This window comes from Hyperolius riggenbachi, chromosome 4, assembly GCF_040937935.1.
Source record: "Hyperolius riggenbachi isolate aHypRig1 chromosome 4, aHypRig1.pri, whole genome shotgun sequence".
NCBI classification, from domain to species: Eukaryota; Metazoa; Chordata; class Amphibia; order Anura; family Hyperoliidae; genus Hyperolius; species Hyperolius riggenbachi.
The window spans coordinates 289,719,601-290,007,958 of NC_090649.1; the positions used below are offsets into that span (position 1 = coordinate 289,719,601).

Below are 288,358 nucleotides of genomic sequence, written 5' to 3' on the forward strand. Positions count from 1 at the left end.
ATGGTCAATGTATCTTACACACATCCAATGACAAGAGTAAATTCTTTTAACAGTTTATTTCACTGGTATAATTTGGATATTTAAATAAAATAAAAACAAAACAAAAACTAATAAAAGTACAACAAAAACATTAACAAAAGTCACAATGTAAATCAATGCTATTCACTATCATCATGAGGTTGACCATATGAAGTTGGAGCTATTTTCGGGATTTTGCTGGGGATTGGGGGAAGGGTCATAGTGAGCAGCAGCATCATAGTGTTGGGGGTATAGATAGGTCAGAGGATAAATCGGAGGATGTTGACTGTCGGAATATTGAGTGTATGGATGTGGAGGCATAGATATTTGTGATAATGGTGGCTGGAAAGGGATTATGAGTTGAGAATACATGGGTGGGTGGGATGTCATCAATGGTGTTTGTGAAGGCATTGGTGCTGGGTAAGTTGCCATGTGTGGCCTCTGTAAGATATTGTCGCCTCCCACACAACTCCTTGGTCTTTCCTCAAAAGTGGTGTGGTGTTGTGAGCTGACACTTGCCTGTGCCTGGGGCATGTTGTCCTGTGAGGTAGACCTAGGTTGTAGGGTGGGGTAAACAGAGTGGGTAGGTGCAGGGGTTTGATATCTGATGATGACATCCATGATGTCTTTGACCATGTTGGGACGCAGGTGTTGCGGGACTAATTCCATGAGGTGTACCAGACCATTAGCCAACTTCTGACAGTCGGTGAGCTGCGACTGGCTGTGCTGCCATCTCTCCATCAACTGCTTAAAAGCTGACATCATCCTAAGGTCAAATTTTTGACTTGATGTTGGTGCACAACTATATCTTTTGCGGACAGGTTGCTCAGCAGCCGCTTCAGAGGTGCCTGCCTCAGCATGAGGAGCCTCCTGGGTCATGTCGATGTTGGCCACGTTGTCAGCGGATGCAGAATCTGTAGTTGGACGTGAACTGTCCTCTGTCCTGTTGACAAATTATACATGCAGCTATTAAATTGCTCTTCCGAAAGTATTCATTAACACAGCATTATCAACAACATACTTACTGTCGTCCCTCAAAACATGGCCGTAAGAAATCCAGTATATCAAAATGAATATATTTTCCGCTAGATGATGATCCGGCCCCACTACGCTCCATGTCTTTTACTTTGTCCAGATGCCGTTTGTAGTTGTCCCGAAGGGAGCCCCAGCATTCACGGATATCCAAAACTACAATACAAAATCAAAGTACAAAACATGTAACTATACCAAACAAAACATAATTCACCGGCAAACGGTTGCATAGAGATACCCTTTTAGGTAGGCACACATCATCCAACTTGTCAGCCATTGGACTATCAACATTTAATATTATAATTGAGTGACATGAAAAATAATAGCACAAAAAGCATGGTACACCAACAATGCTAACAATTTGAAACCTAAATTTATGAATCATTGTCAATAGGATGTGGTGGAAGATGTTGGCTGACTTAATTGATGACGTGTGTGTGGGGGGGGGGGGGGGGGGGGGTATGTGTGCTATTTGTGCACGATTGGCCAATGCTTATAAACCAAAAAAATATGATATATATATATATATATATATATATATATATGTTACGGCCAAAACCAGAAATCGGCCAATTCTAGAATTGGCCGGCCGTTTCTAGAACTGGCCAATTTGACGTCGGCCAAAGTCCAAAATGCTGGGAATTTCTGACATTGGCCGGCCAGTTCTAGAAATGGCCAAAGTCAGTCGGCCAAAGTCCAAAATGCACAAATCCCAGAACATCCCGGGTCCTGTCCAGCACCATCAATGGCACTCGGAACTTCCTCTCTGCTCTGAAAGATACAGCATAATGTTTTTAAAGAAAAGCATTTCTTTTTCACCTGATACAAATCCTGCAATAAATCTGCAGTGTGGCTACTTCCTGCTTTCACGGAAGCAGGCATAGTGTTAACATCCTGTGCTTTCGAATTAGCTTATCTGACATGGCAGTCAGGTGACACAGGGAAGAGATCAAATTACAACTTTGATTAGTCACAGATGAGGAGGAATTAGACAGGCTAAACTCGCTAAATACATACAGGCTGAGGAGGAAGCCGGCAAGAAGAAGATGGAGAGAAGGAATGAAAGTGCTATTTTGTCGGCAAAACAGCAGCAGGAAAGGCATCCCTGGGTCCTGACTCCTGAGAAACAAGACAGAAGGCAGCGGGGAGCAGTGAGAAGGCGGAAGGCAGCGGGGAGCAGTGAGAAGGCGAAAGGCAGCGGGGAGCAGTGAGAAGGCCGAAGGTAGAATTGGACGAGCGGGGAATTGAAAAGCAGGGGACAGCGGCACAACTTGCAGTGAACGGAGAGCTGGGCATCGGCACAACATGCAGGCAGACGAACAGGGAACTGGACGGGCAGAAGGCGCAACATGCAGGCAGCCGCAGACGAACGGGGAACTGGACGGGCAGAAGCGCAACATGCAGGCAGCCGCAGACGAACGGGGAACTGGACGGGCAGAAGCGCAACATGCAGGCAGACGAACAGGGAACTGGACGGGCAGGCTGGATACGAACAGGGAGTTGAAAAGCGGGGGACAGAGGCACTACTTGCAGTGCACGGAGAGTGGGACAGCACTTCCTAAGAGGTGAGCTTCTGGACTTGGCCGGCCACATTTAGTCAGAACACATTCTGGCCGGCCAAAGTCAGAAATTCTGCAGCATTTCTAATATTGGCCGCATCAGGCGGCCACTTCGCGTTGTGACCGGCCAGAACCCGAAGTGGCCAGACTTCGGGTTCTGGCCGTAACATATACACACGCACACAAACATGCTGCCTTGACTTGTCCCTCTGCTACCTCCAAGTGCACTCCATTCTCCATACACAAAAGTACACACACACACACTTTCCAAAAAAGGGCGTGTGACGTCAGACGCCATACATGCAGCCACATTACTCATCAACCACATGTCAAACATGTTTGAACAACAGAGTGCACCAAGAGGTAGTGTAGAGGAAATGTACAAGAGGAGGCAACTGAAATGTAATGTATTATTTACAGTGGCCAGCACGGGGTACATTTCACATTAGGGGAAGAGCGTGCGACCAGTGAGCCCTTCCGATGCAGCATCTCAAGGCCTAAAACACATAGGTTACAAAATGCAAATCATCATGAATCCACATGTGTTGCATGGGCAGCTAACAGATCTAGATCTTATTTAAAGGGAGCAGTGTCAAATCTATGGAAAGATGCATACCATTTTGAAGTTCGTTTTCTCCTCTATTCAACAATATTGAAACCGCCGCACTACGCCTTTTAGTTTTTGCAATTTGGGCAAAAGCAATTGCGACCGCTGCGATATCCATAGTCAAAACATAGAAAACTAAAAGGCCTAGGGAGGCGGCTTATGTGTTAATGGAAAGAGGATCAATAGAGCTTCTAAATGGTATGCATCTTTCCATAGTTTCGACACTGCTTGGAGTCCCTTCGCAATGATGACAGATTGGTTATTCGTTTGTGTCAATCAGGACACACATAGTTGTTTATACTTTTGTGCAATAACAACACCCAAAAAAACATGTTGAGGGATGAACTCCATAACACATATAAAAGTGGTCATACACAATACTAATTCCATGGCATTGCAATCTTCCATTGTAATGCAAATGAAAAACCTCCATGTACTATAACACCACTTGTAGATTGATTATAGAGACCGATTGACTGAACATTGTATGGTGTGTGCCGACCTTAAAGCCTAATGTAGACAACACAAATCTTTGTACGATTCCATCACCATTCGATTTATGATCCAATTAAAAACAACATGTCAGATCACGTTTCGATTCCATTCAATTTGATCTACCATTACAAAACAATAGCACATAGAATTGAATCGAATCCTGATTGGACATGTCTAATTTAACTGGATCGCACATATAATGGTAATGGAATTGTAAAAGGAATTGTATCGCGTACATTGGCCTTTAGGAGGCCATAACCCCCTTCAATTTCACAACAGATTGAGTTTGACCTTGATACCTCTATGATACCATATGATCATAGACAGATCTAATTATTAGGATGCAGACCAGAGGCGCCAAAAGAGTAAAAGCACAATAGAACTTAAAAATGGGGGGAGACTTGTAATCACGACTCACCACCCATAAAAACCAAAAACCAGCATAAGACTCAATGTTCAGTAAGAACAAGAAAAATGTATTTCTTGTTCTTACTGAACATTGAGTCTTATGCTGGTTTTTGGTTTTTATGGGTGGTGAGTCGTGATTACAAGTCTGATTACAAGTCTCCCCCCATTTTTAAGTTCTATTGTGCTTTTACTCTTTTGGCGCCTCTGGTCTGCATCCTAATAACTAAGTGATCCACCTATGGTGGCAAGGATTCTTCCTATTTTCCTTCTACAGAGAGCGACATCTTATACCTGAGTGGGGTCAGGTTCTAATTCTCCCCACTGGCATATGGAGTGGTTGCCTAGGGGCAACCCGTGTTTGTGAGTATAACTATTTGATAATTTCTTATTTTAAATTGCATGAAGATACCGCACAATTTGGGCTCTCGGTCTTTTGCTTTTGTTTTTAAAGTGTATAGACAGATCTAATGGTTACCCACACAGTGCATTTTGATTTCCAAATAATGTATACATCAATTTAAATTTGATTGAAAGAGCACCACACATGTGCTTGCCACACTCCCACATGTTATCTGCCTCCCTGGGGCCATGCTGAGTGTTACATAGTCGACAGTCATGCTGCCATGATACCTGGCCTCATACTCTATCATGCACCTTCAAACAGCTGTACCATGTGACACCAGGCCATGTAGTGACATCAGTGCATGTGGTGGTGTTATGTGGTACAGGCGCTGTAGCAATCAATAACAATGCCAGCCACATAAAGAGACCACTAATAAAAAAAACATTACAAGTGAACATGCAACACTCAGCAAGGGCCCAGGGGGGTCAGATACACTTGTTGGAAGAGACGCCAGGAGTTACACACATGAATAATAAGCCCTTGGAAACAATAATGCACATACAATACCTCTCTCTCTCTCTCTTTCTCTCTCTCTCTCTCTCTCTCTCTCTCTCTCTCTCTCTCTCTCTCTCTCTCTCTCTCTCTCTCTCTCTCTCTCTCTCTCTCTCTCTCTCTCTCTCTCTCTCTCTCTATATATATATATATGTTTAAATACAAAAATAGAATAATTAAACACTATTTTACAAAAATATATAATAAAATTAATTTTAAACATTACATACATGACTGCTACTTACTTTTTTCTTGTTTATTTTCCACAGTTTCCCAGTCATCATAAAATGACGCCGTGATCTCCTCCCAGATGAGGGCACTTGCAGCTGTATCTTTATATTTGGGATGTTGTTGATCATAAAGCTGTGGCTTGGCTTGAACCCGAGCCACAAGATCTTCTACATCAAACAAAAATCTTTTCCGGCTGGCTGTGCCCGTGCCCTTTCCCTTGCCGCGACCACGTCCTCCTGACTTACCACGACCCACCATCTTGGAGTTGATGAGAGCAAATACCATTAGAAAAAAAGAAAATACTTATAGTGGTAATAATTAACCACTTCCCGACCGCCCACTGCACAGGGGCGGCCGGAAAGTGGATCCCGCAAGGACCGCCGCATGTACAGCTGGCGGCGGTCCTTGTACGGGCATGGGCGGAGCGATCGCGTCATTCGTGACGCGATCAGCCACCGGCGACTGGCTCCGCCTCCCTCACGTTGTAACCCGCCGGCCGTTCGGAAGCGCCGGCGGGTTACTAGCACGCGGATCGCCGCATACAAAGTGTATAATACACTTTGTAATGTATACAAAGTGTATTATACAGGCTGCCTCCTGCCCTGGTGGTCCCAGTGTCCGAGGGACCACCAGGGCAGGCTGCAGCCACCCTAGTCTGCACCCAAGTACACTGATTCCCCCCCCTGCCCCCTTTTTATGCCCTAAACTGCCCCCTGCTCCCTCCTGATCACCCCCACCCCTCAGGTTCTCCCCAGACCCCCCCCCCCTGTGCACTGTATGCATCTATCCCCCTGATCACCTGTCAATCACCCATCAATCACCCCCTGTCACTGCCACCCATCAATCAGCCCCTAACCTGCCCCTTGCGGGCAATCTGATCACCCACCTACACCAATAGATCGCCCGCAGATCCGACGTCAGATCACCTCCCAAGTGCAGTGTTTACATCTGTTTTCTACCCTAAACACCCACTAATTACCCATCAACTGCCCATCAATCACCCCCTGTCACTGTTACCCATCAGATCAGACCCTAATCTGCCCCTTGCGGGCACCCAATCACCCACCTACACGCTCAAATTGCCCTCAGACCCCCCCTTATCAATTCGCCAGTGCATTATTTACATCTGTTCTTCCCTGTAATAACCCACTGATCACCTGTCAATCACTTGTCAATCACCCATCAATCACCCCGTCACTGCCACCCATCAATCACCCCCTGTCACTGTTACCCATCAGATCAGACCCTAATCTGCCCCTTGCGGGCACCCAATCACCCACCTACACGCTCAAATTGCCCTCAGACCCCCCCTTATCAATTCGCCAGTGCATTATTTACATCTGTTCTTCCCTGTAATAACCCACTGATCACCTGTCAATCACCCCGTCACTGCCACCCATGAATCAGCCCCTAACCTGCCCCTTGCGGGCAATCTGATCACCCACCCACACCAATAAATCGCCCGCAGATCCGACGTCAGATCACCTCCCAAGTGCATTGTTTACATCTGTTCTCTACCCTAAACACCCACTAATTACCCATCAATCACCCCCTATCACTACCTGTCACTGTTACCCATCAGATCAGACCCTAATCTGCCCCTTTGCGGGCACCCAATCACCCGCCTACATGCTCAGATTGCCCTCAGACCCCCCCCCTTATCTATTCGCCAGTGCATTATTTACATCTGTTCTTCCCTGTAATAACCCACTGAACACCTGTCAATCACCCATCAATCACCCACTGTCACTGCCACTCATCAATCAGCCCCTAACCCTGCCCCTTGTGGGCAATCTGATCACCCACCCACACCAATAGATCGCCCGCAGATCCGACGTCAGATCACCTCCCAAGTGCATTGTTTACATCTGTTCTCTACCCTAAACACCCACTAATTACCCATCAATCACCCCCTGTCACTGCTACCCATCAGATTAGACCCCTATCTGCCCCTAGGGCACTCAATCACCTGCCCACACCCTCAGAATGCCCTCAGACCCTAGCCCTGATCACCTCGCCAGTGCATTGCTTGCATCTATTCCCCCCCTCTAATCACACCTTGAGACACCCATCAATCACCTCCTGTCACCCCCTAGCACACCTACCCATCAGATCAGGTCCTAATTTGCGCCGTGTGGGCTCCTGACCACTCGGCCAAACCCTCAGATCCCCCTCAGACCCACTTCCGATCACCTCCCCAGTGCATTGATTGCATCTATTTTCCCCTCTAACCACCCCCTGAGACACCCATCAATCACCTCCTGTCACCCCCCTAGCACTCCTATCCATCAGATCAGGCCCAATACAACCTGTCCACAAAATTCGCCCCCTCATAGACCACCTGTCATCAAAATTTGCAGATGCTTATACCCCTGAACAGTCATTTTGAGACATTTTGTTTCCAGACTACTCACGGTTTTGGGCCCGTAAAATGCTAGGGCGGTATAGGAACCCCACAAGTGACCCCATTTTAGAAAAAAGACACCCCAATGTATTCTGTTAGGTGTATGATGAGTTCATAGAAGATTTTATCTTTTGTCAAAAGTTAGCGGAAATTGATTTTTATTGTTTTTTTTTTTCACAAAGTGTCATTTTTCGCTAACTTGTGACAAAAAATAAAATCTTCTATGAACTCGCCATACACCTAACAGAATACATTGGGGTGTCTTCTTTCTAAAATGGGGTCACTTGTGGGGTTCCTATACTGCCCTGGCATTTTAGGGGCCCTAAACCGTGAGGAGTAGTCTAGAAAACAAATGCCTCAAAATGACCTGTGAATAGGACGTTGGGCCCCTTAGCGCACCTAGGCTGCAAAAAAGTGTCAAACATGTGGTATCGCCGTACTCAGGAGAAGTAGTATAATGTGTTTTGGGGTGTATTTTTACACAAACCCATGCTGGGTGGGAGAAATCTCTCTGTAAATGGACAATTGTGTGTAAAAAAAATCAAACAATTGTCATTTACAGAGATATTTCTCCCACCCAGCATGGGTATGTGTAAAAATACACCACAAAACACATTAAACTACTTCTCCTGAGTACGGCGGTACCACATGTGTGGCACTTTTTTACACCCTAAGTACGCTAAGGGGCCCAAAGTCCAATGAGCACCTTACAAATTAGCACCCCCCAAAATGCGAGGACAGTAAACACACCCCACAAATGACCCCATTTTGGAAAGTAGACACTTCAAGGTATTCAGAGAGGGGCATGGTGAGTCCGTGGCAGATTTCATTTTTTTTTTTTTGTCACAAGTTAGCAGAAATGGAAACTTTTTTTTTTTCTTGTCACAAACCGTCATTTTCCGCTACCTTATGACAAAAAATAATATCTTCGATGAACTCACTATGCCTCTGAGTGAATAATTTGGGATGTCTTCTTTCCAAAATGGGATCATTTGGGGGGGGGGGGGGGGGTATTTATACTATCCTGGAATTCTAGCCCCTCATGAAACATGACAGGTGGTCAGAAAAGTCAGAGATGCTTGAAAATGGGAAAATTCACTTTTTGCACCATAGTTTGTAAACGCTATAACTTTTGCCCAAACCAATAAATATAGGCTGAATGGGGTTTTTTTTAATCAAAAACATGTTTGTCCACATTTTTCGTGCTGCATGTATACCGAAATTTTACTTTATTTGAAAAATGTCAGCACAGAAAGTTAAAAAAATCATTTTTTTGACAAAATTCATGTCTTTTTGATGAATATAATAAGTAAAAATCGCAGCAGCAATCAAATAGCACCAAAAGAAAGCTTTATTAGTGACAAGAAAAGGAGCCAAAATTCATTTAGGTGGTAGGTTGTATGAGCGAGCAATAAACCGTGAAAGCTGCAGTGGTCTGAATGGAAAAAAAGGGTCTGGTCCTTAAGGGGGGTAAAGCCCGCGGTCCTCAAGTGGTTAATGATGTCTGACAGGTGCGACCTTATTAAGGCATTAATGGCTGCCAGGTGTGACCTTATTAAGGCATTCTTAATGATTTCTGACAGGTGCGACCTTATTAAGGCATTCATGTACGATCTTCATGACGCACTTTATCAATCATTTGAAATCGTTATCAAAATTACATAAAAATAATGTTTGAACCGATAATTTCATACATACATCACTTTGGACACAAAGAATAGGCATTATTATTTCGCACATGTATAACTAACTATACTACAGCATGGGCTGTAGTGAACGCAACAAAAACCACGTTCATTACATGCAATCAAAATGGTGCATGCGTCAGATATCCGCCAAACGGCGCATTGTCAGATAGAACGTTAACGGCGCATGCGTCAACTTTTTTTTTCCTTTTCGCACATTCCATTGTTGACAATACTGAGCATGTGCAACACCTTCAACGCAGCAGATTCATTGTTGAACGCACAGCATGCAGCACTTTTTCTCAACGCTCCACGCTAGACACTAACGCAACGCGTGCGATGTGAATGTCGCATAGACTTTCCATTACTATGCGTTGCTGTGCGTTTAAAACTTCTTCAACGTGCGACCTTAACGTCTTAGTGTGTAAGCAGCCTTCAAGTATTTTCCTGCTTGAAATCACTCAAGTTACAAACTTTAATTACAGCTCCTGAGGGGGCGGCTGAGGGAGGGTTAACTTACCCATGCTGCCATCTGCTTTAATGCGCTTCAATTGTGTCCCACATCACGTTCCAAGTCACGTCACTACCACGCTTCCTCCTTCAACCCAGAATGGGATGCAGTTGAAGCGCATAAAAGCAGACGACAGCATGTGTAAGTTAACCCTCCCTCAGCCGCCCCCTTAGGTGCTCTAATTAACTTTTTTAATCCGAGTGATGGGTGGTTTCTAAACCGAGTGAAATCTATCCGAAGCTCAACACTGCTTACCAGAACCTTTGAACCAAAACAGACAACTGTTTTTCACCATATCAAGAAACATGAGTAATATCAAATGCAACACAATCTCTTTACTGAATAGATTTAGTGGTTCTGTGCAGGAATGTTTTGACCAGCAGTGCATCTGCACTGGGTACTTGCACCTGCACCCAATGCACCCGTCTGCAGGTCTAAATTAACCTGGATGGAAGCTGGAGACTGGGGGGAGAGCATGTAGTAAAAATTCTAAACCTAAATCTAACTATATTTCTGTAAGTGCAATCTTAAAATAATTTTTTGCACGGTTTTTACAATGGTGCGTGTCGAAGATGTTTAATCTTTCTTTAAGGATACTACTGGAACTATCTTAAAGAGACACTGAAGCGGGAAAAAAATTATGATATTATGATTTGTATGTAGTACAGCTAAGAAATAAAACATTAAGATCAGATACATCAGTTTAATTGTTTCCAGTACAGGAAGAGTTGAGAAACTCCAGTTGTTATCTCTATGCAAACAAGCCATTAAGCTCTCCGACTAAGTTAGTCGTGGAGAGGGCTGTTATCTGACTTTTATTATCTCAACTGTAGGTGAACTGTTTACTTTTTCTCTGCTAGAGGAGAGGTCATTACTTCACAGACTGCTCTGAAAGACTCATTTTGAATGCTGAGTGTTGTGTAATCTGCACATATTATAGAATGATGAAATGTTAGAAAAAACACTATATACCTGAAAATAAAAGTATGAGAATATTTTCTTTGCTGCTAATCTTCTAGTAATTATTCATAGTACACAACCAATTCACTATATCATATTTTTTTTTTCGCTTCAGTGTCTCTTTAAATGATTTTGCAGAGATATAGTGGTAGCAGCTGAAACGGTGGACGATAATACAGCAAAGGTTGCATGTGAATTCCCCTCAATAGCTAAAGATGATTGTTGAACGTGGTCCACACAATTTGGTGAGTGGCTTTACATTGGGTGCTGTTAAAGGTGACAATATTCAGTTCAGCGCTGGTCAAAACTATTGAGTGAATGAATTGGCGTATAGATTGCAGTGCTGTTACATCATTATATTGGGACCTTTAATATTGAGCTGGGGTTGTTAACTATTTGACATTCCTGGACGTGAAACTCACATCCAGGAAGCCATGTGCGCTCCTGCGCGTTCCCGCGGCCGATCGCGCGTGCTCCCGGCCTGCGGTTTGTTAGCCAGCGAATTAGTGAATCGGGCAACGGTGCCCGATCACTGATTCCTCTTCCCCGCAGAAAAAGCGACAGCTTCTCTCGGAAGCTACGCTTTTTCTGCTTCCTACGTTCCCCTACGTCGCTCTAAGCGTACGTGTTACGCTTAGAGTGACGTCACTGTATACAAACTCATGGCTGCCATCTTGTGGCCAAAAAGTAAACTACATCTAAATGTTAAATAAAAATAGAAATACACATATATTTACAAAAAAAAATACAATTTCAATCCCACCCTCCCAAAAATACCCACATAAAATGTTTAATTAAAAAAAACAAAAAAAACATTACAATAAAAAAACAAAACACAAATATTACCTAAGGGTCTAAACTTTTTAAATATCTATGTAAAGATGAAATATTTCTATTTTTTTTTTTTATTATAAGCTTGTAAATAGTGATGAATGCAAAACGGAAAAAATGCACTTTTATTTCCAAATAAAATATTGTCGCCATACATTGTGATAGGGACATAATTTAAACGGTGTAATAACCGGGACAAATGGGCATATACAATACTTGGGTTTTAATTATGGATGCATGTATTATTTTAAAACTATAATTGCCGAAAAGTGAGAAATAATGATTTTTTTCAGTTTTTTTCTTATTTTTCCTTTTAAAATGCATTTACAGTAAAGTGGCTCTTAGTAAAATGTACCGTATATACTCGCATACAAGCCGAATTTTTTACCCCCAAAAAGGGGGGTCAAAAGTTGGGGGGTCGGCTTGTATGCGAGTCTTCCCTGGTGGTATAGTGGTGGGTGGTCCGCGCCCCGCTCCCCCCGCAGCCGCCGCTGCTATTACCTGCTTAGGCAGCGGCCGCTTCCTAATCCGCGTTCCCCTTCAGAAAGTTTCTCAGAGTGTATCACAGCAGCGCGCCCGGCGCTGTGACGATGCAGGGGGCAGGAAAGAGCGGTTCCCTTGGTAACGGCGATACAGATCGCCGCTATAGGGAGCCGCGCTCATTCCTGCCCCCTGTATCGTCACAGCAGCAGCGCCGGGCGCGCTGCTGTGATACACTCTGAGAAACTTTCTGAAGGGGAACGCGGATTAGGAAGCGGCCGCTGCCTAAGCAGGTAATATAGCAGCGGCGGCCGCGGGGAGCTGGGGGGGAGCACTACCTACCTATGCTGGGCACTATACTAGCTAAACTGGGCACTATACTGGCTAAACTGGGCACTATACTAGCTAAACTGGGCACTATATTGGCTAAACTGGGCACTTTACTAGCCATACTGGGGCACTATACTAGGTAAACTGGGCACTATACTAGCTAAACTGGGCACTATACTGGCTAAACTGGGCACTATACTGGCTAAACTGGGCACTTTACTGGCTAAACTGGGCACTATACTGGCTAAACTGGGCACTTTACTAGCCATACTGGGGCACTATACTAGCTAAACTGAGCACTATACTAGCTAAACTGGGCACTATACTGGCTAATCTGGGCACTATACTGGCTAAACTGGGCACTATACTGGCTAAACTGGGCACTTTACTAGCCATACTGGGGCACTATACTAGCTAAACTGGGCACTATACTGGCTAAACTGGGCACTATACTGGCTAAACTGGGCACTATACTAACTAAACTGGGCACTATACTGGCTAAACTGGGCACTTTACTAGCCATACTGGGGCACTATACTAGCTAAACTGAGGCACCACCTACCCATACTGGGCGCTCTACTGGGCACTATACTGGCTATACTGGGCACTATACTAGCTATACTGGACACTACCTACCTATACTGGGCACTATACTAGCTATACTGGGACACACTGGGGGGCTGCACCAATCCAGCATTTCCTACCCCCGGCTTATATGGGGGTCAATCATTTTTCCCTGTTTTTTCAGGGAAAAGTTGGGGGGTCGGCTTATATGCGGGTCGGCTTATATGCGAGTATATACGGTACCCCCCAAAGAAAGCTTAATTGGTGGCGGAAAAAACGAGATATAGATCAGTTCATTGTGATAAGTAGTAATCAAGTTATAGGCTAATGAATGGGAGGTGAACATAGCTCGGATGCATAAAGTGAAAAACGACTGAATGCAAACTGGTTAACTAGGCCACTCTGCTTTATAGTGACCAGTTACCTTGTGTGTATATAGATGTTGATGGTTTGTGCATATTGTCTTATACAGTTTTAACCTCCTTGGCGGTAAGGCCGAGCTACACTCTATGCAGAGTATAGCGTGCAGCGGGCGTGTTTACTCACCTCCTGGGGGATCCAGACATAGGTAGCTGTTCTCCTTCCTGTCCTCCGGGTCTCTGAATCACTCTGGTGAGATCGCCGTCAATTATCTCACTACAGAGTTACAGGGTCACCCGCTGGAGCCCAGGGAGGTGAGTGAGTACTGGGGCTGCTGCTGGTGTATTATGGTCCGAAAAATACGGTATTTTACATGAAGTGTAATGTGAATGAACAACTAATATCTAACTGTAATTTATAAACACAGCTAGCTGTGAAGCAAGACATGGTACTTATTAGTATGAGTATACAATCAATAAATTTTTCTTTTCTTTTTTTAAATTTCTACTTCAAACTGAAAATCTGTGAGATTTGAGCATGGGCTACTGTTTGAAGTGTTATCCATACTATTAACCCTGGACAGGGCAGGCGTTAATTCTGTCAACAAGGGTTCATACCTTGCCCTTTTACGTGGTGTATTATTTTTACTTAATTGGTGTTGGTCATTTGGAGATGGGGTGGACCTCCTGAAGGTTTGGGGAATTGGTGGACAAGCGTTATGGCTAACTTCAGGGGTGTAGTGAGGACCATAATATGGATATGGCATAGGGGGAAGGGGTAATTGTCTTGGCTTCTCATCTTTTCCTGGAATCACAAAATGGTTCTTTAGAGGGAATACATTTTTTAATTGATTGCATAACTGCCATCTTGGCATCGGACATTTTGTTTTGGGGACTTTCTCCATAGGGGGTAATACATTTACAAGTAACTGGTACGTTGGGCTCAGTTCAGTTTTTCTCTTCATCTTGCTGCTTCATAGATTCAATGGCTATGCGCATTGAATACAGTATTTCTGGATCTACAGATACTTTTGGACCTTGCAGTGTTTTTTGTTTTTTTTTAACTAGTATTGGTCTTTGACCAGTTTGTATAGTTTTTGAGGTACTACCTATTGCTACATTTCTTTCCAAGTTCGAATTTTGGTCAGCCCCATTGCCTTCATTTTTGACAGAAACATCTTCATTTTCGGTTGTTGTCATACTGCTTGCAGTATCCTGATCCCTTTCTGTAGTTGGTATACTGTCTTCTGTCCTGAAAAATAAATAATAAAGGATTTAACATAGATAGATTATTAGCAAATACTGGGGTACAAAATAGACAATAGTGTACACCTACAAACAAAAAGCACAATAGTTACAATGTACACATTTCGTAATTACAGTGAACAAAAAAAAAAACATGGTTAATAACATTTTTTTTAAAAATTCACATACACAAAAGGGTGAGAAAGCCCTGCCCCTATGAGGTTACAATGTAAATTAGTGAGTGCGGGGGGGAACAAGAGGTGGGGTAATATACAATAGTCATACTTAGAGGCAGTGTGTTATTACTGTGACAGCACTTGATGGATACATAGTAATAGCACTATGGTAAATTTGCCATTTGCTGGCCAGTATCCCAAATCCACACTCTTCTACTTTTCTAGCTAGACTGGGGTGGTAATTTATTACAGACACCTCTTTAGCATAGGTAGTGAGTGGTTTGCTCCTAGAAAAAATATGTTCTTTTTATACAGTGGGTTGCAAAAGTTAAAGTTTTCCACATTTTGTCATATTACTGCCACAAACATGAATCAATTTTATTGGAATTCCACATGAAAGACCAACACAAAGTGGTGTACATGTGAGAAGTGGAACGAAAATCATACAGGATTCCAAACATTTTTTACAAATCAATAACTGCAAAGTGGGGTGTGCGTAATTATTCAGCCCCCTTTAATATGAGTGCAGTCAGTTGCCCATAGACATTGCCTGATGAGTGCTAATGACTAAATAGAGTGCACCTGTGTGTAATCTAATGTCAGTACAAATACAGCTGCTCTGTGACAGCCTCAGAGATTGTCTAAGAGAATCTTGGGAGCAACAACACCATGAAGTCCAAAGAACACACCAGACAGGTCAGGGATAAAGTTATTGAGAAATTTAAAGCAGGCTTAGGCTACAAAAAGATTTCCAAAGCCTTGAACATCCCACGGAGGATTGTTCTAGCGATCATTCAGAATTGAAAGGAGTATGCAACAACTGTAAACCTACCAAGAAAAGGCCGTCCACCTAAACTGACAGGAAGAACAAGAGGAGCGCTGATCAGAATTGCAGTCAAGAGGCCCATGGTGACTCTGGACTATCTGCAGAGATCTACAGCTCAGGTGGGGGAATCTGTCCATAGGACAACTATTAGTCGTGCACTGCACAAAGTTGGCCTTTATGGAAGACTGGCAAGAAGAAAGCAATTGTGAACAGAAAAGCATAGGAAATCCCGTTTGCAGTTTGCAACAAGCCATGCTTCGTCAGTCCCTGGGGTGCCTCTTTTTTATCCTGCAGCCCGGGAGGGACTCTGCCTCTGCCTCTCTCCTCTTGCCCTGGCTCCTTCTCTTCTCTCTTTCCTCCTCAGTCTTTTTAGCTATTCCTTCTCTTTTCTCTCTTTCGCTGTCCACTTTTCTCTCTTTCGCTCCTTTCGCTGTCCACTTTTTCTCCAGGACTCACGGCGGGGCGTCTGGAGCTGCTGCGGAGCTGAGCGAGCGCCACCGGCAGATGGCCACCGGCTGCTCCCCTCACACAGCTCTCCAGACTTCCCCACGCGTCCGTCAGTATAGCTAGTGTGCTGTATATATAAGTGCTGTGTATATATGTATATGCTACTTGTACTACTGTACCTGACTGTATATGTTGGACTGCATGCACGTGTTTGTACCATCTCCGACCCTGTCTGTGCCAAAAATAATTCCGGGTACAACCCCCGTTGTACTTGGCGAAATAAACGTGATTCTGATGTGGGGGACACAGCAACCATGTGGAAGAAGGTGCTCTGGTCAGATGAGACCAAAATGGAACTTTTTGGCCAAAATGCAAAACGCTATGTGTGGCGGTAAACTAACACTGCACATCACTCATAACACACCATCCCCACTGTCAAATATGGTGGTGGCAGCTCTGGGGGTGCTTCTCTTCAGCAGGGACAGGGAAGCTGGTCAGAGTTGATGGGAAGATGTATGGAGCCAAATACAGGGCAATCTTGGAAGAAAACCTCTTGGAGTCTGCAAAAGACTTGAGACTGGGGCGGAGGTTCACCTTCCAGCAGGACAACGACCCTAAACATAAAGCCAGGGCAACAATGGAATGGTTTAAAACAAAACATATTCATGTGTTAGAATGGCCCAATCAAAGTCCAGATATAAATCCAATTGAGAATCTGTGGCAAGATCTGAAAACTGCCGTTCACAAACGCTGTCCATCTAATCTGACTGAGCTGGAGCTGTTTTGCAAAGAAGAATGGGCAAGGATTTCAGTCTCTAGATGTGCAAAGCTGGTAGACACATACCCTAAAAGACTGTCAGCTGTAATTGCAGCAAAAGGTGGTTCTACAAAGTATTGACTCAGGGGGCTGAATAATTACGCACACCCTACTTTGCAGTTATTGATTTGTAAAAAATGTTTGGAATGATGTATGATTTTCGATCCATTTCTCACGTGCACACTACTTTGTATTGGTCTTTCACGTGGAATTCCAATAAAATTGATGCATGTTTGTGGCAGTAATGTGACAAAATATGGAAAACTTCAAGGGGGCTGAATACTTTTGCAAGCCACTGTATATATATATATATATAGCTACCTTAAGCCTCTTTAATACATTTTTTTTCTAATATTGTAACGTTTATTTTTTCTATTAGCCTGCACAGCCAACATGTGAATGTTTAATTATTTCTTATTGCGGTCTCCACTGCTTCCTACTATAGCTGTTAGTCACTTAGCAACACGGGTGATTCAGCGCTGCTGCGTCTATGCATCATTATGTACGCATGACATGAGCGATGTGTAGGGGGCGTGGCCACGCCCCTTGAATCAACACTTGCGGCTGTTCTCCGAGAATGTATATAAGGCATCCCTGTTTTTATTGTTTTATTTCCAAGGAAGCACCCGAGAGGTTTGATACATGTGAGGTCGGGCCTGGCACGGGGATTCTTTGATGTTCCTTTGTGGTAAGCAGCGATCATTCAGTATTTTCTTTCAGCGCTCCTAATTTTCATTATGCAATATTTGGAGAAGCTTCATGCATGTAGGAGTGTCATATGCCAGTTGTGCAGCTTACCCCAGGAGAGCATTTTATATACATATGACTTGTTGACTTATGATATTTTGCCTCTGCAACCAGTGACAGGCTCTGTTTTTAATTGCATTGTGGATACGTCCTTTAATAAATATTGATTCTTTTTCACATTAGTAGTATGTGTTTGTGCATTTGATCAATCATGGAATTCTTTTTTTTTTGGTGTTTGATTTAAACTACTTTTTCATGACTATGGATTGCTTTAGGTTGCTCTACTTTGTATTCAGTTCAAATTGAAATCTCTTTGAATTCTCCAAGAGCATTACACTTGTTTATTATGGATCTTGATCTTCTGGGTTCATTGGAGGCTTGTTGGCAGATTAATCTGCATACTATATTTGTCAAAAACAAAGGTGTGATTTCCGTCAATGGTGTTTCAGACGAAATAAGACAACTTTGTTTGGAACTAAATGATGCACACATCAATTATATCAAGATGTGGTGGAATGTCAGGAGCTTAGAAAATTATGATTCAGAGAAGATTTACCCGAGAGGTCTACATGTCCAGATATTTCCGTCTTAGTATTTGAATGATGGAGGGAAGAAAACATGGGAAGAGGGTTTATCTAAATGTTCCCACATCATAGTAGATATGATCGGGAGATATTGAACCAGTATAAGAAAAAGATCAGCAACATTCAGGCACAGATCAGTCAGATGAGGCCCAGAGACAAGATTGAATCATTTATGACAGATCTGAAGAATGAATTAAATAAGGTTGAACAAGAGATAATTGTCATAAAAACTAAAAAATTATACAGAGATAGATTGGACTACAGTCTAAACAAAGCCGACCTGTGGCGCCATTCTGGCAATCCAAAAGGGAGAGGTGCATGGAACAGAAGACGAAAGATCAAGATCTGTTGGATCATGGGTTGGATGTTAATGACCAACAAGCACTAGATGACCTGTTGAGCCTTCTGAGAGAAAATAAGGATCAGGTGAGTGCTCCTTCATTTAGACCTCCCTCCAAGTTTTTACCACATTTCAGCCCAAAAATTAGAATATTCTTTGATTTGGTTTGTAATGACCTTCAGCAATTGGGACAGAAACAACATTTTTTTACTGATAAGCAATGTATGGTCAAATGGTTAGTTATTGGGATTTTGGCCCACAGCAGCCTCACCATGCACCAGGTATAGTGTGGGAATACCGTTACGCATACTTCAAAACACTGCTATACTGCTCAATGTTGTGCTATGCTCAGAGCTGCATTTACCATAAGGCACTCTAGGCACGTGCCTACAGGCGGCTGATTATAGAAAGGCGTGTCAACCCCTTCCCCAAGTGACTCCCTCCCTTTTTCCCTATGCACATTCCCAAATGGACCATAAATGAGAGGTTACTTACCAAACTGTTACCATTCCACTGACAAGACATCCATTAAGTCACACAAAGCATTGGCTAGCTAATACCTGGAGACACCTGTACCTACGTACTATTACTTTATTAGTTAGCCAGAGGCACACTCCATAGTTACATATACCCGTGCCTACCTAAGGCAGGGAGGAAGTACATGAGAACTGAGAGCTGGGACAGCAAGCACATTTGAGGTGCGGCTCTGTGATGTTTGGTAGGTTCCCCGAGGGCAAACAGTAGGGTCCCTAAACATATTTTCCTCTAGCCTCATGTTATGTAAATCCATCTCTCATTATGCTACTAGCAGTGTACTGTATATCAGGCCACCACTCACAGTACGTGGACAATACTTGCTGTACTCTGCATGCAGTTATGCTGCCGATCCTGGAAAGTAAGAGACGCATTAGAAGATTATACTTAATATAGACATCACATATATATTATACTTAATATAGACATCACATATATATCCATTACCTTACATCTCAAAAGTGTCATCTTTTTTCTCTATTCCCACTATCGAATCCTTGTCTATGTATGGCCTTAGGGCTTGTTCATAGTCCTTAAAATAAACACGTGCCCCACAGTTTCTGTTTTTTTGACTGTAAAATACAGGAAAACATCACAACATATAATTGTAAGTGCTGTCGAACAGCATTTTTCACATACTACTTTACAAATAGTGGTGCTGAATATACAAATCATCCTTTGTTGTCCCTGTAAGCTAAACACACCTCCAGAACCACTGGAATGCAATGATGTGTCAGCTTGTTAATTGTACAGAATATATAGTATAACATGGAAGCTCTGCATGTGCATGAAAACATTCTTTATTAACTGCAGAACCCCCCAAAAACCTCACAACAGCATAATTACCCTATTAAAACCAAGTTAAAACCAATGAAGGCAAAAAGATGGCGGGGCCAAGGAAGCAGTGAGCGTTCACGTGGTGACGGGCCACGCATCACTGCACTGATCACCGGAGACCTGAGGAAATGAGCAAGGAGAGCGGAGGGGCAGTAAGTGCAGCGCGCCACACTCAGTCGAGTGTGAGTTGCGCAATCCGACAACTCCGCCTCTGCAACCCGCTCGCAGTACCAGGGGAAGGCAAGGAGATTAATGAAGCCCAGCAGCAGCGACAGACATAAGAAGTCGTGAGTGTAATCAGCACACATGCACAATGGATCAGCAGGGTAGCAACATGCGCATGTTATACACCAGATACAATACCTAGATAACCACATACATAGCAGCATTGAAGGTGCATGGTGAGATGCAAGGTTGTTACAACAGGAAGAAGTATCACTTAAAGAGGAAGCGACAACCATGCTAACCTTCTGTGTGGGGGGGTTAAAAATAAAAACGGACACTTACCTGGGGCTTCTATCGGCCCCCTGCAGCTGTAATGTCCCACACCGTTCTCCAACAATGCTCCGTTCCCCGCTGCTGGTCCTGGTCTGATATTCATCTAAGACGTATAGTGCTCGCTCCCGTGCACGTCATTGGGAGCTTACTGCGTAGGCGCAGGTCAAAGTTTACTTGTACTGCGCATGCACAGTAAGCTCCCGATGACAAGTGCGGGAGCGAGCATGCGCGCGGCCGCGCAGCCTAATTATACGGTGGATTAGACCTGGACCGGCAGCGGGGAACGGAGCATCGTTGAAGGACGGCATGGGACATTACAGCTGCAGGGGGCCGATAGAAGCCCCAGGTAAGTGTCCGTTTTGATTTTCAAACCCTTCCCCTCCCCACAGAACTCCTTGAGGCTGCTTTCACAGTGGGACGTTACAGGCTGACGTTACAGCAGCCTGTAACGCAGCCCAACTCACAGTAATGAAAAATCAATGGGCTGTTCACAGTACCCACGTTGCGTTACAGAGTAACGCTGCACGTTGTATGAAAGTGCAGCATGCTGTGCGTTCTAAGCGGTTTTAGCCGCGTTAGACTGTTTGCACATGCTCAGTAATTTGTTTTTTTTTATTGTTTTGTGCAGGAGAGGAGGCAGCGAGAGTTCGCTATTGTGGCCAGCCACATAGCTAATTATTATTCACTGCACTGCAGTGTTTACTTCCTGGAGCGGCCGCTGATTGGCTGCAGGGCTGGTGTAAGCAACAATGGGGCCCCAGGGCAAAATAAACCTGGGGGGCCCCCCAACAGATACCCCGGAACAAAAACCGACATTAACCTTCCTGGCGGGGTAAGCCACGCAGGAGGTTTTCTCAGGCCTTGCTGGGCCGATTCGCGTATTTTTTTTTTTGCTGGACGCAGCTAGCACTTTGCTAGCTGCGTCAGCATACCGATCGCCGCCGCCCCGCGTTCGATCGCCGCTATCCGTCGCGCCGTGCCGCCCCCTCCCTTCAGACCCCGTGCGCTGCCTGGCCAATCAGTGCCAGGCAGCGCTGAGGGGTGGACGGGACTCCCAATGACGTCACGACGTCGCTGACGTCATCCCGCCCCGTCGCCATGGCGACGGGGGAAGCCCTCTAGGAAATCCCGTTCTTTGAACGGGATTTCCTGATCGGAGATCGCCGAAGGCCCTGGGCTCGCTACATGATATAAGAAAAAAAAAAAACTGCTGCGCTCCCTCCTGGCAGAATTTTTTATACCGCCAGGAGGGTTAAGGGACCTTTTTTGCAGCTGGAATAGTCAGGGTGTGAAGCCCCAATCGGTCGGAGCTCCGCATTCTGGCTACCCCAGCCTGCAGGACAAGGGGTTAAAAAGTTTCAGGAAGGGGGACCCCACATAATTTTTTTTTAAAAAATTCCTACACTCTAAACATAAAAAAAATGGGAAAATAGGAAAAAATGCCAGGGATCTTCATACAGCCATATTGCGGCTGTATAGCGATCCCTGGCCAAAGCGCTGCGGCTGCGTATGGACCTCCTGGAAACTCCATCAGGAAATGTATTGCTCTTTCTTTTGATGCATGTAAAATTACACTACCGTTAGGTTTGCTACTAAAAGTGACATTTACCGCATTTAAAAGTATACTTTTTTCCTTAAAAACTTTAAAATCGATTTTCTCAAAAACTATAAGGTCTTTTTGAAAAATTGTTTTTTCCTCTTATTCCCAATGATCTCCTTAACATATCCTGCAAATTTAGGGTTTGCTATTAACCATTAAATTCAGCGGGTTTTTAAATGTGTATTTTTTTTCCTTTGAAACTTTAAAATCGATTTTCTCAAAAACTATAAGGTCGATTTGGAAAAAAAATTATTTTATTGGTCGGATGCTTCCATCTGCTGAAAAGCTTTATGGAGATGAAGATTTCATTTTTCAGCACGACCTGGCACCTGCTCACAGTGCTAAAACCACTGGTAAATGGTTTACTGACCATGGTATTACTGTGCTCAATTGGCCTGCCAACTATCCTGACCTGAACCCCATAGGGAATCTGTGGGATATTGTGAAAAGAAAGTTGAGAGACGCAAGACCCAACACTCTGGATGAGCTTAAAGTGGAACTTCAGCCTAAACAAACATACTGTCATCAAGTTACATTAGTTATGTTAATTAGATTAGATAGGTAATATAATCTCTTACCCACCCAGTTTTAAAAGAACAGGCAAATGTTTGTGATTCAAGGGGGCTGCCATCTTTGTCATGGGGGCAGCCATCTTTTTGGTTGGAAGGAGGTGACAAGGAGCAGGAGACACAGTTCCAACTGTCCTGTGTCCTGATCACCCCTCCCAGCTGCACACACTAGGCTTCAAATGTCAAATTCAAAATGTAAAAAAAAAAATTTCACCAAAACAGCAGAACGAGAACAACAAAATCAGAAATCCCATCATGCTTTGCACAGCATCAGGGGAAAAAAGCCCGGGCAGTTTTCTTCTGTGCAGCTAAAAATGAGGCTTGTATAAGAGAAACAAAGTTCTGATGCTGTGAAACTGTTAAAGAAACACAAAGCCTTTTCAGTGCTGCTGAGTCGATTTTTAGTCCGGAGGTTCACTTTAAGGCCGCTATCGAAGCATCCTGGGCCTCCATAACACCTGAGCAGTGCCACAGGCTGATTACCTCCATGCCACGCCGCATTGAAAGGGAACCAGAGATGCCAGGAAAAAGATTTTATACATACCTGGGGCTTCCTCCAGCCCCATACGCACGGATCGCTCCCACGTCGCCGTCCTCCGCTTCCTGTATCAGCCAGTTCCGGGTCGCGTAGTTTTGGCCAGTCGGCGTCAGCACGCGGCCAATTGTCCGCATCACAGGGGCTCCCAGCATACCATTACGCTTGCGGGGCATACTGCGCAGCCGCACGCGTAAGGGTATGCTGGGAGCCCCTGTGATGCGGGCAATTGGCCGCGTCCGCCGGAAGTGACGGGACCCGGTACCGGCAGATCCAGGAAGCGGAGGATGGCGGCGTGGGAGCGATCCAGGCTTACGGGGCTGGAAGAAGCCCCAGGTATGTATGAAATCTTTTTTCTTTTTCTATGTCCGGTGTCTCTGGTTCCCTTGAAGCAGTCATTTCTGCAAAAGGATTCCCAACCAAGTATTGAGTGCATAACTGAACATCATTATTTGAAGGTTGACTTTTTTTGTTTTAAAAACACTTTTCCTCCATTGGTTGGAAGAAATATGCTAATTTTTTGAGATAGGAAATTTGGGTTTTCATGAGCTGTATGCCAAAATCATCAATATTAAAACAATAAAAGGCTTGAACTACTTCAGTTGTGTGTATTTGAATCCAAAATATATGAAAGTCTAATGTTTATCAGTACATTACAGAAAATAATGAACTTTATCACAATATGCTAATTTTTTTAGAAGATCCTGTGTGTGTGTGTATATATATATATATATATATATATATATATATATATATATATATATATATATATATATATATATATATATATATATATATATATATATGTGTACATACACACACACACACTCACCTAAACAATTATTAGGAACGCCTGTTCAATTTCTCATTAATGCAATTATCTAATCAACCAATCACATGGCAGTTGCTTCAGTGCATTTAGGGTTGTGGTCCTGGTCAAGACAATCTCCTGAACTCCAAACTGAATGTCAGAATGGGAAAGAAAGGTGATTTAAAGCAGATCCGAGATGAAAAACTAACTATAGCAAGTAACTTGTCTATATATCTTATCTAAAGTTTAGATAGTTTACACAGCAAATCTAGCTGCAAACAGCTTTAATAGAAAATGATTATTTCTTCCTGTGATACAATGACAGCAGCCATGTTGTTTGTAAACATTACACAGAGGCAGGCTTAACTGTATCTTGAGCACTCAGCCTGTGAAAAAAACTAATCCTCCCCTCTGCCTCTGAAATCAATGGTCTGTTCCTAGTGTGTGGCACACATCAGATAATTCCTGTCAGATTCAACTTGACAGGCATCTGACAGAAATCTATCTGTTGGTCAAATCTGCTGCAAATCTATCAGTGTGTGGCCACCTTTATGAGAAGAGTAGAGCCTAACTTGGCAAAGAAGATGGCTGAGGGTTTTTCGAGAGATGAGAGTTCTTTTGGCCAGAGTAAGTAACTTCATTATTGTAATGGACAGCGGGGATGCGGCAGGGTCCAGTGACATGACCGCCGCCGCCGCTATCCTCGTCGCACGGACCATCAGGACACCGCGTGCAGGTCTCTCTGCCACGCACAGGCTCAGAGCTACGTGCGCGCGCGCCCGGCGGCAGGACCTTTATCTGGCAAGGAGACAGGTCAGCTGATCTGGCAATCAGCTGACTCCAGCCAGCCAATCAAACCCTGACTTGAGTCCCAGCCTCCTGTGCGGGCTGGCCGGACGTCTTTTGTGCATTTAAGCACGGAGCTTCTCAGTAGCTCAGAGTCTGCTGTTGCTGATACTTTGCGGTTAAGCTCTTAGACCTTAGATAGTGCCGGTGTGCTTTGATCCGGGAGGAAACCGGGGATTTCACACATAGATAGGAATTGTTGATAGCTATAATTATAATTGATTATTATTGTCTTTATGTGCTTGCCTGTACTCTCGACTATCCTCTTGTCTGACGATTCTGTACTCTGCCTATCTGTCTCGGCCCGACCTCGACTCTGCTCTTGCCTTCTGATTTTGTACCTCCGCATATCTGATTGCTGCCGACCTTGGCTATCCTCTGACTACGCTTCTGTTTGCCAATTTTGTACCGCTACCTGACCGATCAGTTACCGACCCTGCCTGTACGACCTCTCCTACTCTAGTGGTAGTCCCCACAGCCAGGGGCTATCACCTGGGAGTGCTCCTGAGATACTGTGCACCTAAACACGTGTTATCACTTTTATTAAAGTACTGACATTGCTGTACTCTTTGTTGTTGCTATTTCTGCATTATTGGTGATTCTGCAGATCACCACATAATCAGATATAGTTTCTTAATTATTGGCGATACTGCAGATCACCCAATAATCAGAACTCTGTCACCTGCTGACACTAACCGTTACATAACAGCGACCAACATGTCTATGGACGCACTGTGTAGCCAAGTTGCGGCGTTGACCACGGCGGTGAACAATTTAACCGAAACTGTCAATTCTCAACAGGCCCAGATCACCCAGCTGTCTGAGGTGGTTCGGACCCTTCAGACTGCGGCCGCACCAGTGCAGTCCCCTCAAGTCATTGAGCCTAGAATGCCCATGCCAGAAAAATTCTCAGGGCATAAGTCAGATTTTCAAAATTTCAGGAACCGATGTCTTTCTTATTTTGAAATAGGACCTATCTCATCAGGTTCTGAGAGCCAGAGGGTGACCTTTATTAAAACGTTGTTAACAGGGGATTCACAGTCATGGGCTTACAGTCTTCCTAACGGTCATGAGGCCCTGTCCTCAGTACAGAAATGTTTTGAATCTATGGCGATAATCTACGATGATCCAGATATCGCAGTTACTGCTGAGAGGAAACTTAACACTAGAATTACCGAGTTTTCTATTTTCTGTTGCAAGGCTAGAGGTGTTATTCACCCCTGCTGAGATGTTCACAGGTCTTCAGGGTTGATTATCTTCAATCTATTGTTGTGCAAACCACCCATTACCTGTAAAGGTCCGTACACACGCCGGACTGGAGGCAACAACAGGTCCGTCATCACCTCCCGCTGGGTGGGCGTTCCAACGACAGTCCGGCGTGTGTACGCATTGTCGGCGGACTGATACGGCTGTTTCTGAGCGATCCGCCAGGCGCATCGCTCAGAAGCAGCCGTATCAGTCCGCCGACAGTGCGTACACACGCCGGACTGTTGTTGGAACGCCCACCCAGCGGGAGGTGACGACGGACCCATCGTTGCCTCCAGTCCGGCGTGTGTACGGACCTTAAGGCTTTGCACATTTGAATTTGTGTACAGAGTACTGTGTGAGACTTGGAAACCTTCAGAAGTGCCTGCCCTATCTATACAAAATATCCCCCACACTTATTGACCTGCAAATTCACAATATATGGAAACACAAGTCTTTTATAAAGAATTGTGTGAAAATAGAATGAAAAGTTGCTGATACAATGACATGAATACAATGAAAACTTGCAGATTTTATTGAAGTATTTATATAGCGCCAACATATTACGCAGCACTGTACAGAGTATATTGTCTCGTCACTAACTGTCCCTCAGAGGGGCTCACAATCTACTCCCTGTCATAATCATACAGTATGTCTATGTATGTATCATGTAGTGTATGTATTGTCATCTAGGGCCAATTTTATAGGGAAGCCAATTAACTTATCTGTATGTTTTTGGGATGTGGGAGGAAACCGGAGTGCCCAGAGGAAACCCACGTAGACACAAAACTCTGTTGCCGATTCATGCAGCTAAATGCAATCAGAGGGCAATTGGCACTTTTGGCAGTGTTCCATTGACATGATAAATGATGACAGACTGAGGCATTCCATTGCCATGGCATTGATGGCAGTATGGCAGATACTGTAATGCAATAAGGCTGGCTTTTCACAACATATGAATGCTGTAGAGGTGGCCAAAAGGTGTGATGCTGTCCATGGCATTCATTTCAATTCTGTTTGTAAGAGCAATCATGTGTCCTGTTGGTGCCATTGTGGATTGCTGGTCAGAAAACTTTCTGGTGCCAGTAATCAAAGAGACAATGCCCCGAAATAGATTCATTTCAATTATGCAACACCTTCGATTTGATGACAAGGACACGCGGGAAGCAGGAAGAACGGGTGAAAACAGCCAAATTTGCTGCAATCTCCGACATCTAGACACACTTCAAGAAGAACTGTGCTGAGAGTTTCACTCCAGGAGAACACATGACCATAGATGAACAACTGTTCCCTACCAAGGTTCGTTGTCCATTCACACAGTGTATCGCAACCAAGCCAGACAAATTTGGGATCAAGTTCTGGATGGCCACGGATTTGGAGACCAAATATGTCTGCAATGCATCTCCTTACTTGGGAAAGGACCCCAGTCGTCAGAAGGGAGAGAGGCTGGCAGAGAATGTGGTCATGAATCTGATGGAGCCATTTTTGGATGATGGGAGAAATGTCACGACGGACAATTTCTTTACTTCACTGTCACTGTTGCACAGAGTGCTGCAGCGCAAAACAACGCTATTGGCACGGTGAATAAAGTCCAGCGTGAACTTCCTCAGTTTGCAAAAGACACTGCACAGCGAGAGGTATTCTCCACTTCAGTGCTTAGAAGTGGCAGTGTCTCCTTGACAATTTATGCACCTAAAAAAAACAAGACTGTGTGTGTTCTAAGTTCCATGCACCAAGCTGTGATGATCGGTGACGGCAGAAAGAGGAAACCCAACACGATAACAGACTATAACCACATGAAGGTATGTGAATGTGTGTATAATTTTACACCAGTGCTCAGTGGCGTCGCTATCGCTATTTAGAGGGGCCAGTGCCCCCAACATTTTCTGGGGTGCCCCCAATCTATTTCCAGGGGTGCCCCGGCCCTGCTGCCCCCCACCCCCCCTGGCCACCGCAGCTGTCCCCGCTGCCAGACAGTCAGCAGCGTCAGACCTCGATCAGCCGGGGTGGAAAAATTGGTCAGTGATTGACCAATCAAAATTGTATGTGCGTATACATCTTTGATCTATGCCTATACTGATTGTAAATTATCTAAATAAAGGACAGGGGGCTCCATCCAATATTTCGATAGGCAGGCCCGTTATCTGTAGCTTACACCACTGCTGGCCACGCCCACTCACTGCATGACCACACCCAATTTTTGTTGCGACCGCACAGGTGCCCCCGATCTCCAAGGACCCAAGGAACGCCCCTGCCAGTGCTACAATGTTTTCTGATGTGTACTATACAGGCCTATAGAAAAAAAGCACATATACTCATGTCTCTCTCTCTCTCTCTGCTTTTACAGTGTGGTGTAGACGTGTTGGACCAAATGGCACGGATGTATTCCATAAGAGCAGCAACACGCAGGTGGCCAGTAGCAGTTTTTTACAATATGCTGGACCTGGCGGCGGTGAATGCCTACATTTTGTACAAGGCATGTACAGGGTGGACAGGCGATTGTTTCTTAGTCTTCTAGCTAAGGAACTCCGTTGCCGATTCATGCAGCACAAGGAAATATTGGCACAAAGGCGGGCTGCTGAAGCTGTTGCAGCTGCTGTGCCAGGGACTGTACAGACAACACAGTGCAAGGTGCAAGAGAGCTGCAACTGGAATCGCAGCAGGTTTACCTGTGCAACATGTCAGAAGTTCACCTGTGCCAAATGCAGGGACGATGGACACTGGGTCTGCAAACGCTGTAAACTCTGTAAAGTTTGAAACACTGAAAAATAAAACAGAATTTTTGCGTTTTGCGCGATCGTGAATTTTCACGTGAAACGATAACATTTTCGAGCACAAACGAGAATTTTTGCTTGAAACATATTATCTAAAAACGTTATCGATACACACCAAGCCGCTCACTCCGCTCCTCCAATGAACTTCGCCTGACCGTCCCCCGCATCACCCAGTCCCATGCACGCCTCCAGGACTTCTCAAGAGCCGCTCCAACACTATGGAACTCCCTACCTTCACCCATTATGCTGGATACACACGATGAGTTTCCACATCGGAAGCGTCACTCGATTCCCGTCGATTCGAATATTTCCGATTTTTAGGTCGATTGCCATGTAAATTATGGCAAATCGACCTAACGATCCATCGAAATGCGAATCGGACATGTCTGAAATAAACAAATCAACGGGAATCGAGCGGCGCATCGAGTGCAGGAACGCACCGTGTGTATCCATAGCTATGCACTTGAGTGAACCTAACTTGCCTAAATCTCCATGCTCCCATCCAGTGACTGACTATGCATTACCTTGTACTCATACTGTGCTCATACAAAGAACAAAATTATCTGGTTGTGGGGGGTGGGCAAATAGAGTAAAGGTAGCCATACACTGGTCGATTTGCCATCAGATTCGACCAACAGACAGATCCCTATCTGATCAAATCTGATCAGAGAGGGATCGTATGGCTACCTTTACTGCAAACAGATTGTGAACCGATTTCAGCCTGAAACCGATCACAATCTGTTGTGGTGGTGCTGCCACCGCTCCCCCTGCCCGCATACATTACCTGCTCCGCTGGTGCGACTGCCCCCGGTCACCGCTCTTCTTCTCCGTCTCCGCTCTGGTCCGCTCTGGTCTCCGGCATGCTTCCCTTCTTCCTGTCTGGGGGAAGTTTAAACAGTAGAGCGCCCTCTACTGTTTAAACTTCCTGCCGGGACAGGAAGAAGGGAAGCATGCCGGAGACCAGAGCGGACCAGAGCGGAGATGGAGAAGAGCGGAGACCCGGGAGTTGCGCCGGCGGAGCAGGTAATGTATGCGGCTCTATTGCGTCGGTCGTCGGGCACTCGAACGCCGCTAGCGATGCGCTCTTTACCCGCGGGCGATCGACGGTTATTTTCCACACGGCGCGATCGGACGGAATGGATCGAAATTCGGCGAGTAGCGTGAACGATTGGCAGCAGATTCGATCCCAGTGATCGAATCTGCTGTCGAAACGGGCGCAAATCGGGCCAGTGTATGGCCACCTTTACTCAGATCCAAGGTGATTTAGTTCAAGTAAACAAATGTAAATGTTTGTGTTTTCAGAACAAAAGAAAGAGAACAATGGAGTTGATAGCATGTTAAAAAACTCAGCAGGGGTGCTAGGAGTTGTGAGGTCAAGGGAATTTACGCAGATCTGCGCAGCCCTGGTAAATCTAGTGTTAAGATCCTCCGGCAGGGGCACAATACAGTGGAGACTTATGCCGTTGAATTCAGAAGGTGGGCAGTGTCAGCCAGGTGGGGGCAGTTTGCTTTGCTGGATTGTTTTTTAACCGGCTTATCGGATCCTGTGTCTGATATAATGCTCGGCCATCCAGAGCCTAAAACAGTGGATGAGGCTATAGCACTGGCGGTTAAAATAGATCGCCGCATCCGATACCAAAGGCAAACCCGGGGTAAACTTTCTGTTAAAACCGTTCCTTTCTCCTTTTCCCCACCTGCTCCTCCTCCGGATGAACCGATGCAGTCGGTCACTCCAGATTATCGGAGGTGGAGAAAACCTGGAGACGTAAAGAGGGCCTCTGTCTATACTGTGCAGAAAAGGGTCATTTACTTCTGAACTGTCCTAAGGATTTGGAAAACTCTGCCGCCTAGGTGCAGCTAGAGGTACTACCCTAGGCGAGCCTGTGTTACCTCTACCTGATAAACGCTTATTGCTCCCTTGTTCTATTACCTGGAAAGACCGAGTTTTGTCTACCCAGGCATTTATAGACTCGGGTTCCGAGGCCAATTTTATTGATGCAGATTTTGTTAAGAAATGGGGGATACCCTTGATTCCTCTAGACAGACAAATTTTTGTTACGGCAGTAGATGACTCGCCACTGCAGGGTAGACAAGCTCTCTCTCGGACTCTGGTTCTCTTGTGTCATGTGGGGGTGTTGCACAAAGAGAGGTTACCATTTTTTGTACTTAGTATGGCCACCTCTACTGTAATCCTTGGTATGCCGTGGTTAAAAAAACTCTCCTCAGATCGACTGGAGTTCTGGCCAGTTGTTAAGCTGGTCTCCCTTCTGTCATCAGAATTGTTTGGAGAAAGTGGCTATATGTGCCACCAAGGTTCAGATTGAAGGGGTACCCCCACAGTATGCTGTGTTTGCGGATGTATTCTATCCGAAATCAGCAGACAATCTGCCGCCTCACCGGAGTTTCGACTGCCCCATTGAATTAAGACCAGGTTGTATGCCCCCCAGAGGTCATCTGTATAATCTCTCTGTCCTGAGAAACTCGCCATGCAGGATTACATTAGGGAGAATTTGGCTAAGGGCTTTATTCGTCCTTCTAAGTCTCCGGCCGGAGCAGGTTTCTGTTTTGTTCAGAAGAAAGACGGTGGGCTACGCCCGTGTATCGATTACAGGGAGTTGAATAAAATAACCATAAAAATCGTTATCCACTTCCTTTAATTGACGATTTGTTTTCCCAAATCACTGATGCTGGTATCTTCTTTAAGCTAGATCTGAGAGGGGCATACAACCTGGTCCGCATCAGGGAGGGTGATGAGTGGAAGACGGCCTTTAACACGATGGGCACTACGAATACCTAGTCATGCCCTTCGGGCTGTGCAACGCCCCTGCCGTCTTTCAGGAGCTTGTTAATGAGGTATTTAGAGAAGTTCTGGGGTGCTTCGTTCTAGTTTACCTCAACGACATTTTAATTTACTCGCAGAATTTATCTGAACACAGGAAGTGTTTTGGAAAAGCTTAGGCAGAACTGTCTGTACGCGAAACTCGAAAAGTGTCTTTTCGAGGTGTCTGAGGTTCCTTTTCTGGAATATATTATCTTCACTTCCGGTCTCACCATGGACCCTAAAAAGGTGTCTGCCGTTCTGGAGTGGCTACAGCCCGCAGGGCTGAAGGCACTCCAGAGATTTCTGGGTTACGCCACGCCAATTATTATAGGAGATTTATTAAAGGATTCTCCTCGGTAGTGTCACCCCTCACTGACCTCACCAAAAAGGGCGCAGACACTTATAACTGGTCAGAAGAAGCGCATTCTGCCTTCTCTACTCTGAAGAGTTTGTTTTGCTCCGCCCCTATTCTACAACATGTGGATGTCACTTGTCACTTGTCCCTTTATTGTGGAGGTGGATGCATCGGAGATAGGGGTTGGGGCTGTACTGTCTCAGCACTCTGGCCAAGGTAGACTGCATCCCTGTGTTTTTTTTTCACGTAAATTCTCTCCGGCCGAGAGAAATTATGATATTGGGAATCGCGAATTACTGGCCATTAAACTTGCATTTGAGGAGTGGCGTCATTGGCTCGAAGGAGCAGAACATGTGATCACGGTCTATACCGACCACAAAAATTTGGAATAAATTGAGGGGGCAAAGAGGCTCAGTCCCCGACAGGCTCGTTGGTCGTTATTCTTTTCGAGATTCAGATTCAACAAAGATTGTTCACCATCATGGTTTAGGTGAAGGATACAGAAAGCTGTCTGTTTCCACAGTTAGGAACATATTGAGCAAATGGAAGACCATAGGCTCAGTTCAAGTTAAGGCTTGAGGTGGCAGACCAAGAAAAATCAACCCACAGACCAGCACCAAAGACCTACAACATCATCTCGCTGCAGATGGAGTCACTGTGCATTGTTCAACCATTCGGCGCACTTTACACAAGGAAATGCTGTATGCAGAGGAAGCCTTTTCTCCGCCTACAGCACAAACAGAGCCACTTGAGGTATGCTAAAGCACATTTGGACAAGCCAGCTTTATTTTGAAATAAGGTGCTGTGGACTAATTAATCTAAAATTGAGTTATTTGGGCATAACAAGGGCCGTTATGCATGGAGGAAAAACAACACAGCATTTCAACAAAAAAAACACCTGCTACCAACAGTAAAATATGGTGGTGATTGCGTCATGCTGTGGGGCTGTGTGGCCAGTGTAGGGACTCTTGCCAAAAGTTGAGGGACACATGGATTCCACTCCGTATCAACAGATTCTGGAGACCAATGTCCAGGAATCAGTGACAAAGCTGAAGCTGCGCCAGGGCTGGATCTTTCAACAAGACAACGACCCTAAACACTGCTCAAAATCCACTAAGGCATTCATGCAGAAGAACAAGTACAATGTTCTGGAATGGCCATTTTAGTCCCCAGACCTGAATATAATTGAAAATCTGTGGTGTGAGTTAAAGAGAGCTGTCCATGCTCGGAAGCCATCAAACCTGAATGAACTAGAGATGTTTTGTAAACAGGAATGGTCCAAAATACTTTCAACCAGAATCCAGACTCTCATTGGAACCTACAGGAAGCATTTAGAGGCTGTAATTTCTGAAGAAGGAGGATCTTCTATATATTGATTTCATTTCAATTTTTGTGGTGCCCAAATGTATGCACCTGCCTAATTGTGTTTAAACAATTGTTGCACACTTTCTGTAAATGCAATAAACTTAATTTCACTTCTCAAATATCACTGTGTGTGTCTCCTACATAATATATTTAACTGACATTTTTTTATCGCAACAACCAACGATCTATACAGGAAAATCATGACGATTAACAGCGTTGCCCAAACTTTCGTGCCCCACTGTATATATATATATATATATATATATATATATATATATATATATATATATACATACACACACACACACACAGTGGCTTGCAACAGTATTCGGCTCCCTTGAAGTTTTCCACATTTTGTCACATTACTGCCACAAACATGAATCATTTTTATTGGAATTTCACATGAAAGACCAATACAAAGTGCTGTACACCTGAGAAGTGGAATCATATATGATTCCAAACATTTTTTACAAATAAATAACTGTAAAGTGGGGTGTGCGTAATTATTCAGCCCCTTTTGGTCTGAGTGCAGTCAGTTGCCCATAGACATTGCCTGATGAGTGCTAATGACTAAATAGAGTGCACCTGTGTGTAATCTAATGTCAGTACAAATACAGCTGCTCTGTGACGGCCTCAGAGGTTGTCTAAGAGAATATTGGGAGCAACAACACCATGAAGTCCAAAGAACACACCAGACAGCTCAGGGATAAGGTTATTGAGAAATTTAAAGCAGGCTTAGGCTACAAAAAGATCTCCAAAGCCTTGAACATCCCACGGAGCATTGTTCAAGCGATCATTCATAAATGGAAGGAGTATGGCACAACTGTAAACCTACCAAGACAAGGCCGTCCACCTAAACTCACAGGCCGAACACAGAGAGCGCTGATCAGAAATGCAGTCAAGAGGCCCATGGTGACTCTGGACGAGCTTCAGAGATCTACAGCTCAGGTGGGGAAATCTGTCCATAGGACAACTATTAGTCGTGCACTGCACAAAGTTGGCCTTTATGGACGAGTGGCATGAAGAAAGCCATTGTTAACAGAAAAGCATAAGAAGTCCCGTTTGCAGTTTGCCACAAACCATGTGGGCGACACAGCAAACATTTGGAAGAAGGTGCTGGTCAGATGAGACCAAAATGGAACTTTTGGGCCAAAATGCAAAACACTAACACTGCACTCCACCTCTTGCAGACTCCAAGAGGTTTTCTTCCAAGATTGCCCTGTATTTGGCTCCATCCATCTTCCCATCAACTCTGACCAGCTTCCCTGTCCCTGCTGAAGAGAAGCACCCCCAGAGCATGATGCTGCCACCACCATATTTGACAGTGGGGATGGTGTGTTCAGAGTGACATCACGCTGCTCGGCTGTCCTGATTGGCCGCCCGGGATCCCTGAAAAAGCATGGAGGTAAGGTGATCCCGGCGGTTGTGGGGGAAAAGCCTGGCTCCCGCGTGGGACCCAGGAATACTGTGCACGCGGCGGTTTTGTTCAGCCCGAGCTTACCGCTTCCAGCAACTAAATCTCTGCCCGAGCTCAGCTCGGGAATACCGCCAGGGGGGTTAAAATGTGACTGTACCATAGAAGTAATGGTCAAATTCAAAAAAATCTGCATACACATCCAATGTACATAGTGAAAGTAATGTATACAGATTATAAAACATTTTTTGGTTTGGTAGTACATGGAGGTGGTCACATTGGCCAATTTTTCAGTATACATTGGATCAGTGTCAGACTGGGAGGTGGAAAAAATGAGGAAATCTACCTGCTGGCCAAGCAGCAGAAACCCTGCGTTATCACTCCCAATAGAAACCTGCAGCAAGTCGTTACTGTGAGCAGCAACACCTGATTACTGCTGCTTGGCCAGCAAGTGGATTTCCTCAACTCTTCCATCTCCCAGTCCGACACTGCATTGGATGTGTGTAAGCTGACCCTTTTTTAACAAGCAATATTTAAAACTTTTGTTCATCCACCCAAAAAAATAAAAATAAATTGTGCGTTTCGTAATGGTATTTTAACACATTCTATAAACAAAAAGACTGCACAATTTACAATGTAAACTTTTATTTAAAAAAAAAAAAAGTATTATTGGCCTAACTGGCCTATGGCCTCACGAAGTGGCCCAACAATTGCACCCATTTGGGCCATCAAGGCATCAACTCGAGCAAGTGCTGTAAAATAAAATTGAAAAAATGGATCAACCTGTTATCTAAATATGTTATGTTTTAAAAAAGGAAATATACAATTAGTGGTTAACATCCCAAAAAAATTCACACATTAAATTTGGTACTTACTTTCAGCCTGCGGCTGCTGACCCAAGTTGGGTGGCTGGGGGGGGGGGGGGGGGGGGCGCTACGTCTGCCTAGGGGCTCTGTCTGCCTGGGGGCTCCGTGTGGCTTGGGAGCTCCGTCTGTCTGGGGTGGCTTTGGCTGGGGGGCTCCATAACCTCAGGCTGCCAGGATTGCTGGTCCTGCAGCCTCCTCCTGATGGTCCAGCTGGCCTGGTTCCTCCTGGGGGTTAGGTGGGTCGTACAGATCCAGAAGAGGTGTCTGATCCAGGGATTCCTCAGATTTTGAGGACTCATGCCGCCTCCGTGCACAATGCCTTTTACCAGGCAATTCAGCATCTATGGAGAAATGTTGTTATTGTTAAATGAACCAAAAAATGGTTTTGTAAAGTAAAAAAAAAAATTCTAATACGATGATGGCAATAAACCTATTAAGGGAAGTTTTCCCTCCAAAATTTTAAAGGTCTGATGACACTGGTCCTTTGTCAATACTCTACAGACGGCTGGGGGTTGCGTGGTTGTCCTGATTGTTTGTAGAATTTGATATTAATATATATTCTACATGCTGCTGGACTAGTGCATTAGTTTACAATTAATTACAAATATTGAAAGATCCCCTGGCTGTGAATTCCCTTTACCTTAAAGGGAAGCAAAATTGACACTGATGTTGCCACATTTAAAAAGAAAAAAGTAGGATGGCTGGCCTGCTGATTATTTGAGTATAATACCTTTATACGTATCCCCTGAACAAGCATGCAGATTATTGCTGTGACTGAATTTTCACAAAAGATTATCTGTATACTTGTTTCTGTTGTTCACAAACTCAGTAGGAAATACAGGCAACTGGTATTGGATGAAAGGAATGAAATATGGAAGGCTGGCTTAAGATTACCTTTAAAGGGAATCCGACGTAAGAGGGATATTGAAGATGCCATATTTTTTACCTTGTAAACAATGCCATTTGACTGGCAGGTCTGTTCCTCTGGCATAAGTATTGCTCGAGTCTAAACCCTGGAACAAGCATATAGCTAATACAGTTAAATCTGCTTCAGTTGAGTACCTGATCTGCTGCATGCTTGTTCAGGGTCACTATATAAAAGTATTAGACGGCATCAGGAGGACTGCCAACAGTATTGTTTAAAAGTAAATAAATATGTCAGCCTCTATATCCCTCTCACCTCTGGATCCAGGTAAAGGTATTAGTGTAGGTCAATAAAACATATGTATGCAACTAAATTTGGGCATACGTCTCAATAAACAAACATTTTCATTAATGAATATTACTTACAAGGCACATATTGGTCCCTCACTCTTCCGAGGAATCTCTGGTCCCGACGTTTCATGTCAGACCACCTCCTCTGGATCTGACCACTGTGTGCCTCCTTCGGAACCTCTCCCAAATTGCTCTCACAGCATCTCCACAATTGCTCTCTTCTGGAAGAGATTCCGGACATTGGAATAGTTTGTCTCCAACATCCTCTACAAAAATAAATTAGATTGGAACAGATTTCTAAGTAAATACACTTAAAGCGGACCCAAGCCAAACTTTTTTTTAATTAAAAATATTTAGTTGCACCACTCTGACACATACAAAGATAAATAAACATTCCTTCAAGCCTATGAGTATTTCAGTGCATGCTTTTCACCCTTCTCTTTTCATAACTAGGATTATACTGGGGGCAGCCATTAGCAATTCCTCCATTGCTGGACACCACCTACTTCACCAGTTTGCCGGATTTTGTCCCGGCAATTTGAAAGGAAGGGAGGGGTTCCTCCAATAAATGTAAAATATTTTATATTTGTCATCATGCAGCTGAAAAAAGGCTGCTATTTATTATTACAATTTAGAAAATAGATTTTATATCTGAAATCTTTTATTTTTAATTTGGGTCCACTTTGATTAAAGATAAAAAAATGCACACGTATGCTATTGTTGGTCCACCCCCTTTAGTGCATTTGAAATCCAGTCACCCAATGTCACAATTTTGCATGTTTGAGGACATTAATAGTGTAAGAGAGTTTGAAATTGTAAATTTTCACTATAAAGACAAACTAGAAAATGTTGTTTGGCTGTAGAAGTCTCCACCCGCTTTTTCACTTTTAGAGCAAGGATTTTTTTCAGTTTCAAAGCACAACTGCAAAAACAATTGTGCAGTGTTGCAATTGCATAACCATCTATTTCCAGTAACCATCAGAAAAAGAAGCACTAGTGCATTTTTACATGTAAATGGTGGTGCTTTTTCAAATTTTAAAACCTGTTCTCACACAAAATGAAAGCTAGTGGAATAGGCAGGGAAGGGAAAAAAGGGGACTTCTCTATTGATAAAATAATAAATATGAGCAATTATGTTATATAATTTATAGTGAAAAAATGATATATACAAACTACAATAAATTTATATTTAGTGCAAAAACATGAACAATATATCTAGTCCAACAAGAGACTGCTATCTAATTATAATAATGTGAATCCATGTCAAACAGTGACTCCTCTCATGTGGAAGATGAAAAACATCAAAAGTGCCAATAGTGCTGAGGTAAGGATAATGTAAAAAAAAAAAAAAAAAAAAGGATAATGTAGATGAAATCAAGTAATAACTGCTCAGTTGACCTCAGGATCAGACTATTCAATAAAATATTGGGCTTTGACAATTCTTCTGTTTCATTCATTTTTGATATAAATTACAAGTTACATACAAGAATAAAAGTTTTCCCATTTCTGTGTCTTTTAAATCTCCATAGGATGAAATCCATTTGGTATCATACTTTCCCATTCTTCTTGTTCTATTTCATATTCAGAAGAATCATTCTCTGTAGTACAGTAGGTATGTATTCTGGGTCATCTACAGGGCAGCTTCTAGGCTAAATTGCACCCAGGGCGAGGGTGTAAAAATTGCGCCCCCCCACCCTTGTGGACTCGGGAACCCTTACTCTTTAGGAACAGAAACACAGCCAAAGGTCACAAGTAAATCTGTCTACTTTCTAGTGACCATCCGCTCATCCAGGAGGAAGCAAAAAAACACCCAGGCGAGGAGAGCCCGGAAAGCCGACTCCTCCATGGGCACAGTGTACTGACAGCCTGCAGTACCGCTACAGGACATCAGGTGTCATCACGGGGTGGTGACGTGATGATGACTTGAAGTCTGACGCAGGCAGCCTAGGAGGAGTCAAGGAGGGTGATCACACTGGTAATCTTCTTTCTTCTTCCATTTGGCTGTACTGATCGTCACCAGCTCCCTAGCGGTAATGTCCTTCTGCCTGAGCCCCCCTTTATCTACTTTCTGGTCTGCACCCAGTGCGGTCGCCCTGCCCGCACTGCCCAAAAAACTGCCCTGGTCATCTACTACTAAAGCATCATTGTCTTTGTCATTGATGTGTTCCATTTCAGTTTCCTCACATTTTTCACTGACCTTTCCTTTCTCAATATTTCTATATTCATTTGTTGTAATTTCTGCAGAGTAGAAGCTCTGTAAATTAACTGACATAGTGGTTTACGTAAAAATGCACTCTGGTTGATTTTCTGTAGAAACAATATCTTTGGTATTCCTTAGACTATTTACTGATGATAGTATGTTCAGTTTTTCTTTTTAATCCAGGGCTGCCCAATAGGTCGATCGCGATCTACCGGTAGATCGCGACCGCCTTCTTGGTAGATCGCGGCCTCTCGGCCGCGTCTCGTAAACTTTGTTGCGGCCAGCAGCTCGTGTTTAGCTGCTGGCCAATAAGGATGCATGCGAGGAGAGAGGGAGGAGAGAGGCTGCGCGGCCGCTACGTCATGGCTGGGGGTGGCGACGGGCAGCCTGCAACGTGCGTGCTTGTAACGTACCCGGCGCCGCCCCCAGCCATGACGTAGCGCTGCCGCTTCTACCCTGCATCCCATTGGCCTGCCAGAGTCTCTCCTCGCCGCCTCTTCTCCTCTGACTGCCTGCAGGTACATATACCTGGCTAGCCTACACTGGGGGCCCATACACCCGGCTAACTACACTGAGGGCCCATACACCCGGCTAACTACACTGAGGGCCCATACACCCGGCTAACTACACTGAGGGCCCATACACCCGGCTAACTACACTGAGGGCCCATACACCCGGCTAACTACACTGAGGGCCCATACACCCGGCTAACTACACTGGGGGCCCATACACCCGGCTAACCTACACTGGGGGCCCATACACCCGGCTAACCTACACTGGGGGCCCATACACCCGGCTAACCTACACTGGGGGCCCATATACCCGGCTAACCTACACTGGGGGCCCATATACCCGGCTAACCTACACTGGGGGCCCATATACCCGGCTAACCTACACTGGGGGCCCATATACCCGGCTAACCTACACTGGGGGCCCATATACCTGGCTAACCTACACTGAGGGCCAATATACCTGGCTAACCTACACTGGGAGCCCATATACCTGGCTAACCTACACTGAGGGCCCATATGCCTGGCTAACCTACACTGAGGGCCCATATGCCTGGCTAACCTACACTGAGAGCCCATATGCCTGGCTAACATACACTGAGAGCCCATATGCCTGGCTAACCTACACTGAGGGCCCATATACCTGGCTAACCTACACTGGGGGCCCATATACCTGGCTGGGGGTGGCGACGGGCAGCCTGCAACGTGCGTGCTTGTAACGTACCCGGCGCCGCCCCCAGCCATGACGTAGCGCTGCCGCTTCTACCCTGCATCCCATTGGCCTGCCAGAGTCTCTCCTCGCCGCCTCTTCTCCTCTGACTGCCTGCAGGTACATATACCTGGCTAGCCTACACTGGGGGCCCATACACCCGGCTAACTACACTGAGGGCCCATACACCCGGCTAACTACACTGAGGGCCCATACACCCGGCTAACTACACTGAGGGCCCATACACCCGGCTAACTACACTGAGGGCCCATACACCCGGCTAACTACACTGAGGGCCCATACACCCGGCTAACTACACTGGGGGCCCATACACCCGGCTAACCTACACTGGGGGCCCATACACCCGGCTAACCTACACTGGGGGCCCATACACCCGGCTAACCTACACTGGGGGCCCATATACCCGGCTAACCTACACTGGGGGCCCATATACCCGGCTAACCTACACTGGGGGCCCATATACCCGGCTAACCTACACTGGGGGCCCATATACCCGGCTAACCTACACTGGGGGCCCATATACCTGGCTAACCTACACTGAGGGCCAATATACCTGGCTAACCTACACTGGGAGCCCATATACCTGGCTAACCTACACTGAGGGCCCATATGCCTGGCTAACCTACACTGAGGGCCCATATGCCTGGCTAACCTACACTGAGAGCCCATATGCCTGGCTAACATACACTGAGAGCCCATATGCCTGGCTAACCTACACTGAGGGCCCATATACCTGGCTAACCTACACTGGGGGCCCATATACCTGGCTGGGGGTGGCGACGGGCAGCCTGCAACGTGCGTGCTTGTAACGTACCCGGCGCCGCCCCCAGCCATGACGTAGCGCTGCCGCTTCTACCCTGCATCCCATTGGCCTGCCAGAGTCTCTCCTCGCCGCCTCTTCTCCTCTGACTGCCTGCAGGTACATATACCTGGCTAGCCTACACTGGGGGCCCATACACCCGGCTAACTACACTGAGGGCCCATACACCCGGCTAACTACACTGAGGGCCCATACACCCGGCTAACTACACTGAGGGCCCATACACCCGGCTAACTACACTGAGGGCCCATACACCCGGCTAACTACACTGAGGGCCCATACATCCGGCTAACTACACTGGGGGCCCATACACCCGGCTAACCTACACTGGGGGCCCATATACCCGGCTAACCTACACTGGGGGCCCATATACCCGGCTAACCTACACTGGGGGCCCATATACCCGGCTAACCTACACTGGGGGCCCATATACCCGGCTAACCTACACTGGGGGCCCATATACCCGGCTAACCTACACTGGGGGCCCATATACCCGGCTAACCTACACTGGGGGCCCATATACCCGGCTAACCTACACTGGGGGCCCATATACCCGGCTAACCTACACTGAGGGCCCATATACCTGGCTAACCTACACTGAGGGCCAATATACCTGGCTAACCTACACTGGGAGCCCATATACCTGGCTAACCTACACTGAGGGCCCATATGCCTGGCTAACCTACACTGAGGGCCCATATGCCTGGCTAACATACACTGAGAGCCCATATGCCTGGCTAACCTACACTGAGGGCCCATATACCTGGCTAACCTACACTGGGGGCCCATATACCTGGCTAACCTATACTCAGGGCACGTAACCTATGCTGCAGGCACATATACCTGGCTAACTTACGCGGCGGGGGGGCGTGCCTAGACGTTGGTAGATCTCCTGGCCTCGGCAAATTTTAAAGTAGCTCGCGAGCCGAAAAAGTGTGGGCACCCCTGTTTTAATTTAATGTTTGTTTTTTTTAAACAACCTTAAAGTGGTCTGAAACTCTGACATAACATTCAAGGTCATTCTTTTATTGGTCGGATGAAATATGCTAATTTTTTGAGATAAGAAATTTGGGTTTTCATGAGCTGTATGCCAAAATCATCAATATTAAAACAATAAAAGGCTTGAACTACTTCAGTTGTGTGTATTTGAATCTAAAATATATGAAAGTCTAATGTTTATCAGTACATTACAGAAAATAATTAACTTTATCACAATATGCTAATTTTTTGAGAAGATCCTGTATATATACACACAGTGGGATGCGAAAGTGTGGGCAACGCTGTTAATCGTCATGATTTTCCTGTATAAATCGTTGGTTGTTGCGATAAAAAATGTCAGTTAACCCTCCTCTTATGTTAGGGTCAGAACCGACCCGTTTTCAGGTTTTGAATGTCTATAAGTATCACATAAATTTGTTTATTGCATCAATATTTTTTTACTTTGTCAGGAACCTCTATTTAAACAATGTCATAGAAAAAGAATCCTTTTCACTAAATTAGAAAATACTGTGGTGAAAATTATGACGTTTATGGTGTTAGGGTCAATTCTGACCCAGTTATGATATAGGATTATAGAACATTAATAAGTGCCAAAACAGAGATACTAGAGCAAAATCTGACAAGCTTGCTCCCATAAGGGATGTCTGGGAGAAATGGGTTCAGCTCCTTCCACTAATGTTTCACCCTGGGCCTCAGGTAACAGTAGATGAAGGTTTGATCCCTTTCCATGGAAATTGCCCCTTCCGGCAGTATATGCCCAGTAAGCCAGGCAAATACGGCATAAAAATCTGGGCAGCCTGTGATGCAAAAACAAGCTATGCATGGAACCTACAGATTTACACCGGCAAACCCGAAAGTGGCATCCCTGAGAAAAAACAAGGACAACGTGTAGTCCTTGATATAACTACTGGACTGCGGGGTCACAATATCACTTGTGACAATTTTTTTACCAGCTATGACCTTGGACAAGAACTTCTCAGGAGGAAACTTACCATGGTAGGCACAATAAAAAAAAATAAACCTGAGCTGCACACTGAAATTTTGCAAGTGAAGGACAGAGCTCCACTTTCTTCAAAATTTGCTTTTACAGACACCACCACTATTGTTTCATATTGTCCAAAAAAAATAAAAATGTGATACTTATGTCCACTTTTCACAAAGATGCAGCTGTGTCATCAAGAAGTGACAAAAAGCCCACAATTATCCTGGATTACAATAAAAACAAAGGGGGGGGGGGGGGGTGGACAACCTGGACAAGCTGACTGCTACCTATACTTGTCAGCGAATGACCAGGAGATGGCCGATGGTTGTGTTTTATAACATCCTAGATGTGTCTGCATACAATGCATTTGTGTTATGGACCCACATCCACCCAGGTTGGAACACAAAAAAGAATAACAAGCGGAGAATATTTCTCGAGGAGCTAGGAAGTTCCCTTATCAAGGCACACATTGAGCAAAGGAAACGGGTGTCTCGAGATCCAATCGCTGCAGCCATGATCAGACAGATGCAGAGTTCATCAAGCACTCCATCCACACCATCAACAACACAAAGAGAATCAGTGCCAGCATCCTCATCATCATCTAGCCTTGCCACAACATCAACCAGCACAGCCACAACTCCAGTGATGCCATCTGATTCTAAAAGAAAGAGGTGTCAGGTCTGCCCCAGCAATAAGGACAGAAAGACACACACATTATGCTTCCACTGTAAAAAAATATATCTGCAAAGAACATGCTAAAAGTGTCAGCTTTTGCCACACATGCATCTAAAAACACCCACCAAACACATGCAAGTTCTTGCACAAAGATGCTTTGAAACTAGTACTTGATTTCTATTGGTTTGCCTTGCTTGATTGTGTGTTGTTTGTTTGACCTTGCAAGTCTACATTTTGTATTCTTACTTGCTTTTCATTGTTTATGAATGTTTTATGTAAAAAAAAAAAAAAAAAAGACTTTTGGCTATATTCTTGAAGTAAATATATATGGGTCAAAATTAACCCTAACACCATCAATGTTATTATAGTTAATGTTATTAAAATAAAAATAACAATATAAAAAAATATTTAAGAGATGTGTTCAAATACTCCTCAGCAACATTCTGGTGACATAACAACCTTTTATTTACTTATAATATTCTATTTAGGTTTATTTTACCATTTTTTAAATTTGAAAACGAGAGGTATGCTATCAAAAGAAAGGTTAAAGGGGTCACACCAAAAATATTAAAACCAATCTTTTCAAGGATAAAGAAGCCTAACAAGGTAACCAAGAGGTAAGAAACAAATTGGATGATAAATATTTGTTCAGAGGGTATTTTATGGCTGATTTAAGACACGGGTCAAAACCGACCCGTTAACATCATGGATAGTAACAGAAAGCTAACATAAGAGGAGGGTTAAATATATTACATAGGAGACATACACACAGTCATATCTGAGAAGTGAAATGAAGTTTATTGGATTTACAGAAAGTGTGCAATAGTTGTTCAAACAAAATTAGGCAGGTGCATAAATTGTATTGATTCCAAAACCTTTAGAACTATTATTGGAACTCAAATTGGCTTGGTAAGCTCAGTGACCCCTGACCTACATACACAGGTAAATCCAATTACAAGAGAGCATTTATTAAGGGGGTCGATTGTAAGTTTCCCTCCTCTTTTAAATTTCTCTGAAGATTAGCGACATGCGGGTCTCAAAACAACCCTCAAATGACCTGGGCAGACGAACCATACTGTACAACAGTTATCACGTTTATACCAGTCTGCGGTTGAAATAGTATGCTAACTTCTGTAAGGAAATGCACACAAATGTGCTAGTCTAACAACATGCATGTCACCTACCAAAGCCGGGACAAGGTCCTCCAGCACCCAAGGCTGAGACACCAAAGTGCGCCCCTCCATCCCTGCCACCCGAGCCATCAAACACTGATTGCTATTAGACTAAGAGGCGCCACAGGGCCCACAACCTCCTTAACACCTTAATATCTAGTTATCTGGCTTGCAATCACTGCCATGTATCCCCTTTTCTTATTTATATTTATCTTATATTATAGGAATGAAAGTTGTATGAATTCTGCGTCCTTTCCTACACTGCGCCCTGAGGCTGGAGCCTCTCCAGCCTATGCCTCGGCCCGGCCCTGTCACCTACAATTGTACACTCACCATAACCACTGTAACATGGGATGTTTTCGATTGCACATGGTAGTTACATTTTTTGGTGGAACAACAGACTACATAACTATTGTGCATTGTATTCTTGACACACTACCTGCCCTTGTTAATGATTGTATAACAATGCTGTATTTCATTCAGTCTTGGCAGCTATGAAGACATAGAAATCTGCCTTCATTTCAGTCATGTGCATGATTGTGGTACAATCATTAACAGTATGGTGTTTGTGTATATGCCTTTACAATAGTGCAACAGCAAACAATGCACTTACATAAAGAAAGTCTATACTGAGTTATTTGGCCTCGATTCATAAAAATGTGTTCGGTAAAGTAAATCCGTGCGGGGAAACTCCGCGCTCGGTATTTCAGACTTCTGGGTGGTCATTCATAAAATGTTGCTAGTTGCGATAGCAGAGCGGAGATTTCCTGCTGTAGCCTTTCGGGAGCCTTGCGGAAACACAGGAGCTGGCTGCGTTCCTCAGTGCACTGCTCTCTCTGCTGCTGCTTGGGAGGTCTGTCCCATTGACTTACATGTACTCCGCACGCTTATCGCTACATCCGAGCAAGCGGCATTTCCCGTCCGCTTCCCGCTTGCTCTAATTTTTATGAATGGACATTTTGTTACATTTCCGCCTAGAATCGCCGCATAAGGCGGTGATTTATCGCTCTGCTCCGGAATGTCAGCTCCGCATGCGGAAACAGCCTTTATGAATACACATTTTGTTCAGTGTTCGGTAAAGTCGGCTGTTCTCAGCATTTCCGCATGCGGGAATGCTTTATGAATCGAGGCCTTAGTGTTAGAATTCTTTGGACCTTGCACATCACATCATTTAGAAGAAGGAAAACCACCTACACATATATAGCTCCAGAATGACGTTACAGAGGCAATTTCAATAATGTGTGCAATTGATGCTCAGGGAGGAAAAACATAACACATAAGGGGAGCTACTTGTAGGGACCAAAAATAAACCATTGCTACACGTGGCATACAGGAAGGGTGTGGTTTTCATTTAGCAGACATATTTTGGTACTGTGTGGTAAACAGTGCCTCCCAATAAGAAAAGTAACGTTCACAATTGTTGTTGTCACTCAATTTTGTATGGTCTGTGAATAAATGGTAAAGAACATTGTATAAGAATGCATATTAAAAATAAAGTTTTATTTTCTGCCATTTACTAGGCAAATAAAAATTATATTTTGCTCCATAACAGTTGTATTTCTGCTTAATTTCACTACAGAAAGTAAACATTCAATAGGGGAATGAAAGAAAATGTACTGGTACTAACATGCAAAATAATTTTGGATAACATGTGTGCGCACAATAGTAGAAGAAATTGGTTAGCACTCCAGCTTCTCAGTGAGCAGAATTTATTATCAAGTCATATGTCAACACTCAAGTTAACAATTGTTTCGGGGCCATCAAGGGTCCCCTTCTTCAGAACAGTGCAGTCTGCTTTATTCTGAAGAAGGGGACCCTTGATGGCCCCGAAACAATTGTTGACTTGAGTGTTGACATATGACTTGAGAATCAATTCTGCTCACTGAGAAGCTGGAGTGCTAACCAATTTCTTTTACTATTAGACTGGTTTCTGGATGTTAGTTGGCATCTATGGTTATGCACCCAAACACTATGGAAAGGTGTGCCTCGCCTTACCTCTTACCTTGAATGTGTGCGCACAAGGTTGCCTCTTTGTTCAGCTTCCACTGTTGTTATAGGATCATCAACAACTCCATCCCACAAATCTTCACATCCAGCTTTCCTTGCCATGTTGTGCAGAATGCAGCACGCTAAAACTATTTTGGACACTTTAGCTGGCGCATAATGCAAGAATCCTCCTGAATGTGATATAGCACAGAATCGTCCTTTCAGGACGCCAAAAGTCCTCTCCACTACAACTCTGGTCTTGCTATGCGCATTGTTGTAGGCTACTTCAGCTGCAGTAGAAGGTCTTAACACTGGAGTTAGGATCCACAGGGGTACCCCAAATCTCCTGTAAAAAGGTAACACAATATAAGTACTATGACCATGCCACACTTATGCCCTATCCCTTTAGTGCATGCAACTAACGTTATGCCTGAATGCTGCGTTGGAGTAGGGGACATTCCATGTGCACAGAGGATTGTAGTTTGGTCCTATTTATACGTGCCAATGCACCTACGCCAACGGTGCAGTACAGTTCACCTTAGTAAAAGTCACTCTTCAAAGTTTAAACAATAACACAACTAACATAAAACAGTGAGGTAGTAATGTGATACCGGCGGCAGCCTTGGCATAGGTGCCTTAGCATGTCAATGAAGGACAGATGTTTTATCCTGTATTGAAGTGCCAATGTTCCTACTGCAATGCTGCAGTAGGCCTCACCTTAGTACTTCAGAGTGTTGGATAACTTCAACACTTGGGACCTGTATATACACTGTGATGAAGTCACGGAGGCCTACAGCAGCTTTGCCCTAGGTGCTGTGCCATGTCCACACAGCAATGAAGTTTTCTCTTCTCTGCAACTGGTACTGTACCTACCGCAACGCTACTGTATGTGTTACATTGCAACATCAGAGTGTTGGAACTGACAGAAAGTAAGGCCATGTTACAACACAGTGGAGTAGTCAGATCTGGCCTATGTAAGTGTTCACGTCGGGACACTGCCATATTAATCCTCTATAAAAGTTGGGGCTGGTCAAGTGGCTATGCACCAACGCAAATGCTGCAATAGGCCAGAGCTTACCACTGAAATGTTATACATAGATACATGCTTACATTTCCACTTACACAATAGCCATCCAGAGGGCATATGACCAGCTGCAAAGGCCTCAAACATGCGACAGTTTCTGGATATATGGGCATCATGCACACAACCCGGAAACCCTGTCACAACATTGCGAATGATCATGTCGGCATCCACAACCACTTGAATATTTGTGGAGTGGTAACTTTTCCGGTTTCTGTAAATATGCTCCTTGTCTTTGGGTGGGAAAGGGGGCACGTGTGTGCAATCCACAGCCCCTAGGACATTGGGAATACCACCAATTCTGAAAAACGGTCTTTTAACATAAACCCACTCCATGCGGTCACGGGGCATGTTTATAAACTGTGAAGACAAGCCGCATATAGCTGTAATGACTTGTGTCAGCACTCTGAAGCAGGTGGCTTGTGAGATGCCCACCACTTCACCACACACTTGTTGAAACGATCCTTTCCCTAGGAAATGTAGTGCGGTGAGTAACTTCACCATTCCTGGGACTGGTCGGCCTCGCTGATCTGTCTTATGGAATCGATGCCCAATCAAATCATATAAATCATAAATTAATTGCGGTGACAGACAAAATCTAATTATCACTTCACCATCTGTAAAATTGTCCAGAATGGCATGGGGACGAAAGACTCTACTACACATCACTACCACCCTTCTGCGGTCCCTCCTCCTTCGCTGGATCCGCAGAAATTCCATCATGGTCAAGTCAAAGGGCTCCATGTCAATCAACTTCATCAGCCCTTCATGCAGCAAACTCGCAAGGTATTTATAGGCGGAAAATCGCATCATTTACTACTTAAAAATTTTTATGAATGAAGGTTTCACATCTTTTTGCATAAAATACCGATGCTATTTTCGCATTGTTACCGCTAACTTACCGCACCATTACCGCATGCGATAAAAACCTCTAAAATAATGTGGTATGTTTTTATGAATTACATCCGTCGGTAATTTCCGACTGTACCCTTTTTTTTTCTGCGGTAAACGTGCGGGAAAGATTTATGAATAGAGGCCTTTGTCATATTACTGCCACAAACATGAATCAATTTTATTGGATTTCCACGTGAAAGACCAATACAAAGTGATGTACACATGAGAAGTGGAATGAAAATCATACACGATTCCAAACATTTTTTTACAAATAAATAACTGCAAAGTGGGGTGTGCGTAATTATTCACCCCCCTTTGGTCTGAGTGCAGTCAGTTGCCCATAGACATTGCCTGATTAGTGCTAATGACTAAATAGAGTGCACATGTGTGTAATCTAATGTCAGTACAAATACAGCTGCTCTGTGATGACCTCAGAGGTTGTCTAAGAGAATATTGGGAGCAACAACACCATGAAGTCCAAAGAATACACCAGACAGGTCAGGAATAAAGTTATTGAGAAATTTAGGTTTCAATAATTTTTATTATGTTTTTTTTTAAAAAAAGGCATGTAGGTATCACAATAAAGTTTACATTTTTAATGAACATTAATAACATTAATGGCAGTTATCTATACCAACTATAAAGCTGGTCACAGTTACGTTGGTACAATAAGAAGGACTTTTTTAAGTATACATCAAAAGGAATAATAAATAAATATATATTTTGGACTTGACTATCATACCCTTGTAAGGGTATCTGTTGTTGTATGGAGCAGATCTTCCTGGGAATTGGGGGATTGAAACCACCCTGCTGAATTCCCAAGAGTCGCATCCATCTTTAAGCTTCTCAGTCAAGTGTTCCTTTGTATTCCTGAGAATCAATAGCATATGAGTCTGAGGTCCATATGCAATTCATTTTTTCACCTTAGTTATCTCCTAGGAGATAATTTTCTTCTTCTCTGTAAACTACATTTTCAGCATGTTACAATTGAAAAAGTACCCAAAAGTTGGTGGAAAAGCACTATCAAATTTATTTAGAGTATGTTCTTGCTTGCTGGTGACTTAACCTCCCCGGCGTTCTATTGAGATCGCCAGGGAGGCTGCGGGAGGGTTTTTTTTTAATTAAAAAAAAACTATTTCATGCAGCCAACTGAAAGTTGGCTGCATGAAAGCCCACTAGAGGGCGCTCCGGAGGCGTTCTTCCGATCGCCTCCGGCGCCCAGAATAAACAAGGAAGGCCGCAATGAGCGGCCTTCCTTGTTTTGCTTAGATCGTCGCCATAGCGACGAGCGGAGTGACGTCATGGACGTCAGCCGACGTCCTGACGTCAGCCGCCTCCGATCCAGCCCTTAGCGCTGGCCGGAACTTTTTGTTCCGGCTACGCTGGGCTCAGGCGGCTGGGGGGACCCTCTTTCGCCGCTGCTCGCGGCGGATCGCCGCAGAGCGGCGGCGATCAGGCAGCACACGCGGCTGGCAAAGTGCCGGCTGCGTGTGCTGCACTTTATTTGAAGCAAATCGGCCCAGCAGGGCCTGAGCGGCAGCCTCCGGCGGTGATGGACGAGCTGAGCTCGTCCATACCGCTCAGGAGGTTAAAGGACATTTAATGACAAGGTGTAAAAATATCACCTAAGCGAAAACTCAGGAGAAACCGTGAATTGCATATGGGCCTGAGTATCAGTCTAATACCCCAATAGTTTCCTTTTATACTATAACATAACAAACAAGACAACAGCTTATTGTTTATTAGTTACTGAGAATTATTTTAGCCATTACTTAAAGGTAACCTTAAGTCTGATAAAAAAAAAATGACATTTACTCACCTGGGGCTTCCCTCAGCCCCCTGCATCCGATCGGTGCCCTCGCCGTGTCTCGGAGATCCTCCCGTCCTCGCTGGGGACCACTTCCGGTTTCGCCGTCAGGACCCGACAGGCATGGGAACGCCAGTGATTCTTTGCGTTCCCAGCCACAATATCGCCCCCTATGCTGCTATTGCTACCAGGAGGCCGCAATAGCAGCATAAGGGGCAATGTTATGGCTGGGAACGCAAAGAATCACTCGCGTTCCCATGCCTGTCAGCCGGTGCCGGCCAAACCGGAAGTGGTCGCCGGCGAGGAAGTGAGGGAGGATCTCTGAGACACGGCGAGGGCACCGATCGGCTGCAGGGGGCTGAGGGAAGCCCCAGGTGAGTAAATGTCATTTTTTTTAATCAGACTGTAACCATCGGTGTAACACAGAGAGGGTCTGATTACCGGTGATCTGCAGTATCACCGAGAATACAGATATATACCCGATTATTGATGATCTGCAGTATCACCGATAATCAGATATATCTTCTAACCTCTGGACACCTGAGAGTGTTTGGTGCAACAGTAATACTTTGAGGAAAGCACCTGTGAGATAGGTGCTAGACAGTAAGAGATACTGCTCTGGATCAGATTCCTTCCACAGGTCTGATGCTCCCCAAGGGGCGGAGCCAGGCTGAGAGAGTGGGAAGGACAGAACGTGAGTGACACCAATGGGCAGTGTCACTAACAGTTCTGTGAACTCTCTTAACAGGAGAGATAGTTATCAAGGTCGGACAGGCCAGGTCGTAAACACACGGACAGATACAGTACAGAGACAGGAGACAGATGCAGATTCCTGGAACTAGCAGAGTTTGGCAACAAGGTATCAGAAAGACAAAGGTACAGAATCAGAGATCAGAAGAATTGTCAGGAAAGCAGAAGGTCATAACAGATAATCAACAATGCCTAGACTTGAGTGTGAGCTCCAAGATTCTCACACTCCAGGGACTGGACTAGATAATAACAACAATACAGATGGTACAGAATTCCTAGACTAAGGTGTGAGTTCCTTGGTCATCATCAACACCTTGGAAACTGGTCTAGATAAGAACATAGATAACAGAATTCCTAGGCTAAGGTGTGAGCTCCGTGATCATCAACACCTACGAAACTGTCTAATAACACAGATACTGACAAGGTCTGATTGCTACTACGTAGTGATCGCAACGCCAGACACCAGATGAATGACCAGCACCCAGTATATATACACTAGCACTCTCCAGCACCTCCCCTAAGTGCTGGACCAATGAATGTTGCTGCAATTGTCAGCTGACCGGCTTGGTCAGCTGACTCCCTTCTGACTGCCATAAAGGCCCTGCCTCTCTGCACGCGCGCGTCCTCCTAAACCAATGTGGACTATCAGTCCCAGCCACACCAGTCATGTGTTGTAATGTTTCCGCTGTGTTGGATGCGGAAACCACCGCACCGCTGTCCGTGCGTGCAGCGTTTTCTCCGCATTCCGCATTACTGAGAGGAGCAGGCCTGTGCGTGCAAATTGCCGCATTGGACGCGGAATCCGCCGCCCTGTTTGAGTATGAGGCGGTTTCTCCGCGCTCCGACTGAGCACCAGCTGCCATGTTAAACGCGGAGTCAGCCGCCTCACTCTGAGTATTAGTGGCGGCTTTTCCGCGTTTCCTCACACAGACTTAAGGTTCACTTTAAAGTTATTGAGAAATTTAAAGCAGGCTTAGGCTACAAAAAAGATTTCCAAAGCCTTGAACATCCCACGGAGCACTGTTCAAGTGATCATTCAGAAATGGAAGGAGTATGGCACAACTGTAAACCTACCAAGACAAGACTGTCCACCTAAACTCACAGGCCGAACAAGGAGAGCGCTGATCAGAAATGCAGTCAAGAGGCCCATGGTCACTCTGAACGAGCTGCAGAGATCTATAGCTCAGGTGGGGGAATCTGTCCATAGGACAACTATTAGTCGTGCACTGCACAAAGTTGGCCTTTATGAAAGAGTGGCAAGAAGAAAGGCATTGTTAACAGAAAAGCATAAGAATTCCCATTTGCAGTTTGCCACAAGCCATGTGGGGGACAAAGCAAACATGTGGGAGAAGGTTCTCTGATCAGATGAGACCAACATAGAACTTTTTGGCCAAAATGCAAAACGCTATGTGTGGCAGAAAACTAACACTGAACATCACTCTGAACACACCATCCCCACTGTCAAATATGGTTATCGCAGCATCATGCTCTGGGGGTGCTTTTCTTCAGCAGGGACAGTGAAGTTGGTCAGAGTTGATGGGAAGATGGATGGAGCCAAATACAAGGCAATCTTGGAAAAAAAACCTCTTGGAGTCTGCAAAAGACTTGAGACTGGGGCAGAGGTTCACCTTCCAGCAGGACAACGACCCTAAACATAAAGCCAGGGCAACAATGGAATGGTTTAAAACAAAACATATCCATGTGTTAGAATGGTCCAGTCAAAGTCCAGATCTAAATCCAATCGAGAAGCTGTAGCAAGATCTGAAAACTGCTGTTCACAAACGCTGTCCATCTAATCTGACTGAGCTGGAGCTGTTTTGCAAAGAATGGGCAAGGACTTTAGTCTCTAGATGTGCAAAGCTGGTAGAGACATACCCTAAAAGACTGGCAGCTGTAATTGCAGCAAAGGGTGGTTCTACAAAGTATTGACTCAAAGGGCTGAATAATCACGCACAACCCAGTTATTTTTTTTTTTTAATGTTTGGACTCATGTATGATTTTCGTTCCACTTCTCACGTGTACACCACTTTGTATTGGTCTTTTACGTGGAATTCCAGTAAAATTGATACATATTTGTGGCAGTAATAAGACAAAATGTGAAAAAACTTCAAGGGGGCCGAATACTTTTGCAAACCATTGTATGTCCTCCCCTTCATCACCATATATCCTCTGATTCAACTGGCCACTCTTGGCCTGTCTGTATTTCTTGCAGGAGAACTGGACAGTAGACAGCTGGTGGTTGTTGCAGAGAAAATCAGGACATCCAGCCCTGGAGAAGGTGTGGCTCTATATAAAATCGCACCACTACACAGAGCTCTGCATATGCCTGAAGAGTAACAGAGTGAGGATCCACCTGGCGGATTGTTTCAGCTGAGCGACAGCCAAGAGCTTTGTTCTCCCCACTCACCATACCCACTGTCACAAATGTTCTGCTCTGTTGGCCTTCTACCCACCCCCCCCCCACATAGCAACAGTACACATCGCTAGCCTGCAGGCTAGAGCTCTGGCTGGAGAGGGTCAGCCTACAGTATTGCCTGGGAAATAGGGTACTGATCCCTGTTGGGTGACAAACCTCTTGTAGAAGGTTTTAAAGTTAGGGCAGGGCTATCTGTTATGGGAAATAAGAGTTTTAAGAATACTGAGAAATCGGGATCAGGGTTAGGAATTTAAAGGGATACTGTAGGGGGGTCGGGGGAAAATGAGCTGAACTTACCCGGGGCTTCTAATGGTCCCCCGCAGACATCCTGTGCCCGTGCAGCCGCTCACCGATGCTCCGGCCCCGCCTCCGGTTCACTTCTGGAATTTCTGACTTTAAAGTCAGAAAACCACTGCGCCTGCGTTGCCGTGTCCTCGATCCCGCTGATGTCATCAAGAGCGCACAGCGCAGGCCCAGTATGGTCTGTGTCTGCGCAGAACACTCCAGGTGACATCAGCGGGAGTGAGGACACGGCAACGCAGGCGCAGTGGTTTTCTGACTTTAAAGTCAGAAATTCCAGAAGTGAACCATAGGCGGGGCCGGAGCATCGGTGAGTGGCTGCGCCAACACAGGATGTCTGCGAGGGACCATTAGAAGCCCTGGGTAAGTTCAGCTCATTTTCCCCCGACCCCCCTACAGTATCCCTTTAAGCGGGAAGGAGTTATAGTTAGGTCAAAGTATCTAATATGGAGGATCTTAGAGGAAATTATCACTTGAACAGTTTAGGGTTAGGATGGGAATAAGGATTATGGGAATAGGGATAAAATAAAGGGAAAGTATTATGGTGGCCATACATGCACAAATTTTTGCCACACGTGGCAAACAGATCAATCCCTCTCTGATCTTACTCTGATCAGAGACAGATCATACACTTCACACAGATTTCTAATAGATTTAACCGTGAAATCTATTAAACTGCAGCATTGCACTATTCGATACAGTGCAAAGCTAAGGGCTGTCAATCTACCCCCACTCCACCGCTGTGTCCAGTTGTCCGAAATTTACTGTGTCATAGTCAACGGATCGATCAAAATTAAGACCGATGTGTGGATGCTTGATAATCAGCAGATCCAATTATAGTAAAAGAATCTGTCGGTAAAAAAAGATGCATGTATGGCCAGCTTTATGTTAGGGTTATTAAACTGTGAGCATAAGATGGGGGAGGGGGGGAAAGTAGAGAGTGACAGAGGAGAGAAAAGGTTGAGAGACAGTGAAGAGGCAAGACAAAGAACATTTATATTGCGCTTTTCTTATGGCGGACTCAAAGCGCTTGAGCTGCAGCCACAAGGGTGCGCTCAGTAGGCAGCGGCAGTGTTAGGGAATCTAGCCCAAGGACTCCTTTGCTGGATAGGTACTGGCTTACTGAACAGGTAGAGACAAGATTTGAACCCAGGTCTCCTACGTCAGGGCTAGTGCACACCAAAATCACAACTGCTAGCGCTTAGCGATTTTCAGAATGATTTTTGAATGAATGAGCATTTTTGCACATTCAATCAAGCTGAATTGCTTAGAAAAATATGCTACATGCAGCACGTTTGTGATTTTTAAAAAATCACAACGTTGCTGTGGGAACATCCTCATAGGGTTAAAGTAGTCAAGTACTTTTCAAAGCACTCTTGCTGTGCACAAGCACACTGAGGCAGAGCCCTTAACAATGACATTGTCCAGAGAGAGGGGAGAAAAGCTGAAAGACCATAATTGCCTGACCAGGATTGCACTTGTATTTAGCTTTCCTGTATGACAAGAAGACACAGACATCAAGCACTAGGGGAAGGGGGACAAAGGTGAATGAGGGAGAGAATAATCTGAGATGGAGCAGAGAGCTTGTCTGTATTGCAGCCCCCACATCATACAGCGGCAGCTGTAATATAACTCCTGTCCCTGCCAATCTCTCACATAAGCTACAAGCAGCCCTCCTGAAGTCTAGGGACTGAGAAAAACTTTTCAACCTGTCTAGCTGTGCACATGCAGTCCTTACAACAATAGTGAGAGAGTTCTTTTCAACGGACTCTGCAGGAGGCAAGCCTCTCACTTCCTAGATCTGTTAGCAGAGGGGGGATGTTGCACTGCAGCATAGAACTGGCTAGATTACTAACGGCACACACTTTATGTTAGCATTGTTACTGGTCACTAGTAGCAGGAAAGGAATCCCATCATCCAAGCGTCTCTCCATCGCTCCAGTCCCCGCCCACCACGTCACTACACGTGAAGTTGTGTCTTCCGGTATGGGGATTGGGGAAGCTCCAGCCCCAGCCTGTATGTTATCATTGCGTCATGTCTGGGGGACGTCCTCTGGAGGGAGAAGAGGTGAGGACTGGAGAGACAGTGCACATGCGCCCTCTATCTCACTCATTCTGACTGAGGCCTGTGGAACTATACTGTGTATATACTGGATGTGCACTTTATGTGGACCTCTGGAACAATGAAGCAGAACTCTAACGTACCGGCCTTCTTGAGCAAACTGTGGACGCTGGTGGAGGATTCGGACACCAACGAGTTCATCACGTGGAGTCAGGTAACTGCTGCCTGTCCATGTTGGGTCGGCTTCTATGATGTAAAAGGGCCATGATGGCCGTAGGTATGATGCCAGTCGCCTGTGTGTGCCCGGCTGGCATGTGAGTATGGATTCCTATGAGCCTCCCTCCACCTTGGCCTGACACCAGCTCCTCTCTACAATCCATTCCTATTAATGATGATGTCTATAAAAGTGCTCAGCAGAACATGGAATGTCCTCAGGGTTGTTACTGTGCAGGACACCAGCTTCTTGCATGCTCCCTATAGAGGCACAAGGCCTGATCTGTGAGCAGAGCTGGCATTTCTCTGTTTCTGAATGAATTTATAGTCCTGCTACCACCAGCCTCACAAAACCATCTGCCTGTTCTGTACTTGAGTGTTTGGGCCTGCACTTTGCTATAAATGTCCTGAAATATTGTCCAGGATGTGTGTTTTGTGAAGTGTTTTTTCTTTTAAAGAAAAAAAAAATGTATGCTTGAAAGTGTGCAACTGTATTTGTGTTGTTTTCTTCTTTCTATCTAGTGTTGAAGGATCTGACGTGACAGAAAAAAAGTTATGCCTGGTACACACCATGCAATTCCTGTCAGATTGACAGGCCAAATCGATAATTTCCAACAGGTCCGATCAGGTTTCAGAACAATTTTATGATCATTCTGCATAAAATTGTTTTAAGAATTGATTGGTTCTGACAGAATTGTATTGATTTGACCCATCATTCTAATAGAGAATTACATGGTGTGTACCAGACATTAGATTGCTCACCTGTGAAGAGGGAAGGCCATGGATCCGATAGTCTTCCTGTTCCTTTCTCTGTGCCTTTCCACTGCTGTAGAACACACACCCCTCCCCCCTCTGTTGAGGTTATTCAACCAACTGAAATACGCCACCATGACTCTGAAGGCTTTAGAAGTACACAATGCCTCTAAAGATGAGGGACTTTGCTGCTCACCCACATGTCCGGGGACTTCAGAAGCGCTCATTGACGCGATTGCTTTCAAAGCCTTCTGTGAAGTCCCGAAGGCAGCACATTTCAACGGGACAGTAGTGGATCGATGGCACAGAGATGACTGAGAGGGCTCTATGGGATCCACAAACTTCCCTCTACATAGGTGTGTGTGCACCCCCTCCCCCTCCCCCAATCACTTCAGATTTGTGGTAGGCTATGTTCACAGTGGTGCATTGTAATGTGGCTTACCTCACCACAATGCACCAACTATGCGGCAGGTGCGTTGTGGTATAATGGGTTGCGGCATGGTAATGCAGAGTATTGCTGCTAAATGCAAGCATTAACAGTAGACATGAAACATACTTTTTTTTTGATTGACTGCATGCTTCAATGTTGCATGCAAGCTGTTACAGGAAATTAACATCCTCCTCCAGTGGTAGATTGGTCATGTGTATGCTCGGTGTGTATTATATCCCACAAGTGGTGCTTGCACTCTTTTGCAGGTAGGTACTTGCCTGTTTTTAAGTAGCGCTGTTCATTTCCTTGCTATGTACTAATTTATTTCGTTTTTGGTCAGCTGCTCCCACTTAACAGCCATGCTTTTTGTGTATTTGCAGAGCTTCTGTTTGGGTTCAAGGTGCGTTTGTAGTTTCTGGGGGGGCTCAGCGCACCTCTGATTGGAGGCCATTCGGAGGCGGCCTGGTGTTGCGCTGATCCACCTTTTGCGTAATTTTCAATTTTCGATTTTATTTGATTAGCCGCACCCAGGCTATGCATATACATAGGTTAGGATTTAGTTAGTGTTAGGCCCCTCCCATGGAGGATCGACTTCTTTGGAGTGGGAGGGACGAGTACTTAATAGGTTGCATGCAAGCTGTTACAGGAAACTAACATCCTCCTCCAGTGGTAGACAGGTCATGTGTATGCTCGGTGTGTATTATATCCCACAAGTGGGGCTTGCACTCTTTTGCAGGTAGGCACTTGCCTGTTTTTAAGTAGCGCTGTTCATTTCCTTGCTATGCTTCAATGTACCAACACTATAATGAGAGCATGATGTGCAGCACTACTGTTACAACCCCTGTGCTGTCACAGGGAACGCAACAGCCACTGTGAATGTGGCCTCAAAGGACAACTGAAGTGAGAGAGATATGATGGCTGCCATATATGTATTTTTAAACAGTGCAAATTGCCTGACTTTCCTGCTGCCCTCTGCTTCTAATGCTAGGTACACACGATGCAGTTTTCTGACAGATTTACTGTTAGAGCGATTTATTTCCAACAGGTCCAATCTGATTTTCAATCGATTTTTTTCCGCTGGTTTATGAAAAATCAATTGGAAATCGATCTGACTGTAAATCTGTGAGAAAATTGTATCGTGTGTACCTAGCATAAGGCATTTAGCCATAGCCCCTGAACAAGCAGGCAGAACAGATTTCTGACTGAAGTTTAGGCCAGTGCACACCAAAAACCCCTAGCGTAATCGCAAACTCTCAGCACTTTTTTTTAAAGAGACTCTGTAACTTTAAAAAGATCCCCTGGGGGGTACTCACCTCGGGTGGGGGAAGCCTCCGGATCCTAATGAGGCTTCCTTACGACGCCCTGCGTCCCACGGGGGTCTCGCTGCACCCCTCTGAACAGCCGGCGACAGGCCCGACTGTAATTTCAATATTTACCTTTGCTGGCTTCAGCGGGGGCGCTGTGGCTGCATTCGGCTCGGAAATAGACGGAAATACCCGATCTCCGTCGGGTCCGCTCTACTGCGCAGGCGCCGGAGACTTGCGCCTGCGCAGTAGAGCGGACCCGACGGCGATCGGGTATTTCCGCCTACTTCGGAGCCGACAGCCGTCAGAGCACCTGCGCAGGAGCCAGGAAGGTAAATATTACGTCACGGCTGTACGGAGGGCTGCAGCGAGACCCCCGAGGTACGCAGGACGGCGTGGGAAGCCTCATTAGGATCCGGAGGCTTCCCCCACCCGAGGTGAGTACCCCTCAGGGGACGTTTTGCCGTTACAGTTCCTCTTTAAGTGATTTTTCAAGGCAATATTAGGCATGTGCCCTAGTGATTTTTCTAATCATGCCTAATGATTTTTGGAGCATTTGGTGTAGCGTTTTTTTTTGTTTTTTTTTTTATTTTATTTTTTACTACAGTAAACCTGGAAATGAACAGCTTCTGTAACAAAAACGCTTGGGAAATCGCTCTGATCTAGCGATTTTCCACTTTTCTTTACTTAACATTGAAGCTGAATCTCCTCCGAAATCAGCAAAAAATGCTGCAGGACTTGCGCATGGGAAAAAAAACAATCACATTGCTCTGGTGTGATCCATCCCATTCTAATACATTAACCAAGCGCTTTTTAAGGGGCTAGCCTTTTTAAAAGTTCTCAGAAGCGCTCTTGGTGTGCACCAGCCCTTTGACTAGATTTGCTACATGCTTGTGTCAGTTGGGTGATTCAGACATTATTGATGTATGAAATATCAGCAGATTGTCAGGCAACTAGTATTGTTTAGAAGGAAATAAATGCCAGCCTCCATTTCCCCTCACTGCAGGTATCCTTTAAATTGATGAACAAAAGATACAGAATTGGCACTGTCTCCTCACAGGTGTTTGTTCCCATACAGGTGATGCCCAGACAAGCACGTGACCAAGTGCTGTGACAGCGCAAAACTGCTGTAGTGCCCGTCCCGCTTCTCCCAACTTTCCCCACCTGCGCACATGTGACAACACAAAGGTTTGATGGAAACTTCACAAGTGCATTGTTGTGCTAGCTGACCTATGGGGATAAACACCTGTGAAGATTAAAGTTGGGAGAAGCGGGACGGGCACTACTGCAGTTTTGCGCTGTCACAGCACTTGGTCAGGTGCTTGTCTGGGCGTCACCTGTATGGGAATAAACACCTGTGAGGAGACAGTGCCCGTTCTGTATCTTTTGTTCAGCAGTTTAGTATGCTTTTTCCTCATCTCTACTGTGCGCACGTCCCCTTGGTGTCCATGAGCCACGGACGCAGGTGGGCAAGAACTGTATGTGTTTGCTATTAGAGTGGAGTGTCCCGTACCCTGCAAGTGCCGAGCAGCTTTCTTGTGTACATCCTTTAAATTCAGTACTGCAAATGGTATGAATTTTGCAGTGCAGTGCCCACTGGAAACCCTCGGGGAGAACATGCAAACTCCGGGCATTTAGTGCTCTGGCTGTGATTTGATCTGGGGACTCAGAGCTGCAAGGCAGAAGTGCTACCCCTATACCGCTATACTGCCAAAAAGTACAAAACTAGATCTGTTAACAAGCTATATAAAATATAACTCAATAGTCGGGCGCCATCTGTAATTTTTAGGGAGTCTTGTCTATTTTGCTCTGGGGATTTGCAATGTACTAGCGACTTCACCCTGGGAACACCCCTTTAAAATATTTGTCCATGGCCCAGTTTTTGTGTGTTATGTTTATTTTATTTGTTGCCCCCCCCCCCCCTTTCATTCCCCTTTTTTTTGCTTCCAGCAATTAATCAATAACTGACTTGTCACTTGCAGTGTAATATATCTCACTCCATGATGGCTGCAATTGTAATAAGATAATCATTGTTATTCACGTTACTTGTCTGGTTTTATTTTTGTGACTGGCTGATGTGTGTACCTCATAATTTAGGCTAGTGAATGGTGACAATTTCATGAATATTAGAGAAGTACATACTTGCTCAGCTGAGATATGCAAGGCTCACAAGATCTTTTTCAGGTTTGCATACTGATTCAGCTGCCTTAATGTCCAGATTTTTGGCAATCTTTTTGTTTCAGAATGGGCAGAGTTTCTTGGTCCTCGATGAGCAACGGTTTGCAAAGGAGATCTTGCCAAAGTACTTCAAGCACAATAATATGGCCAGCTTTGTGAGGCAACTGAATATGTGTAAGTATACATAACCCAAATGCTGTATATAATTGGTTTAGCCACTTCCGGACCTTGATGAATTCAATTTATGCTTGGTTTTGATCCCCCTACTGCTGCCAGTGCGTAGATTTCAATCATCCCGCCGATTGTGTCTCTCTTTCTCTGCCGCAGATCACTTCCGTCTGTATGACGACAGAGCTGTGTGAGCCGGTCAGGAGCTGATTTCATTGGCTCCTAACCCTGTCATTACTGTAAGCCAATCCCATTGGCTTGCATTGTTGGACAGCGTCATAAGCCAATGAAAGCGGCTCCTGACCCTCTCACACAGCTCTACCAACATAGCGAAAGCAGAGAGAGGGGCCTGCGGGGAGGGAGGTCAGCCGGTATGTGTGGCAATTCCTCGGAAAGGCAACTTTTTTTTGGTACCAGCAGTCTCTGTTCCTTAACCTCCTTAGCGGTAACCCCGAGTCAGACTTGGGACGGAAATTCACTGTCAGAGCGGTAACCCTGAGTCCCTGTCGTGCATGCTACGCGCTATAATGCCGGCCGGCACTCACGCCGATGACGCAGGGGGACCTTGGGGCCTATGGTGGGCTGGAGGAAGCCCCAGGTAAGTGCAGATTGTGTTTTTATAACCTGCTCAGTATCCATTTAAGGACCAGAGACTGCTGAAGTAACCAGAAGTGGTTAAAATAAGTGTGTGTATGTTTGAAGATGTAATGTGTTAATGTTAAGGAGACTATTTGCTTGGAGTTTGTACGCTTTCCCAGTGTTTGTGTTAGTTTGCTCTGGACACCCCCCTCAAAAATATACTGATAACATAATATAAGGAAGGAGGGCTGTACCAGCTGGCCAAGAGAGCAGGAGGAAGTTAACTTCTTTGCCACAGACTGTGTGGAAGCGCAGGAGGAACGTGCTCACAAGCCTAGTCAGCGGGATACAGTTGTGAAGAGCTCTGCTGGGCACTTTTAAAAGTTATTGCAAATATACAGTCACATATTTAAAAACCAGCGGTACAACACATGTACACTCACAATTGGGTGTCTAGGGGCAGGTAGGTCTGACAGCCCATTTGCGTTGCACAAATCCCCTGAGCATTTGCTATCAATTATATTTTCAGACAGTAGTATCCAAAAGCAGTGGTAACCTGCAGTCACCCATTGCTTGCAATAGTCCGTATCCAATGTATATCCAAACAGCTTTTAAAGGCAAACTGAAGCAAGAGGGATATGGAGGCTGGCATATCGATTTCCTTTTAAGCAATACTAGTTGCCTGGCTATCCTGCTGTTCCTCTGCCATTTTAATGCTAGGTACACGCTATGAGATTTTATGGCAGATTTACTGTCAGATCAATTATTTACAACATGTCCAATCTGATTTCTGAGTGTTTTCCGTTCACTCCTATCAAAAATCAATTGGAAAACTATCAGAAATCAATCAGATATCAGATCGGACATGTTGGAAATGATCTGACTGTAAATCTTCCAGAAAATCGCAGTGTGTACTCTAGCATATTACTTTTGGCGATAGACCCTGAACAAGCCTATGCAGATCAGGTGTTTCTGACATTGTCAGATCTGGTAAGATTAGCTGTATGCTTGTTTCTGGTGTTATTCAGACACTACAGCAGCAGGGCTGCCAGGCAAATGGAATTGTTTATAAGGAAATAAACATGGCAGCCTCCCTATCCCTCTCACTTCAATTGACCTTTAGTGTAAAGTTCTTAAAACAGTCACCATGATGACGGTGTAATTCTGAAACTGGTCGGGATTGGAGACTGAATATCTACACTACACGATTAAGTGCTTTTTATGCGCTGTTATTTCTAAAGGTCCTTGTCATAGGGACTCCTGTGAGTATTGACTCAATGGTGACTGTTTTTACCAGGGCTGTGGAGTTGGAGTCGGGGCAATCTTTGGGTACCTGGAGTCAGGAGAAAATGCACCTAATGAATTTTAAACTGTAATTAAAATAGAAAATAAGATAAAATGTTCTAATTCTCAGATAATAGTAATCATAAATATTTTATATATACGGTAATAGCTGTGCTTAGTCCACAAAAATGAAATAAACCAATACAAAAATTACTTGTGCTGCTTCAATAAAGCAGTCCCCGTATTTTTATTCTATCTATATAATTTATCTCTCCTGATGTGTAGCTGTGTCATAAATAGAGATGGTCAATGAGATGGAAATAATTCTGCGTTGATGCTGCTTTATGCAAATGTATGCACTCCCATAGCTCATGAAATCAAATAATTTGATAAGTTGTTAACATTTGGTTTGGTGACTTCAAATGAAAGGGTGCCTGAGACGGATGAAAAGAAAAGTTTTATACATACCTGGGGCTTCCTCCAGCCTCCTTCAGGCTAATGCAGTCGCTGTCCTCCTCCACCACCCGGATCTTCTGCTATGAGCCCTGATAATTCAGTCAGTCAGCGCAGTCCAGCCGCGTAGCGCTCCCACGGCCAGGAACATTCAGCACCTGCGCAATAGTGCTGCGCATGTGTAGTATGCTCCTGGCAGCGGAGTGTGTGCATGTGCACTGCGCCCGACTGACTAAAGTATCTGGACCCATAGCAGAAGATCCAGGTGGTGGAGGAGGACAGAGAGGGACCGATTAGCCTGAAGGGGGCTGGAGGAAGCCACATGTATGTATAAAACTTTAATTTCATCTGTCTCAGGTTTACTTTGTTACACAGTAGTACTATACTCTACATATGCACTCCCCACAGAGCTGCAGGGAATCCACTGAGAATGTTATGCACATTGAACACAGAGGTGTTGTTTGTCACCCATAAACCTGGTTCAGATTGTGCATGAAGAATGTGTAATAGAGGAAGAATGGCCTCATTCTCCTGCAGAGTACCTGCACATCACTCTTACATGTACCCACAGTCACATTGCCTAGGGCCTGATAGATGTTCTTTTGTTCCTGTCTTCTACAAGTACTCTTACCAAGGACTAGTTTGTCTATGACTAAAAGTATTAGAGGCAGAAGATCAGCCAGTTAGCCAGGTAACTCGTATTGTTTAAAAGGGAATAAATATGGCAGCCTTCTTATCCTTCTCACTTCAGTTGTATTTTAAAATTCCAATTGGCAGTTGAGATGCATTTCATGTTACATACTTTCAATCAACAAAATTGTAATATGCAAATTAGGAGTCGGAGTCAGTGGAATCCTAACCTGAGGAGTCAGAGGATTCTTGTACCGACTCCACAGCCCTGGTTTTTAGAACTTTACATAAAAGTGGTTTGAACATACATTGGCTATGGACTATCCATATGGGTTGTTTTTGGTGACAGTCACTATTTTGCAGTATGTTATGAGCACTGCTGGTTACCACTGCTGCACTGGTTTTTTCCTCTGGGTGGGAAGGTAGCATGCTTTCCTCTGCAGTAAAAGGAGGAAATGGAGAGCACCAACTTGTGCTGTATACTTTGTCTCGTGAATGTGCTGAAGTTTATATTTTCATTGTTGGATGGCCAGCCAGATGGGTGACTGCTCCAAACAGCAAACAGCTTTATGGCAATGGAAGTATAGCCTGAAAGGGCAGAGATGCTGAGCTTTTAAATGTGTGCCAGCAGTAGACCTGACTACTGCCAGTATGTGACCATAGTGGGTGATAAGGTGCATGTGCACATAAGTAAGCTATGGCATGAGGTCTCTATGGAGATGCCAGAAGCGGCCAGTGCAAGCACTGAAGTGTTCTTTGGTGTTGCAACTTCCAGTTTGCTGTGAGCATGTAAACAGCACAGGTTTGGTGTCGATTTTTAACAATACAATTCCCTATAATGGTCTTGTATATGGTAAGTTGATTTGTATGTGAAACTTGTGGCTTTTTTTTTTTTTTTTTTTTATCATGTAGCATTTTATGAAATTTTGCTTTCAGATGGATTCAGAAAGGTGGTTCATGTTGACTCTGGAATTGTAAAGCAGGAGAGGGATGGACCGGTTGAGTTTCAGCATCCGTACTTCATTCAAGGGCAAGATGAGCTGCTAGAGAATATCAAAAGGAAGGTGAAGAGAATGTATTTTATACGCAAATATTATTTCCACACAACTATTTCCCTGATGAGTTTGGATTCTCATTTTTCATTCTTGCATGTGTTTTTGCCAGGTATCCTCTACAAGACCTGAAGACACTAAAGTGAGACAGGAAGACATCTCTAAAATTTTGAATAATGCTCAAAAGGTTCAGATGAAACAGGACACTATTGATTCACGACTGTTCAATTTAAAAAGGTAATTTATTGCTGTTTATTGTGCAGGCGGCACTGATTGCGTGAAAGCAAAAGGAAGGCGTCGCACCATGTGTTCCCCAGCTGGCCTTCTAACCCATACAGAGACATTGATTTTGTTGCATTTGTCTTCGGCTACATATAGGAATATATAAAATGTCCCAAAATTTAATTTTCTAATGCCATGGTGCCATTTGGCTCTTCACTCCCTGCTGCACAGCTGTAGAAGGGTTGGTTTATAGTCCATGCGTAAGGTAGAATTCATCAGTCAGTTTTACATTGGGGACCGCTCTGTAGCACAATGTTGTCTGCAGCCGTGTCAGTGCTAGTCAGGGATGACTACTCCCTAGCTAGGAAAATGGCTCAGCTGTATGCTTGCTGAAGGCATTTCTGCATCACAATGGTTAATTTGCATATATTCAGCAGTGGTGCTCTGGGAGACATCTCGAGCTCACTCCAACCTGAATTATCGCAAATTCTTTCTGTTTTAGGAAAGCAAATTTTTGTTTTTCTTAACATCTTAGTAAGGGGGCTTTTAGGACCATTCTTTCCCCCCCCCCCGTAGCCCACGAGGTCCCTTAGCATCCTGGCCCCGGTAATCTAGCAACTTCGTCAAGTCATTCATGTGCACCCCCGCCACACACGGCGCGCCTCATCACGCCAGACAGCATAATAGTCCTGCGCATGCGCGGTGCTCTAAGGCTAAACCGTGCATGTGCAGGACTCTTACGCCGGCCGGCATGAAGACACACAGCATACGGGACAGCGCGCAGGGGCGACTTCATTTAAAGTTGCCGGAGTACTAGGGACCTCGAGGGCTAAGGGGGTTGGAGAAAGCCCCGGGTAAGTCTAAATTTCATTTTTATGTTGCGCTCAGGGTCCATTTAAAAATTCAAAGAAAAAATGGCTTTTAAACTTGTATAAGCAGATACAGGGGGCAGAGGGGGACACTGGAGGCACAGGTGGGCACAGAGGATGTTCAGGAGACAGAGATGGCACAGTGTTCCGACTTAAGAACAGATTCAGGTTAAGAACAAACCTACAGTCCCTATCTTGTTTGTTAACCAGGGGACTACCTGTAGCTCTGGAATGACTGCATGGGATGTGAAAGCACTGGCTGTACTTGCTGTGAGCACTGTCTTACCATCTACATCAACATAATGCACTCCTGATGTCCAGCTCCATGCAAATCTAAACATCAGCCTGGTTTACAGAAATGGGTAGAATCCATTGTTCAGTTTCATTAAGAAAATGTAGACATTTTCTGTTCTTGAAATGGGAGCACCTTAAGTTCACTTTAAATATCCCATTAAGTTGTGTTAATGAAGAGTCTGGGCCATACCTTCTCATTGTTGTGACAGAAACTGATATGCTAACCTTACAGTTAGCCCCTTCCTCTGTTACTTGAATAGCTTGCTTAAAGGAAACCTAAACCGAAAAAAAAATGAGTTTCACTTACCTGGGGCTTCTAACAGCCCCCTGCAGCCATCCTGTGCCCTCGTAGTAACTCACTGCTGCTCCGGTCCCCCGCTACCAGCTAGTTTCGTTTTTGCCGACTCGGAGTCGGTGGGCCGCCACGCGTACATTTGCACGCATTCCCGCTGGTGCAGAAAGCTATTGCGGACATTAACATATATATTTTTACGCGTTGGTGGTGCAATGCGTAAAAAAATTACGCATTGCACCTCCAACGCGTAAAAATGTACCGTATTTTTCGGAATATAAGACGCTCCGACATATAAGACGCACCTAGTTTTAGATGGCAAAAATCAGGAAAAAAAAATTAACTAAACCTAGATGCGTCTTTGGTGCAGGGGCGTCTTACCAACCTACTCCCCTCTAAAATGTCTCCATCTAGGCTACACTGGCCAGCTACACTACACTTCACTAACTAACCCCTTCTGCCCCCCACCAACTACACCTCACTACACTTCACTAACTAACCTCTGCTGTCCCCACCAACTACACTACACTTCACTAACTAACCTATGCTGCCCCCACCAACTACACTTCACTTCACTAACTAACCCCTTCTGCCCCCCCACCAACGACACTACACTATGCTACACTTCACTAACTAACCTCTGCTGTATCTCACCTGATCCTGCCGCCGCGCTCCTGTCCTCCATCTGCGGTAATCCGAGGCTGCCCGATCATCCAGATTCATGTCGTCTGTATCATGAGGCTTCCCACTCATTAAGGATGCAGCTCTTTGGCGTCCCATCCGCCGCGTTCCTCATCGCTGCAGTCTCGGTATATAGACTGCAGCCTTCCGGGGTACTCGTTCCTCTGCCGATACTCTTCCTAGTTACCGCGTCATAGGCACTTCCTGGTTACAGCGCACGTGACGTCAGGCGCACATGTGCTGCGGGTCACACAGAAGAGGCACTGTAACCAGGAAGTGCCTATGACGCGGTAACTAGGAAGAGTATCGGGCAGAGGAATGCGTACACCGGAAGGCTGCAGTCTATATACCGAGACTGCAGCGATGAGGAACGCGGCGGATGGGACACCAAAGAGCTGCATCCTTAAGGAATGGGAAGCCTCATGATACAGAAGACATGAATCTGGATGATCGGGCAGCCTCGGATTACCGCAGATGGAGGACAGGAGCGCGGCGGCAGGATCAGGTGAGTATATTCTGGGACCCAAAACCGTACCTTTTGAATATAAGACGCACCCACTTTTCCCCCCCAGTTTTGGGGAAGAAAAAGTGCGTCTTATATCCCGAAAAATACGGTATGTGTTAATGTCCACGGTAGCCTTTGCAGTGTTCTCCCCAGGCTCTTTTAGCTGGGTGCTCCACCCGGCTAGTTTTGGTGAGCACCCGGCTGTCATCCGCTCATCACCTCCTATTCTGTAAGCAGAGTAGCACACAGAAGCACTGGCCCTGCATTCTCTCATCTCGCCCCACCCGGCTACTTTTACAAGCCACCTGACTATTTCATGCCACCCGGCTGGAAAACATTTCTAGGGAGAACACTGTTTCTGCACCTGCTGGAATGCGTGCAAATGTACGCGTGGCGGCCAGCCGACTCCGAGTCGGCAAAAATGAAACTAGCGGGGGACCGGAGCAGCAGTGAGTGACTACAAGGGCACAGGATGGCTGCAGGGGGCTGGTAGAAGCCCCAGGTAAGTGAAACTCATATTTTTTTTTTCGGTTTAGGTTTTCTTTAAGTGCTGCAGTACTATTATTCCAGAGCAGTCACACTGACTCACATAATTTTTTACTGAAAGGACTCTGTGAGAGGGTGGCTTTTTTGGAAGCGTTTCACAAAATCGAACAAATGCTACTGTTGCCTTTAACGCCTAACACATCTTTCACTATTATTGTAAAATGTGGCAGATTATGGAATTGATAAGTTTTATCATCTGTTACCCAGAGCTTTATTTGATTAACCAATGAGCGCCTCAGTGTTCACACTATGGAGCTTCTGTTGAAACAGTTGCAGGGCATGCTGGGTTGTCGTGTTTTTTTTTTTGTTTTTTTTTCTGCTTGCTTACTTCACCTCAGACTTCACTAATGCAGCCTGATTGGCTGAAGCCTCTTTCCCTCCTGTTTTCCCCTCCCACACCTCTGTTCCTCTCTGATTGGCCAAAATTTCTCAGGCTGAAACAATGCACTTTCTATAGTGAAGGGCGGGCAAATCAGGCAGAGACAACTAAGTGCGGATATTACATCACGACTGGCTTCAAAATAGCCACAGTAAATATGGAAACTGTCTACAATAGGATTCTCTACTTTTCCTTTATAAAATTCACAGGAATCATAACATGGACATTGCAATACATCTGTTATCTAAGTAGAGCAAGTATTTATCTACTTATATATTTATTTTTTTCCCCTGAGATAGTATGGCTGACAGCTCCTCTTTTTAAAGAGAATATGTTGTGTATTAAAAAAAAAAAAAAAAAAAAAAAAAAGCCCCCGGGGGGTACTTGCCTCCTATTGAGGCTTCCCCATTCCTCCTGTGCAGCACAGATCCAGCGCAGACGATATTTACCATAGCCAAACCCGATTGTGTCCCCTCTACTGCACAGGTGCTTTGTGCCTGCGCAGTAGAGCGGACCCGGTTAGGTTAAGCTATGTCCGCCGGAGCCCGATGGAGAAGATGGTACTGCGCTGGATCGGGGAGTTTAAAAAAAAAAAAAACCTCTAGAAATCGCTGTGTAAAATTGTTTACAACTGAGATCTATGGTGGGAATCAGTTTTAAGTGTGCAATGGTTCTACCCATTTTTTTTCTCCTTCCTTTTCTCCTTCTACCTCGAAAACATATATGTGTATGCAATTGCCACAAGCTGCAAAAGGTGCCCATTCATTGCTCGGTTTTCCTGTATGATCGACCATTTGATTTGACCATTTTATTGGATCAGGGGAGAATCGATTTATGTTCCATTCTGTCCGATCAATGGAAATTGCCCAATATCTAGTACTGATGATGTATAGCTTTTTGTACCCTTGTATTTCATACTATGTTTGCTTTGCAGGGAAAACGAAGCTCTTTGGAGAGAAATTTCTGAGCTCAGGACAAAACATTCTCAGCAGCAGCAAGTTATTCGGAAGGTAACTCTAATTTTGAGTACATTACATATTTAGAGTATGGCTTAATATTGTCCAGCTGTAAATGAGCACATCCATGTGTGGTCTGTGCATGTCCAGTAGAGGGAAACACTTTTGCACAGAGGAAAAACCCCATGCACAAGTGCTTTCTACTGCGGGCCATGTGCGGACCATACTCTTAACATGCCCAGGGTGGATGCACTCAACGGAAAAGCTTCTGGCTATAAGGTTAAGATGGCACCTAGTACTGGAATGGTGGCCTGGAGAATGATCTGGGAAGCCTCTGATTTTTAGTTAGAGGTTTCCCACTTCAGATTGCTTTAGGTCTGGGCCACATAACAGTTAAAAAAAAAAAACTGGTGTGTTCGCGGATGGGAAGGAAACGGATGCAAATGGATCCAATGTTAACCTATGGACCTGTTCAAACAGATCTGTTTTGCACGATCCGCTGAACGGACTGCAAGTTTCCTGCTGCACCAATTTTTCTGGACCAATGAGCCTAGGGGAACGGAAGCTGAAGCGCTGCATTGGGGGCAATGATAAAAATGAATGTTTCTTCACACTAGTGAAGAAACGGACTGTTCTAAATAGAAAAATACTCTTTGGGGATGTGGGGCAGCAGAACAGAAACGGAGTGAAAACTGATCCGATGGACCGAGGATCAGATCCGGTTTCACGGATCCGTTTGCCACTGTAACGCAAGTGTAAACCATTGGACAACGTGTGCCCCTGCTAAACCGCCGCTATAGCGCCGCTAAACGGGGGTCCCTTCACCCCCAAACCCCCCACTGCGACACTTGGTCGCAAACTTGGTCGCTCCTGGAGGCAGGGCTAACGGCTGCAGCCCTGCCTCCAGTCGCGTCTATCAGCGGTGCATCGCCGCCTCTCCCCCGCCCCTCTCAGTGAAGGAAGACTGGGAGGGGCGGGGGAGAGGCGGAGATGCGCGCGTGGGGCAGGGCTGCGGCGGTTAGCCCTGCCCCAACCAGGAAGCGCTCCCCCGCTGAAACGAGGGGATTTGGGGGTTCAGGAACCCCGGTTAAGCCACGGGATAGCGGCGGTTTAGCAGGGGCACACGTGCCCCTGCTATCTATGAGGTCTGAAGCGAGATTTATTCTCGCTTCAGACTCTCTTTAAAACAATACCAGTTGCCTGGCAGCCCTGCTGATTTTTGGCTGCGGTAGGGTCTGAATAACACCAGAAACAAGCATGCAGCTAATCTTGTCAGATCAATACAATAGTGTCAAACGCCTGATCTGCATATGCTTGTTCAGGGTCTATGGCTAAAGGTATGACTAATAGTTAAAGAGAACCCGAGGTGTGTTTAAAGAATGTTATCTGCATACAGAGGCTGGATCTGCCTGTACAGCCCAGCCTCTGTTGCTATCCCAAACCCCCCTAAGGTCCCCCTGCACTCTGCAATCCCTCATAAATCACAGCCGTGCTGTGAGGCTGTGTTTACATCTGTAGTGTCAGTCTTAGCTGCTCCCCCGCCTCCTGCATAGCTCCGGTCCCTGCCCCGGTCCCTTCCCTCCAATCAGCAGGGAGGTAAGGGATGCAGGCGGGGACCGGAGTTCTGCAGGAGGCGGGGAGAGCAGCAGACTGACACTATAGAGATAAACACAGCCAGCTCTGACAAGCTGTTTGTCAGCAGCGTGGCTGTGATTTACGAGGGATTGCAGAGTGCAGGGGGACCTTAGGGGGGTTTGGGATAGCAACAGAGGCTGGGCTGTATAGGCAGATCCAGCCTCTGTATGCAGATAATATTCTTCAAACCCACCTCAGGTTCTCTTTAATGGTTTTTGATGAGCAGAAACATTTAAGTGTGACAAACCTGCAAAAGAATAAGAAATCAGGAAGGGGGCAAATAGTTTTTCACATCACTGTACAGTGTTTTCTTTGGAAAGAATCAGACCGTTAAAGGGAAGGTCCAAGCAAAAAAAAAAAATGAGTTTCACTTACCTGGGGCTTCTACCAGCCCTATGCAGCCATCCTGTGCCCTCGTAGTCACTCACTGCTGCTCCAGTCCCCCGCTGGCAGCTTTCTGACCTCGGAGGTCAGGGCCGAATTGCGTACATTTTTACACATTCCCGCTAGTGCAGGAACATTAACACATACATTTTTACGCGTTAGTGGTGCAACGCGTACATTTTTGTTCCTGCACTAGCTAGAATGCGTAAAAATGTATGCAATGTGGCCCTGACCTCCGAGGTCAGAAAGCTGCCAGCGGGGGACTGGAGCAGCAGTGAGTGACTACGAGGGCACAGGATGGCTACATGGGGCTGGTAGAAGCCCCAAGTAAGTGAAACTCATTTTTTTTTTTTTTTTGCTTGGACCTTCCCTTTAAATATAGGCAGCCATAGAGTGACTCCCTGTTGTAGTTAGCCAGAGTGTGCCTACCATTGTGGTTGGCGAGAGTGCCTCCATCCCTAATATAGATAGCCAGATGGTGCTCGAAAGTACAGGTAGGCAGAGTGCCCTCCCTTTTTATAGGTAGCATTATGTAATTCAGTGTTCAGCAACTTGATTGGAAGCAATTTGGAAAATATTGTATTCTTTGCAATTTTTTTTTTCTTTACATATTCCTGTCACTTTAGGAGAAATTATGGAGAAGTGTGTGATTATATGCCAGATTAAGTCTGAGTTTTCATTATGTCTTTTCTGCTACCTGTATACAGTAAAAGAGGACATACCAGCCAATTGGACCTTTACAAATTATATAAGATTTCATGAGCCACCATTAGGTTTTTCCTACCCCCATAATTTCTTGTGTCCACTCCTTTGCTTATGATATGTCTTTTTATAACAGCAGTTTTCTGTAAACACACACACTCTAACTCACACACACTCTAACTCACACACACACACACACACACTCTAACTCACACACACACACACACTCTCACTCACACACACACTCTCACTCACACACACACTCTCACTCACACACACACTCTCACTCACACACACACTCTCACTCACACACACACTCTCACTCACACACACACTCTCACTCACACACACACTCTCACTCACTCACACACACACTCTCACTCACACACACACTCTCACTCACACACACACTCTCACTCACACACACACACTCTCACTCACACACACACACTCTCACTCACACACACACACTCTCTCACTCACACACACACACTCTCTCACTCACACACACTCTCACTCACTCACACACACACTCTCACTCACACACTCTCACTCACTCACACACACACTCTCACTCACTCACACACACACTCTCACTCACTCACACACACACTCTCACTCACTCACACACACACACTCTCTCTCTCTCACTCACTCACTCACTCACTCACTCACTCACTCACTCACTCACTCACTCACTCACTCACTCTCTCACTCTCTCTCACTCTCTCTCACTCTCTCTCACTCTCTCTCACTCACTCTCTCTCTCTCTCTCTCTCTCTCACTCTCTCTCACTCTCTCTCACTCTCTCTCTCACTCTCTCTCACTCTCTCTCTCACTCTCTCTCTCACTCTCTCTCACTCTCTCTCTCACTCTCTCTCACTCTCTCTCACTCTCTCACTCACACACACACACACACACACACCTGAACTCAGCCGTGGCGCATGACTACTGCCATGGCCAGGAGTCAGAAGTCATACACACTTCCCCCCCCCCCCCCCCCCCCCCTTTGCATGGCAACAGACATGTCACTAGCCAGGAGGCTGATGACATGTCTCTACAGTGTCGGCAGTACTCTGTTGCCTGACAGGTTCCACTCTGATATAGGATGATACAAATTTTTGTATGCAGATTGAAAATGGTCCAATCGAATTCCACCTCACCATGATTCGATTGCTTTGTTTTCAATCTGCACTAATTTGCATACAAAGTTGGCATAATTCCATATGAATGTGGAACTATTTGCAACTTAAAGAATAGGGGTGATCAGTGAGAGGCAAATATTTCAGAGTTCATGCAGGATGATGTAAATTTGTATGCCAATTTATGCAGCCTGAAAATTGACCAATTAATGTAAACATTGATGAGACTTGATTGATATTTGCATCTCATTGATCATCCCTATTAATGACCATCTATATCTCTAAATCCAGCTCTCTATTGTGTACTTTCAAGGCAGATTTGGTCTGACTGCTGGCTCAGTGGAAATAACTTCAGTATGTTAGTGGAACTTTACCAAAACATAGTAGTAGGGAAACATTGTGAAGTGAGAGGTTGAAAAATAGGAGACACATCAGGAAATTATTGCTACTGTCTGTGTAATTCGTTCATAATCTTTGAATTGCCATGAGCCTGCTGGGCTGTCTTATCAGCATAATAGGCTAACAGTTTGTGTGTATGTATATAAATCAGAACACACACCTTGCTTGGTAGTTGACACCAGCCATTATCTCCCACAATACAATGAGATTCACAGTCATAGCCATGACATCACACTCTGACAGGTGTTTTACCACAATATAAGCCACACAGACATCCCTAATGATCTATTCAAGAAAAGGCAAATATTTCTCTTGGGAAAGGGGTTATCAGCTACTGACTGGGACAAAGGTCAATCCTGGGTTGAAGTTCTTCTTTGTGTATGTGATGCATCATGTTACATTTACTGTATATAATATGTAAGTCTTTCACTTTATAGTCCAATGTTATCCATGTAAGGCTGCAATTATGAAATGAGTTAACAGGTTTTCAGAGTACCATGCAATTTAACTTTTCTATTCTGTGTGAACCCCAGATTGTACAGTTCATTGTGACTTTGGTGCAGAACAACAGATTAGTGAGTTTGAAGAGAAAAAAGTAAGCATTTTTCTTTTTTACCATGAGCCTGTATGAGCCGTATGTACAACAGATGTTTGTAGATTTTTTTTTTTTTTTGCTATTAATCCATTCTTTGTTTTGTTTTTATCGTAGACCATTACTGCTCAACACACAAAATTCTCCAAAAACAACAATTTTACAGTCGATTGTTAAAGAAACTGACGACAACTGCCACGTAAGCGTCTTCTCAACACTACAAAATGTCCAGATGGAATAATGGAGTTGTACATCTGTCATGCACTGAAGGCTATTTCAGCCATGCACCTGATAGGCTGCCCACAGCTTGCCTGCTCAGTCAGTGACAGCAGTGAGGTCCTGTATGTGAGCAGTGCTTAGCACTTCAGGAGGCACTGCAAGTCTTTTAGCAGCCATGGCACGGGCACAACGCACATCCAGGCAGAGCAGGGTGAAGTGGCAAGTGCCAGAGGATCATACCAAGTAAAGGGGTATGACATCATTTAAACCAGGAATCCCCAACCTCCACCCCCCAAGTACCGCTTTCCAGTCCAAACCTTTTTGAGGAGGGTCTTAAAGGGCCCTCTAGTGGGGGCTATCTAGCACAATTGCTCTCACCACCTCACACAAGCACATTTTAAGTGAGGCAGGGTCTTAAAGAGAACCAGAGACAACAAACATTATAGATTTATACATACCTGGGGCTCCTCCAGCCCCTTCAGCCTGGATCACTCCCATGCCGCCTTTCTCCGTTGCCTCTGTCCGCCGGTACCGGGTCCCGTCATTTTGGCCAGTCGACGCAAGCGCAGTGCGCTCCCTCTGTACTGCGCATGTGTACAGAGCCGGCGGGAGCCCCTGTGCATGCGGAAGACTGGCGGAAGTGATGGGACCCGGTACCGGCGATGGAGGCAGCGGAGGACGGTGGCGTGGGAGCGATCCAGGCTTATGGGGCTGGAGGACACCCCAGGTATGTATAACATCTTCTTTTCATTTTTAAGCTTCGTTCTTGTCTGGTTTCCTTTAAGTGTGTAGATTTCAATAATCCAGGTCTGAATGTGGTTAAATTATGTGCTGCAGTCCTGTTCATGCAGCTTCTTGTAAACTAAATCTTCAGTATGAGGATACATTTCTGAAATTGGTCATCTTGAAATACACTGCTGATCAAAATGGGCATTTGTAACATGGCACCTTCTCTCAATTAATATCGAGTGCCCCCCTCACAGAGTCCCCTCTGCAGCCATGCAGAACAGCGAGCAGCAAAACAGTTATACCTCATAACAGTGGTCCCAGGCCTGCCCTCTCTATTTTCATTCATGCAGAGCAGCATAAAGTAGAGTATAACCATGTGTGCTGTACTCTCCTTACAACTGTCAGCTGTGCTGCAGCATACTTCCTATAGCTCCTGATGCATATCAGCATAAGGCTCCGTACAGAGGATGAAGCGGCACAGCTAACAGCTGTAAGGAGCGATCTGTGCACCTAGTGACGCATTTGCTGCACTGCTCTGCATGAATGAAAATGAGAGGCCAGGTCTGTATACCGCCTCAAAACGGCCTGAGGACTGGAGTTTGGGAACCCCTGATTTCAATGGTAAAAATGCAGTATTTACTTACTTTATGGTCCCTATTCATTTGGACCAAATCTGGCCCCTTCAAACATCAATTTGTGATTGATTTGATTTTTAAGAGATTTAATTTTTTATTTTTGAACGCTTAATTTTATAAATAGAAGAGCACTGTTTTAAGAGGCATGTAGTATTACTAAATTACTAGTTCTTTGCTTGGTGGTGGTTGTTTTTTTTTCTGTTTGTTTTTTACTTTTGACCTGGGCATGCAATTTAATGTATTCCTGGCATCTAATAAGATCTCCATGTCGGCATTTTTATCTGCTCTTCTTTACTATGCAAGAAGTTTTCAATCAGGATGATACCATTTATTGGCTAACTAAAAAGCATAAGCAAGCTTTCGGCTTTGCAGCCTTTCGTCGGGCTTTTATTCTTATTCTTTTTAGTTAGCCAATAAATGGTATCATCCTGACTTCTTGCTTTTACTGATGGCTAACACGGTACAATACCCTACTTCTTTACTATGGTTAGTCAGGATTTTTTTATAGGCCATAAAAAGTGAATGCAATCAATTTAGCTTGTGTTGCAATATTAAATATTCAGTTAAATAGCTTTATTTTATTTTTTTTATGGCTTGTCCATTTGGGGTGGATGAATCCCTCATTTAGAGCACACTCCTGGAGCATGACATTTGGGTGGGTGCTAGGCCACAGTATTTTAGGCTGTTTCATAGTCTTATCAGGAGGTTGGTTCTGCACCAATCGAATGTTTAAAGGAGAACTTTAGTTTTACCTTTTGTACAGTCCAAGATTGTACACTTTGGAAGGTTCTGGTTGGCATCCATTGCTGCTGATTTTTGTATACTGTAATGTAATCTGAGTATGCAGACGGATAGAGTCCTATAGCAAGCTACAGATCACCTACAGTATTTGTTCTTAATAGTTTGCTGCTATTTTTGCAGGTCTCGCATAGAGGAGAAGGCTTGAACAGGGGGGAGGTTTTAGACGATATTGTAATTTATGATATAACGGACAACATGGAGGAAGAGCAAAGTGTTGGCACACCTGAAAATTCTGATCATTCTGAACCTCCGAAGTAAGTGACTATTAAACCTGCAATATTCTAAAAACATGGTCTACTTCTAGATTAGTATACATGTACTGTCATTTCATTCTAATTAAAGTGGACCTTTTTGTCAAGCTTGACACACTCTGCAATCAAGTACAGTGCCCATAGAGAGGAGTCGTGGTGTGCGTGTATGTTTAGGGTTGGGTTTTTGTATGTGGTCATTGATTTATGAAGTGTCCCATTGATTTATGACCTTAATTTACCGCCTGTCAGCTGCCCTTCTGAAGGAGGCCTAAAGCATCCTGGGACCATTGATTATGTAAGACGGGTTTGCCATCAGTTGAGATTTAGCCCAGAAGTTGACAGCATGCCAAGGCCATTTGCAGAGGTCTTTGGGAGGGAGGGGGGGCGCAACACTGCAAGTAATGACTCGGTCCAGGTCTAAGAGGCTGGTGTACAAGCTGTGGGCAGATGTTGTGGCTATGTCTATGGTCCTATTCATCCTGCTCAAGGGTGTGTTGTCAGTACAATTGAGAGCTTTTATTTCTACTCGCCCTCTATATTGTAAGATTTGGGAGTGACATGATACCTGACACAGTAGCAACTTTCTAAATCCCTGAAGAGAACCACCAATATCTGAACACCTCTACTCATACATGTTACCTGAAGTCTTCACAATAATACCTGGTTCTACCAGCTGACCAAAATCTAGAGTAGATAGAGTAGAATAGCTAGAATGTAGCTTTACTTTTCATTTAACATTCCGTGCAGAAGGTATCTGTTGGGATCCAGGCAATTGACAGTTTTTAAAACTTGGCTTTAGCAGTTTCTTCACTTCAGGTTTCCTTTAGGACCACTTTAGCAGTTAACATCCTTTTTTCTTTTTATTGCCTTTGTCTGTGGGTATTTCAACAGAGTTGAGCTCTTGGGTGTTCATTTTTACAATCTGTTTTATCATTGAACGAGACTAACCTTTGCTTTGCTTGCTCCTAGTGGACCTGTTTCACCTGAAATTGTAATAGTGGAAGATGATACAGAGGATGATGATATCCCAGCTGTACAAGAAGATAAAAATGTGGAGTCGATTGATCCACTGAGTCCTGTCTGTGAGAATGTGTCAAGCCCTCTAATGTCTGGTCCTTTACAGCTCAATAACCCATCCTCGCTTACCACAGAAGACCCGGTCACCATGATGGATTCCATTCTTAATGAAAGTGGCGTCATTTCTCAGAATATTAATCTCCTTGGAAAGTAAGATATTGGATCTGTGTGTGTTTCATGCTACGTTAATTATATCCGAATCATGTATGTTTAGGCTAAGCATGTAGATTGATTGTGGTTTTTATAGTGAGATATAAATGTTGACTTTTCACAAATGATGTCTGTCTAGCCCAGTAATAGGCAAACTTGGCTCTCCAGCTGTTAAGGAACTACAAGTCCCACAATGCATTGCAGGAGTATGAGAGCCACAGTCATGATTCATAAAGGCAAATGCATCGTGGGATTTAACAGCTGGAGAGCCAAGTTTGCCTTCCACTGGTCTAGCCAAGTAACTGTTCGTATGATCAGATAGAAGGACTTTTTGAAAGGATAACTGAACACATGATATTCAGTTAAAGATGAGCCATAATTACATGTAAGGCCATGATGTCATGCAGCTTTCTCCTCCAAAGCACCCTAGGAGATCATGTGGTGATCCTGCTCACTTCAGAGGGGAAAAAAATAAATTGCATATTGCCAACAGTAAAGATGCTGGCATCAGTGATACATTTTAAGAATGTGCAAATCAATGTGAGGTAGTAATTTTACAATAGGCAAGCATTTACTAAATGTATAAATATTGAAAATAAGCAATTTTATTAAAGCAAACTTAACCAAAAAAAAAAAAAAGTGCCCTCTGGGAGGGGGAAGCATCTCTGGGAGGGGGAAGCCTCTGGATCCTATGAAGGCTTTCCCCGTCCTCCTTCCCACAGTGGTCTCGCTGTGCCACTCCAAATAGCGAACATGTAAATATTTACCTTCCCCGGCTCCAGCGCAAAGGCAGTAGCGGCTCTCAGCTCATGATAGGGCGGAAACTCACCTGGGGCTTCTGCCAGTCCCCTGCAGCTGTTGCCAACTGATCCTCTGTTCCCTGTCACTTTTCTTCACGCCAACTTACAAGTCGACGTCCACTGCGCCTGTGCGGCCCTGGCCACGCGCATCCTCGTATGCTATCCCGTGGCCAGGAGCGTCCGCTGCAGTATGAGAAAATCTCTACTGCGCAATAAGCTCCTGGCGACGGGAATGAGGTCGTGCACTGCCAGGCCCGCACAGGCGCAGTGCACAGTGACGGGCAGAAGTAAAAGTGAGCCGCGGCGGGGGAACAGAGGATTGTTTGGTAACTTAGCAGGCACAGGTCGGCTGCAGAGGACTGGCAGAAGCCCCAGGTAAGTGAAACTGTGTTTTGTTTGTTTGTGTTTTTGTTTGTTAAATCTTCAGTTCTACCTGAAAGGGGTTCTGTGGTATTCTAAAAATCAGACAAGCTGATACTTACCTGGGGCTTCTATCGGCCCCCTGCAGCGGGAATGTCCCACGCCGTCCTCTTTCAATGCTCCATCTAAACAGACTAATAATGCTCGCTCCCGTGCGCGTCATCAGGAGCTTACTGCGCAGGCGCAGTGCAGGAAAACTTTGTACTGCGGTAGCGAGCATTATTCGTCTGTTTAGACTAATATTAAACTGGGAACGGCGGCGGGGAACAGGTGATCGGAGGACGGCATAGGACATTACTGCTACAGGGAGCCGATAGAAGCCCCAGGTAAGTGTCAACACACACCACCTAACACTAACCCCCCCCCCCCTCTGGTGCCAAATCGTCTGCTGTACTGCATCGGGCACCCAACTCACTGCTTGGGTGCTGGATTACCGATAATTGAATATAGGTGTCTATTAACCTGCTTCGTTTCCCCCTGGGGAAATTTGCAAAAACGCTAGCTCTTCTGTGGAGACCATCCACAATGATAAAGTTCTTTTGACTGAGTATTCTCCAACATGTGTATGAGTCTTTAGGGATGAGAACATTTAGCAGCAAAGCTAGGGGGTTGTTCTGTGAATTGTTGAATGCATACAGGTATTTGGGTTAAGCCTTAAAATACCGTACATTCCGGCGTATAAGACGTCTATTCCCCCCCACTCCCCAACTTTTCCAGTTAAAATATAGAGTTTGGGATATACTCGCCATATAAGACTACCCCTCTTCCAACACCCACCAAATAAACAAAAAAAATCATATACTGGTATGAACAGATACTGGTTCTGTACTACTATGTGGTACCCAGTATATAGGCGATTAACTTGTTGGATTAGTCAACTTTCCTTAAGAGGATTGGTCAGCTCTCCTTGTCTATCTGTTTATCAGAGAGGTGTGGAAGAATAGATCACGCTGTGCCCATAAAACACATCTTTCACCCTTCCGGCCCACCCTTGTATCCTATTTTCCTCCTTCTCTGCCTCTCAGATCTCGCAGCATGTGCCCCTGAACCACTTCACTACAGTCCTCAACAGCGAGAGAGACTGTAACAGGATAGGGTGTATTACCCAGCATCAATGACACCTGGTGTATAAGAGGACCCCTGACTTTTCAGAAGATTTTCAAGGGTTAACCTGCTGGGCGTTCTGAAAACCCACGGCCGCAGGTGTTTTTTTTTCGCCCAATTTTTTTTTTCCTCATGTAGCTAGCCTATCGCTAGCTACATGATGCCCCCCTCCCTGTGCTTTCCCACCCCTCCGATCGCCGCCGGTGCGCTTGCCCATAAGGAAATCCCGTTCTGAACGTGATTTCCTTTAGGGCTTCCCCCGTCGCCAGGGCGACGAACAGAATTACGTCATTGACGTCATAGGGAGTCCCGATCCACCCCTCAGCACTGCCTGGCACTGATTGGCCTGGCTGTGCACGGGGTCTGCGGGGGGGGGGGGGCCTCTTTCATGTCGGGTAGCGGCAGATCGGCGGCGAGCGGCAGCGATCGCAGCAAACGCGCATTTTGAAAAAAAATGATTCAAATCGGCCCAGCAGGACCTGAGCGGTGACCTCCGGCGTCTCTGGACGAGCACAGCTCGTCCAGAATGCTGGGGAGGTTAAAAAGTAGTCTTAAAGCAGTAGGATCAGCCATACTATGCCAGGGAAAAAAAACATATATATATATATATATATATATATATATATATATATATATATATATATATATATATATATATATATATATATATATATATATATATATATATATATATGTAGATAAATACTTGACCTACTTACATAACACATGTATTATACTGTCCACGTTTTCTTTCAGTGAATGTTATATAGTAAATTACGAGAATTCTGTTCCTGGTGGGGGGCCATGTCTTTTGCCCACAGTTAAGGCTAATTTGTGATGTCATTTCTGCCCTTTACTTTTTTTCTTGTCTCCTCCAATCGCTGAGTCGCCTCAGCCTTGCTTGTAAACAAAAGTGAGTAGGGGATTAGGTTTCAGATAAGAAGCTGGCAGGGAAATAAAGGGAAGAGGAGGACTAGATTATAGATAAAAAGAACCCCCAGCATGCAATTCTTTGGCACGACTACTAAAGGGCCAGTGTTCCTTAAGTATGTGATAACTCCAAATCATAACAGCAGAAAAAGTTTTGAAAGTTTTGAATGCAGGATTAGCATCTTTATCACTTAATACACTCCGACCAGTTGCTGTTGAAATTTTATTTTTATGGTGACTATACCGCTTTAAGCTCCATACACACACTTGTGAAACACCTAAAAATAAAATCTCTTGCTATTGTTCAAGCAGCTGATAAGACTGATAAGTCAATCCAAACTTTGAATTGACTTCTTATCAGCTGCTTGAACAATAGCAAGAGATTTTATTAGGTGTTCCACAAGAAAAGTCTTGAGAGCCTAATGAGTACACACTATGAGATTTTCTGGTCGATTTACTGTCAGATCGATTATTTCCACCATGTCCGATTTGCTTTTCCGATCGATTTCCGTGCACTTTAATAGGAAATCGATCGGAAAACGATCGGAAAGCAAATCAAACATGTTGGAAATAATCGATCTGACAGTAAATCGACCAGAAAATCTCAGTGTGTACCCAGCATAATGCTGGGGATACACGGTACGTTTCTGTACCGTGTATCGACCAGCTGATCCGGCGAGCTGATAATATTCAGCTGGCCCGATCATGCCGCTCGACCCGCGCCCCCCTCGATTCCCGCCGGTGGACAATGACAGGGAATCGAGCGGTGATAAGGAAGTGCCGGCGGGGACGAGCGGCAATCGATCCGCGTGCACGCGCGGACGAGCGGGGATGCGCCGGCATCGAGCCGCTGGCTCGATCCGGCGCATAAAACGAACAGTGTGTGCCCGGCATTAAGCCCAATCTACACGATACGATTCTTTGTACGATTCGATTAAATCCGACATGTCCGATTGGAATGCGATTTGATGCAATTCGTTTTGCCATTGGTTTGCAATTGCAAATCAAACTGAATCGAATCCCGATCGGACGTGTCGGATTTAATCGAATCGTAATCTAATCGTACAAAGAATCTTGTGTAGATTGGGCTTTAAGGTGCGTACACACGCACTACTTCCACCAACGACTCCCGTTGGGTGGACGTTCAGCCAATAGTAGCGCGTGTTTATGCGCTGTTGGCAGACTGATGAGGCTGTTTCTGAACGATCCGCTGAGCGCTGTCTGCAGACAGCGTGTACACATGTGCTACTGTCAGCTGAACGTCCACCCAGCGGGAGGATCTAATGGACCCGTCGTTCCCGGCGGTATGGTGTGTGTACGCACCTTTAAAAGAGCGCTGTTGTGTGTGTATGGGGCTTTATACACCACAATCTACAATAAGTTCAGTGGGTTAGCAAACTACAATTGCAGGATGTAATGAAGACTCTAGCACAGACCATTTAATTTCTGTAGGACCACACTGAAAGGAAGCTCTGCCATCCTGTTGATTAGACTGGAAATGCATTTTTAAAGGTGTGTTTTTTTTTTTTGTTTTTTTTTTAAGAGTTTAACATTATTTCATTCGTTTTGCAGAGTTGAACTGATGGATTATTTGGACAGTATTGACTGCACTCTGGAAGATTTCAAAGCGTTATTGTCAGGACGCCAGTTCAGCATAGATCGGGACCTGCTGGTGGATGTATGAAACCTATTTTATCTGCTTCCTTGTGTGTTCTGCAGAATAGAATATAGTATATAAGCCTGCAAATGTATTGAATCCCAGCATTTTTTACACAACTTTCTGCAGGTTTTTTTTTTTTTTTTTTTTTTTCTCCTGTAAATCCCTCTGTCATTGTCTCCGTGGAGTCTTTATTTTATTGGTTGTATTTGTTTCCAGGGCATTACCAGTGGATTTGAATAGCAATTCAGGCAAGGTTATTGGTGTGAAATGGAATGAGCTTTAGAAAAGAACCCAAACTCTAGCTTTTACTTTAGCACAAAGGTGAAAGTTGTGTCTACTGCTTGTTTCATTATCCGTGACCTTCTCCTGGAAAGGTGGGTCAAGGTTCAGATAGATGGTGGCTGTTTTCAGCTAAAAAGCCACTATAGGCTTTCCAAGTCAAAACATGACTACTGATTGAGTGAAAGCTTATCTGGCTGCCTATGGCAAACAGGTACTTTTATTTTTGTTCTGATCAGGGAGGTTGCTCTGCACAACATACTGTACATTTTTTGATAAACCATCTTGTTTATCAAGGGTATTAGGAAGACTGTACAATACTTTAATGGATTATCATTGTTCTGTATCGTTCAGGATGTTGCTGTGTGGTAACTTTTAATTTTGGTATTCAGATTTTAGCCTTGAATACTCATTGTTGCACTTTTTCTTTCCAGATTTTCTCCAGTAATGTTCAAATGAGTCCTTCTGACTTTCTAAATGGGCCAAAGGTATGTGTATCTATACAGATACATCCTCCGTTTCTTCACTGGGTGCAGAAATGGGCAGTGAAGTCAGAATGGACAGTTGACAATGTATCTAATTGTTCATTTAGTTCTGAGTACTTCTGCCCCTCTGTCTCTGGACTGCGTGTGCGCTCCTTTACACCATGATTAGCATGTGACACTTGATGTAATGGAGCGCACACGCGGGCTGCAGAGGGGCAGAGGAGACAGAGGGGCAGCGTGCTGAGCTGATCGCTATGCACCGGCCAGAAGTGAACAGGGGAGGACATACTGCGGACACAGGGCACAATATGTCTGGGTGGGGGGTCAAGAGAGTCGCCGGGCACCGGGAGGAATTTTAGACTAACGGCGGCAGACGGGAGGGGGGGGGCAGGAGGACGAGAGGTATGTAATTTTAACCCCCGACACACTGCAGCTATCATTTTTTTTTTTCGGTTGAGGTGTCCTTTAAAGACTTCTGTGTCACTGCATATTGTTGAAAATCATTGTTTGAAAGATCAAACTACTGTACACTTTCTCCAAACATTCTGCCTTATGTTGTAAACAAGTAGCTTGTTTCTAACGTAAAAGAAGCGACTACTACAGCCTTGACGTCTGCTCTGGTCCGTACTTAAAGAAAACCTGTACTGAAAATTAAAAGTCAAAATAAACATACACAAGTCATACTTACCTCCTGTATAGTCTACTGTTCAATCTATTTTTCCTCTCCTGCGTCCTGTTTGTCCACTGTGATCAATGGAATTCTCCGTCCTCCATTTTGAAAATAGCCATTACCTCATAACCGCTTCCTGGTCAGCACACAGTTAAACTGTAACATCGCCCACTTGAGCCATAGGGAAACATGGACACATAATTTCTCCTCTCAGCTGTAACTGACAGCAACTGATATATAACTGACAGCAACTGGTATATTTCAGTTCTGACAAAATGTTGTCAGAACTGGAAGGGATCATTGTCAGAAGAAAATGGTGAGCTTCTGAGAGGAACTGATGGCAAGGTAACTATGTAATATTTATTTGAAGTTACCTCGTGTTTATTTTAAATACTTTTACTCAGTACAGGTTCTCTTTAACCCTGGATTCCAACATGTCTTGGAGGTAGCTGTGGCTGTCTGGTTTCTAAAGACCACTCTCTCCACACTAAAACACAAAAGTGTAATTTATTTGTACATTTTATTTCCCATCACCTCTAATGCAAATACTATTTGCATCAATCAAGAGGTCGTTCTGTTGTGCCTAGAATCTTCAATCAACATATTTTCAAGTAGTATGCATTTGTTTTCTGCATTTCACTTCACCTTGAAGGTCTTGATTGTAATTATTGTTTTTGTTCTCTTCTGTAGTTGGAAACCAAGGGAATTGAAACATTAAAAAATGGTGAAATCCTTCAAGGACCACCAGGTTGTAATACAGATGGTCCAAAATCAGGTTTGTTTTAATCGTAGTTATACTGTTTTGAGTTTCTAAGGGTTCAAGGTGAGGTCACTGCTTAAAGTGTACCAGAGCTCAGATAAAAGGCAGAATCGATACTTACCCGGTACTTCCTCCAGCCCCATAAGCTGGAAGTCCACGACTGTTGCAACTGAGCCTGTTACAACAGCTGAAAGGCATACCGCGGGAGGACGGCAAGGACTGCCTTTTAATTGAGCTCTGGTTTTACTTTAAAGGAGAGCTCCAGCACACTACTGTTTGCATACCGCATATCTATATACCTATCTAACAGCCATTGCTGTATCTACTTAAACTGACGGTAATGTTTTTACCACACATCTGCCACACTACCAAATTCAAAGATTTCCTATAGGGGTTTATAGTGAATTGGATACATCTATTTATCTCTATGGAGACGATATTGCCGATATTATGACATATACATTGGCTTGCAAAAGTATTAGTATTACTGCCACAAACATGAATCAATTTTATTGGAATTCCACGTGAAAGACCAATACAAAGTGGTGTACACATGAGAAGTGGAACGAAAATCATACACGATTCCAAATTTTTTAAAAAAAAAAAAATCAATAACTGCAAAGTGAGGTGTGCGTAATTATTCAGCCCCCTTTGGTCTTAGTGCAGTCAGTTTCCCATAGACATTCCCAGTGCTAATGACTAAATACTGCCCCAGTGTGTAATCTAATGTCAGTACAAATACAGCTGCTCTGTGACGGCCTCAGAGGTTGTCTAAGAGAATATTGGGAGCAACAACACCATGAAGTCCAAAGAACACACCAGACAGGTCAGGGATAAAGTTATTGAGAAGTTTAAAGCAGGCTTGGGCTACAAAAAGATTTCCAAAGCCTTGAACATCCCACAGAGCACTGTTCAAGCGAACATTCAGAAATGGAAGGAGTATGGCACAATTGTAAACCTACCAAGACAAGGCCTTCCACCTAAACTCACAAGCCGAACAAGGAGAGCGCTGATCAGAAATGCAGTCAAGAGGCCCATGGTGACTCTGGACGAGCTGCAGAGATCTACAGCTCAGGTGGGGGAACCTGTCCATTTGACAACTATTAAGCCCAATCTACACAATACGATTCTTTGTACGATTCTATTTACGATCAGATTTAAATCCGACATGTTCGATCAAGATTCGATTCAATTTGACTTGCCATTGTTTTGCAATGGCAAATAGAATTGAATCTAATCCCGATCGGACATGTCTGATTTAATCGGATCGTAATTGAATCGTACAAAGAATTGTATCGTGTAGATTGGGCTTTAATCGTACACTACACAAAGTTGGCCTTTATGGAAGAGTGGCAAGAAGAAAGCCATTGTTAACAGAAAAGCATAAGAAGTCCCGTTTGCCACAAGCCGTGTGGGGGACACAGCAACCATGTGGAAGAAGGTGCTCTGGTCGGATGAGACCAAAATTGAACTTTTTGGCCAAAATGCAAAACGCTATGTGTGGCGGAAAACTAACACTGCACATCACTCTGAACACACCATCCCCAGTCAAATATGGTGGTGGCAGCATTATGCTCTGGGGGTGCTTCTCTTCAGCAGGGACAGGGAAGCTGGTCAGAGTTGATGGGAAGATGGATGGAGCCAAATCCAGGGCAATCTTGGAAGAAAACCTCTTGGAGTCTGCAAAAGACTTGAGACTGGGGTGGAGGTTCACCTTCCAGCAGGACAACGACCCTAAACATAAAGCCAGGGCAACAATGGAATGGTTAAAAACCAAACATATCCATGTGTTAGAATGGCCCAGTCAAAGTCCAGATCTAAATCCAATCGAGAATCTGTGGCAAGATCTAAAAAACTGCTGTTCACAAACACTATCCATCTAATCTGACTGAGCTGGAGCTGTTTTGGAAAGAATGGGCAAGGATTTCAGTCTTTAGATGTGCAAAGCTGGTAGAGACATACCCTAAAAGACTGGCAGCTGTAATTGCAGCAAAAGGTGGTTCTACAAAGCATTGACTCGGGGCTGAATAATTATGCACACCCCACTTTGCAGTTATCTATTTTTAAAAAATGTTTGGAATCCTGTATGATGTTCGCTCCACTTCTCACGTGTCTGTATATATATGTCTATCTATCTATCTATCTATATATATATATATATATATATATATATATATATATATATATATATATATATATATATATATATATATATATATATATATAAATATCTGCTCCTCTGGCCCCCGGTCTGTACGGAATGCACCGTTGTCTCCCTGGACTGGCTGCATCTGTTGAATTTTGTAGTTCCCGCCAAAGTCTCACATGCGCTGCAATGCATGCTGAGAGATGTAGTTCATGGATGTGAGTATGAGATCTTATCTCACTTTTTACTGTTTAGCTCATATCTACTTTTCAGGAACCCAGTCTGAATTCCCAAGCTGTTGACAAGCTCTTTTGCATAGATAACTCTTGCTGTACTGGAAAACAGAAAGGGACTTCAGACAATTTCTTACTTGGGCTAGTATTATGTGTACCTATGTTAATCAAGTCACTTCAGGTACTCTTAAAAGGGGCACTACAGCGAAAAATTATAAAATTTAAAATATGTGCAAACATACACAAATAAGTACATTTTTTCCAGAGTAAAATGAGCCATAAATTACTTTTGTCCTATGTTGCTGTCACTTACAGTAGATAGTAGAAATCTGACAGAAGTGACAGGTTTTGGACTAGCCCATCTCTTTATAGGGGATTCTCAGGGATTTATTTATTTTCAAAAGCACTTAGTGAATGGCAGTTGCTCTGTCCAACTGCCAAAAAACTGTGTAGGGAGCAGGGAGGCTGGGCAGCATCCTTGTTTAAATCCTTTTTAGGGAATATCTTTATAAAGAATAAAAGCCTTGCTGAGAATCCCCTATGAAGAGATGGACTAGGCTAAAACCTGTCACTTCTGTCAGATTTCTACTGCCTACTGTAAGTGACAGCAACATAGGAGAAAAGTCATTTATGGCTCATTTTACTCGGAAAAAGTGTACTTCTTATTTGTATATGTGGCCCCACATGTCCTGAAGAGGCGTGAAACTCACGTGAAACAGCTGTAGACAGAAGGGGCATCTGTTGTATCTGTTGCTGTGTGGCTTTAATAAACAGAAGTTATCCTATGGAGTGCCGGAGTCTGTGAATTTTTCTTCCTTGACTATTTGTATATGTTTGCACATATTATACATTTTTGCTGTAGTGCCCCTTTAAATAAGATTCTCATTTTGTTTGTTGGAGGAGATGAATGTGACTAGAAGTTTGAGACTAGAAATGGTCAATAAGATACAAATAATTCTAGCTTCCATGCAAATTGTATCCAGATTACAACTGGGCCCTTCAGAATCAGCAGAAGGTGAATTTTATCAACCCTGTTCCAAACTGTATGCATGCCAGAGTTATAGGTTTGACCACCTCTAGTTGACACCAGTCACTTTAAAGCCCACCTCCAAAACGCAGACCTAAAATACAATCTTCTATCTTTGTAGTCGAGAGCTCAGATGTTACCTTCTTGTATGAAATTAGGCTTCAGAAGATAAAAAGAAGCTTAAGTACTTGCCATAAAATCCTATAAACCAGTGTCCCAAGCCTTCAGACCCCAAGCTGAAACTAGAATTCCGTGCCTGCCTAAAGTAGGAGAGAGATATTGTAGGGTGTAGCTTTCTTCTTAGCGTTCAGTCTCCTATGGACAGGACTGTATCCCCAGTTGAAAGTTCCCCCCAGGGAACACTAGCGAGATCATGTCTTGAAATTTTGATCACATGACCAGAAGAACTGAAATACAAGTGCTTTGTTATGGCTTTATGGCTTTTTTTTTTTTAATGCCTAAGTTGCATCATCCCCACCGTTCTGCTCAAGAAAAAAAAGTTAAGGAAAGGGAGGTGCTGAAGGGGGTGCGGCCAGAAAATTAACAAAATTCAGTAACCCTTCGCACACTCGTAAACAAATGTTCAAACAAATGCAGATTCACTCATCCAGGCACCTGTTCTCCCTACAGCTAAGTTAAAAGCCGGGGTCTTAGTTCACAGAAGAATGCATTCTTATGCTTAGTCACCTACACTGCGCAGAAGTACCCAGGTAAACGTAGGTGTCCTAACTCTGGCCCTGTAACATGCATAGTGCAGACATGCAAACATTCATTGCATCAAACCTATCAAGGGATTAGGAGCACACATCCTATCCTGGGACAGATAGTGCAACTTACCAATCGCACAAGGGAGCTAACATAATGTATCCATGCGCACCATGCGCATACACCAGCATAAGCTGTGTGCATGCTGACAAAAAACACAAACAGGACTGTTCTGCTCAGGCTGAACCCATAGTGCAGGAAAAGGCCATTGCCTAGGCTCATGAGCAGGTACTATAACGGGTGCTTTATTCCACAACTGCTTCGGCACATAAAAACAAGCATCTATGAAAAACATTTGTTGCAATTTGATAATCTTGCATGTGACCCTGAAGCTGTGAATAGCATTAACCTGTAGCTTTTTATTTGCAGACAAACAGCTTGTACAGTACACGTCCTATCCCCTTATGGCTTTTCTGGATGGAGATACTGGAGGATTCATGTCAGAGGTTCCGAATGCCAAAGCAAATGATATGGACAATCTGCTGGAATCTAGCTTGGATTCAGAGCCCACACAGAGCAAGCTGGTGCGCCTAGAGCCACTGACTGAAGCAGAAGCCAGCGAAGCTACTTTATTCTATTTATGTGAACTTGCTCCAGTGCCTCTAGACAGTGACATGGCTCTACTGGACAACTAAGTCCTGAGATACTGTACACCTGTATATATTCATCAAAATGATGAACTATTTATTTAAAGTATCGTTTTGATACAATTTTTTTTCTTCCCAATGTTTTTGCAATTTTTAGACACTGGGGTTTCACTTTTTTTACGCACACAAGTTATCTTACGTGTTTTTTGTTGTTTTGTTTTTCCTCTGACATTTTAGGACAAACTCCTTTTTTTTTTAAACAAGTTTTTTTGTTTTTGTTTTTTTTAGTCCAGGTTTGCTTTCAGTCATGTCTACCTTAGTTATAGGCTATCACCTAAGCTCCAAAAAAACTGCACCATCTTTCAGGCCAGATGCATTAGCTAGTATCTTGTTCTACATACTTTGGCTGCCATGACTTTAAAATGTGCAGTGTGCCTTGGTGTACATCAGCAGTAGCAGATGGAGCATGTGTGGACCTGAGCAGTATGTTGCAATTTATATGTGCAGAGAAGATTGAACTAGAAACAAAAGTGCCTGTCTTTTCTAGTGTTTTTTTGTTTTTGAGGGACCAAATGAACATTTCTGTTGTTACAAGTGGGTCTTTGATGTAAACCCATTCATGCACTAATATCTGACAGTTGCTTTAATATGGCAGTGACATGTTTTACTTCAATAAAAAAAAAAAAAAAAAGTCTGTCCATATTCCCTTACTGTTCAAGTGACTGACAAAGTGTTTCCTTTTTTTCCCACTTGGAGTACCCCCAAAACTGGGAAAATATTGTTATGCGAGCGCCTTCACCTCAGACATCTTCTTGGGTCCTCATAGCAACATCCATTATTTATTTTTATTTCTTTTTAATGGATGTAAAAAGACCATTGGAAGTTGACTAATTGTTTTGGGCAGTAAAAATGTTTGACAGAAAACTGACCTTTGTATTTTACAGATCATACAGTACATGGTACCATGGAAAATAATTAAAAAAAATGTAATTTTAAAAGGGTTGTGGTTCCTTATACCGTAGTAGAAAGTAGAAATAAATATTATCTATTAAGCTTATGTATGTGTAGATGGTATAATGACAAGGATTCCTTAAACATTTTTTTTTTTCCCTTTGTAATATCCTATTTGTTAAAGGGAACCCAAAAAGTTATTTACCCAAGAGGAAGCTTTTCAGGATTCTATTGAGGCTTCCCTCTGTGCTTCAATATCTCCACCTTAATCTGCTTGGGGCCGCTCTCCTGCCGTTAGGAGCGCGGCCGTGCAGTAGTAGCACATGCACAGCACAGAGCTGCTCTGGCTTAATGCACATGCATGGAAGAGGCGGCACAGGGCCCTCATGATTGGCGACAATGCCTTCATCGGGCTGCGCTCAGTAAGGGAGGCATCAGAGCACTGAGGGAAGCCTCCATAGGATTCTGAGGCTTCCCTGTCTTTAGGAAAATACTGCATTTGGACTATAAGAGAAGAGAAGAACGGAACTATGCGGGGAGGCTGCACAATCGCTGGAGCCAATCTGGGTAATGTATATAGCGGCTCTATCGGGGGAATAAGGGGGGGGAACAAGTTTGCTAACACTAGCCTAGTGTTAGCTAACTTTTAATACAACCAGTAAACCTATTAGATTCACTCTGGGGGAGCTCAGGCTAGCAAAACCTCCTGAGTGGCATACCACTCAGGAGGTTACAAGGACAACTGTAGTGAGAATATGGAGGCTGCCATATTATTTTCCTTTTAAACAATACAAGTTGCTTGGTTATCCTGCTGGTCTATTTGGCTGCAGTAGTGTCTGAATAACGCCAGAAACAGGCATGCAGCTAATCTAGTCAGATCTGACAATGTCAAACACCTGATCTGCTGCATGCTTGTTCAGGGTATTTGGCTAAAAGCATTAGACACTGAGGATCAGCAGGACTGCCAGGCAACTGGTATTGCTTAACCCCCTTGCCGTTCCAATTATTTCGGCGGCGGGGGGGCGGCGCAACACTTTTTTTTTTTTTTAATATTTATTTTGTTTTAATTCATATAGCTAGCCTAGCGCTAGCTACATTATAGCCACTGACAAGCAGTATCCCCCTACCTATCACGATCGCTGCCGGCGCTCTCTGCAAGCAGGAAATCCCGTTCAGAATGGGATGTCCTGCTCGGCTTCCCATGGCGACGGGGCGGGATGACGTCACGGACGTCAGAGGGAATCCCGATCTACCCCCTCAGTCCTGATTGGCCAGGCTGCGCAAGGGGTCTGGAGGGGGGGGGCGCAAGAGGTCTGGAGGGGGGGGCGCGGCGGGTAGCGGCGAATCGACGGCGATCGAGATATGCACACAGCTAGCAAAGTGCTAGCTGCGTACAATAAAAAAAATTGTGAAAACCGGCCCAGCGAGGCCTGAGAAATCCTCCTGCGCAGGTTACCCCGAGCTGAGCTCGGGATAACCGGCAAGGAGGTTAAAAGGAAATAAATATAGCAGCCTCCATATAATACACACTTCAGTTGTCCTTTTAAAGGACACCTGAAGTGAAAATAAACTAATGAAATAAACAATTGTATCTATCCTCCTCCTCCTAAAAATGTCTTTTTAAAATAGTCCACAGCTTTATATTTAAATCTTTTTACGTTTTTACTTTTTGTGCTCAATGACCCATTCATTGAAGTATGCCAGAGCTAAAATCTATGAACTATTGACCCTTTTTATCGCTTTCCTCCTCTCAGAAGCCATTTTCTGCTAGGAAAGTGTTTTATAGTTGTCATTTCTTATCAGTGAGGGTCACACTGTAGTCTGACCCAGTCCTGACTCAAACATCAGGTATGTAATTGGCAGTTCCTGTCTAACTTTTTGAGGCAGAGATAGAGGGGGGGAAAAAGGAACATAGGAGGAACATAGTTATTTCTGTGCTAGGTACTGTACTTGCACATCTATCTGATCATGTCACATGTCACCTTGGGTATCCTTTAAGGATAGAGAAGGGATGTGGACAGCTCCACAGACTGCTGTTTAATAAAGCACAATATCTAAGGGCTGGCTCATATTTGTGCACTTTTCAGCGTTTTGCTAATGTATCCCTATGGAGTCATGCTTACTGCAGCGTTGGCGATTTGCATAAATCACAAACGTGCTGCATGCAGTGCATTGGGGCAATTGCAATGTGATTTTCGTTCTATTGCAGGGGAATCACAATGCAAAATCGTGATTTGCGTTTGTAGTGTGAACTAGCCCGCATACTAACACAGGAGGTCAGCCTTGCAAAACCAGTAGGGAAATCAAAGAAAAAAAATGGAGGCTGTCATATTTATTTTTAACCCTCCTGGCGGTCTATTAGAAACCGCCAGGGGGCAAGACCACCAGGGGGCAGCGCAGCACTATTTTTTAAATGTTTTTTTTTTTTTTTTTTAAATCATGTAGCGAGCCCTAGTACAGCGGCATCCCCCCGCCCGATTCGATCGCCTCCGGCGATCTTTGATGAGGAAATCCCGTTCAAAGAACGGGATTTCCTGAAGGGCTTGACGTTCCTGAAGGGATGACGTCTAAGGAAGTCCCGATCCACCCCTCAGCGCTGCCTGGCACTTATTGGGCGGCGCGGCGATCTTGCGCGGAGCGGCGGCGATCGGAATGCACACGCAGCTAGCAGTGCTAGCTGCGTGTTGCAAAAAAAAAAAGAGAAATCCTCCTGCGCGGCATAGCCCGACCTCAGCTCGGGCTTACCACCAGGAAGGTTAAACAATACCAGTTGCCTGGCCATCCTGCTGATCCTCTGCTTCGAATACTTCTACCAGCCAATTTGTCCTAAATGCAAACATCTACTGCCAAGCAGTTTTTCGACATTTTGCACTCAGGTTTACTTCGGATTTTTGACAAAGAAAGCCTACATGAAATACAGTAGGGCATATATTTTGTTTTTCTGTAATGAATTGGGCTTGAACACAAACACAGTTTTATACTTTTTCTGTAGATATAACAATTTTTGAGTGAAATATGTATAAAAAAAAGTGGAATTTTTTTTTTCTAATGACATTTACTGACAAAAATATTACCGTTTTTATAAAGGCCCTGATTCTGCTGAATCCAACGATACCAGATATGTATTGGTATCCCACTTTTCCTGTCCTAGAATAGGTGCCACCAGTACAGGTAGCCAGAAATAGATGCTCCCAGTACAGGTAGCCAGGAATGGGTGCCCCGGTATAAGTGCAGCTAGTATAAGCAGCCAGATATAGGTGCTGCTGTGAGGAAGAGGCCAACATCATCATACCTCCACATGGGCCCCCCTGCAGAGCTGGAGCCAAGCTGTGCAGTGTGTAATTACTCACCCGATCAATCGCGCTATGCGGTGTCCCCTCCTGCAGCATATACACCTCTCCGGCCGCCCGATCTCTGTATGACGTGTATGTAATCATGTGTCGTACAGGAAACAGGAAGAAGAGTGGACAAGTGGCATGGAGTGAGTGATTGGGTAATTACACTATTACCGCTGCTCAAGCTCTCTAGACAGAGGACGGGTCCCCACTGCTTGCCGTAGCACAAATTGCCAAATAATGTACCTAGTACGTTGTTGGCAGTTGAAGCCCTTCCCTGCCAAAACATACCTAGTATGTACTTGGCAGGGAAAAGGTTAAACAATACCAGTAGCCTGGCAGTTCTGCTAATCTCTGGCTGCAGTAGTGCCTAAATCGCACACCTGAAACAAGCATGCAGCTAATCCAGGTCAGAAACACCCGAACGGCATGCTTATTCAGTGTCTATGGCTAAAAGTATTAGAAGCAGATGATAATCAATACAGCCAGTCTGCATTGTTCAACCACTTAAGGACCACAGGCTTAAATCCCCCTAGTGACCAGGCCATTTATTTACAAAATAGGCCACTGCATCTTTAAGGCCTTGCTGCAGGGCTTTACAACTCGGCACACAAGTGATTTCATCCCCCTCCCCCCTTCCTTTTCTGCCCATAACAGAGATTTCTGTTAGTGGGCTATGATCACTCCCAGGATGTTGTTTTTTTTTTTTTTTTTAATAAATATTTATTAAACTTCTTATTTTATTTATTTAATAATCCTGCCTCCCCCCCCTCCCGTCACCAGTATATATGACAGCGATCAGCTGGCATAGGCTTCAGCCAATGAGAGCTGGTTGCTCTCCTGTGTCCCAGGGGGATAGCCGTGTCACACGGCTGTCCCCAGTACAGCGTTGCCGTAGATCACAGCGCTGTACAGACTAAATAGACGGTGGTTTTGCCGTCTAACAGTCTCCTAGCGGTGATCGCCAATCAAAGCAGAGGCGTGCGCGATCTCCTGCAAATCCCTGCCTCAGGACTTTACGGTCTTTTTGTCGTTAGGCGGTCCTGGAGCTGCTGCCACGGTCATGCCCATCGGCATGATGCGGTCGGCTAGTAGTTAAAGTAAACCTGAGATGATTAAAGGGACTTAAAGCACCTCTCATGGGCATGCCTTTAAAGGACAACTGAAACAAGAGGGATATGGAGGCTGCCATATGTATTTCCTTTTAAACAATACCAGTTGCCTGTCTGTCCTGCTGATCCTCTGCCTCTAATACTTTTAGCCATAGATACTGAACAAGCATGCTGCAGATCAGGTGTTTCTGACATTATTGTCAGATCTGACAAATTTAGCTGCATGCTTGTTTCTGGTGTTATTCAGTCACTGCTGCAGACAAATAGACCAGCAGGGCTGCCAGGCAACTGGTATTGTTTAAAATTAATATGGCAGCCTCCATATTCTTCTCACTTCAGTTTTTCTTTAAAATGGAAAAAAATTATACATACCTGGTGCTTTCTCCAGCTCCCTTCAGGCTGCTCGGTCCCTCGCTGTCCTCCTGGATCCTCTGCAATTTGGCCTGGTAATTCCGCATACACGGCCTGTCACTGGGAGAGTTCTGCGGCTGCACAATACTACCGGCAGGCACAGAACGCTCCTGGCCATTCGAGCGGCTGATGGAATTCCCGGGCTGCCTAATGGAAGATAGCGAGGGACAGGTCAGCCTGAAGGGGGCTGGAGGAAGCCCCAGGTATGTATAACTTTATTTTGCCTGTCTCAAGTACACTTTATAAGGCTTACATAGCCTCCATATTCCTCTCACGTAGGGCTTGTTCACACTGAAAGCTCTTGAGCAATGTTTCTCAATGTGAGCATTTTCACATGAGTGATGAGCTTTCTTTCCAATTGCAAATGTGGATCCTGCACCATTTCCAGGGCATTTGCGCTTCAATACAGGGTGTAGAAGTCGCAAAGTTCTTGAAAAAGAATTGGAGAGCCCTTTTAAAAAATAAATACATTGGCCTCGATTCATAAAAAGCAGTGCGATAAAAAAAAAAAAATCTTTGTCGGGGAAAATACCACACTCGGTATTTTCCCGGTCTGTGTGCTAATTCATAAAGATGTCCCAAGCTGCTGTTGAAGGTCAGTAAATTACTGCAGCCCATTGAGCGGTAGAGTAGAGCAGTGTGGCAATATCTCTCTTTTGCCCTGCACAGATGACTCGCACAGACTTTCCCTGCCTGCACAGATGACTCGCAGACTTTCCCTGCTTGCACAGATGACTCGCACAGACTTTCCCTGCCTGCACAGATGACTCGCACAGACTTCGGCTCCTTGCACTTCACATTGTTAGCACCTCACCAGAGGTGTCGGTAACTATCGTCAGGCTTACCGATTGTTGAAGGCTTTATGAATTTACATTTGCTGACAATTTACTGACATGTGTTGGAGGTAACTACAGCCAAGTCGGTAATTTATCTCCCTGGTCGGTAATGTCAGCTTTTCATGCAGTAACGGCCTTTATGAATTGACACATTGCTAAGTGGTCGGGAAAGTCTGCTGTTTTCAGCATTACCGCATGCGGTAATGCTTAATGAATTGAGGCCAATGTGATTATTCAGTTCCAGGTCAAAGAGTTCACTTCCTGATTGTCATCAGGAAGAAAAAAAATATCCAAACAAAAGTGCTCAAAATGCACATCGCTCTGAAAGCGCAGGAAAACGCGCTTGCTAATGTGAACTAGGCCTAAGTGTGCTTTAAGAACTTATTTCTATTACAAGTGTAGCTATGTGGTATGCAAGGACAACAGAAGTACAATTGTGCTCATAAGTTTGGCAATACCTTGGCAGTATTTGAAACTTCTTTTCACTCATGGTTAGTGGTTGCCTGAAGCCATTTACTGTCAAACACCACAGCTGTGTTGACTCTTTTAAAATCATTATCACTGCAATAACTACCCAAGTGACACTGATCAAAAGTTTACATACCATGGTGGCTTGACCTGATAACATGCACACAGCTTGGCACAAACAGGTTTTAACCCTCCTGGCGATATGGAGTTTCGGTGGCTGCGTCCGCGGGAGGGATTTCTGTAATAAAACTTGTTGTAATAGTTGTAGCTAGCACTAGGCTAGCTACCAGTGTCCCCCAAGTCCCCCGCACCTCTATGATCCCCCGGCTTATATTTACCCAGCTGCGATCCCGCAAGAGCCACAGCCTCTGCAATCCGCTTCAGTCGTCGATATGGTGACGATCGGACACGACGTCATGAGCAGTCCCGATCCTCCCCATACCGAAGCCTGGAGCTGATTGGGAGGCTGCGCCATTGTGGAATCCCTGGGGGGGTATGTATTGCGGTGGCGATCAAGAGGGGACTGGAGGGACTTTGGGGACACAGGTAGCTAGCTACAACTATTACAAGTTTTATTACAAAAATCCCTCCCGGGGCCATGCGATCCTCCATGGCGGCTACCCCGAGTGTAGGTCGGGGTTACCGCCAGGAGGGTTAATGGCTGTTAAAAGGTAACCATTGTCCCGTGAACTTACTTGTAATTAGTGCATGTGTATATAAGTTGGACCCCCTGACAGACATATCGGCGCCGGTAGACTTGGGCGCTGGATATAGCCGGTATATGGCTGATCCTGCTTCTGCACAAGTCCGGCCCGTGTTAATTACTATTCCCCCTCCAGGCCACCATGGATAGTGGGGGAATGATATAATTCGGCTTCGGAGACCGAATTATGTTTTTTAAGCAACTTCGGCTCCGTCTTCTGAAAAGCACTGCTCCGCCTGACAGACCCATGCAACTTGCTACACTGATATTTTTTGGATTCTAAGGACCCGTTTCCACAAGCAGTTGATAGGCAGTGAAAAGCCTCTCACAACTGCTTGCTGCTGCCTGGTAAGGGCTAGTTCACACTGGGCGCTTTTCTAGCAATTTTGGCAGAGTTGCGGATCGCTGGCGATCAGGCAAATTGCTGGAAAAGCGCTACAGCAATGTATTTCAATGGAGCTGGTCTCATTTAAGCGATTTTAGGAATCGCAAATGCAGTGCATGCACCATTTTGAAGCGATAGTGCTTCCATTAAAGGTATAGAATCGCTTCAAAATCGCTTTTTATTTAAGTGCAACGATTTTTTAGCGCTATTCCCATCAAAAACTACTACTCAGCAATCACTGGCTGATTGCTACACTCTGAAATCACTCAAAAGTCGCTTTTGTACTGGATACAAAATCACCCGCAAAGCGCTAGAAAATCACTAGGTGATTGCCAGTGTGAACCAGCCCTAACTGCTTGCTGAGCACACAGTTCAGCTGGGCCCTTAGTCATGGGGAAAGTAGAAGAAATGTCAAAGGATCTTCTGGAAATTGTATTTAAACTCTATAAAACAGGAAAAAAATAAAAGAAAATATCTAAGGAAATGAGAATGCCAATCAGCAGCTTTCAAACTCTAAGGCCTGGGACTTGCTAGCAGCGTTTTTCTAAGCGTGTGTGATTCAAAAAGCTCTTGCTAACATAATGCTATGGGAAATTTTTAAAACCTCCTATCCCTCAAGTGGCATCACACCCATAGCATTATATAAGCGAGAGCTGCTAGTGGGTTCAAGGCCTAATTAAGAAGTTCTGTTGAAACTAAAACATGGTCTGGTAGACCAACTATGAATTCAGTCACAACAGCCAGAAAAATAGACCAACTATGAATTCAGTCACAACAGCCAGAAAAAAATCCTCAGTATGCAAGGAAAAACCCACAAATAATTTCAGAGGAATTACAGGACACTATAAAAAAAAAATATGGTGGGCAGTTTCAAGATGCACAGTAAGGAGGCACTTGAAGAAAGATGGGCTGTATGGGGCTTTCTTCTGGCAACTTGACCATGCAGCCCATCTATAGAAATGCAACAAAGTATCCCATTTGCAATATTTTATTATTATTTTAGTATTTATATAGCGCCGACATATTACGCAGCGCTGTACAATATATATATATCTTGTCACTCAGTCCCTCAGAGGAGCTCACAATCTAATCCCTACCATTGCCATATGTCTATATTATGTAGTGTAAGTACTGTAGTCTAGGGCCAATTTTTTTTATTTTTTTTTTTGATGGAGCCAATTAACTTATCTGTATGTTAATATGTCTAACAGCACAGAGACGAGCCTCAAATCTTCTGGCACAGTCATTTTAAGTAACGACTAAAATTTAACTTTTTGGCCACAACCATCAATGCTATATTTTGAGAACAGTCAACGAGGCCTATGATAGAGGTACACCATTCCTACTGTGAAACATGGTGGAGAATCACTGATGTTTTGAGGATGTGTGATCTACAAAGGTACTGGAATATAGGGCAAAATTGATGGCAATATGAATGCAGTAAGTTATCACAATTCTGCATCAGTGTTGTCTCATTTACTGTCACTGAAGGGGATAGGCACTGCACTAGAGAGCAACATAGGTTACATTTGTTGTTGTAGAAACCCACAGCCACATGCATTGTACAGTGGAAACAAGGTCTTAGTCACATCTTTTATTGTAATTAAAGGACCACTGTCGCAAAAATCTTACAATTGAACTACTTACTGCATCTTGTGCAGTATATTCACTGCCTGGCAAAGCTTCACTTGAAGTCTCAGGGCCGTGACTATAAATCTTCAGTGGTGGGCAGCCGCCACTCGCTCCTGTTGTAGCCCGTTAGCGGAGAGATGAATGAATGGAAACGCAGTTCCCATTAATTAATCTAAGTCCCCGATGTCTATGAGATGAGCAAACACTAGTGCACATGACAGGCCTGAGCCCTGCCACTACTCGGGCCCCCAAACCAGCATGTAACACAATAGGGGAGCGCAGGCGAGCCCTGGAACTCGCCCCCACCAGATGCCTGCATTCATTGTACATTCCTGGTGTTACAGTGCCACGCATTACTTCCGATTCACATACTTAAAGGGAACCTAAACTGAGAGGGATATGGATGTTTTCTTTTAAACAATACCAGTTGCCCGGCAATACCAGTTAGCTGCAATTGCTTGTTTCACACAACTGAAACAAGCATGCAGCTAATCCAGTGTGACTTTAGTCAGAGCACCTGATCTGCATGCTTATTGAGGGGCTGTGGCTAAAAGTATTAGAGACACAGGATCAGCAGGAGAGTCAGGCAACTGGTATTCTTTTAACCTCCTTAGCGGTATGCCCGATACCGTGTCGGGCATACCGCCCGCTGTCCCCAGGAGTCCCCCAATAAACTTTTGAGCGAGCGGATAGTTCTAATATCTTCAGCTAGCACTAGGCTAGCTAGCAGTGGTGGTCAGCATCCTTAGATTATGTTTGATTCCCCCCCCCCCCCCCCCCCGATCGCTGCTAAATACATTACCCCCCCTGGATCCAGAGATCGCGCAGCCTCCCGGCACATCTCTGGTCCTCTCTATGGGGAGGATCGGGTCTGCGCATGACATCATGTTCGATCCTCCCCATAGTGAAGAGCGCAGCTGTCCGGATAGGCTGCAGCGATCGCTGCATCCAGGGGGGGGGGGGGGGGTAATGCATTTATCGGCGATCGGGGGGATTAAACTTAATCTAAGGATGCCGACCACCGCTTCTAGCTAGCCTAGTGCTAGCTGAAGATATTGGAACTATCCGAGCACTCAAAATTATAATGAGGGACTCCTGGCTGCAAACCCACCGGCGTGCATAACGCCCAGGAGGTTAAAAGGAAAAATCCATGTCCTTCTCAGTTTAGGTTCCCTTTAAGTATGTGAATCAAAAATAATGACCGACGACATCTTGTGGCCAAATAGTTAATTACTCTAAAATCCACTTATTTAACCTATTTTGGTTCCTGGGCGTAGAAACTACGTCCAGGAACCATGCGCGCTCCCGCCGCCGATCGCGCACTTGCACTCCCGGCCCGCGGTTCGTTAGCCAGGCAATCAGTGAATCGGGCTATGGTGCCCGATCACTGATTCCTCTCCCCCGCTGAAAAAGCGACAGCTTCTCTCGAAAGCTGCGCCTTTTCTGGCTGTTACCTCCCCCATGCGTCGCTCTAAGCGTGTGTTACGCTTAGAGTGACGTTATGTAAACAAACTCATGGCCGCCATCTTGTGGCCAAAAAGTAATACTACAACCAAAAGTAAAAAAAAATTAAAAACACACATTTCCATTTTAAACCTATTGTTTACATCCCACCCTCCCAAAACTACCCAAATAAAATGTTTAATATATATATAAAAAAAAAAACATGTAAATATTTACCTAAGGGTCTAAACTTTTTAAATATCAATGTAAAGATATATTTCTATATTTTTTTTATTTTAAACTTGTAAATAGTGATAGATGCAAAACGGAAAAATTGCACCTTTATTTCCGAATAAAATATTGTCGCCATACATTGTGATAGGGACATAATTTTACCGGTGTAATAACCGGGACATATGGGCAAATACAATACGTGACTTAATTTTGGAGGCATGTATTATTTTAAAACTATAATGGCTGAAAACTGAGAAATGATTTTTTTTTCTTATTCTTCCTTTTAAAATGCATTTACAGTAAAGTGGCTCTTAGCAAAATGTACCCCCCAAAGAAAGCCTAATTGGTGGCGGAAAAAACAAGATATAGAGCCGTTCATTGTGATAAGTAGTGATAAAGTTATAGGCTAATGAATGGGAGGTGAACATTTCTCAAGTGAAAACGACGGAACGCGAATGGGTTAATAAAAATCCCAAAACTGAGACTTTTATAATTAACCATTTCCCTCCCACAGTACCCAAACTTTTTTTTTTATAGGAAAAAATAAATTACATACAAAAATACATAAGTAGGGACTGAACTTATTTAATATTTATGTCAAGAGGGTATATTACTGCTAATTTTTTTATGTATTGGCTTGTAATTAGTGATGGATGCAAAACTGAAAAAATGCACCTTTATTCCCAAATAAAATATTGGCAGCATACATTGTACTAGGGAAAATTTTGTAAACAATGCAATAATCGGGACAAATGGGCAAAAAAAGTGTGTTTTATCCACAGTAGAATGTTTTATTTTGGCCAAAAATTGAGAGAATTAATTTTTCTTATTATTCCAATTAAAATTTCTTAGCAGAATGTACCTCCCAAAGAAAGCCTAATTGGTGGTGAAAAAAAAACAAGATTATAGATCATTTTGTTGTGATTAGTAGTGATTAAATTATTGGGGAAAGAATGGGAGGAGCGCTGACAGGTGAAAATTGCTCTGGTCCTAATGGGGTAAAAAACCCTCAGTGGTCAAAATACATGTAAGCACATAGAAATAAGAAGCATGATTCTTCCAGAGTAAAATGAGCCATAAATTACTTTTCTCCTATGTTGCTGTCACGCACAGTAAGTAGTAGAAATCTGACATTAACAACAGGTTTTGGGTTAGTCCATCTCTCCATAGGGGATTCTCAGCATGGCCTTTATTCTTTATAAAGACCCTCCTTGAAAAAGATTTATAAAAAGATGCTGGCCAGCTTCCGTGCTCACTGCACACTTTTTTAGACAGAGAAACTGCCATTCACTAAGTGCTTTTGAAAAGAAAGGAAACCCCCCATGAGGAGATGGGCTAGTCCAAAACCTGTCGGTTCTGTCAGATTTCTACTACTTACTGTGAGTGACAGCAACACAGAAGATAAGTAATTTATGTCTCATTTTACTCTGGGAGAAATGCACTTATCTGTATATATGTTTACATATATTTAAAATACTAAGATTTTCGCAACAGTGGTCCTTTAAACTTGCGTGCCCCCCCCCCCCCCAAAAAAAAAAACCCGGCACCTGTAACTTATACAAGCTGCAGTAAAAACTGAACATATTGTAGTAAGGGATCCGCTAAATGCTGCAGTGTGAATCTGCCGCTGCATGTAGAAAATGACACAAAAGGCAATTTACTGCTTTATTTTGTAAGGTAACATGTTAATAGTTCCACACAGTTCAATAGGAAAAGAATGACCTACTCAATCACATTCAGCAAATACAATAACCTTGGTCTTGTATTACATGTGCAAATCAGATACAAATGGATTAATTCAAACAATGTACAAAAACACACACACACTTGTTGCATTACATACAGTACAAATGTAATACTGTACACTGACCATACTAATGCCAGCTTCACATAATGAAAAAGGTTCTGTTGCTCTACCATGTACCAATTACAGCACTGACCTAGACAGGTGATCACTATTTCAGCTGCTGCGTGAATCATCAGTGTACAGTTTTGTTACTATGTATGAACAATATAAAACAATGGGAAGATCCATACATAATGAGAGGGCTTCACTAGTTTAATGCAGACTGTACATACCATTCTGACAAGTACTCTGCAGGAGAAAGGAATAGTTTCCTTAAAGTTAATGTATATTATGGTAAGTTTGGGCTGCTTGACCTAACAGACTGCTGTAAAAGCAGTGCGATGTTTTCACCGATACAAAATGACAAATCATTGTCCGGCCATGTAAAAACTGCCAGTAATAGTTGATGCACATCCATTGCAGGCACCAGCATTGTTACTTTCAGTGCTAGTTCTGCTATCTGTGAGGAAGGTAAGGCTAGGTTTCCATTTGTGCGGCGGCATGCGTCTTGCGAGACGCGATGCCGGCACAGCTGTTGCCTCTCGCAGCCGAATCCCTCTAGCCGTGCTATGCGCGGCTATGGGATTCGGACAGTTACGCACAAAATTATGCTGCAGGGCCTCAGATTTTTCCTCGGCCACGAATTCGGATGGCTCTCATAGACTTCTATAGGCTGCTGAAATCCATCAGAATTTGTGGGCGGGGAATCGGCCTGGATTCGCAGCAGTGGAAACCCGGCCTCAATGGCAGTACTTAGCAAGAGTCCAGCTCATGTATGCAAGTCAGTTTTTGTGTGCCAATGTGAACTATTCACTAGACTGCAGAGGGCTACTGCTGCTTCCATATAAGACTTCTTTAACGTTTCAAGGCTTTGTTTACATTATAGGCGTTTTTGTAAAATTTTAAGCGCGGGCGATTTTCAAAATTGGAAGCGCTCTGCAAAAGCACTTACAAAAACGCCCACAAAAATGAACGAACGTACGTGAGCCAAACGTAATGTGAACAAGGCCGTACTGATCACTTGTTCCATAGCAGGGCATTGGGAAAAGCTTTCAGTTAAAATGCATATAATGTGAACTGACCCATAAGGAAACAGATACTGGACTGCATGTCAGTTGTCCGTTCAGTTATAACTAACAGAAACTGATTCAGTGTGAATGGACCCTTACATGTAATTAAGGTGGCATGAAATTTGGGTGCAGTTGAAAAATGGCTCACCATGCTCCTGCAAAAGCCCCAGTGGCGTTAATTACCATCCCCCCTCCAGGCCGCCGTAGACTGTGGAGTAAGACATAATTAGACTCCCAGCTATTGCTGACAGCTGAATTACGTTGTTTTTATCGTAATTTGGGCTCAGTCCCTGATGGCGCCCAAATTACTGACTGAGCGCCGCTGTAGCCATAGTTCCCGATAAAGGCCTATGGCGGTGCCTGGTGCTCCCAAATTTCCAGCGTTTTGCCTGACGCCCTTAGACACTTTATATGTGTACCTGTGGCTGCAGCATTCAGTCCCAATGAATATGCAGGTTTTACAGCCCACACTGTCAGGGCTCTTTCACACGACAATGCATGCATGTCACAGTGCATTATAGCATCAGCAGCACAGTAGAAACCAACGGGGAATAGTGTATGTTACATCACAACACATAGGAACGCACAGCTGTACTGTGAACGGTAACATGGAAGTCTATGGACTTCCACATTACCATGTGGATTATGCACTGCATCATGACTGACAGCGCACATAGTGTGAATGAGTCCTCATACAGGAGCCTGGATCCTGTACACAAGCATAAGTATTTCTAGAACTTATATATTCTGCAAGTCCTGCTTACTCCCATACAAAGCTATTAAGAGCATCAGTAAAACCAGTTAAGGGGGAAAAAGCCAACTCTCTAACAGTATCCTAAAAACAGCCTAGATGAAGATCCACACTAACAAATTTCGATGAGTGGTGTGTGATTGAAGGACATAACCACTTAATGTAATATCAAATGTTCACTGGGAAAAAAAAAAACTATTAAGTGAAAACATTTCTTCTGTTAAATACTAGATGAAGCATGACACACTACTGAAGCAATCTAATAGACTGCAATGATGAATATGATTACTAGAATGATACTACCTATCGAGCACTGCTTTGATTAGCTGGTCTGTACACAGAATGTAACATCATGCATGGGAACTGCAGAGAGAAGCATGCAAACTGGCTAACGTGTCTATATATAGTGTAGTGCTCCTGGCACATTTGGAGAGAGATTGCACACAGAAATCTTGCTTCATCTTCAACTAGTCAAAGTCACGATTGGTCAGCACCAGTGGAGCAACTAGTGTCCAAACGTAGAGCACGATGCACACCCAGCTGGAGGAGATTTTCACCCACACAGAAGGCCATTTGCTAGTCATAGTTTCATAAGTAGAGTCGGGGCTGAAAATAAATAAAAATATATTTCAATATTTAAAAGTGATAAAAAAATATATATATATACACCGACTGGTTTATTCACACACAAACATGATTCAGAGATTTCCCACATTCTCTCCAATATGCACTCCTGCAATGCTTTCATGGGTGCAGCCTTATTCCAAAATGGATTAAATTCATTTATTTTCCTAAGAATTCTACACACAACACCCCGTAATAATGTGAAAAAAGTTTACTTGAGGCTTTTTTAAAATTTATTAAAAATAAAAATCGAGAAAGCACATTCACAGCCTTTGCCATGCAGTTCAAAATTGAGCTCGATATTGACCCAATCATTCGTCAGCTAGAAAACAAGGGCACGATCTGGAACAGACTGCCGTTGTCCTTGATAGGAAGAATTAATCTGATAAAAATGATCTTCTTACCTAAATTTACCTATGCCTTTAGACAACTCCTATGTGGCTGCCACTAACGCTTTTCCGACGAATAGACAAAATCATTTCGAGCTTTATATGGGCAGGAAAACAGCCACGGTTAGCCATTGACATTCTGCAACTACCTAAAAACAGAGGGGGCCTTGCCTTACCAAACTTTCAAAAATACTACTGGGCATCTGTCCTTGTAACTATTAGGTGGTGGTTCTCTCAAGATGAAACAAATCCAGCAGTGAATCTGGAGGCAGCGATGTTGGGGTCATATGAACAACTCACCAACTTACCATATAGGGGCCCCACGCTAACCCCCCGTGTAACCCTGGCTATGAAAACACCCTGGAGGGCATGGAGGGCGGCTAGAGCCCCCCCCTGGTAAAACCCGGTAATATTTCTCCATTTACACCACTCTGGGGCAATCCACAACTACCTCATTTCTCCACAATCCCTGACTCGGTTATATGGGCGAAATACGGAATAAAGAATATAGCACATATACAGTATGATAACACTTGCTGTACATTTAATGACCTTAAGACCCAGTTTAACCTCCCTAACAAGTACCTCTTCCGCTACCTGCAGCTTCGTCATGCCCACAGGGCTCAATTCGGGTCACAACCCCCCGCGCTTAAAACAGATGATCTTGAACAATTAGTTTTGACTAAAGACCTTCCCAAACCTATGTCTGCTATTTATAACGAACTTTTTAACTTCAATAATACCAGACTTGACAAGTGCCTACAGAAATGGGTAAATGATATTCCTTCTTTAGACAGAGATGATTGGGATGTTCTACTAGAGGACTCCCCTACATCAGTCATCTCAGCCTCCGATCAGCTAATCCAAACCAAATTCCTACATAGGGTTTATCTAACTCCCGAAAGATTACATAGAATTAATAGTAGTAACTCAGACAGATGTTGGAGGTGCAGTATAGAATTGGGTAATTTCATCCATATATTTTGGACCTGCCCACGAATTATCACATTTTGGAGAGGTGTGCACACAACAATAAACACTTTATTGCAGGCCTCCTTACCCTTTGATACGGGTTTGCTATTACTCGGGAGATTTGGGGAGGACACTATCCCCAAGCACAAACAAACACTAATTAAAATTCTTTGCTTTCAGGCAAGTAAAGAAATCTTAAAATATTGGAAGAAAACGTCAATACCAACTATAGGTAGCTGGACTAAAGCCATTAACCTGACCCTCCCACTTTAAAAAACTACTTACCTTAACAGGCGCTGCCCTAAAAATATAATAGAGTGTGGGGAGTATGGGAGACCAGAATTCTAGATCCTACAAGTGAGAATTTCATCCCAATTATAGACTAAATTAATGGGTGTGGCCTGGGCGGTGATCGGACGGAAACCTTTCCTTTTCTCTCTCTTACAAGTCCTATCTATCTCTGGACTTGTTCTCTTCCTCTAACCTTCTTCTAGTACCATAGTGGGATTAAGACTCCCTAATGCTACTGAGTCTATACTTATGATTTATATTACACTTTGTCAAGCATAATGGAACGATACTGTAGCCACTGCAACTTGATGTACCATATGTGATTATATTACTATGATTCTAGACTTATTTGGTGAATGGACAACCCACTGTGTGCTATCTACTTCTATCTGTTGTTGTATCACAAAAAATCTAATAAAAATTTTAACTGTTAAAAAAAAAAATGCATCCTGTTTCCCCTGATCATTGAGATGTTTCTGCAGCTTAATTGGTGTCCATCTCTGGTATATTCTATTGATTGGACATGATTTGGAAATATCCAAAAGTACATTACAATAAAATACAGTACACAATACTGTAGAGAGGTTTTCAGTAACAATACATAATTGAAGAAACAAACTTGTGTTAAAGAGACTGTGAAGTGAGAATAATTCTCGCTTCAGAGCTCGTGCCCCTGCTAAACCGCCGCTATAGCGCCGCTAAACGGGGGTCCCTTCACCCCCAAACCCCCCACTGCGACACTTGGTCGCAGACTTGGTCGCTCCTGGAGGCAGGGCTAACGGCTGCAGCCCTGCCTCCAGTCGCGTCTATCAGCGGCGCATCGCCGCCTCTCCCCCGCCCCTCTCAGTGAAGGAAGACTGAAAGGGGCGGGGGAGAGGCGGAGATACGCGCGTGGGGCAGGGCTGCGGTGGTTAGCCCTGCCCCAACCAGGAAGCGCTCCCCCGCTGAAACGAGGGGATTTGGGGGATCAGGGACCCCCGTTAAGCCGCGGGATAGCAGCGGTTTAGCAGGGGCACGTGTGCCCCTGCTATCTATGAGGTCTGAAGCGAGATTTATTCTCGCTTCAGACTCTCTTTAAAAGAATACAAAAAAGTCCTGAACCAACAGCAATAACAGGAGATAGGTAACAAGACAACTGATGCATGCTGCAGCTGTAAGTACCAATATTGGTATACCTTAGATAGGCAATTGCTGTTTAATTAAAGATATATGTAAATAAAGTCAAACAATTGATGGGCATTCCAGACTTACAATAATATGGCAAATGTATATATGAATATATATTGGTGGCACATATAATTTATATTGGTAGAGCTTCCTTTTCTTTCTTATTAGGTTTTGAGATGCTTTGCTAAACAGATGGTGAATTTTTACAATAGAAGTTATGTTTGAAGATCATCCTATGAGTTTGTTCTACATGAAAGCCCTTTGCTGAATGCTTGATCAATAATGACTACTTTTGTGGAGGTGGCTTGCTTCTTGGGGGTGGGGTTGCAAGTTCATTTAATAGCTTACCTGTACCAGTTGGTAAGAGTCATCATAATGTAAAGTGAAGCCAGGAAAAGCATGAAGTGAAAGAAGGAGTAGCTGTAGGTAACTCCATCACGTTCATTGTCCACAGCACGGTTTGCATCATCAGGATCACCTAAAGAGCCATCGCTCCGGCTACCATCCTCTATAAGTGTAGACTCATCACTGGTCAGGGTAAGCTTGTTCACTTGGCTGTTATTTGAGGTCCTAATACTAAATACACAGTACAGATACTAAAGTGAGCAGATTTTGGAGCCGGCATACACATATTTGCTAAGCAAAAAAACAACAACAAAAAGTGCAACAATATACCTAGGTACAAAAAGACAGTAGAATAAAAATCAGATGAGGACTGATCACTGAACCCTGGCCATGAGGGTGGCTGGGGAAACACTAGACAACTTATACGTATGGGATTAATGAATAATTTAATATGTAGCATTTGCAAATCCGATGTACAGGGGTTGGACAAAATAATGGAAACACCTTGAAAATCAACAAAATATATTTTAATATGGTGTAGGTCCACCTTTTGCAGCAATTACAGCCTCAATTCTCCGAGGTATTGATTCATATAAATTGTGAATGGTTTCCAAAGGAATTTTAGCCCATTCTTCAGTTAAAACACCCGCCAGTTCTTTTAGAGACGATGGCGGCGGAAATCGACTTCTTACTTGAATTTCTAACGACCATAAATGCTCAATAATGTTGAGGTCTGGGGATTGTGGTGGCCAGATGAGATTCTCAACTTCATTAGAATGGTCCTCTTGCCATTCTTTAACAATTCTATCATCTTGAAAGATAGCATTCTTGTTTCTGGCATTATTCAGACACTACAGCAGCTAAACAGATCAGCAGGGCTTCCAGGCAACTAGTATTGTTTAAAAGGAAATAAATATAGCAGCCTCCATATCACTCTCACCTCAGGTTCACTTTGCATGCCTCAGCTTACTACTGCTTCCTGTATTGTGTGTAACACTGGTCATACACTGGTCATACACTGGTCACACACTGGTCAAAAGATAGATGTTTTTAAGTAATATAATCTGATCAAGACAGGCCCTGACTGTGCCTCTACACCAAGGGTGTCAAACTCAAATACAAAGTGGACCCAATTGAACATTGGGACCAAGTTGCGGACCAAACTCAATGTCTAGTTGCCACCTTCCTCCCTTTTATAAAAGTTACCTGGTGTTTAATGGTCCCACTCCCTCCCCTATCCAGTTTCTTTGTGTCTAGTGGCCCTCTTCCCCTACAAAGTTCTATGGTGTCTAGTGCTTCCCCCTCTCTTCAGCAGTGGCTGATTAGTCTACTTGTTAAGGGCTCTGCCTCTGACACAGGCGACCAGGGTTCAAATCTCAGCTTTCCTGATCAGTAAGCCAGTGCCTATTCAGTAGTAAATCTTGGGCAAGACTCCCTAACACTGCTACCGCCTATAGAGCGCGTCCTAGTGGCTGCAGCTCTAGCGCTTTGAGTCCACCAGAAGAAAAGCATGATGTGTCTGTCTCTCTCCCCCATATGGCTTCCCTGGTGATCTAGGGCTTTACCTACAGTACAGATTCCCTGGTGGTGTATAGTGGTCCAAACAACGCAAAGTGGGGAAACCACTTTGGGGCCAAATTTGATGACTCTGCAGAGCTGCACTGCAGAACAATGCTATGGGCCATCGATCTGCTGCCTCTCCCAATTCACCAATCAATATCTTCCTTGTAGTACAATCAATCTAATTCAGATGAAAAGCAATCTAATGATTGAACGGTCCAGCATGTTGGAGCATTGATTTCTTGCAGACTCGATTCAATATCAATGGGAAAAAAGTTGCTGTATATAGACAATTCCGCCGCTGTATACACTTGTCCTCCGTTGCTTCCGTCTTTCCAGGTTCACTGGTGCTCTCTAGCTGCACACTGCACACTTCTGCCAAAAGGTCAAGCATGATGTGCGCAGCTAGAGGGCATCAGTGAACCTGGAAATACGGAATCCATGGAGGACGAATGTATACAGCGGCGGCATCTTCTGAATACAGTGGCTGAGATAGAGGACTCTGAGCAGGTCCCTGGATCAGTAGAAGCATGCAGTTAACTGTGAGTGTAGTCAGAGCAGATGGCAGTGTAGTGAGAGTAGCTGGGAGAGTTAGCCAGTGTATCTGGCAATGTAGTCAGTGTAGATGGGCAGCAAAGCTAGGATAGAAACAGTTTGGGGGGGAAAAAAGTCTAAGATGCCCCAGCACCATAGACACACCGGGTTTAGTACTTTTCCTAATTCTGTGATTTTTGCCCTCTAAACCTAGGTGCGTCTTATTGTCCAAAAAATATGGTAATATTGAAAAAGACCTCATCAACAGCAGAGAGTAGTGTTCCACTATAAATTAGCCAAAGGCCAGCTCCTTTACCAATGGTCTAGCGCTAAAATTAGGAAATATGGTTTGTAAAGCCCTCTGTGCTTTCTATATCTCATGTTTTGCAGCGTTTGATATTCAGATACTGCTTTGGGCTGCCTGTGACTGCTGTCTCCTGTACAGTTGTAAGCTGCACACTTGCCAGACAGAAAAAAACATTCTATACAAAGGGAAAAAAAAAAAAAAAAAAATATTATATATATATATATATATATATATATATATATATATATATATATGCATAATAGATAGATACTAATCAAACAAACACAGCGCTTGCAAAAAATTCACAAACAGATGGGTATTCAGGTTAATCGCAGGAGTATATAATAAAAAGTCCACTCAGTATGAGTAATAATATTAGTAAAATAAAATTATATATTAAATTAATCAAAATTAAACAAATGGGCATGCGCTCTGCAAGAAATGAGTAATGCGTTTTCCCAAATTCAGTGCACAGTTGTAAGCAATAGTGCATCCTCTATAACAGGGGTGCCCACACTTTTTTGATTCGCGAGCTACTTTAAAAATTTCAGAGCCCAGGACACACACACACACACACACACACACACACACACACACACACACACACACACACACACACACACACACACACACACACACACACACACACACACACACACACACACACACACACACACACACACACACACACACACACACACACACACCTCCCCCATATCCCAGCATAGTTATGTTTTTCAGTAAGGGTGACCAGCTTATCACATCTCAGCTCAGAAGCATCCTTAGCTGCGCTGCTGTTGCATGCAGCTCCCTCACTGCTGACAGCTGTTCAGTCAGCAGTGGCTGAAAAATGCATGGTGTGCATTAGGCTGACCTAATACAGCTGAGCACCCTCCACAGCACATGGCTTCTATAATGACGAACTACCACAAACAAGCCTCAGTCATGGAATTCCCCCCCCCCCCCCCCCCCACCACCAAAATTTAAAATTTCCGCTATATATATATCTATCCGTGCACTTGCCTCTTCTCCTCACAAGATGTAGAAGTGTTAGCCTCTGAACACCCGCGGGACCTCGGGAAGGTGTGGCCACATGGTCTGCACGGCATCATGGAGGAGGAGGAGATGCTCACCATTCGCTCCTCTCCCCTTCAGCCACGCCTCTCTCCTTCAGCTGCTCGCTCAGTAGCTTTTTCTGACAGCCGCGGCTACACAAAATTTGACAGGCAGCACAGCGGCAGCTAAATTTAACAAGACGCGGCCAAGATCTACCAAATAGGTGGTCGCGATCTACTGGTAGATCGCGATTGACCTATTGGGCACCCCCGCTCTATAAGATTATGTACGTAACCAGGTATCCCTCCTAGTGTGTTCCTCTGCTGCTCCGGTTACGGATACAATACGGGAGGCACAACGTGGCTGTTAGCCCGAGAGACCACGCGGGGTGGAAACCCGCTGTTAACACTTCCAAACGCTGTTATACTCTAAAGCCAAAAGCAGGGCTGTGGAGTCGGTCCAAAAATCCACCGACTCCGACTCCTCGGTTTAGGATTCCACCGACTCCGACTCCGACTCCACGACTCCGACTCCTCTAATTTGCATATTACAATTTTGTTGATTAAAAGTATGTAACATGAAATTCGTCTCATAACTGCCAACGCTTAGGAATTTTACAAGACAACTGAAGTGAGAAGGATATGTAGACTACTATATTTATTCCCTTTAGACTAAAACTAGTCCTTGGTAAGAGTACTTGTAAAAGGTACAAACCGGAACAAAGAACATCTATCAGGCCCTAGGCAATGTAAGTGTGGGTACATGTAAGAATGATGTGCAGGTACTCTGCAGGGGAATGAGGAGATTGTAAACAGACAACACCTCTGTGTTCAATGTGCACAGCATTTTCAGTGGATTCCCTGCAGCTCTGTGGGGAGTGCATATGTAGAGTATAGTACTACTGTGTAACAAAGTAAACCTGAGACAGATGAAATTAAAGTTTTATACATACCTGGGGTAACCTCCAGCCCCCTTCAGGCTAATCAGTCCCTCGTTGTCCTCCTCCACCACCTGGATCTTCTGCTATGAGTCCAGGTACTTGAGCCAGTCAGGCGTAGTGCGCATGCACACACTCCGCCGCCAGGAGCATACTACACCTGTGCAGCACTATTGCGCAGGTGCAGAATGTTCCTGGCTGTGGGAGCCGCTGACTGACTGAATTACCGGGACTCATAGCAGAAGATCCGGGTGGTGGAGGACAGTGAGGGACTGATTAGCCTGAAGGGGGCTGGAGGAAGCCCCAGGTATGTATAAAACTTTACTTTTCATCCGTCTCAGTTACCCTTTAATTTGTAGTCACCAAACCAAATTTTAATAACATATCAAATTATTTTATTTCATCAGCAAAGGGAGTGCATACATTTGCATAAATCAGCATCAATGCAGAATTATTTCCATCTTGTTGACCATCTCTATTAGTGACATAGCTACACATCAGGCTTTATTCTTACAGCATAGATGTTATTTAGTATATATAAGAGATTCCTGTGTACACATCATATATACAGTCACAATCAGATATGTATATCTGACCTTAAAAATACGTGGACTGCTTTATTGAAGCAGCACAAGTAACTAATTTTGATTGGTTTATTTCATTTTTGTATACTAAGCACAGCTATTACTGTATATATACTGTATATATACACATTATTTTTAATGACTATTATCTGAGAAATAGAACATTTTATCATATTTTCTATTTTAATTACAGTTACAAATTCATTAGGAGTCGGAGTCGGTGCATTTTTTCCCGACTCCGACTCCAGGCACCCAAAATTGCCCGACTCCACGACTCCGACTCCACGACTCCGACTCCACAGCCCTGGCCAAAAGTGAGTGCAAATTTTTTATAAAATTTTAAATGTTTTTAAAATGATATTACACAATGAGAGGCTTTGCTTCATCTTTTGAGGGGACTTGTGAAAACAAGAGAGGCATTTAGCTGTGGATAAGCGGGGGATTTGCCAGAAAAGGCGAGGGGAGCCTGATTAATGCCCCGCAAGTCTGCTTTGCTACTGTGGTCGTAGTAACTCCAATCGGTGAGTCATATTCCACTGTGGGTGACATTGCAGCAATATTGGTGGAGGACATAATCTTATAGAGGAAGCGCTAATTCTTACAACTGTGCAATGATAAATAGATAGATAATAGTACTATAAACAATCAATCACTTTTACCTGGAATATAAGACACAGAGCAAAAACAGGATGAGTCCCACAATGCCTTGAGCATCCCACCACTGCACAACCCGAACTTGTCCTGGAGTTGTGGTGGTATTGTAACCAATTATGCCGAGGAGACTTGGATTACATTTGCGATCTAAGAGATGAGGGCGAAATATAGGAATATACTTTATGCTGTTACTTAAAGAGACTCTGTAACATCAGAAACATCCCCTGGGGGGTACTCACCTCGGGTGGGGGAAGCCTCCGGATCCTAATGAGGCATCCCACGCCGTCCTCTGTCCCACGGGGGTCTCGCTGCAGCCCTCTGAACAGCCGGCGACAGACCCGACTGTAAATTCAATATTTACCTTTGCTGGCTATAGCGGGGGCGCTGTGGCTGCTTTCGGCTCTGAAGTAGACGGAAATACCCGATCTCAGTCGGGTCCGCTCTACTGCGCAGGCACCGGAAACTTGCGCCTGCGCAGTAGAGCAGACCCGATGGCGATCGGGTATATCCGCCTACTTCGGAGCCGACAGCCGTCAGAGCGCCTGCGCAGGAGCCAGGAAGGTAAATATTGACGTCATTTTGCACGGAGGGCTGCAGCGAGACCCCTGAGGGACGGAGGACGGTGTGGGAAGCCTCATTAGGATCCGGAGGCTTCCCCCACCCGAGGTGAGTACCCCCCAGGGGACGTTTTGACGTTACAGATCCTCTTAAATAAAATTGTGATGTATCACATACATTGGTGAGGATCTTTTATTTTGTGGACTTAAATACCTGGCTCATTGGTCATGGCTGACCATGTCAGATACATTGTGTAAATAGTTATCACAGAAGACTGTAGAAGTCCAGATCTGGGCTGCGATTCCTAGAGGATAAGAAAAAAAAAAAGTTGAAAAATGTACTAAATGCTTTGGAGGTGTGTGTGTGTTTTCATTGAGGACTCCTTAAAAAAAAAAAAAAAAAAAAAAAAAAAAAAAACTTTAAAAACTCCACATTTCTGAAATGGTAGATCATATTACCCATCTTCGGCCTAGCATGCACAGAACATTAATTACTCCTAATATGGCACCGATCTAATCAAATGGTCAGATTGTCTATTAGTTGGAAGAAAAAAAAAAGTGTTCTGACAACTGTAAACATAAAACATTATGGAGGACAGCGGCTAGGGGGGCAAGGTGGCGTCACAAGGCAGATTCCCTAAAGATTTCATGGTGAAATCGATCGAGAATCAGCCTGTGGTTTATGGCAGTCAACCGTTCTCTTTCTGATCAGTCTCTTGGTCGATCGGCCACCAAAATCGCTAGATGTATGGCCACCTTTAGACTTTCATTAGACATGGGCTATCCATAAAGCATTACCGCATGCGATAATGCTGAAAACAGCTGACTTTACTGAGCACTTAGCAAAATGTCAATTCATAAAAGCTGTTACCGCATGAAAAGCTGAAATTCCTGAGCAGTGAGGTAAATGACCGCCTTGTGCGGTGATTATCTCAACACATGTCACTAAATGTCAATTCATAAAGATTAGAGCAGGCAGTATTGGGACGGAGAATACCGCTTGCTTTGAAGAGGTGATAAGGGTGTGGATAAGAGCAAAGTTAATGGAGACAGATCTCCCAGGCAGCAGCAGTGAGAGCAGAACAAAAAAGGCTTTCCAGAATACCCCAGGCTGTGTGTTTTAACCTCTTAGGTACCTGTTTTCATATGTTTTTTACATCAGAAATCCCGCATGTGTAACATTTCTAGAAGTTCTTCTAAGCTGTGGCAATTAAATAGACTGTTTAGAAAGACTAATAGACAGATTTAGCGCAGATTCAGGGCAAACAGAGGCAGTTAAAAAAGAATACACATCTAAAAGGGAATCTGGGGCTGCCTCTTTTATTGTAATGCTGTCACTGCAGTAGAAAATGTATCAACTCAGGCAGCTTCTCATGTTACCGCCACCCTAGTTTGGGAAATCACCAAACTTCTATTGCAACTGTAAACATTGTTATGAATTAGCACACCGAAGTCTAAAATACGGATTTTTTTTACCAAACACACTTTTATGAATGATAGCCCAGGTATCATGCATTACAAATAAATCTAAAAGGTTAGAAATATTGGTTTCCACAGTCTACAGTGTTAACAATGAATCGTATCATTCTTACATCACAGTATTTGCATTAACTGATTGCCAACACGGTATAATACTCCAGTACTGCATCTTCTGTATATGGTAGTTTTTGATTTTCTTTTCAATGCAGCAAAGTTCTGTACAGTATTCATGTAAGAGTTCCTCATCTAACCTTCTCCCTATTAGTCAGTGTCTTACTGGATGATACGGATGAGTGGGAAGAGAACTCCATAAACAACATTCAGAGAGTAATGTCTCTAGAAGAAGTCGGCACACCATCCACTTTCATGGGTGCTTGACAAAGTGGCATAGGCAGTGCCACACAAGTCAATACAAGTTGCAAGGATCGTCAGCACACCACTCTCTAAAGCACACACTTATTGTGCCAGTTTCCACAAGATAGTCCAACAATTGTTTTGGGGCCCACGCAGGGTCCCCCTTTATCAAGGCAGCCCCCGAAACAACTGTTGGACTATCTTGTGGAAACTGGCACAATAAAGTGTGTGCTTTAGAGAGTGGTGTGCTGACGATCCTTGCAACTTATGACATTCAGAGAGTATGTCCCAGCATCTATGCCTGCATTAGTTGTCAACAAGCATCATGTTTTCAGTGCAGCCAAATGACACCAAGACAATCCTTGTAAGGCAATGACAACTATGAATGAGTTTTGATCTCTCAGCCACACTTAAATTACTAAAGTGGGTGGTTACAAGGTTTACTTTGAGTTAAGAGATTCTTAACTGCTGTGGTTATACAACATACCTGGATTTTCGGTAGAACGGACATAATTGAGGCTCCGGCACATAGCAGCATATTGACACTGATAAAAGCTTTGTTTTCTGCACAGCCTTCAGGATGTGTATAGTAGACATAGAAGAGAACTATTGCAACCACTGACAGTGCATAATTAATGGCTGTGGCAGAGAGAAGAGCTATGGGGGAAGAAGGAAAAGGAGATAGGTCATCAGAAGCGAGTTTACTTATCAGAACAATTTTAAAATATGAATGGATTAACAAATAACGCAGTTATGACATCACTATCTAGATTTCCATTCACCAATATCTATATAAAATGTAGCAGTACATTACCTGCATACCAGCAGCGAGAGTTCCCCTCCTCCATCTTCTCAACCCAGGACTCATTCCAAGAGTGAGCAAAGTCAATCAGTAACACAAGCTGGATGAGGATGAAGCAAAAGGCACCACCCATGCCAACATAGAACCACACTGTAATCAAGAAGGAGAGGAACATTATCCCAATGCACTAAATACAAACACAGGAATACAATCTACATCCATATCAATGAATGAATTGCTGTAGGTCAGTCTTAAAGAGAACCCAAGGCAGTGGGACACAGAGGCATGTTCTCTGCCTCATGAACCTCATGACATCATGCCTCTGTGTCCCCACACCGCCGCTCTCTGCCCCAACCCAAAAAATAGTCACATTTATAAAAAGTGATTCAGATGAAAACACAGCCACTGATGATCATCTGCCTTTAATACTTTTAGCCATAGACCCTGAACAAGCATATGCAAATCAGATGCTTATACTTAAAGCGAGTCTGTAATAATATATATATATATATATATATATATATATATATATATATATATATATATATATATATATATATATATATATATATATATATATATATATATATATATATAGCCCTCTGTGGAATACTTACCTCAGGAGGGGGAAGCCTCTGGATCCTAATGAGGCTTTCCCCATCCTCCAGTGTCCCGGCAATCCAGCAATGTGTCAACCCCCCCCAAGTGCAGCAAGGTAAATACTTACCTACCGTGATCCTGCGCAGGATCCGATTAAATCCGACATGTCCGATCGTGATTCGATTTACCATTGTTTTGCAATGGCAAATCGAATTGAATCGAATCCCGTTCGGAAATGTCAGATTTAATCGGCTCTTAGTTCGGGTTACGGCGGAAACAGACCCGAGTCCTTTGCACCTGCGCAGTAGAGCGGATACGATTCTATTTACGATCCGATTAAATTTGACATTTCCGAACGGGATTCGATTCAATTCGATTTCCCATTGCAAAACAATGGCAAATCGAATCACGATCGGACATGTCGGATTTAATCGGATCGTAAATAGAATCGTAATCAAATCGCACAGAATCGTATCGTGTAGATGGGGCTATAGACCCTGAACTGTCAAACATATTTAATCTTTATTATCAGGTTGTCATTAGGTAAACTGAAATAGTGTAAGAACTATAATATAATAATATGCATATCTTATGGTATATGGCTATGGCTAATGTAACTGTTTGCATTATTATCTCATGGGCAGTGTGTGTTTAATAATCCTATTATATCTGGTGTGCTGTTAATTATAATAACCTTATGACTTTCAGTTAAACTGAATGGTCACCTTTAACCTACTAAGAAAGAACTGCTTGTGAACTGTGAAATACCCTTTCACCCAGAAAGAATAAACTGTTGGTGAACTCTGTAGAATAAGAACTTTCACCTAGTAAAAGTATGAACTCTGAACGACCTATCAACTGTGTATAAACCCTGGAGTCGTAAATTTCAAGTTGGCCAAGGCCAACTCCCCCTCACATGGATGGGACATGTCTAGACATGTCTGGCCTTTTGGTGACCCTGAGGGCCCTTTTCCACTAGCAGTAGCTAGCGTTCACGCTGAACGCTAGCGATTGCTGAATCGCAAAAGTACAAAAATTTGCGGCGATTTCCCGACGTTTGCGGTCGCGATTTTGCTATGCTATGCACTGCATAGCAAAATCGCGGCAATAATCGTTCCGCCGCGCGTTCGCGTTCCTGTAAAAAACGGTAGTGGAAATGACCTACCGCGATTCCTATGTTAAAAAGCAAACCGTAGCGATTACAAAATCGCTAGCGGTTTGCGACTTTCCGATTCAGCCAGCGCAAACGCGCTAGTGGAAAAGGGCCCTGAAGGAACAAATAGTATAAATATGGCCTTGAAAAGCTCAGTGGGGATCATCAGAGAAACCCTATATATCGTATGGCTTAGAATGGGACTCAAATCTCAGGGTCGTGGGTTCGGACACCCAGGAAGGAGAGTTTGGTAAAATATCTTTTTAATTCATGTACTTCAGATGACCACTTCAATATTTCTGATAACATTGTTCTATGTAATTTTGTACAACAAGAATACATTTTTATACAAAAGGATCTACGTCTAAAGATGGCCATACATGGTACAATTTTTCAATTAGATAATTTAGTTCGATTATTCCGTTAGATCGAATATAAAGATTTCCCGGATCGTCACTCGGACAGCACCCCTGGATGAGACTTGTCTCCCTCCCCACCGTGGACAGGAACTGCAAAAGAAATAATTTGCATAAGCAATAGGCAGCCAGGTATATAAGCTACTTACTTGCCACTATACTTCAGTATAGTTTCCTGTCCCGGACGGAGCGGAGGGAGAGGTCTCCAGGGGGCCATCCATGTCAGTTCGGCAGGGGCAGCGTGTGGCAGGACTCCCAATAGAGCTGAGCAGTGATCAGTGGGGAGTCCTGCAGCGTTTGGGAGGCTTCTCCGGAGAAGGCAGCAGTATTATGCGTGCAGGCGCGCGCATGAAGAGGTCGCTTCCGGTTTACCCGGAAGTAGTCACGCGCTGGCGTCCCGCGTGATCTGAGGTCTGCAGAGCGGCAGGGGCCGCGGCGGGGAATACTAAATCAACGAAACAGCTGATTACATTCGCATCACAATGACGCTGGACTAATTAAGCGGCAGGAGCCGCGGCGGTGTATGGTAATCAGCTTCAGCTGATGCATCAAGGTATGTGAGGCTGATTAATTATGCAGCAGGGCGGCGTTAGCTGTGGTCAGCTGGGTCTGTTTGAGGGTATATATGTGGAAGTAAGTCCATGATTCAGATGTGGCTGGTAATCATGGAGGACGCTTCAGGTTCAGCTCCTTTGCAATCTGCTAAGTCTGGACAAGACCCCTCTCTGGCAAGTAGATGTGGTACCTGTATACTCCTGCTTGTTATGGTTTTTTACTATGTAACCTTTAGTAACGATTGTCCCTTGTTTGTGTTTTTTTTATAGCCTAAAAAACATGACAAGTCGGACAAATCTGATAAAAGTGAAAAAACTGACAAGGCTGCTGTTCAGACCAGTCAGCATAGTTCAAGCAGGTCGGAGAGGAAATGCGCAATTTGTAACAGTCGTTTTTCTTCATCTTCTTCTAAGAGATTATGTCAGAGCTGTACAGAGAAAGTAGTCAAGGATGAATCTCCGGTCATACTTAAAGATTTAATGGGCTGGATGAGATCTGAGATGTCTTCAGCGATTAAAGAGATCAAAGATTCTGCCATTGCTTCCAATTCTATAGTTCCTTCTGATGTCCCAGGAACTACTGGAAATATGGACACAATACCTGCAGTTGCTATCCCTGCTTCCCCTGTTTTGGCTCAACCAGGGCCCTCGGGATCCAAACGTAGAAGAGAGAGTGAGGTGGAGGGTTCTGAGTTATCTGAGGGGGAGATATCGGAGCTAGATCAGCTATCAGATATGGAGGAAGAGGTCTCAAATGTGGACAGATCAAAATTTGCTTTTTCAACCGACTTAATGAAGGATTTATTAAGCGCTATGTGTGATACAATGGGTATCAAGACAGAAAGAAAATCTTTGACACCTTTGGATGAGATGTACAGGACTTTGGCGGACCCCCAGCCTCAGTTTATCCCAGTCCATTCCACCCTTAAGGGTATGATTAAGAAGGAATGGGATAACCATGAGAAGAGAGCTTTTTGGCCTAGATCCTTGTCTAATCGTTATCCTTTTTCTCCGGAAGATCAGGAGTTTTGGGGTACTCCGCCTAGGTTAGACCCGTCTTTTTCTAGGGTGTCAAAGAAAACAGATCTGTTATTTGAAGACTTTGGTTGTCTGAAGGACCCAATCGACAAAAAAAAATAGACAATCTCCTGCGGAGAGCATGGGAATCCTCTTCCTTAACATTCAAGCCTGCAGTAGCGTCCACGGCAGTGAGTCGATCATTAAAAACATGGTTATTAGAAATGCAGGATAAAATTGCTTCTGGGGTCCCGCGAGAAGAAATTCTTAATGATTTTCCGAAAGTTTTAAATGCCTCTAATTATATGGTAGATGCATCAGACGACACTGTTAAACTTACAGCCAGAACTACTGCTTTAGTTAACTCAGCTAGAAGAGGTATATGGGTTAAGACCTGGAATGGGGATAATTCCTCAAAATCTAAGTTATGTGGTATACCATGTGAAGGCAGGCTGCTTTTTGGATCCAATTTAGATGATACTTTAGATAGGTCATCAGATAGAAAGAAAAACTTTCCAGAAAAGAAAAGACCTTTCCAGTATAAGCGGCCATTTCGTCCCCCCATCAGGTCTGACCAAAACTCCAAGTCCTCCAAGGGTAAACGTTGGGTCCCATACAGATCACAGAAACCGAAACCCAATTTCAATCCTGCCAGGAGGCAGGATAAGCAATGACGCCAGGATTCCAGTGGGGGGGAGAATTGCAAACTTTTTAGAAGTATGGCAGCCTCAGTTCACAAGTCAGTGGTTACTAAAGATTGTATCAGAAGGGTACCGGATAGAGTTCAATCATCATCCTCCTCTGAGGTTTTGCATTACTCCCCAACCACAAGATCAAAGAAAGTGTCGTGCACTACAAAGCGAGGTCCTATCTCTATTAGAAAAGGGGGTGATAAGATATGTACCGAGTTGTCAGAAACAAGAGGGGTTCTATTCGCCAGTATTTCTCGTAAAAAAACCACAGGGATCTTACCGATTCATCTTAAACCTAAAGAAATTAAATCTAGATGTAAAATACAGAAGATTCAGGATGGACAATATAAAATCTGTGATTCATCTCTTGCAGAAAGACGATTTTCTTGTTTCTCTAGATCTCAAGGATGCATATCTTCACCTACCTATTCATCCGTCATCACAACAGTATCTAAGATTTGCAGTCCACATGGGGGAAGAGGTAAGACATTTTCAATTTATTGCTCTTCCTTTTGGACTTTCTTCTGCCCCTTGGCTGTTTACCAAAGTCATGTCTGAGGTTCTAGCAGAGCTTAGGATGATGGGAGTTAATATCCTTGGATATTTAGATGATTTTTTAATTTGGGGACCTACAGCGGAAAGGGTAAGATTGCAGATGCAGTCAACATTAGATTATCTGCAGCATTTAGGTTGGCTTATTAATTGGGAGAAGTCTTCACTAGTTCCTTCCCAGGTTCTTGAGTTTATCGGATTTAGCATTGATACTAGGAATGAAAGAATCTTCTTGCCTGATAGAAAGATTACTGCAATTCTAAATGCTATTTTTTCCTTTCAGAATGCAAGGACAGTATCACTGAGGAAAGCAATGGCAGTCCTCGGGCTCCTAACAGCCTCGTTTCCCGCAGTTCAGTGGGGGCAGTTCCACACAAGGATTCTGCAGTTATGGATCCTCAGATCATGGAACAGAAGCCTCACGGTATTAGACAAGAAGATCCCTATCCCTCACAGCATAAAAGTGTCCCTACTTTGGTGGCAAAACCAAGTTCATCTTTCATCAGGCCGTGTATGGAGTTATCCAGAGCAGAGGATAATTACAACAGATGCCAGTTTATGGGGTTGGGGAGCACATTTGGATGCTCTTCTGGCTCAGGGACAATGGTCAGTACAGATCAGCTCAAGATCATCCAACAGCAGGGAACTAGAAGCTGTATGGAGGGCACTGCTACACTTCAGGGATCAGATCAAGGGAACGCATGTGACGATAAGGACCGACAACAAGTCTGTGGTAGCATTCCTAAACAGACAAGGAGGCACGAAGAGCCAGATGTTATGGAAACAAACATCAAAAATTTTGTTCTGGTCAGAAAACAATATCATGTCATTACAAGCACGTCATCTAAAGGGGACATCAAACCAGTTGGCAGATTATCTAAGCAGGGAGAAGCTGGACCAGAACGAATGGTCACTCAATCCGAAAGTGTTTCAAACGATAACGTCACAGTGGGGATATCCAGAACTGGATCTATTCGCCAGGAAAAGGAACTCAAAATGCCGGAAGTTTTGTGCCCTGTTTCAGGAGGACTTACCTTGGGCAATGGATGCGTTCACAATCAGTTGGGGAGGCAGGATGATGTATGCCTTTCCGCCAATTCCATTACTTTCCAGAGTATTGAAGAAAATCATTCAGGACAGAGCGAGAATCATATTGATTGCTCCAATGTGGCCCAAACGTCCATGGTTCACATTACTACAGTCTCTAGCGATATCAGAACCAATAATCCTCCCACTGACTCAGGACTTGTTATCCCAGGGGCCAGTGTTACATCCAGATCCGAGTCTACTTCACCTATCAGCTTGGAACCTGAATGGGAAATACTGAAGTCTAAGGGTTTCTCAGATGATCTGTCAGAAACACTACTCAATAGTAGAAAGAAGGTAACTCGATTAATTTACCGGAAGGCTTGGAGAGTTTTTAATCACTGGTGTATAGATAGATCCTGCAACAATAGATCGCTTAGATCAGTTTTGGAATTCTTACAGTGTGGCTATAAGAAGGGTCTTAGTATTAGTACTTTGAAAGTTCAGGTGTCAGCCTTGAGTGTGTTCCTAGAAAGGAAATTAGCACAGGAGGATTATATAATCCGTTTCTTTCAGGCTCTAAGAAGACTAAAACCATCTATACGGTCAAGAGTTCCTTCTTGGGATCTTAATACAGTGTTACAGGGTTTATGTGAGTCTCCGTTTGAACCCTGATCTCAAGTTTCGGACAAATTCCTGACATTGAAAACCATATTCCTTCTAGCAATTACTACAGCAAGAAGAATAGGTGAGCTACAAGCACTATCGATTAAGGAGCCGTACTGTGTTGTTTCAGAGGATAGAATAACATTGCGTCCGGACGCAACATTTCTTCCGAAGGTGGTTTCTTCTTTCCACAGGAACCAAGAAATTTATATCCCGTCATTTTGTGAGAATCCGGCAAATGATAAGGAAGAGAGACTACATTTGTTGGACGTGAGGAGGTGTCTGTTACAGTATTTAGAAAGATCTAATGCCTGGAGAAAATCAGATGCAATTTTTGTCCTGTTTGCAGGAAAAACAAGAGGGAACAGAGCTTCTAAGACGACCTTAGCACGCTGGATCAAACAGACGATTGTATCAGCATACCAGATACGGGGAAAGACGTTAACCTCTTCGGTCAGGGCTCATTCTACAAGAGGCATTTCTACGTCATGGGCAGAGAGGGCAGGGGCCTCCATTGAGCAGATATGCAGGGCTGCAACATGGTCAAGTCATAACACTTTTGTGAAGCATTATCGACTTAATGTATCGGCAGCTACAGATTTATCCTTTGGAAGAAAGGTTCTGCAAGCAGTGGTCCCGCCCTAAGCCTGATCTTTAGTATATCGTCTCATCCAGGGGTGCTGTCCGAGTGACGATCCGGGAAAGACAACTTTACTTACGGTAACGTCTTTTCCGGTAGTCAGGAGGACAGCACCCCTACAACCCGCCCTTATTGGGTGGAATATCAGAGGTTTGTATAAGCATTATTAAGTGTCCGTATTATCTTTTATATTAACTGAAGTATAGTGGCAAGTAAGTAGCTTATATACCTGGCTGCCTATTGCTTATGCAAATTATTTCTTTTGCAGTTCCTGTCCACGGTGGGGAGGGAGACAAGTCTCATCCAGGGGTGCTGTCCTCCTGACTACCGGAAAAGACGTTACCGTAAGTAAAGTTGTCTTTTTCCAGCATGTCCGATCATTTTTCCCAAAAAAACGGGATAATCGTTCGAATTTCTTGATCGAAAAAAAAAAATATTTTCAACTTTCATTCAATTCGATCATTTAGATCGAATAAACGGGAAAATCGAACGTTTTTATTGTACCGTGTATGGCCACCATAAGACTATTATTTCAATGGAGATATCTGTGATACTACAAATACATATTGTTGGTATGACAGAAGCTATACAGCCCCATCTGACCCACTCCAGGAGAACTGACGCTTAATTGAGTTTAGTATTCTCCATAGTTGGTTCATCTATTTTATATAATAGTCCAACAGAACAAGCTTGCAGATCAGATGTCTGACACATCTGACAAGATTAGCCGCATGCTTGTTTCAGGTGTGTGATTAAGACCCTACTGACCTGAAAAATCAGAAGGACTGCCAGGCAACTGGTATAGTTCAAAAGGAAATAGATATGGCAGCTCCCATAGGTCTTACACCTTAGGTTCCTTTTACATAATACACTATCCAGCCGCATGGTGACCAAATTGGCCAATCAAAACTGGATCGGTGTCGCACCCTTAAATCTGACTAAATTAAGCTGCCTGGTTGTTTCCGGTGTGTGATTCAGACACTACTGCATCAGGCAACTAGTATTGTTTAAAGCAGACCTGAACTCAGAACTTCATTTCTGCTCTAAAAGATACGCAACAGCATAAAAACCTTTAAACAAAAAATTTTTTTGTAAGGGCTCGTTTCCACTATAGCGAATCCGCATGCGGGCACTGCACGCGGATTCGCATAGGCAATGTAAGTGGATGGGGCCGTTTCCACTTGTGCGGCTGCGGGAGCGTTTTTTGGTGCGGCAGAAATCTGCACGGCAGAGCCGTCAGATTTCGCGTGCAGAAGGAATGTGCGCGAATCGCCGCTAATGTATCTAATAGGGAAATCGCATGCGGGGTGACCATGCGTTTTTGCCGCGAAATCGCATGCGATTTCGCATAGGTATTAATGTTAATTTACACAGGCAGTGACATGGTTAAATTCGCATATACCTTACCTATGCGGAATCGCATGCGAAATGGCGGCAAAAACGCATGCGGAATCGCACCCGCATGCGATTTCGTCCGCGGTGGAATGCAGGCGATTCCGCACCGCACTAGTGGAAACGAGCCCTTAGAGCTGATACAAATCCTGCAATAAATCTGCAGTGTGCCTGCTTCCTGCTTTCATAGAAGCGGACATATTGTTAACATCTTGTGTTTCCAAATTAGTTGCTCTGCCATGGCAGATGAGATTCCTGAGCTGACAGTTGAGTGATCAAATTACAGTGGTGATTAGTCACAGATGAGGGGGAATTAGACAGGCTAAACTCCCCTAAGACATACAGGGTGCATTTCTCTAGGTTTTGCCCTGTGCAAGAGTTCAGGTCCACTTTAAAAGCAAATACACATGGCACCCCCTAATTCGTCTCACTTGAGGTTCCCGCTAAAGCAGAACTATGATTACAGCATACACGATGTCTAACATGCATAGCATTCCAAACGTTAGTTTTGGTCTAAAACTAAAAGGCCTTCATTTCAATTCCTCTGGGTGGAGGTCACATGATTAGGTCTACAAGAAACTGCCAACTGAGGCGCATGACGGGAGAGAAATCAACAGATGATCAAGTTCTCTCCCAGCTGCTTCATAGAGTCGTAATAATGTGATTACAGCCAAAGGAAAATAAAGCAAAGGTTATTTAGCCTCAAAAACAAAACGAAATTTAGCAGCATAATCCATTTTACAAAACAAGCAGCGCAAGGTGTTCATTTTAGAGACAGTAAATGTGGTGACTGCTTAACACTTCCCACTGTTTGTCCACCTGCAAGACACAGGCAGTGCCGTTTCCCAATTCTCTTTGCCTGATGCTTCTCATGAGTTGCAGAAATAAATTCCTCATAAAAACATCTCTGCACCTGTCCCCAGCTCTGTCTGCATTGCTAATTCATTGCATAAATCAGAGGAAATGCACTTCAAATCAGTAATCAGATGAGCAGAAACTCATATTTTATGTAGACTCACCTGCATTAGTGCATTAGTGTAGATGTATTGGAAAAAGTCCCCCAAGAAAAATAACAGCTAAATTAAAGACTTCCTGTGTAAAATAGAGAACCTGATGCTCTATGATTGCTGCAAGGATCGGTGGGCGGTAGAGTTACTTACTCACACTCTCGCCTGTAAATCATTAATGACAAGTCACTCCGCACCCCTCCATCTGCAGAACAGCCGCAGCCATGTTTCCCAAAAGCTCTGTGGCCACCCTCCCTTGCTTGCCACAGCCTGAACACAGCACACAGCTAGGTTGCCAAGCAGATGGGGATGGCCATACAGCTTAGCAAGACTTTGGCAGCCACGACGCCAAAGTCTGATGCCATGACAGCTTTGCAGATGAGGTGGCCAGAGTTTCAGTTGATGAATCACAGGCCAGCAGGTGATTCTTTTTTTTAACTACTTAATGCCAGACACAGAACATTTATATCACGCTTTTCTCCTGGCGGACTCAAAGCGCCAGAGCTGCAGCCACTAAGACGCCCTCTATAGGCAGTAGCAGTGTTAGGGAGACTTGCCTAAGGTCTCCAACTGAATAGGTGCTGGCTTACTGAACAGGCAGAGCCGAGATTCAAACCCAGGTCACCTGTGTCAGAGGCAGAGCCCTTAACCATTACACTATCCAGCCACTGCATGCCAGCCCATTGGTGACGTTAAGTGGCCGTGTATGCGTGTGCCCCCTCCCCCATCCGTGAGCAAATTCCAATCGGCTGTTAATGCAAAACGATAGTTATAAAACATCTGTTTGTGCAAAAACAGGACATTTGAAACCATCCATTTTGTATTAACCAATTAACCTTTCCCCACGCCTATCCTTCCAGCAATAATAGAGAGCCTTACATTGCCAGCTCTCCATTTTACACTGGAAGTACTCTTTGATTTTCAATGCATGCAGATAGATTTCTCTAATACAGTACATAGCGAACATCCAGCGTTTAGTTTATAGTAGTCCTACAAACAAAGAAGTAGTCCATTTTCACTGATCCCTTTGAAATGAGTGCGAGATAATTGCAGTGTGCTACTGTACATGGAATAATACACCTTAGCTACACATACGTCTCCATCAAAACAAAGAAAGGTGTAAGCTGTAAAGAAATCTTACCAGTAGTAAATGGTCCTTCTGGGATGAAAAATGCTCCAACAGTGATTGCAATGGCTGCAGCAAACTTAAAGAACCAGAACCTGAATATTGAAGAGAATTAATGCAAGATGGTCACGTTTTATGTAAATATTTTCTTTTTCTAAAACATTGGAACAAAGCAATGTATACTCCTAGAATAGTCTTCACCTGTAGTAACTGTTGATGATAGCTTCGCTGACTGTTTAAGAATGATTGCTGTATCAAAGGGCTGCTCAGCTTTCTGTCAACTAGCCTGTTTTATCAGAATCATTATTCGCCAAGTACAGGATAGCGTACAAGGAATTGTTTTTGTCACAGACAGCTTAGAGATGATTGTAAGTAGAGTACATAATAAGACACACCCTTATATGTTGGGGGGGGGGGGGGGGGTGCGGACATATTATACATGGTGGATTGCTGTTCAGGTGGGCAGGGGGGGAGGTGTCTGAGTTTAGGCCCAAAACAGCTTGGGGGAAGAACTAGTTCCTGTGCCTGGAGGTCCTGGTGGTGATGTCCCTGAAGTGGTGACCGGATTGCAGTAGTAGTGGCCATGGGTTTCTCAGCTCGGTCATTTGCTGGAAAGGAGGACGCAAACATCAAGAACACCTGTACATATGCTAGAGTTTGACCTAAAACAACCATGAACAATCATTTTTGGCAACAAAAATCTATGGACCACTTATCCCTTTATACAAAAACACAGACAAAATGTCTCTGCAGTGTAAGAGCAAGTACCTAGTATCTGAAAAGCGAAACAGTATCTAGAAAACAAAGATACCAGATCCCTAATGAAAAGAAAGCGAATGTGAAACCCTTTAAAGTAAACCTGTCACTTCCAACAAAACAAGGGTCTGCAAATTATGGCCAGTTCAAACTAGTAAAAAAAAAAAAGTACCCGCTAGACTTTTTTTAAGTTCTATGTAGCAGATCCTAATGTAAAAAATAGGATCTGCTGGGGGGGGCGTGTCCGCAGCTTGTGCATGGCGGACGCTTAAACAGTGAGCTCCGTGCATGAAGCTCAAAACAGCGACAACAAGCAGCCACCTGGGTCCCACCAGCGAGAGAAAGATGCCAGACACCCTGATGGAGACGGAGCAATCCAAAAAGAGGAAGAAAAGCCCACCTCAACCTCAGAAACCGCCTTAACTGTTCGCAGGCATGCAGGCACGGGCCGCACTCAAAGATGGCGCCGGCTTCCGCTCCAGCGCTACCGCCGGACCACCAAGCTTTTCTCCCACGCAGGCAACACAGGGAGGGAACGGAGAACAGACACGAGACTCTTCACCGGAAAACGGATCACCAGCATCCCGCAGCCCAGTAAAGTCTCGGCAGAAACTAAATGGAGACGAAGAGCAGGTAGGACAAAGCACGCTAGACACTGTACCCTCCCTCTCCCCAGCCAGCATTGAACAATTCCCGGCAACAGAGCAGATCATCACCCAGACATATCTAAAAGATCTAATGCTGGCCATGAAACAGTCCATCTCAGCTGATATGTTAAACATATCACACAGCCTCAAACACTCCATAGATCTTCTGGGGGACCGAGTTGATATAGTGGAGAGAGGAGTCTCGGCCCTCACCACAGAGCATAACAAAGCGGTGGACTGTATCGAACACAACAAAAATGATATTACCTGGCTAAAAAGCAAGCAAGCAGACTTAGAGGACAGGAACCGCCGATGTAATCTGAAATTCCGCGGGGTAGAAGAGGCGGTGGCCCAAGCCCAGCTACATGATTATGTCACTAAACTTGCAAGAACAGCTCTCCCACAACTGCCTGACATAGAACTGGCTATAGAGAGGGTACACAGACTCCCGAAGCCGACTAGCCTCCCAGACTCAGTGCCGAGAGACGTTATTTGCTGCTTCCAGTTTTTTACTACAAAAGAAGCTTTGCTACAAGTTACCCGCGCCAAAGGGGCGCTCCTGGACCCATTTAAACATATATCTTTGTATTCAGACCTTTCGCAGGCCACGCTGCTCAAAAGAAAAGAATTCCAACCCACCACCAAAGCTCTTAGAGAGAACGCTATACAATACAGATGGGGGTTCCCAGCAAAAATACTGCTCTCAAAAGAAGGGAGAAAAATAGTGATACAAAGGCCAGACGACGGGCTGAAACTACTTCACTCCTGGGGGATCCAACCAGCAGCACAACATGGAAACAAACACATAGCTTCTGGGGTCTCCAAGCTCACCCAGGAATGGCACTCTACATCCTAAGCTTCTGCACACCACTTTCCCCAACAGATTACTAATGGACCGTAGAGTTCACAAAGGAGATGTGACCTCTCGTTCCGGCTCCCACAATGGAGCACCCCTGTGTAGTTTATGTGAAAGGCTCATATTTACTACTCTCTATTTTGAGGTCCTCCTTACCTTTAAAACCCAAAGGAACCTAATCCCACCAAAGCGAATAACAAAGGAAGTCCTGCTCTCCAAATACCCCCTTCCCATCCCTCTTGCTCGTACAGCTAAAAAGATCAACACTCCTTTACTTTTGGTCACCAAAAATATGCCCAAATATCCAAAATGGCTCTTAAAGTTACCTCCTTAAATGCGAAAGGTCTTAACCTCCCAGTCAAGAGACACTCTCTTTGGAAAGATGCTTTGAGACTCAAATCGGACATAATGTTGGTGCAGGAGTCCCATTTCCAAGAAGGATCCGCACCCAAATGTTCGCACCCAGACTATCCTACTATAGTTTTCAGCAACTTTTCTAAAAAGAAGAGAGGAGTGTTTACTGCGTTCCACAAGGACCTTAACCTATCACTTATCACCACAGAAACAGATCCTTTAGGCCGATTCGTTCTTATTGTATGTTCCATAAATAATGCACTTATGACTCTTCTCAACATCTATGCACCCAATGAGGGACAGCAAAAATTCATCCGGAACTTGATCCGCAAAGCCAAAAAAATCCAACAAGGAGCCCTGATTATAGGAGGGGACTTTAATATCATAATTGATCACACTTTGGACACCTCCAACTCCAAGAAAAAACCCTATAAAACGCTTTCACCTCTACTACACAAAGAAGATCTCTATGATCCATGGAGGGCCCTGCATGGAGACGAAAGAGGATACTCCTTTTTTTCAGCGGTCCACTTATCGTACACTAGAATTGACTATTTCCTACTAGACAAATATCTATTGCAAAAGATTTCTAAAGCGGAAATTTATGAGCTAGCATGGTCTGATCACGCCCCAATCAGCATAGAAATCCTAATATCAGCTCCTCAAAAGAGTTCTCGTCCATGGAGATTAAACTCCTCACTACTACTAGACACAACCAATGCAAAAAAAATACAATCCTCTATTCAAGAATTCTTTGAATGGAATTCTTCACCGGAGGTTGGAGTGAGCACAGTATGGCAAGCCCATAAAGCTTATATCAGGGGTCTCCTTATCCAAATGGGCGCTACCCACAAAAAGGAAAAAACTGCTATATTAGAATCAGTCCTCTCTGAAATTAAGTTAGCAGAAGAACAAAATATGAGAAACCCATCACTAACCAAGACCAAAGAATTGTTTAACCTTAGGCAAAAACTTAAAATAATACTCACCTCAGATTATGAGTTCCACTTATCTAGACTTAAATATCGACATTATCACCAATCGAACAGAGCTAGTCCCTTTCTGGCACAACTAATTAAACACAGACAGGAAAAATCTAAAATTACTAAGCTTTTCCACCCCTTCTCTAAAAAACTATTAACTAACCCGCAGGATATAGTCAATGCGTTTAGTGACTATTACAGCGCCTTATATAATCTCAAAGATGACCCACAGACCTTTCAACCGTCTCCAGATAACATCAACAAATTCCTTAGCACAATCAAACTTCCTAGTGTTTCTCCACTACAATTAGACCAGATAAATAAGCCCTTCAACGTATCGGAAATATTAAATATTATGATGAAACTTAAACACCATAAATCCCCAGGCCCTGACGGCTTCTCAAATGAGTACTACTCCTCATTCGCCACCTTATTAGCGCCTAAACTAACTGAGCTATTCAATGATTTCGTAGCCCAAAAACAAGTCCCCCCTGAAATTACAAAAGCCATCATCACCGTCATCCCTAAACCAGGAAAAGACCATACTGCTCCCTCCAACTACCGCCCGATCTCCCTGTTAAATGGGGACCTAAAAATTTACACTAAAGCAATCGCCAACCGCTTGCTAGATGTCCTACCAGGTTTAATCAAAATTGATCAAGTCGGCTTTACCAAAGGCCGCCAAGCACCATACGGCACACGACGAGTAATCGATATGCTGTATACAGTGGGGTCCTGTCGAAGGCCTTCTCTGCTCCTAACCTTGGACGCGGAGAAGGCCTTCGACAGGGTACATGGGGGTTTTCTACAATCGGTTCTACTGAAATTTGGGCTGAAAGACTTTCTACTTAATGCCATTATGTCTGTCTATAAGAATCCCTCTGCTCAGGTATTGTCGTCAGCTTTCACATCCAAGCAGTTTTTAATATCCAATGGCACCCGGCAGGGATGCCCTTTATCTCCACTAATTTTTGTGATGGTAATGGAGACCCTGGCCGAGACTATGAGAAACAACCCAAATATAAAAGGAATCTCAGACGATCCTCAATCCTCAAAAATTAGTTTATTTGCGGACGATGTCCTGCTGACGTTATCCGACCCTGTCAAGTCCCTTAAATATGTCACCTCCTCATTGGAAGCCTTCTCCAAAACCTCATTATACAAAGTAAACGAGGCTAAATCGACCCTATTGGGTATCAACCTCCCAAAACATACCAAATCTGAAATATCGACTAAATTCCCATTTCCATGGGCCAAGTCCTCAATAACCTACTTAGGGGTTCAAATTCCAGCCCATATAAAAGACATCTACCCCTGCAACTTCCCCCCTCCTAGAAAGAATAGCAACAGACTTGACACATGTAGCCTCCTTTGAACTCTCAATCTCTGGCAAGATAGCAGCCTACAAAATGGCAATATTTCCTAAAATCCTATATCTCCTTAGAACTCTACCCATACCAATACACTATAAATTCTTTAAAAAACTGCGCACATTACTTCTAAAATTCTTATGGAACAAAAAGAAACATAGGATAGCCTACTCAATATTAACAGCTCACTCGTCCCAAGGTGGCTTCGGCCTACCGGACCCGAAACTATATTACTTCGCGTCCTTGCTGGAGATGTCGAAGAACTGGCTCTCTTGGGAGCAACAAAAAAGCTGGGTAGATCTAGAAAAAGCAACTTCGCCTCTCCCGCTTCATGATCTTATATATTTGACCTGGTTAAAAATTCCAATCCCAGCGACTCAACACCCATCTATTAAAGCAACAATAAACGCGTGGCAACATCTTAGATCAATAAAGTTCAAAGAGACCACATCGGCTGCCCCAAACATCCCTATCGAGACCTTAGCAACAGCTATACCCAACATTAACATTAACAACTGGATCACAGCAGGAATCAAATGGGTCCAAGACCTGCTACTAGACTCCACCCTAGCACCTTTTGCTCACCTCAAGTGGAAATTCAAACTATCAGAGAAGGATAGATATACATACATACAGATTAGCCACCTAAATACAAAACATACGATTAACCCAGCACCCATGCCCCATACAATAATCGCATATATATGGCCAAACAGTGGAACTAGAACCGCCCAAAAAGGCATATCTCTCTGGTACAGGCAAATTATAACAACTGGGCCTGACCCTCTAAGGAAATTTTTAACAACATGGAATAATGACATTCACTCCCAACTAGACACTACTAAAATACTAAAAGCACTCCATGAGACCAAGAAGCACTCTAAATGTATTTCCCACATAGAAACGGCAAAGAAAATAATATATAAATGGTACTTAACACCTAGAATAATGTCCGTATTCTCCCCGCAACACTCCTCCAAATGTTGGAGAGGATGTCTACATATAGGAACCCTCTATCATATTCTATGGGAATGCCCAATAATCACACCATGCTGGAACCTACTATCAACAATAATTTCGACACATATAAAGGCCCAATTCAGGGTAACTCCAGAACTTGGATTATTCCTGATTGGGCTCGAGGACACCCCACAAGAACACCGAACAGCAATAGTTCACTTAATCTGTGCTATGAGACAACTGATACTATCAAACTGGGGAACTACTGATACCCCTAACCTACCCCAACTCCGAGCCTATGTAGAATTTAATCTACAGATGGAAAAACTATTCCTAATAAGAGAACGCCCAGGCTCCCCGACTAATCATTTAAAAATTGACTGGGACAATATAACACAACATAACTAAACCGCTAGAGTAATACCTAAACTCAAACAACCCAGAGGAAAGAGTGTTGACCACCCACCTACATAATCATTCACTCTGGTCTAAAACCAGATTACGAGCTTACAATAAACCCGCTCTAAGTTATTCCTTCCCCCCCCCTTCCCCATCCCACTGATTGTGCAGGCTAGGAACATCACTACCCGCTCCACTCAGGGACGAAATTTGCCTCGAGGAGTGAGAACGGGCAGTGTCTCCAACAGTGGCGTAGCTACAAACCTCTGGGCCCCGATGCGGAATCTGGATGTGGGCCCCCCCACGGCAACAACAGCCCCCCCTCCCCCGGCAACACCCGACGCACACACATATCCGAATCCCTATAGCCAGCTATAGGTCCCCCCAGTATAGGTAGCCAGGCATAGGTACGCCAGTATAGTTGCCCCCGGTATAGGTTAGCCAGGTAGGTGCCTCCAGCATAGGTAGCCAGTATAGTTGCCCCCAGTATAGGTTAGATAGGCAGGCGCCGCCAGTACAGGTTAGCTAGGTGGGTGCCTCTAATATAGGTAGCCAGAATAGTTGCCCCCAGCATAGGTTAGATAGGTAGGTGCCCCCAGTATAGGTTAGTTAGGTAGGTGCCTCCAATATAGGTAGCCAGTATAGTTGCCACCTGTATAGGCTAGCTAGGTGCCCCGAATACAGGTTAGACAATTAAGTGCCCCCAGGTTAGATAGGTAGGTGCCCCCCAGTATAGGTTAGATTAGGTAGCTGCCCCCCAGTATAGGTTAGATGAGGTAGGTGCCCCCCAGGATAGGTTAGGTAGCTGCCCCCCAGGATAGATTAGGTAGCTTTCCCCCAGGATAGGTTAGAGTAGGTAGCTGCCCCCCCGGATAGGTTAGAGTAGGTAGCTGCCCCCCCGGATAGGTTAGGTAGGTAGCTGGCCCCCTAGGATAGGTTAGGTAGGTAGCTGGCCCCCCCAGGATAGGTTAGGTAGGTAGCTGGCCCCCCAGGATAGGTTAAGTAGGTAGCTGCCCCCCCAGGATAGGTTAAGTAGGTAGCTGCCCCCCCAGGATAGGTTAGGTAGCTGGCCCCCCAGGATAGGTTAGGTAGGTAGCTGGCCCCCCAGGATAGGTTAGGTAGGTAGCTGGCCCCCCAGGATAGGTTAGGTAGGTAGCTGGCCCCCCAGGATAGGTTAGGTAGGTAGCTGGCCCCCCAGGATAGGTTAGGTAGGTAGCTGGCCCCCCAGGATAGGTTAGGTAGGTAGCTGGCCCCCCAGGATAGGTTAGGTAGGTAGCTGGCCCCCCAGGGTAGGTTAGGTAGGTAGGTAGGTCGCTAGCTGCCCTCTCCCTCCCTTCCTCTCCCCCTCAGATGCAGAGTGCGCAGCGCACGGAAGCGCTGTAGGCGGAACTCACCTCCGTCCCTGCGCCGCTGGTCTCCTCCCGCTCTGTATAGATGTTGTTACACACTGCTTCCTGTTTAGCCGGAAGCAGTGTGTAACAGCATCTATGCAGAGCGGGAGGAGACCAGCGGCGCTTGGAACGCAGGCAGGTGAGTTCTGCCTACAGCGCTTCCGTGCGCCGCGCACTCTGCATCTGAGGGGGGGGGGGGGGCGGGGAGAGGTCGGGCTGCCCTCCCCACGGCTGCAGCTCCCCCCTCCCAATAATGCACGCAGGGATCTCCGAGTCCAAACGGACATGGGCCCCCCGGGCCCCTCCCCCGCCTCTTCAGGAGCCGGGCCCGGTCGCCGAGGCGACCGTTGCGACCACAGGCCCTACGCCCCTGGTCTCCAAATAGGTATCCATCAATGTATTGAGAGAAGAGGACCTCAAACTAAAGCTTAGACAAACCCTCTACAACCTTTCATATATGTACCGCCTCCTAATTTAGCAATAGGCATGAGATTGAAAGAAACTACACCTGCTCCACATAACCTAAACCTACAGTGTCCAACCTACTTCAACGAACAATTACAAGATGTGACACACCAGGACAATAAATAGGAGACAAAACATGTTTTATGTTGATTTATGTTGAACTACTAGTGTACATGTTTGTCTGTTTGTTAAGTTGTCAAACCAATGCCATGTTAATCTACAAGTATATCTATTACTGTACTTTAAAAATTTCAATAAAAAAAAACATTGAAAAGTAAAAATAGGATCTGCTTCCTGTGGTTAAAATAAAACAGATCCGTTTGCTACATTGCGCTAAGCAGGGCGCAGAGTCTGAACTTGGTACATTTTCCTGGGACAGCCAGGAAAACGTATGCAATTAAAGGGAAGGTTCAGGGACTCTGAAAAAAATAAAAATCCAAATCCACTTACCTGGGGCTTCCTCCAGCCCATGGCAGGCAGGAGGTGCCCTCGCCGCAGCTCCGCAGGCTCCCGGTCTCCTCCGGTGGCGCACCCGACCTGGCCAGGCCCGGCTGCCAGGTCGGGCTCTTCTGCGCTCCAATGTGCGTCTCACTTGTGCGCGCTGACGCCATCGGACGTCCTCTGGGCTGTACTGCGCAGGCGCAGAACTACTGAGCCGTACAGCCCGGAGGACGTCCGATGGCGTCAGCATGCACCAGTGAGACGCACATTGGAGCGCAGAAGAGCCCGACCAGGCAGCCGGCCTGGCCAGGTCGGGTGCGCCACCGGAGATGGGAAGTCCGGATCTTTTCAAGGATTCGGATGATTCGAATCGGATCATTGAAAAGATCCGGATCTTTGAACCGAATCTTTGAATCATTTTATGAGGGAAGCATTCGGGGGTGAAATGACTAGCAGGACAGGACTTTCCCTGCAGTGGACAGAGAAGGTGAGGGGGTGGACAGACAGAAAAGGGGAGATGGTGGACAGAGAAGGGTAGGGAGTGGACAGAGAGGAGGTGGAACGAAGTGGGGAGAGCAGAAATGTTTTTTTGCACACATTACCCACATGTTGCAATCATACACTTTAAATATATTTCACCTATATGTTCATCTGTATACTTTAAATGCAAATGTCTCACAGTGAAAGAAAGCATTCCCCAATGTGTCCTTTTCTCACCTGAACACTCATCATAAATTTAGGGTGAAGTCAAGTGCAGCTGTTTAGAGCAGAGTGCAGGAGGATCATATTGCACTGCAATCACAGTGCCTGCCCTTTCGTTCTAGCCCAGCACACTGTCTGCAAAGTTACTGAGCTATGCTTCTGAGCCAAAAGTTTCCCATTTGTTCACTATGCGGGGGGGCAAGCGGGTATCTTGCCCAAAGGGGCAGTTTGTTGAATTCTTAAAAAGGCGGCAAAATGAATGGCAGTTTAGGCGCCAAAGCCTGACCTTGCCCCAGGCGCAACTTGGTCTTGATCCGTCCCTGCCAGTACATGTGCTCTACACATATTTGGCAGTGGCACCCATGTCCTCTCTCTCATCTACCTGTCCTTGCAAGACTGGCTCCCCTCCAACTGAGCGATCCATCTCTGCTCTGCTTCCAGGACCCCCCTGCCCGCTGAGAGGGGGGGCATGCCGCTCCTGGCTCCACCCCCTTTGTGCACCGAATCGTTCATTTTGATGATCCGGATGATTCCACTCACAAAAGAGATTCGGATCAAAGATCCGAATCGTTTATTATCCGGACAACACTACACCGGAGGAGATCGGGAGCCTGCGAAGCCGCGGCGAGGGCACCTCCTGCCTGCCACGGGCTGGAGGAAGCCCCAGATAAGTGTAACGGGAAGGATTCTCAATTCATGGTGGACCAATGACAATTTTCCCTAATTACTATGGAAATTAAGTCTATTATCTCCTGCGGGAAGCCCCAAGCTCCTGCCGGCCTCCAGGCTGTGTACCGAGAAACCCAGTGGCGCCGGGACATGCAAGTCGCGATTGCGATCGAAGCGGACAGGCAGATGCGGAGCAGATTGCTGCAAGCAGATGCAAAATGAACGGCGCACATCTCAAGTGTGAATCGCCCCTTATTTACTACATACAATCAATACATTTTTATTGAATGTCAGCACCCAGATAACACCAGCTGCGCATGCACATTATTTCTGACTATGGCTCGCAAATTAGCTTCTGCTTTTTACAGTAAAGACCACCTCTTTCCCCTCTAACGTTTCCAGTAGCAACTCAGCTGCCCCAATCATGCAGGGAAAAGCAGTACATGATTGGCTTTGTTCTACTGGGTATGCGCAGACATAACTTGTGCATGCCCTTATGCAGAAGCTTATACGTGGCAGGAACGTGATGAAGAGAAACATATTCAACACGCCCTTGTCAAAAATGTTTAGAGATCCAGCTCTGGAACGATGGGGTGTAAGAGAATCTGAGAAGCCTCTGGACTATCCAGAAGCTTCCCACTACTAAAGTAAGTATCTATGTTTTTAATCCAATTTTTGCTTCCGGTACGCTTTAAGGTTCTTTATTACAATTCTGGAATAGGACTTTAAAGTAATTTCTTGCAATTATATTAACTGTATAGCTTACCCATTGTGCACGGCAGCTCGAGGATCCTGGCTACTCTTCACTTTAATCATAAGAAGAGAAAAAAGGAGAAAAAACATGGCCATTCCGAAGCAAACTCGATATACAGCTTTGTATCCAACCAGCACATCACAGTTAATGTGTGCGCTCACTCCAGGGATTGATGATCCCATTCCATCCTCACAGAAGCCAGGAATCTGCAACATAATACATAAGGAGTAGTGTCTGCATCAATCTCTTTTCACAGTAACACTCTGTATGCAAGTGTACATTTACTTATGTTTTAAGCTACTGATTTCATACCTTTTTGAGATGTTCCTCCATTCCTGGCATCAACATTACACAGGCAACTCCAACTCCAAGTAGTAGGAAGAATGCATAGATAAGCCGAGTGACTGTGGAATTGTTCCCACTTGGACAGCACCGGCACAGCAGGCATGGTGCGCTGCCACAGAGGCAGGGGATCTAAAGAGCAATGCACAGATTACACTCATAAACATAGTATAGGACATAAACGTATCACATAGCAATCAGCCTAGAATACAATCACCAATCCTCCCCCCATCAGCCAAGACACGGATATGACTGAGCAACTTATCTGCATCTGCCTCATCTACATGGTACAATTTTACGACAGTTTGACCGGTGATCTGATAAGAAATTGCATCGTGTGTAGATATCCAAATTCTTTCAGATCAATTGTGCGATAGATTTTGCATTGATAAGTACCCAAAATCTATTGTAATCCGATTGGACCGGTTGGAAATGATCTAATAGATCAGTCTAATAGAGCCGATCTGTCGGAAAATTGTACCGTGTAGATGAGGCTTAAGGTCAGCAAAGGTACCCACACATTACTGGGATTTTTTGCGGGCGGATCAGCCTATTAATCCGGTGATTGAGTGGGATTGGAGGAGAATCAATGCCTGAACATGGCTACCCAATTGACCTTTTGGTCGATTTCCTCCCAAGGGAGCATGCTGAAAAATCTCGGTCACAAGGGCTCAATCAGATGCGCCGCAGTAACAGCTTTCTTTCCTAATGACTGATATACCCCCCAGCCATTGGCGTAGCTAAGGAGCTGTGGGCCCCGATGCAAGTTTTACATTGGGGCCCCTTAATTTAACCACTTAATGACCGCCTAACGCCGATAGGCGGCGGCAGGTCGTAAGTGGTTTCCCATGGAAATGGCCGAGCGGCCTTTCCATGTCAGTTCACAGAGGGTATCTCCGTGAACAGCCTGCGAGCCTCCGATCGCGGCTCGCAGGCTAAATGTAAACACGCGGGGAAGAAATCCCTGCTGTTTACATCACACCACGCTGCTGCGCAGCAGCGCTGTAAAGCAGATCGGCGATCCCCGGCCTCTGATTGGCCGGGGATCGCCGGCATCTGATAGGCTGAAGCCTATCAGGAGGCGGCGCAGGACGCATCGCCATCCTGTGCCACCCAGGGGAAGGAGGGGAGGGAGGGAAAGGGAGTTGAGGCTGGGAATCAGAACACCCCCCCCCCCCGCTAACCACAAATAGCCGGCGGCGATCAGACCCCCCCCTCCCAGCAGGACATCCCTCTAGTGGGGAAAAAAAAAGAGGTAGGGGGGAGAAGTCTGGTCGCCCTGGCTGCCACACGATCTGTGCTGTGGGCTGGAGAGCCCACGCAGCACAGATGTGAAGAAACAAGCCCGGTCCTTTTAAGCACTCTATACATAACAATTGAGACGGAGCACCAAAACCTGCCAATGGCAACTACATTGTCAGAGGTGCAAGAAGGGGATGGGGAACAGTTTGTTAATGATTATCACTATTCAAAGTATCTATAGAAGTGATTATTATGAGCTCAAGACCAATAGAGAGCTAATACTGCAGTTGAGGGAGGGCCCCTCGGGGCCCCTTTGTCCCAAGGGCCCTGATGCAGTCGCAACCTTTGCACCCCCTATTGCTACGCCCCTGCCCCCCCCCCCCCACCAAGTATATGTGCCTGTCCCTCTTGCCTATGTGAAGTCTTATGCCGGGAATACACGGGTCGACCGGCGGCTCGATTAGCCGCCGGATCGACCCCAGCTGCGTCCCCGCGGATCGATTACCGCTCGCCCCCGCCGGCGCCTCCTTATCAGTGCTCGATTCCCTGCCATTGTCCGCAGGCGGGAATCGAGCAGGCGGGGGTCGAGTGGCTTGATTGGGCCAGCTGAATATTATCAGCTGGCCGGATCAGCTGGTCGATACACGGTACAGAAACATACCGTGTATCCCCAGCAATAAAGGCTTACATGTCGAGCCAGCGTGAATACTGAAGTCCTCCGGTGTTTGGTGTCACCGTGAGTGCCTGTTCCACATGACACAGCCTTCAACACTGCACACGGGAAAGTGGGAAGGGAGGCACATATACACTTGAGGGGACCACAGTGCTAGAATTATTTCCAATAGATTTCATGTTACAATCGTTTGGAAATCAGTGGGCAGTGTGTGGGCAGGCTATAGATCCCTCTGTGTTCAGATTAGATGAATGAAGGAGAGAAGAGGAGTGGAGAGAGACTGAGAATAACCTGAGATGGAACATAGAGGTTATCTGTATTGCAGTCCCACATCACTTAGGCGACTTGCCTGTTCCTGTCAGTCTCTCACACAAGTCTCTACAAGCAGCCCTCCTGCAGTCTACGGACTGTGCAAAACTTTTCATACTTTATCTAGATGCCCTAATGCAGTCCTTACAATAATGAGAGCAGAGTTTTGCTATGGACCTACAGGAGGCAAGCCTCTGTTCTGCATCATGCTGTGAGCATTTACCAGCTTGCCAGTGCTTACAGCACTTTATACAAAAATCAGAAAACACCAGGCACTGCACAGCCACCGGCCATACATCATTATATGAGGAGGCCTAAGGGAATTCTCCCCCTTCCCCGGACAGCCCTTGCCTACACAACAGTAAAGCACACGTGAGGGGTGGGGGCATGATGCTGCATCATGAAGGGAAGGAGGACACCCAGCCTCCGGCAGCACAGCATACATTAATCTACTACACCCAGCTCCCCCGCAATCCCCAGCAGTAATTACCCAGCTCGCAGCCGTGCACAGGCCGAGGACTCCCCCCATGGCTCTCTCACGATCGTCGCACAATAAAAATGGAGCCTTCCTACAATCTCCCTGTTTACAAAGCAGACGAGCAGCACTGGCTGAGTGGCTGTCACTTCCGTCTCTGGGGTCCGCCTCACTAGCCAAGCAAGAGAAACAAGGGAGACCTTTCCTTCATGTCGGCCATTTTTCAGAGGACAGAAGCTGTCCATATTCTATAGCCGGCCACAGAATCATGGCTTCCATACTGGAGACTGCTATCAGTAAAGAGACAGGGCTCTCTTGTGTATTGCAGAGGAAAAGTCACATGTTATTGTTTTGTTATGCAGTGACATCATGGCAGCAGACTTGTTAATGGCGTCAATAGATGTATCCAGTTTTACACTGTAATGCTATCGAATGGCTGTATGCTGATTATTATAATTTTTAATTTAGGAGTGTATAATATATAGTGTTCAGTTTCTATGCCTATCAGGCCAGGTCAAATCTTTTGGAAACCAGTGGGCAGTGTGTGGGCAGGCTATAGATCCCTCTCTGATCAGATTAGATGAATGAGGGAGAGAAGAGGAGTGGAGAGAGACTGAGAATAACCTGAGATGGAACAGAGAGCTTATCTGTATTACAGTCCCACATTTTATTATTATTTAGTATTTATATAGCGCTGACATCTTATGCAGCGCTGTACAGAGAATATAGTCTTGTCACTAACTGTCCCTCACAGGGGCTCACAATCTAATCCCTACCATAATCGTATGTCTATGTATGTATCGTGTAGTGCATGTCTTATAGTATAGGGCCAATTTTAGGGGGAAGCCAATTAACCTAACTGTATGTTTTGGGGATGTGGGAGGAAACCGGAGTGCCCGGAGGAAATCCACACAGACATGGGGAGAACCTACAAACTCCTTGCAGATGCCTTGACCTGGCTCAGATTCGAACCAGGGACCCAGCGCTGCAAGGCAAGAGTGCTAACAACTACACCACTGTGCTGCACATCACTCAGAGGCGACTTGCCTGTAATGTGACTCCTGTTCCTGTCAGTCTCTCACACAAGTCTCTACAAGCAGCCCTCCTGCAGTCTAGGGACTGTGGAAAACTTTTCATACTTTTTCTCGATGCCCATATGCAGTCTTTACAATAATGAGAGCAGTTTTTTTTACCTATGGACCCTACAGGAGGCAAGCCTCTGCTCTGCATCATGCTGTGTGCATTTACCAGCTTGCCAGTGCTTATAGCACTTTTATTTCCCTCAGCCAGCCTAGTGGTTCACATGGCCTTATACAAAAATCAGAAAGCACCAGGCACTGCACAGTAGAGATGGGAAGTTCGGATCTTTTCAATGATCCGGATGATTCGAATCGGATCATTGAAGAGATCCGGATCTTTGATCCGAATCTCAGATCATTTTACTACCGGAATCATTCGGGGGTGAAATGAACAGCAGGACAGGTCTGTGGACAGGAGAAGGAGAGGGGGGTGGACAGACAGAGAAGGGGAGAAGATGGACAGAGGGCAGGGAGTGGACAGAGAAGGGAGGAGGGACGAGCAGAGAGCAGAAATGTTTGCACGTAATACCCACATGCTGAAGTCATATGCTTTACATATATTTCACCTATATGTTCATCTGTACACTTTGAAAGAAAAGGTCGCACAGTGAAAGAAAGCATTCCCAGAAGATAAGTGCAGCTGTTTAGTGCCGAGTGCAGGAGGATTATATTGCCTTTCAATCACAGTGCCTGCAAAGTTACTGAGCTGTGCTGAGGCAAAAGTTTCCAATGTGATCACTGTGCAGCACTACTGAACAGCCAGCCTATAATGGGCAGCACATTGCAGCCAGTATGTGTGCTCTACACATATCTGGCAGTGGCACCCATGTCCCCTCTCTCTCATCTACCTGTCTCCCTGCAAGGCTGCCTCCCATCCAACAGAGCGATCCCTGCTTCCAGGACCCCGCTGCCCGCTGAGAGGGGGCGTGTCGCTCCTGGCCCCGCCCCTTTTGCGATCCGAATCGTTCATTTTGATGATTCGGATGATCGACTCATAAAATAGATTCGGATCAAAGATCCGAATCGTTCATGATCCGGACAACACTACTGCACAGCCACCGGCCATACATCATTATATGAGGAGGCCTAAGGGGAAATCTCCCTTTTCCCTGGCCAGTCCATGCCTACACAGCAGTAAAGCCCAGGTCAGCAATTAGAGGGGAAACGGGAAGGGTGGGGGTGGCTGGTAAATGTACACTGCAGGATGCAGGCTTGCCTCCTGCAGGGTCCATAGATAGTAACTGCTCTCTGTTCTTTCACCATTGTAAAGACTACATGTGGGCAGCTAGATAATTAGCACACAGGTTGAAAAGTTTTCTACAGTCCTTATGCTACGTACACACATGCGACAACGATCGTTCTTTAAGAACGACGAACGAACTTTTAATTGATGAAAGAACGACCTAAGTAAAGTTAGTTTTAAAAGGTGTGTAACGATCTGATCGTTAGAACGAACGTTACATCACAAAAAGCAACTATTGCGCCTGCGCATAAAAAAGAGAAGTTTCACGAAGAAATAGTGAAATGCGCATGTCAAGCCTAGTACGAACGATCGTTTCCAACGATGTACTACTTTTGCAAACGATCGTCGTTGGTTAAAATCCGCCGAGACAGAACTTTCTTTTGTAGCGATTTGGCTCGTTCGTCGTTTGCCTTAATAGTCGGTGGTTCGTTTTTTGTAACGATCGTCGTTGGTAAAGATCGGGGAACGATCGTTACAAACGACTATAGTCGCATGTGTGTACGCACCTTTAGACTGCAGGAGGGCTGCTTGCAGAGTAACATAGATCCCAACTGTCTCTCTTGGAGGTTTAGCCAGGTACAGGTGCCCCCAGTATAGGCAAAAAGCTATAGGTGCCCCAGTATAAGTAGCCAGGTACAGTCTGGTGTCCCCCAGTATAGGTAGCCAGGTACAGATGGTGCACCAGTATAGGTAGCCAGGTACAGATGGTGCCCCAGTATAAGTTAGACAGGTACAGGTTAAGACCCAGTATATGTAGTGAATTATAAATGTGTTATAAATATAGGTAGCCAGGTACAGGTGGAGCCCCAGTAAAGTTTAGCCAGGTACAGGTGGTGCTCGGTAATGAGCTATAGGTGCCCATTATAAGTAGCGAGGTACAGATGGAGCACCAGTATATGTTAGCTAGGTACAGGTGGAGCTCCAGTATAAGTAGCGAGCATAGGTAAGTTCAGGGGGGGTTACAGCTGCCCAGAATCCCCCCTCAGACCAGGGCCATTGCCATGTCTGTGGACAGGAAAGTTGAGACACCTGAATATCTGCAGGCATCCTGCAGATCACAGCATTTCCCCCTTTCTTTCCCTGCTACATTTGACTTTAGATGTAGGAGCAGCGTGTGTACAGAGCATGGAACAGCTCTGGGGAACTTAACAAAGCACAGAGCCAGGTATGAGCACAGCCCTGTGCCACTGCTGTGTGAATGCTTCACTTTCCCCTTCATTACCAATGTCAGCTGTCCTCATTATTATCTGTATCCAAACTGCGCCTGATCGATCCCGTTGTCAATCGGGAGCAGATCGGATATGTCGGAAATAACCATCAGATCCTGTCCTCCCCTTGAAAATCTTGGGCTTGCCCCTGACTGAGCTATAGGTGCCTTGTAGAGGTAGCCAGGTACAGGTGGTGTTCCAGTATAGGTTAGCCAAGTGAAGGCCGCCCTTAGAAACTTGCATGCCAGCGTTCCATCGGCGACTCCTCTCACCGTGCTCTCCTTGCTCTCTCCTGTTACCGGGCCTGGCTTCGCTCCTACCACTGTGGTTACTTCTGGCAGGTACCTCTGATGTCATGAGAGGTGCCGCAGGGTATCCATGGAGTCAGCCAGACCCAGCGACAGGAGACAGTGAGGAGAGGGTGATGAGAGGAGTCACCATTGGAACGGTGGCATGTAAGTACCGGGGACCGCGTGGAGCACAAAACAGGCCGCCAGCGGAAAGCAAGGCCCCCCTCCAAAGTGGGGGCATGCCTCACTTGTACGCTGGAGGCGCCCCTGGTCCTGTCCGTCCTCTGCAGTGGCCACCATATGTCTACTGCCCATTTCTCCTGCAGGAAATCAAGGCAGGCAGAGAGTGGCCATTTGAATCAGAGGATGGATGAGACATCCAGCAGTAGAGGAGGTGAGGGTCTTATCTCAAAACCTAGTACAGCACGTAGCTCAGACCTACTGGGGGACCACAAGACCATTAGGAAAAGGAAAGCTTTGTGGGTAAGGGAGGAACATTAGACCACCACCAGGGAATGTTGTGAGGGATTTGGGGGGACTACCAGGAAGAGCCATGTGGGTGTACCACAAGACCACCAGAGAATATTGTTAGGGGGTTTGAGGGACCATGGGCTTACTTCAGATTTATAGACGATATCCTACTAATCTGGACAGCATCACAGGAAGAATTAATCAGATTCCACAAAAACTTCTCAGAGTACCACAAGAACATCAAGTTAATGCTCAGCTTTTCAACCTCCCATGTCAGTTTCCTGGATACCACAATTAATATACAAGATAGAATTTTACAAACATCCATATACCGTAAACCAACTGACCGCCATATTTACCTAAAATGGAAGAGTTTCCACCCGGAACAAACCAAAAAATCTATTGTTTACAGCCAGGCTCTGAGGTATAACCGAATATGTTCTAATTCAGAGGACAGAGACAGACAACTTATGTCACTACGTAAAATATTCATAGATCAGGGATATCATCCACAAATCGTTGATGATCAAATACACAGAGCAACTTTAAAATCAAGAGAGGAACTGTTGAAGTACACCCAAAGACTGAAAACAACAGAATCCCAATTGTGGCAACCTACAACCCAAAATTAAAGACACTGAGGAAGATATCGAAAGCCCTACAACCGATACTCCATAAAGACAAACGCCTGAAGGATGTTTTTCCTGATTTACCACTGCTTGCTTTCAGACATCCTCCCAATTTGAGACAAATGATTATCAGAAGTGCATTATCTACACCAGAAACTCCAGGCACATTACCCTGCAATAACACAAGGTGTGAGACCTGCCCTTATATCTTGAGCTGCACAAGCCAAATACAAATAAACTCACAGAAATATCATCAAATACAAGACCAATTTTCCTGCGAGTCATCCAATGTTGTATACATGATACGCTGCATGAAATGCCCTTCAAGAGGAATCTATATAGGAGAAACGGGACAAAAACAAGAATGAACCATCACCGCTTTAAAATCAATGAAGGTAAAATGGACACACCAGTGGGCCAACACTTCTGTGAACCAGGACACAGCATGCAAGATCTAAAAGTACTTGTTCTTAAGGGTAACTTCAAAAATGATCAATCAAGAAAAATTTCTGAGTACAAATTTATGAAAATGTTCAAGACATTAACAGAAGGTTTAAATTGAGGAACAGGATTCATGACACCTTATGTAACATGATTGATTTGGCTTCATGATCTTCAGAAACCTGCTGGATTTCATGTATGGTTGCACTGACTCACTGGCTACAGCCTGCTGATCACCTGACACCTAATGGATAAACAGTAACCAGCACAACTGTCATCTTCGTGTTCACCATTTATCTGCATCAGTGTTTTACTTCAGCTAACATCTGGAAATATGCCTGAAGAAGGGGACTAGATCCCAGAAAGCTTGCATCATTTAACTCTATTAGTTAGCCATTAAAAGGTATCATTTTTTACAAAACGTTTTTTTCTACCTATATGCATCACCAGGAAAAGTTATATGGGGATTGGGAGATCATTAGACCGCCATGGAATACTATACGGGAAGAGGGGGGACCACTGGACTACCAGGGAATGCTGTGGTCAGGGGCACTAGACCACCAGGGAATAATGAGCATTTAAGGGGGTACTCTGCCTACTGTTGTTTGGTGGTGCATTCTGTGAGAAACGCTGCAATTGTTTGTTCAAAAAGCTTTTTTCAGCAGATTGATATTAGGGGTAGAGGGGGCCATGTAGGTTTGTCGAATATGGGGCATAGAAATTTTTTATGGCGGCCCCCAGCATACACACAGCTGGCTCTGTCTGCCGCCGTGGTGCACTAGCCTGACTACTCCGCCACCTTTATTGGAGCTTTCTGATAGGCTGTGCTGTGAGAGACTTGAGCGAGGCTGGATTGGAGGAGAGCAGGATCCTTGCTGGCTGCCAGACAGTGCCTGCACCTGAGGAGGACAGAGACGCTGCCTACAGTCTGGAGACCACATTTAGCCTGACTCTGAAAATGGATGAGCTGAGGTCTAAAGCCGCATCTACACGAGTAGATGCGGCCGCGATGCTCCTTATCAGCGGCTCGATTGATAAGATCCGACAGGACGGATCTCCGCACCACCGATTCCCTGCTCGCTCCCCGCGAGGGGACAATGGCAGGGAATCGAGCGGAAGGTAAGCGGCACCGGCGGGGACGAGCGGGGAATCGAATGCGGCGCACGCGCGGCGAGGTGGGCACGCGGAAGAGGCGATCCGGCGGCTAATCGAGCCGCCGAATCGCTGCAATGTCTCATAGTGTAGACGGGGCTTAAAGAGGCCACTAGAAAGACTTCACTATCAGTAGTGAGTATGTATGTGACCTGTAGGGTGTCATACTATAGTGAAGTGGGTCGTGGGCAGACAGTGATGCACTGTGACGGACCAACAATAAAAAGTAGGTAAGCAAGGCATAGATGTTTTTTTAGGAGGTGGGGTACCAAGACTTCTGGAATTGGCAGTGAAGAGATCGTTGTGCAAGGAGGGAGGTTAGTAAAGATGTGTTGCCTGAATGAGGGAGATGGAGGTCCAGTAAAGGGGGAGGGGGGTATCAGAGATGGAAGAGGGGTATGTTTGAGGGATAAGTAGAGATGGTGGCGGAGGGGAGGACATAAGTGTGTGTGTGTTGGGGGGGGGGGGGGGATGAGCAAAGGGGAATTAAGGTGGCCATACATCTGTCAGCTTGGCAGCCGATTGACCAACCCGTTTGATAATTATCGAATCGGATGAAAATCGGTTCCACCACAAGCATGCCAAATTGACGATTTGACTGATTTTGGGCAGAAATTGGTTGAATGTATCCATCTGAGATGCTGGGAAAATTTGGGCCAATGTGGTTGATTGGGTGCGCGGCAGTAACAGTGTGCGATAATCCCGAATGACGGACATGACAGAAACCCCCGTCCATTCCTTCAAATGTATTATGTGACCCCCGAAGCCTGTACATTCATACTTTATCTGTCACGCTGGCCCTCAAGTGTCCTTGCTTTATTTCCGGCATATAGCACGTGGGTTGTGTGTGTGACATCATTTGGGCTGGGGCTGCCATGAAAACGGGCCTCTAGTTTGTGTTTTCCCCCCAGGCCAAAAGATCTCAGTCCTCCCCTGATGCCTACTGATGATCTACTTAGAGCCTGAAAAAAGGTTGTACCATGTAGTTTAGCTCCATTGAAAATTCTCTGAACCACACTTTCTAAATTGAAAACTTGTGGATGATATGTTCTCTGTACGGTAAGTTCCACAAATTGACTGTCTTTTACTTATATCAAAGCACCCATATAATACACAACATACTTCAAATTTTGAAATCAGGAAAAGAGACACTAAAAGTGGCCATTAACGATACAATTCTCTGGATGATCGATCATCTAATTCGATCATTCGGGCCCACTGACGGAAAGAAAGCTGCTATACAATTTGATCAGATTAATTATTAATATTATTTAGTATTTATATAGCGCTGTCATCTTTTGCAGCGCTTTACAGAATATATATATTCTTGTCTCTAACTGTCCCTCGGAGGAGCTTACAATTTAATCCTTACCATAGTCATATGTCCATTGTAGTCTGGGGCCAATTTTATGAGGAAGCCAATTAACTTATCTGTATGTTTTTGGGATGTGGGAGGAGACCGGAATGCCCATAGGAAACCCATGCAGACACGTGAGAACATAAAACTCAGTGCAGATAGTGCCCTGGCTGGGACTCGAATTGGGGCCCCAGCACTGCAAGGCGAGAGTGCTATCCACTACGCCACCATGCTGATAGGAGAGGCTGATTGTACAGCTGATAGGCCTGTATTAGAGGCCCATAGGGCACCCTTCAGTCTGAGTGGGTTTAGTAAGTTATCCTCAACTTGGGGGCATGTTCTGATGAAAAGATAAGAGGCACTGGGGCCAGTTGGGCTACATAATCAGATGAAACAATCATCCAGAGAATTGCATCGTTAATAGTCACCTTTAGAATCGCCCCTGCCATACCTTAAGTCACACACCAATTTTGCATGTGGCTTTCCCCCATTGCACTCTACAGTTCTCTGGTGTATAGTCTTTTTTCATACCCCCTCCAAATACTGTTCCCTGGTGTCTAGTGGTCCTCCCTCCCACCCCTGCAAAGTTCTCTGATGTATAATGGTTCCCCCTTCCCTCCCCATATGGCTTCCCTGGTGCCTAGTCTTCTCCCCTTTCTCCCCAGTATAGCTTCTCTAGTGATCTAGTTTTTCCCCCCTCCACGCATTTGAATTCCCTGGTGACTAGTGCTACCCCCTCCCTCCACAATATAGCTTTAGTCTAGCGCTCTTTCTTTCCCTCCCCAATATAGCCTCATTGGTGTCTATTGCTTCCCTCGCCCCTTCCCAATATAGCTTCCCTAGTGTCCAGTGGTCCTCCCTCCCCTATACAGTTCTCTGATGTATAGTGGTTCCCCCTTTTCACTCCCATATGGCTTCCCTGGTGCGTAGTGCTTCCTTCCTCCCCAGTAAAGCTTCTCTGATGTCTAGTGTTTCCTCTTTCCCTCCCCAATGTAGCTTCCCTGGTAGTCTAATGCTTTCCCCTCCCTGGTGGTGTTTGTGGCCTTCTGTCCTGTGCTTCCCAAGCTCAGTGTATGCAGAGTGACTGTGCAGTGGTAACCATGCCTCTCATTCCTCCTATGGGCATCCATCTTTTCACCACTCACCTGTCACTTCTTTAACCTTCATCTCGATCTCTTCAAGATGTGTGTATTTAGGTGACACAGGAGGAAAACCAGGCACTGGAGCAAGAGGTGAGCGTGAGAGGATGGACAGACATTAAAGTGCCCGGGAGAGGTGAGAGAAGCATGGCTACCACTGCCCATTCACTCTGGATAGACTGAGCAGGGGTATCACAGGTTGGTGGGCTTGCAGCGGAACATGGGGGAGCTGCCAGAGGACACAGGAACTATACTTCCCAACCCGGGACAATGCAGGAAAATCTGGATGGTTGGAAGGTATGTACAATAAATGTTGCAGTGTACGTTGACTATTTTCAATGGCAAATATGTAGATTATTTTATAAGGGGCCATCATCCTAAGCAGCACATCCCTCTTCCAGATCTTGTTATGTACATCCTTTTGGACATTGCACACGCCATCACGCATTGTGCATGCGGCCTCCTTTAGCGTGAGCATGTGCTATCCAATCAGGATCACTGCCAATCATAGGGGGCCAGGAGGGGGCGTGTTCAGGGCAGATGGGCACAATGCAGCAGCCAATCAGAGGGGGGCAGGAGGGGACGTGTGTGGGATGGAAGGACACACAGTGGCCGGCTTGGAAACTATATAGATTTAAATGGTGCTGACATTTTCCACAGCACTTCATACAATACACTTCATACAATACACAGAATGACAGTTCAAATGCGTTTTCACACTGTGAAAAAAACACGCCTTGTGTGAATGAGGCTTTACTGTCCCTCAAAGGAGCTCACAATCCATTCTTCCTACCATAGTCAGCTATCTCCACTGTACTCATGGGCCAATTATGAGGGGAAAATCAGACAACCTACCTGTATATGTTTGAGATGTGGGAAAAAATGGGAGTGACAGGAGGAAAGCAACACAAATACTGGAAGAACAAATAAACTTCATGCAGATGGTGCCCTACCCAGATACTGAAGCTGAGACACTAGTACTCCAAGGTGAGATTGCTACTTGTTCACTATGCTTGGTTTCTATTGTTTACACTTCACATGCAACATCCTGGCATGGTCAGTAAGATGCAGATAATTCAGCATTGATGCAGGATTATGCAAATTGTCTATGCAAATTTGAGCAGCTTGAAAATGTACAAATCAAATTTCACCTTTGTGGGATTTGATTAGCCCAATTTCAAGCTGTAAGCATTTTCATACAAAGTTTCCACTATCTTGCATCAAGCACTCAGCACCCTGCTAATTAACAATGCATCCATCTTCCTTTAACATTGACAAAACTAATTTAGGCAGACCCATACCAGCCTGACGGGCTCCAAAACACCAGGGGTGCTAACACCTCTAGAAGCTCTACCAGCTTCAAAAAGTTTCCAATCTATTTCCACACATAGATCTTCACTAGCATGTCAGCGACTAGCAACGTCTCCTCATACATCGCATTCTGCAAAGACTCCTGCGTCTCATCCAAGACCTTTAAAGCTTAGCCAAATAACAAACCGTGGTTCTCCAACAAACTACGGCAACTGAGGAACCGCAAAGAAATGGCGTACAAGTCTGGTAACCTGGAGAACTACAGAGCAGCAAGAAACGACCTCAACAGAGAGCTTAGGGTGACTAAAAAGGAGTACTCTGAGAAGTTGAGACACAATCTAAGCTCAAACGACCCACAAGCTGTTTGGAAGGGGCTCAAGACTGCTACCAACTATAAGACCCCTCCTCAACATGCCACACCCAGCGTCAAGTTAGCCGAGGAGCTCAGTGAGTTCTACTGTAGGTTCGAGACCAAGTCAGCTCCAGCAGGGCCCTCAACACTCCCTGCCCATCTCTCTAACACTGTCTCAGAGCCAAGAGCGAGTGCTCCCCCACTGAGGGTGTGTGAAGCTGAGGTCCAACATCATCATCTGGCTACACTGAACCCCAGGAAAGCCCCTGGCCTGGACGGTGTGTCGCCGGCATGCCTTAAATCATGCTCGCAGCAGCTTGCTCCTGTCCTCACCTCCATCTAGGCCAGGTCCCTTCAGGAGACCAAAGTCCCTAAAAAGCAAGGTATCTCCGACCTCAACAACTACAGGCCTGTGGCCCTTACCTCTGTCATCATGAAGACCTTGGAAAGGGTAGTCCTGTCTGACCTCAAGCAATCCACTATGCCCCGACTGGATCCGTTCCAGTTTGCGTACAGGGCAAACAGATCCACTGATGATGCTGTTAACATCTGCCTTGAGTTCATCAGCAATCACCTGGACAAACCTGATTCGTACGCCAGAATTCTCCTACTAGACTTCAGCTCGGCGTTCAATACTATCTGCCCTCAAATCCTTCAGCATGACCTGGCGGCTCTCGAGGTCCATCCGACCCTACAACATTGGATCATGGACTTCCTGACCAACAGATCCCAAGTTGTCAAGCTGGGTAAGATTTTTTTCTCAACCAAGGGTTACCAACACAGGTGCCCCACATGGATGCGTCCTGTCCCCAATCCTGTTTTCCATCTACACCAATAACTGCAGATCCACCGCCGACTCGGTCAAGGTAATTAAATCTGCAGATGACACCACCATCGTTGGTCTTATAAATAGGAACGACTGGCAAGCCTATCGCCAGGAGGTGGACAGAATATGCCTATGCTGCAAGGAAAACAGGCTGGTCCTTAACACGTCCAAAACCGTTGAGATGATCAGAGACTACAGGAAGCATGCCCCTACCCCACGTCCAATCTTCATCGATGGCACTGAGGTGGAAAGGGTAGCCGACGTCCGCCTCCTAGGTACTCACATCTCCAGCAACCTGAGATGGAAGGCTCATACTACCACCACCCAGAGGAAGGCACAGCAAAGAATTTTCTTCCTTCGCCAACTGAGGAAGTTTGTTATGGCCGAGGAGCTTCTGTCCAACTTTTATACTGCCACCATAGAATCGGTCATCTGCTCATCCATTCTGGTATGGTATGCTGGCTCCTCAAACAGGGACAAGTACAAGCTACAGAGGGTGATCAGGTCAGCAGAGAGAATCATCGTGAAACCCCTCCCCCCACTCGACCACCTCTACTACTCCAGACTGCGATCAAGAGCACAGAGGATTGCGAACGATCCCTCACATCCAGGCCACCGCTTCTTTAACAGACTCCCTTCCAGAAGGAGACTTAGGGCCATTCCCACAAGGACAACTAGGCATAGGAACTCCTTCTTCCCCTCCGCTGTTAACCTGTTGAACTCTATACAGTGGGTTCCCCCCAGAACTGTAGCTGGGGCGAGTGCTCCCAAATAGTACTGTGGTCTAGATCAGATGCTTTTCTTTTTGGACCAGCCCCCAGGACCACACATCACTGAAATCTGTTACTTTTTACGTTATGTTCTTGACTGTATCTCTTTATGTTCCTATATTTACTGTCATATGAGCTGTTTACCAGTGCCAAACCCAATTCCGGCCACGACCCAGTCGTGCTTGGCGAATAAACCAATTTCTGGGGGGGGGGGGGTAATCTCCCTGTAATAACCTAAAATGAATATTTTCTCCACACACAGACACAGATTTTCATGTAAATCGCACATACAGCGGCTAAACAATACAAGTTTGCGTGTAGAGTTTTTCTAATAAACTAACAATTTAATTGTTCCAGTTTTGCCCTTGTTGCCTGATTATTTTGATCTATGCTATAACTCTATGGTCTTGATTTACAAAAGGGTGCTAACCTAGTTAGCACACCTAAAAGCCCCTTAGCACACCTAAAGCCCTTTCAGACGCGCACATTTTCGCATGCAAAGTATAGCGCTGCACGCGAAACGTTGCACCGGGTGGACTAAAACGTTGCATTGGGTATGACTAAAACATTGCACCAGGTGCCCTCGAAACGTTGCACGGTGCGCCATTTTGGGCGCACCCGGTGCAAAGGTTGAGGCGCACCCATTGCAACAGTTTAATCACACCCGGTGCGACGTTTCACGTGCACCGCTAAACTTTGCACGCAATCAATAAAAGGTTTGGGCATGCTAACTGCTTAGCACCCTAGTTAGCACGCCCAAAGCTTTTAGGCGTGCTAACTGAGTTAGCAACCTTTTGTGAATCGAGCCCTATGTCCTCAATAAGTGATACACTACTGCATTGTCTTACCTTTATAAATTGTTGATTTGGATAGTTAAGTTACAATGAACCGTTTTCTTCCTTTTAGGAATAATTAGCTTTCGAGGTCTCTCTACCTTGTCAAACTAGAGAGTTGTGGCAGCATACTACCTTGATTTCCAGCGTGAAATCATTAACTTTATTTTACAGATTGTACATACAATCAAGATTGTATCATGTTTATCTTAAATGTTTACTGTGCTCACAGTGGATTTGCTCACAGAAGCCTCTAGCAGGGGTCTCAAACTCAATTTACCCGGGGGCCACAGGAGGCAAAGTCAGGATGAGGCTGGGCCGCATAAGGGAGTTCACGTGTCCCCGCCGCAAAACGAGGGCTGCAGAGCCCCCAAATCGCCCCGGGGGGCAATCCGCCGGCATTTCCTGGAAGGGGCAGAGCTTTTAGCTTCAGCTCTGCACCTCCTGACGTCAATCGCAGCGGATCGCCGCCTCTGCCCGCCCCTCTCACTCTTCCTTCACAGAGAGGGGCGGGGGAGAGGCGGCGATCCATTTGGCGATTGACGTCAGGAGGGGCAGAGCTACAGCTGGAAGCTCTGCCCCTCAGCGCAGTCGTCTATGTTTGCGCAGGGGATTTGGGGGACTGCAGCCCTTGTTTAGCGGCGGGGATGCGGCGGATTACTTGGGAGCACTGAAGCGAACTATAAGGTAAAATGGGCAAATATAGTTCGCTTCCGTGTCTCTTTTGCTTTTGCCGGCGGGCAGGGCCGGTTTAAGCAACAATGGGGCCCCAGAGCAAAATAAACCTGCCCTCCCCCCCCCCCCCCCCCAACAGATACCCTGGAACAAAAATTGGCATTAAGGGACCTTTTTGCATCTGGTATAGTCAGGGTGTGAAGCCCCAATCGGTCGGAGCTCCACATTCTGGCTACCCCAGCCTGCATGGGGGACAAGGGGTTAAAAAGTTTCAGGAGGGGGGACCCCACATAATTTTTTAAAAAAAAATTCCCACACTCTAAACATAAAATTTTTTTGGGGGAAAATAGGAAAAAATGCCAGGAATCTTCATACAGCCATATTGCGGCTGTATAGCGATCCCTGGCCAAAGCGCTGCGGCTGCGTATGGACCCCCTGGAAACCCTGTCAGGAAATGTATTGCTCTTTCGTTTGATGCATGTAAAATTACACTACCGTTAGGTTTGCTACTAAAAGTGACATTTACCGCATTTAAAAGTATACTATTTTCCTTCGAAACTTTAAAATCGATTTTCTCAAAAACTATAAGGTCTTTTTGAAAAATTGTTTTTTCCTCTTATTCCTAATGATCTCCTTAACATATCCTCCTGCAAATTTAGGGTTTCTAGCATTTAAGGTGGATTTGCTATTAACCATTAAAGTCGGTGGGTTTTTAAATGTGTATGTTTTTCCTTTGCAACTTTAAAATCGATTTTCTCAAAAACTATAAGGCCGATTTGAAATTTTTTTCCCTCTTGTAGCCACTGAGGGCCCCTACAAGCTCTGGGGCCCTGGGGCCACAAAATATTGTATCGAGGGCCGCAAATGGCCCGCGGGCCGCGAGTTTGAGACCCCTGCTCTAGTGGATGAGACCTGTATGGAAACTGTGGCTTAGTAAGATGGGATTGGCAGAAGTTTGTCACAGACACCATTTACATAATTTCATTATGGGTCATTTATTATGGAATTTCAGAATCCAGATCTCAGTCATCTGCATTTATCTCCAGCTCTGTTACACATACCTATAGCAGTACTACAGTGATATCAGAAATGAATACTCAGCTACAGGAAACCTGTTGGACATTCGGGTGCTTCCTCTGTGTTATTTATTTTCTAGTTGAGCAGTCATCTTAGGTGAAACAGCCAAATCCCAGTGTTGAATTATATGTGCATCTGAGCACCTGTCTTAGGGAGGACCAAAATGGCAGTGCACATGAGACAATTATGTGTGTGTGTGTGTGTGTGTGTGTGTGTGTGTGTGTGTGTGTGTGTGTGTGTGTGTGTGTGTGTGTGTAGGGCCGGATATGTACTCTTTACCGCCCAAGGCCACTGTCAGCAGCCGCCTCCTTCAGTATAAATAGCCAGATGACCCCCCCCCCCTTCCCTCCGCTCCAGGTATAGGTAGCCAGATGACACTTACCACTCCCTCCAATGTAGGTAGCGCATTCACCATTCCCTCATTTATAGGTAGCCAGATGATCCTTCCCCTCCCTTCTCCAGTCTAGATGCTGACCCCTCCCCCCCCCCTTCCCTCCAGAGTAGGTATCCTGATGACCTCCCTCTCCCTTCCCTCTAGACTAGTATAAGAAGACAGATGACCCCCCCTCCATATAAATAGCCTGGTGAGGCTACTCCCTCCAGTATAGATAGCCTGGTGACCCTTCCCCCCTGGTATAGCCTGCTGTCTGCCTTCCCTTGATCCTGTGTTGCCCTAGGCCATGGCCTATGTGGCCTTGGCTTAAATCCGGCCCTGCGTGTGTGTGTGCGTTTTACATTGTACGTTTTTGACAAAGCACAACTTGCATTATTATTAGTAGAAGGATAGCTTCTACATTGCAGAACAATCTTTAAAATATTATAATATCTACATGAATAATAGGATCTGTGAATGACTGATGTTATTCTAGGTAAAAATGTGATGCACTTAGAGTAAAATAGAAGGTGTACTAGATTTACTAGAAAGAGCTATATAATTAGGTATCTCCTGGTTGAACACTTTAAAACATGGATTATGTTGTAGTTAAGCCCACTCTTCTGCACTGTGTAACAAGTGTGCACGTGTCAAATGTCAAACTGCCTGGAGTGAGCAAATTGATTTTGTAAAGGAGAAACAGCCATTAACATCTTTTGTTGTTTCATCAGCTACTACCAAGAGGCAGCTAAATATTGTTATACAACTTGAACATGACAAACTAGAATCTATAAAATAGATGAAATCTGGCTTTCAAAGTCTGCAGGGTTCATTTACAAAGCTATGATTGTATTTTACTAGACGTCCATAAACTATAACTGCATGGAGCTTGTGTTCATTGGTAGGGATGATCAATGAGATGCAAATATTGAAAATGGACCAATCGGTTTAAACCTGGTTGGGACATGATTGGTCCATTTTCAAGCTGCATATATTTGCATAAAAATCTACATAAATCTACTTGAACTCTGAAATATTTGCATCTCATTGATCATCCCTATTCATTGGCAATAGGAATAAATTGTATTTTACAATATGCCATGGGTGTGTTATTTTAGATTTGTGCATGGGAAAATGTTCTTCCAATTCAAGTTACTCAATCGTTTTGTCTTCCAATAAAGTTTTAATATTACACAATAGATCTTAGTACTCATGTCAGTTAATGAGAATGCATTTTTTTTTCTGTTTCTGAAATGTTGAGCTTGGTTTAGCATACAGGTTGATTACAGCCTTCACTACCTATGAAGACTTAATTGTTTTACTTCATGCTACGGAGGGACCAGGGATATACAGAGTCTTGCGTGCTTTGGGTCCATGCTGATGAAAACTACTATGGGCTTTTTTTTCTACATTATTCATATCGGGCCTCATTAAGGTGTCATGCTGCACATCTCATTTGTCCAAGCATACTGTGATTTCCATGGCTACCAGACTTACTGAAAAGTCACATTTTGTGACCCCCAAATGAGTACTTACCTAAGTAGGGGGAAGTCTCTGGCTATTCCAGAGGCTTCCTTCCGTTCCGCTCCTTCTTGCAGTGCTGACTCCCCCCCCCCCCCCCCCCCGAAGTCCGTTGAATAGGGCTTGTCAACAGACTTCAGCCATAAGCTAGTGCAGATGGGTTATGGCTGCGCAATAGCATGGAACCAAACGGGCTCAGCTTTTTCCGCCAAGCCCAAATGGCAGCTCAGTGCTACAAGCTTTGCCTCTACAAGCTTTGGGGGTCCCACCGCTGGAACTGCGAGGTGAATGGGGACAGGGGAAACCTCTGTAGGATCCAGAGGCTTTCCTATACAAAAGTAAGTGTCTATAATTCTCCTCTTACAATGTTTGTGTGAGGAAACGCGGAAAAGCCGCCGCATGGACGCAAGATGAGGCGGCTGTTTCCGCGTCTGGCATGGAGGAACGCGGAGAAACCGGCGCGTCTGACGCGGGGGTTTGTACGCATAGGCCTGCCTCGCTCAGTAAGGTGGGACGCGGAGGAAACGCAGCACGCTCGGACAGCGTGGCGGCGGATTCCGCATCCCATACGGCAACTACATTACAACACATGACTGGTGTGGCTGGGACTGATAGTCCACACTGGTTTAGGAGGACGCGTGCGCGCGCAGAGAGGCAGGGCTTTTATGGCATTCAGAGGAAGGTCAGCTGACCAGGCCGGTCAGCTGACATTTGCAGCATCTTTTATTGGTCCAGCAATTAAGGGAGGTGCTGGAGAGCACTAAAGTATATATACTGGGTGCTGGTCATTCACTGGTTGTCTGCCGTTGCGATCACTATGTGGTAGCACTCAGACCTTGTCTGTATCTGTGTACTAGCATAGTTTCCAAAGGTGTTGACGGCCAAGGATCTCACACCTTAGCGTCAGGAATATTGAACTGTATTATTTGTTATGACCTTCTGCCTGCCTGACTATTCCTCTGAACTCTGATTCTGTACCTTGCTACTTCTGATATCCTGTTGCCAAACGCTGCTCGTTCCTGGACTCTGTATTTGCCTCCTGATTCTGTACCTTGCTACTTCTGATATTCCGTTGCCAAACTCTGCCTGTCCATTGGATTCCGTATTTGTCTCCTGAATCTGTACCTCATCTGTCTGTGTGTTAACGACCTGGCTTGCCCGACCTCGAGAACTGGCCTTGCTATTAGAGGCAGTTCCCAGACCTGTTAGTGACACCCTCTCTGGTGTCACTCACACTCTGTCCTTCCTACTCTCAGCCTAGCTCCTCCCTCGGGAGAGTCTAGACCTACGGAAGGAACATTCCCCTGTGTGTTCTCTAAGTATTTCTGTTGCATTACACTCACTCGTTACTCAGGTGTCCAGAGGTTAGTGTATATATCTGATTATCGGTGATACTGCAGATCATCTATAATCGGGTATATTCTGCATTGTCGGTGATACTGCAGTTCACCGGTGATCAGACCCTCTCTGTGTTACACCGATCGTTACAGTTTGCAGCAAGGATTGTGACTCGATCCCACGGGTGACAGTTTGAGTCGTGTTTTGTACAGGCAGTACTGTTGCAGCAGGGGTGGTGGAGAATGTCGTGGTGCATGGCAGAGTGGCATGAAGAAAGCGGGTTGAGTAGGAGTACAATGCGCTTGGCCAAGATGATCCATCAGGCTGATCTCTCACATTCCTGATTCTTGGAAGAGATGGCCCCAGCTGGCTGTCTTGGCCAAGAATCATCTTGCATATTCTCTTGATATATCTGCTTCTCTCAACATATATTTTGGTATTTAAAAAACCAAGATAAAGCAAAGATCTGTAGAGAAATGCAGTAATATAATGCAGAGAAAGATAGCCAGTATGGACATTGTCGGGTGATGCTTTTTCTCATTAGCTTTCAATGGTACTGCCACTTTGAAGATGGAGATATCAGTGCAGAGCAGTCTAGGCAGTAATTTCACTTATCACTGTTTTGTCAAACTTAGATGCAGCAATAAATCACATTACAGCAATCTGACATCTGCTATGTAAATGCTATAAAAACAGCACTAAATAAGAAATTGAAGAAAACGCAATGATAAATTCATTTGTCTGCCTTATCACTGTTCAAAGGACACCTGGGGTGAGAGGGAAATGGAGGTGGCCCTATTTCTTTACCTTTTAAAGTGTATAAAATAAAAAATCAATTCTTTATTTTTATGTGGTAAACAAGTAATAAGGATGCTAACCAGGCAATCCAAAAGTTAAATGGGGCATGCTGGGTTGTGCTTTTTTGCTTCTCTACTTTCCCCTCAGACTTAACTAATGCAGCCTGATTGGCTGAAGCCTTTTTCCCTCCTGTTTTCCCCTCCCACACCTCTGTTCCTCTCTGATTGGCCAAAATTTCTCATGCTGAGACAATGCACTTTCAATAGTGGAGGGCGGGCAATGCCTACACAATCAGGCAGAGCAGAGTAAGGGAAGAAATGACATCAGGATTGGCCTTAACCACTTACAGACCGCGTCACGCCAAAGGGTGTGGCCGCGGTGGCAGCCCCAGGACCACCTAACGCTGATCGGCGTAAGGTCCTGGGGAAGTGGTTTGCTCGGAGACTGTTAGACGGTGAAACCGCCATCTTTTAACAGGGTACAGCGGTGCGATCTATGGCAGCACTGTACACCAGCCCTGGGTGGCACAAAAGTGATCCGCTGTCATAGGCTGAAGCCTATGATAGGCGATCATGCTGATTGGCTGGCTGTGGGAGGGAGGGGGTTAACAAAATAATCAAAAGTATTTGGCTGGTTGTCTCGGTGATCATCTGTCTCTAGTGTTTTTTGCCATAAACCCAGGGGGAAGCCCCTGATCTGTGTGGTTATTAACACTAGAGACAGATGATCACCGAGACAGCCAGCCAAATACTTTTGATTAAAAGGAAATAAATATGGCAGCTCCCATATCAATCTCAGAGGTTCAGGTGTTCTTTAATGGGGCTCTATATCCCTTTTGAAAAATTCAGCTACTGCTGCACACTAATAAAGTGTTTGTGTTTGTATTGTTTGAAGTCTTTGTTAAGAGTATAAATATCTGTAAGGCCCAATATCCTGGCTAATCACAGCAATAATTTGTTGCTGTTGAGATTTTGGAAATTTTAACTGTATAGCTGCTAACAATAAAAACTAATTTGCATCTAAAGCACAGGGTGTTCTATAACATGCTGTCATCAAATGTTAACTGTAATATTCTTTTTTCTACAGACAATAATTTGGCAGACTAGGCAATGAAACAAATGATTTTGTTGTTGATTTTGACTGTTGATCCAGTTTTCCTGGCTCTATAGTTGCAGCTACCTCTCCAGGTGGAAATTTTATCCATATTGTCTTTCCTGCAAGCCACAGTCCAGAATACATCTGGAAAATTAGCGGAAGCAGAGGGCTATTTCCAATTATCAATAATTGTGGACTAGAGGCAACAAGTTTTACATCCCTAGGGTTATGTTTCCCTCTGTACAGCCTCATGTTCATCTTTAGTCTGTGCCTTGTATATGATGGACTCTTTAGAAGAGAGCGTCACATGTACATCATTGTAAACATTAAAAGAACAACAGTACACCGCCTTCCCATCCCGAGGATGACATTGTTTCTGGTTGAAACATTGACAGTTTGAGCCTGGGTGCAGCAAAACCCATGGGACCCCACCTGTGAAATTAACAATGGGCTGTCTCCTTGGATCTAAATTCCCCCATGTGGCTGTTAAAACAAACACGAACACAAACACAAACTTTTCCCTGGCACCCTCTCCCCCATAGCAGAGTAGCTGAGCAGTGTAATATTATCATGATCCAGTGATGAGTTGTGTCTCTTCTGTTCTTCCTGGCAGCTGCACGCCCTATACTTCCACACCTCCAGCTCCCGATCGTGTGATATGCAGTCAGAGCCGGATATGTGCAGCATAGAGTATGTGTCTAACTGTCAAGAAGATTAGAGGAGAACCAAAGCAGCACTGGAACAGGTAAATATTAAACTGCTCCACGTCGCTACTCTGCGAAAGGGGAAGGAGCAGGAATCCAGCCCCCCTTCTCTGTCACTATGGTTATGCCACCTTATTTGAGACTATTATATGTTAAATCATAATTAACAATTTGGCCCATGACTAAAGCCCAATCTACACGATACGATTCTTTATACGATTCGATTACGATTCTATTTACGATCCGATTAAATCCAACATGTCCGATCGGGATTCGATTCAATTCAATTTGCCATTATTTTGCAATGGCAAATCGATTGGACATGTTGGATTTAATTGGATCGTAAATCGAATCGTAATCGAATCGTATAAAGAATCGTATCGTGTAGATTGGGCTTTAGACTTTGGCCTCAATTCACTAAGATCATGCTGGAGATAATAAGGCAAGAGAAAACGTACCTCCACACAGTGAGAGAGTTATCTTATCTCTTCATTCCTTAAGTTACCTCCTCTGTAGTTAAGTTACCTCCTCTGTAGTTATGTAACGATTGTGGAACTTTCCCCGTGATCAGCGCACAACGCGTGCGCTGACACGGCGGAAATCCTCCACAAGCGTATAATTTGCAGGAACCCAGCAAAAGGTGCTACGCACCCGTAGAGGGAAAATTCCTGTCGGCAGATGGCGCTGGGGAGTGCAGAGGAACCAATCCTCTGTACCTCCACAAATGCCAGACAGGAATTGTACAAAACGCAGAACGCAATCGCAAGAGAGGCGATTGCGAATGAGAATGAGCAAAGGGACAGGTTGTATGTGTGTGTGCCAATCCAGTCGCCACCCCGCAACCGCACACACACACAACAGCAGATATGAAATAGGAACGCGATCGCGAGAGGTGTGATCGCCAGACAAGACACAAGGCAGATCAGAACAGAATACGAGGTTAGCAAAGGCACAGCAAATAATACAATGAGGAGATACGGAAAATAACAAATGCTAGCTAACCGCGAACACCGCACTCATTCGCAACAGTGCACGCGGTTATGCGCGGTCTCCACGTGATAAGCACAATAGAGACAAGCACGCTTAACTAACCATTAACAGACAAACATGAAACAGAGGACGCGAGCGCTTGCTTAACAGTTACCTCACCGAGCCTCCAGCAAGCGTAGCAGACAGACACACGAAAACAGGGACAAGCGAGAGATAGGATTCACAGCACTAGCGAAAAGTGGCTAGCGCGATCCAAGTACAGAGTAGCAGAACAGAAGGATCCCCAGCGCCAGCAAAAAGTGGCCAGCGCGATCCCAGAAGACAGAACAGAAGGATCCCCAGCGCTAGCGAAAAGTAGCTAGCGCGATCCCAGGAGACAGAACAGAAGGATCCCCAGCGCTAGCGAAAAGTAGCTAGTGCGATCCCAGGAGACAGAACAGAAGAGATAGCTGGTAGCAACCGCTGCACCAGCTATACTCCAAGAACAGAGATCAGAACCATTTCCTGTCAACCACCATAGGGACAGGACAATGGCAAACAGGCAAGACAAGACAGAACAGGCAATACAATCCTAACAGCACTAGGGAAATCTGCCTAGCGCAGATTTAGGAATTACTCTAAGCTGATGTTCAAACAGAGAGCAAGGCTGACACCCCACCAGGAGTGTTACATAGGACGAAATCCTTATGAACAGCGAAGCATTGTGGGAAAGACATAGTACTTATAGTACACGCCTCCAATGAATGTGGCCAGGCAATTTGCATGACAACGTATGCAAATTCCTCTGCAAGCACAAGCTGCAAAACTGACAGAAGCTCTTCTTTCCAGAGTCCTGCAGCATGCAAATCAAAACAATGGTCAAAAGGCTGGCTGCCTGCACAGGCAGCTGAGCAAATCATCACAGTACCCCCCCCCCCCCCCCCTCCAGGGTCGAATTCTAGACAACCCTCAAAACTGCTATTAGCAACAGACTCAAACTGAAGACTCATGAAGGTCGGGGTAGCCCGACAAGGTCCAATTCCAGAGTCAGTCCACCCGAAACCGACCTCATCGGAAACAGAAGCCACCAAAACATGCCCATCAGTACTACCAGTCTCAGTATAACACCCATCAGGACTGTGACTGCCAGAGAAGAAGCCATCGACACCCTCCAGACAATACCCACCACCTTCCAAGGAGCGTCCGAAAATACCAAACCTGCCACAATACCTGTTCGAAGTGTCCCTTACAACACAAAAGCCACCGTTGATCTTATCCAGGGGACCAAGCAAAATTTCTCCCGGAATCTCCCAGAGCCTTTTGAAGCTCCACAGAGATACCAAGAGGGCAGAACAATCACCAGGCTCACATGGAGAATTACCAAGAACCCCCATGGAACCAATGACAATTCCGGATTCAGAATTACGAGGACACCCATCAAGATCAAGACTTTCAGGGACCACTTCTGGGCATGCAAGCAGGCAGGCTAAATCAGAGCATGTCTCCACCGAGGAAGCATCTGAGTATGCTGGTAACCGAGGCACACTTGGGCTTTCTGGGTCACAGAGCACACTGGGGTACACCAGCACAGGAGAAACCTCAGGACATGTCGGGGAACTGCCAACCTCAGAGTCCGGCATGAGGAAACCAAAACCAGGACCGGGCAGAGAATCATCACGAGCATTGGTCTCAAGCACTGGACTTTCAAAAGAAGACTCGGATTCAAATTCGGAAATTTCTGTGACTGCAATATCATCATTGACTACACATGACTGAAGCTCCACCAGAGCTGAAAAGGTAGCCAGCAAGGCAGCAATGCCTACGGAAGAGGGCAACACCTCAGAAGGACTTGGGGGACTGGAGACATCTCCTACAAGTTCTGCACCCTTTGGGAGGAACTCGGGGACCTCCAGAACATCAAACAAGACCTCAGGAACATCATTTTTCAAGTTTTCTAGGAAGGATTCTGAACTATCCATGTTACAGGGCAGAACTGGAACTTTATTTTGTGGACAGGGCAGATGTCCCAGGAATGGTTCCACCATAACCTGAGACTGGATCTCATCATCATGAGGGGAATGTACAGGTATATTTACTGGAACACACACTGACTCCCTAACTTCATTCTCACTGTACCCAGAATTCTGTGTGGCAGTCAAACTAGCTTGTAACTCCAAAACTGCAGAAAAACAGGTAAAAATAGCAGCAATACCTAGACGAGCCTCTAGGGGCAGGGCAGGAGATATTGTACAAGGCAATATTGACTCATCCAGAGTACAGGGTGGTGAGTCAGAACTTCCCTCAGAGCAAGAAAGGGGCTCACAAACGTCGGTGTAAAAGGAACACATGTTTTTATTCATGGTACAGGGCAGGTTCAGAGAAAGCGTCTCTGAATAAGGCAAAGAGGGTTCAGCATCAGATTCGCAAAACCGAAGCGCTGTCTCACTCTTAGGTTCGGCTAACAATGTCGAATCCGAGGAATCAGAACGCAAAACCTGCGAATCAAAATTCACTTTAGGTTGTGAAACTGACGCTTCTATAGCGCAAACCTCCGCGATCTGCGGAGCAGACTGCAAGGCATCTAGGACCGAAACGCTGGAGCAACTGTCCCCAGGCAACGAGCCCTTACAGGTGTGAACAGGGTGAGACAGAGACTCATTTGCAGAAGAAATGGCGACATCAACAGGATAAACTTTATTAGGCATAATAATTTTACTTTTGACGCTGCATAGTCGAGAAATTTTCCCCATAGCAGGGTCACAGACGGAAGATCTCAAAGATCTGTTTCTAAATGACAAAGGATCCCACACATCCTTGAGGAAACCGGCAGACTCATGCCGATCACAATCTGCAGGAACATCCGAGAAACAGGCATCAGATCGCACAGATTCAAACTGCACACTGTCAGGAGCGAATCCTTCAGGATTCACACAGGAATCAACCACAGCGGCACACTCATTCATTTCAGATTGCACAAAGTCAAGACTCTCATGCTTTACCCCAGAAAGGCAGGAACAATCATCCGACAACGATGTCTCTTTATTGGAATCAATTGGTTGGTGTGTGTGCAACTCATCCAAAATCGTTTGCCATACATAGATCACCAGATCCACATCATCCTTGTCACATTCATCGGAATCAATCAGAAGGTACATAGAGTCAAGACAAGCATTCAAGACATCTTCGCTTTTTGCGATGTAAAAATCGCAAAAGGCTTTCCAATCAAAATCGAATTCCTCCAGCAAGGCCCCAACATCCCAGGAAGCAAATGGGGGTTCAAACAGGCCAGTATCCAGATAATCTCCATAGGGTTGGAGTTCAGGAAAAAGAACAGATTTTTTAACTGCTTTAATGTAGTGTGCGATCCTACCTATAGCAGGATCCACATAAGCTTTGGATTGGGGCAAAAAAGCCGGAGACGGAACAACATAATTACAAACATCAATAGGAAGTGTTTTATTCCGATGCTTGCGCCTTTTAGTTTTTCTCTTTTTCGCCACTTTGCATGTCTGCTGTTTAAAACCTGAAGTGGCAACAGACACATTGAACTGATTGTCATACTGAAAAGTTTTGCATGGAAGGTAAAGATCAGCTGAATTATCAGCAGCTACACACTCAATCAGAGCAGGTGGTAAGCCAGGCAGTTTAAACCAGTGAGAGAATATCTCTGCAAGCAACTGATACAGATTACCATTCCAAGAATTGATTTTTAACAGATTATATGCCCAGGTGAACAAATCGTCTTTTAAGAGCACATAGGCAAACAGAAGAGCCGACGTGGAGGGATCAGAAATCTGAAAGGTGGGATTCAGGCAAAACCTCACACATTCAGAAAGAAATTCCGCCTTGGTCTCTGAATTAAGCCTTTTAAAGCTCTTAAAGACACAGGACCCAAACTCGACAAAATCGTACAAATCGGAATTTCCGTCTACACTGGGGTTTTGGGTTGGGCTGGTCATACTGTAACGATTGTGGAACTTTCCCCGTGATCAGCGCACAACGCGTGCGCTGACACGGCGGAAATCCTCCACAAGCGTATAATTTGCAGGAACCCAGCAAAAGGTGCTACGCACCCGTAGAGGGAAAATTCCTGTCGGCAGATGGCGCTGGGGAGTGCAGAGGAACCAATCCTCTGTACCTCCACAAATGCCAGACAGGAATTGTACAAAACGCAGAACGCAATCGCAAGAGAGGCGATTGCGAATGAGAATGAGCAAAGGGACAGGTTGTATGTGTATGCGGACAGTCCATCCACAGTGAGCGTCCATGGATCTGGTGAGCTAAGTCTGGCTTGACGGTATCACGCTGTTTATCTCTGGCGCTTTTGATGCGCTTTTGCAGTGGGAGCTCTTGACGCTTAATGCTTGCTATATCTGCTGTCTATGCTCATGCTGTCGCTGTGATATACTCTGCTGCTGACATTGATACTGCTCCACACCAGCCTGCATATGTTTGTCAGCCCCCTCCCCTGATATCAACAGTCTGCATATCTGTGTTTTGAAGCACCGATGTTTCTCCGTTTACGCTGATGTTCTTCGAACCATCGTTTTCCATCTGAAATTTAGATGCCGGCGTGTGGCTGTGGTTGTATGTGGACTGCCTGAGTGGATGAGTTGTGACGGGGTGGCCATCCCATGTGTTTTTAATATTTCTAAACAAATTCTTTAATAAATTTGGATATGATTATTTGGCATACCAGTGTATTGTTTAGTGTTTATTCATAATTTCTTGAGTCTTCTCGGGCAACTTATGTCCTGCTCTTTCCAATTTCACTGCCACTCTATTGATTATTTGTATGTGTGTGTGCCAATCCAGTCGCCACCCCGCAACCGCACACACACAACAGCAGATATGAAATAGGAACGCGATCGCGAGAGGTGCGATCGCCAGACAAGACACAAGGCAGATCAGAACAGAATACGAGGTTAGCAAAGGCACAGCAAATAATACAATGAGGAGATACGGAAAATAACAAATGCTAGCTAACCGCGAACACCGCACTCATTCGCAACAGTGCACGCGGTTATGCGCGGTCTCCACGTGATAAGCACAATAGAGACAAGCACGCCTAACTAACCATTAACAGACAAACATGAAACAGAGGACGCGAGCGCTTGCTTAACGGTTACCTCACCGAGCCTCCAGCAAGCGTAGCAGACAGACACACGAAAACAGGGACAAGCGAGAGATAGGATCCACAGCACTAGCGAAAAGTGGCTAGCGCGATCCAAGTACAGAGTAGCAGAACAGAAGGATCCCCAGCGCCAGCGAAAAGTGGCCAGCGCGATCCCAGAAGACAGAACAGAAGGATCCCCAGCGCTAGCGAAAAGTAGCTAGCGCGATCCCAGGAGACAGAACAGAAGGATCAGCAGTGCTAGCAAAAAGTAGCTAGTGCGATCCCAGGAGACAGAACAGAAGAGATAGCTGGTAGCAACCGCTGCACCAGCTATACTCCAAGAACAGAGATCAGAACCATTTCCTGTCAACCACCATAGGGACAGGACAATGGCAAACAGGCAAGACAAGACAGAACAGGCAATACAGATAATACAATCCTAACAGCACTAGGGAAATCTGCCTAGCGCAGATTTAGGAATTACTCTAAGCTGATGTTCAAACAGAGAGCAAGGCTGACACCCCACCAGGAGTGTTACATAGGACGAAATCCTTATGAACAGCGAAGCATTGTGGGAAAGACATAGTACTTATAGTACACGCCTCCAATGAATGTGGCCAGGCAATTTGCATGACAACGTATGCAAATTCCTCTGCAAGCACAAGCTGCAAAACTGACAGAAGCTCTTCTTTCCAGAGTCCTGCAGCATGCAAATCAAAACAATGGTCAAAAGGCTGGCTGCCTGCACAGGCAGCTGAGCAAATCATCACAAGTTAATTTACCTCCTCTGTAGTTATTTTCACATGCAGTTAATAAACAGCCTGTCTTTAACTCTAGGATTATTTTAAGGATTGAAGAGTTAACTTAAAGACAGAAGAGTTAACTTTAGGTTTGCCTGAAGTAAAATGTTTCCTGAATACGACATGCCTCATCACCATGGTGATCACTCTAGAAACGTTATTAAAGACAGGAGATAAGTATAGTGAATTGAGGCCTTTGTTTTAGACTTTGGCCCCTTACATGATAGAGTTTGACACCTCTGGCATACTGTATGCAGAGCAGTTCCCATATCTCTAAAGGACTTCTGTTTTGAAATGGTGTAGGTAGATTATGCTGAAATGCCAGCATTTGGCCTTCACTGATATTTTTCTGGGTGGGTCAAGGCATTCTCCACCAAGCAGCCAGATAGCAAATATTTTATAAATGCACTGACATGTTAGGTTATTCCTAGATCTGGCCCTGTTTCCTGTATATCCAGTAACATGGAGTCTTATTTCAGCAGCAAGGATCTTTCTGAGGCTTGCCAAGCTCTCTGTGTAAAACAGCTGCTTCACACTTTATCATCCTTGAGCCAGTGCTTATGTTAAGCATTCAAACTCTACTCTGAAAACATTTGTGGTTGTAGTCATAGTATCAAGCTGCACTGAATCCTGGGTGGAAGCATTACCATTTACTTGATACTATTGTCCTAGCCAAGAATGGTCAGTTCCCTAGTAAGATCCTATTTCGTGGGTCCATTGAAGGGTCCTTAGGGGCAATCTGAAAAGCCCACACACAGCTGAAAGCTTTTCTTCAGAGCCCAGAGACTCACATGAAATATGCGTTACAACTTGTACAAACATAATTGTTGATCAAGGAGAAATTCACAGTTTTGTCAGAAAACTATGAGTTGACTAGGGTTTTCCTGTCAGGTCATTCTGGTATCTAAGTGAAAAAATTATACATAAATGCATTGTCTATGTAGGTGGTTAACTGTGGTGTCTCCCATTTGACTTGCACCATCTTCTGTCTAGAACTTACTGGAGGCATTGAATAGTATACCTACACTCAGGGCCGTTTCTTGGGCAGTGCGGGCAGGGCGACCGCCATGGGCGTAGACCGGCAAGTAGAAGAAGGGGGGGAGGGACGCAGGCAGAAGGACATAACCGCTCGGGAGCTGGTGACGCATGGTGCAGCCATATGGAAGAAGAAAGAAGATTACCAGCGCGATCACCTTCCTTGACTGCCTGTGTCAGACAACAAGTCATCATCACGTCACCACTGTGTGATGACACCTAATGTCCTGTAGCGCGCCCATGGAGAAGTCGGCTCTCTGTGCTCTCTTCACCTGTGTGTTTTCCTGTTCCCTGCTTGCTCCTGGATGAGCGGCTGGTCACTAGTAAGTAGGCAGATCTACTTGTGACCTGTGGATGTGTGACTGTCCCTAAAGAGTAAGGGTTTGAGAGTCCATGGGGTGGGGGGTGCTAGGGGGTGCAATTTTTACACCCTCAACCTGGGTGCTAATTAGCCAAGAACTTGCTCTGCCTACACTAAAGATGTGTACACACACTAGGTAAAACTCAGTCAAGGCAGCCGATAACAACTGCCTCAGCCAGGAATCTTGCATGATGCCCCTTGAAATAAGACTCTCATCTACGGCCTTAAAGGGAACCTGAAGCGAGTAAAATTATTTAAAATAAACACATGACGTAGCTGTAAATGAATATTACATACTTACCTCACTGTCAGTTCCTCCCAGAGGCTCACCATTTTCTTCTTACAGTAATTCCTTCCAGTTCTGACAAGATTTTGTCAGAACTGAAATAGACCAGTTGCTGTCAGTTATATATCAGCATCTGTCAGTTACAACTGAATGTGCATGGTAATGTCCATGTTTCCCTTTGGCTCAAGTGGGTGATATTACAGTTTAACAGTGTGCTGACTAGGAAGCTGTTATGGGGTAATTGCCATTTTCAAAATGGAGGACAGACAATTCCATTGATCACAGTGGACAAACGGGATACAGGAGAGGAGAAAGAGATTGAGGAGTAGACTATGCAGGAGGTAAGTATGACCTGTGTATGGTTATTTTGATTTTTTATTTTCAGTTCAGGTTCTCTTTAAATAATTTTCCATTAATTGTATCTATCAAAGGGGGAAGCAGGTCAGTGAAAATACATCTATAGGTGGCATTCCCCTATGTGCCAAATCATCTAATTTGCCTAGGGCCCCCTTACATTTGAATCCATCTCTGCATCATTTATTAATATAGTAAAGGGTCTCTGAAGCCTAGACTTCTTTAACCACTTGAGGACCACAGTCTTTCTACCCCTTAAGGACCAGGCACTTTTTTCCCATTCAGTCCACTGCAGCCTTCACGGTTTATTGCTCGGTCATACAACCTACCACCTAAATGAATTTTCCCTCCTTTTCCTGTCACTAATACAGCTTTCTTTTGGTGCTATTTGATTGCTGCTGCGAGTTTTACTTTTTATTATATTCATCAAAAAAGACATGAATTTTGTCAAAAAAATGATTTTCTTTTACTTTCTGTGCTGACATTTTTCAAATAAAGCAAAAAAGTGCCACACATGTGGTATTGCCGTACTCAGGAGAAGTAGTATAATGTGTTTTGGGGTGTATTTTTACACATACCAATGCTGGGTGGGAGAAATATCTCTGTAAATGACAATCTTTTGATTTTTTTTTTACACACAATTGTCCATTTACAGAGAGATTTCTTCCACCCAGCATGGGTATGTGTACAAATACACCCCAAAACACATTATACTACTTCTCCTGAGTATGGCGATACCACATGTGTGGCACTTTTTTGCACCCTAACTGCGCTAAGGGGCCCAAAGTCCAATGAGTACCTTTAGGATTTCAAGGGTCATTTTGAGACATTTGTTTTCAAGACTACTCCTCACAGTTTAGGGCCCCTAAAATGCCAGGGCAGTATAGGAACTCCACAAATGACCCTATTTTAGAAAGAAGACACCCCAAGGTATTCTGTTAGGAGTAGGGTGAGTTCATAGATTTTATTTTTTGTCACAAGTTAGCGGAAAATGACACTTTGTGGAAAAAAAACTATAAAAATCAATTTCCGCAGGTATCTGGATCTGGATCCGACCCGGATAGCGTAAAAATGGGCGGGTACCCGGGTTTACCCGGGTACCCAGATCCGAATAAGCATCCTTGTGTGAATGGAGAAATCATTGCTTGAGTTCTTTTTTGATACAAAGTGTTTGCCAAAGCATATGAACTCCAACACCACTCCTCAGCTCATATGCCTCTGCAAACGTATCTTTTTTACTGCGGAGGAGAACTCTCGTCCTGCAGTGCTGCATACACCAATTTTGTGTAACCTGACAGACGCGCAATGTTCTGTCAGGATGCACCATCAGTGCTGCAGCTGGTTAGTCGTTCGCTCGGTCCACCTGGAAGGTTAATGGATGGAAAAAGAGAAAAAAAAATACAACAAAAAAACAACAAAAAACAAGCAAGCAGTAAAGCAATTATTTCATTAACATTAATAAACTGAACTTCTTTAATCAAAACCTTAACATTGCGAACCAAACATTAACTTTTTTGCTTACCTGTTTTTTGGGTTTTTTTTTTTTTTTTTAACTTACCTCCCAAGGACAAACCTCTCCTCCCCCATGGGACAATGTGCGAAGTGCAAATCGCACAGAGTTGTGGTGAAGTACATTCCGCATTTTGTCCCAAGTGAAAGGAGAGGTTTCTGGCAGCCTTGTGTATTAGGGTCTCTGGAAACCCGATGTTTGGTTTCACACTGCATATTGACATATCCGGTGGGTCGAGCCCGCCGCACCGTATCGTCCAAAACAGACCTTCAGGAAATACCACAAGAATAGCATTCGGCCTAGTAATGAACTGCGTCGCCATAGACTAACATGACTTCCGGGCCGACCGAAATTGCCGCAGAAGCCACGCAGTAACGTAGGCATGCACTAGCATTGAGTCAAGCACTTCCTGCGTAGGGGGGACCGCAAAGTGTGACTTTCGCTAGGCATTTTGCCCTAACACATCACAGCAGTGTGAAATAGCACTGAGAGACCCTTGTGTGCCTACCACTGTGTCTGTAGTTCCCTACTCTCTAATAGTGTACCTGCTCATGGTACCTCTCAAAACACTCCCCTAGGCATAGGCCAGGCTGGTCAGGGCAGCGGGGACAATAAACAGTGGTGTCACGCCTTGTTCCAGCCCTGCTGCAGACACGACAACATTTTCTTCGGGTGCGTTGACCTGGGGTACACGGAATCGGATAGATGTAATGCCTTCCATGCAGCCAGCTAGTTGCATCTTGGGTTGGGCCCGGACACCTCCTGGATACAGGAGTTCCATAGTGATCTGTCTCTGAAATTGAAGAAACGATCCAGTTCTCCCAGGCTTACTGTAGAGAACAAAGCTGTTGTAAACTGCCAATTGAATTAGATAAAAATACACTTTTTTATACCAGTGTCTTGTTTTACGGGAAAGTAAATAGGGCGCTAACCTCTGGTCATTGAAGTCCACCCCTCCAATGTTGGTATTATACTCGTGGACGACAAGGGGTTTTTCAATGACCTCAGTTCGCCATTGAATTTGGACTGTCGTGTCTGCGTGAATGGTGAACAGAAAGTAAACGTCCCTCTTGTCCTTCCATTTCACCGCGAGCAGGTTGTCAGCACTCAAGGTGGCCCTCTGCCCCCGTTCAAGTCTGGTGTTAAGGAGCCGTTGGGGGAAGCCCCGACGACTAGGCTGCACGGTGCCACAGCATCGGATTCCTTCTAACTTTAAGTGCTGATAGAGGGCCACACTTGAGTAGTAATTGTCCACATAAAGATGGTACCCCTTCTGGAACAAGGGTGACGCCAAGTCCCACACAACCTTTCCACTGCTCCCCAGGTAGTCAGGGCATCCGACCGGCTCCAATTTGGAGTCTTTTCCCTCATAGACCCTAAAATAAGATGTATAGCCTGTGGCCCTTTCACAGAGCTTATACAGTTTCACCCCATACCGGGCGCGCTTGCTTGGGATGTACTGTTTGATGCCAAGGCACCCGGTAAAACGTATGAGGGACTCGTCTACGCAGATTTGCTGTTCAGGGGTATAAGCATCTGCAAATTTTGATGACAGGTGGTCTATGAGGGCCGAATTTTGTGGAGCCGGTCCAAAGCAGGGTGGTCACTTTGATGACAGGTTTCGTCATCATTGAAGTGCAGGAAGCGCAGGATGTTCTCAAATCGTGTCCTGGACATGGCAGCAGAGTACAAGGGAACATGTTGTGCTGGGTCCGTAGACCAATAAGACCGCAACACATTCTGTTTCATTAGTCCCATGTGTAAGAGAAGGCCCAAAAAAAAATTTAATTTCGGAAACTTGGACTGGTTTCCACCGAAATGGCTGGGCAAGTAAGACATTCGGATTGGCGGTTAGAAATCGTGTGGCTTTACGCTTGGTCTCTGCCACGACTAGGTCTAAGAGATCCTGGGTGATGAACAGCAGGGCAGTGTCTAGGCTAAATTTCACCCAGTTCAAGAGTCAAAAAATATGCCCCCCCCCCTGGCCTGACCCCACAACCCCCCTCCCAGTACATGTTGCAATCCCACTGGCCTAACCCCCCCCCGCCCCAGTACATGTTGCAATCACACTGGCCTGACTCCACAGCCACCCCCTTAGATAACTTAACAGTCCAGCCAGGGAGTCACAGTCAAAATCAGACCATGGTGGTATGGAGGTCTGACCACCAGCCCGGGGCAAAAAGAGCGACCCCCTCCCCCCCTAGCCAGGGAGTCACAGTCAGACCATGGTGGTCTGACCACCAGCCCAGGGCAAAAAGAGCGACCCCCTCCCCCCCTAGCCAGGGAGTCACAGTCAGACCATGGTGGTATGGAGGTCTGACCACCAGCCCAGGGCAAAAAGAGCGACCCCCACCGCCCCTAGCCAGGGAGTCACAGTATGGTGGTCTGACCACCTGCCCAGGGAAAAAGGAGCGACCCCCTCCCCCCTAGCCAGGGAGTCACAGTCAGACCATGGTGGTCTGACCGTTTTTGCCCTGGGCTGGTTGGTGGTCAGACTCTGACCACCAGCCCAGGGCAAAAAGAGCACCCCCCTACCCCCAGCCAGGGAGTCACACTGTCAGACCATCACCATGATGGGCTCTGACCACCAGCCCAGGGCAAAAAAAGCGCCCCCCTTCCCCTCCCCCTCCCCCAACAGCCACGTCAGAAAGAGAGAGGCAGTGCAGTGTACTCATAGACTGCCTGCCTTACTGCCTGCCTACTTACCATGATGTTGTCCACCATCATGGCAGGTGGAACTGGATTCTGGAAAAAGGCACTGGGCCAGGATCAGTGGGGGTCCGGGCGGGGGACCACGGAGGCGGCTGGGGTCACCCAGAGGCGTATCTGGGTAATATGGCGCCTATGGAAAAGACTGAAATGCCCCCACCCACCACCACCCCAGGATACAGAGATTCAGAAGCCATGGTGCGCTAGATTTTACAATTAATTAGCCATGTGCCTCAAAACTAAATAGTCACTTGCTTCCAGATAAACTAATAGTCACATGCTTCCAGATAAACTAGTAGTCACATGCTTCCAGATAAAAGAATTAATAAGTTCCATGCCTCCAGATAAAATAATCAAATAATTCTATGCCGCCAGATAAAATAATCAAATACTTCCATGCCTCCAGATAAAATAATCAAATACTTCCATGCCTCCAGATAAAATAAGTAGTCATGTGCCGCACAATAAAAATAAAGTTGTCACAATCATCCAGATAAAATAGTGAAGTAGTTACACACCTCCAAATAAAATGATTAAACAGCCAGGTGTCTCACAACAAACAAATTACATAGGCAGGTGCATCAAGATAAAATGATTAAGTAGCCAAGTTTGCCCTGCATAAACAAATTAACTAGCCATGTTCCCCCGATAAAATAATTAAGTAGCCACGTGCACATATACAGTATTAGTATTAGGTTGCAAGATGTATCCCCATGATATTAGGTAGCCATAGCTGTCCCCTAATTGCTGACTTGGTGCAGGGTGCTTGCTGAGGGCTGTCGGCAGGGAGCTGGCTGGGGCAGGGAGCTGCCTGGAGTAGGATGCTGGCTGCCTGAGGCATAGTGCAGGCTGGGGTAGGGTGCTGCCTGGGGGCAGACTGCTACCTAGCGCAGGGTGCTGGCTTGGGCAGGGTGATGGCTGGATTGGGCAGGGTGCTGGGTTGCTGGGGCAGGGTGCAGGCTTGAGCAGGGTGCTGGTTTGCTGGGGCAGGTTGCTGACTGGCTTGGGAAGGGTGCTGGTTTGCTGATGCTGGGTTCTAGCTTGCTGGGGCAGGGTGATGGCTGGTTTGGGCAGGGTACAGGCTTGCTGGGGCTGAGTGCTAGATGGCTTGGGCTGGGTGCAAGGTGCAGATTTGCTGGGGCAAAGTGCTGGCTTGCTGGGTGCAGGCTTGCTGGGGGGGGGGGGGGGGGCTGGCTGCAGGCTTGCTTGGGGCTGGCGGCAGGCTTGCTGGGAGGCGGCTGGCTGCAGGCTGGCTGGGAGGCGGCTGGGTGCAGGCTGGCTGGGAGGCAGCTGGGTGCAGGCTGGCTGGGAGGCGGCTGGGTGCAGGCTGGCTGGGAGGCGGCTGGGTGCAGGCTGGCTGGGTGGCGGCTGGGTGCAGGCTGGCTGGGTGGCGGCCGGGTGCAGGCTGGCTGGGTGGCGGCCGGGTGCAGGCTGGCTGGGTGGCGGCTGGGTGCAGGCTGGCTGGGAGGCGGCTGGGTGCAGGCTGGCTGGGAGGCGGCTGGGTGCAGGCTGGCTGGGAGATGGCTGGGTGCAGGCTGGCTGGGGGGCTGGGTGCTGACTGGGTGCAGGCTTGCTGGGGGGCTGGGTGCAGGCTTGCTGGGGGGCTGGGCGCTGGCTTGCTGGGGGGCTGGGTGCAGGCTTGCTGGGGGGGTTGGGTGTTGACTGGGTGCAGGCTTGCTGGGGGGCTGGGTGCTGACTGGGAGCAGGCTTGCTGGGGGGGGGGGGTGCTGACTGGGTGCAGGCTTGCTGGGGGGGGGGGCTGGGTGCAGGCTTGCTGGGGGGCTGGGTGCTGACTGGGTGCAGGCTTGCTGGGGGGCTGGGTGCAGGCTTGCTGGGGGGGTTGGGTGTTGACTGGGTGCAGGCTTGCTGGGGGGCTGGGTGCTGACTGGGAGCAGGCTTGCTGGGGGGGGGGGTGCTGACTGGGTGCAGGCTTGCTGGGGGGGGGGGGGCTGGGTGCAGGCTTGCTGGGGGGCTGGGTGCTGACTGGGTGCAGGCTTGCTGGGGGCTGGGTGCAGGCTTGCTGGGGGGGAGGGCTGGGTGCAGGCTTGCTGGGGGGACTGGGTGCTGACTGGGTGCAGGCTTGCTGGGGGGGCTGGGTGCAGGCTTGCTGGGGGGCTGGGTGCTGCCTGGGTGCAGGCTTGCTGGGGGGGGGGGGTGCTGACTGGGTGCAGGCTTGCTGGGGGGGGGGCTGGGTGCAGGCTTGCTGGGGGGGCTGGGGGCTGACTGGGTGCAGGCTTGCTGGGGGGCTGGGTGCAGGATTGCTGGGGGGCTGGGTGCTGGCTTGCTGGGTGCTGACTGGGTGCAGGCTTGCTGGGGGGGCTGGGTGCTGACTGGGTGCAGGCTTGCTGGGGGGCTGGGTGCAGGCTTGCTGGGGGGGGGGCTGGGTGCTGACTGGGTTCAGGCTTGCTGGGGGGCTGGGTGCAGGCTTGCTGGGGGGCTGGGTGCTGGCTTGCTGGGGGGCCAGGTGCTGGCTTGCTGGGGGGGCTGGGTGTTGACTGGGTGCAGGCTTGCTGGGGGGGCTGGGTGCTGACTGGGTGCAGGCTTGCTGGGGGGGCTGGGTGCTGACTGGGTGCAGGCTTGCTGGGGGGGGGCTGGGTGCTGACTGGGTGCAGGCTTGCTGGGGGGGGGGCTGGGTGCTGACTGGGTGCAGGCTTGCTGGGGGAAGGCTGGGTGCAGGCTTGCTGGGGGGGGGGGGGGCTGGGTGCTGACTGGGTGCAGGCTTGCTGGGGGGGGGGGGCTGGGTGCATCTTGCTGGGGGGGGGCTGGGTGCTGACTGGGTGCAGGCTTTCTAGGGGGGCTGGCTGCTGGCTTGCTTGGGGGGCTGTGTGCTGACTGGGTGTTATTACAGACCTCAGATCTGCGGCGACCAGTCCTCCGCTGATGAATCCAATCAGTCAGTGCCGCCCCCGCCGCTTGAACATCCACGTTATTGCAGGCAGTATCAGCGCATAAGCAGTGTCAGAAGGACGCACGCTACTCGTGCCCAGAGTACTCCACATGCGGAAGTGACGTCATTAGTCCCTTCCACATGTGGAGTACACTGTGCGCGAGTAGCGTGCGTCCTTCTGACACTGCTTATGCGCTGATACTGCCTGCAATAACGTGGATGTTCAAGCGGCGGGGGCGGCACTGACTGATTGGATTATTGCGAGAGGGGGGCGCAGGCAATGGCGGCAGCGGCTGGTGGCAGGTATGGCGCCCATAGCACAAGCCATACCTGCACGCACCCCTATAGTTACGCGTCTGGGGTCACCCCACCTGGTGACGTCACATCCTTCTCCTTCTGCCTGGCGCCCCCCAATCTGTCTCTCATCAGCGCCCCGTTCAGCAGAACCGGCTGAACGGGGCAAGAAACAACCCTGATGAACAGATAAAAAAAGTCTAGGGCCGATCCTAGATTATCTGTCTCCACTTGGACTCCAGACTGGACGATTGCCGCGGTATCAGGGGATTGCCAATTTGGATTTGCCAGCACCTCTGGTAAATTAGGGGTAGTACGGGCCCGTCTACTTGGTGGCTGCGACCGGGGTGTTACTGCACGTGCCACCGCACCAGTTTCAACTTCCATGCTGGTGCTCGCCACTTCACCAGGGTATAAGGAAGCACTGGTGCTAGGTCCAGGAGATGCTGTGCTGCTGGTGCCTGCCCCACCATGAAATCTCAGACCAGCACGAGCACCACTCTGCTGCCCTTGAGGCTGATCCTGCGCCACCTGCGGTCCAACGACATGGTGTGTGGTACGCCTGGCTCTAGCCGGGACCTCAACCTCGTCATCGCTATCGGTCAGTGAGCCACTGCTCAATTCAGGTTCAAACTCTGACCCAGAAGATTTGTCGAATGGTTCGTCCCAATCGTCCTCATCCGACAGGGTCATGTACCTTAACACTTCATCATCGGAATACCCCTTTCTTGCCATGGTGGACTGCTAAATTTAGGGGGTATTCCTCTGAGACTACCCAGGAAAAAGAGCACCTACCTAGCGAAAGGGAGTATTTGAGAGGTAGAAAGCTGTGGTCACTGAGTTTTGATAAAAAAAAATCAAAACTGATGTTTACAGTGCACAGCTAGTGTACAGTGGTTTTTGCAGTGATCAGAAAAAAAAAATTTCTGTCACTGCGGTGGGGCGGGCTGAACGCAAGTGCAGGCGAGCGATCAGGCCTGATCGGGCAAACGTTGCGTTATATAGTGGATCCTAGTGACCCTAATAGATCTGACTGCGATCAGTAATGATCACTTACAGATACTATATAGTACCAATGTTGATTAGCGACAGTGATGACGCTAATTAGTGACTGTGGTGCAGTGGGCTGAGCACTAACTGACACTTACAAAAGGGGCCTAGCTAACTGGCCTAACTGCTAACACTAGTGATACTAAAAAAGTGACAGTTTTCACTGATCACTGTTTTTAGATCACTAGGATAGTGACAGGGTGGTGGTGGCGAGTGGGGAATCAGAGGCAATGAGAAACAATCACAAAACAATCAAAGCCAATCACGAGAGAAAACAAAGCCAAACAAAGCCAATCACAGGGCAATTGCAGGACAATCAAAGCCAATCACAGGCCAATCAAAGCCAATCACAGGCCAACCACAGGGCAATCAAAGCCAATCACGGGACAATCAAAGCCAATCACGGGACAATCAAAGCCAATCACAGGCCAATCAAAGCCAATCACAGGACAATCACAGGGCAATCAAACCAATCACGGGACAATAAAAGCCAATCACAGGGCAATCACGGGCAATCACAGTCGATCACGGGACAATCAAAGCCGATCACGGGACAATCAAATACAATTACGGGACAATCAAATACAATTACAGCACAATCAAATACGATGTCAGCACAATCAAATACAATGTCAGCACAATCAAATACAGTTACAGCACAATCAAATACAATGCACTGGGAAGGTGATGAGGGGGGGGGGGGGGGGGGGTCTGAGGGCGATCTGAGGGTGAGGGGGGTTGATTAGGTGCCCACACGGGGCAGATTGGGTCCTGATCTGATGGGTGGCAGACACAGGGGGTGACTGATGGGAAATCAGTGAGTGATTACAGGGGAGAATAGATGTAAACAATGCTCTGGGGAGGTTATCAGGAGGGGGGGGGGGGTCTGAGGGCAATCTGAGGGTCTGGGTGGGTGATCAGGTGCCCCCAAGGGACAGTTTAGGGTCTGCTCTGATGGGTGGTGGTGACAAGGGGTGATAGACAGGTGATAGATGGGTGATAGACAGGTGATCAGTGGGTAAGGCAGCTGTATACAAATGTATACAGTATACAGGGGGGTGGTCTGGGAGGGGGGTCTGGGGGGATCTGAGGGTAGGGGGGGTGATCAAGGGACCCTAGGGGGCAGTAAGGGACCTAATCTAAATTATAGCGTCGGCAGATAGTGGCAGGGGGTGATTGATGGGTTTATTAGGGGGTGCTTGGGTGCAAACTGCTGTGCTGGGGTGGTCAGGGGGGGTCCTGAGGGCTGGGGTGGGCGATCGGGGGGTCTGTGGGTGAAAAAAACTGTTGTGTGCTCTCACTTACAGGGCTGCCTCCTTCTCGGACAATCCGTGCGACGAAGAGTGCAGAGGAGGAGGAGGCAGCCTGTATAATGCACTTTGTCATGTAAACAAAGTGTATTATACAATTTCATTGGCCCAGATCAGAATTTTAAACTATTATTGAGCCAGGTGGGCAGGGCTTGATGCCGACGGCAGCACGCGTCATAAGTGACGCGATCGCTGGCCGGACACGCCTTAAGGACCTGACGCACATCGGCGTATTGCGGTCTTTAAGGCGTCCACTTTGCCGCCGCCCATCGGCTGTGGGCGGTCGGCAAGTGGTTAATGTACAAATACTATTGCACTACACAGAAAGCATCCCCTGTGATTCTGCACTTATAAGTGTGCATTTCTAAAATCTGGTGCTTTTTGTCTCTAGTTTGATGATGAACTACATCTCTATGAGATGAAGACTCTCAAGGAATTTTTAAAGAGAACCCGAGGTGTGTTTAAAGAATGTTATCTGCATGCAGAGGCTGGATCTGCCTATACAGCCCAGCCTCTGTTGCTATCCCAAACCCCACTAAGGTCTCCCTGCACTCTGCAATCCCTTATAAATCACAGCCATGCTGTGAGGCTGTGTTTACATCTGTAGTGTCAGTCTCAGCTGCTCCCCCGCCTCCTGCATAGCTCCGGTCCCTGCCCCCGTCCCTTCCCTCCAATCAGCAGGGAGGGAAGGGATGCAGGCAGGGACTGGAGTTCTGCAGGAGGTGGGGAGAGCAGCAGACTGACACTATAGAGATAAACACAGCCAGCTCTGACAAGCTGTTTGTCAGCAGCGTGGCTGTGATTTATAAGGGATTGCAGAGTGCAGGGGGACCTTAGGGGGTTTGGGATAGCAACAGAGGCTGGGCTGTATAGGCAGATCCAGGCTCTGTATGCAGATAATATTCTTCAAACCCACCTCGGGTTCTCTTTAATACTTACTGAGAAAGCAAGCCGTAAGGTTCTGTCAAGGAAATATCGATTACTTCATGATGCATTTGCAGAATACAGATTCCTCAGTTTATTCCCTGCCAGGAACGAGACATAACTGCTGTGTCTGTTTCTCAAGCTCTGATCAAACATGCAGGCTTGTTCAGGAATGAGCCAGAATCCTGTAGATACTGCAGTCCCTGACTATGGCTAAAAACCCAGCTTATCCTATTTAGTGAGTGAACAAGCTAATATGATGCATCCCTGTCTCACTGAATATAACAATGATCAGTATATTGAATCTGAGTTTCTTCATTATTTTTCCTCAAGCACTGCTGGCCCATGGCATGCTGTTGGATTCTGTGATTTTTTTTTTCATTGATGTCTGCATGAACCTTAATCTAAAATGAAATCCGGTTTCTTAGTATACTGTATGTGGTGGGCGCTGTATGTCAGCAGTATCAACAGCAGCTGTCCTAAAAATTTGAATGGATTGGCACATTGAATGGCTTGTATATTAGTTCCTATGACTGCCACCAATTGGGTAGCAATAGGGGTTGCAGAGGTTGCAACCACACTGGGGCCCTTGGGCCAGAGGGGCCCCATAGGGCCCTGCCTCAACCACAGTATTAGCTTTCTGTTGTCTGTTGGTCCTAGGCTGGTAATAATCACTTTTATCAATGCTTTGAATAGTAGTGATCACTAACAAACTGTTCCTCATCCCCTTCTTGCCCTTGTGGTTGTTCTTGGCAGATTTTGGTGCAACGTATCAAATGTTATGTATAGAGTGCTTAGGGGGGCCCAATGTAAAATTTGCACTGGGGCCCATAGCTCCTTAGCTATGCCACTGACTGCCACTATGATTGCCATGTAAGCTGGGCTTCTCCATTGCACTGGAACTTGAAATTCAGGTTTTTAAAGTGGACCTGAACTCAGAACTTCCTCTCTGCTCTAAAAGATACACAACAGCATAACAACCTTTAAAGAAACATGTTTATTTATTGTTACAGCTGATACAAATCCTGCCATAAATCTGCAGTCTTTCTACTTCCTGCTTTCACGGAAGCAGACATACAGTATAGTTAAAGTGGACCTGAACTTTTGCTCAGGACAGAAGGAAAACAGAGAGAAATGCACCCGGTATGTATTTAAAGAGTTTAGCCTATCTGATTCCCTCTCATCTGTGTCTAATCACAAGTTGTAATTTGAGTCCTCAGCTGTGTCAGCTGACTGCCACCGCAGATGAGCTCATTTGAAAGCACAGAATGTTAACAATATGTTTGCTTCCATGAAAGCAGGAAGTAAACAAACTGCAGATTTATTGCAGGATTTGTATCAGCTGTAACAAAGAAATATTTTTCCTTAAAGGATATTATGCTGTTGCGTATCTTTTAGAGCAGAGAGGACGTTCTGTGTTCAGGTCCGCTTTAAAGCAGTAGGATCAGCCATACTATGCCAGGGAAAAAAACACATATATAAGTAGATAAATACTTGATCTACTTACATAACACATGTATTGCACTGTCCACGTTTTGATTTCAGTGAATGTTATATAGTAAATGATGAGAATTCTGTTAGTGGTGGGGGCCATGTCTTTTGCCCACAGTTAAGGCTAACTAGTGATGTCATTTCTGCCCTTTACTTTTTTTCTTGTCTCCTCCAATCGCTGAGTCGCCACAGCCTTGCTTGTAAACACAAGTGAGTAGGGGATTAGGTTTCAGATAAGCAGCAGGCAGGGAAATAAAGGAAAGAGGAGGAATACATTATAGATAAAAAGAACCCCCAGCATGCAATTCTTTGGTACCAACTACTAAAGGGCCAGTGCTACTTAAGTATGTGATAACTCCAAATTATAACAGCAGAAAATGTTTTGAAAGTTTTGAATGCAGGATTAGCATCTTTATCACTTAATACACTCAGACCAGTTGCTGTTGAGATTTGATTTTTTTATGGTGACGATACCGCTTTAAATTGCTGTTGTATAGTACAGTACCTTGCAAAAGTATTCACCCACTTGGCTTTGTACCTAGTTTGTTACATTACAACCTGTAATTTTTTTTCTTAAAGATTTTTCTTAATCTTATTTTATGTGATTAATCTGCACATAGTCTAAAGGTGCCCATACACTCGTCAGATTGGCAGCAGATAGATAAGAAATGCATCTGATGATCTATCTGATGCGTTTTTAGAACATTTTTTACCAGGATAGAATTCCAATAGATTTCAGTTTGAAATCTATTGAAATTCGATCTGATGGCATTTTTTTGCCATCAGATTTCCATTAAGGCCAATGCAAACTGATAAGCAATCTCATCAGATCGACCTAAATTTTCCACCCTGCCAGTTCGATAGAAATCCATCGAAATCAATCAAAATCGGCCATCGATCGGTCGATTGGCCAACCGATTTGCAATCGATGGATCGATCGGTCGGCCAGAAAATCGGCTGAGTGTATGGGCTGCTTAAGCTGGTGAAGTGAAATGAGAAATGCTGTATATTTGTAAAACATTTTTTTAAAAAAATAACTGAAAATTGGTAGGTGCATATGTATTCATCACCTTTGCCATGAAGCCCCTAAAAATTCCTGGTGCAACTAATTAAGACAAGTTTCACCACTTGAGGACCACGGGCTTAAACCCCCCTAAAGACCAGGCCATTTTTCATTAAATAGGCCACTGTAGCTTTAAGGCCTCACTGCAGGGCCATCCAACTAAGCACACAAGTGATCCCCCTCCCTTTTCTCCCCACCAACCGAGCTTTCTGTTGGTGGGGTCTCATCGCTCCCCAAATGTTTATTTTTTTATTACAAATATTTATTTCATTATTTTATAAATACATTTTACCTTTTTTTTTTTTAAATAAAAAATTCCCCCGTCCTCCCTCCCCCCGCCAGCCAATCACTGTGATCAGCTGTTATAGGCTTCAGCTTTTGCAAAGCACTGTATACTCCAAGTAGTTTCTGTTCTTATATGTACAGACTAAAATCCTTTCCATAAAACCTCATGATTTATTAAATATGTACTTCTTCTCAATAGAACAAACAACAGAAATCACGAATGGAACATAGGTAATAGTGAAAGCATAAAGTTCTAATGGTAAGCATGTTTGTTATTTCAAGATATTCATGATGTCACATTGTTTGAAGTACGCATCCAAGCAGATCTATCCATGTATTATTAATAATGCATGTATAGTTCTATGGTAAGCGGTCTGACACTGTAGGGTGTTATCATAAAAAATGCATTATTACATTCTAATCTTTTTTTCTTCTAGACTTATCATATTGTGCAGCTGCTGCTGCTGCTGCTGCTGACTGACTGACTGACTGATTATAGAGGGCCCTGTCCACTCCAAGTATGTGACTATGCTCCAGGCCTGCCCAAACCCTTAACCCTCTTAATTTCACTGTCATCCACTGCATTGGTGGAAAGGGTGAGTCAAGAGACCTGGACTATCCATGTGCAGTATGTGCTGCAGGTGTAATGTCTTTAAATCCTACCCCAATACCCTTTTCCTACTTTCACCCACTCTACTTTTTCTCCTTTCTTTTCCTTGCAATATTACTTGCTCCTCCCCAGCTATATCATATACAGGTGAATACCTGAATGCAGACCATATACATTGTTTATACATGCTCACTTACACAAATTGGTATTGATTTATGCATAGATATGTCAACCTGGTTTTTCCATCTTATGTGGGACCTGACACCTAATTTCTCTTATTTTTGTATGTCTTTATACTTAAAGTGAACCTAAAGTCACAAAAAAAAAATGAGATGAACTCACCTGGGGCTTCCCTCAGCTCCCTGCAGACGAGGGACGCCCCAGGTGAATTCATCTCATTTTTTTTGGTGACTTTAGGTTCACTTTAAGTATAAAGACATGCAAAAATAAGAGAAATTAAAAGCGGTATACAACACTGACATAATATTCAATAAAAACATGTTTTCCTACTTTTTATATGCCATACGGTTATCATATTTGCATTTGTGCATAAGTATTATTATTCATTTAGAAATTACACGTTCCCAAAAGTACAGTTTTTTGCTTTGTGAGCTGACTTTGCATTTTATTAATAACTGGTTTTATTTATTATGTATTGAAGGCAGAAATGCTTTCAGTGTCTCTCTGTGTCCAGCAGCTTCTCTGTGTCCAGCAGCTCTGTGTCACATTCCTCGCTTGATACATTAAAGTAAACACAAGATAATACTATCTACACTTCGGATGCGTCCACATTTATCTGCACTGAACTTTCCAGCCCTGTGTGTAACCCTAAAAAAAATGCTGGTTGTATATAATATGCTGTAAATATTTTTTTAGAGCAAAGAAGAAATGCTGGGTTTCATTCCGCTTAAATAAAAACTTTTATTACAAAAAAAAAAAGACTGCAGAAGCCACCCTCTGCTTGCCTGTCATTAACACAGCAGGGGATGTAAATAAACTAGAGTCTAAAAATACATTTAAAATCCTTCCCTTATAGGTAGGGTTTTTAATAGAAAATAAAAAACTATTTCCAGCATTATTTCAAAGTATGTAATAAGCACTGAATACTGAAAGCTGTATACAAATGAAAAAAATGATACAACTAGGGGAGTATTTTATTTAGCATATCCTGGAGTTCTCCTTTAGGTTAGTATTTCTTTGACTGCTGTGATAAATGAATGAGCGAAGGTAAGTGCATCTTGTAATATATTTCTGCCTTTGTTATTACTGGAAAGGAGCTTAGTCATTCCTGGAACCAGTCCATTACAAAATGAAAATCAGTTGGCTCTGCTTGGCAATCACTTTGTTTGTTGTCAACATTGACTATTGCCAGTGTGGTGACTGTGCAGTGCATTAAAGGCTACCTGTTTCTAATCACTTCTAATAGAGATAACATGTCCAACTGACGTTCAGAGCTTTAATTCTTCTATTCACAGCAACAATATATAATTATCCACTTTTGAAGCAAGTAGAGTTTCTTTAAGATGATACATTTTTAAGACCAGTTACACATTGGCTTCAAGACCTGTTTGGTGAAAAACAATAGATTATTAAAATATTGCTTTCCGTATTATAGACTATTTTTTTTCTAAATTCATTAATATTTTAAAACATGTAGTAATAGTTCAGTAATTTTTTTTTTAAAAAATGGCTTTAATTCACTAAGACCTGCTCAGTAAAATGTAGAAGTCTAACCAGTTGTTGGAATAGGTATCGTCAGCAAGCTGTGTTCTGCTATGGTGATGTTCTCCCACTTCTGGCCAGAGTTGTGATTACTTCTGGTACAAGTGGTCTGCCTAAGGCCCGGTTCACATTAGCGTTCGCTATCCGGATTTTCTGGATCTGATCCGGACCGCATACTGTACAAACGGAACGTACGTTCCGCATAGCAATGTAAAGTCTATGCGGACGTTCACACGCTTCCGTTCCGTACGTACCAGAGCCGGATCGGATCCGGACTCTTTTCCAACATGCGCTATTTTTTAGGTCCGGATCTCCGGCCCACGCACCCGGACCGGAGCCGGACCTGAGCCTGACAGCACCATCCGGAACACAGAAACCAATGGGAAACGGAAGGCACAGAACACACTGCCTACAGAAACCTGATGTTCTACCCCACTTCCTATGCATATCCAAGTGGCCATTTCGGATGGGGACACATGGGCCAAGCATGTCTGGAGTGGAGCAGCAGTGACAGACGTGCTGGAGCTGTTTGGCAGAATGTCGGAGGTGGAGGTGAGGCCTACAGCGGAGGAACCTGATTCTACAGGTGCACCAGGTGCACCTTCTGCTGACCCCAACATTTTTTTCTTAAATTTCACTATTTTTTGCCCACGGATCCGGATGGCAGCCTGATGCATGCCTGATGCAAACGGACCGGATCCGGATCGGATCTGGATCGGAACCGTACGGTTCTGATCAGGATCAGGTCAGGATCAGGTCAGGATCCGATCAGGATCCGGTCCGTTTACTTGCCAAAACGCAAGTGTGAATGGGGCCTTAAATATGAGCCCTTCCTCTGCATGTTGCTGCTTCTGTCCTACAAGAGTAAATGGCATCCCCCGCTTCCCGCTTTACATCTGCATGCCTCTCATGTTTTTGTTTATTTTCTGATGTCCTTCCCAGGAGTACATCAGTACCAATCGGGTGAGTAGTTAGAAAGGATGGTTCCTCCTATTGGCTGGCTCATATGCCTTTCCGTTTTACCGAATGGCTGTTTGTTAGTTACTGACAGCTCTAGGCTGGAGGTAAAAAAACAAACTCTCACTGCATGCTCCAATCTTTGTGAATTGGCAAGTCAGTCATTTACCTCACTTGTCAGTAATTTTACCTGTCTTAAGGTGGCCACTAATGATCCAATCTTGTTCATCAAATCTTACAATTTCTATGTAATTCAGTATATTCACTCAATTTACCCTTATACTACATAGATTTGGTAAGATTAGATGAAAAAGATTGGCTCATTAGTGGCCACCATTAGAGAATTGACATTGGAGAAACTATTTGGTAAAATCAGCTTGTTTTCTGCATTATCAAATGAAGTAATGCTTAACGAATTGAAGCCATAAGGCCCATACACATGCCGGATTTCCGCGAACGACGGGTCGTTTGGATGTCCAATCGGCCGGTCGTTCTGACGTCAAATCAGGCATGTGTACAGTCTGTCGTTCGGCTGATAAGAGCGGACTTGAGCGATCCGCTTGGCGGATCGCTCAAGTCCGCTTTTATCAGCCGAACGACAGACTGGACACACGCCTGATTTGACGTCAGAACGACGGGTCGTTTGGACGTCCAAACGACCCGTCGTTCGCAGAAATCCGGCGTGTGTATGGGCCTATGGTAGTAGTTGTAAGAACAATGCAGCTATATGTGTATATGGGAGGAAAAGGTTTAGGAGAGAGTGGTGGCTATTCTCTGGTATATAGATACACCTTCTTGCACAGTAAAATAGATTACAAGGTATAACAATACAATATAAACATGGTAGATTACAGTTTATGCAATGAACAAATCAAGATATGCACGCATATTACACAACATTGTGAGACAAAAGGGGACAGAAAGAACTGGCCAAAACAGTTGGCGAGTAGGCCACTGAGGAAAGAGTAGCAGCAGTCTAGATGTGAGATAATTAGAGATGTTTTCTAGGTGGAAGCAACAAGAAAAGGATAGTTTGTCAATGTGTGGTGTAAATGAGGAAGTGGATTCCAGTATTACACCTAGGCAGTGCATCTGGGGTACAGGGTTGATTGAAGTGCCATAAACAGAGATTGTAATGTCAGGCAGGGGCGTTGGATTATGAGGTGGAAGAATAACTATTTCTGTCTTGTCCATGTTGAGTTTTAGAAAACGGAAGGACATGAGGAGATAGCATTGTGACAGTCAGGAACACGAGCTGTTAAGGTAGCCATGTCAGGAGCTGAAAGGTAGATTTGGGGTGTCATAAGCGTATAGGTGATATTGGAAGCCAAAGTAATGGATGAGCTGACCAAGGCCATAAGTGTAGAGAGAGAAGAGGAGAAGACTAAGCCTTGGGGAACACCAACTGTTAGGGGACGTGGAGAGGAGGAGGTGCCGGAGTGAGTGACTCTGAATGTCCTATATATAAGATAAGTCGAAAGCCAGTAGAGGGCAAGACCCTGAAGGCCCATGGATGAGATGATGTTGAGTTGATGTGGCTCTATAAAATTTATAAGCTGTAGACTTGCTATATATCAGTAGTTCTTGATATAAGCCTGACCTCAGAGTCATAAGGAGATAATTTGTATATTTGGGAGTGATGCATTATGGGATACCACAGTTGCTCACTTAAAGGGACACTTAAGTAAAAAAAAAAATGAGTTTTACTCACCTGGGGCTTCCAATAGCCCCCCGCAGCTGTCCGGTGCCCTTGCCGTCTCCCTGCGATCCTCCTGGCCCCGCCGGCAGCCACTTCCTGTTTCGGTGACAGGAGCTGACAGGCTAGGGACGCGAGTGATTCTTCGCATTCCTGGCCACAATAGCGCCATCTATGCTGCTATAGCATATATCATATACCATATAGCAGCATAGAGGGTGCTAATGTGTCTGGGAACGCGAAGAATCACTCGCGTCCCCAGCCTGTCAGCTCCTGTCACCGAAACAGGAAGTGGCTGCCGACGGGGCCAGGAGGATCGGAGGGAGACGGTGAGGGCACCGGACAGCTGCAGGGGGCTATTGGAAGCCCTAGGTGAGTAAAACTCATTTTTTTTTGTTTGACTTAAGTGTCCCTTTAATGCTAAATTAATTATCAAACATACCTTTTGTTTTAATATCACAAAATATACCATTGCTTGTTAATAGGAGGGCTTTTCAGTCCCTTTTAGCCCCTTATACTTTCTGTATTCTGTCATTCGGCTGTGGACAAGTGTGACTGTGTATGGTCACTCCCTGTCTTTCTGTCCTGTTCTTCTATTCTGTATACATGGCATCCTCCAAATTAGTGTTGGTGTTTGAATCCGGGTTTCTGTATTCGGACACCTTGGTTACTACAGTTCAGCACCAATGCTAGTGGAGAGGGTCACGGGATTGTGGTCTGTGTCGCGCTTCACGTGACTCCGATGCTTCCTCCTTCCAGCTTAGAAGGGATGTGGACCTTAACCCTGTGACCCTCTCCATCAGCTTTGGTGCTGAACTGTGGTGAATGGTAAAATCTGGGTTTCCAAACAAAGAAACTTGGATTCCAACGCCAACACTAAACCTAATTCAAAACTTTCTTCCTTAATAAAAACTTTGTAACCAAACTCTGTAGCAGATAATTTACACCTAAGTACTTTGCTTGGCTTGGGAAAACACATCAGTAGTGCTGTTTACTGAACTGTTCACGCAGTCATGTGGTTGCTGCAGTGCATCACACACCAGTTATTTATAACATAGAGAGGTCTTTCCTAAATATCTTCTGAGGCTGACCTCAGACTAGAAGCAGATCAGTGTGTATATAAACACTGACTCTCCAGAGCACAGGGTGAATTGCACATGAGCTGTAGGACCACATTACTTTACAAATGGTACCACCGGTACTCTGCTGTAGCCAAAAGGGATCTCAGTCAAACAGTTCTTATCACACAAATATTGCGAAAAAATTGTTGTTTTGATAACAGGTTATATGAAATTACAATTTGTTTACCTGGCTGCCAAAAGAAAAATAAATAAAATTGTTTTTATCATTTTTTTAACAGTCCCTTGCTCCAAGCGATTTTGGCAGTATTTTTGGATCACAGACATTTTCAGTAATGGGGTTGAACCCAATAGTGTTATTGAGATTAGGAAAATTGCAATAGCAGGACATGCAGCATTTTGGAAAACGCTGCAGGCACTGCGTTTGTGACTTTTTTTTACCCCCATAGATAGGATTACCTCAGCAATGCACTTTTCAAATTGCCAGTGATTCAAAAAGCGCTCAAAAGCGTTTGCAATGTGATCCAGCCCTTATTTAGAAACCCCTCAAAACAGCAACAAAATTCCTTGTCCCTAATACATATAGATGGCCTTATCTGTGAAGGGGCACATCTTGGAATACAGCAGAGTTTATCATAATCAACAGTTTGACCATGCAATTCGCTCTATTATCTGCTTCTTGATATGATCAAGATGATCAGTGTGATTTGCCTTCTGAAAATAGATTTGCCTTCTTGCTCAAGATCCCTGAAGCCACAAGTGTTGTCTAATCCAAACTAGAAAAGTGTCTGTAGTGTCTCTGTATGGTGTTCAATATGTGCTGCACATCTTCTTCCAAATGAGATACAGTAAAAAAAAAAAAAGTGATTAAAAGTTATACCAAAAGCCTTGTATACTTGTAGGAGGCATGTCACCTGTCAGGGATCAGGACCCGATCCCTTGGGTGACATTGATGGATCGATACTGTACAGACACGTCGCTAGCTTTTAGGTTTTGTTGCTATGCTGGGGGGGGGGGCACGAAGTGGCGTTAGAAGGACAGCAACCATGGAACAGAGTGAGAGGGGGAGGACAATAATCCTTTCTGCGCTATTGCTGAAATTCCATCCTATAAGGACTGCAGGAGTTGCGCCCGGGCTTTCCAGGAGCGCACCTGATGGGGAAGGTCTCTAGGAATGGTTTCAGCAGGCGCTGAGGGAAGTGGAGTGCTCCCTGCTGGATTCCCAGACAGGTGGGTGTGACAGGTAATCAGAAGTTAAAAAAAAATAATCCTAAACTGTCTTTTGTCTGGAGTGACTTTTGGCTTGTGTACATTGCTAGATTTAAATACACTGAACCTGAGAGGCTATAGTGCCATCTGCTGGTGGTGCTGTCTGATAGTCCCATGCTAGCCTCTTTTCTCTTACCTCCGCAGCATGGCTCTGGTCCAAGCAATTAGCATCGGTAAAGATATAAAGAGCTAAAAGTCTAATTAAAAACATCCTTATTTTTAGGGATGGCAATGCTTAGGACTCATGAAGAAGCATGTGATCAGTTTGATAAGCTCATAGATTTGTAAGGTTCTGATTTGCTGGTCCTGATCATGTGTTAAACCAGGAAGTCAAGTCATCACAGCAAATCAATGAGTTATAAAAAGGAAATTGCGTAGCACTGTGATAAGCACCCTAGCATAGTGATTATCACCTGGCTCAAATACTGCTCAGAACACTATCTGCATGGAGATTGTATGCTTTCCTGGTCACAGTGTTCATACACATTCCATACGGAAGCAGGAAATTTGGGCACATGAGGCAAGCGGACAAAAAGGGCGCCGCCATTCACTCCCATAATAAATATCGTTTGATGGGTGCCGAACAGGAAAAAAGGGCGCCGGAGATTATTAACGTTTTCAAACGGCGCCCGGAGATTTTTAATGTTTTCTAACGGCGCTTGTGATGATTTAAGTTTACAAAACGCGCCTGTGACAAATAACGTTTACAAAAATACTAAACATATTTATCGTATTTAACTAAAACATTATTTAAAATGTATCCCTTACTGTTTGTAAAACATTATTATTCACAAAATAAAGTGATCAGTACGTAACGTAAATTGTAATATATTTTTTACAGTCACTATTTGTAAAACATTATTCTCCACACAATAAAGCTATCACTAAGGCAGGTTTTAGGGTTAGGCACCACCAGGGGGGTCTTAGGGTTAGGCACCACATGGTTAGGCACCACCAGGGGAGATTTAGGGTTAGGCACCACGGGAGGGTGGGTACTTACGGTTAGGCACCACCAGGGGGGTCTTAGGTTTAGGCACCACCAGGGGGGTCTTAGTGTTAAGCACCACCAGGGGAGATTTAGGGTTAGGCACCACCAGGGGGCTCTTAGGGTTAGGCACCACCAGGGGGGTCTTAGGGTTAGGCACCACCAGGGGAGATTTAAGGTTAGGAACCACCAGGGAGTTCTTAGGGTTAGGCACCACCAGGGGGGTCTAAGGGTTAGGGATAGGTACAGTACTACAGGGAGGGTTCTGTGTGAGAGTTAGTGATAGGCCAAACCTCCGATTTTAAGTTCGCGAACCGGGTTCGCGAACTTCCGCGGAAGGTTTGGTTCGCGAAAAAATTTGCGAACCGCAATAGACTTCAATGGGGAGGCGAACTCTGAAAAATAGAAAAAATTATGCTGGCCACAAAAGTGATGGAAAAGATGTTTCAAGGGGTCTAACACCTGGAGGGGGGCATGGCGGAGTGGGATACACACCAAAAGTCCTGGGGAAAAATCTGGATTGAACGCAAAACAGCGTTTTAAGGGCAGAAATCACATTGAATGCTAAATTGCAGGCCTAACGTGGTTTAAAACATCTTGCATGTGTATACATCAATCAGGTAGCGTAATTAGAGTTCTGCTTCACACTGACACACCAAACTAACTGTGTAACGCACCGCAAGTTACCAGCTGTTTGTGTAGTGACGGCCATGCTGGACTACTGCGCAACATGGCGAGATTGCTCTTCCTCACTCAGTGATGTCAGGTAATGTGTGACTGCCTTATCAACTTTCCATGGCATTGTTAAAAAGCTTACGTTTTGTTTTTAAATTACATTTTGTACTTGCTGTGTACTTGTTCAGTACCGCTACAATGAGAATCCTACGGAGGCGGGCAAGTCTGGCATTGTGACCCCGGGTAATGGCCGGGGAATGAGGGTTTGAATCCGGTGTGGAGCCTGAGCAACGGCTACCACTACACATCCAACGAGGGCAGCAGGCAGGCATGCACGCCCGCCCCAAGGTAGTGACCAAAAATAACAATACAGGAGGAGGACTTTCGAGGCCCTGCTGTGTAATTGAATGAATGTACTTTAAATCCTTTAACGAGAACCAGTTATGGCGGGCAAAGATGACACCACATTCCTTTCAGGAGAATCATATGGAGGCGGGCAAGTCTGCCATTTGTGACCCCGGGTAATGGCCGGAGAATGAGGGATGGAATCCGGTGTGGAGCCTGAGCAACGGCTACCACTACACAGGCAAGGAGGGCAGCAGGCAGGCATGCACGCCCGTCTTGAGGTAGTGATCAAAAATAACAATACAGGACTCAGGAGGACTTTTGAGGCCCTAATTGTAATGAATCAACTTTAAATCCTTTAATGGGAATCCGTTATGGAGGGCAAGTCTGCCATTGTCACCACGGGTAATGGGCGGGGAATGAAGGTTGGTTTCCGGCCCGAAGTGGGAGCCTGCTGAGACCCATGCTGTACCTGCCCTGACCGTGCTTTGCAGACCAGGCATCTGTGGTCAGATGGACCCTTGATCCAGCGGAAGACAAACCAAGTCGAAAGCATTTGCCAAGAATGTTTTATGGAGGGCAAGTTTGCCATTTTTTTCAATTGTTTGAAACTGTAGATGGTTGTATTTTTCAATTGTTTGAAACTGTAGATGGTTGTATTTTTCAATTGTTTGAAACTGTAGATGGTTGTATTGTGTTCCGGAGTTGGAGCCTAAGAAACGGCTACCACCACACATCCAGGCAAGGAGGGCAGCAGGCAGGCATGCACGCCCGCCCGCCCCGAGGTAGTGACCAAAAATAACAATACAGGACTCAGGAGGACTTTTGCGGCCCTAATTGTAATGAATCAACTTTAAATCCTTTAACGGGAATCCGTTATGGAGGGCAAGTCTGCCATCCATTCAAGTGCAAGCTCTTCACTGACTGCCAGGTATAATACAATGTGCAATCACAGATGCAGTGAAAGGTATGCAGTGACTGCAAACAGCCGTTTGTGTAGTGACGGCCTTGCTGGACTGGTGCGCACCATGATGAGAGTGCAGGTGATGGTGGCTTTTCAGCCCATATGGTCGCCCGGCTGATGTAGCTGAATGACAGAACAGTGACTGTCCAGCTGATCAAATTTGGTCTGACCACAATGAAACAACGACCTTATTTTTGGTGTTCCACCCCCACCCGAGACACTGATATAGCCGGCGGTCATTGCTTCATTGTGATACGCAAGCCCCTTCACCGCGGCAAGGTAATGATCACGAAGGGGGATGGGCACATGTACATGCCTTTTGTTTTTTTGTTGCAGCCGCCTGCAGTTCAGCCAGAAAAATTAGGCAGGCATGTGCACGCCCCAGAAAAATTAGTATAGCGGCCGCTGCTAGCAGCGGCCTTAAAAATTCTGGATCCGCCTAGAGTCCTGGACCCTGGTGGTGGTGGCGGAAAAGGCAGTCAAGCGGCCTGCAGGCAGAGATGCTGTGTGTGGGGACTGACTTAATCTTCGGTCGTGCAATAGCCCTCAGGGATCCATGCCTCATACATTTTGATAAAGGTCAGGTACTGAACACTGTCATGACTTAGGCGACTTCTCTTCTCAGTGACAATGCCTCCAGCTGCACTGAAGGTCCTTTCTGACAGGACGCTTGCGGCAGGGCAAGAGAGAAGTTGTATGGCAAATTGGGACAGCTCTGGCCACAGGTCAAGCATGCGCAACCAGTAGAGCAAGGGTTCATCGTCGCTGCTCGCAGTCGCAGTGTGTACATCCACACTTAAGGCCAGGTAGTCGGCTACCTGCCGGTCCAGGTGTTGGTGGAGGGTGGATCCCGAAGGGCTACTGCGAGGCGTTGGACTAAAGAATGTCCGCATGTCCAATATCACCCCGAGATCGCTGGAGCGTCCTGTCCTTGCCTGCATGGACTGGGGAGGAGGAGGAGGATTACTGCCAGTGGTACCTTTATTGCGTTCTACTGTCACATCACCCTTAAATGCATTGTAAAGCATCATTGACAGCTTGTTCTGCAAGTGCTGCATCCTTTCCGCCTTGTGTTGAGTTGGCAACAGGTCTGCCACTTTGTGCCTGTTCTGAGGGTCTAGTAGCGTGGCCACCCAGTACAGGTCATTCCCCTTCAGTTTTTTTGATATGGGCGTCCCTCAACAGGCTGGACAACATGAAAGAGGCCATCTGCACAAAGTCGGATCCAGATGTACTCTCCATCTCCTCTTGCTCTTCCACAGTGACGTCACGCAACTCCTCTTCCTCCCCCCAGCCACGAACAATACCACGGGAACGTGGAGCAGCAGAAGCCCCTTGTGACGGCTGCTGCAGTTGTTCTTCTGCCGCCGCTGCCGCCTCTTCCTCCTCCACAGAAACACCTTCCTCATAATCGTCATCCGAGTCTGACTCCTCTCCTTCCCCACATGACTCCTCTTCTTCCTCCTCCTCCCCCCTATGTGGTGCCGCAGGTGTCGAGGAAACATGTGGTTCGGATGAAAATCGCTCCCACGACTCCTCCTGCCGTAGCTGTTCCTGTTCCCGCTCCTCCACAGCTTCATCCACCACTCTACGCACAGCACGCTCCAGGAAGTAAGCGTAGGGGATCAAGTCGCTGATGGTGCCTTCTGCGCGACTCACCAGGTTGGTCACCTCCTCAAACGGCCGCATGGTCCTGCATTCATTTCGCATCAGTGTCCAGCTGTTGGGCCACAACATCCCCATCTTCCCAGATTGTGTCCTTCTACTGTAGTTGTACAGGTACTGGGTGGCGGCTTTCTCCTGGTCTAGCAGACGAGAGAACATGAGCAGGGTGGAATTCCAACGAGTTGGGCTATCGCATATCAAGCGTCTCACCGGCAAGTTGTTTTTCCGCTGAATGTCCGCAAAGCGTGCCATGGCCGTATAAGACCGCCTGAAATGCCCACACAACTTCCTGGTCTGCTTCAGGACGTCCTCTAAGCCTGGGTACTTTGAGACAAATCTTTGCACGACCAGATTCAGCACATGTGCCACGCAGGGTACATGTGTCAGCTTTCCCAAATTCAAAGCGGAAAGGAGATTGCTGCTGTTGTCACACACCACGTTGCCGATCTCCAGCTGGTGCGGGGTCAGCCATTGCTCCACCTATTTGTTAAGAGCAGCCAGGAGAGCTGCTCCTGTGTGACTCTCCGCTTTGAGGCAAGACATGTCTAAAATTGCGTGACACCGTCGTACCTGGCATGCAGCGTAGGCTCTGGGGAGATGGGGCTGTGTAGCTGGAGAGGAAGAGGAGATGGCAGCACCGCTAGAGTTCAACTGACACTCAGCCAAGGAGGAGGAGGAGGTTGACAGCGAAGAGGATGTAGCTGGAGGAGAAGGAGAGGAGGTGGCAGGAGGCCTACCTGCAAGCCGTGGAGGTGTCACAAGTCGGTCCGCTGCGCAGCCACGTACTCCCTGCTTGCTGCCATCGGTCACCAGGTTGACCCAATGGGCTGTGTACGTAATGTAGCGGCCCTGCCCATGCTTGGCAGACCAGGCATCCGTGGTTAGGTGGACTCTTGACCCAATGCTCTTCGCAATAGATGACACCACTTGCCTCTGAACTGCATGGTACAGTTTGGGTATGGCCTTTCCTGAAAAATAAGTGCGGCCTGGTATCTTCCACTGCGGTGTCCCAATGGCCACAAATTTCCAGAAAGCCTCTGACTCCACCAGCTTGTATGGTAATAGCTGGCGAGCTAATAGTTCCGCCACACCAGCTGTCAGATGCCGGGCAGGAGGGTGACTGGTCGAAATTGGCTTCTTCCGCTCAAAGACTTTCTTCACGGACACCTGGCTACTGCTGTGGGCAGAGGAGCAGGAACCGCTCAAGGGCAGAGGCGGTGTAAAGGAGGGTGGCTGGTAAGGTTCAAGGGAGAGAGCGGATGAAGACGAACGTTGCACCTGAAGGAGGAAGAGGAGAAGGAGGGTGGCATGTCTTTTGAGGGGCGCTGCTTTTCCTCAGGTGTTTTTTCCATAGCTGTTTGTGCTTTTTCTCTAGGTGCCTTCGTAAGGCACTTGTCCCTACGTGAGTGTCGGCCTTTCCACGGCTGAATTTTCGGAGGCAGACTGTGAGAAAACGCGGAAAAGCCGCCGCGTGTACTCATAGCAAGGCGGCTGGCTCTGCGTCCAGCGCGGTGGTTTGTACGCAGCAGCATGCGTCTGATACTATGATAGATCGCGGAAAAACCGCCGCATGTACTGGCAGCAAGGCGGCTGTTCCCGCATCCAACGCGGCGATTTGCACGCGGCGGCGTGCGTCTGGTGTGGCTGGGTCTGTTAGTGCACCTGGATGCGCGAGCCAGAAGTCAGGATCTTTATGCCTGCAGGAGATGGATCAGCTGATCAGGACGATCAGCTGATTCCTGCTGGACTCCTGATTGGCTGAGTGGCTCGGGCGGGGCGGCAGAGTCCTGCAACTATATATACAGCTTGCTTGCCAGTTGCTGGTTGTCTGCCATTGCGAACACTTACGTGGAAGCATTCAGACCATAGTCAGATCCTACAGTGTGTTTGAACCAGGAGGACCTGGGAATTCACACTGAGCCAGATTACTTTTGTTTATCAATGTATTATTATTCAGACTAGTTCCAGGGTGTAGAGACCAAGGACCTCACACCTAAGACTAGGGAACTGTATTATCATTTGTGTTATGCTCCAGACTAGTTCCAGGGTGTCGAGACTACGGACCTCACACCCAAGACTAGGGAACTGTATTATCATTTGTGTAATACTCCAGACTAGTTCCAGGGTGTAGAGACCAAGGACCTCACACCTAAGACTAGGGAACTGTGTTATCATTTGTGTTAATCTCCAGATTAGTTCCAGGGTGTCGGGACTACGGACCTCACACCCAGACTAGGGACTCTGTATTATTATTGTGTTATACGTCAGACTAGTTCCAGGGTGTAGAGACCACGGACCTCACACCAAGACTAGGAATTGTTTGATATCTGTTATACCTTGGGAGCTATCTCTCTTTCTAAGAGATAGTCTCCAGACCTGCTAGTGACATCCACCCTTCAGGTGTCACTCCCGCTCAGGTTCCTCCTACCTTCAGCCTGACTCCACCCCTTGGAGAATCTCAGGCTGTTGGAAGGTTCCTGTGTCGTCAAAAGCAGTATTCCAGGCTGCTTCTGATCACCTGCTCAGCAGGTGCATGTCTCAAAGTATTACTGTTACACCAAACACTCACATACCTTAGGTGTCCAGAGGTTAGCAATGTATCTGTATTATCGGTGATTCTGCAGATCATCAATAATCGGGTATATATCTGCATTCTTGGTGATACTGCAGATCACCAATAATCAGATTCTCTCTGCGTGCTGACACCGATCGTTACACAGAGAGAATAGATGGCTTTGCTCCTATCTGAGGCACACACGTTAAAATATTTCCAAACCGCTGAGCCCCCCTGGGGTGATGGCACTACGGTGGCATCAACAGCTGACCTTGAAGGGCATGTTGGCTGGCTGGCCATAGCTGGCGATACATGGCGCCGGACACTGCCCCCAGCTGTTTCTAAGGACAAGCTCCCTCTGCTTCTATCATGGAGTCGTCTCCTCCTACTCCTCTCTGGCTCCCCCTTTGAACTGTTCCCCTGGTCATCTCCTCTATTGGGAACATACGTGGCATCCGTATAATCGTCATCATAATCCTCCTGCCCAGCTTCGCTTTCCTCAGACAACTCCACAACTGCACCAACTTCAGGTGGTTCATCATGTCCCTCCTCACACGTTACGTCCATACTATCGCCACCTAACTCAGATGTATGAGGTGGTGTACCTGCGCCTTCTTCTTGTTGTTGCAGTAGTGGCTGTGAATCAGTGATTTCATCACCACCACCAAATAACTCCTGTGAAGTGTCAAATGCAGCGGATGTGGTGCTTGTTGTAGCGCTGGTGGCTGCGGGAGATGAGGTGTTCTGTGTTAAATACTCAAGCACGTCCTCACAATTTTGGGAAGTGATGGCACGTGCCTTCTTCTGAGCACTGTACTTTGGGCCAGGTCCGCACAAAATCACAGCAACACCACCTCACACAGACCTGCCAGTGCCAGGTGGCCTTCCTCTGGGTCTGCCTCTACCTCTTCCTCTACCTGGTTTGTCCATTTTGTTCATCTAGGGGGGAAGCTAGGTATATGCAGTGAGGTGAGTTAACTCAACACAAAAGGTAGTTATATGCAGTGAGGTGAGTTCACTGAACACAAAAAGTAGTTAGATGCAGTGAGGTGAGTTCACTCAACACAAATGTAGTTATATGCAGTGAGGTGAGTTCACTCAACCCAAAGGTAGTTATATATGCAGTGAGGTGAGTTCACTGAACACAAAAGGTAGTTATATGCAGAGAGGTGAGTTCACTCAACCCAAAGGTAGTTATATATGCAGTGAGGTGAATTCACTGAACACAAAAGGTAGCTATATGCAGTCAGCTGAGTTCACTCAACACAAAGGTAGCTATATATGCAGTCAGGTGAGTTCACTGAACACAACAGGTAGTTAGATGCAGTCAGCTGAGTTTACTCAACACAAAGGTAGTTATATGCAGTGAGGTGAGTTCACTCAACCCAAAGGTAGTTATATATGCAGTGAGGTGAGTTCACTCAACCCAAAGGTAGTTATATATGCAGTGAGGTGAGTTCACTCAACCCAAAGGTAGTTATATATGCAGTGAGGTGAGTTCACTGAACACAAAAGGTAGCTATATGCAGTGAGGTGAGTTCACTCAACCCAAAGGTAGTTATATATGCAGTGAGGTGAATTCACTGAACACAAAAGGTAGCTATATGCAGTGAGGTGAGTTCACTCAACACAAAGGTAGTTATAAATGCAGTGAGGAGAGTTCACTGAACACAAAAGGTAGTTAGATGCAGTCAGCTGAGTTCACTCAACACAAAGGTAGTTATATGCAGTGAGGTGAGTTCACTCAACCCAAAGGTAGTTATACCGTATATACTCGCAAGCAAGCCGAATTTTTGACCCCCCAAAAGTGGGCCAAAAGTTGGGGGGTCGGCTTGCTTGCGAGTCATGGGTGGATAGGTGCTGTCCCTCCCCGCTCCCCCCGCGGCTGCCGCTGCTATTACCTTAAGCGGCGCCGCTTCCTCTATCCCCGTCCTCCTCCGGTAAGTAACTCATTCACAGCAGCGCGCCCCCCGCTGCTGTGATGACGCAGGAAACCATAGAGAGCGGTTCCCATAGTAACGGCATCGCCGCTACAGGAAGCCGCTCTCTATGGTTTCCTCGTCATCACAGCAGCGAGAGGCGCGCTGCTGTGAATGAGTTACTTACCGGAGGAGGACGGGGATAGAGGAAGCGGCGCCGCTTAAGGTAATAGCAGCGGCAGCCGCGGGGGGAGCGGGGGGAGCGGGGAGGGACAGCACCTACCCACCCACCCACCTACCCACCCATACTGGGGCACTATGCTAGCTATATGGGGCACTATGCTAGCTATATGGGGCACTATGCTAGCTATATGGGGCACTATACTAGCTATAATGGGGCACTATACTAGCTATAATGGGGCACTATACTAGCTATAATGGGGCACTATACTAGCTATAATGGGGCACTATACTAGCTATAATGGGGCACTATACTAGCTAAACTGGGGCACTTTACTAGCTATACTGAGCACTATACTAGCTATACTGAGCACTATACTAGCTATACTGAGCACTATACTGGCTATACTGAGCACTATACTGGCTATACTGAGCACTATACTGGCTATACTGAGCACTATACTGGCTATACTGAGCACTATACTGGCTATACTGAGCACTATACTAGCTATAATGAGCACTATACTAGCTATAATGAGCACTATACTAGCTATACTGAGCACTATACTAGCTATACTGAGCACTATACTAGCTATACTGAGCACTATACTAGCTATACTGAGCACTATACTAGCTATACTGAGCACTATACTAGCTATACTGGGGCATTTTACTAGCTATACTGAGCACTACCTACCTATACTGGGCACTATACTAGCTATACTGGGACATACTGGGGGGATCACGCGGCCAGCGTTTCCTACCCCCGGCTTACATGAGGGTCAATCATTTTTTCCCTTTTTTTGTGGTAAAAGTGGGGGGGTCGGCTTACATGCGGGTCGGCTTGCTTGCGAGTATATACGGTATATGCAGTGAGGTGAGTTCGCTCAACCCAAAGGTGGTTATATATGCAGTGAGGTGAGTTCACTGAACACAAAAGGTAGCTATATGCAGTGAGGTGAGTTCACTCAACCCAAAAGTAGTTATATATGCAGTGAGGTGAGTTCACTGAACACAAAAGGTAATTAGATGCAGTCAGCTGAGTTCACTCATCACAAAGGTAGTTATATTCAGTGAGGTGAGTTCACTCAACAGAAAAGGTAGATATGCAGTGAGGTGAGTTCACTCAACTTAAAAGGTAGTTATGTGCAGCAAGGTGGGTTCACTCAACACAAACGTAGGTGTATGCAGTGATGAGGTGGGTTAACTAAACAAAACAGGTACTAGTAGTAGGTAAATGCAGTACTGGGTGAGTAGTACAATGTGCAGCTCCCTGTCACACACACAGGTAGTCACTGAATGTGCTGCTGATGCTGGTGGGCTGCTGGCAGTGGGACACACACAGTATGAATTATCAATGCTATCTAAGCAACACAAGTGTCTCACACACACAGGTAGTCACTGAATGTGCTGCTGCTGCTGCTGCTGCTGGCAGTGGGACACACAGTATGAATTAGCAATGCTGTCTAAGCAACACAAGTTTCAGTTTCAAGTTACAGAAAAAAAAATCGATCACACGAGCAGGATGAGCTCTGAAAAGAGCTGTTCTGGGGCGCTATTATAGCAATAAGATTCAGCTAGGAGCAAGCTAAGAAGGCAAGAGCCTGACTAATCTGTCCCTAGGAGAACAAGTCTGCAGCAGCTGTCCCTAGTCTGTCTCTAGCAGGTACACGAGTGAGGCTAATGGCCGCCGGAGCCTGCCTTATATAAGGGGGGGGGTGGGGCTCCAGGGCTTAGTATAGCCGGACTGGCTACAATGCGCCTGCTGACTGTGATGCAGAGGGTCAAAGTTGACCCTCATAGAGCATTATGGGTCGAATCGAACTTCCGGGAAAGTTCGCCTTCGCCGGCGAAGGCGAACCACCCTGGGTTCGCTTGGAACCGTTTGCCGGCGAACACGTTCGGCCCATCTCTAGTGAGAGTAGGGTTAAGTTTAGTTGTAGTAAAATTTTAGTAATATTTACTAATGTTTTACAACAGTTATTATATTTACTAATGTTTTACAACAGTTATTACGAACACACTTACATTTTTTTTTAATCGTTATAAACAATATTTTCAAATTTTATTATATGAAGAAACAATAAATAAAGGTTATTCACAATAATATACAATTATAACGAAATAAACATATATTATCGTTTTTTTTAACAAACATAATTATAAGTTTCGCTTTTAAAACAGGGAAGATTATCGTATTCACAATTTGCGATTTCATACACATTATTAAATGTTTTTTAATTTGTAAAACATTATTTGTAAATGAAATACAACACAATATTTTTATAAACGCTATTACCGCTTATCGTTTACACCCCACACCCTTTTTTCCCGACCTCCTTTTTTGCATGTACGCTTCCATACGGCCTTTCTTTTTCCCACCATATTTAAAAAACATACCAGCTAGCATTTTTCTCCTAAATATAGCTTTAGATCCTTAGTTTGTTGTAGGTATACTCAATGTCGTAGCTAAGGAGCGATGGGCCCCGGTGCAAGTTTTACGTTGAGCCCCCCAAGCACTTGATATATAACAATTTATACGGTGCACTAAAACCTGCCAAGGACAGCCAGAGTGTCAGAGGTGCAAGAAGGGAATGGGGAACACTTTGATCATGATTACTACCATTCAAAGCATGTATAGAAGTGATTATTACAGTACAGGACCAATAAAGAGCTAATACTGCGGGTGAGAGAGGGCCCCTAGGGGCCCCTCTGGCCCAAGGGTCCCAATGCGGTCGCTACCTCTGCAACCCCTATTGCTACGCCACTGGGTATATTATAATATGACTATAGTAGGGATTAGTGACATGAATTGTTCAATGTACTCTGCTTTGTAAAATGTCAGAGCTGTAACAAATGCATGATAAGAAACGTCATATCAAGTAATGCTATTGTACATTGTTTTGTAATAAAAGTAAGAAACGTGCAGCTGTTTCCTTGCAAATAATATTTTTTTTCACCCTAGGACAATTATTCTGTTAGTAACACTATTGTCAGTGGCTGTTCATAGGTATGCATGATGTAAGTGATCCCTGTTAACCTTTTAGGGATGGAAGTAAGAGTTTCCTATCAGTTCCTGTAAGGTTAGCTCAGCTCTCAAAACTAAAGAAAAAATACAGCTGTTTTCTCTTTAGCTTCCTGCTTTCACAGCTGGTCTTTCCGGATGATTTGGTATTATAACAATTTTTATTTACCAGTTTATTACAGGACAGGACAATGACATACCACAATGACTGCTTGAGTTTTGTTGGTTCTAATGAAAGTTGAATACTTCTCTGTAAATTTCTGCATTTTTCTGTATTTCTGTGTAGGCGTGTTTTAACATATAAACAGAAACTATTGCAACATGTATATTTTTTATGTTGCTGTGTGCAATGATCTATGTGAGATATTAATTCCTGGGTAAAGCAACCATACATTATTGCACTGCTTATGTTTAAATGCAGTGTGATCATACGGTATGCTTGTCTGCTACTAGTGATTATGGGATAATAATTGCAAGGAAATGCGCAAAAGAATTCTTCATGGTCTGCACACATTGAGATACTGCATGGACATGTGATTTTAATAAATATGTTTGTACTTGGTGTCCTACTTTCAGATCTGTAAAAGCAAGGCCTTGAAGCAAGTTCTCTTCATAAGTTATCCCTCATAAACAATGTTTAACCTTAGTCCTATGTACTAAAATGCAGTAAGACTATAAGCACAGTGGCGTAGCTACAAACCTCTGGGCCCCGATGCGGAATCTGGATGTTGGCCCCCCGGCAACAACAGCCCCCCCTCCCCCCGCAACACCCGACGCACACACATATCCGAATCCCTATAGCCAGCTATAGGTCCCCCCAGTATAGGTAGCCAGGCATAGGTAAGCCAGTATAGTTGCCCCCGGTATAGGTTAGCAAGGTAGGTGCCTCCAGCATAGGTAGCCAGTATAGTTGCTCCCAGTATAGGTGAGATAGGCAGGCGCCGCTGGTATAAGTTAGATAGATAGGTGCTCCCAGTACAGGTTAGCTAGGTGGGCGCCTCTAATATAGGTAGCCAGAATAGTTGACCCCAGCATAGGTTAGATAGGTAGGTGCCCCCAGTATAGGTTAGTGAGGTAGGTGCCTCCAATATAGGTAGCCAGTATAGTTGCCACCTGTATAGGCTAGCTAGGTGCCCCCAATACAGGTTAGATAAGTAAGTGCCCCAGTATAGGTTAGATAGGTAGGTGCCCCCCAGTATAGGTTAGATTAGGTAGCTGCCCCCCAGTATAGGTTAGATGAGGTAGGTGCCCCCAGTATAAAGTTAGATGAGGTAGGTGCCCCCCAGTATAGGTTAGATTAGGTAGCTGCCCCCCAGTATAGGTTAGATAGGTAGGTGCCCCCCAGTATAGGTTAGATTAGGTAGGTGCCCCCCATTACAGGTTAGATTAGGTAGGTGCCCCCCAGTATAGGTTAGATTAGGTAGCTGCCCCCCAGGATTGATTAGGTAGCTGCCCCCCAGGATAGATTAGGTAGTTGCCCCCAGGATAGATTAGGTAGGTGCCCCCCAGTATAGGTTAGATTAGGTAGGTGCCCCCCCAGTATAAGGTTAGATTAGGTAGGTGCCCCCCCCAGTATAGGTTAGATTAGGTAGGTGCCCCCAGTATAGGTTAGATTAGGTAGGTGCCCCCCATTATAGGTTAGATTAGGTAGGTGCCCCCCAGTATAGGTTAAATTAGGTAGCTGCCACCCAGGATAGATTAGGTAGCTTCCCCCCAGGATAGGTTAGATTAGGTAGCTGCCCCCCAGGATAGATTAGGTAGCTGCCCCCCAGGATAGATTAGGTAGCTGCCCCCCAGTATAGGTTAGATTAGGTAGCTGCCCCCCAGGATAGATTAGGTAGCTGCCCCCCCAGGATAGATTAGGTAGCTGCCCCCCAGGATAGATTAGGTAGCTGCCCCCAGGGTAAATTAGGTAGCTGCCCCCCAGGATAGGTTAGGTAGGTATCTGCCCCCCAGGATAGGTTAGAGTAGGTAGCTGCCCCCCAGGATAGGTTAGAGTAGGTAGCTGCCCCCCAGGATAGGTAGCTGCTCCCCCAGGATAGGTTAGATTAGGTAGCTGCCCCCCCAGGATAGGTTAGGTAGGTAGCTGCCCCCCCCCAGGATAGGTTAGGTAGGTAGTTGCCCCCCCAGGATAGATTAGGTAGGTAGCTGCCCCCCAGGATAGATTAGGTAGGTAGCTGCCCCCCAGGATAGATTAGGTAGGTGCCCCCACCCCCATAATGGAGGGGGGAGCCGCAGCCGCGGGGAGGGCAGCCCGACCTCTCCCTCCCTTTCTCTCCCCGCCCCCCCCCCCCCCTCAGATGCAGAGTGAGCACGCACGGAAGTGCTGTAGGCAGAACTCACCTCCGTCCCTGGTTCCAATCGCCGCTGATCTCCTCCTGCTCTGTATAGATGCTGATACACACACTGCTTCATGTTTAGCCGGAAGCAGTGTGTGTATCAGCTTCTATGCAGAGAGGAGATCAGCGGCGATTGGAACGCAGGGAGGTGAGTTCTGCCTACAGCGCTTCCGTGCGCGCTCACTCTGCATCTGATGGGGGGGCCCTGGGGAGAGGAAGGGAGGGAGAGGTCGGGCTACCCTCCCCACGGCTCCCCCCTCCCAATAGCGTGCACGGGCCACATGGCCGCATGTTCCTCCAAACGGACATGGGCCCCCCGGGCCCCTCCCCGCCTCCTCAGGAGCCGGGCCCGGTCGCCATGGCGACTGTTGCGACCGCGGGCCCTACGCCGTTGTATAAGCAGCACAATAATTACCACTGGCAATGGAATCCTAAGGTCCATTCACAGAATAGATTAAAGTCGGCTGAGGCATACCTGCCAAGTAATGTAACACCTCTGCCGCTCTGTTGGCCCTTCGCCCCCTGCATTGCAACAGAACATGTTCTTAGCCTGCAGGCTAACTACACGTGTGTACCGTTTTGGCCGAGCAATATCACCCGATGGATTGAGTCTCAGCCCCGTCGGTGACATCCATCTTGCATGTGTATTGGCCTACTGAAGCCTTAATTCATGCATAATTCAAAATTATTATGTGAGATTTATCTCACACATGAGTTGGTGTGATAAGAGCCAACACTGTCTGTTATCTGGATACCCGAGGCGGGTGAAAAAGATGGTGTTTCACTTACCTGGGGCTTCAACCAGCCCCTGCAGTCTATCCCATCCTTTGGAGTTCTCCTGATCCCCTCCAGTAAACTAAGTGATTATACTTTGCATGGGCACTTTAGGTATTCCCTCATATTACATAGAAGTGGTAAAGGTCCCCATGAATGGTAAAATATTGATTATAAAATATTCCCAAATCCATGTAGTAGAAGGGTAAACTGAGTAAATATACTTTGAACAGATACTTTAGGTAGTCTGCCATATTACAGAGAAGAGGTAAGATTGTACAATCAAGATGGTTTCATAAGTGGGCACCTTAAAGGAATCATCAGGTAAAGTTATAGTAAATCCGATTTACTTACCTGGAGCTTTCTCCAGCCCATTGCGGCTGTCTGTCCCACACTGACAGCTCCATTCGCAGATGCTGGCCCGGGCTCCCCACACGGTGCAGAGGACGACCTCGAGGTCGTCCTTACTGCGCCTGCATGAAGTGCCACTGTCAATCATGGCCATGTTGTCCGCAGCGTACTGCGCAGGCACAGAACTACTGCGCCTGCGAAGTACGCCACGGACAATGTGGGCTTGATTGATAGCGGCGCTTCACGCATAACTTTGCCTTATGATTCCTTTAAGTCTCTGTGCACATTTACCAGTGGTCCAATAGTTCAGACAAAAAAAAAAAAAAAAAACAGGGATTGTAAACTTGTTGATATAAAATCTCTGTTCTCCAGGACCCCCTTTATTTATCACTTTTTCCATTTTGATAGAAAACATCTGTCATCTTGCTAGAAAAATCTTGCTATCTTTCTTGCAACCGGTGCCATCTCCATATAGATTGTGCGTACGTTAAAAAGGGGCGCTGGGAAAAAAGGGCGCCGGGTTTTTAACGATAAGCATGGATAACGTTTAAAAATGTATTGTACTGTATTTCGTTTAAAATTAATGTTTTTTAAAGTTATAAATCATTAAATAATGTGCATTAAATCGGCAATTGTAAAAACGTTAATCTTTCGTTTAAATACTGAAACGTATAATAACGTTAAAAAAAAAAATTACTAAGTAACCCTCCCTGTACCTACCCCTAACCCCGAGACCCCCCTGTTGATGCCTAAACTTAAGACCCCCCCTTTTGGTGCCTAAGTAACCCTCCCTATACCTACCCCTAACCCCTAGACCCCCCTGTTAGTGCCTAAACCTAAGACCCCCCTGTTGGTGCCTAAACCTAAGACCCCCCTGTTGGTGCCTAAACCTAAGACCCCCCTGTTGGTGCCTAAACCTAAGACCCCCCTGTTGGTGCCTAAACCTAAGACCCCCCTGTTGGTGCCTAAACCTAAGACCCCCCTGTTGGTGCCTAAACCTAAGACCCCCCTTTTGGTGCCTAAACCTAAGACCCCCTGTTGGTGCCTAAACCTAAGACCCCCCCTGTTGGTGCCTAAACCTAAGACCCCCCTGTTGGTGCCCAGTGGCGTAGCTAAGGAGCTGTGGGCCCCGATGCAAGTTTTACAATGGGGCCCCCCATGCACTCTATACATAGCAATTGAAACGGCGCACTAAAAGCTGCCAATGGCAACTACAATGTCAGAGGTGCAAGGAAGGGATGGGAAATAGTTTGTTAATGATTACCACTATTCAAAGTATATATATAAATGATTATTATGAGCACAGGACCAATATAGAGCTAATACTGTAGTTGAGGGAGGGCCATTCGGGGCCCCTCTGGCCCAAGGGCCCCGATGCGGTCGCTACCGCTGCACCCCCTATTGCTACGCCCCTGTTGGTGCCTAAACCTAAGACCCCCCTGTTGGTTTTTTCGTTTAAAAATAATGTAAAAAAAAAAAAATGTACTGTTTTTCGTTTAAAAATAATGTTTGAAAAAAAATATTGTACTGTTTTTCGTTTAAAAATAATATTTAAAAATGTATAAATCATTAAATAATGTGTAATCATGAGAAGCAGTAATAAAACATTAAGTCTCCGGGCGCCGCTTTTAAAACGTTATTTTTCACCGGCGCCCTTTTTTCCTATCGGGCGCCCGTTAAACGATATTTATTATAGGAGTGAATGGCGGCGCCCGATTTGTCCACTAGCCTCAGGCGCCCGAATTTACTGTTTCCATTGATTGTAGTCTTCTGCGTGTTGGCTTAAGAGGTGCTGCTTCTAGCATCCTTTTTTGAAGTGTTATGATGCTGGAAGTAGCGTTTTTCCAAACACTTAAAACACCACTATGAACACAGCGGGCCGGATCCAATCCACCTTTTCTCCTAAGTCTTCTCCTAGGTTATATTTTTACATTATAAATACAATGCCTTTTAAGCCACCAGCAAGCAAGAAAATACTCTGAATAATTTTAGCAGTGCATTTTCACCTATATTTTGATACTTTTTCAATTGCAGAGTGCAAAAATTATTTTAAACAGAAGATGAAAATTATCTAATAGTAAAAAACTTAAGAGAAATAGTGAATTAGATCTGGCACTGTGAGTGAGGATGCCAGCTTCAAGGGAGCTGACAAGATTCTTCTAGCAAGTTGACAAAGATCTCCATAAACACAGGACAAGCATTGGTTTAAACAAGTGTGCCTAAAGGGGCCCATACACTCAGCCGATTTTCTGGCCGACTGATCGACCCCGATCGATCGATTGATGGTTTGCAAATCGGTTGGCCAATCGACCGATCGATGGCCGATTTCGATCAATTTCAATGGATTTCCATCGAACTGGCTGGGTGGAAAATTTAGGTCGATCTGATGAGATTGCTTATCAGTTTGCATTGGCCTTAATGGAAATCTGATGGCAAAAAAATGCCATCAGATTGAATTTCAATAGATTTCAAACTGAAATCTATTGGAATTCTTTCCTGGTAAAAAATGTTCTAAAAACGCATCAGATAGATCATCAGATGCATTTCTTATCTATCTGCTGCCAATCTGACGAGTGTACACCTTAAGGTGTCATGTAGCATTATGAGATAAAGATGTGTATACTTACTTATCTTACTTGCCTGAGCTCCCTTTTACACACTAGTTCACTTCTGTTTGTTAGCAACATGTATCAGTCTGTAACTTTGATTTGTTGCTGTAATGCAGACAAAAGAGCACTAGTGAGTTCAGGCCCTAAGGGTTAATAAACCAGTGCTATAAATCAAAGTTTATCTGCATTGCAAGTCTCACAGTGTCCTTCATAACTAATAAGAGGTCATAAGTGTGTGGTTGTTGTTACTAACGCTCCTGACAGCAGGGAAGGAATGAAAAGTTGAATCGGTCAGAATCACTCTGTATGGGCGCTGGATAACCACAGTGAATAGAAGCAGATGCCAATGAGACAGCTGTCTTAGTTATGTTTGTATCTTTTTATGGATTGCTGTCGTAGTTACGTGGTATCTTTTTGTAGACTTTTGATTATATCTAAATGCCTTTTAACTCATGTCCAAACGCCTGTTCATCTGCACTACAGTACTCTGTGATGTGTTCACCACAAAAAATTCCGGGTATGACATCTGTTGTACTTGGCAAATACAACCTGATTCTGATTCTGAAGTCACATCTGAAACCAAACTCAGTAGTTTATCACTCTAACTAGACTACAAATAAATGAATAACACTACCCTGCACGAATAATAATAATAATAAAAAAAAATGCAATTCATTGTAAAGGAAGCTGAAACACAACAAAGGAAAGCCTTGAATGGGTGAAATGCTAGGAAGCTGCACACTATGGGGGCCAATGGAAACCGGGGACACTATGGAGCCTGTGACACAGTTTTTGGGTCATTGGAAAGAATTGATACACTATGGTGGAACCAGTAATTTGCAGTACCCTTTGTAGGCCACTGCAGGGGCACAAGAAAGGTGTGACATAATATCAGCTGCTATACACTACTGGGGTACTCTGCTTCTAAGGCCCAGTTCCCAGGTTTGGCAATGAGGTATTTTCTTAGTAAATCCAGGCTTTCTTGAATGTACTTAGCAGCTCTGATCAGAGGGTTGCAAACCACTGCTATGTAATACCAGATTATTTCTATTAAGTCCAGCCTAGTTTACCTAGTTTACATCAAATTCAACTGTACAATGACAGACATAATGCATATGTGCAGAGCTGAGTTTCTTTGAGAGAGGATATATTATTACTAGCATTATTCTATATTTGCTTGAAAGGAATCACACTGAACTTTATCAGCAGTAATTAACTTTCAATTCTGCAATTCTCTTGCTAAGAGCATTCATTTCCTAAACACAATAATCCATTTATTATAGCCTTCCCCAGCTTTCTGTAGCTTTCTGTAGTTATAGGCTTTGACAGAATTGTAAATTTATATACTGATAAGTTATGTATAACTCTCCCTCTCTCTCTCTGATTTACTCACCCAAAGGAGTCAAGCAGTGGTTGGATACTGTACTGGTTAACCCCCTTGCCGTTCCAATTATTGCGGCAAGGGGGCAGCGCAGCACTTTTTTAAAAAAAAAAAATTATTTTCTAAATCATGTAGCTAGCCTAGCTAGCTACATGATAGCCGCTGAGCAGCGGCATCCCCCCACCCACTCCGATCACCGGTGGCGATCAAAGTAAGCAGGAAATCCCGTTCAGAACGGGATTTCCTGCAAGGCTTCCCCTGTCACAATGGCGACAGGGCGGGATGACATCACCGACGTCATGGACGTCGGGACGTCAGAGGGAATCCCGGTCCACCCCTCAGCGCTGCCTGGCACTGATTGGCCAAGCTGCGCACGGGTCTGGGGGGGGGGGGGGGGCGGCTCGGCGGGTAGCGGCAAATTGGCGGATAGCTGCGGCGATCGCGTACCACACGCAGCTAGCAAAGTGCTAGCTGCGTGTAGGAAAAAAAATTCGAAAATCGGCCCAGCAGGGCCAGAGCAATCCTCCTGCGCGAGCTACCCCTAGCTCAGCCCGGGATAACCGGCAAGGAGGTTAAGGGCACCACCTCTGGCATAGTATACCATGGTTTGAATATCAGTTCTTCCTATTCAGTAAGGAGTCCTTGGTAAGACTCCCTGTCACAAGAGCCCTCCGTGGCTGACCGCACTTAGCCTTCTAAACGGTGCCAGCGCACAGATCGTGCGAACTCTGGTCGCAGTCAATGCGCAGGAACCGTTAAGAATTAGCCGCAGACAACTCAGAAGGGAGCCTGTGAGATATGGGTGATTACAACGTCACCCACTGGTTCATGGGATTTGCCACCACCACTGGTATGGGCCAGTGGACCCGATTTACTGACTGACTAATCCTGCGAATAAAACGGTTAAACACACGATATTCTGTCTAGCCAACAACAAACAGTAGCGTATCTTCAGAGACCCGGGATCATTTCTGTGTGTGCTGATAAGCAGGGTAGCGGAAAGTGAATGACTTGGAGAAAGTCGTTTATTCACGCAATATAAATAATTAATATATACAGACAATTATGAAAATCAACAATTATGAAAACAGCAATAGCCAGTATGAAAAATAAAAGAAGGGAGAAAATTACTTAGTTCCTGGAAAGATGTCCTTATTGTGGGAAGAATCATAAAGTCCTTGGTTTCAAAGTCCAGAGTTCAGACCAGGTGGATACCAGCATATCCTCAAGCTGGCATAAAGGAGTTCAAGATGTTTCAGAATGGAGGACACTGAGTTTTAGTCCTCAGCCATTCTTATGCCCCTGCTTCAGTAGGAGGGAGTGAGGGCGGGGAGCTATACACCTCCTTCAAAGATGAGATGAGCCCTCCTCTTGTACTGGGGCTAGAAATCATATCTACCCATATATGGGCTCTATCTCACAGAACCGTACAGGTCAGGGCAGATTTACTAATATTTCCAGATCTGCCTCGATGTACCCAGCAGTCTGATACCAAACATGAGGGGTGGGACCCCTGTGGTACCATTAGGGCATTTTGAGACTGCCTAACTGGTAGTCCTTACCTCAGAATGTTCTGAAACTTCCTCAGAACCAGCACCGGGGCTCATGCTACCCTTCCCCCACGTTTGGCACTGCTGCCACCTTAGGAACCCCAGAAATATGACAGATCTGGGAAGTTATAGATATGGCTATGAGACAGAGGTTATTCCCAGGCAAAGGCTTCTTTGAAGTTTGGGGCAGCCAGCTAGGTGTCATCTCCCCTGCAGTGAGGGAGCCAGTGGGTCTGGCTTTCCCCCCAGCTAGATTGCTTCTGCCAGGATGCTTGTCACCTTGTACCTGATGGATGGCCAGCAGCACAGCTTGAAGCCAGGGCCCTCCAGGCAGATTAGGCTCATTAGCATATCAAAAGAGCAATCCAGCCTGCTGGTGCTCTCTCTCTTGAGTGAGAAGGGACTGCAGCTGCCCCTACACACTCAACCCAGATCGCATCGATTGAAGCGCAATCGATGCAGAGCGATCGAGCGCGATCGCTTTCCTTCACGGGCGGTTACAGGACGCAACCGTCCGTGACAGCCCCCCCTGGGGAGAAGGCAGATAGACATGCATCAGCAAGATGTGTGTCGTTGCCGCTAACCTGCGATGTCTGATCTAGTTCCCCGTTGCAACGGGATAGCCCGTCGGCGTTTTGGTGTCGGCTGCCTGCTTTGTGTTGAACCAACATGGACCGTTCTGGACAGGGCGTTTGCGCCACTGCAGTCGGACGTGGTGTCTGCCGGGACTGCGGACAACGGGCAGTGGGTTGGTTAGGTCAACAGCCAGCCCACGCAGGGTTCCCCTGCTGAGTGGCTGTGGACCTAAGGGAACCCCGCGGGAATCCCTGGACCTTCCCAGCTCCTGACAGACGGCACATGCCCTGCAGTAGTTGGCTACATCCCTGTTCATCCGGGGCCAATAAAACTGTTTCCGAATACCGGCGAGTGTCTTGCGGACACCCGAGTGCCCGGTCAGAGGATTACCATGTGCGGATTTCAGCACATGTCCCCTGAACGCACTCGGGACCACAAGCCATTTGGTATTCGCGGGGGATCTACCTGTAGGGGGCTGTGCAGACTCACTGTACAGTCTCCCACCTTCCCAGTACACCTTGAAAGCGGCCCCGTCTGCGAGGGGCTCAGCGGCTTGCTGCCTGAGCACCTCCAGGCTTGGGTCACTTTGTAGTGCAGCTGAGAATACGGCGCTGTCAGTTTCAGCCAACTGGCTCATGTCACACGAGGCCAGCGGCTGAAAGGTCTCATCCCTGCGGTCAGAGGAGGGGGAGGAGGCCGGAACCCCCTCCACCTGTTCTGAGCCCAGGTTCTGAGCAGTGCAGCTGCGCGGTACTGCTAGCACCGGTACACTGTCAGAATGGCACAGACGGACATTACTCAAATCATCATTGCATGCAGTAATGACATTGACAGGTATAGACATTTTTTCATTACAGACAGGTTGTACAGTAAACTCAGGTACAGTTACAGCATCATCACAACAGACAGTCTGTACATCAAACTCAGGTGCCTTTGAAGCAGGCACTATTGAACCTGGTACCCTTGAACTGGGCACATTCAACCCACCTCCCCCTGGTGCTCCCCCAAGTGTATAAAGTACCTGGTGGTGGGTGGAGAGTCCGTCTCCTTCCGTGAGCGACAAGGCGGTCGTGGCAGGTTCATAGTAGGACACAAGCTTGCCCAAATCAGTCCCCAGCAACACAGGGACTGGGAGATCCTTCATAACCCCAACAACCCTTTCGTGGACCCCTCCCACTCCCCAATCCAGCTTCACTCTTGCGTGGGCTATGTGGAAAAGGGTGCCCTCTACTCCAGTAAGGGCAAGGGATCGGCTGGAGCTGATGCTCTCCTTTGGCACAAGATGTGAGTGAACTAACGTGATGTCAGCTCCGGTGTCTCGAAATCCGGTGACAACTTTGCCGTTCACTCTAACAAGTTGCTGCTGGTCGGTTCGGTCGCGGATTTCCTGTCCGCGTGCAAACAGGACAAAATCTGATGATCCAGGCTGTGGTTCGCTGGCGGGTTGCCTCTGCTGTGGGTGAGGTGCAGGTGATGCAGATGATCCAGGTGCTGGTGGTGTCTGTCTCCGCTCCGGACAGTCGAATTTCATGTGTCCGGGCTGGCGGCAGTAGTGACAGGTGACCTCTCCAGGCGCTGCAGGCCTGGGTGCAGCAGCTGCGCTGGGTGGCCTCTGTGGCGGACGGCTCACAGGGGCAGGAGGGTCTGCCGAGGTATTGGGCTGACCTCCTCTCCAGCTGGATGGGACAGTTCTGCGTGTATCAGCCACCCGGGTAGTTGCAAAAGTCTCAGCAAGGTCTGCAGCGACAGTTGCTGAAGCCGGCTTGCGTTCTAGCACAAATTGTCGTACATCAGCAGGGCAAATGTTCAGAAATTGTTCCAGGACTATCAAGTCCTCCAGGACGCCATAAGACCCTTTGGTGAGGCCTAGTGTCCACTGGCGGAGTGTGGTGAGCAAGCTGCTGGCCACATCTCGGTACGAATCAGAAGACTTTTTCTGCCAGGCCCTGAACTTTTTCCGATAGGCTTCTGGCGTCAGCTGGTACTTAGTAATGATAGCGTCTTTTATAGCAGCATAATCATTATCCTTCTCCGCAGGCAATTCTGCGAAGGCATCAAGCGCTTTGTAGCGCAGCAACGGTGTCAGATGTCTGGCCCACTGGTCTTGGGACAGACGATACTGACGGCATGCTTTTTCAAAAGACCGCAAAAACAAGTCAATGTCAGTGTCTTTTTCAATATTAGCAAATTTAAATTTTGCACTTACGGGTGCTGCAGCTCCTTCAGCAGGGAGGCTGGGCGGTGAACTCCGGCTGGCCTGTTGAACCTTTGCCATGTCGAGCTCATGCTGTCGTCTCTCCCGCGCCTCTGCAGATTGGCGCTCCCGTTCCTCGCGGGCTTCCATGTACTGCATGTACTTGTCCAGGTCAGTCTCCATCAGCTTTTGTAATGCCTGCTGCATTACCGGGTCAGCACCCCTGGACAGTCCAGTACTGGCCAGTTCCGGGCGAGTAATGTCAGAAACTCTGGGATTGGGGTTCATACTGACAGTCTCTGGCGTAACTGTTGCAACAGGGCCCGCAGGATGCTCAACCTCTGTACGCCTAAGATCTTCAGCCTCTGGTTCCCCTTGATTGTCAGATGGGCTGGTATCCACCTCAGCGGACACTCCCGGCTCCCGCAGTTGCTGGGTATCCCATCTGGACAAGTCGGCCATCAGGTCCCGTTTTGTCTTGCGGAGGATGCCAATGCCCCTCTCTTCGCAAAGATTTTCCAGGTCTGCTAGGCACATGTTCTGGTAGTTCCCGGACATTTCCATGCCAAATAAAATAAAACTTTGGGGAAGGGGTACTGGCTACACAGTCTCTCTGTATATATAAAAAATATATTGCCTTCCAGCTACACCAACGAATTAGTTCGTTTCTCGATAGCGCTAGCGCTATCGCAGATACTTTCAGCACAACACAGATCCAACCGCTGCCTAACACTGTCACAGGAGCCCTCAGTGGCTGACCGCACTTAGCCTTCTAAACGGTGCCAGCGCACAGATCGTGCGAACTCTGGTCGCAGTCAATGCGCAGGAACCGTTAAGAATTAGCCGCAGACAACTCAGAAGGGAGCCTGTGAGACACGGGTGATTACAACGTCACCTCCTGGTTCAGAGTAAACTGCCACCACCGCGGTTACTATGGGACCGTGGGGCCCACTAACTGACTGACTAATCCTGCGAATAAAACGGTTAAACACACGATATTCTGTCTAGCCAACAACAAACAGTAGCGTATCTTCAGAGACCCGGGATCATTTCTGTGTGTGCTGATAAGCAGGGTAGCGGAAAGTGAATGACTTGGAGAAAGTCGTTTATTCACGCAATATAAATAATTAATATATACAGACAATTATGAAAATCAACAATTATGAAAACAGCAATAGCCAGTATGAAAAATAAAAGAAGGGAGAAAATTACTTAGTTCCTGGAAAGATGTCCTTATTGTGGGAAGAATCATAAAGTCCTTGGTTTCAAAGTCCAGAGTTCAGACCAGGTGGATACCAGCATATCCTCAAGCTGGCATAAAGGAGTTCAAGATGTTTCAGAATGGAGGACACTGAGTTTTAGTCCTCAGCCATTCTTATGCCCCTGCTTCAGTAGGAGGGAGTGAGGGCGGGGAGCTATACACCTCCTTCAAAGATGAGATGAGCCCTCCTCTTGTACTGGGGCTAGAAATCATATCTACCCATATATGGGCTCTATCTCACAGAACCGTACAGGTCAGGGCAGATTTACTAATATTTCCAGATCTGCCTCGATGTACCCAGCAGTCTGATACCAAACATGAGGGGTGGGACCCCTGTGGTACCATTAGGGCATTTTGAGACTGCCTAACTGGTAGTCCTTACCTCAGAATGTTCTGAAACTTCCTCAGAACCAGCACCGGGGCTCATGCTACCCTTCCCCCACGTTTGGCACTGCTGCCACCTTAGGAACCCCAGAAATATGACAGATCTGGGAAGTTATAGATATGGCTATGAGACAGAGGTTATTCCCAGGCAAAGGCTTCTTTGAAGTTTGGGGCAGCCAGCTAGGTGTCATCTCCCCTGCAGTGAGGGAGCCAGTGGGTCTGGCTTTCCCCCCAGCTAGATTGCTTCTGCCAGGATGCTTGTCACCTTGTACCTGATGGATGGCCAGCAGCACAGCTTGAAGCCAGGGCCCTCCAGGCAGATTAGGCTCATTAGCATATCAAAAGAGCAATCCAGCCTGCTGGTGCTCTCTCTCTTGAGTGAGAAGGGACTGCAGCTGCCCCTACACACTCAACCCAGATCGCATCGATTGAAGCGCAATCGATGCAGAGCGATCGAGCGCGATCGCTTTCCTTCACGGGCGGTTACAGGACGCAACCGTCCGTGACACTCCCTAACACTGCTACTGCCTACTGAGCACGCCCCTAGTGGCTGCAGCTTTCAAGTGCTTTGAGCCCGACAAGAGAAAAGAGCTATACAAATGTTTGAATTATTTATTATTAAGTGATTGAGTCCTGGATGGATCGCTCTTGGGTCCTGCCATATCAACTCATTAAGAGATGGCTTTACCGGAAATCCGTGTTAGCTTCATTCCTGTGTGAAACTGCATCTCTGGGCAGACCACCAGTGCTGCTGCTGCATTTGATTGGTCAGTTCCCAAGCTGCATACAATTGCATAACATCAGCATAAATCAGAATTCTTACTATAGCATCTCTCTGACTATACTTTGCAAGGTATTGTCTTAATGCTTTGATAGAGGGGCAGGGGTGTGACTTGACCTAGGTCTCCCCCCTCCCCCCACAAAGCTCTGCAGGCTTGGCACTTCTGTAAACCCCTCCCCCTATTGTAGTTTGATGAGCCTCACATCCTGCCCCTCTCCCCTGTCAAAGGTGCCAAGTCTTCTCTGTGTCTATCTACCTGTGGCTCCCATCTCAGCATGTCACGTGACATGCTGAAACAGGAAATGCAGGGACATATTCTACAGCAGCTACAGTGAAGAAGAGAGAAGTGAGGACATGTCGCGCCGCTAGTTAAAGGAAATGTATGACGCTTCACTTCACTCTGCTCTGCACTTGCCACGCCCCAATGACAGAGGACTGGTGGGGGCTTTTGCCACATTGGCACGCCCCTGTACAAGGGCTACAAACCATTGTCACCCCCTACCAACATATTTCTAATAAGAACTGGCTAGTTTACACCAGGCTCATCTGTAGAATGACAGACATTAAACACATATGCAGGACTGAGTTTCTCAGAGAGAGAATATATTGCTACTAGTACTATTCCATATGTGTTTGAAAGGAACTGCACAGAAATTGTTCAGCAGTAATTCTCTCCCTCTTGCAAGGAGCATTTATTTCCTAAACACAATAATCCATTTATTATAGTTTTTGCCAACTTGCTGTAGTTATAGGCTTTGACAGCTCTGCAGATCTGTATATTTACATTGTATAAACCTGTGAATCAAGAATTATAGGCCTTTCAGGGAAAAAAGCCTGAACCAAATCACCAGACTTATAAATTCAACAATAACTGTCTCTGCATTTCAAAACAGATTCATGTTATATAAATATGAGGGACCTGATGCCTGTGGGAAATATAACATCTATTTTTCTATTTAACTTGAATTTTATTGAAAAGATAACATAAAATATACACCTCAAACTGAAGGGAACTCGCTATGAGTGAACTTTCAGGAGCGGGAATGCAGTACATTCCAAACAGATCAGGGGGCCCAGACCCCCTGTTCCATTAGACCAGGGTTTTGAATCTGTGGCTCTAGAGCTGTATGTGGCTCTTTAGCCATTTAAGTGCGGCTCTGATAGCGGCTGGGGCTAACCTGCCACTATGCTCGGCACCCCCTTCGTGTAGTTGCCAGTTGGTGCATTCCAGCCCGCAGAGCCCTGCAAAACCATCTATCACCTCCCTTCTGGGCCTCTGTACAGCGGTGCCGTGTGACTGTGAGTGTGACCCAGGCTGTAGTGCACTGCGTGGACTTTGCAGCACGCAGCCTTGTTCAGAGCCTCCATCAGTCCGGGACGGACTCCGGCAGCAGAATCAGCAGCAGCGAGATGTACACTACCCAGGATGCTGATAGTAATTAAATCTCTTAATGTGTTGGATGTGAATGGGTGGGCCGAGCACTAATATGGAGCCTCATGTTCCGTACACTGCTGAAAGGCCTAAAGTTGGCCAATCAAAATTATTCAGCTTGCATGGGACTACAAGAACCAGCAGGGATCTACATGGTTTATTTTGGTGTACCTTCAACTTATACAATAGGAACAGATAGGATCTGTATAATAAACCATGTCGATCTCTGCTGGTTTCTTATAGTCCCACGCAGGCTGAATAATGTCAACTGGCCAACTTTAGACCTTATAGTTATAACTAGCACAAAAGGAAGGTCTAAAGTCAGCCCAATATCAACCTGTGAGTCGGCACAGTGTCACGCCATGTCAACCACCATTATTAATGCAAGGCTGCGTCAATGTGGGTGCTATTCATTGCTAACCATTACTGCCGCACGAACGTGAGTCTCACGCCCGTGGCAGGTGCTGCTGTAGCCACAGGGACGTGAGACTCACATCCGTACAGTCTGGGGGGCTGTGTGCGCGATCGTGTGGGTGAAAGCCTGTGATCACGATGGTCCCAGCGACGGGGGAATTGGTGGCAGGGGACAGAAGTCCCCTGAGTCAATCCGTACTTGTCCGGCAAGAATGATCCCTGATTTTGTTCATAAACAGTGATCATTCTCAAATGGTGCCGTCGCGTTCCCTCCCGCTCGCTCGTTTCCGCCACTCCTGCCGCTGATCATTAGATGAATGAATGGTTCCCATTCATTCATTTCCCCTCAGGTCCACATGATCGCCGGCATCAATGAGATGCCTGCGTCACTTCCGAAGTAACACAGGCATGCATTACTTCCTATTTAGCGTACTTATTTTACACAATAGGAAATAATGTATGAGGACATCTTGTGGCCAAACAGTAAAATACACCTACAGACTTTAGGAACTAAAATTTTTTGAATATGTATGTCAAGAGGGTATATTATTATTAAATTATGGCCTTGTAATTAGTGATGGATGTAAAACAAAAAAAATGCATCTTTATTTCCCCAAAAATTTTGTCAGCATATATTGTACTAGAGATTTAATTTAAATGTTGCAATAACCGGGACAAATGGGCAAATAAAATGTGTGGCTTTTATCCACAGTAGAACGTTTTATTTTAAAACTATAAAGACCGAAAAGTGAGAAATATTTTTTTTCCTTTTTTTTCTTATTATTCCCATTAAAATACATTTACAACAACATAATTCTTAGCATAATGTACCACCCAAACAAAGCCTAATTGGTGGTGAAAAAAACAAGGTATAATCAATTCATTGTGATAAGTAGTGATAAAGTTATTAGGGAATGAATGCAGAGCCTGGACAAGATCCTCCAGCACCCAAGGCTGAGACACCAAAGTGTGCCCCTCCATCCCTGCCACCCCAGCCATCACACACTGATTGCTATAAGACTAAGAGGCACCACAGGGTCCACAACCTATGTAGTTATCTGGCTTGCAGTCACTGCAATGTATCCCCTTTTCTTATTTCTTTCTGCTTCAAACACAATTAGGAATGACAGCTGAATGAATTCTGCGCCCCCTCTTACACTGCGCCCTGAGGCTGGAGCCTCTCCAGCCTATACCTTGGCCCGGCCCTGAATGAATGGGAGAAGCGCTGAAGGTTGTCCGTAAGGTGAAAACAACCCGCAGGCTGAAATGGTTGGTGCAAGGCAGTGGCAGTAACTTTGGGGACTAATCATTATCAAAATTCCAAGAAAGTTCAAGGTCATGCTTCACTTTAAGGGCTTGATTCGTTAAACTGTGATAACTCATATCACGTCCGTTTTCGCGTGCATTTTCACGTTTGCGTGCAATCATGAATTATCATGCGCAAACGTGAATTATCACGCGCAATCACGAATTTTCACACGAAAACGTAATCGTTTTTGTGCACAAAAATGTGCAATTGCATGCGATAATTCACCGTTGTGCGCGATAATTTGCGATCACGTGCAAATGTGAAAATGCGTGCGAAAACGGCCGTGATATGAGTCACGGTTTAGTGAATCAAGCCCATAATTCTCAAGTTCTTGTTTTAACATACCTGGGCTGGGTGGAATATCCTCTAACCACTTTGAGAACAATACTCGCTTTGCTATAATTGTTAAAGGACAACCGAGGTGACATGTGACATGATGAGATAAACATGTGTATGTACAGTGCCAAGCACACAAATAACTAGGCTGTGTTCCTTTTTTTCTTTCTCTGCCGGGAAGTGTTAGGCCTCTTGCATACTACATGCGATTCCAACTTTTTTTACGTCCGATTTTGGATTCCGATTAAAAATCTTAGCAGCATGCAGTAAGTTTATTAATCAGAATCCAAAATCGAATCAGATAAAAAAATCGGAATTGTATGTAGTATGCAAGAGGCCTAAAGCATCAGGTATGCAAGTGTCAGTTTCTGTCTGGGTCGGACTGGGTCAGACTATAGCATAACCCTCACTGATAAGTAATTACAGCCATAAAATACTTTCCTGTTAGTAAATAGCTACCTGGAGCAGGAAAGAGATAAGAAGGGTCAATAATTTATAGATTTGAGCTCTAGCATACTTCAATGAAGGTGCCATTGAATAGAGACAATGCAACAGTAAAAACTTAAAAACTAGATTTAAATATTAAATAAAACTGTGGGAATCAGTGGGATATCTAAAAAAACAAACAAAAAACAAACACATTTTTAGTAGAAGAATAGATACAATTGTTTTTCTAATCAGTTTATTTTCACCTCAGATGTCCTTTAAATACATGATACAGAGCAAGTTTAGAGAACTGTCCATCACATTATCTGGTACATAGGTTAAATAAGCATAGGCATTTTTCCTTGACAATAGACTTGTTGCATACACTGTTTACATAGGAAAGCACTTTGCTCCAAAATGGGTCCACGTATGCACAAGTCCACATACAATGTTCAAGATTTGCATCTCTAAGGGCTCTTTCACAGTGCGATGTTAAAGTTGCACGTTACAACAACATGTAACGCACAATAACTTACAGCAATGAAAAATCAATGGGCTGTTCACAGTGCAGACGTTGTGTGGGTGTCTAACGCTGCACGTTAAATGAAAGTACTGCATGCTATGCGTTATACACGTGTTTAGCTGCATTAGACTGTTTGCACATGCTCAGTAATGTTTTCATTTCTTTTTTTGTTAAACACGTGCGCCGTTTTCTTTCTATCACTGTGCGACGAAAACGGCGCACCAAACGCAAGGCTAACGTCCAAGTTATAGTCTTTCAATGCGCTGCATTAGGGGCACGTTATGCGACCTTAACGTCGCATCAAACTCAACGTAACGCAACTAAATGTATATTTTGGGCAGTGTGGGCTTTAATATTGGTGGAGGGGGAAGGGGTGGGGGGTATTCTGTATTTATAGTTGAAAGATTTTTTTTTTCTTTTTGCATCAGTGGTATATGGGAGCTTTTCCAGACTTTACTAATCACAATTTTTTGGCACAGTTGTCTAGCCAGCCTATTATTTTGACTGCTAGCGTATCTGGGGAAAGTCTTCATTCGTAAACAAGGACTCCTTTAGGGAGTGTTTATATAATCAATCTAGCCCTTTCGCCAAAGGCCTCCAGATTTGTAGGGGCTTCAAAATGACTTGGGGAATGTTCCCCCCAGGGAAACAGGGAATCTTGGTCCAGAGTAAGTCAACCAGAGGAAAAAGTTTAACCAAAGCTGTCTCGAGATCCACTCATCTAATGATGCTATATGAAGAAGACCACGGAGCTATCTGTGCAAGTCTAAAAGACTAAAAGTACTGTAGCATTATTTTAAAAGAAACCTGAGAAATGGAGCCTGACATTACTGACCCCCTTCTCACAATACAGAGTACCTACCCAGTTAAATCACCAAGAATAAAAAAGAACAACCCAGTATCCCACAAGAAATGAAAAGTACAGCATTGACCTCTTAAAATGTTTATAATTAGAGTTTCAGAACTAAATAGAAGCATTGAAAGTGGGAAGATTGGGTGCAATGTTTACATAAAACAATGCATACTTACCTGCCAAAATATTCTTGTCTTCTAGGCTCCTTCCCTCATCTTCATTACTACAGTAATGTCTGCTTCCTCCTTCTGATGTCTCTATTCCTATAATACTGTAAATTATAAGACTTATTGGAATGCTACCATCTGGTGTATCTTCATAAATATTGGCATTAACAGTGTTTGAATGTTTTGTTGTGCCTAAATAAGGTTATTGTTGAAGACCCACATTGCAACAGGAAACATGGTGCCAGTTTCTAAATACATGCTTGGCATTTAATTGCAAATGTGCCCAAAGGATACGAGACATGGGGCCCTATGCAATTACCTTTTTATCCTAAGTTTTCTCCTGGGTGAATTTTTCACACCTTAGTAATAAAATGGTTTTTAAGCCACCAGCAAGCAAGGAAATACAGTACTTGTTACTTTTTCACCTACCTTTTAGTACTTTAGTACTTTTTCAATTGCAAAGTGCTGAAAAGTTTGTTAAAAATTATCTACTAGGAGAAAACTTTGGAGATAAAGACAATTACATATGACCCATGGCGTTCAAACTGCCTCACAAGTAACTGGCATATCTCCAATGCTACAAGAAATGTACCTGCCTCACATTGTGTGCAGCGTACAGGAGATCAGGCAGGAAACTGGGCCTGAGGCCTCTGCAGTTCTTAGTGGAAAGATGGCAAGGCAGCTAGTAATTAATTAGACAAGAAAGACTCCAATGTAAAGATGTTTTTTCTATACACAGTGGTGGGATGAGACTGTCTGTGTATTTAATAGCACCTCAGTGTACTTGTGGAGGATAGGCAGGATGGACAGAGGATTTTGTATGCATTACAGAGCCATTTTATGCCTACCAGCGTCACCATATATGATACTGTATTTAGGGATGACTAAGAATGCCTGTAGCAGTCCCGAAATAATTTCCTTGAATTCCATGTGGTTCAGTGAACGTTTGCCGAAAAAGTATCACAAATTAATTGATGGAAGGAATGATCAATACATTTGTGATCAGAAGTAAACAATCAATTAAACGATTTATACATTTGTAATCGGAAAGGAAACAATGGACAAATTGATCATGTTGTAGATCACCACCATCCAACACTATCTGATCGAGCGAAAGGTTGTTGATTGTTCGCTAAATTGTATTGTAATTGGCCCCTTAAAGCGGGATTGTCAGCCATAAAATCAAATTCCATTTACCCACTGCTCTGTTTTGCTTGCATTGCAAGCATTCCAATATAATCATAAATGTGTCTGCTGTAATGAATCTTATCTCAGTCAGCCTGGCTCTATTCTGGTATATTGCCAGGGAGAGGGAAGCTTGTTATCTCCCCTCCCACATTCTTGCTTCTCACTAATTGGCAGAGGGCAGTTCAGTGTGACAGGAGGCTGAGGAGGGAAATACGCTATGTCAAGTGATTCAGACAGCTGCAGCATTATCCCCTATCTATGGCAGAGTTTACCCGCGCGATTTGCCTACGGGATTCGGCCCGATTTCCTCACTAGTCAAAATGGGAGCTTAGTAAATACCTACCGAAGCAGCATGCAATGACTTCTAGGAATGACTTCTAGTTCTCTATGTTGGTAGTGCAATACAGGTAGTTAAAGAGATGAGATTACCTAACAGTTTTATACATACCTGGGGCTTCCTCCAGCCCCATGTGCACGGATCGCTCCCACGCCCCCATCCTCAGTCGTCTCCCTCTTCAGTACCAGGTCCGGTAACTTCAGCCCATCATGTTCAGTCTGCGCAAGAGAAGTGTGCCCTCTACGTATCTCTCCGGCGGCTGTATGTATAAAACATTTAGGTAATCTCGTCTCTGGTTTCCTTTAAGTGATGCTGTGACCCTGTGACAGGTCTTCCTCACTACTCTTTAGTGTAGGCGTGGTGTACAGCCTATCACCTTGAGGCTCCCGGCATCTGCAAGATCATAAGCTGCACGATAGCTACACAGAGGAGTAAGGAGAATCTGTCCCACCACCAAAACAAAGTAAAGTATGGAACTCCACCGTTGCTACTCTGCACCCAAGAACCGGGCCCCCTTAATTCCCAGCCCGCCCCCCGCCCATTTTGCGGGGGCTACCATTGAAGATGGTCAATGAGATGGAAATAAAAAGACACCTCAAAAACAGCCCAACGCGGATGGACACAGGAGCCAAACGCAATGTGAACAAGGCCTGAAGGACATCTAAAACCTAAAAAGGAAATCCGTTTTTATACATACCAATGTACAGAGAAGGCTGTGGATACCATTGAGCCCTCCCGGTCCACCATTCCCATGCTGTCCCTGCTAGGTTGAATACCTACTTGTCCCTCCTCTGGAATCCTGAAAGTACTCGGCTCCTCAAATACTTCTGAAGACCAGCACATCTGTACTGCGTATGCACGAGTCTGGGCTCCTGCATGCCCAGTACAGAAACACTCATCTGCAGAAGCACTTTGGGATGCAGTAGAAGAAGTAGCTTTCACCGGGGATGGCGTAAGAACCATAGGACAGACCGAGGCCCAGTAATGCTTTATGGTATCCAGAGCTTTTCCTCTACATCAGTATATATAAAAAATGATTTTTATTTTTGTCTTCACGTCTTTTAGGCATGGGACCCACATGTGATTGTTAAAACCTTTAAAAATGCTAGTATTTATAAGAGCGATTGCGCCACTTAAAAGCAGAACAATTTTCAGAGCGATTACAGGGAAATCGATTTTGGGCGCAAGTTCCCTTTTTAAGAAATCACTCTGAAAATGCAGGCAGAACCATTGCAGTTTCGGCAGATCGCAATCGCTCCTGTGGGATCATGGCCATTCACTTTCAGCAGAAATGTGCCTTTGGAATCGCCGGCGATTCCTAGAAAGCATTAATCATTACTAAACATGCTCTGATGGGCCCCAGGCCTTAAAGTGAACCAGAGACGAGGCACCTTCATGTATTTTACCATATAGATCAGTGGGAACATTAGAGAAAACACCTACCATGCTCTCTGTTTCATTCTTCACTGTTCAGCCTGCCTCTTATCAGCCCTGATAAAATCCCTGACTGAGCATTCAGTCTGGCTTTGCTCAGGAATCATTATAGCTGAGTCTGTCTTCTCTGATGTCTTTTCAAGCCCAAGCCTGCCCCCTTGTGGCTCTGCTATAATGACTCGGCTATAATGATTCCTGAGCAAAGCCAGACTGAATGCTCAGCCAGGTATTTTATCAGGGCTGATAAGAAGCAGGTTGAACAGCGAAGAATGAAACAGAGAGCAGGGTTCAGTTTTCTCTAATATTCCCACTGATATACAGTACAGACCAAAAGTTTGGACACACCTTCTCATTCAAAGAGTTTTCTTTATTTTCATGACTATGAACATTGTAGATTCACACTGAAGGCATCCAAACTATGAACTAACACATGTGGAAGTATAGTACATAACCAAAAAGTGTGAAACAACTGAAAATATGTCATATTCTAGGTTCTTCAAAGTAGCCACGTTTTGGTTTGATTACTGCTTAGCACACTCTTGGCATTCTTTTGATGAGCTTCAAGAGGTAGTCACCTGAAATGGTCTTCCAACAGTCTTGAAGGAGTTCCCAGAGATGCTTAGCACTTTTGCCTTCACTCTGCGGTCCAGTTCACCCCAAACCATCTCGTTTGGGTTCAGGTCTGGTGACTGTGGAGGCCAGGTCATCTGGCGCAGCACCCCATCACTCTCCTTCCTGGTCAAATAGCCCTTACACAGCCTGGAGATGTGTTTGGGGTCATTGTCCTGTTGAAAAATAAATGATGGTCCAACTAAACGCAAACCAGATGGAATAGCATGCCGCTGCAAGATGCTGTGGTAGCTATGCTATTTTGAGTAAATCCCCAACCGTGTCACCAGCAAAGCACCCCCACATCATCACACCTCCTCCTCCATGCTTCACGGTGGGAACCAGGCATGTAGAGTCCATCCGTTCACCTTTTCTGCATCGCACAAAGACAATGGAACCAAAGATCTTAAATTTGGACTCATCAGACCACAGCAGATTTCCACTGGTCTAATGTCCATTCCTTGTGTTCTTTAGCCCAAACAAGTCTCTTCTGCTTGTTGCCTGTCCTTAGCAGTGGTTTCCTAGCAGATATTCTACCATGAAGGCCTGATTCACACAGTATACTCTTAACAGTTGTTCTAGAGATGTGTCTGCTGCTAGAACTCTGTGTGGCATTGACCTGGTCTCTAATCTGAGCTGCTGTTAACCTGCGATTTCTGAGGCTGGTGACTCGGATGAACTTATCCTCTGCAGCAGAGGTGACTCTTGGTCTTCCTTTCCTGGGGCGGTCCGCATGCGAGCCAGTTTCTTTATAGTGTTTGATGGTTTTTGAGACTGCACTTGAGGACACTTTCAAAGTTTTCCCAATTGTTCGGACTGACTGTCATTTCAAGTAATGATGGTCACTCGTTTTTCTTTACTTAGCTGCTCTTTTTCTTGCCATAATACAAATTCTAACAGTCTATTCAGTAGGACTATCAGCTGTCTATCCACCTGACTTCTCCACAACGCAACTGATGGTCCCAACCCCATTTATAAGGCAAGAAATCCCACTTATTAAACCTGACAGGGCACACCTGTGAAGTGAAAACCATTTCAGGTGACTACCTCTTGAAGTTCATCAAGAGAATGCCAAAGCAGTAATCAAAGGAAAAGGTGGCTACTTTGAAGAACCTAGAATATGACATATTTTCTGTTGTTTCACACTTTTTGGTTGTGTACTATACTTCCACATGTGTTAATTCATATTTTGGAATGGATGCCTTCAGTGTGAATCTACAATGTTCATAGTCATGAAAATAAAGAAAACTCGTTGAATGAGAAGGTGTGTCCAAACTTTTGGTCTGTACTGTATATGGTAAAATACATGAGGGTGCTTTGTCTCTGGTTCACACCAGAGCTGGTATACATAAAATGTTGTATACATACCTGGGGCTTCCTCCAGCCCCATACACACGGATCACTCCCACGCCGCTGTCCTCAGTCTTCCCGCAATGCCGATACCAGGTCCCTGCACTTCCGTCAGTCGGGCCAGTCTGCACAGGTGAAGCGCTCCCTCTGCGTATTTCTCCAGCGGCTGCTGGATAGGTACGCAAACAGCGAATTTCACTTACGTCAGACTTGCCCTGACTGACGGAAGTACAGGGACCCCGTATAGGAGCTGTGGGAAAACTGAGGACGGCCGCGTGGGAGCGATCCATGCATATGGGGCTGGAGGAAGCCCCAGGTATGTATAAATCTTTTTATTTATACCAGCTCTGGTACACTTTAAAGTGTACCAAGGGCCGGTTCTAGACTTTTTTGCCTGTGAGGATTTGCCCGCACCCCCAATTCGGAATGATCGCATGGCACCTGACAATTTACATTATATTTAATGTTTCATTTAATGTTCTCAGAAGACATTGTGCAGCTCAACACAATAGCACACTGGCTGGCTGTGAGTCTGTGGCAAACAAACTTCTCACCCTCAGCCAGTCAGCCGTCCTCCATTCTGCCTCAATCAGGACAGCAGTGCCACCTCCTCCCTTCTGCTGTGCAAGTCAAATGAAACACTGCTGCTCTCCTGCCTCCGCCATCCTCACTCACTGTCAGACTCCTCACACAGCACAACAAGCTGCTTTTTCCCAAAGATGACCTCTTCACCTCGCTCTCCTATCACTTCTCCTCCTACTCTGACTGCATGCTGTTAGTGTAAACACACAGTACCAACATGTTGCCCCTGTAATCTCTGCGCCTGATGCAAATTTCACCTTGCGTCATGAGAGAACCGGCTCTGAGTGTACCTTAGGTAAGTAAAAAAAAAATGTATGCATACCTGGGGCTACCTCTTGCCCCCTTCAGGCTGATTGGTCCCTCGCTCTCTTGCGAGGCCGCCTAGTTCCTTTGCTAGGGGGGCTGGTAAATCCGCCAGTGGACTCCAGTCAATGCAGGCACAGCCCCGTATGCACCCCTGTTGCAAGGAGCATCCTCTGCAGAACGATCCTGTGGGCGTGTGCGTGATGTGGTGCTCACAAACATGCAGTAGGGCCGTGTATGCGCAGTACACTCCGACTCGTGGAATTAACGGCTCACCTAGCAGAGGATCCAAGCAGCCTGAGAAGAGGGCGAGGGACCCATCAGCCTGAAGGGAGCTGGAGGAAGCCTGGGGTACGTATAATCTTTTTTCTCAGTTCATCTAAGGTTTAAAGATAAAAGCAAAATAGAAGTATACACACCATAGCATAGAGAATAAACCATGCTTCCTGTATAAATACATTGCTAAAATCAAATGTAGGAAGTGTGGCTAAAAATATTGAAGATGTGTTTATAGTATTGTACGTGCAATAATTGACGATGAACCTCTTTATCTATTTAATCCCAATAGCAGTTGTTATCATCTCGGTCTTAAGATCCTGCAGTTCAGCAGCAGGCAAAAGGACACGACCAAGCAGTGCAAGCATAACCAGCTCAGCCACAGGTGCATTCATCTCTCATGCTTCCAGGCAAGTAAACTAATGTGTTATTTTGGTGTCCACTTGATGGCAGTGCAACGATCTCGCTGGAATTAACACAGTGCTAAGATCCAAGCCAGGGGAGGGGAAATCAGTCGATTCAAGTCACATAATAAAGACAGTTGACTCAAAGTAAAGGTGCATGTTGGATTACTGAGAGCAACCGCAGCCGCGTCTCAGGAGGGAAGCTGCGCTCTGCTGTGTCCTGGTGTACTACCTGCATCAGTGCTGCCGCTACAATGACCTCCACAGCTCTCTGCAGAGGTCTGGATTATAGAGGCTGAGAGCCCCGTATCCTGACTGTGTATCCACAGGAGCTGCTGATATTACTGATCAGCTTATTGGTGAGTGACTGCATGGCAACGAATAAGGAACTGGCGAGGTCTATGCTGCAGTGTGAATCGTGTCTGAGAATGTGTGTGTGTGTATGTGTATATATACACTGTATGTATGTATGTATATATATATATATATATATATATATATATATATATATATATATATATATATATATATAGTATACACACATTCTCAGGCAATATATATATGTTTATTTGCATTCTATAAATCAGTTATGTATTTAGCTTTGCTTTGGTTCACAAAATAAAAAACTGTACATTTCTGTATTTCTGTTCTGACTTCTCTGATTAATAAACTGGAATTGCAGTCAACAGATGGGAAATGAGAGAAAGGGGGAGGTGAAGAGATTTTTTTTTCCTCATTCATACTGGTATTAAAGAATGCCTTGGCTGCTAGAATTCCTGTAGTTATGATAACCATATGTGATTTAATTAGGATGAGTGGAGATGTGTATTGAACAGCTATATGCTGTATTGAACCGCTATTTGCTGTGCTCGTGCCCTTGCTTTTCCACCAAGTGTTTTTTTTTTTTTTCATGGTCACCTCTGTTTATTTCCCTGTAATATAGTCAGTGAATGCAGAAACATTCCATGCTAACTGCCTGTATCATCTAAGAGTGAGCATTGTAAATATACATGCTGTGAGATTTCAGTAGCCTCTTCCTTAGATCATCCCTAGATTACTTTTGATCATTTGACAGTGATATTTGTAACTGTTACATTTTAGATTTGTTGGATGTTGGACCTGATATTAGGAAGCAAACAAAATTATATTTTGTAATTGTTAAGCAATATCTGGCGCTAGTCCAGTTTAGGGGACCCAGCAAGTAACCTCATTGGGAACAGTTGTCGAATCACAGCACCCTCTACAGCACGAAGTGTTTTGATTGGCCGAATAGTGTGGGCATAGTTTTTCTACAACCTATCTGGAACCTAGCAGTTCGTGTTGGTGCTGTCCACCTAATCACGTCAGTGGGAATACCCCTGTGAGGTGTCCTGTTGGCTTACATAATTTCAAAACTTGAAACAAAGGTAATAAAACCCACCAGCATCAATATACTTGTCCACTTGATCAGATGATATTCTGTGCCATACCATTTCAGAGTTTCTTCTCCTTTCAAAACACACACACACACACACACACACACACACACACACACACACACTCACTCACTCACTCACTCACTCACTCACTCACTCACTCACTCACTCACTCACTCACTCACTCACTCACTCACTCACTCTGTACTTGTTTGTTGGTTTCCTTGGTAAAGACATTGCTGCTAGTGCTGACTATCAAGGCTGCCAGTGGTCCGAAAGCTACAGATAGTGGCAATAGAAGTGCAGGTTAAAGGTGCCCATTAACGGTTCAATCCCGCAACCAATCGATCGTAAATGCTTATTCGTGCCCATTATGAGCCAAATTCCTGCCAACCAATCAGATCGATTGGATTGATCCCAAAAATGTGATCACGTATTGAAAAGTAGAATAAAGTGGCAGTGCATATAAAATAAAAAATACTCTGAGGGCTTGTTCACACTAAGGGCGCTTTCGATATATTTTTTTTTTTTTTTTTTTAAGCGCTGCCGATTTTCAAAATCTCCCTAAAAGTGCTTGTGCAATGATTCCCTATGGCAGTGTTCACATAATAGCGGTTTGATTCTGATCCGCTCACCAAAGCGCTGACTGTATTATTTTTTTTTGGGGGGGGGGGGTTGCCTATAATGGAAGGTGTAGGGAAATCGGAAAGCGTTTTGTATGGCATTTCCCACATGCTTTTTAGAATAAAGACATTGTATTTAGTCTTTTCCAGGTCAAAGAGTTCACTTCCTGACTGACGTCAGAAAGTGAAAAAACGAATTGCTCTGCAAAAGCGCTTAGAAAAGTGGTTTACTAAAAATCACTAAGGCGCAGGTAAGCGCCGGGAGGCGGTAAAAAAAAAAAATCACCCCCAAAATGAAAACAAATGCTGGCGTCAGCAATTGCGATTTATGATGTGAACAAGGACTGAGTGCACTCCGTTGTACATAAAAATAGTATGCTTTATTCACAGCAGAGATAAAAACAATAACTTGCATTTTGGGCCCATATAACAATGGACTCCGACAACATTAACTGGGGCTCCTGACAAAGCGAAACCAGTTGGGCAGAGCATAAGCAGCCATAAGAACCTATACATTTACACGTGCTGTTGATGTTGTTGTTTGGGTCCATTGTTATATGGGCCCAAAATACAAGCTCTTATGTTTTATCTCAATTTAACCTATTTTGGTTCCTGGACGTAGAAACTACGTCCAGGAACCATGCGCGCTCCCGCGGTCGATCGCATGCATGCGCGCTCACGGCCCGCGCTTCGTTAGCCAGGCAATCAGTGAATCGGGCTATGGTGCCCGATCACTGATTCCTCTCCCCCGCTGAAAAAGCGACAGCTTCTCTCGGAAGCTTCGCTTTTTCTGGCTGTTCCCTCCCCGATGCGTCACTCTAAGCGTGTGTTACGCTTAGAGTGACGTCATGTAAACAAACTCATGGCGGCCATCTTGTGGCCAAAAAGTAAAACTACAACAAAAAGTAAAACAAATTTAAATCAACACACAATAACATTAAAAAACTATGGTTTACATCCCACCCTCCCAAAAATACCTAAATAAATTGTTTAATATAAAAAAAAAAAAAACCATTACAATAAAAAAAAAAAAAACATGTAAATATTTACCTAAGGGTCTAAACTTTTTAAATATCAATGTAAAGATGAAATATTTCTATATTTTTTTTTTTTTATTTTAAACTTGTAAATAGTGATAGATGCAAAACGGGAAAAAATGCACCTTTATTTCCAAATAAAATATTGTCGCCATACATTGTGATAGGGACATAATTTTAACGGTGTAATAACCGGGACATATGGGTAAATACAATACGTGAGTTTTAATTATGGAGGCATGTATTATTTTAAAACTATAATGGCTGAAAACTGAGAAATAATGAATTTTTCCCGTTTTTTTCTTATTCTTCCTGTTAAAATGCATTTACAGTAAAGTGGCTCTTAGCAAAATGTACCCCCCAAAGAAAGCCTAATTGGTGGCGTAAAAACAAGATATAGATCAGTTCATTGTGATAAGTAGTGATAAAGTTATAGGCTAATCAATGGGAGGTGAACATTGCTCAAGTGAAAACGATGGAACGCGAATGGTTTAAACAATTTGTCCGGTCACCACACACAAGCGTCAACTCTTACCCCAAAGTAGTAGTGATCCAGATTATAAAGTAAAAGACACACTGATCAAATCTCACAGGTCTTTTCTCCTTAGGTGATCATGCATCCCAGGTATTCAAGAGTGCTTATAGTCATTTGACACAGTGTCGTGCATATCATTTGTATGATGTACACAGATTTGAGTAAATGCTTATCTTGTGGACAGCAGTGCCATACAAACACCTTTGAATGACACTTGTACATACTAGAAGCTACTAGTGAGCATGCTGCATTGATTAGCCACTGTACACAGCCTAACCATCCTGCCACTTCTGTGACACCACAGCCCGAGTGCCTGCCTCTCTTCCTCTTACTTGCTTAATTTAAAACCGTCTCCAGTGTCATCCGTCGCAAGTTCTCCATCCAGTCTATGGCTTCTTTACTGCTCTACTCTTGGGGGAACTCAAATAGTATTGAACGTACATAAATCTGAAGTTAAAAAGTATTGTACTTTAGCCCATCAAGATGGTACGGTTTCTTGGCTTACACCCAGTAATCGCTCAACTCAGCATATCAGAGTATCAAGTTCAATGAGGGTTTTACGGAGGGGAGGAAGTCGAGTTATTTATTCTGAAACGCCAAACTTTGCATTAGCATATTTCCCTATAACCTTGTGAATTACCTGCAGATGGGACTTGTCCTGGCTATGTGTGTGAAATGCTCACCATAGAGGGAAACCAGGATGCAAGATATGATAATTTCTAGTTGCTGCAGTCTGCAATGAAAATACACAAACAAAAAATAATTTTTCTATTTTCACTGTTATAATGGCCCAATAACATTTCAGAGAAAAATAAATTAGCAGAATTACTAAGATGGATAAAGGATTCCAAAGGTGACCATTAGTAGACTGCAGTGTACCTGTAGAGTACTCACCTCAGGTGGCGGAAAAACTCTGCATCCTCCAGACGCTTCCCCCGTCCTACCTCCACCAGCCCGTTCAATTGCTGACACCCCCAATAAACCACTGTTGAAGGCTTGTGTGGTGACATGGACCCGATCGGGCTCTGGCGGAAAAAGTCAGATCTGCCTGTGCCTGTGCGGTAGCATGGACCCGATCGGGCTCAACTTTTTCCGCGGAAGCCCGAATGGGTCAGTGCTGCTATGCAGGCACTGTGCGGCCATCTTAAGTGGGTCTCACTGCTGGATCGGCCTGGCTTAGGAGGATGGGGGAAGCCTCTGCAGGATCCAGAGGCTTCCCCCTCCTGAGGTAAGTATACAAAGTAGGCTGTCGCAAATCTCACAGGTTTGCTTTAAAGTCATTAAACATTCAATAGGTTTTAAGTTTAGGCTCTGACTAAGATTTATGCAAGAACATTTATCTTTTTTTCCATCGGCCCCTGCGTGGTCAATATTGCTGTATGCTTCAAGTCCTTTTCGTGTTGGAAGGTGAAGCTCCTTCCCATTCGCAACTTTCTTCCACAGGGTAGCAGGTTTTCATCAAGAATTTTACAGCACATTGCCCCATCTATTTTTCCTTTTTTACCCTGACAAATGTCCCAGTCCTTGTTGCAGAGAAACCAGGGCCGAATTTAGGCCACCTAGGCCATGGCCTAGGGCACCACAGGAGCAAGGGCACCAAAGCAGCAGGCTAAACTGGTGCAGCATTTTGCAAGCTTGCAAATGCTGCAATGCAGGGAGATCAGGTGAGCACCTGACTGCGGTACTCTGCTGCTAGCCACCTGTGCAGCAGCCACCTTGCTCTCTGTGCACGTTTGCATTGTGGCCGGCGGCTATGGACTTGGGCAGCATTGGAGACGGAAAGGAAGAGAAAGCTTCTGCACTAGAGACGAGCAGAGAAATGAGTGACACTGATGGCTGCTGCAGTGTGAAGGCGAGCTGGCTACCTATACTGAAAGGGAGGGGGGTGGGAAGAGGGATTAAGGGAGCAGGGCTGTGGAGTTGGGGCAATTTTGGGCACCCGGAGTTGGAGTTGGAGTCATGGTTTTCAGAAACTGAGGAGTCGGGAGTCGGAGTCACATGATTTTTGTACAAAATCCACGGCCCTGTTAAGTATTAGACTAAGGAGTCGAGGAGTTGGAGTCCGAGCAATTTTGGGTACCCGGAGTTGGAGTCGGAGTAGTGGTTTCAGAAACTGATGAGTTGGAGTTGGAAGATTTTTGTACCAACTCCACAGCCCTGTAAGGGAGTCATCTGGCCACCTATACTGGAGGGAGGGGAGGGAGTGGTCATCTGGCTACCTATGCTGAAGGGGGGGTGGCTGGTGACAGTGGCCTTGGGCGGTAAAGAGTACAAATCCGGCCCTGAGAGAAACACTACACCACAGGGTATTACCACCACCATGTTTTACTGTAGGTGTTCTTTGGATGGTGAGCTGTAATACCTTTCCACCAGGTATACCATTTGGTTTTAAGGCCAAATAGTTGGACTTCGGTCTACTCTAGGATAACACTTTTTCCTCATATGGCATCAGAAATGTCAAGGTGCATTTTGGCAAAGTTCAACTGAAACTTAATGCGGTCATTCTTCTTTTTTCTTTTTGTCTATTTTTTTCTTTTTTTTTCTTGCAACCATCTCAAACAAGTACGTTATATTTCTGGAGCACTTGTGATACTGTTGTCACATCACCCTATGACCAACCTTTACCATAAATTCCTGTAGCTGCCTCAAAGCTGATGTAGGCCTATTTGTAACCTGATTTAATCCGCACTTTTCCATCCAGTTAAGAGGGACTTTCTAAACTGGGAAGGGTCCTAGTAATAGCCAACACTAACCACTTCCTATTTTTATTTCATAAAGTCTTTGAATATGTGTTTGCATGCAAATCCTGACTTGAGTCACAACTTTGTCCCTGATATCAAGTACTGGAATACTCCACGAATCGGTGTTTTTATGCTCAACTAATCTTTAATTATATATAGAAGCCAATTAGCTTGTTGTGCAGTGGAGAAGGTAATTTGTTACTCTTGGTTGAGTTTATAAGTATTCTTAGGAGGGGGATGCTTTATTCGTCTGAGTGATCTGTTTATATCTTTCACTCGGCTGTTATAAGTTGCATAGAGTAAACTAGCAAGAACATTTATTTTTAGTGTGTGTCTTCATTTCAGGCTGAAAAGCAATACAATGTGAGTATTCTGAGAGGGGGGTTCTGTTCTATACCCACTGTATAACCACAAAACAGTGGACTGTTTCCATGGCTGCTAAGAAACATAATTCAGAAGACGATAATAGCTAACTGCACACTGAGCTGGAAAGGATTTTTTTCTGATCTAAACAAGGTTTTGTGTATCAGTGAGTGACACATTTTTTTTAATATTTTTTTTTTTTTTTTTTTTTTTTTTTTTACATAAGCAAAGTTTGGTACACTTTAAAAACTTATTAGCAACTCTGTTAAGAACAATTTGCAATTTTTTTTTAACATTTTTATTCAGGAATAGGGTTGCACAGATAGGATCACTCTGACCTAGATGTGCAGTTAGATTCAGCTGATCCAGTTCATGCATGATCTGCCTGCTATAGATAACCATAATTGTAGCATTTTGATGTTATAAATTTTTGTGCCCTATTTACTTTATGCATGTTACATCACATTTCATATTTACAAATGTGCGTTTTTACGTTTACAATTATATGCTGGAAACATCAAGTTATATGTAGGACAGTGAAAAGAGAGGAAATCACAAAATCCACTTTCTAGGAACAAGGAGGAGGGGCTCCCAGTAGAGCTTGCTGGGCTAGTCATTTATGAACAGGTAACAGGCCACTATGGTGGTATTTATAGTAAATCGTGGAAAACTGTCTGTGCAATACCTCGACAGAGTTCCTTAGCATCTTTGAAATGTTGGCTATTTTACATTAATGGATTCAACCCCTTCTCCTTGTTACAGAACCTAGAAATGCTGGCCTTTCATGTTCCCCCATTAACACAGGCACTGTGTTATTTGGCCAGTTCCACATATAAAAAAAAGTGTGTGACGGTGGCTTGCAAAAGTATTCGGCCCCCTTGAAGTTTTCCACATTTTGTCACATTACTGCCACAAACATGATTCAATTGTATTGGAATTCTGCATGAAAGACAAATACAAAGTGGTGTACACGTGAGAAGTGGAACAAAATTCATACATGATTCCAAACATTTTTAAAAAATCAATAACTGCAAAGTGGGGTGTGCGTAATTATTCAGCCCTTTTTGGTCTGAGTGCAGTCAGTTGCCCATAGACATTGCCTGATGAGTGCTAATGATTAAATAGAGTGCACTTGTGTGTAATCTAATGTCATTACAAATACAGCTGCTCTGTGATGGCCTCAGAGGTTGTCTAAGAGAATATTGGGAGCAACAGCACCATGAAGTCCAAAGAACACACCAGACAGGTCAAGGATAAAGTTATTGAGAAATTTAAAGCAGGCTTAGGCTACAAAAAGGTTTCCAAAGCCTTGAACATTCCATGGAGCACTGTTCAAGCGATCATTCAGAAATGGAAGAAGTATGGCACAACTGTAAAACAAGACAAGGCCGTCCAACTAAACTCACAGGCCAAACAAGAGCGCTGATCAGAAATGCAGTCGAGGCCCATGGTGACTCTGGACGAGCTGCAAAGATCTACAGCTCAGGTGTCCCCCACTGTATCTGTCAATAGGACAACTATTAGTCGTGCACTGCACAAAGTTGGCCCTTATGGAAGGGTGGCAAGAAGAAAGCCCTTGTGAACAGAAAAGCATAGGAAATCCCGTTTGCAGTTTGCCACAAGCCATGTGGGGGACACAGCAAACATGTGGAAGAAGGTGCTCTGGTCAAATGAGACCAAAATGGAACTTTTTGGCTAAGATGCAAAAAGCTATGTGTGTCAGAAAACTAACACTACACATCACTCTGAACACACCATCCCCACTGTCAAATGTGGTGGCAGCATCATGCTCTGGGGGTCCTTCTTTTCAGCAGGGACAGGGAAACTGTTCAGAGTTGATGGGAAGATGGATGGAGCCAAATACAGGGCAATCTTGGCAGAAAACCTCTTGGAGTCTGCAAAAGACTTGAGACTGGGGCAGAGGTCCACCTTCCAGCAGGACAATGACCCTAAACATAAAGCCAGGGCAACAATGGAATGGTTTAAAACAAAACATATCCATGTGTTAGAATGGCCCAGTCAAAGTCCAGATCTAAATCCAATCGAGAATCTGTGGTAAGATCTGAAAACTGCTGTTCACAAACACTGTCCATCTAATCTGACTGAGCTGGAGCTGTTTTGCAAATAAGAATGGGCAAGGATTTCAGTCTCTAGATGTGCAAAGCTGGTAAAGACATGCCCTAAAAGACTGGCAGCTGTAATTGCAGCAAAAGGTAGTTCTACAAAGTATTGACTCAGGGGGCCGAACAATTACACACACCCCACTTTGCACTTATTGATTTGTAAAAAATGTTTGGAATGATGTATGATTTTCGATCCACTTCTCACATGTACACCACTTTGTATTGGTCTCTCACGTGGAATTCCAATAAAATTTATTCATATTTGTGGCAGTAATGTGACAAAATGTGGAAAACTTCAAGGGGGCCGAATACTTTTGCAAGCCACTGTATTTGCATCTCATTGATCACCTCTATTTGTCACCTAGTCCTACCCAGAACTAGGGGAGGGACTCTGATACAACATGTGCTTTTTGTGTGTTGGGTGTATGTGTTTACCTTCTATCTACTACATAGATTTGGTAAGATTGTACTATCAACATTGTATCAATAGTGGGCACCTTTAAGAGGAACTGTAGTGAAAATAACATAATTAAGAACATTGCTTATGTTTTACCATATATTCAACACATTTATAAATGATTTAATCAGTGTTTGCCCATTGTAAAAACACACATCTTTAGCCCTGTCAGGTGCAGCTCAGTGGAATATTTGTTCCTGAGAATTCCCAGGCCACTGTTAAGTGTTCTCCCATAATGCTCTTGGAGGAGAAGTTTGCATAGCTGAACAGCCTAGGCTAATGGTTCCATCTTCTTACACTTTCACCTTCTGCTCTGGAGATGCAAAAGTGTAAGAAGATGGAATGCAGCATGGAGTGCATCAGAAGGGAGGTGGCAGCTTAGGTGCGATAACCCCTGCATACACAGCCTGCCCCCCCCCCCCCTCCTCCCTTCCCTCACACTCCGTGACAATTTTGCTTTTTTGCACATCCCTAATGTGTAGTCACAATCTACAGTGCAGCTGGGGCCCCATCTGTGAGTGGGGGCTATATGTAACTTTGCTCTATGTTGGCCCGTTTTTGGTACTAGGATTTAATTCTGCTTTAACCTGGCTGCATTGCCATTCGTGCCTTAGTGTGTGTTTTAGATTTTTTTTCTTGCTAGCTTTGTTCATTAAATTGCTAGCTGTAAAGCAATGTGGGAGTCTACTCTATTAAAGAGGAAAATGTAAGTGAGGCCAATAAGAGTTCACAGAATTACAAACCGTGTGACTACGGACTCCGACACAAGACAGAGTCTCTAGAGTGTTCGTTATTGCAAGGTGTAAATGTGACAGTAATTAGATCAGATTGTAAAATGGTCGGTGTGCTGCACAGAGAACAGTTTCCATCTGAAGTACTTTAGTTCAACATCAGCAGAAGACATGATTACAAAAGAAGTCAAATAAATGTTGTCCATGGATAAATAGTACACAGGTATCTGACAAGATCAAATTATCCATGCCTTTGACACTTCTTTTTGCTTCCTAAACATGCAACATGACTTTATTTTCGTGTGTGGGGTGCATACACACATCTTGTATTAATTGGTGAATGATAGGCTAATTTTACCACTTCATGTAGAATAGTAGATTGTGAATACTATGAACAGATTGTGTAGGTAAGCTCTTACGCTACATAAGTGGCCAAATTGAACAGTCATTGGCTAATCAAAATTGGAGGTATGCATGCACCAGACTTGTTAATTAGCACTCTGATTTTAAAGGACACCTAAAGCGAAAGGGATATGGAAGCTGCCACATCTATTTCCTTTTAAAGAGAACCGGAGGCGGTTCATGGGGGAGGCAGATGGGACACACAAGCATGTTCTCTGCCTCATGACCTGCCTCTGTGTTTCCCCCCCCCCCCCCCCACCACCACCACCACCGCTCTCTGCTCCCCGAAATTAGCGACAATATTTGTCCGGAACATGTCGTGTATGTTGTGACTCCAATACAGCTTGTTGCTGCACAGCTCCTGAGTGCCATGTCCTTCATTATTATTGTGGTCCTGTACGCGCAGAAGTGGTGTGTCTGCAGGATATTGGCATCGGCTGGCCGGTTTATTGCCGGTTTTTCCCAAGACGTTTTAGTTGTTTTTTCATTGTTTGGCCTGGAAGATTTTTTTGCTCAGCCTGCATTCAGCTCCAATACCCTGCACACTACAGGCCTGGGTGTAACCAAAGTAGGCAGGTGTTTGTCTCTTCACCTACCGTTCAAGCGGGGACACGCCACATAGGGTAAAGTGTGTGGAGTTAGATTGGGGCATTGGAGCTGATTTGTGAATAGATATCCCTACAGGCCTGACAACCTAAAGCTGTGATGCCTGGGACTGGAGATCTGCATTAAGGCATATTAATGTATTTTAAAGTCTAATTACTGCATTTGTAAGTATTGTACAGCCATGCAGTAACGTTCTTTAAAGACTATTTTCTGTCCCTCCAAATAGAAGTTACATAAGAAACACAATGTTCTGTGTCTGAAGACCTGTCACTTGTAATAATGCCATTTTTGTAGTAGTGCTGTTCAGAGCCCCAAGCAATACATGCTCTGTGAAAGCCACTATATAAAAAGATCTGTCTAAATCAAAATGACAGGAGAAGTATTAGTTGGATACAGTCACACTGTTGGCCTTTAAATGGCACCATAAAATAAAGCCTTTATTTATTGTTGTGAAACGTGGATATGTTCAGACCATGGAACATTTACCGAAGAGCACATTGGTCAAGGTTTCACTGAACATGGCTTGTTGGTGACAGCTACTCCCCTTGTAAGAAATTAACCTTTACTGTATCTTGCTGACAAAACATTTTAAGGGTCTTGACTGGAGAAAAGTTCATTTTTTTTTGTTTGTTTGTTTTATAATTGTATTTCAGCCTTTGAACATGCCCAAAAATATTGTGTGGAAAAATGTGTAGAAATTTAGTTCTCTTACGAAAATGGTCTAGTTAACGCATTGGGTTTGATTTTTAAACAACTGTATTCCATAGAGATGCATTTACAAAAATCTGCACTTAAAAAACCTTCATGCTATGGTCAGGACTGCTATTAAAGCAAATCATAGTCTTCTTCCCTCCTAATCTTAGAGCTACCCTGGAACCTCACATTTCCAAGTCACATATTAAGGAAAGTGACATGGCTCACATTGTTGGGGAAGGGTCAGCTGTGATCCCTGCCACAGCTATGCCTCCCTGGAGACTGGCAAGCAGGGCCGTGCCGACACAGAGGCCAGAGAGGCTGGAGCCTCAGGGCGCAGGTCATTAGCAGTCTGAGTGGGCGCAACTTGCAGTCTGCGTTGCCGCTGGCTGTATTCATGCTGCCTGCCTGCTGTGTCGCTCGGCGCCCGCCGCTATTTACACAGTGCTGGCTGGCTGACGGAGTGTACATTTCCGCTCTCCACTTCCCTGTTCCCATGGTCACCGGGACTCACTCCAACGTGCACCCGCCGCCAGCCCCTCTCTCCCACAGAGCCAACCAGCGTGCGTCTCTCTGTGACATCGGAAGGCTGTGGGTCCCGCCCCCTGCGGCTGTCTAAACGTCCCTCTCAGCGTCGCACTGTCTCCTCTGTCCTGTGAATCAGCAGCTAGGGAGAAGTCAGGCAGGAGACAGTGGTGAGAGCCTAGCGACCGCCCTGCTATTTGCTTCAAAGCTATTAGTGCTGCCGCGTGGATTGTCTACTGTTCCCTGCGAGAGAGAGTGTACAATAGTGGCCACGATAATGCCGCCGCCCCTCCTGCTCTCTAGACAGATATGTTGCAAGCTGCGTGTGTCTCATGTGAGCAGGGGCATGACTATCACCCCTGCCGCAGAAGGGCCCGGAGGCATGTAGGAGCCCCTGAAATTATGCCACTGACACATGGTTCAGCAAGCAAGCCTGTGCAGGCAGAACAGCTTTGTAGAGGTACGGACTGTGAAGGGGTGAAACTCGGGGTAAGGAGGAGAGACAAAGTTTTTATACTTAGTCCAGGATAGTGCCTGCCTGATCTGTCTTCCTCAGTCCTAGCAGCTCCGTGGTCACTGGTCATCAGAGTGCAGAGGAAATTCCTTCTACCCATCTATCCTTCCCCTTCCAAGAAGTTGGCTCTTCCAAAGTACTGGAGACAGTGGAGGAGACAGGAGAGAACATGTGGGTCGGCAGCACTGGTGAATTCAGTGAGCAAGGGGGGTGTGAGTGAGTGTGTCACTGTGTTTGTGTGTCAAGATGGAGAAGAGCGTGTGTGTGTGATTATCCAGTGCTGCAGGATTGAATGAAGGGGGATGGGTGTGTGCATACCAGTGAAGGTGAGTGAGTGTCTGTATCAGTGAGTGCTGCTTGAAGTGTATGTGTGTGATTCAGTGAGTGCTGCAAGCGTGTCTGTATTTATTTGTGGGTATATGTGCATTGTCCATGTAATGTGTGTTGGTTTTGTGTGTATTTGTGTCTATCTACATAGAGAGAGAGAGTGTGTGTGTGTGTGTGTGTGTGTGTGTGTGTGTGTGTGTGTGTGTGTGTGTGTGTGTGTGTGTGTGTGTGTGTGTGTGTAGTGCTTGTTCTTACAGGATATCTGAGGTGAAGTCAGAATTGAAGAATTAACTCTAGCTTTACTTGAGTGGGGCTTTTTCCAGCCCCTAGAAGTCATTTGTGTCCCTCACCGCAGCTTCGGTCTTATCCTGGGTCCCGCTGGCACCTTCTAAGGATCACTGAACCCTGATGCCTCTACTGCGCATGCTTGCGCCTGCACACAAATGCGCTTATGTCACCGGGAGCATTATACACCTGTGCAGGAGTATGCTCAGAGGGACTTGGGTGTGTGCACGCATGCGCAGAGGACGCCAACCGATTGAGGGTAGGCAATCCTTAGAGGCAGCCAGCGGGACCCAGGACCGGAGCTGCGGTGAGGGACACAAATGACTTCTACGGGCTGGAAGAAGCCCCACATAAGTAAAGTTAGATTGAATTCTTCACTTTGGATATGTGGGCATATGCACTTCATGGTATTGTGTGGGTAGGAGTGTGGAGACAAAACAAATAATAGGGCACCGCACACGCCGTGGTAAAAAAGAGTATCAACATTAATTTAATAATTAGTGGTATAATAAAATAGTGGACACCAGAGGTCACCTTTATTACTAGTAATAGCCAGAAATTGCGGTTAAAGTTAATGGCAGTGATAGCGTGGATTTCTGCCCAGTAAATAGCGCAAGTGCGCTTGGCTCTCTCATTGGCTACATTCAGTGTCCTCAGGTTCTGAGCGGTAGGGAAGCAAGGTCTGGGAGTTTTGTAGATAAAAGAGACAGAGGAGAAGGGATATGCCACATTAGTACAGGGGAGGGGGGTGGATAGGTGGAAACTAGGAAGGGGGACCCCATGAATTTCATGGGGCCCCAAGGGTTCTAGTTACAGCCGCTTCTCTTGAGAATGGCTGGTGTCTGACTGGCATGCATGCGTGTCCGCCTCCCTTATTAACGTTCCTCGCAGCGTCTTCTTGCTGGCTGGCTGCGTAGTTGGGACTGGCACCTGTGGCCATATTTTCAAAAGTTTACAGTAAGTAGTATTACTACAGACAGTCAGTATTTAGATCCTGAATCCATTCTGACTTCCTGGTTAGTTGTTTGAGAAAGATCTGCCTGCAAGCAAGCAGCATTGTGTCTGTCCTGTGTGTATATAGGTGCAGAATTGAGTATATTTGTGATGCATATAGCATATCATTCATTCGGCACCTATAAACACATGTGGCAGATTATTTTAAATTTTAAGTTTGATTAAAAAAAACTTAAACTCAACTTAAAATCCGTTTTCTAGTAGAAAAATACTGTTTATGCATAATTTAGTGTGTGTGTGTGTGTGTGTGTGTGTGTGTGTGTGTGTGTGTGTGTGTGTGTGTGTGTGTGTGTGTGTGTGTGTGTGTGTGTGTGTGTGTGTGTGTGTGTGTGTGTGTGTGTGTGTGTGTGTGTGTGTGTGTGCGCACTTGGGCAGCTCAGTCTCTGTTGGTGGTGGACCTTGTCCCGGCCCTGCTGGCAAGCTATCAGTTGCCTGCCATTGGGGACCACACTCTAACCCCTCTCCCACCTTTTATACTGCATTACTGCAAAGGGAAGAGGGGATTGTTGTTGTCAGGGCTGGTGTTACCATACGGGCAAAATGGGAAATTGCCCCAGGCCCCCTAGCTGACTGCCAGCCCCCCCACCCCCCCAAGATCCTCCTCCAACATAATTGTGCTCTCTGGGACCCCTGCGGAGTCTTTCAGCAGAGTAGCAACTCACCTGTCCCAGCAGGTGCACTTCTTTGTCACGTCATGGAACCATATTCTATGTCTTTATCCACCCTGGCAGCATTTTTTCTGCGACTCGTGGCATGTTATTACAGAACGGGTCACGGAGTAGAGGCTCCTCTGTGTGAATGAATACGGGAGTACTAGGATTTAATTCTGCTTTAACCTGGCTGCATTGCCATTCGTGCCTTAGTGTGTGTTTTAGATTTTTTTTCTTGCTAGCTTTGTTCATTAAATTGCTAGCTGTAAAGCAATGTGGGAGTCTACTCTATTAAAGAGGAAAATGTAAGTGAGGCCAATAAGAGTTCACAGAATTACAAACCGTGTGACTACGGACTCCGACACAAGACAGAGTCTCTAGAGTGTTCGTTATTGCAAGGTGTAAATGTGACAGTAATTAGATCAGATTGTAAAATGGTCGGTGTGCTGCACAGAGAACAGTTTCCATCTGAAGTACTTTAGTTCAACATCAGCAGAAGACATGATTACAAAAGAAGTCAAATAAATGTTGTCCATGGATAAATAGTACACAGGTATCTGACAAGATCAAATTATCCATGCCTTTGACACTTCTTTTTGCTTCCTAAACATGCAACATGACTTTATTTTCGTGTGTGGGGTGCATACACACATCTTGTATTAATTGGTCAATGATAGGCTAATTTTACCACTTCATGTAGAATAGTAGATTGTGAATACTATGAACAGATTGTGTAGGTAAGCTCTTACGCTACATAAGTGGCCAAATTGAACAGTCATTGGCTAATCAAAATTGGAGGTATGCATGCACCAGACTTGTTAATTAGCACTCTGATTTTAAAGGACACCTAAAGCGAAAGGGATATGGAAGCTGCCACATCTATTTCCTTTTAAAGAGAACCGGAGGCGGTTCATGGGGGAGGCAGATGGGACACACAAGCATGTTCTCTGCCTCATGACCTGCCTCTGTGTTTCCCCCCCCCCCCCCCCACCACCACCACCACCGCTCTCTGCTCCCCGAAATTAGCGACAATATTTGTCCGGAACATGTCGTGTATGTTGTGACTCCAATACAGCTTGTTGCTGCACAGCTCCTGAGTGCCATGTCCTTCATTATTATTGTGGTCCTGTACGCGCAGAAGTGGTGTGTCTGCAGGATATTGGCATCGGCTGGCCGGTTTATTGCCGGTTTTTCCCAAGACGTTTTAGTTGTTTTTTCATTGTTTGGCCTGGAAGATTTTTTTGCTCAGCCTGCATTCAGCTCCAATACCCTGCACACTACAGGCCTGGGTGTAACCAAAGTAGGCAGGTGTTTGTCTCTTCACCTACCGTTCAAGCGGGGACACGCCACATAGGGTAAAGTGTGTGGAGTTAGATTGGGGCATTGGAGCTGATTTGTGAATAGATATCCCTACAGGCCTGACAACCTAAAGCTGTGATGCCTGGGACTGGAGATCTGCATTAAGGCATATTAATGTATTTTAAAGTCTAATTACTGCATTTGTAAGTATTGTACAGCCATGCAGTAACGTTCTTTAAAGACTATTTTCTGTCCCTCCAAATAGAAGTTACATAAGAAACACAATGTTCTGTGTCTGAAGACCTGTCACTTGTAATAATGCCATTTTTGTAGTAGTGCTGTTCAGAGCCCCAAGCAATACATGCTCTGTGAAAGCCACTATATAAAAAGATCTGTCTAAATCAAAATGACAGGAGAAGTATTAGTTGGATACAGTCACACTGTTGGCCTTTAAATGGCACCATAAAATAAAGCCTTTATTTATTGTTGTGAAACGTGGATATGTTCAGACCATGGAACATTTACCGAAGAGCACATTGGTCAAGGTTTCACTGAACATGGCTTGTTGGTGACAGCTACTCCCCTTGTAAGAAATTAACCTTTACTGTATCTTGCTGACAAAACATTTTAAGGGTCTTGACTGGAGAAAAGTTCATTTTTTTTTGTTTGTTTGTTTTATAATTGTATTTCAGCCTTTGAACATGCCCAAAAATATTGTGTGGAAAAATGTGTAGAAATTTAGTTCTCTTACGAAAATGGTCTAGTTAACGCATTGGGTTTGATTTTTAAACAACTGTATTCCATAGAGATGCATTTACAAAAATCTGCACTTAAAAAACCTTCATGCTATGGTCAGGACTGCTATTAAAGCAAATCATAGTCTTCTTCCCTCCTAATCTTAGAGCTACCCTGGAACCTCACATTTCCAAGTCACATATTAAGGAAAGTGACATGGCTCACATTGTTGGGGAAGGGTCAGCTGTGATCCCTGCCACAGCTATGCCTCCCTGGAGACTGGCAAGCAGGGCCGTGCCGACACAGAGGCCAGAGAGGCTGGAGCCTCAGGGCGCAGGTCATTAGCAGTCTGAGTGGGCGCAACTTGCAGTCTGCGTTGCCGCTGGCTGTATTCATGCTGCCTGCCTGCTGTGTCGCTCGGCGCCCGCCGCTATTTACACAGTGCTGGCTGGCTGACGGAGTGTACATTTCCGCTCTCCACTTCCCTGTTCCCATGGTCACCGGGACTCACTCCAACGTGCACCCGCCGCCAGCCCCTCTCTCCCACAGAGCCAACCAGCGTGCGTCTCTCTGTGACATCGGAAGGCTGTGGGTCCCGCCCCCTGCGGCTGTCTAAACGTCCCTCTCAGCGTCGCACTGTCTCCTCTGTCCTGTGAATCAGCAGCTAGGGAGAAGTCAGGCAGGAGACAGTGGTGAGAGCCTAGCGACCGCCCTGCTATTTGCTTCAAAGCTATTAGTGCTGCCGCGTGGATTGTCTACTGTTCCCTGCGAGAGAGAGTGTACAATAGTGGCCACGATAATGCCGCCGCCCCTCCTGCTCTCTAGACAGATATGTTGCAAGCTGCGTGTGTCTCATGTGAGCAGGGGCATGACTATCACCCCTGCCGCAGAAGGGCCCGGAGGCATGTAGGAGCCCCTGAAATTATGCCACTGACACATGGTTCAGCAAGCAAGCCTGTGCAGGCAGAACAGCTTTGTAGAGGTACGGACTGTGAAGGGGTGAAACTCGGGGTAAGGAGGAGAGACAAAGTTTTTATACTTAGTCCAGGATAGTGCCTGCCTGATCTGTCTTCCTCAGTCCTAGCAGCTCCGTGGTCACTGGTCATCAGAGTGCAGAGGAAATTCCTTCTACCCATCTATCCTTCCCCTTCCAAGAAGTTGGCTCTTCCAAAGTACTGGAGACAGTGGAGGAGACAGGAGAGAACATGTGGGTCGGCAGCACTGGTGAATTCAGTGAGCAAGGGGGGTGTGAGTGAGTGTGTCACTGTGTTTGTGTGTCAAGATGGAGAAGAGCGTGTGTGTGTGATTATCCAGTGCTGCAGGATTGAATGAAGGGGGATGGGTGTGTGCATACCAGTGAAGGTGAGTGAGTGTCTGTATCAGTGAGTGCTGCTTGAAGTGTATGTGTGTGATTCAGTGAGTGCTGCAAGCGTGTCTGTATTTATTTGTGGGTATATGTGCATTGTCCATGTAATGTGTGTTGGTTTTGTGTGTATTTGTGTCTATCTACATAGAGAGAGAGAGTGTGTGTGTGTGTGTGTGTGTGTGTGTGTGTGTGTGTGTGTGTGTGTGTGTGTGTGTGTGTGTGTGTGTGTGTGTGTGTGTGTGTAGTGCTTGTTCTTACAGGATATCTGAGGTGAAGTCAGAATTGAAGAATTAACTCTAGCTTTACTTGAGTGGGGCTTTTTCCAGCCCCTAGAAGTCATTTGTGTCCCTCACCGCAGCTTCGGTCTTATCCTGGGTCCCGCTGGCACCTTCTAAGGATCACTGAACCCTGATGCCTCTACTGCGCATGCTTGCGCCTGCACACAAATGCGCTTATGTCACCGGGAGCATTATACACCTGTGCAGGAGTATGCTCCGAGGGACTTGGGTGTGTGCACGCATGCGCAGAGGACGCCAACCGATTGAGGGTAGGCAATCCTTAGAGGCAGCCAGCGGGACCCAGGACCGGAGCTGCGGTGAGGGACACAAATGACTTCTACGGGCTGGAAGAAGCCCCACATAAGTAAAGTTAGATTGAATTCTTCACTTTGGATATGTGGGCATATGCACTTCATGGTATTGTGTGGGTAGGAGTGTGGAGACAAAACAAATAATAGGGCACCGCACACGCCGTGGTAAAAAAGAGTATCAACATTAATTTAATAATTAGTGGTATAATAAAATAGTGGACACCAGAGGTCACCTTTATTACTAGTAATAGCCAGAAATTGCGGTTAAAGTTAATGGCAGTGATAGCGTGGATTTCTGCCCAGTAAATAGCGCAAGTGCGCTTGGCTCTCTCATTGGCTACATTCAGTGTCCTCAGGTTCTGAGCGGTAGGGAAGCAAGGTCTGGGAGTTTTGTAGATAAAAGAGACAGAGGAGAAGGGATATGCCACATTAGTACAGGGGAGGGGGGTGGATAGGTGGAAACTAGGAAGGGGGACCCCATGAATTTCATGGGGCCCCAAGGGTTCTAGTTACAGCCGCTTCTCTTGAGAATGGCTGGTGTCTGACTGGCATGCATGCGTGTCCGCCTCCCTTATTAACGTTCCTCGCAGCGTCTTCTTGCTGGCTGGCTGCGTAGTTGGGACTGGCACCTGTGGCCATATTTTCAAAAGTTTACAGTAAGTAGTATTACTACAGACAGTCAGTATTTAGATCCTGAATCCATTCTGACTTCCTGGTTAGTTGTTTGAGAAAGATCTGCCTGCAAGCAAGCAGCATTGTGTCTGTCCTGTGTGTATATAGGTGCAGAATTGAGTATATTTGTGATGCATATAGCATATCATTCATTCGGCACCTATAAACACATGTGGCAGATTATTTTAAATTTTAAGTTTGATTAAAAAAAACTTAAACTCAACTTAAAATCCGTTTTCTAGTAGAAAAATACTGTTTATGCATAATTTAGTGTGTGTGTGTGTGTGTGTGTGTGTGTGTGTGTGTGTGTGTGTGTGTGTGTGTGTGTGTGTGTGTGTGTGTGTGTGTGTGTGTGTGTGTGTGTGTGTGTGTGTGTGTGTGTGTGTGTGTGTGTGTGTGTGTGGCGCACTTGGGCAGCTCAGTCTCTGTTGGTGGTGGACCTTGTCCCGGCCCTGCTGGCAAGCTATCAGTTGCCTGCCATTGGGGACCACACTCTAACCCCTCTCCCACCTTTTATACTGCATTACTGCAAAGGGAAGAGGGGATTGTTGTTGTCAGGGCTGGTGTTACCATACGGGCAAAATGGGAAATTGCCCCAGGCCCCCTAGCTGACTGCCAGCCCCCCCACCCCCCCAAGATCCTCCTCCAACATAATTGTGCTCTCTGGGACCCCTGCGGAGTCTTTCAGCAGAGTAGCAACTCACCTGTCCCAGCAGGTGCACTTCTTTGTCACGTCATGGAACCATATTCTATGTCTTTATCCACCCTGGCAGCATTTTTTCTGCGACTCGTGGCATGTTATTACAGAACGGGTCACGGAGTAGAGGCTCCTCTGTGTGAATGAATACGGGAGTGCACAGAGCCACAGGCCAATGGGGAAGTGTGCAGGGACCCATGAGTCACTGCTCTGCTGAGACTCTGGAAGGGTCACAGGGAGTACAGTTAAAGAGAACCCGAGGTGGGTTTGAAGAATATTATCTGCATACAGAGGCTGGATCTGCCTATACAGCCCAGCCTCTGTTGCTATCCCAAACCCCCCTAAGGTCCCCCTGCACTCTGCAATCCCTCATAAATCACAGCCACGCTTCTGACAAATCGCTTGTCAGAGCTGGCTGTGTTTATCTCTATAGTGTCAGTCTGCTGCTCTCCCCGCCTCCTGCAGAACTCCAGTCCTCGCCTGCATCCCTTCCCTCCCTGCTGATTGGAGGATGCAGGAGGCGGGGGAGCAGCTGAGACTGACCCTACAGATGTAAACACAGCCTCACAGCACGGCTGTGATTTATGAGGGATTGCAGAGTGCAGGGGGACTTTAGTGGGGTTTGGGATAGCAACAGAGGCTGGGCTGTATAGGCAGATCCAGCCTCTGTATGCAGATAACATTCTTTAAACACACCTCGGGTTCTCTTTAAGTTGAGCCATCTGGTGATGGTGAGCTGTGTGTCCAGCAAAGTAACCAGGTATAGCTTCCTATAAAGTCAACATCTCTCAGTCCTGAACTGTTTGGAGTAAGTATTGATTTATGACAAAAGAAAAATAGACAAATTTATAGATTGGCGGTGGCAGCACCAAGAGCAATATTTAAGACACACAAAGTACAACTACTTGAAACAACCAATTACAAACAATCTTTAGATCAGTAAATCGACTTTGCATTTGCTGGAATTGGTGACTGCCCTTTGAACATTACCATATTCTGTACTGCCAGTGCCGAGTCTGCCAATGCCATTGCCTGTTGTTGATTCATGTTTTCTCAGACAATTTGAAGACCTTGCATAATTTTTGTGCCTACAACTGCATCCTTACACTTTAAAGAGAATCTGTACTCTGAAATTCTTACAATAAAAAGCATACCATTCTATTCATTATGTGCTCCTGGTCCCCTCTGTGCTGTTTCTGCCATTCTCTGCTGCAAACCTGGCTTGTAATTGCCAGTTTTAGGCAGTGTTTACAAACAAACTAACCAGCTTCTAATAGGCTCAGCTAAGCAGAGTGTGTTAGTCACACAGAGCCTGCAGGGGGTGTGTACAGCTTCTAGCTAATCACAAGCAGCCCTGCACATTCCAGTCTGACTGCCTCAGCCTGACTGTGCCGACTATAGAGAGAAGATTAGATCATATAACAGAGATAACACAGCTACTGTGCAATTAGGAAAAGCTGCAGTAAGCCAGACCACATTAGAAAAGGCATAGGAACTTATAGCATAGAAGAAATAAAGATAAACAATTTGTTACAGAGTCTCTTTAAATCAAATCTGAAGTGATCCTAAATAAAAAATACTCTGGATCTATAGAGCCTTCCCTATCCTCTACCGGTTTCTTTTTTTCTAGCTCTGCCCTCCTCTCAAATTTACTGCCTTCGCAAGCACTTGAGTCACTGAGTGCTACCAAAGACATGCTGTTCCATACTGCACATGTGCGAGTGCACGATCATGCATGCACAGTACAGAGCCACCTGTCTTTGGAAGCACTCGGGGACATGAGTGCTTTCAAAGGCTTTTGAGGATCCCCAAAGGTGTATTCAACCACTTAGTTGAATACATGCAATGGGGATGACAGCTCAGGAACGAGGACACTGTCAGAGTACTGGTAAGGCTTTATAGGATCCTGAGTCTTCCCTTTCCATAGGCAAGTATGTGACATTATTATTATTTATTATTATTATTATTATTATTATTATTACTTCAGTTTTACTTTAAAGCCTAATTCTTTTAACTAACCACCGCACGGACCTGCCGGCCCAGTCATTGCCGCAGCACCCCCAGAAGTGCCAGGCATCACCATTTCTTTGTTCCCCAGGAATACCAGCCCCCAACCTGTGGAGTCCCCTGTGCTAAACCGAATGCTCCCCAGAGACCATGAGAAAGGAACTCATAACTCTGAGGTCCTCTCTCTACCCCCATGGACAGCCTGTGTAGAACCTGATCTCACTGTGCAGTGTTTAAATGCCTCATATGGCAGCTCTCCTCGATCAGCTCTTCAGACTACCCTTCTGGTCCTACTACACCCCCTACCCCCTTTGTGTATACTGTAATTATGCTTATGCTATATTGTACGTTCTATTGTTCCATCACTGACCAAAACCAATTACAGGTACAGCCCCCATTGTACTTGGGGAATAAATCTGATTTTGATAGCAAACAAGCAATCTCAAACTTTCCTGACTGAGTTTACATGTTTAAACTGACTCTATACACTTATAATTAGCTCTCTTTTCAAGTGCTAATAACATCTGTAAATGCCTTGCAGAGAGGACAGCTGCTAATTTTATTCCTGCAATGTCAACTGAAGCAGTGGATAATGTGTATGTTGAAGTAGAAGTATGATCAGTAATACAGGTATGCTGCATTACTGATCAAAGCTCAATTTCATTTTATTTTAAGCATGCTGGCTTATACTGTATGTTTTATAAGTACACTTCCATTTTAAGGGGACAATAAAGCCTTTCTTATAATAAAAAGTGGGCAAAAGTTAAAATAAATTACCTGGAGAAAAGCTGATTCTTATCACTAGAAAAGGTCCCAATAGCACCAGCCCTGTTTTTTGTTACATTCCATTTGTCATCTCCTCACATTACTGTGAGGTTTTCAGTCAGTATCCACTCTGTCTTCAGGGCCATCTGCCCAGCTTCTTCCCGACACTGGGACTCAAGGTGGGTACACACATCAGATAAAAGTCTTTGGAAAATGAAATCACAGACCAATTTTACCCCCTTGTGTAGTATAAGAGCCATACCTACACAGTCTATTCTATTGAGTTGAACTCCCCATCAGATAAAAATCTTTGCAAGATGCTGTACACATACAGAAGATCAGTATCTGCAAAAGATCAGTTCCTGCAAAAGATCAGTTCCTGCAAAATGCATTCATAGTCTGTCTGCAGATCTCATACACACCTTGTTTAACAGACAATCATCTGCAGATCAGATCCACCAGGATGGATCTTTGGATCTGCAGATGATTGTCTGATCTGCAGATGAAAGTCCGTTAAACAAGGTGTGTATGAGATCTGCAGATATCATAGACTATAAATGCATTTTGCAGGAACGAATCTTTTGCAGGAACTGATCTTTTGCAGATACTGATCTGTTGCATGTGTACAGCATCTGTGTGTGCAGCATCTTGCAAAGATTTTTATCTGATGGGGAGTTCAGCTCCATAGAATAGACTGTGTAGGTATGGCTCTCATACTACATGGAAGGGGGTAAAATTGGTCTGTGCTTTTTCATTTTCCAAAGACTTTTATCTGATGTGTGTACCCACCTTAAGGAAAAGGTAAGTGGAGCGTGGTCCTGAGGCTATTACAGTATAGTATAGTGCTGATAAGTGGAAGAACATGATGGTCTTCTTGGTAGGTACAGATTACAGAATACACCATTATGGTCATGGAAGACAGCACTGGAGGAAAGAAGGGTTGGGGTGGAGATTGGTGGAAACACTACTAGGAATGGGTATATTATTCTCCTTTCAGGTTCATTTACAGTGGTGTGAAAAACTATTTGCCCCCTTCCTGATTTCTTATTCTTTTGCATGTTTGTCACACTTAAATGTTTCTGCTCATCAAAAACCGTTAACTATTAGTCAAAGATAACATAATTAAACACAAAATGCAGTTTTAAATGATGGTTTTTATTATTTAGTGAGAAAAAAAAACTCAAAACCTACATGGCCCTGTGTGAAAAAGAAATTGCCCCCTGACCGTAATAACTAGTTGGGCCACCCTTAGCAGCAATAACTGCAATCAAGCATTTGCGATAACTTGCAATGAGTCTTTTACAGCGCTCTGGAGGAATTTTGGCCCACTCATCTTTGCAGAATTGTTGTAATTCAGCTTTATTTGAGGGTTTTCTAGCATGAACTGCCTTTTTAAGGTCATGCCACAACATCTCAATAGGATTCAGGTCAGGGCTTTGACTAGGCCACTCCAAAGTCTTCATTTTGTTTTTCTTCAGCCATTCAGAGGTGGATTTGCTGGTGTCTTTTGGGTCATTGTCCTGCTGCAGCACCCAAGATCGCTTCAGCTTGAGTTGATGAACAGATGGCCGGACATTCTCCTTCAGGATTTTTTGGTAGACAGTAAAATTCATGGTTCCATCTATCACAGCAAGCCTTCCAGGTCCTGAAGCAGCAAAACAACCCCAGACCATCACACTACCACCACCATATTTTACTGTTGGTATGATGTTCTTTTGCTGAAATGCTGTGTTACTTCTACGACAGATTTAACAGGGCACGCACCTTCCAAAAAGTTCAACTTTTGTCTCGGCGGTCCACAAGGTATTTTCCCACAAGTCTTGGCAATCATTGAGATTTTTTTTTAAGCAAAATTGAGACGAGCCTTAATGTTCTTTTTGCTTAAAAGTGGTTTGCGCCTTGGATATCTGCCATGCAGACCGTTTTTGCCCAGTCTCTTTCTTATGGTGGAGTTGTGAACACTGAACTTAATTGAGGCAAGTGAGGCCTGCAGTTCTTTAGATGTTGTCCTGGGGTCTTTTGTGGCCTCTCGGATGAGTTTTCTCTGCTCTCTTGGGGTAATTTTGGTCGGCCAGCCACTCCTGGGAAGGTTCATCACTGTTCCATGTTTCTGCCATTTGTGGATAATGGCTCTCACTGTGGTTCGCTTGAGTCCCAAAGCTTTAGAAATGGCTTTATAACCTTTACCAGACTGATAGATCTCAATTACAGTACTTTTGTTCTTATTTGTTCCTGAATTTCTTTGGATCTTGGCATGATGTCTAGCTTTTGAGGTGCTTTTGGTCTACTTCTGTGTCAGATAGCTCCAATTTAAGTGATTTCTTGATTGAAACAGGTGTGGCAGTAATCAGGCCTGGGGGTGACTACAGAAATTGAACTCAGGTGTGATAAACCACAGTTAAGTTATTTTTTTAACAGGGGGGGGGGCAAACACTTTTTTTCACACAGGGCAATGTAGGTTTTGAGTTTTTTTTTTCCTCACTAAATAATAAAAACCATCATTTAAAACTGCATTTTGTGTTCAATTATGTTATCTTTGACTAATAGTTAATGGTTTTTGATGAGCAGAAACATTTAAGTGTGACAAACATGCAAAAGAATAAGAAATCAGGAAGGGGGCAAATAGTTTTTCACACCACTGTATGTGTTAAATCTGCAGTTCTGCTCTTAGCAGATAACAGTAGCAATTGGAAAATATGGATTTTATCCAAAACTTAAGTCACTTTAGGAACATTATAAAGCAGCTATGTAGGCAGCTGGTATTCTTCCCTGCAGTGTTTTACCCTTTTAGAATGGAAGAGGTCTTATTATTACAAAGCTCTACAATGATTTTGCTCTGGGTTTACTACATAGGTTTAAAGGGAAACTGAAGTAAGAGGTATACGGAGGCTGCCATATTTATTTCCTTTTAATCAATACCAGTTTCCTGGCAGCCCTGCTGATCCTCTGCCTCTAATACTATTAGCCATAGCCCCTGAACAAGCATGCAGCAGATCAGGTGTTTCAGACTTTAAAGTCAGATCTGACAAGACTAGCTGCATGCTTGTTTCTGGTGTTATTCAGATACTACTGCAGAGAAATAGACCAGCAGGGCTGCCAGGCAACCGGTATTGATTAAAATGAAATAAATATGGCAGCCTCCGTATACCTCTTACTTCAGTTCTCCTTTAAGTGACCTGCATTTCCTGATGGTTCGGTATGATTTATCTCTGCATGTTTTTCTTCAGTAAAGAGTTCTAACTTGTAATACTGGGTGCTTATTTGCTTGTACAGACCACTCTGCTCCATCAGCAAATGCTTATTATGATAAGGAATCATCCAGTCATCAAATTTTGTCCACTAATAGGATCTGAGAAATTCCAAAAATGTCTTTTCTCAGGGCAGTGTCCACCCAGGGCCGGATTTAGGCCAAGGGCACCTAGGCCATGGCCTAGGGCACCACAGAAGCAAGGGCACCAAAGCAGCAGGCTAAACTGGTGCAGCATTTGCAAGCTTGCAAATGCTGCAATGCAGGGAGATCAGGCGAGTGCCTGACTGCGGTACTCTGCTGCCAGCCACCTGTGCAGCAGCCACCTTGCTCTTTGTGCACATTTGCATTGTGGCCAGCTGCTCTGGACTTGGGCAGCATTGGCGACAGAAAGGAAGAGGAAGCTTCTGCACTGGAGACAAGTGGAGAAATGAGTGACACTGATGGCTGCTGCAGGGTGAAGGTGAGCTGGCTACCTATACTGAAAGGGGGGAAGGGAAAAAGAGGGATTAAGGGAGTCATCTGGTTACCTACACTAGCAGGAAAGGGGTAATCTGGTTACCTAAAGTGGGGGGAGGGTCCTTAGGCTACTTACACTAGAGGGAAGGGGGAGGGGTCAACTGGCTACCTATACTGGGGGGGGGGGGTCATCTCGCTACCTATACTGAAGGGGGGGCGGCTGGTGACAGTGGCCTTGGGTGGTAAAGAGTACAAATCCGGCCCTGTGTCCACCATATGTGAAGATATATCTTGCAACTACCACATCCTAGCTGCATGCTTGTTTCTGGTGTTATTCAGATACTACTGCAGAGAAATAGACCAGCAGGGCTGTCAGGCAACTGGTATTGATTAAAAGGAAATATATATGGCAGTCTCCGTATATCTCTTACTTCAGTTCCCCTTTAAAATTAGAGGAATATTTTTAGTAGCAGAATCATTACAAACTAAACTCCACTAATTGCTAACGAATTAATAACGCCAGAAACAAGCATGAAGCTAGTCTTGTCAGATATGACTTTAAAGTCTGAAACACCTGATCTGCTGCATGCTTGTTCAGGGGCTATGGCTAATAGTATTAGAGGCAGAGGATCAGCAGGGCTGCCAGGCAACTGGTATTGATTAAAAGGAAATAAATATGGCAGCCTCCGTATACCTCTTACTTAAGTTCCCCTTTGAAGTGGATAGATATTTGGAATTGGAACATCAAATAGCTAGAATGTTTGAGGTCACGCTAGCGTCAGGTTAATATTTCTGAGGTCTCTTACAAATGAGGCTACCTGCATCTTCGTTGCAGGGAACCTAAACTGAGAAGGATATGGATTTTTCCTTCTAAAATAATACCAGTTGCCTGACTCTCCTGCTGATCCTGTGTCTCTAATACTTTTAGCCACAGCCCCTGAACAAGCATGCATGTAACCACAGTACCACCTAGACACCCAAAAAGACAGAAAAAACACAAAGCTGTTTAACTGGCTCAGGACCACGGAAGTGAGAATATATTCTGCATCTGCGCCTCTTTATCTCTGATGCGGTGTAGATTCTACACTGCAGCTTTCTGCTGTCTCAAGCCAATCGCTGGTCGCTAGGGCCGCAGACTCTGCTGTCATGTTACAGCTGAGCTTTCCTCCTATGAATAAGGAGACTGTTTCATTGGCTCCTTACCAGGTGATCACTGTGAGCCAATCGCAGTGATCACTGAACGGCCGCATGAAGAAAAAAAGAAAAAAAAAAAAGACTCTGCTACTTAACCTCCTTGGCGGTTAATTTTTTTTTTCCTTATTAAAAAAATCCTTCTTTAAAAAAAATTTTTTTTTTGTTTCATGTAAAGCTACCAGAGTGGTAGCTACATGAAACACCACTAGAGGGCGCATGTGGCCCTCTAGTCCGATCGTCGCCGGCATCTATAGCAAACAGGGGAACGCGTATATAACGCGTTCCCCTGTTTGGCTTCTCCTGTCGCCATGGCGACGATCGGGATGACGTCATGGACGTCAGCCGACGTCCTGACGTCAGGCACACCCGATCCAGCCCATAGCGCTTCCCGGAACTCATTGATCCGGGCAGCGCAGGGCTCTGGCGGGGGGGGCCTCTTCAGCCGCTGCGTGCGGCCGATCGCCGCAGAGCGGCGGCGATCAAGCTGTGCGCGCGGCTAGCAAAGTGCTGGCTGCGCGCACAGCAATTTACAGCACAGAAATCGCCCCACCAGGGGCTGAGATCTCCCCCTGCGCGGCATAGCCCGAGCTCAGCTCGGGCTTACCGCCAGGGAGGTTAAGGGGCTAGAGCCTTGCAGTCCTTTAAAAGTTAACCAGCATTTTCTAAGCATCTGCTACCCCTGAAATGTTACATTCATCCATCTTCTATTGCTACATATATGCAATGCCAACCAAGGACTGCCTACGACAGGCTTTCTCAACCAGGGTTCCCTGGAATCCCAGGGTTCCTTGAGTACTCTGCAGGGGTTCCTTGGCATTTTCCCCCATCGTGGGGATGTGTAATGGAGCTCACTATAATAGGTGGTACTGTAACAAGAAGCACTAAATTAGGGGCTTAGTAGGTAGTATGAGTGGCAGTGTAATAGGGGATAGTGAAATAAACAGCATCACATACTTTTAACCACTTGAGGACCACAGTCTTTCTACCCCTTAAGGACCGGCCACTTTTTTTCCATTCAGACCACTGCAGCTTTCACGGTTTATTGCTCGCTCATACAACCTACCACCTAAATGAATTTTGGCTCCTTTTCTTGTCACTAATAAAGCTTTCTTTTGGTGCTATTTGATTGCTCCTGCGATTTTTACTTTTTATTATATTCATCAAAAAAGACATGAATTTTGGCAAAAAAATGATTTTTTTAACTTTCTGTGCTGACAATTTTCAAATAAAGTAAAATTTCTGTATACATGCAGCGCGAAAAATGTGGACAAACATGTTTTTGATAAAAAAAAAAACCATTCAGTGTATATTTATTGGTTTGGGTAAAAGTTATAGCGTTTACAAACTATGGTGCAAAAAGTGAATTTTGCCATTTTCAAGCATCTATGACTTTTCTGACCCCCTGTCATGTTTCATGAGGGGCTAGAATTCCAGGATAGTATAAATACCCCCCAAATGACCCCATTTTGGAAAGAAGACATCCCAAAGTATTCACTGAGAGGCATAGTGAGTTCATAGAAGATATTATTCTTTGTCACAAGTAAGCGGAAAATGACACTTTGTGACAAAAAAAAAAGAAAAAAAAAAAGAATCCATTTCTTCTAACTTGCGACAAAAAAAAATGAAATCTGCCACGGACTCACCATGCCCCTCTCTGAATACCTTGAAGTGTCTACTTTCCAAAATGGGGTCATTTGTGGGGTGTGTTTACTGTCCTCGCATTTTGGGGGGTGCTAATTTGTAAGCACCCCTGTAAAGCCTAAAGGTGCTCATTGGACTTTGGGCCCCTTAGCGCAGTTAGGCTGCAAAAAAGTGCCACACATGTGGTATTGCCGTACTCAAGAGAAGTAGTAGAATGTGTTTTGGGGTGTATTTTTACACATACCCATGCTGGGTGGGAGAAATATCTCTGTAAATGACAATTTTTTCATTTTTTTTACACACAATTGTCCATTTACAGAGTTATTTCTCCCACCCAGCATGGGTATGTGTAAAAATACACCCCAAAACACATTGTACTACTTCTCCCGAGTACGGCGATACCACATGTGTGGCACTTTTTTGCACCCTAACTGCGCTAAAGGGCCCAAAGTCCAATGAGTACCTTTAGGATTTCACAAGTCATTTTGCGGAATTTGATTTCCAGACAACTTCTCACGGTTTAGGGCCCCTAAAATGCCAGGGCAGTATAGGAACCCCACAAATGACCCCATTTTAGAAAGAAGACACCCCAAGGTATTCCGTTAGGAGTATGGTGAGTTCATAGAAGATTTTATTTTTTGTCAAAAGTTAGCGGAAAATTGATTTTTATTGTTTTTTTCACAAAGTGTCATTTTCCACTAACTTGTGACAAAAAATAAAATCTTCTATAAACTCACCATACTACTAATGGAATACCTTGGGGTGTCTTCTTTCTAAAATGGGGTCATTTGTGGGGTTCCTATACTGCCCTGGCATTTTAGGGGCCCTAAACCGTGAGGAGTAGTCTGGAAATCAAATTCCGCAAAATGACCTGTGAAATCCTAAAGGTACTCATTGGACTTTGGGCCCTTTAGCGCAGTTAGGGTGCAAAAAAGTGCCACACATGTGGTATCGCCGTACTCGGGAGAAGTAGTACAATGTGTTTTGGGGTGTATTTTTACACATACCCATGCTGGGTGGGAGAAATAACTCTGTAAATGGACAATTGTGTGTAAAAAAATCAAAAGATTGTCATTTACAGAGGTATTTCTCCCACCCAGCATGAGTATGTGTAAAAATACACCCCAAAACACATTGTACTACTTCTCCCGAGTATGGCAATACCACATGTGTGGCACTTTTTTGCACCCTAACTGCGCTAAAGGGCCCAAAGTCCAATGAGTACCTTTAGGATTTCACAGGTCATTTTGCGAAATTTGATTTCCAGACTACTCCTCACGGTTTAGGGCCCCTAAAATGCCAGTTCAGTATAGGAACCCCACAAATGACCCCATTTTAGAAAGAAGACACCCCAAGGTATTCCGTTAGGAGTATGGTGAGTTCATAGAAGATTTTATTTTTTGTCAAAAGTTAGTGGAAAATGACACTTTGTGAAAAAAACAATAAAAATCAATTTTCCGCTAACTTTTGACAAAAAATAAAATCTTCTATGAACTCACCATACTCCTAACGGAATACCTTTGGGTGTCTTCTTTCTAGAATGGGGTCATTTGTGGGGTTACTATACTGCCCTGGCATTTTAGGGGCCCTAAACCGTGAGGAGTAGTCTTGAAACCAAATGTCGCAAAATGACCTGTGAAATCCTAAAGGTACTCATTGGACTTTGGGCCCCTTAGCGTACTTAGGGTGTAAAAAAGTGCCACACATGTGGTACCGCCGTACTCAGGAGAAGTAGTATAATGTGTTTTGGGGTGTATTTTTACACATACCCATGCTAAGTGGGAGAAATATCTCTGTAAATGACAATTGTTTGATTTGTTTTACACACAATTGACCATTTACATAGAAATTTCTCCCACTTAGCATGGGTATGTGTAAAAATACACCCCAAAACACATTATACTACTTTTCCTGAGTACGGCGGTACCACATGTGTGACACTTTTTTGCAGCCTAGGTGCGCTAAGGGGCCCAACGTCCTATTCACGGGTCATTTTGAGGCATTTGTTTTCTAGACTACTCCTCGCGGTTTAGGGCCCCTAAAATGCCAGGGCAGTATAGGAACCCCACAAATGACCCCATTTTAGAAAGAAGACACCCCAAGGTATTACGTTAGGTGTATGGCGAGTTCATAGAAGATTTTATTTTTTGTCACAAGTTAGTGAAAAATGACACTTTGTGAAAAAAACCCAATAAAAATCAATTTCCGCTAACTTTTGACAAAAAATAAAATCTTCTATGAACTCGTCATACACCTAACAGAATACCTTGGGGTGTCTTTTTTTCTAAAATGGGGTCACTTGTGGGGTTCCTATACCGTCCTGGCATTTTACGGGCCCAAAACCGTGAGTAGTCTGGAAACCAAATGTCTCAAAATGACTGTTAAGGGGTATAAGCATCTGCAAATTTTGATGACAGGTGGTCTATGAGGGGGCGAATTTTGTGGAACCGGTCATAAGCAGGGTGGCCTTTTAGATGACAGGTTGTATTGGGCCTGATCTGATGGATAGGAGTGCTAGGGGGGTGACAGGAGGTGATTGATGGGTGTCTCAGGGGGTGGTTAGAGGGGAAAATAGATGCAATCAATGCACTGGGGAGGTGATCGGAAGGGGGTCTGAGGGGGATCTGAGGGTTTGGCCGAGTGATCAGGAGCCCACACGGGGCAAATTAGGGCCTGATCTGATGGGTAGGTGTGCTAGGGGGTGACAGGAGGTGATTGATGGGTGTCTCAAGGTGTGATTAGAGGGGGGAATAGATGCAAGCAATGCACTGGCGAGGTGATCAGGGCTGGGGTCTGAGGGCATTCTGAGGGTGTGGGCGGGTGATTGAGTGCCCTAGGGGCAGATAGGGGTCTAATCTGATAGGTAGCAGTGACAGGGGGTGATTGATGGGTAATTAGTGGGTGTTTAGGGTAGAGAACAGATGTGAACACTGCACTTGGGAGGTGATCGGACGTCGGATCTGCGGGCGATCTATTGGTGTGGGTGGGTGATCAGATTGCCCGCAAGGGGCAGGTTAGGGGCTGATTGATGGGTGGCAGTGACAGCGGGTGATTGATGGGTGGCAGTGACAGGGGGTGATTGATGGGTGATTGATAGGTGATTGACAGGTGATCAGTGGGTTATTACAGGGAAGGACAGATGTAAATAATGCCCTGGCGAATTGATAAGGGGGGGTCTGAGGGCAATCTGAGCGTGTAGGCGGGTGATTGGGTGCCCGCAAGGGGCAGATTAGGGTCTGATCTGATGGGTAACAGTGACAGGTGGTGATAGGGGGTGATTGATGGGTAATTAGTGGGTGTTTAGAGGAGAGAATAGATGGAAACACTGCGCTTGGGTGGTGATCTGATGTCGGATCTGCGGGCGATCTATTGGTGTGGGTGGGTGATCAGATTGCCCGCAAGGGGCAGGTTAGGGGCTGATTGATGGGTGGCAGTGACAGCGGGTGATTGATGGGTGGCAGTGACAGGGGGTGATTGATGGGTGATTGATAGGTGATTGACAGGTGATCAGTGGGTTATTACAGGGAAGGACAGATGTAAATAATGCCCTGGCGAATTGATAAGGGGGGGTCTGAGGGCAATCTGAGCGTGTAGGCGGGTGATTGGGTGCCCGCAAGGGGCAGATTAGGGTCTGATCTGATGGGTAACAGTGACAGGTGGTGATAGGGGGTGATTGATGGGTAATTAGTGGGTGTTTAGAGGAGAGAATAGATGGAAACACTGCGCTTGGGTGGTGATCTGATGTCGGATCTGCGGGCGATCTATTGGTGTGGGTGGGTGATCAGTTTGCCCGCAAGGGCGGGTTAGGGGCTGATTGTTGGGTGGCAGTGACAGGGGGTGATTGATGGGTGATAGGTGATTGGCAGGTGATTGACAGGTGATCAGTGGGTTATTACAGGGAAGGACAGATGTAATTAATGCACTGGTGAATTGATAAGGGGGGGGGGGTCTGAGGGCAATCTGAGCGTGTGGGCGGGTGATTGGGTGCCCGCAAGGGGCAGCTTAGGGTCTGATCTGATAGGTAACAGTGACAGGTGGTGATAGGGGGTGATTGATGGGTGATTGATGGGTAATTAGTGGGTGTTTAGAGAAGATAACAGATGTAAACAATACATTTGGGAGGTAATCTGACGGCGGGTTTGCGGGCGATCTAATGGTGTGGGTGGGTGATCAGATTGCCCGCAAGGGGCAGGTTAGGGGCTGATTGATGGGTGGCAGTGACAGGGGGTGATTGATGGGTGATAGGTGATTGGCAGGTGATTGACAGGTGATCAGTGGGTTATTACAGGGAAGAACAGATGTAATTAATGCACTGGCGAATTGATAAGGGGGGGTCAGAGGGCAATCTGAGCGTGTTGGCGGGTGATTGGGTGCCCGCAAGGGGCAGATTAGGGTCTGATCTGATAGGTAAAAGTGACAGGTGGTGATAGGGGGTGATTGATGGGTGATTGATGGGTAATTAGTGGGTGTTTAGAGGAGAGAATAGATGTAAACAATGGATTTGGGAGGTGATCTGATGTCGGATCTGCGGGCGATCTATTGGTGTGGGTGGGTGATCAGATTGCCCGCAAGGGGCAGGTTAGGGGCTGATTGTTGGGTGGCAGTGACAGGGGGTGATTGATGGGTGATTGATGGGTGATTGACGGGTGATTGACAGGTTATCAGGGAAGATAGATGCATACAGTACACTGGGGGGGGGGGGGGTCTGGGGAGAATCTGAGGGGTGGGGGGGTGATCAGGAGGGGGCAGGGGGCAGGGAGGGGGATAAAAAAAAAATAGCGTTGACAGATAGTGACAGGGAGTGATTGATGGGTTATTAGGGGGGGTGATTGGGTGCAAACAGGGGTCTGGGGGGTGGGCAGGGGGGGTCTGAGGGGTGCTGTGGGCGATCAGTGGGCGGGGGGGGGCAGATCAGTGTGTTTGGGTGCAGACTAGGGTGGCTGCAGCCTGCCCTGGTGGTCCCTCGGACACTGGGATCACCAGGGCAGGAGGCAGCCTGTATAATACACTTTGTATACATTACAAAGTGTATTATACACTTTGTAGCGGCGATCGCGGGGTTAACATCCCGCCGGCGCTTCCGTATGGCCGGCGGGATGTTACGGCAGGTGGGCGGAGCCAGTTGCCGGGGGAAGCGCGCGTCATCAATGACGCGATCGCTCCCCCGGCATGCCTAAAGGACGCGCCGCCTGAAGGCGTATTGCGGTCCTTTAGGCGTCCACTTTGCCGCCGCCCATGGGCTGTGGGCGGTCGGCAAGTGGTTAAAGACCATACCTCCTGCAAAATAAATGTGGGGGTTCCTCAGAATCAAAAAATAGTTTGCTGGAGTTCCTTGAGATCCAAAAGCTATTTGCAGGGTTCCTCCAGGACAGAAAGGTTGAGAAAGGCTGGCCTAAGACAACTGATTCTAGTAATGTGGTAGACCGGTAAGTCATTCCTGACAGTTCCCAGGCTGTTTAAAACATCCAGGAAACTAGCCATGTGAATGAGCCTTTTTGACCCAAAAAAGCTGCTCTGTATATATGCATATAGTCAAAGTAAACCTTTCTTTCATTGAGAATTGTACCCATTGCTGAAAGTAAAGACCACAGTTTAGAAAGTGTAGCTCTTAGGACTTTGGCCACATAAAAAAGCCAGAAGGTTAAAACAGGAAAATAGATGTTTTATGTATCGTTGTGCTAAATTTAGAGCAGCTATTATGTCTAAAGTGCAGCTAACCATGGCAACCAATCATATTTTAATTTACTGAGGGAAATGTGTAGGTTTGATTGGTTTCCATGCATTACTGCAGGTCCAAATTGTACATCATAGTAAACACTTGCAATAGTAACTTGTGGTATCTGTTTCCTACATTTAGTTAATTGGATTATTTATTATTTAAAAGCCTTCTTAGGGAATGTATGTAAAAATGAAGTATGCTGCCTGTCCGTGTCTATTGAGCAAAGTGGCTCTCATACTTGTGAAGGGTTTATAGTAAATAAAGTCTAAAAATACTTCTTGCATATGCTAATCCTCTTTAAATCGCTGTTCATAAGAAGCTCACAACCAACTTACATAATACAGTCTCAATGACAAATCCTTATTAACCTGTTGCTTGCCAAACTGTGGGGGATTCTGTACATTAGTATACTATAGAGAAAGACCCCATGGCATTTGATGAAACAGACTAGTTTGGACAAATGTTGATCAATGCTCTGTACTGTATGGTACACAGAATTCTCTATTTCTGGAGTCTTATTCTGTGCAGCTAAGCTAATGGTGTGTGCCTGTCTGTGGCTCTCAGTCCTTACGTTGGATTTTTTTAAATACATATATTTGTGAATTAATAAGTTAATTGAACCTATTCTGAGATCGGATATTTCCGCCTACTTTGGAGCGCAACGCCGCTACTGCGCCTGCTCTGGAGCCGGGAAGGTAAATATTTACATCGCCGACGTTTGGAGGGGCACAGCGGGACCCCCGTGGGATGCAGGAGGACGGGGGAAGCCTCAATAGGATCCGGAGGCTTCCCCCTCCAGAGTTGAGTACCCTCCAGGGGCCGTTTTTCTCAGTACAGGTTGTCTTTAAGTCTATGTCCTGTTTGGCGCCTCTTATTTCTAACAGGGCATAGATTTCAACACCACTGTGCGGTCCCTCAGCTCAACACCCGCCGCAGCCCACTAGCCTTGCCATCAGTATGACGGCAGAGCTCTATGAGTTGGTCAGGAGCCGGTTTCATTGGCTCCTGATCCTGTGATAATTGGGAGCCAATTCTATTGGCTTACATTGTTGACAGCGTCAGGAGCCAATGAAATTGGCTCCTGACTGGCGCACAGAGCTAACGACGGCAGATATAGGGGCCTTTGGCGATGGGAGTGCGGTGTGACCAGCTTGAACGGCAGCTCTTTACTGCGGTAATCCCCGTTTTGTGGTACCAGCAATCTCTGGTCCTTAAGGGGCCAGAGACTGCTGGTACGGAAAGGGTTAAAGAGTATATTAACGCCAAAACAATTACTGCAATTACTTATGTGTTATAGTTGTACTCCACTTAGCATTTTTTAACCACCCTTTGCCAGAGCAATTCAGCTTTTAAACCTTTTATAACAAAAGTAAATACTTTTTTGAGTTGATAGCCTAAAAAAATTAAGGCCCTCCTTGATTGAATGTTTGATTGTTGTATTGATTGAACAGTGATCAGTGCTGACAGGTGACGTCAATGGAATACTTATAATTCCAATTTGCATGCCAATTCAGTGCTATATGCAGGTTGGAAAAGGGCCAGTCAAAATAGACAGGAAGTGTCATACTCACCGTCCTGGTCGTCTGCGGGGTTCCCGGGTGCGCTCTCTGGTGCGCACGCGCGGGGGCTCTCTGGGCCTTGTAGTCCCACATCCAGCCTGGCGTGTGGCGTTGTGCGTTACGCGCGTGCGCAAAGTATTTCGCGCGCACGCGCCTGCGCGCGCATAGAACCGCACGCGTGCGCATGCGCAAAGTGTTGCGCGCGCATGCGCAAAGTGTTGCGCGCGCTCTGCGCGTGCGCAGGGCGCTAATTTTGGCGCCAATGCTCATTATAAAAGCAGCACTGCCCTTTGCTGCAGTGCTGCTCGTTCTGACAGCTTGGCTAGCCTGTCGGTGAACCGTTCTTCCCTGCCTTGCTATTTACCTGATCTGATTTCCTGTTGTGACCTTGGCCTGTGACCCCGACTTCCGCTGATCTCCGCCTGCCCTGACCTTTGGCTCCGTTTCCTGGATTACCGCTGTCTGCTGCCTGCCCTGACCCCTGGCTTGTGACCCCGACCTCCGTTGTCTTCTGCCTGCCCCGACCTTTGGATAGTGACCTCGATCTACGTTGAACTCTGTTTACCTTGGACATCTGGCTTTCATCTGACCACGCTTTCTCCACAACTAGTGTCTCTGTTCTCCCGACCACTCGCTGAGGTAATCCCAGTAGTGACCTGGTAGGGCACTAGGCAGCTAAGTTCCACATCCCCCTCCTGGGGGTGTGGTCCTGCACTCCCCTCAAGGGTGTGTGGGTGAAGACCCGTGGTCACCTAGACTCCACTACTGGGTAACACCTCTTCCTTCGTGGGAAGGTCAACAGGGACTGAAGAGAAGTCCCAGTCAGTCCTAGCAGTAACGAGCAGCCATAATGGACACTAGTGGAGCTCGTTCCCCGGTGGAAATCCTTTATGATTTGGTTACCCAGCTGCGAGTTTCCATCGATGAAGTTCAGAGAGGTTATGAAGAGATTCGGGATCAACTCCGCGCTTCTCCTTCTGTATCTGCTCCTGTTGCAGGCTCCGCTCCTGTTGCGGCTCCTCCGGCCAACAATGCGCCAGCTCCAGTATCAGTAGAGGGAGCTGCCTCCCTTCCACCGGAACCCAAGCTACCTTTGCCGGAACGATTCTCGGGAGATCGGTCCAAGTTTCGGTGGTTCCAGAGTGCCTGCCGCCTGCACTTTTCTCTGCTACCCCGTACCTTTGTCAATGAAGAGATCAAAGTGGGAGCTGTTATCTCGCTCCTGCAGGCGGAACCTCAGGCATGGGCTCTTAGTCTGATGGAACAGCGGCACCCGGCATTACAAAGCCTTGACACTTTCTTTGAGGCGATGGCTGAGATCTTTGATGATCCTGGAAGGGCGGCGTCAGCCGAGAATGCGCTCCAGTCCTTGCGACAAGGAAGAAGGCCTGTTGAGGACTACGTGATGGAGTTCCGTTGCTGGGAGGCGGACGTCACCTGGAATGACTCCGCCCTGTGTTTTCAATTCCGCCAAGGTCTCTCTGAAGCTCTGAAGGATGAACTGGCCAGAGTTGGAGTACCAGCCACCTTAAAGGAACTCATTCGCCTTTCTATACAGATCGATAGACGGCTGAGGGAGAGATGGGCAGAACGGTCCGGATCAGTCAGACCGGCTTGGAATCTTCCTCCTCCTAAGGCCTTGCCTGCTCCTGTTCCTCCCGCTCCAGTGGCATTAGATGAGCCGGAACCCATGCAGATTGGCCTGGCCCGGCCAGCCATTTCTCAAGAAGAGAGACAGCGTCGGAGGTCATCAAACCTTTGCATGTACTGTGGAGCCTCTGGACACTTCGCAACAATTGCCCCGTTAGACCATCTGGTGAGCCTGAGTTGGTAGTGTGCGCAAGTGGTTTTCCAGTTCCTCCGCTTGCTTCCTCTCATGTCCCTCTTACTCTCTCATTACAGGGCCCACACGGAGGGACCACAACTATTGAGGCCATAGTGGATTCGGGAGCCTGTTCCTGCTTCTTGGATCTGCAACTGGCACAACAATTACTGCTCCCTGTCCGTCGCAAAACCCAGCCTTTGTCTATCCAGTTGGCTGATGGATCTGCTATTTGCTCCGGCCCTATTACTTCTGAAACTTTACCACTCCTGGTCACCATTCAAGGGGAACATCAAGAATACTTGAGCTTCGACCTCCTGCCCTCTCCTCTGTTCCCTGTCATTCTGGGAATGCCATGGTTGAGGACCCACAATCCTGTCATCAACTGGGTCTCTCGTGAAGTATCTTTTAACTCCAGCTACTGCCTCCGTTCTTGCTTTCCTCGAGCAGGTTCCTTGTTCTGTATGGACTCACCCAAGAAAGACATTGTTCCCTTGGCCTATCACGATTTCTTAGATGTTTTTGATAAGTCCAAGGCAGATGTTCTTCCACCTCATCGCTCTTATGACTGTCCTATTGACCTCCAGCCAGGAGCTCCTATTCCTTTCGGAAGAACCTATCCGCTGTCGGAACCTGAGACGCAGATTCTTAAGGAATACATAGAAGAGAATCTCAAGAAAGGCTTCATTCGGCCTTCTACGTCCCCTGCTGGAGCTGGGATCTTCTTTGTTGAAAAGAAGGACGGTTCTCTCCGTCCCTGCACAGATTACCGGGATCTAAATAAGATTACCGTTAAGAACCGGTATCCTCTCCCACTGATGCCTGACCTGTTTCAGAGACTTGGTTCTGCCTGTATCTTCTCCAAGCTTGATTTAATAGGAGCTTACAATCTGATCAAGATCCGCAAGGGGGACGAGTGGAAGACGGCTTTCCGTTCCCGCTTCGGACACTTCGAGTACCTAGTGATGCCATTCGGCCTATGTAACGCTCCCGCGACATTCCAACATTTTGTTAATGATATCTTCCGAGACTACATCGACAACTTCATGGTGGTCTATCTGGACGACATACTTATCTTCTCATCTTCTCAAGAGGCACATCAGAGTCATGTCAAGAGGGTCTTGGCCCGTCTCCGTACCCATGGACTGTACGCTAAGCCGGAGAAGTGTGAATTCCATAAAACTAATATACAGTTTCTGGGTCTGAAGATCTCCCCGGGAGGGGTGGAAATGGACCCCCAGAAGGTTTCAGCTATTCTGGATTGGCCAGTACCTACTGATCGGAAGGCCATACAGCGTTTTATCGGGTTCGCCAATTTTTATAGGAGGTTCATAAAAAAACTTTTCCCGAATTGTGGCACCCATTACGCAATTGACGAGTACTCGTCAGGCCTTTTGCTGGACTCCAGAAGCCCAATTAGCTTTTGATAAGTTGAAGACTTGCTTCACTTCAGCGCCCATTCTGAAGCATCCCGACCCATCCAAAGCATTCGTCTTGGAAGTGGATGCCTCCGAAATTGCTATTGGAGCGATCCTATCTCAACGTTTTGGCCCTAAAGCCATTTTACACCCGATTGCCTTCTTCTCTTGAAAACTGAATTCCTCTGAGAGAAACTATGACGTGGCAGATCAGGAGCTCCTGGCTATCAAGGCGGCTCTCGAGGAGTGGTGCTATCTACTCGAGGGTGCTGAACATCCCATTCTGATACTTACGGATCACAAAAATCTCGAGTATCTCCGGACAGCCAAGAGATTGCGGCCACGTCAGGCCCGGTGGTCACTCTTCTTTGCTCGATTCACCTTTCACCTAACTTACCGTCCAGGATCCAAAAACATAAAACCGGATGCATTGTCCCGTATGTTCCAGCCCGAATCTGTCTCTGATTCATCCCCAGAGAATATCCTGTCTTCCCAGCATTTCCTGCTCTTACGTTCAAGTCTTCTGGAGGATATTAAACAAGCATCTGCAAGTCTTAGTACTCCTCCCGACTTGCCATCCAAGGAAGGACTTTACTTCTTCCAAGACAGAATCTTTGTTCCCTCTGAGACCCGCCTGGCGATACTTCAAGCCTGCCATGACCATAAACTGGCCGGTCATTTTGGGGCTAACAAGACTCAGTAACTGGTGCAGAGGAACTTCTGGTGGCCCGAATTGCCCAAGGATTGCAAATCATTTGTGGCCTGATGTGAAACTTGTGCCCGTTCTAAAACCGTGCAGGGCCGACCTTGGGGCCTTCTGAACCCCCTCTCTGTACCAACACAACCATGGAAGAATATTTCAATGGACTTTGTGGTGGATCTGCCACCCTCAGAAGGGTTCACTACCATTCTGGTCATTGTTGACCGTTTCTCCAAGATGGCCCACTTCCTGCCTTTCAAACATATTCCCTCTGCCGCAGAAACAGCGCAGACTTTTGTCAGAGAGATCGTCCGACTCCACGGACTACCTTCAGACATCGTATCCGACCGGGGTACCCAATTTACCTCCAAGTTTTGGCAAGAGCTCTGTAAAGGTCTGGGGATCAGTGTCTCCCTCTCGTCTGGTTATCACCCCCAGTCCAACGGGCAAACAAAGGACGAATCAGACCTTGGAGCAATACATTAGATGTTTCACATCTCAAGATGATTGGTACACTCTGTTGGCTACTGCGGAATTTGCCTACAATAACGCCATTCATACCTCTACTCAGCAGTCCCCTTTCTTCGTCAATTATGGTTACCATCCTTCATTCTTACCTGGTTTTGATTATACCTCCGTCTGTCCTGGAGCACAAGAAAGAATTTCTGCTATGAAAGACAATCTCAACACCGTTCACACTGCCTTAAAACGAGCCCAGGAGAGGGGAAAAAGGTTTGCGGATCGCCGCCGAAGGGAGAGTCCAGTCTTCACCCCTGGAGATTTAGTCTGGCTGGCTACCTCTAACCTCAAGCTTCGCTGTGCCTCCAAGAAGTTTGCTCCTAGATTCATTGGACCCTTTCCTGTGGCTAAACAGATCAGCGCAGTAACGTTCAAGCTGGCTCTCCCTGCTTCTCTCCGGGTACACCCGGTGTTCCATGTTTCCAATCTGAAGAGGGTAATCCCAAATAACTTTCCTGGCCGTTCCTCGGGTCCACCTCAACCAGTTCTGATTGATGGCCTGGAAGAGTTTGAAGTGGAAAAGATACTGGACAGCAGGAGGATTAGAGGATCTCTTCAGTATCTAATTAAATGGAAGGGATATGGCCTGGAGGAAAACTCATGGGAGCCTGCCTGCAATGTACATGCCCCTAAACTGATCAAGCAATTTCATCAGAGGTTCCCTGACAAGCCTGGTCTTAGGGGCAATGTCATACTCACCGTCCTGGTCGTCTGCGGGGTTCCCGGGTGCGCTCTCTGGTGCGCACGCGCGGGGGCTCTCTGGGCCTTGTAGTCCCACATCCAGCCTGGCGTGTGGCGTTGCGCGCTACGCGCGTGCGCAAAGTATTTCGTGCGCACGCGCCTGCGCGCGCATAGAACCGCGCGCATGCGCAAAGTGTTGCGCGCGCTCTGCGCGTGCGCAGGGCGCTAATTTTGGTGCCAATGCTCATTATAAAAGCAGCACTGCCCTTTGCTGCAGTGCTGCTCGTTCTGACAGCTTGGCTAGCCTGTCGGTGAACCGTTCTTCCCTGCCTTGCTATTTACCTGATCTGATTTCCTGTTGTGACCTTGGCCTGTGACCCCGACTTCCGCTGATCTCCGCCTGCCCTGACCTTTGGCTCCGTTTCCTGGATTACCGCTGTCTGCTGCCTGCCCTGACCCCTGGCTTGTGACCCCGACCTCCGTTGTCTTCTGCCTGCCCCGACCTTTGGATAGTGACCTCGATCTACGTTGAACTCTGTTTACCTTGGACATCTGGCTTTCATCTGACCACGCTTTCTCCACAACTAGTGTCTCTGTTCTCCCGACCACTCGCTGAGGTAATCCCAGTAGTGACCTGGTAGGGCACTAGGCAGCTAAGTTCCACATCCCCCTCCTGGGGGTGTGGTTCTGCACTGCCCTCAAGGGTGTGTGGGTGAAGACCCGTGGTCACCTAGACTCCACTACTGGGTAACACCTCTTCCTTCGTGGGAAGGTCAACAGGGACTGAAGAGAAGTCCCAGTCAGTCCTAACAGGAAGTGAATTTGATTGGCCGAGTTCCAAACTGCATAGTGCATAAAATTTACACAACATTTGCATACAAGTCAGAATTTATTGCCATCTCATTGACCATCTCTAGTGATCATGGAAGGTTTTTTTTTTTATGGCCAAGCCTTGCAAAAGTAGGGGGGGGGGCAAGAATTATATGAGATTTATGGCTGTATGGCTTTGTACTGCATCAAGCGGTACAAAACTAGTGGTATCAGTATGTAACAGATGTTAGCTCAGACTCCTGTTGGAATAGGAATAAAAATATTGACTAGTTCAAGGTGGTAGGCCAGGATAATTATTCAAAATGATCAATCAATTATGGAAATGGAGATTCTTTAGAGGAAACCAAAGCTGACCTATAAGGAAGATTTCATACTCATCTGCGGATTTTTCTTGCAGCAAAAACCTGTCCTCCCGCGGTCTGCCGTTCAGCCGCGATAATCCCCCGTCATAGGTTCAGTCGCGTCCAGTGTGGGTCTACTGCGCGGAACCTCCCGTGCATGTGCAAATCTTCCTTTATAGGTCAGCTGGTAAACTTTAAAGGGTACCTGAGATGAAAAAAACTATACATACTTGGGGCTTCTTCCCCCCCCCCCCCCCTTTAGGCTGTTCACTCCCTCACCGTCCTCCCAGGCCACCTTGATTCTCTGCTAGGCAGCCAGTTGGAGTGAGTTGACTCGCCTCAGGGCCCGTTCACACTTATAATCGCAAAATGCGGGAGTGATTTTCCCGCGATTAACGCAGAAAAATCACTGGACAATGCGGCGGTTTTGGAGCAATCGCGATTCACGGTCGCTAATCGCGGAACGCTAGTCGCCGGCAAACCGCTGCATGCAGCGCGGTTGCGGTTATCGCTAACCGCAACTGCGGCAGTGAGAACACTGCCACTCGCTACGTTGTTGTAATGAATGGTGTCATCGAGAACAGATTTCTCTGATTATTGGTGATCTGCAGTATCACCAATAATACAGATGCTATACCTGATTATGTGTGATCTGCAGAATCACCAAAAATACTAGTATAGCCAGAACCAGGATAACCAATGTAAGAACAGATGTTTGGTGCAACAGTAATGATAGAGATACCCCAGAGGAGCTGGTGGTGATAGGTATCTCAACAGAACACAAGAGAATTCACCCAGCAAGCTGGATATGTGATTCAGTACAGCTGAGGTCACCCAAAGGGCGAGTCAGGGCTTACACCTGAGGAGTAGGTGTTAAGACTGTACTGCAGCCTGAGGAGCAGTTGTTTACAAAGATGCTGCAAGTAATGACCACCTGAGGGGCAGGTGATTAAGACTGTGCTGCAGTCAGGGTTTCACCTGAGGAGCAGGTGATACAATACTAGAATCCCTCACCAGTGGCTGACCTACTGGTGAGTACAGGATAGTCAGACAGGCAGGATCGGCAACGTACGGACAGATACAGTACAAAGACAGAAGACTAACTCAGAGTTTAAGTTCAGGCAGAGTCGGCAACTGGATCAGATAGGCGAAAGTACAGAATCAGAAAAGCAGGAGAATAGTCAAGGCAAGCAGAAGGTCATAACAGATAATACTATGCAATTAGTACTTTAAGCTATCAACAGAATCTGACTAAGTGTGGATTCCCAGCTCCAGCTGGTTCTAGCACACTTTGGGGTCTAACTAAGGTCTGAGCGCTAACACGTTAGCATTTGCAACAGCAGACACGGAGCAACTGGCAGGCTGGTACTGTAAATACATAAGTGCTCCACAGCGCCGCCCCAGTCATTCAGCCAATCCAGCGTACTGTTGGGAGTCAGCTGACCTGGTAGATCAGCTGACTCCCCTTCTATTAGCATAAAGGTCCTGTCGCCTGGCGCACGCGTAGCCCTCAATCTATGTGCAATAGAATGACCAGGCAGAGCACCAGCATGTAACTGCGTGGCTGAGGCTGCCGGCTGATACGCGGAGATAACCGCCATGCCGCTTGCCTCCGCGGCGATATCTCCGCTAACCATTACAATTGTGTAGCGTTTTTGCAAATCCGCTAGCGGTTTGCCGTGAGCGGGAATCGCGTGATTCCCGCTCAGGTGAGAACGGGCCCTTAATCACGCTCCCGTCCCTGGGAGCATTCTACTTAAAGTGAACCTGAAGTGAAAATAAGCTTATGAGATAATTCATTGTATGTGTAGTATGGATAATAAATTGAACACAAGTAGTAATTGATAGTCTCGTATTTTTAGTTTTATAACTTAATTTCTAAGATTGCATCAGGCTGTCACAGGTGCAGTTTAGAATCGACACTCTGCCTTTTAAGCTGAAAAAAGAAGTAGTAGTTTTGACCCTTTCAACTTACCTGCAGCAACACCTCATCCCAGATATCAGCCTTTAACTTCTATTTAAAGCGGACCCAAACCAAACATTTTTTTAATTCAAAATACTTAGTTGCACTATTCTGACACATACAAAGATAAATAAACACTCATTCAATCCTATGAGCATTTCAGTGCATGCTTTTCACCCTACTCTTTTTATAACTAGAGTTATACAGGTGGCAGCCATTAGCAATTCCTCCTTTGCTGGACACCATCTACTCCAACAGTTTGCCGGATTCTGTCCCGGCAATTAGAAAGGAAGGGAGGGGTTTCTCCACTAAATGTAAAATATTTTAAATTTGTCATCATGCAGCTGAAAAAAGGCTGCTATTTATTATTATAAGTTAGAAAATAGATTTTATTTCTGAAATCTTGTATTTTTAATTTGGGTCCACTTTAAGGCCTCTTTCACAGTGGGACGTTGCGTTTGATGCGACATTAAAGTCGCACAACGTGCCCCTAACGCAGCGCATGTAGGTTATGAAATTGGACGTTATTTTGCACTACACTATGTGTCTCTTGGTTCGCCGTTTTTGTTGCATACTGATGGAACGAAAAGGGCGCATGCGTTACATTTAAAAAAAAAAAAAAATTACTGAGCATGTACAACACACATAACACAGCAAATGTATTGCTAAACGCACAGCATGCAGCACTTTATAAATATTGCTACACGTTACACACAACACAACGTGTGCACTGGGAATGTCGCACAGACTTTGTATTGCTGTGCATTAGTCTGCGTTATAATTTTTTATAATGTGCGACTTTAACGTCCCACTGTGAAAGAGGCCTAAAGGAAACCAGAAACGGCATTTAAAAAATATTTGATACCTACCCGGGGCTTCCTCCAGCCCCATAAGCATGTTTGAGTCCCTCGCCACCCTCCCGCGGTCAGCCTCGGTAACAGCCTCAGTTGGGTCCAATCTCGGTCTTCTGCGCATGCGCGGATCTCCCGTGCATGCGCAGTAGACCTGGACTGACGAGACTGAGTGACCGGTTCAATGCTGTCTCTGGTACACTTTAAACCAGACTGAATTGACAAGCTGTCTACAAGCTCATTTGCGTAGAGAACTAAAGTTATTCTTTTTTTTTTTTTTTTTTACTTTTGCTGTACTGGAAAACAGAAAGCTAGCACTGTATATTTTCTGCATTATGTGCTTCATTTATGAGGGTAGGTGTATTTGTAGCATACATTTAATAATAGCAGCTGTTAATTTGGGTGCCAACTAGTTTGAACAGTAGTAATGTAATACTACCGATATCCTACAGCTTCTGTTACCTATGCCTCACGCTAACGTACCCAGCTAGGCCCGACACTAACCACCCCTACCTACACTCAATACTAACTTGTATATAAGGGCGCCAAAGCCAATGTTCTTGGCGCTCTCCGATACAAGTTAGTATTGCTGTGTCACAGTCGATAATGGTACTTAGTTATACATACAGCCAATACTGTTAATTGGCTGTACATACGACACAGCTGATCGAGAGTTTGGCTACATAACAGCTGAAACACGGTTTCTGATTTTCACCTCCCTTGCATAATAACCTGAGTTTGACTATGTAATAGTTGGATTCTGGTGCCCAATTTAAAGAGAAACTCCGACCAAGAATTGAACTTTCTCCCAATAAGTAGCGGATACCCGCTTTAACATGAGAAATCTATTCCTTTTCACAAACAGATTATCAGGGGCGCTATATGGCTGATATTGTGGTGAAAACCCTCCCACAAGAAATTCTGAGTACGTACTCTTGGCAGTTTCCTGTCTGTGAACCTTGCTGCCTCTTTCACAGTGGGAAATATCTGTTTACAGCTGTTTCCAACTGCCCAAAAATCATGCAGCAGCTACATCACCTGCCCACAGTAAAAATGTCACCATGTAATCAGGGATTTAAAAGATTATACAATGGGCAAATACTGACTAAATCATTTATACATAATTATTGTAAAAATGAAACACTTTTTATTACAATATTTTCACTGGAGTTCCTCTTTAAGCATTTGATGTACCGTAGCTGTAATTTAAATTTCAGTCTATAGCAGCGTGTAATTTCATGAATGGTTCCAGTGATCCCAAATGAACTGTCTCGGTATTCACACCTATGCAGGACTTGTGCACAGATGCACGGCATTACCACTTCATTCAGCAGTTGAGTGGAACAGATCTTATAGTTGTTCTAAAATCTTTTCACTCTGTATAGCTGTCCAGGAGGTATCCCCCTTCCCATAAAAGTGAACTTAATTACAATCACAGCAATGGCGGCTCCCATTTTTCTCTCCACACGTCTCTGCAGCCTCCCGTTCAGTCTTCTTGGTTGCACATACATAAGACAGCAGAGCTGCTGGAAGCCTAGCTGGGGTCTTTCTTTCTTTCTTTCTTTCTTTCTTTCTTTCTTTCTTTCTTTCTTTCTTTCTTTTTTTTTCCCTTCTTTCTTTCTTTCTTTCTTTCTTTCTTTCTTTCTTTCTTTCTTTCTTCAGCTCTGTACATCATTCTGCTCCTCTGAACTGCTGCTGATAAAAACCTATGTAAAACGTGCGCTAAACATGTATATTGTAGAGGTTTAAGAGGGCACTTAGTTTATCATAATTATAATATTGTATTGCTTGATAACAAAACATTACTGAAAGTGAGAAATGTTTAACACGGTGCCTTGAAAATGTTATTCTTGTAATTCTTAAAATAATGATGAGCTTGCCAGTTGAATGATTCTTGTATGTCCTGTAGATAGTAGTGTTCCTATAACAGGAGAGGTGTTCATATCAGGTTTGTTTTTACTCCGTGGACAAGAAGCTGTGACTGAAAATAACACTATACAGCAGTGTGGGGAAGGGTACAGATTATGGGTTAATTCATACCTCCCAACTTTTTGAGATAAAGAGGGACACTTGGCATAGGGGCAGCTACGCCCCTGCCACACCTCCTAATCATGCCCCCTCACACACCTGTGCATACCATAAAGATTTCATTAGAAAAATGTTGTTTTGACATTCAAACCACACTGGTCCTTCCTATTCTGGTTCATTATTCTTCATATCAACATTTTTAAAATAATATTTTTAAAGATCGGAATATAATTTTAGAGTTATATGCATTTTTCAACTGAAAAGTAGTTTACTGTAGCAGAAATTGTCCTAGAGGGGACCAGCATGCCCTGGTACAAAAGACCAATTCTGTCCTACGATTGGACAGAAATGTTATTATTTCAGCGTTTACTATACCAGGCGTTGCTCACATAGTCTTATTATAGAGATTGGCCGAGACCTGGAGAGGTAGTTTACTATACCTGAGTTTATAATAACAAGATTATACTGTATTTGGAATGGACTGTCCACATAAAATGTTTAAAAGATTTTGAAATGAAAGGTAAAGCCCTTTGGTACAAGAAAGACAACTGTTCTAAACTGAGTGATACTTCTTATCAGTTGGGCAGAGCAAGTGATTAGCTTTGCAGTTATCTGCCCTTGTTTTTGAAGGCCCCTCGACATCTAGAATCACTGACTAAATCAAGAGAGAGACATGTCGGGATGTTAAATAAGTGGGTTTATTATTGTAACTTTTGCACGGTACTGTTACTGAAAGCAGAACTATAAATACATAAAAAACAAAGAGCTTCACTTACCTGGGGCTTCTGCCAGCCCCTTGCAGCCATCCTGTCCTGTGCCGATCCTCCATAATCCTCCGTTTTTCCCACCGCCAGCTAGTTTCGCTTAGATCAGGGGTCTCAAATTCTATTTACCTGGGGGCCGCAGGAGGCAAAGTCAGGATGAGGCTGGGCCGCATAAGGGATTTCACAAAAAAAGTCAATCAGCAGCTCCCGCCCAAAACCGTCCCTTGCATTGATTTTTATTTCAAAATCAAATTCACACTGAAGCGAACTATTTTGCCTATTTTACCTTATAGTTTGCTTCAGTGCTCCCATTACAAGTAATCCGCCGTGTCCCCGCCGCAAAACGAGGGCTGCAGAGCCCTTAAATTGCCCGGGGGGGCAATCCGCCGGCATTTCCTGGAAGGGGCAGAGCTTTGAGCTTCAGCTCTGCCCCTCCTGACGTCAATCGTGGTGCATCGCCGCCTTGCCCCTCTCTGTGAAGGAAGAGTGAGAGGGGCGGGCAGAGGCGGCGATGCGCTGCGATTGACGTCAGGAGGGGCAGAGCTGAAGCTGAAAGCTCTGCGCCTTCCAGGAAATGCCGGCGGATTGCCCCCCGGGCGACTTGGGGGCTCTGCAGCCCTCGTTTAGCGGCGGGGATGCGGTGAATTACTTGGGAGCACTGAAGCAAACTATAAGGAAGCTTTTGCCGGCACGGGTCACAAAATATTGTATCGAAGGCCGCAAATGGCCCACGGGCCGCGAGTTTGAGACCGCTGGCTTAGATCGACTTGTAAGTCAATGTGCCACTGCGCCTGCCCGCCTTTTCCACGCATAGCATTGTTCGTTCCCGTCCGCAATAGCATCCTGCGCCAGTGCAGGGCGCTATTGCAGACAAGAACACAAATGACGCTACGCGTGGCCGGAACTGCGCCGGTGCAGAACAGGATGGCTGCAAGGGACTGGCCGAAGCCCCAGGTAAGGGAAATGCTCTTTGTTTTCTTTTTTTTTTTTTTTTTTTACTTCAGTTCTGCTTTAACCGAATCAAGTAAGAGCTGGTCCACACTAGGTCCGGAAACGTATCCGTGGCTGCGTTTTTCAAACCTGATGAAAAATTGAGTCCCGGATACTAATGTTTAAAATAGCAGCCAGCCTCACCTAAGTAAAAAACGGATCCGTCTGCGTTTGCGGGGACCCGTCTTCAAAACCTGAACGGAAGGTCCGGACCTGCTGCATTTTCACGCAACGGATCAGGACCATGGATACACGCAGGGGTAGTGAAAAGCAATGAGAAAACGCATCTCCAGCTCCACAGGCAAAAAACGGATGTGAAAACGGATAGCCTGAGCTTTCTGATTGGCCCAAAAAAATCCTCCCACTCCTTCCTAATGATAGAGACGTTTTCTGTCAGGGAAAAACTGAACGGAAACTGAACGGAAACTGATGCAAAACTGATGCACTTTCATCAGTTTGCAGTACGTGGGTACTTCCCCTAATCTTCCCCGGATCCGGACTGCAGTGTCCGTCCTGCAACTGTGTCTAGTGTGGACCCAGCCTAAATCCATACGTGCACCTGATTACTGCTAGCCTGCTAATGATAGTTGCAGTTGAATCAAGCCCTTTAAGTCAGACAAGTCTACAGCTCAGGAAATCTGATGCTTCACTGGCTGAATGCATCTTACAGTGATTCCCTAACTAGTAAGGCAAAGATAAATTAGCATCTTTAAAAACAAGTCAACTATGTCAGCTCACATTTCCATCTTGTCAAGATCTCTTTAAGGATTAAAAAAAGGTTGTCACCAATGAAATACCATTCCCTTAGGCACTGTACATTGTTCGGAAGTCTTCATAATGAAGTCACTAGAGACCTATGTCTAATGTAAGAAAGAAAGGAGTGAGATAAATCAATATAACAGGTACTTATGCACACATCCGTATATGCTTAATCCTTTTTATGCTGTCATTTCTGAACATCTGTGCAGCAACAAAAATAGGTTTGTAACGTGTTTAGCGTGGGCAGCTTCACTATTACAGATAAAAACAAAGGTGATGCTGTTTAAGAACCCAACACACGCACATTGGAGACCCTCTTACTACCAGATTTGCAGCCTCTGGACTTGCTTTTGAATATTTTATAGAATTGATTATGTGATCTGACTGCATGAATGAGAGAAAAAATAAAAGAATTTCCATCTCATAAATCATACTCCTTTAATGATCAATTCACTAGGGATTGATGTTTGTATAATGCCATGGTGACAAGCAGATGCTGTTTAGGTTATGGCTTCAGGTGCTTGCCAAGCAGAGAAACTGTTAAATATATTGCATATCTCTTCTTTTGTTTTCGCTTTCAAAGCACTCATCTTCTGTGTGTAAAAAAAAAAAAAAAAAGTTCAATTCTGAATCTAGTTTTGTACTGAATTAAGGTAGATGGCCGTCTGAAAAACCAGCTGATCCCTCCCTTTCAAAATCTGTTGGGTTGACCTGGGTGGGTCCTTCTACTTTGATTGGTGTCAATCTACCGCTACTTGCTCAGCCGCCTCTCCCCTTTTCAACCCAGTTCTTCCTTCCAGTGCAATTTGTAATTTCTGATCAATCGATCAATCCCAGATGGAAAGTACGATTCGGCAGCCATGTTGGATCATTGATATCCAACATATTTCGATCACAGTGAACAAATTTGCTGGGAAAAATCTGTGTATGGGCACCTTTTTAAAGTGTATGTGATACATTAATTTACAAAAAAAATTAAACAATACTAAGGCTACATTAACCACAGCCTCCTTAAAAGTATTAACCACTTTACCCCCGCCCGTACGAATTTCTCCGTTCCTTTTTCCATCCCTTCACCCCCAGGGACGGAGAAATCCGTACTTTCCGCGCTCCTGCCGCTGCCCGCACTCCAGCTCGCTCTAGCGTGCACTCCCGCTCGTAAACACGCCGCTCTCCCGGAGATCAATGAACGGGAAAATCCATTCCCGTTCGTTGATCTAAGCCCCGCAATGATCCGCTGCTTTTCCGCTAAGCAGCGCGATCATTGTGAAAAAAAAAAAAAAACTTACCCAGCCTCCTAGTACTTCGCATTAAACAAAAAGTTACTGTTGCCATCTTGTGGCCAAATAGTAAAACTACACCCTAAAGCATTTTTCATACACAAATTCATTACTTATACACAAAAAATTAACTCATTACCTCCCACACTCCCCATTTTTTTTTTGTAATTAAAAAAAATTAAAAAATTTACAATTAAAATAAATAAATAGTTAGCTTAGGGACTGAACTTTTTTAAATTTTTATGTCAGGAGGGTACAACACTGTTACTTTATAAACTATGGGCTTGTAATTAGGGATGGACGCAAAACTGAAAAAATGCACCTTTATTTCCAAATAAAATATTGGCGCCAAACATTGTGATAGGGACATAATTTAAATAGTTTTATAACCGGGACAAATGGGCAAATACATTTCATGGGTTTTAATTACAGTAGCATGCATTATTTAAAAACTATAATGGCCGAAAACTGAAAAATAATGACATTTTTCCTATTTTCCCATTAAAACATATTTAGAATAAAATAATTCTTGGCATACTGTCCCACCTAAAGAAACCCTAATTGGTGGCAGAAAAAACAAGATATAGTTCATTTAATTGTGATAAGTAATGATAAAGTTATAGACGAATGGAAGGAGCGCTGAAAGGTGAAAATTGCTCTGGTGCTCAAGGGGTAAAACCCCTCAGTGGTGAAGTGGTTAAGGTTTGCATGACAACAGATGACAAGGTCTTTTTTGTCACCTTAGCAGTACAAATTGCTCTCTAAACTTTGCTTAACTCAGGTGAGTATGGGTGTTTGGCTGGACGTCTTGGTTCAGAAGATGGTGTTTATTTTTTTTTTTTTATTTTTTTTTTTTTAAAGGAAAACAGGCTGAACACTGTTAGCAACAACACATACTTTTTTTAATTGTTTTGCCCCTTCCCATTGCTGCAGTGTAATTAAAGTTTCCGCAACTGTTGAGAAAAATGTAAGGTCGTCAGTTATGTATATATTATATCAGGTACACAGCAAGCCTTCTGGCAATGACATATATTGATGTGCCATCTTAGAGTAGATGAACTACCTCTGCAACCTCTGTATATTTTAGAGGCTTCCATTGTCCTCCTTGACCCCAGTGCCGCTGACTAGAACCCTTGTCTTGTTCATGGCTATGCTTCCCTTCCACCTGCTCAGTAGCACAAAGTACCATGTGGATGGGTGGCTTTGGCTTCCTGTATGATCATACTCACATGTGCATGCTCCTACATAGACAAGAACATGGCCACCAGAACACGTTCAACAAGCTTGTCGGATATGTTTAGACGGTCCCAATGCTGGATCTGTGGCTTGCGGAGGACATGGGAAGTCTATGGACTATCCAGAGGCTTCCCGCCACTGAGATAAGTATACTTTTTTTTTTTCACCAGACACCTAGAAACTGTATAGGGGAGGAAGTTCATTAGACTCCAGGCAACTGTATAGGGGAGGGAGAGGGTGTGCTGGTGCCACTAGACCATGGGCGTAGCAATCCTCCCTGCCATCTCAGGGTGGCCCAGAGGCTTTGGGGGCCCCTCCACTTACCACTCCCCAACTGCAAGTATAGCCAATTAGTAAAGAAACCTCCCCATTCATTCACAAAAACTGTGTGCAAGATCATGTGTAATTTCTTCCTGCTTTCAGAACACTCTCTGTTGCCATTTGCCAGCTCCCAAACCTGTGGCTTTCGGGGATAAAGGGGGCCCATGCTATCATTTTTGCAGGGGGGGGGGGCTATTAAGTCTAGTTATGTCCCTGCATTAGACACTAGGAAACTGTATAAGGGAGGGAGCGGTGCACTAGATATCGAGTTTGGCCCACGACTTGGCCCCATTTTTCCATTTCATCCCACTGCGTATTTGTTTGACACCCCTGATGTATAGTGAGTGCAACTGTTTTTACTCTCATGGCAAAAGAGACCCTGTTCAGTTGTAGTCCTTCAAATCCCTGCTCCAAAATCAGTGCCAACAAATAGTGGGTATGGAAAGGATGCCTCCTACAAGTCAGATGGACCTAATGTGAGTTTGCACCCAATCAAGGATCTGGTACGCTGACACACTGTTTACTGACTGAGCCCATTTGGATGCACACACTCTGTCTGACTGGTCCTTCACAGATTTCAGTTTTCAATATGCTGCTTTTTTTGTCTGTTTTGTAAATACCAATTTCACAAATATATTGTATGAGGACTTTCTAAACTGTTTTTGAGAGAATGCTACCGGGATAATGACCAAAGTCTCAACCTTTACAGATCAGAAATCACTGAACAATATTAGTTTTCTGTTACTGAGTAATGTACTCTGCAATTTTCATTCCTGCTAGCAGCAACACAATTTAATAAATCTATACATGAACAGACTATCCATCTTTCTGAGCAAGATTGGCTTTTCTATTACAAACAATAATAGTAATGATCTTGGGCTGTCAGGATGGTTTGAACGTTTTCTTATTTTGCTGTTTTTTCTTTTTTTATTCTTTTCTCAGTTTGTCTGAACGAGAAATATTTAAACTGCATTATTCTACTTTCTTACAGTAATTTATGGTGTTTTGACTTTAATGTGTTTCGGTGGGTGTACAGATCAGTGTAATGAGCAGTAGTGAATTGAGAATGTATCACAGCATTAGGAAGCAAAACAAACAAGCCCAATCATTTTCCTGTCTTCGCCATTTCTTATTGCTCTTTAGATCCAGTAAAAAGGAATGTAATACGATTCAAAAAATTGTTGTTGTTTTTTTCTATGTAATAATCTCTCACTTCAGTTTGAAACGGATTTATCAGGAAAGTCCAAATAAATAAAAATCCTTTCTGGAGTGAGGAGGGCCAAATGCCCGTGAGACAAGTAATGATGGAAAACTCCATACAGGAGGTCAGGAGAAACCGAGCACAAAACCCCAAAGCTGCTGCTAGAGGCTCTAGAGAATCTTGCCTCTCAGGATAACCTGCATTCTAAAGCTGCCCATGAATAATATAATCTTCATTGTGCAGTCTTACCAAAGCTACGTAGTAGAAGAATCAACTGATTAAATACACTTTGAATGGATTCTTTAGGTAGTCCATCATATCGAGATTGTATCATTAATGGGCACCTTTTAGGTGGTGCCTTTACCATTTATATGAGCATCTTGCTTCACCGAGTATACAGGATGTTAGGGAGTCTGAGTCAGAGGAAAACCGGATTATAATGTACAGCAAACACTTTGACAACTTCTTAATAAGTTAAAGCGCATGAGGCAACATGGATTGTTGGGGAGACTCGTGCAGCATAGCATTGCATGCATTCTTGCAGCTGATTGGAGGCTGTGTGGTTATCTTGGTTGACTGCAAGCAATGAGAATGGCCATGTTGCTGTACCTCCACCCAGCATGACAGAAGGCATACATTTGAAATCGGCGCCGGTAGACTTAGGCGCAGGATACAGCCAGTATATGGCTGATCCTGCTTCTGCACAAGGCCGGGCTGTGTTAATTACTATGCCCCCTCCAGGCCGCCATGGATAGTGGGGGAATGATATAATTCGGCTTCCAGCGATTGCTGGAGGCCAAATTATTGTGTTTTTTTTTAAGCAACTTCGGCTCCGTCTTCTGACTGAACTGACCTTACTCACTGAGCGCCGCTATAGATGCGATTCCCATTATAGTCTATGGTGGCACCGGCTGCGCCCAAATCTAGCAGCGCTGAAAAGTGCTCCGGGTAGAAGATGTGATTTTTGGTGCCTACACTTAATGAAAAGGGCAGGGGAGGAGAAAAACCTGGAAAGAAGGCCGCCAGAGGAAATGAGAATGGGCCGCGGACTGACTTATCAGAAGGGCACTAGATGAACAGTCTGGCTAGGGGGAACTGGTCAATGTGCCAAGCTCTGTCCTGTGGGCTGGACACGTTGGACACAGAGGCGTAATTACAAATCATGCCCCCCCAGCTGAAGTTTGATGGGGCCCCTCAATGCTCATGCCCTTTCTCTTGCCTACCTCTGGTGAGCCTCACAGCCTTGGAGCCCATCTTGCAATCGACATAGAACAAGTGTGGACATCCTAATCCTTCCATTACAATTGTACCATAAAAAACCTGATATGAAGAATCGGAGGAAGTGAAGTAGTAGTTAGTTGAGGCCCCTTACAGCTCTGGGACCCCTTGCAGTTGCATGGGCTGCTCCCTTGTAGTTACACCCCGGTTGGACAAGCTCGTTATAGTCTTGTTCTGCACCTGTTACAGTTCTGCTACAATGCCGGCATATAGAGATTCAATTAGAAACCCTGATCAAACTTTCCTTTTAAGGGCTTTGCAATTACGGTTGCCTTAGTTACTGCCTATCTTTTCTACAAGTGTTCACTGTTGTCTGTAAAATTGTGGGTCTTTGAGAACACTGGAAGCTGAATCACTGTACAGATTCGGCAGCAAGAATAAACAAGGAAAAAAATGTCTCCTGTTCATAAACAAAGAAAGAAATGCAAGCTTACAATCTTACCGTTCAAAATGACAGTCAAGTTT

General features: G+C 45.3%; 3 protein-coding genes and 1 long non-coding RNA gene across 5 annotated transcripts; 2 read left to right on the plus strand and 2 right to left on the minus strand.

Moving 5' to 3' along the window:
- Positions 1-35,708: 35,708 nt before the first annotated feature.
- On the minus strand, positions 35,709-56,128 carry LOC137503850 (uncharacterized). The gene is made up of 4 exons (XM_068231392.1): positions 56,023-56,128; positions 46,926-47,255; positions 36,912-37,102; positions 35,709-35,962 (listed from the first exon to the last, which is right to left on the minus strand). Exons 1-4 carry the CDS (start codon positions 56,088-56,090, stop codon positions 35,784-35,786), a joined length of 768 nt encoding a protein of 255 aa, XP_068087493.1. The 5' UTR covers positions 56,091-56,128; the 3' UTR covers positions 35,709-35,783.
- HSF2 (heat shock transcription factor 2) lies at positions 56,127-91,282 on the plus strand. 2 transcript variants are annotated; one of them, XM_068231390.1, is made up of 13 exons: positions 56,127-56,432; positions 61,162-61,270; positions 65,147-65,274; positions 65,375-65,499; positions 69,985-70,060; positions 74,802-74,863; positions 74,978-75,059; positions 77,365-77,498; positions 78,465-78,722; positions 83,549-83,654; positions 84,350-84,403; positions 85,761-85,845; positions 90,371-91,282. In XM_068231390.1, the coding sequence occupies exons 1-13, from the start codon at positions 56,322-56,324 to the stop codon at positions 90,634-90,636; spliced, it is 1,596 nt and encodes a 531-aa protein (XP_068087491.1). In that variant the 5' UTR covers positions 56,127-56,321; the 3' UTR covers positions 90,637-91,282. The 2 variants fall into 2 exon arrangements, with proteins under 2 accessions (XP_068087491.1, XP_068087492.1); XM_068231391.1 differs by lacking the exon at positions 84,350-84,403 and having other exon boundaries at positions 56,129-56,432.
- A 12,468-nt stretch (positions 91,283-103,750) lies between these two features.
- Positions 103,751-143,174, minus strand: SERINC1 (serine incorporator 1). Its single transcript, XM_068231393.1, has 10 exons — positions 143,022-143,174; positions 140,278-140,439; positions 139,978-140,171; positions 129,234-129,313; positions 118,390-118,527; positions 118,063-118,232; positions 115,957-116,047; positions 115,191-115,332; positions 109,557-109,784; positions 103,751-106,371 (listed from the first exon to the last, which is right to left on the minus strand). The coding sequence occupies exons 1-10, from the start codon at positions 143,058-143,060 to the stop codon at positions 106,233-106,235; spliced, it is 1,383 nt and encodes a 460-aa protein (XP_068087494.1). The 5' UTR covers positions 143,061-143,174; the 3' UTR covers positions 103,751-106,232.
- A 5,125-nt stretch (positions 143,175-148,299) lies between these two features.
- On the plus strand, positions 148,300-232,276 carry LOC137570748 (uncharacterized). Its single transcript, XR_011031161.1, has 3 exons — positions 148,300-148,770; positions 186,332-186,391; positions 231,809-232,276. It is a non-coding gene; the product is annotated as an uncharacterized lncRNA (long non-coding RNA).
- The last annotated feature ends 56,082 nt before the right edge of the window (positions 232,277-288,358 follow it).

Bases quoted from the DNA above. Each gene is read 5' to 3' on its own strand.
- HSF2 (XM_068231390.1), top strand. From the start codon at position 56,322: ATGTGGACCTCTGGAACAATGAAGCAGAACTCTAACGTACCGGCCTTC. The intron at 65,275-65,374 runs GTGAAGAGAATG...TGTTTTTGCCAG, and splicing joins TAGAGAATATCAAAAGGAAG to GTATCCTCTACAAGACCTGA. The intron at 70,061-74,801 runs GTAACTCTAATT...TGTGAACCCCAG, and splicing joins AGCAGCAAGTTATTCGGAAG to ATTGTACAGTTCATTGTGAC.
- LOC137503850 (XM_068231392.1), bottom strand. From the start codon at position 56,090: ATGGAGAGACGCTTGGATGATGGGATTCCTTTCCTGCTACTAGTGACC. The intron at 47,256-56,022 runs GTGTGTGCCGTT...ACCTTTTTACAG, and splicing joins AGTAACAATGCTAACATAAA to GAGATTTGGGGTACCCCTGT. The intron at 37,103-46,925 runs GTAAGAGGTAAG...TTATTTTTGTAG, and splicing joins CTTGTGCGCACACATTCAAG to AGGATGTTGGAGACAAACTA.
- SERINC1 (XM_068231393.1), bottom strand. From the start codon at position 143,060: ATGGGGGGAGTCCTCGGCCTGTGCACGGCTGCGAGCTGG. The intron at 109,785-115,190 runs GTAAAAGTGATT...CTGTGTATTTAG, and splicing joins CTCTGTGTCTTATATTCCAG to TATTAGGACCTCAAATAACA. The intron at 106,372-109,556 runs GTAAGCTATTAA...ATTTATTTTCAG, and splicing joins ACTCTTACCAACTGGTACAG to CCCCGACTCTACTTATGAAA.